The sequence below is a fragment of the Syngnathoides biaculeatus genome, chromosome 16 (assembly GCF_019802595.1).
Source record: "Syngnathoides biaculeatus isolate LvHL_M chromosome 16, ASM1980259v1, whole genome shotgun sequence".
NCBI lineage: Eukaryota > Metazoa > Chordata > Actinopteri > Syngnathiformes > Syngnathidae > Syngnathoides > Syngnathoides biaculeatus.
This window is the reverse complement of record NC_084655.1, coordinates 19264345-19551453: the sequence shown is the minus strand read 5'-3', so window position 1 is coordinate 19551453 and position 287109 is coordinate 19264345. Positions and strand designations below refer to the sequence as shown.

The window sequence follows — 287109 nt, the reverse complement described above, 5'->3', positions numbered from 1 at the left end:
AGGAAGTTCAACAAGTGTGACTTGCTGGAAAGGGAAACAAACACCTGCAAAAATAGCCCACGGCACCAGTTTCGGAAAGGGGAGAAGAATATTTGACCTGCATCTTTTTAGATGAAAAATAGAACCAAAAATACTGGAGTGGAAGAGAAAAGAAAAGAACAACCGATTGCGATTTCATATAAACACAGCTGTCCCGACCAAACATTTCCATTTTGTCGTTGGCACAACATCGTTCCGACTGTCCAATAGCCAATCAGCTGCTTGCCTTCCATTTTCATAGGTTAACTGGTTTATCAGGACCACCATCCCCCGGAAATAAACGTAACCATGCAGTTAAGGTACAATCCTTCACGAATTTCTGAAATCGGTACTCAGGCTTGACCGGACTCGTGTGTTACCTTGTACAATATGTGAAACATGTGGTCCCGTTCTGTGGTTTGGCGTCTGGGTTTGCCTCGCTGGAAAGCTTTCGGTGTACCGCAAGGGTGTGGGTGAGATAAATCTTCAAGAATGTGCGGTTCTTAGCCAGATTTGGTGGCATGTCGACAACATGGACGGCGGCCACTTAAAAAAAAAAAAAAATGCAAAGTTTTCATCACAGTACATGTGGGCCGCATATGTAGCGCAAGTACGTTTTTTTATTCAATTTTTTGCGAGTCTGTGTTTAATTTTTAGTAAGATATTATCAACTTAAATAATATATTATCTGTTTCACATTGGATCATGTTGAAAATGTCCCCTTTGGTTCTTGATCATGAGATTTGCGGTAAGCTAATGGCTACGCTAAGCGTTAAAAAGTTGTGTAAGTACAATATTACTGACAACAATCATCCATCCATAATGGGGGAAAAATACACAATTTGATTGGTTGACTGGAGACGTCCCGTTTTTGTGCAACTGTTAGCATGGTTCCTTAGCTGTTACCATGCTGGCAATTGTTAGCGTGGTTCCCTAGCTTGCATACTGGCTAAATCCATTAGCCACTTTCACTGTTTTTATTGGACGAGGCTTTAACTTCCCGTTTGCACATTATATTTCTGCGCTAATCTACGCTAAAACAGCAGCAGTAGATAATTAACCCTGAACGTAATACTAAAATTAGAATCTATCCCCAAATGATTCATTATGAATCCATTTTTGTAAAGTGCAATCGTTTCGGGCTGCAAATGAACCTTTAAAACTATTTTTTGTTACCGCAAAGGCTTTTCAGAGCATAAAGATCCCTGATGTGATGTTATCTGACGCAAAGGGGGGGAAAAGGTTTCTGGCACTAGAAGTAAAGCAGGAGCACACAACAGTTGGCTCCTATTTATTAGCTAAGAACTGCTAAGCGGGTTGACATTGTAAAAAGACTTCCGTTTAAAGACCATCCAGATGATCTCATGTTTTGCTTTTTCTTGACTTTGACTTGGTTGTTTTGGTTGAAAAATGCCATACCTGATGTGACTTGCTAGCAAAGTTATATGCTTTATTATATTTTCTTTTAGCAGTGGTTAGCTTTTTAGATTTGCCATCTCGAGGTGCGTCTGCCGCGCAACCAACCCGAGGCTTGGTACGGACACAAATAGTTTTGCAATCTTAAAAGACCGTTCATGTGTATCAGACCCCACGCAGGAAGATACACAATCAGGCGTTTGACAGTTTCGGTCGTACTGTGTGTGCTGTGCTGCGATAATGCCAAAACAGAACACCGCAGTGCTTAAAGATTCTGTTCCCCCAAGGGCAGAACTCTCTTGTGATCACATGTGATCTTGAAAAAAAAAAGAAGAAGAAAAAGAACAAACACTTCCAGATATCCCGCGTGGATGTTTCCTGAGTGTTTCCGAACTCACTGGAGGCGGTAATGTTGTTAGCATGGCAATGTCATCAAAAAAGTCTTGCTTTGGAAAATATTTCTTGCCTTCTGAGGAAGGCACTTTCATAAAATAAATGTTAGTTTTTATTTGTGGTCACTTTGTTGCTCCTCAGTCAGGGCGCTGCTTTGACTGGCAACCTTCTGTTCTACATCGCGATCCGTGAAGTAGCGACCTGGGAAATGTCAGCTTTCCCAAATCACATGAAGGTTTCGGGTCGTAAATCTCGTACGAGTTTAATATTTAAGAGTGGCTCCGAGCCATTTTAGGCCCCATCGTTGGGACAAATCCACTCTTAACGCACCCCAGAACATGAGATAATCTTATTGGATAATCTTGGAAAACACAAAAAAATACTCTCGTGTTTTGGGGCAAAATCAGGACAACCTTTTCCTTACTGAATTTTTCATCGCCCTTAGTCACCCAAGTTAAGATTGTAGCAGTGATTGCTTTCTCTTTACGCTTACCTACCGCAATTTCCAGGCTATAAACCGCAACTTTTTTTCCACACGCTTTCATCCCTGCTTCTTATGCGGTGATGTGGCAAATTTATGCTATATTATTCTAACGCCCGCAAGGGGGCACTCGACCGGAAAAGGTAAGAGTGACGCAGGTGGAATATATGTGCCGAGGAATTTACTTTTTCCAGTCCAGCCATGTTAGCCCCACACTGGCGTTTTGCTGCCGTGTCTCAGTGATATAGGTATGTTTTGTTTTTTTTTAACCGGCCCCGTTAGTGCTGTGCTACCGTGTTGCAACTGTGTAGCTGCCGCATTTGATTTTTTTTACCGGTATGTTTTATTTTATGTATTTATTTATTTACTTTACAAGCCCTGTTTGTGCTACCGTTTTTTTGCTATTTTAAGCTAAGATAAGGTATTAAAACTTTGAAAACTCTTTCCGTATACCGTCTTTCTTTGTAAATATCTTGTGTTTCAATGTAGGCACTTGCGGCTTTTACACAGGTGCGGCTTATGTATGTACAAAATAGCATTTCCTTTACAAATGTACTAGGTGAGGCCTATAATCAGGTGCGCTCTGTAGGCCGGAAATTACGGTAATCATTTAAGATGATATTAAATGAGACACTTTAAGATGCCACAAGACGCCAGCAAATCCTCGTTTAATAAGAAAGTAGTATTTGATATCTTCACTGAAAGACAAATATAAGTCTGGGAAGAGCTATGTTTAACCAGGGTCGTTAATGGAGATTAGCGAGAGTCTTCACTACATCTGCATGTAGATGTGGATTTCGAAATGCAGCACTCTGTAAGATGGATTTTTTTAACGTAAATTTAAAATTAGTTGGAAGGTGTTTGGGAATCATAGTTTGTGATATATTTCGAGTTTCAACTATGAATACAGAAAATGTTAAATATTTTAAGGGTGTCGATGACTCTCGAGTTTTTCGTCTCGGTCCTCATTACGCTACATCATCTTGAGGCCATCGAGAGATGTTGTGTAAGGTGCACGCTTGCGTCAGGAGCTTTTAGCTGAATGAGACAAGACAGAGTCGCTCTGCTCCCTGGAAGGAAAGACGTGATGAAGACAAGACACTGTGCTTTTTTTTGGTCATCTTTCTCCTTCAAAACCTCTCAGGGCTTTGATTTATTTTTTTTCCCCCCCACTCTCTCGACGTCAGCTGACGAAGAAGAGGAAGCGCAGATTCCGTGCTGTAAACTCAACGACGCCCGGAGGCCACGAGCATTCGCCGTGCGGAAGACGTATGTCCTCTTTCCGGCCCATAAAGATGGCTAACATTTCCTCCGCTGCTATTTTCTGCTCACTTGAACAAGCGCAGGTTCTCCAATTCAATTCAGTTCTCCAGAGTCGGCAGGCCTGCTGCCTTCCCCGGCGCGCACGTCATCGGGAGTCCGGCGGCTCTTTGTTCTCTTCGTCAAAGCCTTCCTCGCACTTTCTTTGCGAAGATCTGCTACCGTCGGTCACAAAATTTGGAACAACTGCAAACTGCAACGCAGTTTGAGAGCCGTATGGAAAGGGTTCAGTTTTCCTCGGACCCATCGAGACCTGCATTGTGTCGATATTTTAATGATCTTTGACATCCAAGTTGTAATATAATATAGTCTTTATGATAGTGGCTTAACCACTTAGATGATTGAATTGCCCTATTTTGAAATCTCCATAGTCACGACAGTATTTATATATTGCAACAAATACTTGATGCATTTTATTATATGACTTCAGCATGTGCATTAACTCTAACGTTGCTTGAAAATTGTTCTACAGAAATTATTTTCTGTACAAATTCTATAGAAATTTGAGATCAAGCACTATGCTGCTTTCTGTTCTTCAAAACTTTCTACAGAATTTCTGTAGAAACATTTTGTTCTATCGAAATGCTATAGAAAGTCACAACCGAAGTTCTCTAGAGCAAGTGGTTCCGTACAAATTCAATAGAAATTTGAGATCAAGCAATCTGGCACTTTGTTCATCAAACTATTCTATAGAATTTCTACAGAAACATTTTGTTCTATAGAAATTTTTATAGAAAGTCACAGCCAAAGTTCTATAGAAGAAGTTCTTCTTTACAAATTCTATAGAATTCTGTAGGTTTCTATGGAATTTCTATTGAACATTTTTAGCAAGGAGTAAAAACTATGTAAAATGAACTAATCTGTTCCATGGCCACTATAAAAATGAACTGTTGTGGGCAATAATTTTAGCAACATTTTGCGATTTAATTCACACAAGAAAGAAATTTTAACCATTGGATAATAAACCTGGAAAAACTTTGTTTCACTTCATGGTGTCATCGAAGATACAAATTTATTTGACCTTGTTGATAAATACAAAACAAATTTGGAATATTATATTATGATTTCCTTGATGCAAAAGAATTATGGCAAATGTTAAATACACAATTGCGTTTCCCATTATAAAATAGCGTAAGCATTAAGCTAGCAGACTTAACTGTTTGTTTTTTTAATACACAGTTGTGCCAAACAAATATGCGTTCATCTGAGATGACACGCTGTGCCGACCCCTAACGGGACAAGCCGAAAGGAAGAGAAGAAGAAGATGTAAAACTGATCTAATCTAAATTTACTGGCACCAAGCACAGTGCTTGTAACTTAGCGCTTGCGAGGCAAAGCAAAATATCAGCCATGACAGTTCTTATGTCAAAGCATTACTGTATCGTTTTATTTCCTGGATGTTTTTGATAAGTATTTGTCCAGAAACAAAGGACAAACAGTAATACTATTCTGATGATAAGAACTACTAGCTTGATGAACTGGTTCCCATTGCATTGTGTAGGTGAATGTAATGTTTTGGACCGTGAAACTTGTGGAGTGGATTCAAATCTGCACCAAGTGACTTCCACTACTTCTTCTGCGGTTGTGTTTCATCAGCACAGCATGTAGTGCAGAAAACATTCATTGTTTTTCCTTCCTGTTTCACGTTCATAACAAAAAGCGGCTTGTGTCAGAGGAGTTTGGTGCGCCGGTTTTTTCTGTTACCGGAGGAAGTTCAGCAGATGCACGGCTAATCCTACGCAGTGCCAGCAAAAATACATTTTTAAGCGGATAAAGCGCTGACTTCAGGAAGGCGAGAGTGAGTTTCCGTGGAAAGCAACTTTCTGACGTTGATTAAAGACGACGGACGTCGTGAAAAAGTAATGAGCTTGTTCGCTGCCCGTCTGTCCTTCAACGAGCGCGCGAGCTATACTTGAAAAAAAAATAATAAAACAAAAATGGTGTAGCTGGAAAACATTAGCTGCTTTGTTGGCAGCTCCCTCCTTGATGGATCTTCTCTGTTTCCAGACCAAACAAGGCCGCTTTTTTGTTTTGTTTTTGTTTTAGCGGGTAGAGGGTTTACGCGGAGGCCGCGACACAAACGCAGTGCGTATACGCAAAGTTGCGAATACACAAACACGGAGGGAGCAGTGAACTCGCTCGAGCGCTGCGCGCCGACGGCCTCGCACTTTTTTTTTTTTTTTTTTTGGAGGGCAGCCTCGCCGCAACATCAAACGCACAGCAAAGGAAGGGAGACAGTCTGGGGAGGGGCAACGAGGAATTTGGAAAGGTTGCCCCCCCCCCCCCCCCCTTGTCAAATTCACTCAGTTTAGACAGAAATGTGCAAAGTACAAAACCTGAGTGGGGAAAAAAAATAAAGCTAAAACTAGATGGCTTTGATATGGTGTTCTGGAATGCATTTACAGTATATTTACACACCGAGCATGATATTAGGCGCGCCTGACTATCAAATCTGAGATCACAATGACGATGGCGCTCGCTGGAGTTTTGACATTCCCCAATCACAAAAAAAAAAAAAAAAATCCCAATTTGGATTAACACCAAATTGTACACCTTTCAAAATCCTAGCAAGAGGTGATGAGGGCGATGTAAATTGCGCTAGTCATGCTTAAAAGCCGAGTCGCAATGCATTCCAAATGTCAACTATTCCGCATCTTATGCCAAAGAGTGTGACACACGCAGTTCTGTTCCTCCGCGTGATAAATACTCATTATGTGACGCATGATAAATGAAGTCCCTTTCCAACCCCTGTAAATCCTGGGATTGTACCGTGTGAGTGCCAGGCTATTTTACGAATAAACACTCGGACATTTCTAACCAGTCTTTTGGGGTTTATTTCCTGTACAAAAATAATCAGTCACACGCAAAGGCCCAATTTCTACCACTGTCTTTGGGATTATTCTTTCAGTCTTCCTTGTAGAATTGTCTACATACAGCTACACTGGAGGGTTTTCGAGTGTGAGCAGAATTTGAACTTTAATTTCTTACTTTTTTTACTAACCCATTCACAAGTTGACTTGCAGCTGCGTTTTGAATCTTTGTCAAGCTGCCGAACCCAAGTGCGCTTCATCTTGAGGTTAAAAGTTGATGGCCGAACTTTCTCATTCAGGATTTTTTATTCTGTAAACCACAGGAAGTTGTCCAGGTCCTGAAGGAGAAAAGCAGCCCCAGATCACCACACTACAACCACTTTGTGTAACTACGCATGCAGCATCCTAAAAGTTCAACTTTCACCTTGTCAGTGCATAAATGTCTTACAAAAGATTTGGAAATAATTCAGATGATGCTTTTTCTTTTGCAAAAGTAAGATGAGCCCGTTTTTTCGTGTTTTATTAGTGTGAGCACTAATTTGCAAACTCTGCAAATATTTTTACACGGCGCTGCGCACTCATTGACTCTGTTAGATATAGATCTACTTTCTTTGTCGATCCATCAAAAAACACTCAGTAAAGAATGGAAGGCCAAGTAAAGAACACGACTACTTGTCAGATAAGTTACAGTATGTTATGCGCAATGTCTTTCTGTATTTCAGCATCATTTCTTGCGCCAGCATTGTGCCGCAGAAAAAAAAAATGTTCCCACTTCCTGCTGTCTTCAGCCGGCGAGCTTTGTGAACCGTGAGGTCAGCGGGAGGGGAAGGTGTCCGAGGGTTCTGAGCCAAAGAAGGAGCAGGGGGCCGTAGACCAGAGCGCTATGAAAGGCCCGAGCACACAGCTGTATGTGGACAGCCTCCAACTGTTCTAGCCGATCCACCACAACAGCCCCCCTAATCCTTCTTAGAATTGCCCGTCGGCGCATGGACAGTATCCATGCAGTCGTGAACCACATAGCGGAATAATCTAAATTTATGCCCATTGTGGAATAAGGCTTGGAGGGAGGGGAAGGGGGCGGGGGGCGCAGGTGGGAGGCGAGAGGCCCTCGGTCCACCACTGTTCATTTTTGTGTATTCATGAAACAGACTACTTGTTCGGTTATCGTGCGATGTTGCCAAGCATTACATAACGTCGAGTGGGACAACCCTAATAACAATGCTTCCAAGCAGTACACAAGGTCTCAAAATCATACCGCCTCAGCAGTTTTTGAAGGTGGGTGTGCTCAAAAGTAGCTTCAGAATAGCGGTGTCCAATGAGGGTGTTTCTTACTTCAGAGTTTTGAATGTTTCCTGTTTAATGTTCAAGAAAATAAACGATCATGACAGCACAAAATGGCAATCCCTAGATACATTTAAAACTGGGCATCTAGAGGGTGTCCTGAGCCAGGTTGGACCACGGCCGAGAGGGACGTGGCCACCGCCCTGGTCGGTGACACCTGTCACCGCTCTCAGCTGTTTAACATTGGGACTGCAATTAGATGATGTATTTAAGTTGGAGTTTTGTCACTGGCTTTTGTCATATCGTTGCTTAATGCCTCGTTCCCACACTCTCGCAATCCTGTTCCTGATCTCCCCATGTACCGATCCCAGCCTTCCCGTGTACCGATCCTTGCCCGCCCGCTGACCTGCCTTCTACGCCTGACGTCCTGCTTACCTGCCTGATCCCCGATCTTGGACCAAATAACCACTTTTCCCGAACTGCCTCTGCGCCTCCGGAGTCCTGCATTTGGGTCCTCCCCTGCACCAATGGGTCGTGACAGAATGATCTGGCCAATGCCAGTGACAAAACCTCCAACTTAAATACATCATATAGTTACAGTCCCAATGTTAAACAGCTGAGAGCGGTGACAGGGGTCACCGGCCAGGGCGGCGGCCACGCCACTCTCGACCGTGATCCAGCCTGGCTCCCAACACGGGGTTGACTTTCGAGTGCTTTCCCACTTGATTTTACCTCTTGGGGTGTACTCAAACTAGGCAGTCTCTCCATTCTCAGACATTTAACGTATAAACATCAATGTGCTGTGATTAGTTTTAGTCGTTCTTGGTATGTTTCAAGCCTGGTCGATTTCCCTAGGCCTAGCACAGGTGGAAGAGTGGCCTTTAAGGACACTATTTGATCCACAGACGTGATCAATGCGACTGTCACTTAAAAAATGAAATTCAAATGAAGCTGCCAAGTCAGGAGAGTGCCCATAATGCAGTGTCATTTTTGGTATGCTTCGTCCTGAGATCTGCTTGACATCTCGAGCCCTGATTGTTTGACTACTTTTACTGATCAGTGGTGTGCTCAAGCTTTGCCGGTTCTAGCACAGTTTGGAACGGGTGGGGTCGAGCACCGTACTGAGCTCGGAAGAGATTCAGTGAGTTCATAAATCCAATATTTTAAGTGGAGAAAAGATAATAGCCCATGTATGTGGCAAAACTTCCTTCAGGAGTCTATCAGGAAGGATTTGAGGTCAAACCTGATTAGGAAGGTCTCATCCGATGAAGCCCCACAAAGACATCCATAACCTTTAGTGTGTGGGAACAAACAGCCTTTGAGGAGTAACACATGGATGTGCTGTCATGCTGTGAGGCGGCTTTGTGGCGCTGGAGGCCTTTTCCTGCATCAAAGGGATGCTGGAATCACAGGAGGCAGAATAACAGTACCCAATGTCAGCAAACAACAAGGTCTTGGCTCTCAAGACCAGCACCATGACTCAAAGCCCACAAGCAACAGTCCAACAAATGGAAACTATGCATCCTGACCTAAATCCCAGTGCATATATTTGGAGAGATCTTGCAGCTAGCTCTCTAGCATGGAAAGGATTTGTTATTTGCAAGAAGGTTCGAGATGTTTACAATAATTTCTCTTTTGGCTTCTGCTTTTGTTTACACACTAAACATTCCACAACCTCGACCACAAACTCTGGCCGGCCGCAACTTTACTGAAAAAAAAAAAGAGCCGTACAGTACTTTTCCATATGCCATAAATCCATAAATTCTTAAATGGATTAGGTACAAGAGGATTTGCCAACCGATCCTGACCCAGACTACGGGGTTGCTTCGGCCAAAGAAAACAGCTGACAAAGACTGCAGCTTTTACTCGGTGTCACGGGATGTTTCCTGCGAGATTACACAAGAAAATATTACCTTGGGCGTCAATGGCAAACCTGGCATCTCGTCTTTGAACCCGGCCCACCACCAGCTGATCTCGTCCTCTTCGCTTTATTCCAGGAATTCGATTCAACTACGCAGGCCTCTCCGGAAAGCCACAAGCAGCTGGCTGCCATCCAGACACTCGACAGCGCTAAATCATTCAGACCTCTGTCAAATTTGTAGTTAAATTGACTTTTTTATTCAATTAATGGGTATCTTTTGTCCCGAAATAACAAAAGTTTGGCCGCAGACTGAAAAAAATTGCTAGGTAATACAGTACATTAATTTTATGTTAGTATTGTTTTATACTGATTTATCTCCTTGTCATTATTTTTAAACCTTAAAATAGCATTTTCGATCTACTTTATCAGATGTGTTTTAGTATGCATTGTGCCACATTCTTTACTTTTAATTCTGAATTAATTCCAAATAATAATTAGTATGTCGTTGGTTTCTGTCTTTCGCAAGCTTTCCGGTGACACTGACTTTTTGAAAAGAGGTTAAGTTATTAACGTTTATTATTTAAACCACGTCTTGTGACATTGAGTTTCTGTCTATGTTTTGGGGACATGTTTTATGCATATTGCAAGTCACAGGCACAAGCATGTGAATGATTTCTGGTTCGATAAAATACGCTCGATGACGCGAAGAAAATCGGCCGGAATTTGACGGTCATTCGGCATATAAACCCCGCGACAATTTTGCACGGACTGATAACATTTCTACGCATTTATTCGTGAATGATGCGCATTGTTTTCAACAATTATGAAGGCTCATAACTGAAATCATACTCTTTGAGCAAGTGACTCGGCTTAAGGATCGAGGCCAAGGATCAACGGTAGATCTTCAGGAAATTAGTTTAAGTCGGTTTTGAAGTTCTCAGAAGTCACTGAGCGGTTTTATAACCTTTTTATTCATCGACTCTTTGAAGTGCTTTGACATTGCTTTGGAAAAAAAATTGCAGAAATAGTCATTCTCTTTTCATTACTCTCTGTTCACTTGTGGATTTTTTTTTAAATGTAACTTGAATTGCTGATTTAAGGCTAAACATTGGGGAAGTTTGTTGATCTTGACAAAGAAATGTCGCTAAGATTCATTGCATTCCACCGCAGCCGAAACATAAAGGTTAAGGGATCTTTTTTTATGGGGGGGGGGGGGGGGGCTGATGGAAACGAGACATATAAGAGGGGAATAATAAAATTCATTATCAAAAGTCTTTCCAAAACCTCAGAACACACAGCTAAAAAGACACAAATTTATTTATCGTTAATCCAGGCTGCAGGGCCTGTATTGTGTTTTTTTTCCCCCTACAACGTCCCACATGCACTTTATGTCACTTTATTTCACATTAAGATTGCAAAACGCATAAAAGTGAATATGACGACCACAAACACATTTTTATCCCGAGGGGAGTCATTTTCTTGGAAATCTCCCCAAATGGCTATCAGATCTATCCTACGTGCAGCTCGTTTTGTTCAAGCGCTCGTCTGTGCGATATCTGACATTTATTTCTTCGCCAAACCATACTTGAAAGAACATTTGTTTGATTCTTAACTCTTTGACATCAAAATGCACATAGTATGATACATTGCAAAAAAAAATGTTATTTGCTCACCAGCTGTCGAGTGTTGCGCTTCAATACACCCTCTTTCGAGGAATCACTTGTTTAAATGAGACCGGACTACCCGCTGTTGACTCGGACACAACTAGTAGAGCCGTTGTTTTTGGTCAGATTCCGATCCCGATACTATCGCCAATCGTTTCTGGTGGTCAGTCAAACTAAATAATCAGTGCTTCTTTTAGCCTGAATCCAACATGTCCCAGGACCAGGTACTGGACGTTGGTGTCCGCTCCCTAAAGGCACCATAATCTCCATCACAGACTTAATGAGCTTAATGTGCACTCCCCCCGGCCTCGGAGTTTAAACTCGTGTAGTGCGTACACAAACACAATGGCCCGTCACTCCAACTTTGTGTTTGCATCTGCGCCGCCCTTAATGTTAAAAGTCACAAGTCGCCCTAATGTGAATCTGCTGATCTGGTTGAAATTCTGGGACCTTTCCGCCGGAAGTGACTTGAAAGCGCAAATCTGGCAAGACGAGGCAAGAGCGCGAGCGCGCTGAGGCCACAAGCTCGCCAGTCTAGTCGCTAGCCTCACTTTACGTATCCGTGACCATCTGCTGCCAAAGTAATTACGCAAACACCTGACACGCATCTGGGGCGGATTGGGAGCACAGACCGTAATGTGTAAACAAGCGTCGTGTCGCCTCGCGGTCGTAAAAGTTTGTGAGCGAGCGCGTGCGAGCGTCTTGCTGGGCCGCTAAGCCGTCCGACGACGGGGAGAGATTTTAGCACTTGATTGCAGATAGAGTGCCGTTTTTGTCCTTAGGAGCTTATGCATTCACCTGGACAATCTTTCTCCCCTCTGGCGGAAGCAAACCACCACACACGTTTCCACGCAAAAAGTATTGGAACAGTGAGGCCTCATTTCCGTCTCCTCTTGAACAGATGAAAAGCATGCTCTATGAGGTTTGAATCTGAAGATTGACTTTAACAGGGTAAAACATTATCGTGACCCGTGATTGAAGATCAAGGAAGAGACAAACATGGATATGCATGCTTTTCATTCGGGAAAGGGAATTTTGAATATTGGAAATGCAATTGAAATGTATACTCTTTAGGGTTTAAGTCGAACGCCAGATCTCGGAAGATAAGTGGGTTTGGCCCTGGTTAGCACTTGGATGGGAGACCACCCGGGAATACCAAGTACTGTAAGCTTCTCTCCCCGACTAAAATGCAGAGGGGGTTGCGTCAGGAAGGGCGTCCGGCGTAAAATTGTGGCAAACAAATATGCGTTCATCTGAGATGACACGCATTGGCGAACCGAAACGTAACAAGCCAAGAAGAAGAAGAACTCCTTAGGGTTTTAGTCTCGAGATTGACCTGGTCAGTTTTAAATCTTCCACTTCTTCCCCTGATCAAAGACTAAACAAGACCCCCAGCTGGAGATATTTTATGGTAAAAGAATTTGAATGGATAAAGATATTTTCTTATGCACCCAAATTTTGAGTATAACGTCATTATCCTGTAAAATGACAGTAAAGACATATTTCCATCAATGCATTTTCTTTACCACTTATCCTCATTAATTCTACAATAAATTGCAATGACGGCACAGAGTATTTCACGATTATCATTTTAAACGCATTGAGTTGGTGTATTGATTTATTTCATATTGTCTATTCTCGGTCTTTGTTTACAAACTGATGACACAGCGTCACAGAGATTAAGCGTCGAAGCGTCTAGCTCATCACATTGCTTTGCAACCGCGTACTGTATATTTAATCACCGTTCAATGAGATAAACACCTGGGCGCCTTGCGCTGAATCTCACGTGGGTTTGCCCTCAAACCCGCGCATACGTACAATGCAGCCCCATTAATCCCCCGGATAAGAAGATTGGAGAATTATAGCTTTAACATCCTCCGGCCTTAAAACAAATACCTTGCGAGTGATGACAAGTTTGTTGTTGCAAGTGAGGGATCATGAAGATAATCCATCAGATCTTCGCCGTCAGCTGTGCACAATGTCGCTGCCCAGTTATTTGCTAATAGTTATACGACCGGCAAAAATGATTTATAGGACAACTGTGTTAATCGCCTTACCGATAAGAACGCTTACTTTCTCATGAACGTTGGTATATTACGAATGTTGAAACTTCTTCCACAAATATTATGGGCCCCGAAACTGTATCCAACGTCGTATTCCTGCTGGAGCTAGTATTTATTTATTTCCATTTTTTTTTTGCTGTCATCGTAAATCTGCAGCTTTGAAGGTAGTCAGGGTCACAGTGAGGGGGTAGCCACGTAATTTTTCTATTCCACATTCCAAAACTTTCATGGTAGGTTAATTGAGGATTAGAAATTGCGTTTAGGATGTACACTGCCTCGCATCCAAATTCAACTGGGATAGGCTCCGGCACACCAGTGACTTTAGTGAGGATAAGCGGTTCAGATAGTGAATGAATGCCAGTGCTGTGGTCTTTAAAAGTAGTACTGGCTAACGCTAACCCAACAGGTTGTCAGCTCCCCCATCTGACCCTTCGCACAACGTACATATATATATATATATATATATATATATATATATATTCTTTTCCTTTCGACTTGTCCCGTTAGGGGTCACAACTCCCTGCTTTCACTGCAGATCACAATATCATCTGCGAACATCATGTTCCAAGGGGATTCCAGTCTAACCTCATCTGTCAGCCTATCTATTACTTCAGCAAACAGGAAGGGGCTCGGAGCGGATCCCTGATGCAGTCCCACCTCCCCCTTAAATTCTTCCGTCACATCTACAGCACATCTCACCACTGTTCTTTTGCCCTCAGCAGAACATGTGTGTGTATATATATATATATATATATATATATATATCCATTTTCTTTTGCCACTTATCCTCACGACGGTCCCAGGGAGTGCTGGAACTTATCCCAGCTGTCAACGTCAGGAGGCGGGGTTACACCCTGCACTGGTTGCCACCCAATTGCAGGGCACATCGAGGCAAACAGCCGCATTCACATTTACACCTAGGGGCAATTTAGTCTCCAATAAATGTTGCATGCTTTTGGGATGTGGGAGGGAAACCGGAGTGCCCGGAGGATACCCACGTAGGCACGGGGGAGAACATGCAAACTCCACACAGGCGGGGCCAGGATCGAACCTGGGTCCTCAGAATTGTGAAGCCAACACTTTACCAGCTGACCCACTGTGCCGCCATGTTTATATATGTCATGTCATGTCCTTATCCTAGCCGCCTATCCTCACAAGGATTGCGGGAAAGCTGGAGCCTGTCCCCCAGCCAGCGTCGGGCGTAACGCGGCTTACACCCTGAACTGGTCAGCATTCATATATATATATATATATATATATATATCCATCCATTTTCTTTTGCCACTTATCCTCACGACGGTCCCAGGGAGTGCTGGAACTTATCCCAGCTGTCAACGTCAGGAGGCGGGGTTACACCCTGCACTGGTTGCCACCCAATTGCAGGGCACATCGAGGCAAACAGCCGCATTCACATTTACACCTAGGGGCAATTTAGTCTCCAATAAATGTTGCATGCTTTTGGGATGTTGGAGGGAAACCGGAGTGCCCGGAGGATACCCACGTAGGCACGGGGGAGAACATGCAAACTCCACACAGGCGGGGCCAGGATCGAACCTGGGTCCTCAGAATTGTGAAGCCAACACTTTACCAGCTGACCCACTGTGCCGCCATGTTTATATATGTCATGTCATGTCCTTATCCTAGCCGCCTATCCTCACAAGGATTGCGGGAAAGCTGGAGCCTGTCCCCCAGCCAGCGTCGGGCGTAACGCGGCTTACACCCTGAACTGGTCAGCATTCATATATATATATATATATATATATATATATATATATATATATGCATTTATTCGTCTTCTCAAATATGACAATCAAACAGTTTTGGATTAATGAAATAGTCTTTGAGTTAATTTGAGTGACGAGCTCGCTCGTGGAACCAATTAAAGTCGTTGGTCAAGGTTCTGCAGTGTTCTAAACTAGGTCCCGTTGAGGGGTGAAAACATGAATGTGTTCTTTGCCATTGTTTTCAACTGGGTTGCTATTAAACCATGAAAACACGAAAGAATGTGCAGTCGTCTGCCTTTCCCCCTTCGGGATCTTCACGAGGCCCCGCCCCCCGCCCCCCCGTTCAAACAAACTGACCAATCAGAGCAAACGACGTCTTCCCGGGGCTCGCGACTGGAGGCGAGTGGGGGGGGGTCACGTGTGTACACATCGTACGTTTAGCGCTCGTAGCTTCTCCGGCGGACGGACCGCCCACTTTTTTCAGGACGAACCTCGTCCCAAAAAGTTGATAGTCAAGGGCTATGAATGGAGTAGAACGGTGTCTTTATTAAAAATCTTTTGAATTTGAGTGTTTATGCCGCTTTCGTAAGGGGTTTCGGAGCGCGCCCGGGCTTGTTTTTCGGGACGTTTCTCCTCCATATGAAGCGGTTGAGAAATGCCTTGTGAAATGTTACATCCTGACCCGATGCCTCCGTAGGTTGCTGCGACCGCAAAGCCAAGTCTCAAACGTCTCTGGTAAGTCGCATTTCTGCCACTTTTTCGATACGTTTTGCCCTCATACGTTTCAGAAAGCGAGTGGGAGAAGTAGAAAAGAGGCTCCAAATTCGGACTAAACCGTGAGAGCGAGTCGCAGTTTGTTGTGTGGTGTCAAGTGCGATGGAGGTCACCAAAATGTCCTGTTTGTTTTCGTGCCTTGGACATTATACCGTCAAATATCACATTTGCAAAAAATGTGCATTTACATTATTTGAAGGATAAGGAAGTTTCGAAAGTAGATGAGCAAGTTTAAAGTGTTTAGATGATGTTTCTGAAGCTAGCTTACAAGTGCTGTCGACAGTGACATACTGACACAGTGATTACTAATACCCAACATATTTTTTGGTTGTTATTGTTGCTTTTTTGCCACTTAGCGATCGTTGGTAAACTCTCGAAGGTAATCCTAAAATAATTTGAAATAAAACACTTATTAAATGATAGACAAATACATTTTTGCACGTCACAAAATCCAATACTGTATAACATCACAATTAGTCTTTAAAAAGTAATAATGCGCAATTTTGGTTCTTCATTTAATTATAAATTCATTATACCAGATTTTTTCCCCAATATATGTATTTTGATTTTCTATTCAGATGTTCAAACTTAAGCTCAAGAGCCAAATTCTTCAAGTTTGTTTAAGTAAATGTTTATTTACTGTATGTCTACATTGTGATTCATCCATACATTTTCTGAGCCGCTTATCCTCACTAGGGTCACAGGAGTGCTGGAGCCTATCCCAGCTATCTTTGAGCAGGAGGCGGGGTACACCCTGAACCGGTTGCCAGCCAGTCGCAGGGCACATCGAGACAAACAGCCGCACTCACAATCACACCTTGGGGCAATTTAGAGCGTCCAATTAATGTTGCATGTTTTTGGGATGTGGGAGGAAACCGGAGTGCACGGAGAAAACTCACGCAGGCACGGGGAGAACATGTAAACTCCACACAGGTTTGCCCGGAGAGCCCCGGTCCTCAGAATTATGAGGCCAAAGCGCTAACCAGTTGCGCCATTGTGCCACCATCTATTTTGATCCATTTCTGTAAACTGTATGTGGATGGTAGGGTAACCTATCATGTACTTCAGTGGTTCTGGTTGGTACTTGAGCTCCCAATCTCTGACATGGAAAGGCTCAAAATATTAGAAACCGCTTTACAATACAGTAATGCCTTGATTAGGTTCTGGATTACCCCTGCAATAGGTGAAATCCGCAAAGTAGCACCTCCAAATATATGCATTTTTCTAAGATATGTGAATCTCCCCAGACTCTTATTACTCTTCCTCACACTGTTATAAAGCTCTACCATATGCTTAGAAATACTTTCTATACTCATAAACATCTTTAAAACTCTAAACATATAGTAATCCACAGCCGTACTATATACACTGTATACTTTGTGTTGTGTATTAGTGAATTTTACTCTTCTCTTTTTTGTTCTACAGTTTTAATGTTTTAGGTTAGGAAGCACTTATTGTAACACACAAAAATACAGCATGCATTTCAAATTCCTAGATATGGAGAATTATGGATGATATGTGTATGTAAAAAGATTTTGATTCTGCAATTGATAGCAGAATAGACTGCCGGTGTAACTATTTTAAGAGGGGTGATGAACGCATTTACTGTGTTTAATTCCTCCTCTTCCTTGCACGAACACTATTGTACAAATTGTGCCTAACAGCATTTAAAAAAAACGTCCGTATAGCAGCAGTAGAAATGTAGTAATAGTAAAAAAAGAAATTACTGTCTTTAGGAGTAAAAGTTGTAGTTTGACCAAATCCTTCTGCTGCAATCTTCCCGCTCAGCACAGTAAAAACCGCTCGGGATTTAGCATCTCTCCAACGCCTGTCCTGTCTTCGCCGCATTTGTCGTCGGCAACTTCATCCACGTGACCGAAGGCGAGATGGGGCGTGGGTGGGTGGTGGTGGTGGTGGTGGGGGGGGGGCGTGGCTTAAGTGCGCTTAAGCCCGCTTTGTGCTGACCACTGAACTCTGACTTCAGTTGACGGCCGCGACAATTCCAACGTGGCACCGTAGGAGAGAAGTCACTCGAAAGCTGTCGGGGAAAACGTGACTGCTGATTGCTGTGACGACTTGATTAAGATTTGTGATAATTATCATGCTTGCAGCTGATCTGCAAGTACAAGGTGTTGTAATGGACCTTTCAGACCTGTCAATCACTCGTACAATAATAGCCAATCAGCATTGTCTTAACCCCTGGCTTGACACACCCTTCTCGGCGTATTGTCCCACAAGCAATGCTGGTAGTCAATAGCGTGCGCTTGGAAAAGTTAATGTTATGAAGAAACTGGTCCTCAGATGCGCTTGGGGTACATGTAATTCTGATGAAAGATATCCTGCTAGGTTACAAGGGGCTTTTCCAATGCCTAAAACACAGTTGACGAAAATTCTACGATGGATTAAGGCTTGCGGAAGAGCGCACGAACAAATAAATGTGAACAATATCAACAAATACAAGGCTGTATACTCGAAGTATCACATCGAATTCTCAAGACTGAGCGCTGGGTTCGATTACGAGCCAAGTCAAACTTTTTCATCTGGCGACTACGGTACTGACTGATTTAATCAGCAATCACCAAATGTAGAAAATCGTAGCTAACTCGCTTCTAAAGACTACAATGATATTACTCGTGATCTTTCCAAGTAAAAAGTACTCACCCTGCTTTACATGCGCAGTACTATTCCACTATTTTATCATCTTAATCCTGTGTACATAGCCTTGCGTGAAATCGTTGAGACCTCTCTGTAGAACTCTCTTGGACAAGTCTGACGCATTTGGCAAAAAAAACATACCGCAATATTATCTGGAATACACGATATAAAATCAAACATGTTCTGTTCAGTCGCCATTTTGGAACTTTGTGGGATATGGCAAATGTAGCTAAGGGTGGCGGATCTTAAGATCGCCAGTCGTAAAAGTCCATTGGTGAAAATCCACAACCTGTGCTAACAATGGAAGAAACTCGTGGTGGAAGTAAATTTGTATGAAAAATTCTTCTGGGCGATAATTCTAAAACAATCAATAGAAATTACTTATAGTTTTATAATAGAAACTTAAATTACTGTGTATTGTGGTAACTGTGCTAGTTAGTGTGATTCTGATTGTAACACAGCAAAACTATTTATATGTTGGGACTGTGTTAAACTGAGGAAATGGTTAATACCAGCTCTTATTTGAGAAATATGTTTCTTCCTTCCTGAGTAGTGACTCATTTTTAATCAGCGACATGTTATGCAGAATTTAGATGCCTTAATATTACACTTCCAAGAATTATTAGCGGCTCAGGAAATGGATATGAAGAGCTTTGGGGACTTATTAAAAAGACGACTTTCAGAGGTAGGTTTGTGGGTGTAATGCAGTTCTTTTGCCGTAAATTATACACCAAGATGAGGCTCGACGTCGCGGAACCTCACTCGAGTCCTGGCAGCGCTGCCCAGCAGCAGCATTTGGAAATGTGAGTCACCCGCTTTTCAGTTTTTGTTTTGTTTTTTAGCGTAGTAGCCCTGCCCCACTACGCGCAGTCAATCATGTGACATAATCGAGTCATTTCTCAGAAAGGCTCAGAAAATTCCAGTAAGAACGCAGCGTAAGACGAGGGGCGTGGGGCCCCCGGAGTGTCACGCGGCGTCAAAAACACACGGAGCACACGGGGGTCACTCTGACGACATCATATTTGGTGGGGCCCTCGCCATCTGGGAAATATTTAATTTCGCCATTTCCTGACGCAAAGTCGTGCAAAAAAAAGTGTTCAGGCTGGGTTGGAGCGCAGTCACATGCGAGCAGAACCGTCGCAGGGTGTCTGCCTCGTGTTGTTATTGCCGAGGAGCAAGAATGAGATATGCTTTTAGTGTCAGTCACGATGCTAAGCTGTCAGCGCTTGGGGGTGTGGTCTGCGGCACAAGTGTCGGATTGAAGGTGCAGGGGACCTACACAGCACGTACTGCTTATATAAAACACGCTTCATTAGTCATTTTATTGCCGCACAGTACATGCAGGAGAATATTTCAAATTGTCATCAAGCGGACTGATGGAGTCATTATGACATATATGCATCATAGTTCTCAACGGAAAGGCTATTTAAAGGCGTTTTCATCACTGATGATCGACATCAATTATGGAGCCCGTTACAGTTTTAGGTGGCAGCGCTGATGACGAAGATGTATTCATAGTGCCATAAGGCATCCAGATTGTGGGAAATCCCAAAAATGAGTCCGAGGAAAAGAAATACAAGAAGCTAGGCTAACTGGGAACTACACTGCAGTTGCAAACTCTTCTCCTTGTCATTTTTTATTGTGGTTGAATGAATTGGATTGAAATCTCTTCGAGTATGATTAATATTAATGACGACATGCGGAAAATGTTCATGGCTTGTGTTGGTGAGTTCTGTCTGACAGGGACAAGTGAATAAACACCAACCGTAAAGGTCAAGTGTCATCCATATAAACATTCTAAAATAGATATTGTAATGAAAAATACATATAACATTATTCACTTCAATGGCAATACAAAAAAATAAATATGAGCGGAGAGGGCGTCATTTATGCGCAAAGTTGCGGAGGTCTCACTTGACATCCAAGTGGCCCCCATTATTGGCTGCATCTTCTGTCCGTGATGTCACACTGGGACATTCGCCATTGAAAACACGCTGTGTCCCCTGCTATGGAACACGCCCCTTCGGACGCAGAAGCTCTTTTCGAAGAAGAGAACATCTCACAATCGAGTGAAGTGACCGGGGCGATATTACCCTATTGTTTCGAGCCATATTTAGATGATATCCGGATCGCGGCCAAACCACCTCCCCACCCGATCCACCTCCGCTCGGCTGTGATTAAAAACAACTCCTCTCGGCGCCGCGATGGGTCACCCCGGCCCGGATCGGCGCCACGATGAGCCCCACCCCAGCTCGGCGCCGGAATGAGCCATCCGGGCCGAAGCCGTGATCGCGGCGGACGAGGCACGGCTTCGCCGGCGGCAAGTCCGAAGCTGTGCTCGACGCCGACGGGTACATTGACACATTTAGCACCCCTGACTTAGGTGTGCGTGTCTTTCGTTACATTCTGAGAGGATTACCCCCCCCAACTATTTTTTTTTTTTTTTTTTTGTAGCTGTATACACACCTACCTGTCATTTGGAACCCATGAAGTGCTTGTCCTTTGCACCCGTGCAATCCATTTTTCACGACAAACCGTGTTTTTTTGTAAAGTATGAAAAATGAATCCATCCTCCCGAGTGTTTGAGTAATATCCAGCAATACAACGTGCCGGCATTTTGGCTAACACGAAGGAACAACAAGCTACCTTCCAGCAGGTCAAACTAGCATAAACAGACGAGACTGCTTGAGGCGCTACTGCCCTTTATGTCACTTCCTGCTTCTTCTCGAAAACAAATCCCTCGAGAGGATTTTCATGGCGGGACTTACAAAAAGCCATAAACGTCAAAATCATGTTTTGTGGTGGAAAAGACGGATGGGTCCATACCGGCTGCCATTTTTTCATTAAAAACATACTAAAAATTATGCATTTTTTGACAGTGGACCGTTAAAGTTGTTTCACACTTCTGTTCATTTTTTCCCCCCACATTTATCCATCCACCCAAGCATTTAATTTTTGCTAATTCTTTTTACAATTTCCCTTTTGTCATCTGATTGTGTCAAGTGAGCCTACTTCCCCTTTAGCAGGTGTCGCAAATGAAATCCAAGCCACGCTCATGCGTCCTAATGAGCTTTTACTTTTTATGTATTACACAACCCGGTTTGAGTTTAAGGAGCCTTGAGGGAGCGGACCGAGCAGGCTTATGGCCGTGTGACCTTTCGGTAAGGAAAGCGCTTGTAAATGATTCACTCGCTTGTGTTTGCACGTGGGCCGAGGGACGCTGCTGTGGGTGAAAACAAACTTTTGTCAAGAGTAACCGGAGACGCTCTTCCTGCTGACCCTCTTTTCAGTCCAACTACTTTGACTCCCAGTCTCAGCAGCCACTGCCTCATTATACCCAGCTGGAGTAGTACGGAGACAGACTGACGTCCTTGCCTCCGGTAGGCCAAAACAGACCCTCGGTAGTGGCTCTTACGTAAGCGGAGGAAGCAAAATGCTTCCCCTTTTTACTGGAATTGCGAGTCATCCCTTCAAAAACAAAGCGGCCTTCTCGCACTTTCTTGCGGATGAGCGAACGTTTCGCTTCCGAGTTTATTTCCTCATCATTAGGCGACGAATACGACTCTGCAGTCGACCAAATGAAGTCCTGTAAAAATAAACAAGCGTGAGCGCTTTTGGCGGCCCCCGGCTCGGTCCCCGACGCTCTCGGTCATTTTCCTTGACCTCGCCTTGAACTCGCAGACGCTCGAAGTGGCTTCTTCAACCGCAGCCTGGTTCACGTTTCACTCTAGTCGTCGCCATATGTCAAGAAGAAGATTCAAAGCACTTCGCACTGAGTTGCCAAAAATTCCTCAACTATATCAACCCTTGTTGTCAATGCAGGATTCCCCTCAGTCTTGGCTCGACATACAAGACTGTAAGTACGATGGTACCTTGACTTACAAGTGTCCTAATATGCAATTTTTAGTTCCGAGCCATCACTCAGTGTTTTTTCTCGGCTTTGTTTTGCATTTAGGAATGGAGCTATCACATATTTTTAGAAGTATTCTACTGATTATCTCATCAATTCATCACATAATCAGATAAAAATAGATTTTGCGTTATTCAACACAATAAAATGTGCAAATAAGGCGCATTTTATTGCTGTCCTTGTGTTCTACTGTAGTATCTGTGCTTTTACGTGTGCATAGTTTTAAGGGTCTAATCCAGAGGAAATGTATTTTGTCTATCATACAAATGTAGCTAAAATTTCATTTAAAAAAATATTCTTTAAAATTCTCAAGGCAACAGAAATGAAATAAATTAGCGTCAAAGTCAGTCTGAATATTTTGCTCGAAATGTCACTTAGATTCGGCAAGTTACGGTACTCTCCGGAATGTTACGTCACGTCACGTCACGACAATGTTTAGCCGGAGAGTGAAAAAGCTAGCAAAGATGATGAGGAAGTGTGTTGCATACGACTGTTCCGCGTCAAACGCTGACGGAGTCAGTTTACATGAATAGCCGAAACCAGGTTATGGACCAGGTTTGTGAAGACAAACCGGGTGCGTTGGACTTACAGATCAAAGTGGACAGTAATATGTTCCACACATTTCACGGAGGACTGCTTTGAAAACACGGCACAGCGTTCACTTGGCTTCGATAGCACATAAATATGTACGTGTTCAATTGTTTAGTATTGACAAGTATCTACCTCGTTTTAAATGTAAGTACAATACCGATACAGATCTATATGTCAGCTAATATCCATATCTATGTTTTGGAGGTGACGAAATTTGGACACTGTATAAAGTTAGTGTACTGTTGACGCTCAGGTCTTCCTGAAATTCGACTACGGTGGTGTGTGCTCTCAAGTGTTAGGTGCATTATTTAAAATACGGGCTAAATCTTTTAAATGCAGAACAATACTGAAGGTTTTGATTTTCTGTTTTACGCCGACTCAGTCGCTAGTACAACAACAAAGGACTCACTGTTGTGTGCAAGCAGCGTCAGATGTTTAAACGTGTTTGGATTAGATTATTTCGTCAACAATGTGTACGTAGATTTCTTGAGGCACCTAACAGTCTGTGTTTTGGGTGCGAAGTTCCACGTCAACTTCGTCAGGTCTCGCCGAATCCTGTCCTTGTGTTGCATTCGGCAACTCGGGTTCGAACATATATGGTTGAATTACACCCGCATGGGATGTTTTTTGAACACGGGAAGAATAAGAAAATTCCTCCTCTTCAGTTCCGATCTCTTCCAGAGAGAATTCTGTAGATTATTGGTTGTTTGTCACTATGCTGAGTAAGGGCATACACCACTCCTTGGTGTTATGGGTTGGGTCCCTTATCTATGTTCTAGTCTATGTGTAGCCGCTCACAGTGTTCCTTGTCCTCGGAGTTCAATAAACACTCATTGCTTCGGAAACCTGTGTGATCACAAGAAGCCGGTAGCATTTACACATTCCATAAAAACTTCTTCATCACGGCTGTCTATCTTCTCAAGATCCCACTCGGGTGTATGTTTGTCTGTGTCGGAAACCATTTCTGTACTGGGGTTGTCTAGGTGTGACGTCACACGGAAGCGGCTTCAACAGGGCCTCGGTTTGAAACAGACGTGGGAGGCATTCGGATTACAAAGAAAACGTGCCATTTGGCGCTAATTTATTTCATTTCTGTTGTTGAGAATGTTTTAAATGAAAAATTAGCTACGTTTTACATGATGCAAAAACTAAAATACATTTCCTCTGGTGAGTGATGTGGTTGTCAGTTGGCTGCCTGTTAATTAGCTAGCCCAGTGCAACCTGTTTATTAATCTTCTTATTACTATTACTTATTATTTGTGCTGTGGAGTTCAATAAAGGTTTAGATAAACCCGCACTCAGTGGAGTGATACTTTTTTAAAGCCACAGTGCTTTTCGGCACACATCCGAACATAACAATACTAGCTTCTTCATCTTCTTTTTCTTTTGGCCTGTCTTCTTCCTCTTTTTCTTTCGGCTTGTCCCGTTAGGGGTCGCCACAACGTGTCATCACAGATGAACGCATATTTGTTTGGCACGGTTTTACGCCGGATGCCCGTCCTGAAGCAACCTCTCTGCATTTAGCCAAGGAGAAGTTAGAGCACCTGGTTTTCCCAGGTGGTCTCCCATCCAAGTACTAACCGGGGCCAAACCCGCTTAGCTTCCGGGGGTTCTCAGGGTAGCATGGCCATAAAATCAGCAAGTAATGACATAAATGTATAGTAATTATAAAAACTAATTTCCTTATTCGCTTACATCACATTCATGAATTCACTTTAGAGCAAAAAAGTCGTAATAAATGGATTGTACGTATTTGTTGCACAGACGAGACAATTCGGTGTATCGAGCGCCACCCGAGCACTATTGTACGGGAGAAAAGTTGCGGTACCAACGGCAGAATGCGCGGAACCGCCACGAGCAGGACATGAATGCTGTTGTCTCGGCCAGCCTGCACGTGACAGACGGCGGAAAAGAAGCTCGCAGAAGCGTCAAACAATTTAGTTCTGTGCGGAGGCACCAGAACAAGGCGTTCCTTCATTTGCTGCGGGTCGCTGGTGTGATACCGACAGACATGCTGGGATGTTCATATTCAGCCAGTCAGAGCCAGTCGAGTGGATTTAATAATGTTACTCCAGGTTTTGTGCACGCGTGTTTGGGTGCTAGCTACACTTTACAGCACGGGTGTCAAACTCAAGGCCTGGGGGCCAGATCCGCCCCGCCACATGATTTTATGTGGCCCGCGAACCCCACTCTAAGGGTGTCAATTTCCGTGATTCTTGGAAAAATCTTTACCAAAATTTCAAGTTGTCATATATCATAAATGATAAAGTTGAGATGCTACAAGCATTTTTGTGTTACGAAACGTGAAGAGTTGATAAACACGTTACCCTTGATTTCTAATTACAAAACTAGTTCATAAATGGATGTAAAGATGATGTCATAATGGCGGCAGCACGGTGGCTCAGCAGATAAAGTGTTGGCCTCGCAGTTCTGAGGACCCGGGGTTTAATCCCGGCCCCGCCTGTGTGGAGTTTGCATGTTCTCCCTCTGCCTGTGTGGGTTTTCTCCGGGCACTCTGGTTTCCTCCCACATCCCCAAAACACAAAACATTAATTGAATACTCTAAATTGCCCCTAGATGTGATTGTGAGTGCGGCTGTTTGTCTCTCCGTGCCCTGTGATTGGCTGGCAACCGGTTCAGGATGTACCCCGCCTCCTGCCTGTTGTCAGCTGGGATAGGTTCCAGAACGCCCCTCGACCCTCATGAGGATAAGCGGCTAAGAAAATGGATGGATATCTGTATTTTGCAAGTGTCTTTTTTTTTTTTTTTTTCCTGTACCATGGTAGTGCCAACTACCATAGACAAAGAAAGTCCTCGCGTGTTTTAACATAACTAGCTGATGAATATTAATGTGATTGTGATTGCAGTCCGCTCTGGGGTCCAGCGATGTGGATCTGCTTGCTTTACAACGAGACGGAAACCAGCGTGGACTTCCGGCTGTGCCAGGACCTGGGCCTCATCGTGTCCGTGCTGTCGCTGGTCTACCTGCTGGCGTGCTTCCCGCTGGGCCTGTGGTCCAACGTGCTGCTGGTGGCCGTCAACCTCTCCAACAAGGTGTCCATGACCATGCCCGACGTCTACTTCGTCAACATGGCCATCGCGGGGCTGGTGCTCAACTTGGTGGCGCCCGTGGAGCTGCTGAGCTCCACCTTCACCCGCTGGCACGCGTGGGAATACACCAACGAGGTGTACATCACGCTGCTGATCCTTTTCAACATCTCCTCGCTGGTCATCATGTACTCCACCACGCTGCTGAGTCTGGACTACTACATCGAGCGGGCCCTGCCGCGCACGTACATGTCAAGCGTGTACAACACCAAGCACGTGTGCGGCTTCATATGGGGCGGGGCCGTCCTCACCAGCTTCTCCTCGTTGCTCTTCTACGTGTGCAACCACATCTCCACCAAAATGGTGGAGTGCTCCAAGATGCAGAACAAGGAGGCGGCCGACGCCATCATGATGTTCATCGGCTTCGTGGTGCCCGCCGTGGCGGTGCTGTACGCCTTTGTTCTCATCCTGCGGATCCGGAAGGAGTCCACGCCGCTGGACCAGGACTCGGCCCGCTTGGACCCATCCATCCACCGGTTGCTCCTGGCGTCCGTGTGCGTTCAGTTCGCGCTGTGGAGTCCGTACTACGTGACGCTGCTGGTGCAGACGGTGGCCGGGGTGCCCGGGTACGCGAGCGGCGCGCGCTATCTCCCCACCTACTACTTCCTGCGCTGCGTGTCCAAGCTGACGGCGTTCTCCAGCAGCTTCGTCATGCCGCTCATGTACCGCCAGATGAACAAGAACTTCTCTGACAAATTGCGGCGGCTGCTGGCCAGGCTGCGCTGCCGGGACCGGTCCTTCCCCCACGAACGTTCCACAGTGCAGCACGTGGTCACGTGAAGCTTCCCGGCGACATTTCCGCACACCCCCAGCACTTATTGAATCCCCCCGCCTCCCCCCTCACATCCCTCCAGAGCCAGTATCTTACCGCCTCGCGCTAGCCGCCCCCGGGACTGCGTTAAAGGGGGACATAGCAAACTGTGGAATTTCCTGTCACCTTCCGGAGCACAAACCGACAGATCCAAGAAACCACTAAGTGCTACCATTTTTTGTGTGTGTGTGTGTGTGTGTGTTGTGTGTGTGTGTGGTGTGTGTGTGTGTGTGTGTGTGTGTGTGTGTGTGTGTGTGTGCGCGTGTGCTTGTGCATGACCTAGGGAAGCTCTCCACTAAGTCACTTTGGCTGCATCCTCAGCTCTTAGCGCCTCACCGTTGCAGTGGCCTGGCATCCTGGCAATGTGATGAACATGCGAATGTCCCCGTACATTCACTAAGCTCCTCAAAAAAATGATCCACCGTATCTCCTTGAAGTGACAGCTCGCCTCGCGACATATTGGGCCACGAAATGAAGTCCGCTGTGCGAGCCGAATGTTAGCTAGCTTTGCTCACAAGGTGCTCGATGTATCACAAAAGACAAGCTGCTCGGCCTTGAAATGAATTTGAACGTGAAGGCCTGTTCTTGGATGCAACTTTTACTCTGCTGCCAGAATTCCATTGATGTAGAGCCAGAACGCCGCCGTTAAGTTACGCGTCGAAAATAAATGTTGGCATTGTCGAAAAAGATGTACGTGTAGGCCCCTCGCCTCCCTTCTGAAAGCCTTGAAACACATTTGTGCCCTCGTAACTTCTCCCTTTCATGCCAAAATATTGCTGTTACCGTAATTCCCGGCCGACAGAGCCCAACTAATTATAAGCCTCGGTACACAGAAAGAGTTTAACGCTAGCGCGAATGCTAGCGTTAACGCGGCGCTAGCATTACCGCACCTGGTTATAACCCTCGGTACAGAGTTTAACACTTCAAGCTAGCGTTAGCTCGTGGCTAGCATTAGACTCTTTTTATATACCGAGGCTTATAACCAGTCGTGCTAACGCTAGCTTTAGCACAGCGTGTGGAACAAATTTGGGGCTTGTAGGCCGGAAATTACGGTAAATTGGAAGTAAATCTTGATTCTGCAAACCAGGAAGTTGTGGAAGGATTACACTGACGAAATGATAATAGTCCTGAAGGGAAAATCAAGGGGGAAAGAAATTCCCGTTTGTGCTTCATAGCATGGTGTTTGAGTGGTTAGCACGTTAGCTCCACATTTTTGGGGCCATCCTGTGTCGTTTTTACATGTTTACCCCGTTTGTGTGGATGTTTTCCGGGTACTCCTACCTCCTCCCACATTCAAAAAAACATCAAGATTCATAAAAGACTAAAATTGTCCATGAATGTGAATGGGATTGTGAGTTTTTGTTTTTCCATGCGTGATTTAGGAATGGCTAGCGGCCAATCCTAATTCTAGTCACCTGGAACAGGCTTCCCCGCATGAGTGACCCTAATAAGAGTAAGCATGATAGAAAATGGATGGATGTATGTATTTTAAATTGTAGTCCAACTTTTTCAACACCAACACTCGTTACATTGATCTTTTTCCTTCAATGGCCACACTTGTTTTCAATGAATGCCTACTAATGGTGCTATTCCAGATCCGTAAATATTGTGAGCTGGAATTTCGGTTACTCGGAATACATTTTTTTTTTTTATTAGAAATGCCTTCACGTCTAAGTACAGCACCTGGCACCCTCATTGTTTGAGTTTCAATCATAACCGCTTTACCTCATTACCCAGCGAATCATCAAATCCAGACAAAGAATTTGGCTCCAGCGCGAGCGCCTCAGCATTTGCGCAGCCAGCATTTGCTACTGAGGTGAAAGGCACAGTGTTGATTTTTTTTTTTTTTTTTTTAAGTTGAGCACTTTCTAGTTTTCTGTCAGAAAAGCAGCGGAACCTCCAAAGTCGAACACAACTTGACTTCCAATTTTGAAAACTCAGAAACGTGTTTTTAAAATTAGAGAATGCAGTTTTCATACTGCTAGCAAGATTTGAAATGTGGCCTCGCGTCCATCCCCGCCCCCTCCGCTACGTCGCCGACATGACTTATTCATGATGGACTCAATGGCAAACACTGTCTTACTTGTTTTGATTATGTATTTTTGAAATGACCAAACAAAAATATGACATCTGATCAACTTATCTGGAGATCCAGTAAGAATGGTGACGTGACGCACATGGTGGTTTTCCAAGCTTAGCCGTGCAGCTTAGCCGACACCGTCGTTACATATGTTTGCCTTTTATCCGTCACGAGATTCATTTTTAAATTTTATTGCTAAACAGACCTCGATAATCTGACGAGAGTCTGCGGTGTGTCCCTACTGAGCCCCGGTGAGCGTTAGTGCGCATGAGTAAAATGATCGACATGTGTTCAGTCACACCTTTTTGTCTCTACTCTCTGATTATCTATTCTCGTTGCGCCATTCCCGGTCATTAAATAATAATTAAAATGTAATTAGGGGCATAAAATTGTCCCAGAGAGCGGATGATTTAGACAATATTGTACTGTCTAGCTCATGCAGTTTGAACTTTATTATTTTTTAACTGCAAATGCTACCTTTAAGTACCTTTTAAGTATTAACATTGAAGAAAGTGTCATACAAGTAAAGAAACTAATTGCTATGAAACGAAACTAAAAGTATAATTCCTGGGCTTTAGTTTTCCCTCTGAATAAAATAAAAAAAAAAAAACATAGTTGCACTTTCCTCTTTCCCGTCACTGGCACCTTTCTGTGTCATGTCATGTCATTATCCAAGCCCGCTTATCCTCACAAGGATTGCGGGAAAGATTGAGGCTTTGGTTTCATCAAAAGGCCGCCCCCATAAAAAGGCCAAATAAGAGGGTGAAAAACTGCGTTTTTTGAGAGCTTTCGACTTTGATTGGTCCCACTGTTGGTCGTGAACGGTTCCTCTTTTTTTGTTTGTTTTTTTTTTAACTTTTGCTTTGCATTTATTCACGCTCCAGCAGAGAGCCTTTATCACAGGAGTATGGTGTCCATTTTAGAAAATTTATGTACTCTTAATGTGAAGAGAAGGCCCCTATTTGACACATCAGTTAACCATTCGCATCTCGGAGTCCTCGGTGACGGATCGTACAGTATGGTATAATGTATCCATAATTGAGAGTGCCCCCCCCCAGAAAAAAGAAAAAATCTCTGCTATATCATAAAAAATATGTTCCGTTAATCGATGCAATCAACTCAATTTCCACCCCTTGCACACACTACTGTCTCTTACAGTGGTTTGTTTCAAATGGAAGAAAATCATTTTTCTCCACGGTGTCACGACAGCGCCTCCTACTGGAGGACCGCATACCGTCAGTTGGAATTCTGGTTGCATTTGTGATCGACTCCCCACCCCCAGCTTTCACGGCCTCCATGAACTGTTCTATTCAGATGTAATGTTCTCACTTACAACGGCGAAACCTCTTTGGGTCCAAATGCTTTTTAGCTCCCCCTCCATCCTTGTCTGTAACAGTGAATATGAATATGAAAATGAATGTGTATATATTGTAAGCAAGTGTGCTGTAGGGTGCTCTTTCAACGCGTACAGTATTTGTTGTTGTTGTTGTTGTTTTTGCCAGAGATTTATCTAGATTCTCTAAGTAATCTACTGTCATTTGAGTCAAAGACTGAATAAATCATAAACTAACATTTCCTTGCATAACTCGTTCAATTCACCAGACACTTTTGTACAATAAATTCCAAAATGGCCACTTTTGATTAAGGCGGTATTTAAAAATGCATTTACTGTTGTGGTTGTCCACAGTGTCGCGCGCCACTAGATCGTTATTAAAAGTATTCCGACATAGCGAGGGTGTATTATTAAATTGGCGCGAGGGTCAAGCCCCCGTGTCTAAACTAGTGGAGCTGTTGCTTAGCAACCGTACAGCCAGCCAAACTGAGATAATCCCTTTTCATATTTGGGCCGAGCGCCCTGTTGTATATACCGGACGGCCGATTTAATCGCAAACCCGCGCGTGTACGGTTTTGATGATTATTCCGCGCCGATTGTTACGTAATCATTTTAATCTATAACATGACATGTCGCAAGAGAACAGATGAGGGATGGCATTTGTCTACTTTTGCGCTTCCGAATTTGTTCCTTTGGTTCCGCGCGAATAAAGTGGCGTAAAAGGTTTGCTCTCAAATTGTACCGAAACGAGAAAAAGCTCCTAACAAGCGTCGACGTGGGAAACAAGGTTACGCTGACATCGCGTAGCCCATTAAACTTGTTTTTCCGCCCCTCGCTGAGAAAGCTTATCGTGAGGCCAAAAGGTAGGAAAGGCTTTTGTCTCGCACACGTCCGGGCGCTCAAAGAGCTGTTGGACCACCCGGTTGGAGCATTTGGTCCCCCGGTTTTTAACATTTTGTTTGGGTCGTCTATTTGAGTTCACGCTTCAAGTATGGATAAAAAATGCCACTGAAAATTTCGATGCACAGCCGAGTGCGAAGCGGCTGCGATTGAGAATCGGCACCTCCGAATCCGAGACTGCGGTCCTCGGTCGGAAAAGGGAGGCGTGCACCTCTCCGTGTCGGGGATGAGATCCTTCCCCCAAGTGGAGGAGTTCAAGTATCTTGGGGTCTTGTTCACGAGTGTGGGGAAGAACGGAGCGCGAGATCGACAGACTGATCGGTGCAGCGTCTGCAGTGATGCGGACTTTGTATCGGTCCGTTGTGGTAAAGACCAGTCGATCTGCGTTCCTACCTTCACCTATTGGTGTGAGCTGTGGGTCGTGACCGGAAGAACGAGATCCCGGATACAAGTGGTCAAAATGAGTTTCCTCCGCAGGGTCTCTGGGCTCTCCCTTCGAGAAAGGTTGAGAAGCTCAGTCATCCGGGAGGGGCTCAATTTTTTTGGCTGCTACTCCTTCGCAATGAGAGGAGCCAGATGAAGTGGCTCGGGCGTCTGATTCGGATGCCTCCCAGACGCCTCCCTGGTTGAGGTGTTCCGGGCATGTCCCACCGGAAAGAGACCCCGAGGACGACCCAGGACACGCTGGAGAGATTACGTCTCTCGGCTGGCTTGGGAACGCCTCGGGATCCCTCCGGAAGAGCTGGGAGAAGTGGCCGTGGCATCTGATCCGGTTGCCTCCCAGACGCCTCCCCGGTGAGGTGTTCCGGGCATGTCCCACCGGAAGGAGAACCCGAGGACGACCCAGAACACGCTGGAGAGATTACGTCTCTCGGCTGGCTTTGGAACGCCTCGGGATCCCTCCGGAAGAGCTGGAATAAGTGGCTGGGGCATCTGATCCGGTTGCCTCCCAGACACCTCCCTGGTTGAGGTGTTCCGGGCACGTCCCACCGGAAAAAGACCCCGAGGACGACCCTGGAGAGACTATGTCTCTCGGCTGGCTTGGGAACGCCTCGGGATCCCACCGGAAGAGCTGGAAGAAGTGGCTGGGGAAAGGGAAGTCTGGATATCACTGCTGAAGCTCCTTCTCCCCCGAACCCGACCCGGAAAAGATAGATAGTTGATGGATGGATGGAATTTGTTAACATTTAAAACTTAAACTGAAATACAATCTTAATCTTAATCTTAGAACAATGTATCTTCAACAAAACCGGAATGTGTTTTCATAAATACCAAAAGACGATTTCGGCACGACAGTTCATTCGTTGCTCCCTTTGCATCGCTCCTCAGGAGGAGAAGAAGAAAACAGAACTTCCCTCCCTGTTGTCCATTTTGTTGATTTTTCTCAACGCGGCACTTTTGATGTTCCGATGTCGTCTTTTTCCTTCCAGATCCTTAAGCGGAGGCAGATGAGGCTGTTTGGAGACCTCCCACTCATTAGCCACACAGACCCCCCCCCTCCCCCCCCAACTCTATTTAACACCCTTTCACGCTGCCCTCGGCATGAACTGTCAGTTCCAACATTGACATCCATTTTAGACTGGACAATTCATTAGACACACCTGCACTGTGTATCTTTACATGTGCTGGAGCTAAAAGTGCATCCAGAAGATATTCACAACGTTTCACATTGATTTTATTTTTGTTATGGTACACATCTATCTATCTATCTATCTATCTATCTATCTATCTATCTATCTATCTATCTATCTATCTATCTATCTATCTATCTATCTATCTATCTATCTATCTATCTATTTTTTTTAATTTTATTTTATTTTACCAGTTTATTTATTTTAATTCAATAAAAATATTTTCCCCCTCAAAGTTTTACACACGACAACCCAAAGTGAAATTATATATATACTATATATTATTTTAAATTTGGATGTTTTCTGAATCCCCCCCCCCAAAAAAAGATTTTTTACAGATTTTGAAGTTAGTAACATAACAAAATATGGATGGAATCGTGTGATTTTTGTTGTTGTTGTTGTTTAAGTACTGTACTGTATGGCAGCACGGTGGAACAGCTAGTAAAGTGTTAGCCTCACATTTCTGAGGACCCGGGTTTGATTCCGCCTGTGTGGAGTTCTCCACCTGCCTGTGTGGGTTTCTTCCGAGCACTCCGGTTTCCTCCCACATCGCAAAAACATTAATTGGACACTCTGAATTGCCCCTATGTGTGATTGTGAGTGCGACTGTTTGTCTCTATGTGCCCTGCGATTGGCTGGCGACCGGTTCAGGGTGTACCCCGACTCCTGCCCGTTGACAGTTGGGTTAGGCTCCAGCACTCCCCGCGACCCTGGTGAGGATACGCGGCAAGGAAAATGGATGGATGAATGAATGAATACTGTACTATATAAGTATTTTCAAATCTGATTGTGATTTTTCAACCCCTTTCTCCAGTTCAAAGTTTATACTAGGTGGCCCTCTAGTGGACTTAAAGGGGAAGTGCAGCCTGTATTGCGCAGTTCCTCCTCGTGTCAACATCCTGAGTTCGGCGGCACTCAATAGACCCTCAAACACAGTCAAGACACTAAATTGGATATCGGCTCATCCCATATTGACATGTGCCCTGAAGGCTGATTCGATCACAGAAAACCTTTACTGTCATTGCACTGCACACTATCATTGATTAGCCGACGTAATTGGGAACAGGCCCTCTTTTGTACATACCGTGCTATTAATTTAAATGTATGCACTTGTATGATACAGATTCTCAGTTGTCACAATTCAGGCCGTTCACTGTCGTCTTTATCTGTCTTGTTCTTGTCAGCGACAGGTGCTTTTAAGAGAACGGGCACATGAAGATTTATTTTATTATTGTGTCTGGTGATGCTTGGTAATCATATTTTATTCTATCTTTACTAGCCTGATTGAGTTTGTCCGGTTGGGGAGTTTCTGCAGGTCGGCGTCCACCCCACGGAGGTAGAAAAGTTTTATGTTTTCTTACCTTTTTAAGACCATTAAATTTGCTCAAATGCATGTATTTGTCATAACATATAAAACAATTTAGCATCTTCACCAAAACCTAGCGTACCGGTACACGTTTTCGCAAATATGAAAGATGTTTTAGTCTCCACAACAAGTCTTTTTATGAACTGAAAGTTTAGCTGTCAGCGAAACGCAAGGACAATTTAAAATCTTCAACAAAACTCTTAAAATGTTTTTATCATCATCCAAAATAATTAGGTCTTCAATCACCCAATGTACATTTTCCTAAACATCAAAGATGATTTGGAGTATTCAACATGTCATGTATAGTATGTAAATTCATTTAGAAAAATGATCAAAGGATATACTATGTGTGTTATCATAAACAAACGGAGAATATTTTCTGAGCCGCTTATCCTCAATTGGGTCGCGGGAGTCCCGGAGCAAATCCGAGCTAACTTCGGGCAGGAGGCGGGGCGCAACCCTCAACTGGTTGCCAGCCGATCGCAGTGCGCATGTAAACAAACAACCGCTTGCACTCACATTCCCACCTGCAAGCAATTCGGAAGCTTCGTTGAACTGACCGTGCGTGTTTTTGGGATGTGGGAGGAAACGCGGAGCACCCGGAGAAAACCCACGCAGGCCTGGGATTTCTAACTGCTGTTATTAACTGCTTCTATCTGTTCTAAATGCTAGAAGACTCTGCATCCATCCATCCATCCTGGATCCTGTCATGTCATGTCATTATCCAAGCTGCTTATCCTCACAAGGGTCGCAGGAAATCTGGAGCCTATCCCAGTTAACTACACACTGAACTGGTCGCCAGTCAGTCGAGACCATCAGTGAGCGGGAATCGATTCCGCGCTGCCTGGACCAAAGTCCGGCGTGTGTACCACGACCCCATCAGAGACTCCTTCCTCTGCAGAACTGTGAGTTTAAAAAAAAAAAAAAAGTGTCTGTCATTTCACTGTCTGTCTGCTGTCGTACTCGATATGTACGTCGTACTATGGCGGCTCCAACTACTGGCAATTCCTCGTGTGTTGTTTAGATAATTGACCAATTGACTGTTTTTGACCACGTGACTCCATCCGAGGGCACCATGTTGGATGGGTTCACTCTCCTGATGCGCTGTTCATTCTATGGCTTTTGCACACAGACCGCAGTTACACAAATGTTCGTGCGACTGTTAAAAGTGACACATGATGGCTAAAAAAGACTTTGGAAAGTTATTGGGGCTCATTAGACGTTGTTTCAAGAAAGCGTTACGACAAGAAGTGCACTTTGATCGACGATATCGACCCACAAACGCAAATGGAGCACACAAATGTAGGCGTCGGTAACCTATCCAGACATCGTCCACTTTCTCTTCTTCTCGACAAGCGCTTTTACCGTGGACCAACTAAAGAATTTCAAATGGTCTGGAGGCCTACAACCAATTCATCAATGGCTGGGTTCGTCATGCGGCGGTATCCATTGAACGCACACCGCTAAGGTTAGCGTACCGCACAATGCAATTGAAATATGTACCGTGTGATTACAGTCAGCGTTGTGTTGAATTATGTTGATTATACCAACGAAAGAGGTGTAGATTTTTATTTCCGTTTTTGTTACCGAGAGGGAGAGAGCGAGAGAGGTTCGACAGGGACGAGTCCCAAGTTGAGCTCGCAGCTTTTATCTCCACTGCCACGGCTGCATTTGTAATTCAACTCACGAAACAAGCTAGCGGAGCAGTAACTCGTTTTTACAAATTTTTATAGTACACAAACAAACGGAAAATACAGATTTTGGAGACAGGCATTGCATTCACACACGAGTATCGCGCTTGGCTGCTAGATCGGCTCCGCTAATAAGAGACAGCCACAGTTGTCGCCGTTTGGTTTGCTAACTGCTCCGTTTTCTCGCACTGGTTCTCGGTCACAGCTGGCAGTCGAAAGAAAATCGCTTTACAAACGCCCGCTTTCCTTTGAGCAACCCATAACACAGCAGTACGCCCCCATTCGTACGCCATTTTTGAAACGATTCCTGCTCGGTTACTGTTTATTTACTTGAATTCACCCAACCAAGATGGCGCCCGCGTTCTAAATCGGAAGGTGTGTGACGTCACTCGAAAACAGCCTACAAAGGTGATTGTAATTTGAACCCCGGTCCTCAGAACTGCGAGGCGGACGTGCTTAACCAGTCGGCCAGCTTTGCTGCTACAAGCTAGTCTAAAATGTTTTTCTAAGTCCGTAAAGTGACGTGAAACGTTGGCTGTCTATAAAAAAAAAAAAAAAAATATCCTGATTTGTTCTGCGTTTATGTAGCCAGGAGCAGAAGTTCTGGCGCCGGTCCACCTAATTGATGTGGACAGGTGTCCTATTATATTGTATTACATACGTGTTATCAAAACCCTTATCTGCTGCAAATGTCACATTGAGAATTTCCAGTAAATCGAAGGAAGTGGCATTGATAAATGAGGTCAGATCGTCAAATTATAATCTTAAAAAAAAAACAAAAAGTCATTTCTGTGAATGGATGAATTTACATAATCATGTCGCTGTTTCAAATCAGCCAATTTATTGAACTTTTAACAGGGGGGAAAAAAAAGGGAAGTTGAGTCACCACGTCAAAGGTCCGAGTGACAGCTTCTCCGGCCCGCCCCCCTCCCCTCACCGAAAAGGGGTGGGGGGGCACGCACAGCAGGTGGTGCAGCAGAGGATCACGGACATGGGATTCGATAATCTCCACTTGTCTGACTTGCGCAGCGGGATAAGGAGAACCACATTTGGGGGAAAAGTAAGTGCGATTTCAGATCCATCATTCATTTTTCAATTTTTTTGGTTTGGTTTTGGAAGGAACTTTCAAGGCTGCTTGCCGGTTACTTCACTCCTTCTGTATATTTTAATTGAACACAACAAATGTGTATTATTTTTACGTGATGCCAGCTGCATAACTGAAGAGTTTTCATTTCAACCCCCCCAACTAAATTTTTTGTCATAATATGCTGATCATAATGTACTCGCGTCAACCTTGAATTTCATTTTATTTTTTTCAAATCATGGCTTGATTTCACATGAATTCTGAAAATATTTCTTAATATTTTAAAGGGCAATTTTGTATTATTATTATTACATACCTGTATTTTACAACATGTTGATAAATATATTTTATCTTCTGTCGATCTACAATATCACACTAATTATGACACTATTAAGCAATATATGAATTCTTAAGTACTATTTTCCTATTACGCTTCTGTGTGACTTTAGATTTCCTTTTAGCACGAAATAAAATTTTACAACATGGCGCAAAGTATCATTTGAGCAATAAAAAGTCAATTTTATCATATTGTTTGCACACATAATGACTCTTAGGTGTCCTCTTAATAAGGTTGGATTAATTCAATGTAGTATGACGCGGCATTTTAGTTCCATTATGTGATATTGTCTCATTTTTTGGGGGCACGCATGACGCTGTTCTCGACATGCCAATACTCTTAATAAGAGCGCATTAATTTTGCAGAGAGTTTCCTCTTGGGTAGGGGAAAGGCCTGCGGGCTGGGAATGTTTGTTAAAGGTCACGTTGGCCAAACAGATATCAGGATTTGGATCTCTGGGGAGCGTCTGACAACCAGAGAAGCTTGACGTTAAAGTGCATAATTACAAATAAAAAAAAATTAAAAAAAAACAACCCTGTATTGATATATATGATGCCACCGATCGTCGTGGGAGAGACGTCCAAACTGGAGATTGTTCGATGTTTTCAACTCGCCATATGGACGACGCGGCGGGCGGAATTGGCCGAAAGGATTTCAACGGAGGAATTTTCAATGCATCTGCTTAAGCCTCGCGGCTTGAATTTTAATGACGGCACTTAGTGGTCCCATTAGTAAAAAAAACAAAACAAAAAAAAAAAAAACAAAAAACAACACCAGATTTTTCAGAACAACTACTTAAACACGTGATGCGTCTTTGGGTCAAGATTTGAACTAATTAGGTTTTTTTTTTTGGGGGGGGTAACAAAATCCCGTTGTATTGAGTTTGTGCTAATCTTCTATGCGCTCTTTAGCTCAGGTGTCAACCGGCGCCGTCGCCAGCCGACGTCCACTGAATAATGATGGACCGCCAGTGACGCATCGAGTCAATCTCAGGCGTGCTCGGGCCAAAGGTGTCATGGAGACGCTCCCGTCTCGTCCCGTCTGGAATCCGTCCCCGACGGCCGCCAAACTGTCGGCTTTCCTCCGTCAGCATTGAGGATCGGGGCCCCGCCCGGCCGACGAGCTCGAACCATGTAGCGGCCGCAGGTGATCGGGCGCATTCCCGCGGCAGCCGCTATGGAAGTGGAGACCACCTCCCTGGTGTGGATTTACGTCAACGTGACGGTCAACACCTCCGACGGGTTCAACTCCACCGAGAGCTCGGACAAGTCTTACGCCATCGGGCTCTTCCTGTCCTGCCTCTACACCATCCTCCTCTTCCCCATCGGATTCATAGGCAACATCCTGATCCTGGTGGTCAACCTCAACCACCGTGAGAAGATGACCATCCCCGACCTGTACTTCGTCAACCTGGCGGTGGCCGACCTGATTCTGGTGGCCGACTCGCTCATCGAGGTGTTCAACCTGAACGAGAAGTACTACGACTATGCCGTGCTGTGCACCTTCATGGCGCTCTTCCTGCAGGTCAACATGTACAGCAGCATCTTCTTCCTCACGTGGATGAGCTTCGACCGCTACGTGGCGCTGGCCGGCTCGGCGGGCTGTGGCCCGCCGAGGACCATGCGCCACGCCAAGCTCAGCTGCGGCCTCATCTGGATGGCGTCCATCTTGGCCACGCTTCTGCCCTTCACCATCGTGCAGACGCAGCACCGCGGCGAACTCCACTTCTGCTTCGCCAACGTCTTCGAGATCCAGTGGCTGGAGGTGACCATCGGCTTCCTGCTCCCGTTCTCCGTCATCGGCCTTTGCTACTCCCTGATCGTCCGGATCCTCATGCGGGCGCAGAAGCACCGCCGGCTGTGGCCCAGGCGGCAGAAGGCCTTGCGGATGATCGTGGTGGTGGTCCTGGTCTTCTTCATCTGCTGGCTGCCCGAGAACGTCTTCATCAGCATCCAGCTGCTGCAGGTCACGGCCGACCCGGCCCGCAGAACCACCGCCACGCTGTGGCACGACTACCCGCTGGCGGGCCACATCGTCAATCTGGCCGCTTTCTCCAACAGCTGCCTCAACCCCATCATCTACAGCTTTCTCGGGGAGACCTTCCGGGACAAGTTGAGGCTCTTTGTCAAGCAGAAGGCCAGCTGGTCGGCCGTCGGCCTCCGTTTGGGACCTCCGGTCAGGACTGAGGTGTCAAAGGTGTGAGGACAAGAGTGGGAAACCGTACTTTCCACTTCCATCCATCTAGTAACCTGCTCACCTTATGAACAAAAACCCAAAGACAGAATCCTGTACACCAAACCATTCGTCATTCTAGCACTCAGATAGACTGTTCCTAATTTTCGGGCTTTCGCCGCAGAGACTCGTACTTTTCCTAAAATGATTTACTTCGGGTCGACACGGGGGAGATGTAGAACGTTTGCCTCCCCAGGTCTGAGAGTTGGTTTTCAACTCCGGGCTACCGACTTCCTTAGAGGAATTTGCATGTTCTTCGTGTGCTTGTGCGGGTTCTCTCCGGGTGACTCATCTTCCTCCCCGCATATCACAAATTGAAGACGCTATTTCGTCTGTAGGTTGCGAATGGGGGTGTGAATGCTCGTCTTGTCTATAAATTCCCCGCGAACGGCCGTCAACCGATCCAGGCTTTACCCGACTTCTCTCGCAATGGCAACCGAGATGGGCTCCGGCTCACCCGTCACCTTAATGAGGATAAACGGTATTAAAAATTTCATGGCTGGATGAAATTTTTTAAACCCCACTTATGCAGAACTGGGGGAAGAACTCAAGCTAGCAATTTACCACCGACAGACTCGGTCATAGAGGTCTCAGAGAGGTGTGACGGGAACTCTTAGAACTCCGGCATGGCCAACGGCGTTGATGTTTTTTGGTTTCGGCCATCCACACGGAATCACGCTTTTCCCCCCTGGATGATTTACTTGGCTTCAGACCCTTTAACATAGAACGAGAGGGGAAATGTTGACCTAACAATTTCCTGTCTGGAGAGGCAGTAGTAGCAGCAGCAGCTCCATAACAAGCGAGACCTCCGCCAAGGCCAAAACTACTCACGTTTTGGGGTTTTGCCCACTTGGGTGTGCTTCGAATTTGGCTTTTCCTTGCACAATTTGCTTGATTGGGGGTTGGACGAAGTCGACCCAGCATCTCACCGTCAACGCCTTCCTGACATCCTCCCCCTTTACTTCTCCCGCCCGTCGTGGTGCATGAAATTTACGCTGCCACTGAAGTACTTGTTACGTCACGTCGGATCATAATCCAAAAACGTCAAGCCCTCTGTTTCAACTCTGATTTGGCAATTTCGTGGCGGGGGTTTCACTTTACGCCGGATGCCCTCCCTGACGCAACTGCTTCATTCATCTGGGTTCGGGTTTTTTTTTTTCCACCGTCTCTTGTGGATTCCTGTGGCCTTTTCCCACCATGATACATTGAAATCTCGTGACTCTGCACCAAATTGTTTCCCTTGCCGAAATGTTGCGGGGTGGAAAAAAAAAAAAAAATCAAGGTAATCGGTCAAGCAGCTTTTGCACAATCCCGCTTTTGATGTTCAACCACATGTTAGCATAGCTGGCTCAATTTTTTTAAAGGGGACACAAATATACATCTTAAATACATGTTTTTAGTGTTTAAAATCCAATTAGCACCATTGAATAGTGGCTGGGGGGGGGGGGGGTGTATGGCCCATGGACCACAACCCCTTTTGTTCTGTAATCCAGTCCACCAAGCATTTACATAACCAAGAGCCCTAGAAAATATTTTTTATCCAAAATTACGGTAGGTCAGCTCGTAATGCACTGGCCTCACAGTTCTGAGGTCCCGGGTTCAATCCCGGAACCGCCTGTGTGGAGTTTGCACGTTCTCCCCGTGCCTGCGTGGCGTTTTCTCCGGGCGCTTCCTCCCACATCCCAAAAACATGCAACAATAATTGGACCCTCTAAATTGTCTGTAGGTGTGATTGTGAGTGTGGCTGTTTCTCTCTATGTGTCCTGCAATTGGCTGGCGACCAGTTCAGGGTGTACTCCGGCTCCTGCCCGTTGACAGCTGGGATAGGCTCCAGCACTCCCCGTGACCCCTGTGAGGATAAGCGGCAAAGAAAATGGATGGGTGAATGGGTTTTGTGAAGGCCGGCACGGTGGCGCAGCTGTAGAGTGTTGGCCTCACGGTCCTGATGGCCGGGGTTCAAATCTCGCCCCGCCTGAGTTTGCATGCTCCGGTTCCCTCCCACATCCCAAAAAAACACGCAACATTAATTGGACTCTCTGAATTGCCCATAAGTGTGATTGTCAATGCGACTGTTGCCTCTCTCCACGTTCCCTGCTGCTGGCTGGCGACCACTTCAAGGTGGCCAATCGCAGCCGGGATTGGCTTCAGCACTCCTGCGACCCTCGTGGGGATAAGCGTCAAAGAAAATGGATGGATTGGAATTTTTTTAACGTCTTCTAATATTCTGGCCCATCCATCCATTTTACAAACCAACAGCAACTAAAAACTGTACACAGACTAAAACGATCGATAAATTATGTGTGGGATGAATAACCAATTGCAGTAGAAGGAATAATTCTATAATGTATGTCAATATGTAACACGACGCAATGGCTTTCATGTGAGTTGCGGCTTCGACGCCTTTGTTTGAAATTTTGGAAATAAAGACAAACCTTTGCCCTTTTCCAGCATTGTGATGTCGTCCGATGTCATAAAACGTAAATGACCGGGACATTTATCGTGGAACGGGATTTAAAAAAAAAGAGAGAGAGCGCGCCGCCGGACTGCAGACAGTCCACATGTTATGCATGACGAGCATCCTCAGTTGAATGTTTGTGTGAAAACCACAAAACTGTTGTTGCAGCTGTAAGCGGACCACAAGTCCTGGGAAAGCCACATGGAGGGTTATTGCTTTCGCTCGTTTTCATTAAGAAGGTTGCATTGGAAAAAAAAAACAAAAAAAAAAAAAACGGCTTATATCGATTCTCCTGCAATACGTAATGTTTGCGTCTTGGGTCTTCGCATTGCAGCAAAAGCATTCAGTTCTCAGTAATACCCCGTCATGAAACAATTATGAGTGAATTTTACAAGCTATTGTAGATGAAAATGAAAAGTGAATGAAATGAAAAGTGACCAAATCGTCTTATTCACTCGTCGCTACGAGTTGCACAAGCTGAGACGATTGGGGAAGGTTAAAAGTTGATTCACGGCCACAATTTGAAATGACAAAAAGGACAGAAATCTTGCGTGAATCTATAATTGGGGACTGTAATCCGGGTTCGAAGACCAAGGCAGGCCCCGGGATGACGCTAGACCAGATTTCTTGGCCTTCCTGCCTCCTTTCTGCTCCCTTTTATTTCTAATGAAATAGCCCTTAATCATTTCTTTATCGAGGTCAGGGGAGTGTGAGCAGATTCTCATTTGCATAGCAGACTTGGTAACAAATATCAGAGTAAAAGCAAATATTAATATAAATACAACAAACTGTATAGTTATAGTATTAGTCAAAAACAGTGGTAATCCTGATTTGTTTCTGTTGTGTTGTTTTCCATATCCGTGCGGTTCATTTTCTCTGTCAACTCACAAACAATGTTCTGTTTCAAATTATCAATAAATATCACAATATAAACCTTAGAGGGAGTATTTGCAAACTCCCATCGAATCTAATTGATGTCGCTCGTCAGGCATCAAAACACTCAATATCAATTTTGGCACTAAGAAATTGAGAGAGCACAAAGTGTTTTTTTCCCCCCTTCTTTAATTACTTTCTCATTGTTTAAAAATAGATTTGAAGATGGAGTTACGTCTGTCGTGCATAAACAATGCTTCCCACCCGGACCTGCAGCCGCGTTTAAAATTCATTTAGTTTGAACAACATGACTATGAACGCGCTTGTATTTAGCAGCGGCGCAAAGAGCAAAACTGCTCTGCGGCACGTCAACAGCCGCGGCGGTCGCAATATTAGAAATGTTAACGGAGCTGCTTTACGTGCTGGCTTGAAATTGTTGTTCAGTCAGAAAACAACAAAAAAAAAAAAGGGGGGGGGGTGGGGGGATAAGAGAACAAAGATTTGATGCAAGAACAGCTTTGAACACATTTGTGGAGGGGGCGCAACGTGCCAAAGCAATTACAAGAGTCTGATGCATAATTACAAGGCAAGGCACTCGGTGCACATCAGCATCTGAATAATTGATTCAAAGTATAATTGCATTTGTAAATTTAAATCCCTTATGAAGGGATGAAAAGGGGGAGGGGACAATCCTAAATACAAAAAAAAAAGACATTGTTGTTTTATTTTGAGGGTGAAAAAGTGAAACTTACAAGGTGATGTTTAAATGTTTGAACGCAACATTCTTTCATCTCTTCATATTGTAAGAAACAAAATTAAGAGAAACAAGTAGAAAGCTGCAAGATTTGAAAATTAGGCTTTAATTGTATGAGAGTTAAGTTATGATTTTACAAGAAGAAAAATTGTACACCTTATGACCGTATTCTGAGAATCAAAAAGGAATATTAAAAGAAAAGTTGCCCTTTTGTAGAAAAAAAGTTACAATTTTATGATAATTTTTTTTACAATAGGGCTATAAATATTACGAGGATACAGATGAAATATTACCATTACAAAAATCGCAATTTAACATTTAAAAAAAAAGTTATTTTATAAGGGAATTGTATGAGTATGAAGTCCTGATTAAAAAATAAGTTCTTGTGGTTTTTAACTCGAGAAAATACAATAATTGTATATATTTTAAAAAACAAAAACATTACATTATGACCATATTCTGAGAATCAAAAAGGAATATTAAAAGAAAGTTGTCTTTTTTTTTTAAAAAAAAGAGATGTTATAATTTTATGCAAATTTTTTTACAATAAGGCTATAAATATTGCGAGGATACATCTGAAATATAACCATTAGAAAATCGTAATGTAACACTTATGAGGGCATTGTATGAGTATAAAGTCCTGATTAACTACAGAAAATATGGTAATTTTATGGCTGTAAAAAAAACAAAAACATGACATTATGACCATATTCTGAGAATCAAAAAGAATATTAAAAGAGAAGTTGCCCTTTTGTACAAAAAGAGAGAAGTCGTTATAATTTTATGATATTTTTTTTTACAAGAATAGGGCTATAAATATTGTGAGGATACAGCTGAAATATTACCATTGCAAAATCGCAATTTAACACTTAAAAACTACGTTATTTTATGAGGGAATTGTATGAGTATAAAGTCTTGATTAAAAAATAAGTTATTGGGATTTTTTTTACGAGAGAAAACAAGGTCATTTTATGTATTTAAAAAACCCATTACATTATGACCATATTCTGAAAATCAAAAAGGAATATTAAAAAGTTGCCCTTTCGTAAAAAAAAAGTTATAATTTTATGAGAATTTTTTTTTACAATTGGACTATAAACATTGCGAGGATACAGGTGAAATATTACCATTATAAAATTGTAATTTAAAACTTCGTTATTTTATGAGGGAATTGTATGAGTGTAAAGTCCTAATTAAAAAGTAAATTATTTGGATTTTTAACGAGAGAAAATAAGGTAATTTTATATATTTAAAAAACAAAACATGACATTACGATACATTATTTTTTTTAATCATCTGAGAATAAAGTCGTTCTTTTATCTTGTAAAATGGTTTTGAAAGTGACTGCATATGCGCCACTCGCCACTCGGTGGCGCTCGTCGGAGGGGGGGGGCGTGCATACGAGCGGCGAAGCTCCAGATGAAGGCGCATGCGCACTGGATTGTTTTGACTGAAAATGCCGTCGAGTTCGAAAACGGCGGCCAATGCGTCTCCTCAAACTGAGCACCCGACCCACTATACGTGAGTGTGACCGCCGCCGCCGCGACGAGTGTGCGACTCGCGGGGTCGTGTGCGTCCTCCTCGCTTTGTTGCAATTCTTTGCGCGTGTGTGTGCGCGCGTTTAAAAATGGTGCTTTGCCAGGGCTTTGTGACAAAAAAAAAAAAAACAACAACAACCGCGGCGACTTTACGGGCTCCAGACGACAGCCTTTCATGCTCGACGACGTCGGAGGGGGATTCTTTTTAAATAACGTTTCGCTGACTTGAAGAAACACCTAAACGACGTCAACTTCACGAGTTTAACGTGTTTTAGCCACGAACTGCTAGCTCGCCCCCCCCCCCCACGTCTGCTTGTCAAATAGCTCGGCCTTTTATTTTGGCACCCCCCCCCTCGAACGTGCTTTTATTGACGTACGCTCAAGGAATTCTCACTGGTGCTGCGTCGGAATGTGCACGCAACGCGCTACGTGAATAGCAAGCGGACGCAAGTGAGCAGAAATTGTAAAACGAGCGTTTTCCCGACCCGATTTTTGACGTTAGAAAAAACAAAGAAGAAATCTTGCGACTGTGAGCTGCCTTTTCCTTGAAACCGCTTTGAAACGTCACGAGCACATTAAAGCCTAGATAGCTTTGAACTTTTTAAACTTTTAACCCATTCAACTGTTGGCCGTTTTCAACTAAACGGTTTTGAGGCACGCGAGAGTTTTCGTGTTCTGACACAAAATAAACACCACACTTGGCAAAAGAAAGCGCTCTTTTTATTCACCAGAAAGTTGTAGCTTTTTCAGTTTTTTTTTTTCAGTAATAAACATTAGAACAGGGGTGTCAGACTCATTTTTGTCACATTGTAGGTCCAGTTCCCTCAGAGGGCACCATAAAACCATAACCATGAAACCATACAAAGCTTTAATCGCCTCATCATATTTACGGATCAAATTTATGAACTAGTTTTGGAATAAGATGTCAAGCGTAATGGGTTATTCAACCCTTGTTGGGATTTGGTAACACAAAAATGCTTGCACTATCTCAATATTTATGATGTGACAATTAGAAATTTTTGTACAGATTTTGATAGGAATCACGGAGGTTGACGCACATGATTTGCCTTCGCGGGCCACGTAAAAACATGTGGCGAGTCGGATCTGGCCCCCGGGCGTTGAAATTGACACCTGGGCGTTAGAACATGGATTGCCAAAAATGTTAATATCACAAATGAAGAAAACGAGATTTTTGTGACACAAACAATTTCTACGACATTCGGCAAAACATTTTCTGTGTATAATATACGTGCTTGATACAAGTGTGAGGTGCTTGAACCTGTACAACTTCCAACATGTTGCTGGTTTTCTCCCTAAATCGATGTCGAGTGTCTCGGGGTTTACCTCCAACTGATTTCACCCCCCGTCTTGCCACCTACTGGTGTCGGTTCGTCATTACAGTTACGTACAAGCTTGGATTTAACAGACAAGCTGACAGGGGCAGTCCTCCCAGCTACCTGTTGAAAAAAAATAATTTGGCGGATATATTCGTCATTGGCACAAAATTGTTGATTTCCAGTTGAGGATTTTAAACGTCCACAGGAGTGGATAAGTAAAAGTCGCCTTCCATAAAAATACATTTTTTTACTACTACATTATGTGTAACATGGGTCAAAATGATTCTGGAACATGGTTTTTGGTTGCGCTTGAGTGCAATAGCCTTTCAACACCAAAACTACTTGAAAATTACAGGGTTTTGTTCACTTTTGACAATTTTCTTGGAGGGGAAACGGAAATTATACATGAGATATTGTGGTAATGATGCGAAATCCAAGCCTGTTTGATTGAACATCCATCCATCCATTTTCTTTGCCGCTTATCCTCACGAGGGTCGCAGGGAGTGCTTTTACACAGTTGCGGCCTATGTTTGTACCAAATGGTATTTCCTTTACAAATGTACTAAGTGAGGCATATACCCATGTGCGCTCTGTCGGCCGGGAATTACTCATTTTTTTGTTCTATGACAAGAAATTAATACACAGGTTTAATGATACATTTTGACATGTATCGGAAGAGCATTTAAATGTTCTTCCTGTCACTCGACGTCGCTGACGATGGAATTTTCTGACTCGTCCTTTCCACCCTTCCAGCTATTTGAAGGAGTTCAGGACAGAGCAGTGCCCGCTGTTCCTGCAGCACAAGTGCACGCAGCACAGACCATTTACGTGCTTCCACTGGCATTTTCTCAACCAGAGGCGGCGGCGGCCCATCCGCCGGAGGGACGCCAGCTTCAACTACAGCCCCGACGTTTACTGCACCAAATACGACGAGACCACAGGCATTTGCCCTGATGGAGACGAGTAAGTCGACAGCGAAGACGGACGTCGTTACTTCAGCCAGAACCGCGTGTCCAAAATTGTTGGATTCGTTAGTTTTGCCGGTGAGCAGTGGTGGACGGTCTTGATCGCCAAAGCCTTCTACGCTAGGCTAAAGCGCCGATCAACATTTATAATCCCGGAAGTATGAGGACCGGTCTGTCCGTTGATTGCGCTAGTGAACAACAGAAGCCTATTCTGATTCTAACGTAGTTTGCCCGCCCAAGGGGATGTTCAGGGTTCCGACTGGACACCGAGTACAGGTTTCAGAATCAGAATCACCTTTGTTGGCCGAGTGTGTAAAAACACACAAGGGATTTTTCTCCGGCAGTTGGTGCTGCTCTGGTACGACGTTCAGAACAAAGATCAACAAAATAGCAACAAAGTACTACACATTAGTATTGGGATAAAATAGTGATTTTACAAGTATAAAGTTTCAGTATAATTAAATAAATACAAAAAATAATGTTGCAATATTGCCGGAAAAGTAATTTCATGAGGCAAAAAAGTCTTAATTTTAAAGGATCACAATTGTAACATAATGTCATAATAAAGCTGTATTATTAGAAGGAAAGGCAGGAAATGTATTATTTGACAAAAATATTTTATATCAAACAATTTCAGGATTTAAAAAAATCACAACAAAAGGTAATATATGAGAATAAAGTTATATTGGTACTAGGCTTTACATGATTCTATTTACTGTATATACCTGTGTACTTAATTGTTCAAAAATAAGTATTTGCAATAATGTATTTTTTTTCATCTATTTATGCCACTGTAGCATAGTGACAGACAGATGTTCGTAATTACATACAGCAATTAATGTATCTAATTTTTACAACATTTTTGTTTGTTATTGTGCCGTGAATTTTTTAAATTACAAAAATATGTTCTTTGGCTCCATAAAGGTTGGAATTCGCTTCTCTGTTCCGATAATCTGTTCAACACAACAGCACCGTGTTTATGTGATACCGCGAGTGGTAGCGCTAGCTTGCTCAATGACGTGAGGTTTTGTATTAAAAGTGCATGGACATACCTCAAGCAATCGCGACGCGGCGTCAATGTCTTTCTCGGGGCTGATCTGTGACGTCATTGATCGGATTGGCGAATAATGATGTCAAAACCGATCGGCAGAAAAAATGGCAATTATCGGCCCGTCAAATCAGTGTAAACTCTAATAGAGATAAGTTTTAATTTGCAGTAATCAGTGAGGTATTATGTCTCAGGACGCAGGACACAAGTAAGTATCTGCGACCAACAGTATGGTTTCATGCCTAGAAAGAGTACCACAGATGCATTATTTGCCTTGAGAATGCTCGTTGAAAAGTACTGAAGGAGCTACATTGTGTCTTTGTAGACCTGGAGAAAGCCTATGACAGAGTACCAAGAGAGAAACTGTGGTACTGCATGCTCATGCTCTGGTGTGGCGTAGAAATATGTCAGAATAGTAGAGGACATGTATGAGGGCAGCAGAAGAGCGGTGAGATGTGCCAGAAGAATTTAAGGTAGAGGTGGGACTGCATCAGGGATCCGCGCTGAGCCCCTTCCTGTTTGCGGTAGCAAAGGATAGGCTGACAAATGAGGTTAGACTGGAATCCCCTTTTATGATGATGTTCGCAGATGATATCGTGATATGGAGTGAAAGCAGGGAGCAGGCGGAGGAACAATTAGAAAGATGGAGGCATACACTGGAAAGGAGGGGAATGAAGATTAGCTGAAGTAAAACAGAATATATGTGCGTGAATGAGAAGAGTGAAGCTCCAGGGAGAAGAGATAGCGAGGGTGGGCGACTTCAAATACTTGGGGTCCATAATTGGTAGAAGGGTGCCGAGGATGGAGCTGCCAGGCAAAAGAGCGAAAGAAAGACCAAAGAAAAGGTTGATGGATGTGGTGAGGGAGGACATGAAGACTGTGGGTGTTAGAGAGGAAGATGCACGAGATGGGCTGAGATGGAAAAAGATGACACGCTGTGGCGACCCCTAACGGGACAAGCCGAAAGGGAAAGAAGAAGTGAGATGTCTTCATTTTTCTCCCTTTATATCACAATGTTGTTTTCTTGGCGCATTCATCTTTTCATGTATGCACCCCTAAAACTTCATTTTAAATTGTATTTCTTTGGGGGAAAAAAACAAATTCTCGCCATCGCTCTGCCACTCCTCACAATGGCAGCTATTTTTATATGACTTTACCTGTTGCCATAGCAACTGTTGCTACTTGAGATAGATGGGAGTTTATTGGTGTGCCACGAAAGAAGACGATAGTAATGTGAGATATTTGTCATGTGATCTCACATTTTGTCTGAAATACGATTTTTCTCCTCACCTTCCGTCAGTTGTCCTTATTTACACCGGACCACGGGCGACACGGAACGCAAGTACCACCTGCGCTATTACAAGACGGGCACGTGCATCCACGAGACTGACGCCCGGGGCCACTGCGTGAAGAATGGCCTCCACTGCGCGTTTGCCCACGGCCCGCACGATCTCCGACCTCCCGTCTATGATATGAGGTGACCGCCAAAGCAAAACCTTTGACGATTTGTTTTTCCATCTCATACAAACATTTTACTTACAAGTTTGAGACTATAAAAAAAAACATTAGCCAGGTACTTAAAATATGTATATAATTATTTTTTAATTGTTCTTTTTAAAAAAATATTTAACTTAAAACATGATTTTAACAGTCATTTTTTTGTAAATTTTGCAACTTATTTTTTAACTTTTGTTAGACCTGCATTTTTTTTTTAATTCATCCCATCTGTCCATACATCGATGGTTTTGTGTTTTCACTTTTTAACATTCTATTTGAAACCAAACTGAATGGGGCCTGATCATGAAAAATAAAACAAAATGTAAACAATAGAGAGATCCAAGCGCAAGATGCGCTTCAGAACGGGCAGCTGGGCTCCGGCGAGGGGATTCCCGACCTGCAGCCCGGCGTGTTAGCCAGCCAAGCCATGATCGAGAAGAGTCTGACGGAGGATCCCAGGTGGCAAGGTGAAAGCCGCCGCTTCGTTTCGAGCGAGACGGGAAGATGAGACTTTTCACGTCTTTTTTCTTGCACGCAGACACCAACTTTGTTTTAGCGAACTACAAAACGGAGCAGTGCATCAAGCCGCCCAGGCTGTGCAGGCAGGGCTACGCTTGTCCGCACTACCACAACAGTCGAGACCGCAGGCGCAATCCGCGGAAGTACAAGTACAGGTGAGCCACGACTAAAAGAATTTAAAAAAAACAATGGAGGGTCAACGTGCATCTCAAATCATTTATTTCAGTAAGTCAACAAAATGTTCACATTTTACACACAGGAAAATGTTTCACATCCAGCTATCCATTTTCTTTGCCGCTTATCCTCACGAGATTCGCAGGGAGTGCTGGAGCCTATCCTGGCTGTCAACAGGCAGGAGGCGGAGTACACCCTGAACCGGTTGCCAGGCAATTGCAGGGCACATGGAGACAAACAGACGCACTCAAAATCACACCTAAGGACAATTTTGACGGTCCAATTAATGTCAATTAACATCAAACATACTTGAAATGTACAAGAAACACAAACGCAACATGACAAATGATAGCAAATCATAACATTGTAAGATAAATGATTGCTTTGACATAGTTTTCCTGTTTTTTTTTCCCACATAAAGACATTTGTCTAACCACCTGTCCATTTTCTTCGCCGCTAATCCCCACAAGGGTTGCAGGAGTGCTGGCGTCTATCCCAGCTGTCAGCGGTTAAGAGGCGGGGTGGTTGCCAGCCCATCACAAGGGGCATCGAGACAAACATCCGCACTCACAATCACACCTAGGGGCAATTTAGAGGGTCCAATTTCTGTTGCATTATTTTTGGGATGTGGGAGGTAAACCGGAGTACTCACCCAGAGAAAACCCACGCAGGCACGGAGAGAACATGCAAACTCCACACAGGCGGGGCCGGGATCGAACCCGGGACCTCAGAACTGTGAGGCCAACGCTTTACCAGCTGAGCCACACCGTGCTGCCTGTTTCATAGTCATTTCATATTTAATTTCTGTATGAAAAATTATTTTGCTATAGTTCTCATCCTCATTTGACCTTGTCCCAGGTGACTTTTGGGAAGAGGCAGGGTACACCCAGAAGTGGTCACGAGCCAAATGCAGGGCACTTATTCTCCCACATCTATTTGGGAGTGGGTGGGGGGGGGACACACCCACCATCTTGCTTATTGTAATTGCTGGACATGGACTTTTGCACATCAACGCATCATCCCCAAAATCATGTTCAATTGCTCGTTTAAGTTGCTAAAAAAATTACGCTGTCATTGTTGAGAACCATTGGGACACATCAAACTTTTAAGGCTTTCATATCATTTTCCCAAACTATTCAAAGATATAAGAGCTGTGAATGATGAAGGGGGGGGGGGGAAGAAAGGAGTCATGGTGATGTAATAGGCAGAAATGAATCAGCACGTAAACTTATCGTCACAGAATTCCTTCAGTGCCGAATGTATACACATGGAATTGTGTTTTTAAAAAAGGCCCACTGAAAACTATCTAATTTACTCATTAGTATTGATTATTATTATTATTATTATTTATTAGTATTCATCTGAGTCAAGATAATTGAACCAGGATGCTGTGGAATCAAGGAGAGTAGAGTGACACTGATTTGTGAATAGACATGAAGCTATTTTCAACACTTTCGGTTTGCTAACTACCATATTTAAAATCCTTATAATGTGGTACACCTTATATATGGATCAATATTGACTCTTTAGTGCAGCTCCATCTAATAGATACATAACGTAACCACAGCCTCTATACTGTAGCGTCTATTCTATGCACCTTATAATGCCGTGTGCCTTATATATGGAAAAACTTTTAAAATAGGCCATTCATCGGGGGTGCGCCTTATAATGTGGTGTGCCTTATATTGCGGGAAAAACGGTGTATGTATATATATATATATTTTTTTTTTAAACTCACATTTGGACACGCCGACCATACAGACACAGAATATATGGACACGTTCCAATCATCAGTGATCCTAAAATGCATGCGTTTGAACTTGGGTCCTCTCAACTGTGTAGCAAATGTAGCAACCATCGTGCTGTCTTATTTTTATTAGACGTCAACTGTAGCTTTAAGGATCAAAATTATTGGGAAAAAAATTAATTTCATTGTTTCATGATTCCCGGATTTTTATTTGTGAATTTGACAGCTGAAACAAAATGAAGTTTTCCACAATAATGAAACGTAGCGCGCTGCGTTTGGATGTTAAAGGCAAACGTTTTCCACTGTAATAGGTCGACCCCATGCCCCAGTGTGAAACACGGCGACGAATGGGGCGAGCCCTTCAAGTGTGACAGCGGCGACACTTGCCAGTATTGCCACTCGCGCACGGAGCAGCAGTTTCACCCGGAGGTGAGTTTATTCTTCGTCGGCACAACTGTCGAGCCAAACGCTGGTCTCTAACTGTGCGTCGTCCTCCTTTTGTCCACCACTCCCAAGATCTACAAATCCACCAAGTGCAACGACATGCGGCAAACCGGGTACTGTCCCCGGGGGCCCTTCTGTGCCTTTGCACACGTAGAAAGTGAGTCATCCGAGGCACTTTTTTTCAAACAAGTAATAAAAGATGAAGTTATACAAACTGTAATAACAGTTATAATAAACAAGTTACTGGAATAGCGCTCAGTAGAGCGCAGACCTCAGCAAAGGCCAACTTGTCACACGCCCTTTTTGTTAGGGCGACTTCCTGTTTCATAGAGGATAAGGCATTAATGCGAAGAATAATTAGTATTGGTGTGAATACTTTTTGGTTTCGCCAACTCACCTGAAACCCTAATGAGGACAAGCTCGATTGAAACCGAGCGACTTAAATGTTAGCTGACTCATTCCGTCGGATCTCCCCTCAGGAATCCCCTCTGGCGAGGATACCATGAGCTCGTTGTTAACGGCGATACATTCCGGCTCCCATTCCCAGCCGGCTTCTCAGCAGTATTCCGAGTGTCCGGTCAGCGAGTGGACGACGGCCGTCGGGTCCAACAGCAGCAATGGCCAAGTGGCGAGTGTACGTATGCACCGGTTATACAGCACACGGGTCAATGGATGAATGAACGGATGCCATTTATTCAACGTGTCTGAGCAAACACGCTAAGCCCGTGAGCGCCCCCTTTGACCACTGTGACCAACATCAGGCGTATGATCGTAGTTATTTATTGAAGTTACATAGATTATAGATTCAGATTAGAGCATTTACATTACCATCAGAAAATTTCAAGAACAATTTTGTGTTTTTGTAAACTTGCAATGAAAATGTCAACAAACCAAAAAAAAAATACATTGCTAACCAAACCAAGCCAACTATGAACTGTAAATTTGGAATGTCGCCTTCAACTTTGTTTCATTTATTTTTAACCCACAATGATATCCCCACCTGTTTTTCTTGGTGTAAAACTGAATTATTGCTTCCAGAATATCTTTATCAATGCATGTTGAAAGATGAAGGATGCTACCAAACAGTTTTAAGGTGAATGTTATGAGGTCTCCTATTTTTAAAATACAGCGTTAGCTTTTTGTGCACTGTATTGTCTGTGCTTTCATCCTCGATCAGGCTGCGCCAAGGTGGAATTCTAACATTATTCACCATCTCATCCTGTACTTTCTACTTTAGCTTCAGACCAGACCCTTTTTACTCAAAAAAGAGAAAATCTCGTCCAGTTTCACCACTTTTTCTTCATTATTATTATTATTATTAACAACATACTCCAACATTCATTAACGCAACAGCATTTTTTTTTTTTTACTTTTGCCATTGTCTAGAGTTAATAAGCAGCATGTCTAAGTCGTTTTTGCTCTACGTTGCCCGGAATGTGTTTCGAACTAAAGGTGGTGGGGGGTATTTTTAATTATGTGTGTACCGCTTTAAGAGCGGGAGGTGGGCGGTGTCAGGTAAACAAGGCGTGGCCGAGCAGCAGCGTGCTAGCGTGTTTATAAAAAAAAAAAAAAGTCAGGCTGTGGTTCACTGCGCTGGTACAATAAAATTTGAGAGCCTCGCTAGTGTCGGTGCCTCGGTGTTGCATTTGTGCGTAATAATACAGCTGATGCACGTCAACCACGCCAGCCTTTTTTTTCCAATTGATTGGTCAGTTAGTTGGTCTGAAAATTCATTCATGACAGCGACGTATAGTGACAGCCAGATACAAACGAATGCTCTTTTACTAGATGGCAGAAAATAGAAGTTAGCCATGTACCCATCATTTAAGTTTATTTGCAATTTAAAGAACGTGCCCTGGCTCAGTAAATGTTGAGAAGCACTGCATTTGGTTGTAGAGGTGTACCTAATGAAGTGTCCAATGTGTACAGTCGTAAACGCGTGCTCTGTGCCCCCATCACCGCTTTCCCGTTTTCAGACCCAAAACAGCGTCTTTTGCGCGGTCAACCCCTTGGTGTCGGGCTTCACCTCCAGCATAACCTCCAGCTTGGCCTCCAGCGTTGGCTCGGACAACTCCTCCCCGACCACCTTGTCCACCATGAACGTAAAGGCCACCCCGTTCTACCCAGGGAGCAACACGGTGGAGTCGGTCATCGGTACGACAAGTGTCGAACGTTCGCTCTTTTTTCCCACTCAAAATCTCTTTTAAACTTATTCACCCCACCCCCCAGGATCCGCTCTGGACCTCAACTTTAGCGACATTAACGTGGCGTCGCTCGATAAGGAGCTGGAAGAACAAGACGTCGGACTAGAAAGTAAGGACGAGGAAGATTTGAATATGTATGCAGCCGCAGACATGACATGGATTCTGGCCACCAAATAGAAATTGCGTGCACACTAAACGTTACCCTGCAGCCGCCAAATACTAATTTGTGGACAAAAAGATTGATGGATGGAAAAGAGAATCATCGCTCAATAGACTTTAGACATAAAAAAAAAAAAATGTAACTTGCATAACTTGAAATGAAAACAACACATGGCAGAGCAGGGATGACAAATTACTAATATTAAATATCTGAAAAATAAATCTGGACAAGTCTTCAAAAAGGGGCTGCACGGTGGTTCAGGTGGTAAAGCGTTGGCCTCACTATTCAGAGGTCTCAGGTTCAATCCCGGACCCGCCCGTTAGCATGTTCTCCCCGTGCTCCCGTGGGTTTCCTCCCACATCCCAAGAAACACGCAACATTAGCACTCTAAATTGCCCCTAGGTGTGATTGTGAATCGCGGCTGTTTTTCTCCACATGTGCCCCGCGATTGGCTGGGAACCAGTTCAGGGTGTAACCCCGCCTCCTGCCTGTTGACAGCTGGAATAGGCTCCAGCACTCCCCGCGACCCTCGTGAGGATAAAATGTATAATTCTAAAGCAACTAAATGTGCGCATGAAACTTTTTCACACTTTTAACCGCAGCACTCCAAATTACTGTATATAAAACAAGACTTAAAATATTTTCTCCATTATTAAAATATACTCCATTATTAAAATATACAAAGTCCTATATTCGCATTTTGCATACAGAAGGTGCAGTTGTTGTGTGGAGCTGTTCGTAGATGAGGGCAGCGAGATTGAAGTTTTCCAAAACAAGTTTGATAGCGCCGGGATCGTAGATGTCTGCGGGGAATAAGTGTGACCTCATGATCACAGCGTGAATGTTTTTTTCCACTTCATCTCTGTGGCTTAACGCACAAAATGTGTACACCCCTCAAAGTCACCCCTTTATTGCACTGCCCATAGGTCAAAGGATGCTCGGTGTCTCAGCCCCGGTCAACATTCCAGGCTCGCTGGCGCGCTCGTCGTCCTTCAATTCCTCCTCGTCGCTGTCCACCTCGCCGCTTAGCTCGCTGTCGCAGTCGCAGTCCCTGCTGTCCGCGGTTTCGCATCACAACCACACGGCGAACATGCTGGCCAAGCAGGAGCACAGCCTGCTGGGAACGCCGACGTCTTCGTCCCAGAACTCCTTAGGTATTTTTGTCAGCTTCCAGTTGAAATGTGTTATTACCTTAAAGGTCAAGTGTCATGAAATGTTATGATTGAAAAAACGGCAGCCGGGTCGGACCGATCTGTTTTTTTCACCACAAAACATGATTTTGACGTATGGCTTTTTATAACTCCTGGCATAAAAATCCTCTCGAGGGTTTTGTTTTCGACAAGAAGCAGGAAGTGACGTTAGAGGAGGTAGTGCGTTCAAATGGAGTCGTTTCTTTCTATTAGTTTTACATGCGGGAAGAAGCTCGTTGTTCCTTCGTGTTAGTCAAAATTTAGTTTTACATGCGGGAAGAAGCTCGTTGTTGCTTGTGAATCGCCATGGTTGGGCCGGGCCGCGGTGGCTCATCTCGTGGATTGGACGGGAAATTGGTTTGGCCGTGATCCGCATATCATCTAAATATGGCACAAGACAATAGGGTAATATTGCCCCGGTAACTCCACTCATTTCTGATGCTTTCTTCAATAAGAGCTTCCGTGTCAGGACGGGCCACAATGCCGATTGTCCGGGGTGACGTCACGGGCAGTAGATGCAGCCAATATGGCGACCACTTGGATGTCGAGTGAGACTTTCGCAACTTTGCCCACATATTATGCGATTAATTTTATATATAGACATAGACATTGAAGTGAACATCTATTTTAGATTTTTTATAGGCATGACACTTGACCTTTAAATACATGGCGATGCTCAAGCGGCACATTCAGTTATTTGGTTTAGGGGAGCAATTAATTTTTTTCACATAAGGCCCGCCTGATTGGTTTAAATCTTTTTTTTCCCCTTGAAAAAAAATCATTATTTAGAAACTGCATTTTCTATTTGCTTGGGTTTTCGTTCTGATATAAAATTGACTTAAATGGAAAACAAATAAAAGGGGGAAATAGTTGTTCATGGCACTCTTTACAAAGACAAACATGAAACTTGATCGAAGTTGATTATTATTGTATACACTGAAAATAAAACCCATTAATGGTTCTGGAATTTCCCTCAGAATTCGTAGAGCATCTACAGAATAGAATTATCCCGTCATCTAAATGCAGCCTAGAAAATTATTTATTTGCACTGTCCATGTTTTATTATTCTGGCAATTGTATTGAAATCTGCAGCGGTATCGACAAGAGTCTCATGGATATCAACTGAAGTAAATCCATATTTTTAGCCATTCCAAATGTTTCCGTATTTGCCCCCGGACAAGGCTTGAACGGCGCCAGCAGCATCTGGGACTTCGTGAGCGGCAGCTTCTCGCAGAGTCCGTCGCCTGTCTTCAGCAGCCTGACGTCCGCGGCGGGCGGCTGCAGTGGCGACGCGTCGCGTCTCTTTCGGGAGCTGGACGAGGCCAAGAGGAAGATCAAACAGTGGGAGGACGCCTGGCACCAGGTCAAACAGGTTGGCCTTTCAAAATGGGTTGCAAGACTATGCTTTGACCAGTTTAATAGTCGATGTCCTTGCTTATGGAAGTATATATGTGCCACCAGGATTTGCATTAAAAATGCCACTGAAAATTTTATATGGTAAAATTCACATTGTTATTTCAAAGTGATCGCATTTCCAATAGCAGTATTTCAGTTTAACTTTTCAATGTTAACAAATTTGCCAGATAAAAAACTTCAACCCTTAAACTACAAACGCAATATTTTCAGTCTCCTGAGATTCAACTGGCAATCACTGAAATAAAAAAAAAATTGAGCGCATCCACATCGAGCAGTATGTTGATTGGTTGAAGCCACTTGGCCGCCATCTTGGTACTCCCAAAACGTGTGGAGGACATGGTTTACAGGTTGGATTATGGCAGGGTTTTTCCTCAAAGTTTAACATGTAGTATTAAAACTGGTTGTGTGAGCTGGTAACATGAAGTATTTTAATTTGACTTGGTAAGCCAAAAAAGGCTAAGTGCAAAGACATAACACTCTTAACTACCAAGAAACCTTGCATATTACCTAGGGCGCAATTTCCGTGACATGTTAACTTTTCCCAAAATACGCTGTGAAGCACTACCTTCATAACATAGCAAAAAACAAAGCATTTTCTGTCATAAAAACATGAAATTTCAAGTCAATCAGTTAGTTATAATTTTGGAAATAAGGACTCGCAATGGGAAAATACATGCTAAACGCATTGTTCATTTGTTGTCTCAGCGACGTCCTATTTCAAACAGAAAATTTCAACTTGTTTCCTCGCATTTGAAAATCAAATTCAATTTGGAGAGGTCTGTATTATGCCATTCATCAAAAAATTTCACAGAAAATGTGTTTTCTTGCTTATCCACTGATGAAGTTTGGGAAAATATTTACATCGCTTTGTCGTGAAAAAAACCGTTGGCCTTGCAGAGAGTGAACAACAACAACAACCGTAAACAAAACTTTGTTCAAGTGAATTAAGTTAATCAGAAAATAAAAAAAACCTTTACAAAAAAAAAAACTAAACAGTGTCAAAGTAAATCTTTCCAACTTACCTGTGAAATGTTTTTTCACAGCCACAAAACTGGCGATTAACGCACAGGCCAGCATGGTTGTTATGGGAGTATCAAGATGTCGGATGGCGACTTGAGTTTTGGTGGCCAATGAGCTATCCAGTCTTTTTTTTTTTTTTTTTAATATCAGTGATTGTAGCTAGTTGAATTTCAGTCAGCGAATTGTAGCCAGTTGAATCTCAGGAGACTGAAAATATTGTGTTTGAATTTTAAAGGTTGAATTTTTTTTATATAGCGAATTTGTTAACATTGACAAGTTAAACTGAAGTACAGCTATTGGAAATGTCTTTCAATCACTTTGAAATAACAATATAAATTTCACCACATGAAATTTTCAGCGGCATTTTTCATTCAAATCTTGGTGGCATTCCATACTTGCGTGTTGGGAGGATTCAGTTTGTACTTTTTTTTTTTTTGGTCTTGTAATTGCTTACTTGCGCCCTGCATTATAAACTGATACCGATTCTTTTTAATGAGTTAATTCCTATCCCTCCCCCTAAAAAATTGACATATCTCAGCATTTATTTTATTTTTTCGAGTGGGTGGTTTATGTGCTGGTTGGACCATTGTGTCACAAAACTATCAGGCAGCTATCCCAGCCTCAACTACTTCCTTTACACAGCTTTTTGTGGAATTTTTACAATAGAAACAACTAGCATGAAAAAAAAAAATGTTGTCATTGCCTTTGGGAAAACAATTTGTCTACAGGCATGCGAAACGTGCCAGAAAGATGCCCACGAAGCCAAGGAACAAGCCAAGGCGGCGGAGGCCGAGCGCCAGCTGGCCGAGCAGAAACGGGACGATACGGAGCGCAAGTTGAAGGACCTCCGGGGTAACTTCGACGCTCTGTGCCGGGCGCCCGGAACGCCGCTCCTGCGCAGCTACGGCGAGCTGGACCAGCTGCCCCTGTCCAAGCTGCACTCGCTCAAGAACCAGCTGCGCAACGACCTCGACCTCATCGACGGGGTAAGGAAAGAACACATCGCCCTCGTGCGCGCCGCAAGTGCATTGGGTACGCCGCGTGACGTCACATGTCTATCTGTTCTCCCCTTAACAGGTGATTTATTTACTTCAGTCAAAGAAATGTGTAGTTTGCCAAAAGCACGACCGGAGCATTGTGCTGCAGCCATGCCAACATTACGTTCTATGCGAGAGCTGCGCGCCCAGCAAAGCCGAATGTCCCTACTGTCGAACAAAAATACTCAAGTGGTGATGTATGCTCACACGCGAGAGGTTCTATGTAGAAAAAAAACAAAACAAAACTGCGATATCAAAAAGGATATCAAATTTTGTATATTTCATACAGCAATTCAATGTAGAATGAAACGATGCTTGACTCATTAGTACATATAACGTTGAATCATGTGCAGGGGTCTTGGATGTTAAGTTTTTGCTCATTTTACGTGGCAAACATCTTTAGTTAGCCAACAATTATCTTTAAAATATGCTACAATAGCTAAACTATATCCTATACAGTATATCCATCTCAATGAGTGAGAATATCGTGGAAAACCTTATTTAATTTGACTAATTCAGAAAAACCTGTGTTGATTCCCTACACACAACGAAATATTAAAAGATTTTATTTTTGATGATTATGAGTTGCAGAAGGGTTGCACCGTTAATTGAATTTGAATGGGGAATGCAATTTTAGCTGAAATGCGGCTGATTTTCCAAGGTTTTTTTTTTTTTTTTTTTTAACATTCAAGTGCAGCAAAGATTGGTGCTAGTGCCTCGGAAAGGGGTCGAGATCTGTTTTCTACGTGTTTTTATTCAGGGGACGAGACTTTGTAAACAAGAAGCCATAAGTTAAAGAGTCCACACAGTGGCAATAAATATATTTGCGGTCAGAATAGCATGCGGTCGAAAACTTTTTAAACCAGCCTGCTTAACAGTTGTTCATTCTAAGCATTACAGTAGAACGACGGCGCCGCGCCCGGGCGGCAATTTCAAAATAAAAGCCTAACGTACCTCTGATGTCCAATGTATTACTGTATGAAGCTTTTATTAAGAATTTGGCCCCTTGAGCTCATCTACGCCGTATTATCACCATGCGCAGTTTTAACAAATTGTCGTCGTTGATTGCTGAGACTTGGACAGGAGGCCGACGTGGCTACAGTGACAAATGCTGAGAGGCGATGGGGAGGGGCACAACTCGCCACTTTTTTGCAGTCTGGCCAAGCAGGACGGTGGAGTTGTACCGTACATTTCATGGGGATTTTTCAAATGAAAAGTTGCTGCTTGCAGCCCAAGGTTATTTTCATTTTATTTTATTTTATTTTTTTTTTTTAATGCACAAATGACATTATCTTACATTAAATTACAATTCGTGATTGCACTCTGTAATAATATATTTATTCATTTACCCCTTAGTAAAATAATCTCGGGTACATGTTTAAAAAAAAAAAAAAGATCTATTCTTATTTAAAGTTTCATTTTGTACTGAAACATCTTTACATAGTTTGTTGAAAAGTAAGGAAAAAAAAAAGATTTTTCCCTGACATGAGGATTAATCGCAATTAATAATTGCAATTCCAGTATTGGTCAAAATAAATTATTTTTGCCATAATCGTGCAGCCCTAGCTTGCAACTAACAACAACATCAAATAACCATCTCTGGAAATGAGAATATTACAATATAAACAATCACATTTATTAAATATAGAATTAGGTAGAGTTGGCCTTTTGAAAATTATTTTCTTAACAGCCTTGGAATTTTTCTGCAGTATTGTAATTTATTAACAAGCACCTGCAATTTCACTTCAAATGACGTGCCGGCGTTTAAGAACAAATCTAATGTGATTTTTTTTTTTTTTTGTGTGTCCTGCATCTTCATCGTTATCAGACGCACTTAATAATAATTCTCCAAACATTTCATAAAGATACTGATGGAAATATTTTGTATTCAAGATAAGAATCTTACGGCACTTCGTCGACTGTCGTCGTCTAGTTCGTCTGTAGCAATGCGGGAGAAAGCCAAAACGAACTCAAGTGAAGTGCCACTTAAAATGGGCAACAGTTAGACATCCACGTGTCCTTTAGTTAAAGAGGAACGTCGTTTTTTGAAATTGTCAAGTATTCACTTGTATTTTGGGAGAACATAATGTGAAATTTAACACTATGCAGAATGAATCTTTGATGTTACAAAAAGGAAAAAAACACTTTGTATTGCAAAATGATCATTTTTGTCAAGGGTTTCAGGTATTAGTACTGAATGTTCCTCTTTAAGTAAACCCCCCCCCCAAAAAAAATATTCATTGATATGAATGCAGCCAGTCAAGAAATTATTCTGAACAATTTCCTGAAGATTTCTTAATTAAAGCACTTTTTTGACGCGGGATTTAAAAGGGTATGTAGACAGTTTAAGCTGCTTTGTAGTTTTTTTTTTTTTTGGTTGTCATTTTTAAACTAGTCATACTTTTTATAAACATACCTATAAGTATATATAAGCTAATGCTTTGTGTACTGTGAAACATAAATGGAATATTTCATGTTTCCTGTCGTTAAATCCTGGCATGATTCTGCATATTAAGATTTAATAAGAAAATGAATTGAGTATTTAATAGTTTCTACTTTCATAGAATTACAAATACACACACACACAAAAAAAATCAATCAATTAAGTACAAATTTAAGAATTTAAGATGAATTTTAGGCATAACCAGCAGCTGTAATATGTATAAAGGTGCACACGATACACGTGTTTCAATCAGTTAGATTTGGTTTTTGTAAAGATTTATATGGAGGAGCATGTATTGTCTTTTTTTTGTTGTTTTTGTGTATGTGTAGGAAACTAGCCTCTAGAACATATCGGCCTCCAGCTCTAAAGTGCCTTAACCTCAAATAGTCAAAGCGAAAAAGCTCATTTTTTGGTAAAAGTATGTCAATGAAATTGACTTTAAACATCTTGACCGCGTGTATATTCGGCCTAGTTGCATGATTATTATTATGAATGATTACTACTATTATTTGAACATTGCCAGTGCCTGCGTCCTTGTCGTGGGCCGAGTCGCTCTTTTTTTTTTTTTTTTTTTTTTTTTTTTTTTTAAGATTTGGTCTTTTCTTTTCTGGTTGTATGCAAACAAAGGGCACATGCATTTGTACAGAAAAAAAGCTCGAAAGAAATACCGTAATTCCCGGCCCACCGAGCGCACCTGGGGATAAGCCTCGGTACGCAGAAAGAGTTTAACGCTAGCGCGGCGAGGCTAACGCTAACACGGCGGTGCTAACGCCAACGCGACGCTGTTAAAGCTAACGTGGCGGTGCTAACAGTAACGCGGCGGTGGTAATGCTAACACGTGGGTGCTAGTGCGGTGGTGCTAACGTGGCGGCGCTAACGCTAACTAGAGCGGCGGCTGTGAATATAGTCGCGGCTTGTAGGCCGGGGAATTACGGTAATTCCGAGGTAAACTTAACCGAATCCGTCTGAAATGACCTTTTACTGTGTTAGCGAATCTTCTCTCTCCGCTCCGTTTATCTCAACTTTAAAAATGAATACCAAGTGTCGGCAGGTAGAGTTGAAGTTTTAACATTCCCCAAAATTTGTACTGTACGTTCGCCGATCGCTGCACGCGGCTGCTACAATTCGGCGAAAGCGCGACGTTCACCTGGACCAGCCGAGCTGTTAAAGCAGGTTACAAAACATTCGGACCGATTTTTTGAAATAACCCCACGCGTGATGATAAAAAAAAAAATCTGTTTGCTTTCCGCTATTCCAGTCAGTGGCGTCCTCGAGGAAAACTTTTCCGCTTTCAAACTCAATCCTCGTCATTTTTATTCCGGGGGAATGACTTGGGGGAGTAACGCAAACACTCGACGCGGCCCTGACCGCTCCCGACCAAATCCGGAAAGCGCTTTTAACGCACCCCACACCGCAGGATAATTTGCTCAGGTTTAATCTTTGAGACACACCTTTGGATAATTGGCCCTTTTCGTCCCAGTCGTCGGTACGTTTCAACCTCTGAATCACAAAATTAAAAACCAAACTATTTAAAATCTAAAAACTGATCCTGCCTTCCAGAAAACTGGGAAGTCGGTTCAAATGACCTTGCCTTCACCACGATGGGGAAACTGGTGCGGGATTTATTGTTCCTAAATATCACAACTGAAGAACACTTCTATAAACCTCTGTGAGTTTCAAATAATCACATAATTCCAAGGAAATAATGTCTTGCAGCTAGTAAGAGAAACTCCACACAGGCGGGTCCGGGATTGAACCTGAGACCTTAGAACTGTGAGGCCAACGCTTTACCAGCTATGACTATAAAACAGGTGGATCAGAGGTCCCGGGTTCAATCCTGGACACACCTGTGTGGAGTTTTCCCGTGCCTGAGTGGATTTTCTCCAGGCACTCCGGTTTCCTCCAACATCCCAAAAACATGCAACATTAATTGGACACTCTAAATTGCCCCTAGGTGAGATTGTGAGTGCGGCTGTTTGTCTGTGTGCCCTGTGATTGGCTGGCAACCAGTTCAGGGTGTACCCCGCCGACTGGCTGTTGACAGCTGGGATAGGCTCCGGCGCTCCCCATGACCCTCATGGGAATAAGTGGCTAAGAAAATGGATGGATGGATGGATGGATGGATGGATGGAAGGTCGTTTGTGTAACCAACAAAACTCAATGCAGCTCTGCTTATCTTTTGGCTTTAATACGGCTTTCAACCCACTTTGGGTCCCGTCATTCTGTGAATCAGCGCAGAAGGGCTCACTCTCTCGCGAAATAGGCAGCTCACATATTTACTTGGTTGTATAATTTCACACTTTATAGTGTATAACTTGAAGTTATTCTGGGTTGAGCAAAAATATTCAGCATTTTGTCCCAAGACCGATGACTGTCAAGTTATTGCTTGACAAACAAGACAAAGGCGAGCTTGCGTTAGTTGTTGGCCTTTCATTATTATTTTTTAATTCAGCACCTAGACTTTAAACCCAACTTAAGCAGTATCTTTCCGACTTCCGAGCAGTCTTGAACGCAGCGCTTAACTTAAACACCCTTTTTTTTTTTAAAGTCAAGGGACAAGCGAGGTTTTCATAAGAATAAATGACAGCACAGCAAGCTACAGCTACTCAATTTTTTTATACGGTTTGTATTTTTACATGCGACACAAAAAAGCAGTCCGAAAGCTTCCGCTGTTGCTTGATATGAAAATGGAAAAAAATAATTTGCTGTATTTGTGTCACACTGCATTTCAGTTGACACCTTTGATGTAGTTAAAAAAGTTATTAATTAATAACCGCGAGAAAATAATTTGTGTAATTACATTTCTGTAACTGCCCATAGAATTGATGTCACAGACCTGTACTCCACTAAATTGTCAAAATGTTTTTGTGTATTTTTTTTTTTAAGTGTTTCATTTGACAAGGTCCTTTGGTCTTGATCATTTTTTCTGTAAAACGAACAAAAAAATAACCGAAACCAATGATGCAAAGTTTAGATTAATAAACCAAAGTGATATTTCCAGTCATTGTCCGAATATTAAAAAAAAAAAAAAAAGTCCCTTTTGAAAATCGCCGGGAAGGACAAAACGAATGCTTTCCAGGGCTTGGAATTCCGTTTTTGGCGGCTGCCGGTTATTTCACTTAGTGGCTAAATAACAGCGCTATGCTAATGTCTTTTTTTCCAAATCTTATTTTAATTTTTATTTTTTGCTTCTCACTTCAACGCACTTGAGCCTGTGTTTGTTGCAGTTTTACCAAAGACCTGTACATGTTGCTTTTTAATTTTGAAGTTTTTCTTTCAGTAACAAACGGGAGTTACTACAATCTAAAAAAAAAAATAATAATAATCACCTACTACCTTAAATAGTTAATTAGCAGTAATAAATAGTCTTTCTCTGACGCTAGAAAAAAAATGCGGACAAATCCCGACTTAGTTTTTATTTTCCGGCCAATTTAAGAACAGTGAAGGAGCAAGTTTTGGTTACTCTCAATACATTACAATATCTATGTATGCAGCAGCATTTATGTACTCTTTATAATACTGTACAGTACTTTTAATTCAGCATCTAGGAAGTGAGGTTTTCTGGGCGATACAGATGTGATGAGTTCATCCCAACAAAAACAAAAAGTCCACTTTGCAAGCACAGCAATTAGTACGACTTTTTGTGCCTTTTTTGCGATTGGATTCGTGTTCTCGCAAAAGATTAAATTGTCAAATTCCTAAAATTCCCAAAATCGAGTGCCTTAAGTGGACGACGACGTTCCGTCATCTTTTATTTGGGCCAATTGCGCTAAACGGTTTTAAAGTGATGGATGGATAGTGGACCCTTTCTCCGTTAACACGAAAACCGCTCCTGCAAAACGGAGCGCACTTCTCTGCCGCGACCAACAGAGGCACTGCTGAGTCTCGTTTTAATAACAACAACAACAATGTGACGTCACCATTTGGATCATTCTGAGTCAAATTGGCACGGAAGGATTTTTCACCACCCAGCTTCGTTTACGTTTTGCTAACACCAGGATGTGGTCAGACCTCAACGGGGAAAGGGTCCGTTTTTTTTCCTCCTCAGTCTGTATTTTCCGTTCCACTCACGGCAAGAACTTCAAAACAGCAATAGTCAGCCATTCGACGAATCCGGCACAAAAAAGTAACCAAAATATGAAGAATCTTGTAAAGGAACCGTACACGGCATACTTTTCAATCTGTTTTGCATTGTAGTCTTTGTGTTTGTTGTCTTTGTAATTTTTTTTTAATACTATGAACATGCGAGCCTGAAGGTATATGCAATCTTGTACACGTGTTAACGATGTCGAGCGTGATGTTGGAATCGAAAATGACTTGACGAGTGCGATCGTTTCGAGAAAGTACAAAAAGAATCTGAATCTGGAACCGGCTGTTCCATGTACTGTAGAAATGTTGTTATTATTATTATGATTAATTGTTTGAAGCCCTGAAATATTGAATGTATTGTTCTAAATTAGATATTCAATGAAGAGGTCACTGGAATATTAATACTACAGAGCACAGTTCATTCATTTTGATGTAGCATCGAGTTGTAAACTGCTATTCAATAAAAACAAATGTATTAGGACTAAAGACGTTGTTTTGTTTTTTTCCAGGTTAATGCATTCATTGAATGAAAACTGGATTTGATGGGTTTTATCTTGTCAGTTTTTTTTATTTTTCACAATATGTAGGAATTCAAGCTGATAATCACACGAATCATCCTGTCGGTATGTCGAGTCTGTCTTGTGCGCACAAACATACCGAATAGGTCTCAAGTCTTAGTACTACCAGATTTTTTTTTCCCTGTTATTTTTGTTTCCTACATTAAAGATTGTGTACTGCATATTTTCTGTAGTGTATGACTAGTTAACACTTGTTAAATTGTTACACTGCAGTGTTGTAATGGTTTACAGAGTTCACAAGATTATTTTTTATCATTCTTGACAATTAAACTAATTTTTCATCTGCCACGTGTGATTCGCTGATTTTTTTTATGCTTATATTCCCGCAAAATATATATTTAACACTCAATTCCTCTATGATTGACCCATGTATTTATTGAATACTTCACTCTCCAAATATAAAAAAATCATAAAAATATACTATATAGATCCATCTAAAAATATACAATAACCATCCCAACTGCAAAACAAAACTTCAACGAGGACTCAAAGTTTATTTGATCATTAATCATAAAAGAGTTCCAAAAATCATTTGATAACAGTTTTAAATCTACTGTAGAAACGTTAAGCTAAATGCATTTTAAAATGCAGTGTGGGTCCAGCTCGGACTCCCTAATCAACGAATTATAGTTAAGGTCACGCTATTATTATTAATACTACAACAAGAAAAAAAAGTTCAAATACCCAGTTTCGCATACGTTATGTCTGCAGTTTGTTGTCCTCCCAGCAGGTGGCAGGATCAGTCAATTTATGACCAGGCCCATTCGAAATTACTTTTCGGCACCTGACAGATACTAAAACAGCATTTTTAAAAATAATTATTATCACGCTGTGAATCCGCAGCGTAAGTTAGTGTAATAATCGTTGGGGACGACATCAATAATGCGTATCTTTAATTTTCACGACAACTCTCTTTCGCGATGCCTTCAAACACCTGCGAGGAAACCAACAACTCGGGTTAATTTTCGAAGACCGCTTTAATTATTTTGCTAGTCTATTGTACGTAAAAAAAACAACAACAACAACAAAAAGGTTTTACCTTATTCCATTTATGGAGAAACTGCACAGAAAACTCCGGACGCGAAAAGCAAATGATGGTTTACGGCGTTGCCTTCAAGTGCTGTAAGAAATGCGAACGTCACTTTATAAAAACGTGTGATGGCAACAACTCGCCATAAACGTTGTCGTGTGAGTTGATGGAAAAAAACAAAATAGACGTCAAAGGGTTGTTTTTGTTTTCCCGAACATCTGCAATATGACCCGGACTTAAAGCAGAAAGACGTGGTCAAGGTAGTACGCACAAACTCACGACATTTGACATGTTTGTCATTTAGCGTCTTTAATTATCTTGCTGGACAAGTGGTAATGTTAGCTAGCTAGCCAGTTGTTCGGCACAATGGATAAAAGAAAACCAGCACATAAAATACTTTTTCCACTTTTAAGTTTCTTTGAGGTTGTGTATGCCGTCAAAACAATTTGTTAAATAGCTTTAATAACTTCGTGAACTGACTATTAGCTCAATGAGCGGAACTAATATAGTCCCTATTGATACTTATGTGATTTCTTTTAAAAGATAATTTTTGAAAGCGACAAGCAGCTGTTTTTTTTTTCATTTAATTGTATTTTTTTTTAAGCCGAATGGCATACCATTCATTCATTCAAACACTTCTCGTGAATAACGCCATGGCATTGAATGAGAATATCTTGCTTTTACGATCTGTGGCATTATTTTTGTTAATGCTCCCTGGTTTACATTCTTTGTGTTCACTTGAAAATGTACAGATCTGTTTTAAAATTTTGGCAGTAAAATTAACAAGTTATTGGAAAAATAAATAATGCAGTTTTGCAAAAATTCTACTTAAGTACTGCCATTAATTATTCGTACTTTGTTACTTCAAACCACAGCTTGGGATCGTAAACCAAAGATCCCTGTTGTTCTCTTGTTGATGGTTGTGATGGTGTTTAGTGTTGTCGTCTTTAGACAAAATAAAGGTCAAGGGTACAGTTTTTGATGCATTTATTGCACGCTTCAGCGCTTACAGCACAAAGTATTTTCAGGTAAACACATTTTCACACACCTACATTCATGTGACGTTACAGTATTTGTCATTAAACAGCCATTTTATATCCTGCCTGTTACGGCGATGACTAGCCAAGCTGAGTTTTTGTTTTTTGTTTTTGTGTTTTTGATTTGGTTATATATTGGTTGGTTGTATGGGGGGCGGAAGGAACGCTGCCAACCAACTCTTTATCATACTGCGTCAGTGTACAGCTGCTCTGCACGTTTGAAAGAGTTCAGGGTCGATATCTCGCAGGTCCTGACCTGCTAGACGTGGTGGGCTAGCGCACGTTATGTTGTTGTGTATGGTGATGGTACTGTCGGGCTCTTCGCCCTCGGCGTGGGTTTCCACTCGCCGAGGCACCACTTGCGCTTTCCTCAAGCTGTAGTTTTGCAGCGGGACAGCACCACAGTCGCACTTCCAGCGGTTTCCGGACAGGAGAAGCTTCTCCATGTTTTCAGAGAAATCCGGGACAAGGCTCATCAAGTCATTTTCTCTCAGATCGAGGTAGCGTAGCCTGGGAAGGAGATTCTTGGTTCCATTTTGCAGAAACTGGCGGCATTTGTTGTTGGAGAGCACCAAATACTCCAGATTCTTTAGACCAGAAAACGTGTGGCTGGTGAAAACGTGTAACTTGTTGAAACTTAGGTCCAGTCCCAGTAGGCCCACCAGGTCTGCAAAGCTTTGGTGTTCCACGGCAGAGATGTTGTTGTGCTGCAGAAAAAGTCTCCGTAGACCCGACAGCCCCTTGAACGCTTGACTTGTGATTCTTGTCAGACAGCCTTTGTCGAGATGAAGGCTGTGCAGCTTTGGCAGACCCTTGAAAAGATGATCGGGTAGACTATGGAAGCAGCTTCCTGACAGGTTGATGATGGCCACGTGGGAGAGTCCCGTGAAGCTACCCAGTGGTGCCTCCTGAACCTGGTTGTGCTCGAGCTCCAGAACCTCCAAATGGCCAAGGCCTTCAAAAATCCTGTCACCCAGGGCACGTATTCTGTTGTAGCTAAGGCGCAGTTCCTCCAAGAACTGCTGATCACGGAAAGTCCTGGGCCTAATTCCGGCGATGGAGTTATTGGATAGTCGCAGCACAAGAAGATTGTGCAAGCCCAAGAAGGTATCCTCATGGAGAGCTGTCATTTTGTTGGTTGTAAGGTCCAGCCATCTGAGCGCTCTCATGCCTACAAAGGCTCTTGGTGCCACTGTCACAATCTGATTCTGAGCCAGGTAAAGTTTCTGCAGTTTAACAAGCTTTACAAACACATTGGCCTTGATGACTTTGAGGAAATTTCCCGTTAGATCCAATTCTTTCAGCTCGACAAGATTCTGAAAGAGCTGCGGCTGCAGGTAGGCAAGTCTATTTCCTGCTAGAATCAGTTCTCTCAGACCCTGCAGGTCGTGGAAAACATTCTCAGGCAAGACCGCTATCGAGTTCCAGCCCAAGTTGAGAAGCCACATGTGCGAGAGTCCGGAAAACAGTCTTTCGTCAACGCGAGTGAGCTGGTTGTTGTGCAGACTGATGGAGGCAAGGTTCGGCGTGTTCTGGAAGACGCTACCTGGTAACACGCGCAGGGAGTTGCGCTCAAGGTGAACGTGAGCGAGCGACCTAAGTCCTCGGAAAGCCTGGGCGTCCACGGTTGCCAGCTGGCCACTCTGCAAATTCAAGAAGTCCAGATTGCTGAGATCCTTGAACGAGGCCGCAGGCAACGCGGTGAACAGGTTGCCGTCCAGCCAGAGAGAGTGCGCCGCTCTCGGCATGTCCGTCGGGACTTGGCTGAAGTTGCGGCTGCTGCAGTACATGTTGAGTTCCAGGCTGTAGTCATCGTGCAGACAGGCGCATCCCTTGGAACATGAAATAGGCTCTCCTGTTGTCGGGGTGGGGTCCGGCAACGCAGCTGACGTTCCCAGTACCCACAATGAGAACAGCGCAAGGGTTCGCATCCCAGCTGTGGACAGTGTTCGCTTGAATACGCTATGTGGGGTTTGTCGCGAAAGAAATCATCAAAATGGTTTACCTTAAGCCTGGAACGTCTCGTTGAAAGGAGCACAGTGTGCAAGCAGCCGAATGACTGAACCTTATGCAATCGTTTGTATACAGAATGACTGGAAAGACAAGCCCCGACCAATTTTTTTTTTTTTTTTCAAATGGATGCTTTCCATTAACTCAGATTCTTCCATCTGGTGTTAAAAAACTGCGGTCGCGTTACATAAATGACAAACCCCTTGAAATCCATCTCAGCTAAAATGCAGATGTTGTTAATGCCCTGGATATATAAATGGTATTGTCCGTCCAAGTGGTCTCTGAGGCTGGTGGCTTTTGCGTTTTTTCTAAAGTGCTGCCACTGAGTGCATTTACTGTACCTTGTGAATTATATACAATACTGTACAGTGGACAAGAGGTGAGATGAAACCCGTTTCTTGAGACTAATACAAACAATTTCGTATGCATTTTCCATTCACCAAAAAAACAAAACATTGCCATAAAGTCAAGCATATTTTCCTTATCTTTTCTTTTTTTTATACACAAGAGACTACTTGACATTTGAGTTCCAGAGGTTCCTTTCCTAATCTGTGATCATAATGGCTAACTTTTTGTTTGCTCTTTTCCTTGGTATCTGGGTTGTGTTAAACAGACATGAACCGGTGTTGCTCCTGAGGACAACCAAATTTAGATAACACGTACTGTGTGTGTGTGCGTGTGTGTTATCAGTAAATGAATTTCATCACTCGATCAACACTGAAGAGAATGTATCCGGCCGATGCGATCAGTTGTTAAAACAAGTGACTGTGACAAAATATGGCGTTTATGTGCCAGAGTGTTCACAGCATTTGTTGAAAGGATTTCAAGGGGAAATCCAGTGCTTGCATTAACAATGTATCCAATAGTTCATGTAATATGTACTCTATTTTGACAATGTGATGTTAAATCCTGTCTCATTTAATAGTGTTTTGAGAAGATTTTTATCGACAATTACGAATTTTCAGGGGCGCTGCCAATTTCGTGAGTCACATGACCTACGTGTGCGGATGTGACGTGTGACCTGCCGCAACAAAGGCTCGATTACGTGGGACACCATTTATCCCAGCGCTGATTTCTCGGATTTATCCTCATCTGATGAAGAAATACCAGGAACGGTTGATCGGGAAGACGGAGGAATACTTCCATACACGGCTGTGAGCGGCACAGCCGTGACCGGCTCAGCCGCTCGGTACATGAGGAAGACGTAGGAATACTTCCATACACAGCCGTGAGCAGCTCGGCCGCTTGGTTGATCGGGAAGAAAGAGCAGCACCGTTCATGGCTGTGTATGGAGGTATTCCTCCGTCTTCCCCATATACCAAGTGGCCGAGCCCTCCCTGAGCCCTGGAGCCCCCTCACCGGGGAGCGAGCTCACGTCTCCCCCGAGCCCCGGAGCTGTGCCGCTGACGGCTGTGTATGGAAGTATTCCTCCGTCTTCCCGATCAACCGATACTGCTATTTCTTAATCAGATGAGGATAAATCTGAGAAATCGGCGCTGGGCATAATGGTGTCCCATGTAATTGAGCGTTTGGAATGGCACGTAACACGTCAAATCTGCACACGTAGGTCACGTGACTCGCGAAAATGGCATCACTTCTTATACCTTTGAAAGTCATTGCATCTTTTGTACGCCAGACGGGGTCTTTAGACAACTGAGTTCATTTTGAAGATAAACAATCTACACTCTAGCTTGATTGGATCAGCAGGCCTTGAGAAAATCCATACAAGTGAGTGCGAACTCACTTGTATGAAAGGACACTTTCATTCCTGAAATATAATGACTGTTTTATCCTTATCCTTGAACTGTGAAAAGTACTGTTTAAACACCCCCCCCCCCCCCCCCCCCCACAGAAATATGCACATGGTGACAACTCACTTGAAAGTTTCGGCACTCTCAGGACGCAATAATGGAAAAAAAAGTGGGACCACAAAGAATGAACTGCGGTACAGCAGGGATTTACTGTGTTCATTGAAAAAAAATGTTAGTTTTGTCTCATTTTACTCACAGATTGACTCACCAGTTTCTCTTGTTTTTTTTCCACTGAGTCCTCTCTTTCGAAAAAAGATATTTTGAGGACTGCAGAACAGTACTGTAGTTTGACTTGAGTCTTTATCCATGCCCCATGCAAGCCGCCTCGGTGAAGTGTTCCAGGCACGTCCGACAGGGAGGAGGCCCCGGGGACGACTCAGGACACGCCGGAGGGACTATGTCTCCCGGCCGAACTGGGGAACGCCTCGGGACCCCTCCTATCCCCAGAAGATCTGGATGAAATGACTGGGGGAGCGGGAAGTTTGGGTTTCCCTGCTAAGGCTGATGCCCCCACGACCTGCCCCCCATAAGCAGAAGATAATGTATGGATTTTATTGGGGGGGGTTGTACCTCATCCTATAACTTGCCCACGTTTGACTGAGATTCCTGAAGCGGCCCAATTGTGTCAAATTGGTCACAAATAAGCAGGTAAAAGTGTGTCATTGGAAGGTGATGAAAATATTATGATGAGTGTTAACAGTCAGTTGCCCAGGGCTCCTGTTCCACATTGAGGGTAGTGGAGTGAATAAATATAGACAGAAGTGTAGGTCAATAAGACGGGAGGAAAAAAAAAAAATCTGGGCCTGTGGGATGATCATCATAATTTTAATAGTTTCGTCTATGGAAAGGGATTGAAGGAATGCATTTTGACAAATCTCTAGTCAGGCATTCTTAAAGTAATCTTTTAATATTATTGTTGTTATCCAAGTGGATAAAGAAGTCGTATACATAAGAACATGTCGACTTTACTTGAGTCGCGTTCGATCTCATGTTTTTAGTAACAACCGACTGCAATCACAAATTGGATTTAATGAATCTGTTCCAGCCACAGAACGACAATGTTTCCTTATTTTGATCATAGTGTGGTTAAAAATTACTTTAAGGTGGAGGTGGGACTGCATCAGGGTTCCGTGCTGAGCCCCTTCCTGTTTGCGTTCGCAATGGATACGCTGACAGACGAGGTTAGACTGGAATCCCGTTGGACCATGATGTTCGCGGATGATATTGTGATCTGCAGTGAAACCAGGGAGCAGGCGGAGGAACACTTAGAAAGATGAGGGCGCGCGCTGGAAAGGAGAGGAATGAAGTTTAGCCAAAGTAAAACAGAATATATGTGAGGGGCGGAGGAGGAGGAGTGAAGCTCCAGGGAGAAGAGATAGTGAGGGTGGATGACTTCAAATACTTGGGGTCAACAATACAGAGCAATGGAGAGTGTGGTAAGGCAGTGAAGAAACGGGTCCAAGAGGGATGGAACAGTTGGGGGAAGGCGTCTGGTGTTCTATGTGATGGAAGAGTATCCGCTAGGATGAAGGGCAAAGTTTATAAAACAGTGGTGGGACTGAAGAGACGACAGGAAGCAGAACTGCGAGGTCGCAGAAATGAAGATGTTGAGGTTCTCGTTAGGAATCAGCAGGTTGGATAGGATTAGAAATGAGCTCATTAGAGGGACAGCCAAAGTTAGATGTTTGGGAGACAAGGTTCGAGAGAGCAGACTTAGATGGTTTGGACATGTTCAGAGCCGAGAGAGAATATATTGGTAGAAGGGTGCTGAGGAGGGAGCTGCCAGGCAAATGAGCAAGGGGAAGACCAAAGGAAAGGTTGATGGATGCTGTGAGGGAAGACATGAGGACAGTGAGTGTTAGAGAGGAGGATGCACGAAATAGGCTTAGATGGAAAAAGATGACACACTGTAGCAACTCCTAATGGGACAAACCGAAAGGAAAAGAAGAAGAAGGTCTAATAACCACATATCAACGATAAAATACTGACGAGATCACGTCACGTTGCCTGATTCATTCATCCCATCGCACAGGAGTCTCTCAACAGCGTAAACCGAGACTATTTCAAGATATTTAAGTTTACTATCCTGCTATTGTCTTTGTCTAAACATATGATGTCGATGTTCAGGGTTCCTTCCTTCCATCTTCACTTTCCCTAAGTCCATCCTTCAACTCAGCGCTGGGAGCTCCCAGTGGACTTCTAATCTTTCGTTTCGTCTGTTGCAGAGGCTCCACTGAGAACTGGGGAACACGGACCTTAAATATCACTGATCATCATTCTGTCATCATTAATGTGATTATGTTAGTGTATATTTATGGTAATCAAACACTTGATTGTTATTTGGTAAATATTTTTAACTCAAGCTGAATATTTGAATGTTGTAAGCGGCTGTTTTCCTGTTTTTTGATTTGAGACCGAAACAAGTGGTCAACAATTGACAATTGTGAAATTAATGAAATGATGTTTAGCAGAAAACACATGTTTAGCTGCCTCGGACTTACAATATAAAATGTGAAATCAGTTTCATGACATAAAATAGACAAAGAATTGGGTGCCATTAAAAAAAGACTTTAATAGCAAAAAAAAGTGTCATTTTTTCCATCTCTTCTCCTGGATCACATGAAAAGGTGAAGTCACAATATAGAACAATGTGAGGTGCAAATTCAAAATATTCCCTTTTTTACAATCCACCACAAATTCTAATAATTTGGAATGTATAATTTCCATTTTTTTAACGTTTCATGCTGCTGGCATATGTGGTCCTTTTTATTGTGAGTTAGTCAAGTACCTACCAGTTAATTTAAGTTAATGTAACCAATCCACCAAAATGATTTCTTGCCCGTCTACTAACCTAAAAAGCTCTTTTTTGTTGATTATCCAATCCATATCATCAAAGTCAAGCAACTAAAATCTATAGTCCAATAACAATATATAAAGGCTTTTTTCCCCTAGAATTAATATAGAATTTGTGATATCAATTGCACTGCAAAAGACATTTACTGTATTAGAACAAGTGGGTACAAATAGAGTGCATTAAATAGGTATAACGTCCTTTTTTTAAAAAAATATGAAAACAACCATGAAACAGTACATTTTGAATACGGCGTTCGTCATCATGACAACAGCAATGCCACCATCTTTTGTCCGAGCAATAACGTATTGTGTAATAATGCGTGCACACAGCATTCAATAGTACTTGTTGAAATGAAAAATTGTGACTGCAGCCTTGAACAAATCGAACACACTTTAATACTGATGAGATTTCACCAATGGATCAAAACAAACACAACGGCGTGTCTGTTAGAATACATACTGTATGTGTGCTTACTTTGTGACGCAATAAGCATAACTAACAGTCAGTGTCATTTCTGCCCTTCGTGTTTGTGATCTTGGGATTTTTGAAAATACAGTACAGTGGTGCCTTAAGAGACTTGCGAATTTTTCAAAATACGAGCCCTCGTTCGACGTGTATTCCGGTTTGACTCGCGAGCAAAAAAAATTGAGATCCAAGCGCTGCATTGTGGCAGTCAACTCACTTGACAACAAGCAAGAGTTTCGCCGATATCTTTAAGTTGTTTAGTGCCACTCCTATTTGAAGTTCACTGTCAAATTAACATTAAACATTGTGGTTTTATTTTTTTTCCCAATCAACCACATTAAGACTCAGCCTTAGGGAAGTCTTTTTAGCTAAATGCAAACAAACAATGCAAAACATCGTAGCCGGGCTAACGTATAACATCAGTGTCATATTTTCAGAAGCCTTAAAGCGACAGATATTTGAACACAAGCAATGAAGAAACACTGACAGATAATTTAACAGTACATACTGACAGGCATATATTCTTTATCCTCTGCAAAGAATGACTAATATTTCTGCGGCTTACTGAGGAGTGATCGTTTCTCTGTAATGGTTCCCCCAGGTGGCCAAGGCAAAGGCATACACACCAGAAGGAATACAAATACCTGAATACAAAAAATGTGGCAAAAACTTTTAATTCGTTAGATTCTGTTGGATTGTATCATTACTGCGTGTGTTTATGAATTACAATATTATTGAGTGGTGTTTTTGTTTTCAAAAAACATTACATGTTTGTTGATCTTAGATATGAGTGTTTTGAGTGATGAGCATGGTCAAATCAATTTAACTTGTATCTCAAGGCACCACTATATTTTGGCCTTATTGGAGGTTTGTGTTGGAAATTGTCATCATCAACAAAGTGCAGCGATTGATCTTTTTTTTTTCTATGACAATAGCCATATAATAATAATACCACAGTACATTAGAAAATAAGTAACTAAATAGTGCTTAGAGTTTTGTGTAAATGATTGGATTTAGAATTTATGATTTGGTACTGTTGGATAACACTCATCGGAATTGAAGCATTTGTCTTGAATGCTAGCCATGACATCCACATAACTGCACGTTCAATAACCCACAGTCATATTTTACATAAGTACTTATACTTATATCCTATACTTGCGCCGTCTTGGTGTTCTTCCCTCATACTGTCACTTCCGTCTTGCTGTTGGTGACAAAATAGGGCTGCGGGGGCAGGTAGCGAGCGTTCTGAAGTTCCCTCTCTCCGACGCAGAGTTTGGTGGGGCCGAAGCACTGCCTCAGCCCCAGCACGTCGGTGCTCTCCCACGGCCTCGGCGTGGCCGGGCTGGAAAAAGAGCCAAAGGACAGCGACTGGGAGCTGGGGCTCCTCGGACTCTTGTGCCTGCGTCCGCTGTGCTTGCTCGACATCTGTCTGGGCGGGCTGTAGGGGTTGCTGGGTTCCGGCTCCGTGTCCACATGCTCCATTGGAAGGCTGCCCTTAGCTATCATTCCACTCAGTACTTGGCGGCGGTTGGTGTAGAAGCTGTCGTTTGCTTTTTCTGCTGATGGAGAACAGCAAGACCCATTAATCAAGGGATTCTCCAACGTTTGTTCAAATCTATCTATCTATCTATCTATCTATCTATCTATCTATCTATCTCTATCTATCTATCTATCTATCTATCTATCTATCTATCTATCTATCTATCTATCTATCTATCTATCTATCTATCTATCTATCTATCTATCTATCTATCTATCTATCTATCTATCTATCTATCCATCCATCCATCCATCCATCCATCCATCCCACGCCACCCTCTGGCACAAGGCAGACGATAACTGCCTGTTCATGTTGATACATGAACTTTTCTTGATATTTTTATGGTGGTGAGATCAGACCTCATCTCGGGAACCAGGTACTACTTATAATAAGCCATCAGGTTGTACTGTATATGAAATGTCTTCTTGCACACAAGTTTGTATTAAATAGAATCTCTAATTTTACTCGTCTACTCAAGGTTGAGGATTTAGCATTCACTGCAGTGAAAGCAGGGAGCAGGCAGAGGAACAATTAGAAAGTTGGAGGCATGCACTGGAAAGGAGAGGAATGAAGATTAGCCGAAGTAAAACAGAATAAATGTGCTTGAATGAGAGGGGCGGAGGAGGAGGAATGAAGGGAGAAGAGATAGCGACGGTAGATACGACTTCAAATATTTGAGGTCAGCAATACAGAGCAATGGAGAGTGTGGTAAGGAAGTGAAGAAATGGATCCAAGTGGGGTGGAACACTTGGCGGAAGGTGTCTGGTGTTCTATGTGACAGAAGAGTCCGCTGGATGAAGGGCAAAGTCTATAAAACAGTGGTAAGGCCGGCCATGATGTACGGATTAGAGACGGTGGCACTGAAGAAACAACAGGAAGCAGAACTGGAGGTGGCAGAAATGAAGATGCTGAGGTTCTCGCTTGGAGTGAAAAGGTTGGATAAGATTAGAAATGAGCTCATTAGAGGGACAGACAAAGTTGGATGTTTTGGAGACAAGGTTTGAGCAGACTTTGATGGTTTGGACACTAGTATATTGGTAGAAGTGTGCTGAGGATGGAGCTGCCAGGCAAAAGAGCGAGAGGAAGACCGAAGAAAAGGTTGATGGATGTTGTGAGGGAGGACATGAAGACTGTGGGTGTTAGGGAGGAAGATGCACGAGATAAGCTTAGATGGAAAACGATTACATGCTGTGGCCAACCCTACAAGCCAAGAGGAACAGAAGAAGAAGAAGACTGAAGATTTAGCATTTTCCCGATATCATCGACACGAAAGGAGATCCAGCTAGACACTGAGAAGTATGCTGTCTTCAGTGTTTATGCAACTTCTTATTAACAGTGGTTAACATTTGTTTCTACTTTTGACACTGTATTTTTGTACATTTACATTAGATACTTCAACATACAGTTGTTTATATGGCAGTCTTGTTACTGTAATTTGTGTCTGAGTTGTTTTGTGTTTTGATTGCTCTTGATTGTGTCCTGTCTGCAATCTCATTATCTAAGACCTGCTCTATTTCTGATCGCGCCTAATGATCTGTTTGCTTGACGCGCACTTCCGCGGATTCGGAGGAGCTTCAGCTGCGTAGTCCAAAACGGTCCCCGAGGGGGATTGTTCAAAAAGCCACGATGTTTTGCTTCAGGCGGTGTATCGATATTGACGTATAGTTTCCGACGCGTTTTTAACATCCTTTTTTTAGCTCCACCTGGGAAGGTGCTTCTATTTTCGGTCCACTTTAAGGTTTTGGCATCGCTCTCTCATCGAAGCAATTGTCTTTTTTCATATGCCGAAGTACGGATCAGTTCCAAAATGACAACAAACGCGTCCTATAAATACCTTTTGTTTCTTCTTCTTGCGGATATTGATGGCTTATTGATTAAGTGAGAGGGAAGGAAACACTTCTAGATTTTTGTAGCAACTGGAAAAAACTGTCCTAAAAAAAAAAAAACAGAATGATATTAAAGCGTCATGAACGTTTGTGAATTCGATGAGTTGGGTCATTCACGGTAAAACCTAACATTCATCTTAATAAAATGAAATAATTTAACTTGAGTTAAACCTGTAACAAAAAAGTTAGAATTAGTCATCCTAAAAATTATTCAAAGTTTCTTTGTAGTATTAACTTGGTTGTTATGAGTACAAATAGGTTTTGGAGCATTTTAAATAGGCCAGACTGATAATTTATTTTATTTTGTAAATGTTAATCATATAAAAATGATACATTTTGGTGCACCACAATGTGGACTGGTATGGGATTGTTACCGGTTGACTCAAAATGCAAAATCAAATACTGAAAAATGCAGCAAGAGGTTAGAGGTGCTGATCAGCTTGATTAGCATTAGCTCATCTGTAGTACTAGAAGCGTAGCTGAAACTCAATTTATTTTTTAAACAAAAAAGTTACATACTTGAGATTTGAAGCTAGAGTATGTATTTTTTTTGGTCAAAAAGAAAAGTAAAAAGTCATAACTATCGCAGTTATTTCCACGCCGGCCCACTTGGTGGCGTACTGAAAATGACGGATTTTAACAAGCCGTCGGTGCCTTGTGTCCCACTGGTAAGGGAAGTCTCTTTAGCGTAATGCAAACAAACAACGTCACACATCGTAGCCGGGCTAACGTGTAACATCAGTGTCATATTTTCAGAACCCTTAAAGTCACCAATGTCTTTAAGTTGTTTAGTGCCACTCCTATTTGAAGTTCACTGTCAAATTAACATAAAACATTAAACATTGTGGTTTTATTTTTTTTCCCAATCAACCACATTAAGACTCAGCCTTAGGGAAGTCTTTTTAGCTAAATGCAAACAAACAATGCAAAACATCGTAGCCGGGCTAACGTATAACATCAGTGTCATATTTTCAGAAGCCTTAAAGCGACAGATATTTGAACACAAGCAATGAAGAAACACTGACAGATAATTTAACAGTACATACTGACAGGCATATATTCTTTATCCTCTGCAAAGAATGACTAATATTTCTGAGGCTTACTGAGGAGTGATCGTTTCTCTGTAATGGTGCCCCCAGGTGGCCAAGGCAAAGGCATACACACCAGAAGGAATACAAATACCTGAATCCAAAAAAATGTGGCAAAAACTTTTAATTCTTTAGGGTCTGTTGGATTGTATCATTTCTGCGTGTGTTTATTAATTACAATATTATCAAGTGGTGTTTTTGTTTTCAAAAAACATTACATAATGTTTGTTTGGTTTTGGTGGCGGTTTGATGAGGAAGAGGTGATCTTAGATTCTGAATCTGAAAGTATTATTTTGCGTTTTGTAGCAGAAAATAATTATACACTAATTAAAAAATAAATTACCGTGCAAAAACTCAACATTTTCAGAGAATGACACTTTGTCTGTTTTTGTTTTTTGACTATGTTCAATACATAGTCCATACATACCTATATCATACCGAAGCCATGGTTCTGTTATTATAATAAATAATTCCGGTCTAGGGGTTGACAGAAGTCACATCTTAAAGCTTTATTTGTTTGTATTCTTACCAACAGCCTTGAGGGTGGCGTACTTGTTGAGGTCGTTGACCGGCGTCTGGGGCTCGTAGGGGCTGCAGATCTGATCCAGAAGAGCGTACGGCTCAGTTAGCAGAGGCGATGTCGCGTTGTTCAACTGGTGGCTGTCTGAAAGAGGGAAAACAGAAAATAAAATATTAGAAGCTGCTTTTAATTACTTAAACCATATAAAGTAATGAACACATTGCAACCGACAATCTCCTCTGTCGTAGTACCGAGATTGACCTGTAAGAGGCACAGGGCACAGCGCATCTACACTGCTGGAAAATACATCGAAAAGGAAAAAAAGAGGAAGAAGAGGAGGAGAAGGAGTATTTTGAACAATTTTCATTTTCCATCCCTCCATCTATTTTCCAAACTGCTGATCCTCACAGGGATCGCGAGAGTGCTCGAGCCTATCCCAGCGAGCTTTGGCCAAAAGGCAGACAGCACTCCAAACTGGTTGCCAGTCAGTTGCAAGGCACACTGTCACTGCGTGGGAAATTAACCTGCACCAAAGTCAGGGAAGTGTATCACGAAACCACCAGTGACTCCATTTTCGTTTGGAGAAAAATGCTAGAAATGAAATCATTTGGATTGGGATTTATGTTGGCAGTAGATTAAAGAATTAAATTGAAATATTATTTTTTCGCCAACATATAGCTATATAGGGCAAAATTTGAGGAAACTGCTCATTTCCAGCAGTCCAAACATTTTCCAGAGCCGTATGTAGTGTACGACGTATATGAGCCTTTCTGCAGATGCAGCTGCAGAATCATGGCCACGGTCCCAATCCTACACAAGACATTTGCGTAATTAATGGTTGTGCAGCGAGTAATCTGGCCCCCTCCGCTGCGGCCTGGCATTATAGTACAAGCAGATGTTCGGAAAGTCACAATAAAAATTGGAACGAGGAGCTAAAGCCAATTTGATAATTCCGTCTGTCAGTTTTTTGGATCGAAATGCGAGAATTCAGTTGGAAGTTGTAAGCAAGGTAATAAAAATTTGTAAAAACAAAACAAAACACCATTTAGGGCTATGATGTTTAGGTTGTCTGGAAAACTGAAAGTATCATCAGCGGTTAAGACTTAACAATATGCTGCCATTTCAAAAGCCTTCGTACATACCCGTACTCACTGTAATTACTTTTAATACTAAGAACAAAATTCTGAGATGATGTAATCAGTTGTTATACTGGCTCATCGGTACAGTCAATGGACTGCATTCCTAATGACCTAATGTAGGTTTTATCCTTCGATGTCACTGTCATTGTTAGTGGTTTACCGATTTGAGCCCGCCGCTCCTTGCACTAGGATTTCTGTGGAAAAACAGATCATTAATCCGGAATGAGGTTAATGAGGCTCTTATTCCCCACTGGTCAGCAAGAGACTTTATTGCTGTGCTAATTAATGTGGAAAGTCTCGACTCGCATACACTGTCTCACCTTATGATGCAGAGGATGGCTTTGACGACTGGTTTTACTTCCAACGCGGCTAAACATCAAAATAACGATGGCTCAGAGGGCACCTTTTCAAGACAATACGTATTTCACGATCATTCAGAATCACTTGTGGGTTCTCTTACAAGTATTCCACATTACTGACCGATCACCGGTGAGACCAGAATGAACAAAACAAGCACATCTTTAAAGCCGTTACTGATTAAAATCGATATAATCTCTGTTGCCTTGTCAGGTGAATCTCTCCACTTGTTGACCTGCTTTAGTTTCATACAATTTAAGTTTAAGTGGGCCAAAGTTATTTTCTGTGTTCTGCTGGCTTGCACATGACTCAGCTTCAGATTTGCCATCTAAAGCTTTGTACACTTCGTACAAACATAACCATTTTTCAACATGGCAATGGATTTCTTTTTTTGGGAGACACCTCAGGACGAGGAAAAATCAGCAAGTGTTTTCTTTATGCTCTTTGTGTGTGATGTACTTAAGATGACTAACACAAAGTTTGGCTGCATTACATATGAGTCAGGGTTTCCTTCACAATCAATAATTTATCGACCAGAAAGAAGTGAACCTGCGGTGTCTCCTTAATTTTACAGGCCTGAAAATGTGTGTTTGTACACGTTTGGTTGTTTGTCTTTTGCTTTTAACGCGTTGGATGGAATGCTCTCAAAGTTGCGACTTTCACGTCAAGAAGTAGGCCGCCGCTGTCTTGAGTGGTAAAAAACTTAGAGCTACTGAAAGCTGTAGATACAAGCATGGGAGCCATAAACATTTGACAGGAGAATTTTTGTCTCAGCTGAGTTAGAGAAACAACGTGCTTCTTATTCACAGGCAACTTCATTGTGGGCCTGATTTACCGAAGGTTTGTGTTGTGGTCTTCCACTTGCGCTTCCAGTTCCATTCCTTCAGACTTCATTTTGTGCTTGCTGTGCTCTCACAGATGTTCTATGGTGAAAAACCCGAGATACCTACGTGAAGTGTAAAACCCTATTTTAAAATGGCAGTCTTCAGCAACAGCCAACACCATTTGATAGTGACACAATTTTACACATTATTTGAGATCTGGGGCCACGGTGGTCGACTCTTTCGGGTGTCTCCCTCACAATACTGAGGGACTGGGGTTCAAATCCCAGCTCTGCCTTTTTGGAGTTTGCATGTTCTTCCCAAACCTGTGTGGGTTGTTTCCGGACACTCCGGTTTCCTTCCACATCCCAAAAACATTGACTGGTGCTTAATTGAAGACTCTAAATTGCCCATAGGTATGAACGTTAATGCGAATGATTGTTTGTTTATATGTCTTCTGCGATTGGCTGGCAAACAGTTTCGGGTGTACCCTGCCTCCTGCCGGAAAATAGCTGGGACAGGCGCCAGCATTCCCGTGACCCTTTTGAAGATAAGCGGCTCACAAATTGGGTGGATGGCTATTTGGGATCTTAGTAAATCAGCCCTTTAAGAACCATGGCTTAAAAATAGCGTGGAACTGAATATTTTCATGACACAACACTGAAGTATACGTTGGCTCTTTCTAGTGGCTCTCTAATAAACTCAATAAGACTTCCTATATCATTTAACCTCTCTTAACTTTGTCTGACAATATTGCAAGTCAATTGATAGAACCTGACATAATTTAATATTATATTGTGTCATCTCGGATCTTATGTCGTCTTGTCATCTCGACTGGGGAGCGTCGCAAGATTTGCACAATCGAGATTGTCCCAGACTATCGCACAAGTAGCAACTTTAAACTGCACACATTCCTTGAAGTCTTGACACTCGTTGCACAATGGTCATTGCACTGGACTCCTGCTCTGATGGGAATTCTAACTGCTGTGAATGCAAGAAGACTCTGCATCCTTTGCACAACTGTGAGTTTAAAAAAAAAAAAAAGTGTTCTGTCAACTGACTGTCTGTCTGCTGTCATACTCAATGTGTATGTCGTACTAGGGCGGCTCCAGCTACCAGAGACAAATTCCTTGTGTGTTGTTTAATAAATATGATTCTGGTTCTGATGTTAAGACACAGCTTTTTCCCAGATTTTACAGAAACTTATGTCATCTTTCACAGTCTAACAATGTCTTACGACATCTTACAGCAACTCATCTTGATTTAAGTTGTCTTGCCTTCCTGTGCCATTTTATACTTTCTTACATCTCATTTTATGTTGTCTTTCATTTGGATAATCTTGCTAATCTAATCCTTACACTAATTTAAAGGTAGACAACTCTTGGAAAACGTCTCTTGCTCTACAACTTATTTCTTTAATGATGTTTTTGGGAGGGGGCATCCGAATATGTATTCCGTGGCTGTTCCTCAGCTGATGTCATAACTGAAAGATATTTCTAGCTATTTTAGAGGGACCGGGCACCAGCAGACTGTTGACCTTGAGATCAGACATTGTTCTTTCTGCATTAGTGCTAGGAGTGAAAAGAGGCCACACTTTTCCGTTGCCCACTTTCAGCACATTACCTGTCGATCTTCTATCAACGTGACTCCAAACCTGAATAACCCATTTAAACCTGCTTCGTGATGTCCGAGAGGGAAGGATTCCATCCGGAGACTTTTGGTTGCTTTGTGTGGCTCCAGCGGATCCAAACCTGATGTATTCACGAGATAAAAATATTGCCTCGCCCCTCACAACATCGCCAAGAGTGTCGTCATGGGAACAACTGATGTTGTTGGTTGAGTTAACCTGGATCGCTCACGTTCAACTGCTTCTTGGCTACACAACGCTAACGGTGGTAAACACCCAAAATCGGGACAGATTTTAGAACCAGTTCTTCTTTTTCAAACAGTCAGCTAAGACTTGATTATCAGATGTCTCTAAAGAGCAATGATCCTGTTCTTTGGATTTATGTGTTTTTTCCCTTCCATGATAGATTTGGAAACTGTTCCCATGCTGACAATGGTTAACGTTAAACCAGTTCAGTATAAAAGATTCTCGTGTGTGTGTTCAACACCGAGTTCGGTTGAGGCACACGTTCCATCATCGTGACGTGAAACGGAACGGAAGTGTGTGCTGTCACTTTTACCATTACTTTTGCTAATACTAATACTAATACTAATACTAATACTACTATTCTGTGTTTGCTAGCAGTCTGGATGCCCTGTTGGGGAGCCATACTGCCTCTACAGGTCAGTCTTAATACTACAACGAACATCTGGTTTCAAGGAATCAACTCGTGATTGTTGCTGTACAGGTAGATATTGTTTTTTTTATGGGAGATGGTGCAATTTCATACATGTTACTACATTTTTTTATTCGCTCTCAAAGCTCAGTTCCGAAGTCGTGTTGGGAAGTAGTGTGTTGCTCAAGAGACTTACGGAGACTGTTTATAGCGACTCTTGTCTGCATATTCTCATAGTGCAGGCCCAGGCTCATCTCGTCTATATGTTCCGAGGCAGGATGACGGATCACATGTGCCAAAGTCCTGGAATTCACAGGATAATTTCAATATCCAAACATATTCTAATGAATGCAACCTGAAAAATAAATGAGATAGCGATTGAATTTTTGTTTAGTGTACAAACATGATGAATCATTGATTTCTTTGCTTTCCTGATTGTCTTAGATGACTGTAGTTTGGACTTTAGCACCACCTGTTGTCTTGCATGCACTTTGCAGCCTGCGAAGTAGTTTTATTGGGGAAAAAGGTTGAAGGAAAGTTGCGATTTTCATTCAATTTTTGGACCAAAAAACATTAATTTTGACACCGCTTGAATCACGTGACAAGGGTAAAGAAAAGCATTTTCTCATGAGCAAGAGTTGACTTTGCATGTTGGCTTTTGGTTTCTAAACTGCATAGACATAGAAATTAGTTATACAAGATAACTCCTACCGTGGCATATTGTTGCGGTTCGGCCGCTGCGTCTTCTCCAGCCCGAGCTTGGTGAAGATGCCGATAAGTGCCACGATGGCCACCAGCCCGCAGACGACATACACGATCATGTTGGTCTTGTCCTTGGCTGAGTCTTGCGCCACGTCCACTTTGGACGGCGGTCTGCCGGTCATCATCCACGGCGGCGTGTCGTAGTTCTTGCAGGTGGTCTGGTCCAGCCGGGAGCTGCGGAAGGCGCAGCAGAACCTGAAGCCGCACGTGCCGCAGCAGTACAGGTAGTTGCCCGTCTGGCACACGAATGGCGGGTCCCACTGGCCCATCACGTCATAGTAGCCGCGACATTTGTCCTCTGTGTGGGGGCTCTCCGTCACGCTGCTCGTTGTGGACTCCGCTGACTCGTTGTATCCGTTCACCAGCACCAAGTCGTCCGCCACGCGTTCCCCTTGGCCTTCCGCGTGGCGCAGGGTCACTTTAGCGAGGATGTAAGCGAGCAGCAGCTCGGCGCCGCGCATCTTTGCTCACTTTTTTTTTTTTTTTTTTGTTCCCCTCCACGCGTGTGGTCTTGCTCACATCCTACGTCTGGACAGCCGTGCGTAATAGTGGCTGGGGTGCAACTTCCCATGCGCCAAACTCAGGCACCGTGCGCACACTCGTACTCCTTTATGCGATGCAGTCTGGGAGGTGACCAACCAGGATGGAGAAAGTGGATTGCGGTCTTTTACTTTGGCCGCGCTGGAGGTCGTCAGCCTCCTCCAGGATGCTTCTCTCCGAGCACTGAGAGACAGCAGACGAGACAAGTTGGGTGAGGGAGGAAGCAGGGGAGAGAGGTGGAGTCTGTGCGTGCGTGTGTAAAAAAAGCTGACTGTCCATGAAAACCTAGCATTAGTATTGTTATTAATAAGAATAACATTGTCATTGTGGATAACGCTTTAATTTGTAGTGAACTCTTATTTTGTTTTTCAAGGGGGTGGTCAGTACTGTATGTTGTATTTTCTGCATGGGTGTTCATCTTAAATTAGATTTTGTTTTTATTATCTGCACTGTGGTATTCTCACAGATAGCATGTATGCTTCACAGTTGCAGATGACATATTTGAATTGTATTATAACTCATGGAGGCAGCAATTTATGTTGTTTCATTTCACACTCAGTGGTTGGGCAGGCACTCCAGACAACCAGGTACACTGGTGCTTTGCGATATGGAGGACCTGACTTTCAAATATTTTGCAATTGAGCAGGGGTTTGGAAGATTTTTTTTTCTTTTTTTTAATTTGACACGTGTTAGTGCTGTATGATTGCAGTAAACACAACCCCACAGCAAACAGATACTGAAACATGATTCAAAAAAAGAGACTTCAATCAGTTTATTGCTACTATGAGTTGGAGACAGACATTGTGTTAACGACATACATGTAGCTTTGCTTTAACAATGTAAAATGCCACAGATGGGCTAACAATTAGCATCGTGTTGCAGTGTCCTAACCATTCAAGCAACAGATATTCAAATACAAACAGTGGAGCAAAACATGTAGACAGAAATGACTGCTAATAAGTCTGTGAGTCAGTTGCAAAAGTCATCTTCATATCTGTATTGTACGCCCCCAAGTGGCCAAGGTGTGCACAGCAGAAAGACCACTACAGTGGCCAGAACCTTTATAGTTCTGTATATTGAGTTCCAGTGAAAGAAAATTCCCCATACCTCAAGTCCATATGACTACAGCTATTGTTAGGTGGGAGGATTTTGATCAAGATTTACAATTTGATTGCCCTTACATACCCAAATGATGTTGAACAGACACGAGATCATGTCAACGGTCTGATCTTTAAGAAGAAAGGACTTTGACACCCATGCATCTAAAAAGAATGGGGTGGGGGAACAACTTGTCAGCAGTTTATTTTTAGAGGAAGCTTTTTTTTTGTGATTGGTGAATTGATGCTTGCCATTTGCCGCTTGAGAAATGTTTTTTTTTTTTTTTTTGGTGTGTTTTTGGTTTTTGATGTTTTATCATCTTAGCAGTGGGAGGCTACTTTTATTTACAATTGGCCACCGGGGGACTTTTGGCTCGTTTCATCTCGTACGCGTCCTATAAATAGTTGCGCTCCCTGAAGGAGGAAACTTTTCGAGTTCCTTTCAAGTGCGAGAAGCCCGGCTCTCGACGGCGTAACGGTCAAATAACAGACATTGTCGTCTCGAGCTAGCTCGCTCGTACGGAGCGTTATCGGCGCACTGTGAGTCAGCGGCGCTCACCCAGGACCACTTTGTTATGTGAATGAGAAGCGTGGTAGTCTGTCGAGGTTGTGTTTACGCCCCAATTACCTCCGTGGGGATGTTTTTAGTAGTTGGTAATGAGGGCGGCAGCATGGAGGATCAAATTAGTTGAATTTTGCAGCGCTTCCAACCACGGTCGGCTCAGTTTTCCCTAATGAATCATTGACGGAGACATGCCTAGTTGAAGTGGAAATGAGTTGCAGTTCACTGGCGTGACCTTTACCCTGACGAAACGACGTGTAACTCGAAAAGCTAGAAATTGCGGCACTTGTAAGTTTAGTTACGATTTAACATCATCACGAGGACACGATGAGCCGTGTTCATTTCCCGCCCTATTTAATGTTTTTCACGTGATTTCTTGTGTGTTTTTTTTAAATACAAAATATTTACTGTTCAGCCGAGATTAACGAAGGAATATTGCATGTTCCAACTAACGTACACATTTAAGTTACATCATCCTTTTTTTGTACAATTTCCTATTAAAATGGAGCGAGACCCTGGCAGCTGCGTGAAACATGCCCGCCTGACCGTTATTTGGCACGGGATCAGGTGGGCTGACCGGGTTGCTGTAATTCTTCTCTGACACCAAGAGAGAGCGAGCGTAATTAAATCCTCTCAGAGTGTGGGGATTTTCACGCGATCGCTTCCCATTGAATGGGAAAAACGCCGAGACACTTCATTTGTATGCATAATACTGTATCATTGACTTGTACGCGTATCTTTTGTACAGCTGTAAAAGATGTTTTGCGGTTTGTTGTCAATGTAGATTGTAGTCCACAACGGTGGCGGAAAGGCTGTATAGACAACGCAGGGTGAGTAACGTGAACGTTCAACCTCGGCGTGACACGCTCCAAAAGACTTTGATGCCGACGCGGCCGTCGACATGCGGAATATTCATAACTCCCTGTGATCTGCGCTGAAGTCTGCTTCCGTTCAAAGCTGGTCTAATCTAATTCTGCTCATTTGGACCGCTATATTTATCTGTTCTTTGAAAGCGGGCGCTTTAAATATCAGCGCGGAGAAATGGTTGACAGGAAGCAGGACTTCAAAAGTGTTAATTTACAGAATAGGGTCATAGTAGGTAGTATTAAACACATCCACTCCATAAATAACTACATGTTTCTTTGTTTTTTCACTCCTCGTCTCACAAACCTCTAAAACGTCCATCCATACATTTTCTATGACGCTTATCTTCATTCAGTTAATCAGTTGCAGTGACAAGTATTGGAGTCGATAAACATCAATCTATAAACAACATGCGATGCCATATGTAGCTTTATGTATCAGTATGACAACGTGTATTTGCAAAAAAAAAAAAACTGGAAAGCGTCGTTCTCCCAATTCTTAGGTCCCGGATTCGATCCCGGACCCACCTGTGTGGAGTTTGCATGTTCTCCCCGTGCCTACGTGGGTTTTCTCCGTGCACTCCAGTTTCCTCCCATATCCCAAAACACATGCAACATTGGTTGGACTCTCTAAATTGCCCCAAGGTGTGATTGTGAGTGCAGCTGTTTGTCTCGATATGCCCTGCAATTGGCTGGCGACCACTTCAGGGTGTACCCCGCCTCCTGCCCGTTGACGGCTGGGATAGGCTCCAGCACTCCCTGTGACCCTTGTGAGGATAAGCAACAAAGAAAATTGATGGATGGATTATTTAAGTATTATTTCATGTCACATTGAGGAGTAGTTGTGCAGCACCCTCGCGCCCCCTATTGGCCAACTGCCACCCAGCTTACTTTGCGTGAGAGGAGGTGTACACCCGCCAATCGCAGCGCACATATTTACAAATAACAAATTCATGCGCTCACATTTGTAGGACACAGTGTGAGTCTTCCATAAACCTGACGTAAATGTACATTTTGGGAATGTGGGAGAAAATTGACGTACTTGGATTTGATGCAGGATTTCAACCCGCAACCTCACAACTGTGAGGTGGATCTGCTCACCAGTCCCTTGCCACCCTAAAACAATACTATCAAACTTACGCTTCACTACTGTGTGGCGCAGGAAATTCACTTAACTGGTAGAAATATTGTTGGTTTTTTTTTTTGTCCCAAGCTGATTTTTATTTTAATACGTATACTTTGTTTGCTGGTGTGCCTCGAGATTTTTCGAAGGTCAGCTCATGAAAAGTCTGGAAACAAACACTGTTCCATCGTATTTAATCTTATACAAATGTGAGACAATGTGGTACAGATGTGGATGATTCTGATGAAAATAAATAATCCAGTTTTTGAGCGTAGTATTCAAAGTGTAATTCCTGCCTGAAGAAGATGGCTCCGGCGTGAGCACGCCGACACGTCAACACGTCCCTTTTTAAATGTCATCTCCATTGTCCTGCATCGTGTTCTATCATCATACTTTCAAAGGGTTTTCTGGGGCGCTCGATGGCGGGCTGCTGAATGACACGAGCCACTTACATGAGCTGCAACTGCCGTATTGGTTGTTCCTCACAGATGTGCTCTTTTTTTAATTTTTATAACGATGTTACCAGTTGTGTTAATGAAAAGGTGACATTCTGTTATAATAACGGGGAAAGGATATAGAAATACAGCGTACCTTTCATCCATTTGTCGCACTACCTAAAGATCAGTTTTTGGGTGGGTCTGTCTCATGGAAATACACAATACAGCTTTTTTTTTTTATTATAGCAGTGGCAGGATAAAGTGACTACTCAGTGGTACCACTGATGAACCACATGTTGTACACCCCCAAGACTTAATTCCAGTTTCACTGATGGAGGCAGAACTTTACTCAGCCGTGTTATAATCAAAGAAAGCCGTTTGGGCTCGGGTAGAATTTCCATGACCGTAGCCGCACTGTTACAGATTTTCAGAAATTGGCTGATAAACAAAAGAGGTTTCTTTGTTGTTTGATTTCACAATCAGGCACTTCAAAGACAGAACTATTTGTACACAAGCCATGAAAATGTCAATTATTCACAATGTGTCCCCTTTAATGTTGAGTGACCACAGACGGATGAGAAGTGAACATGAAACGAGCCTCACGCATTCCGTGGAGCCAGCGGCATCATTTGTGGACGTATGATTGCCGGCGACGCTACGTGCGCTGAGATTTTTCCCTTTTGTCTTCCTCTCCAGTTCGCCCACAATCAAAAAGACGGCCGAGTGCAGGGGGAACATCGTCATGGTAACAGAAGAAGTCGCCGCGATGACCACGAGCAGCGAGACGGGCCTGATCCTCCGTGATCCGGTCTCGCAGCTGAGCATCATTCCGAGGAGATTGACGGCTCGGAGAGGTAAGGCCCCGCTGCGCTTTCAAAGGTCACCTGTGGATTTGCTGTGTGGACATTTCAGTCGCGCTTTAATTATGACATCTTTCATAACAGTCATCAAATTCTCAACATCTGAGCCAACAACGTGTGGATTTCAACTCACGACTAAGTATCCTGTGAATTGTAAAAAAACAATTTCAACGTAATCCGCTTTGAATTATGTGAAGTACCGCTTACTTTGATGTCCTTGTTTTGTTTCCAAAATAGTGTTTTCAAAGAAGAAAACATATGAATTCTTTCTTGAAAATAAAAAAAATTATAAATGATCTAATTAACATTAATTTTAAAAAATTCTTAAAATATGAGATTTTTTTCTCAAAACGTACACCTTTTCAATTTTGAAACATGTAATTTATTTTTTCTAATCATCTACATTCCATCTCAAATATCTAAAACTTTATTCTTGTAAATGGCTAAATTGCAACTTTGTATACAATTTTTTTCTTTAAAAACACAATTTTTTTTCTGGACATTGCACAACTGACTTTATATCCTTTCAATAACTTCTTTTTTTGTGTGTGATCGATTTTTTTAAACACTATTTTGTTACAGTTGGATTTGTGAAAGTGCTCGATAATTGCATGTTTATTACGTTTGAAAAGGTCTTACATTTTGAAACAAAGCGAATGAATGTTCAAATTGATCTTAAGAGTATAAAACAATTGCTCGCCATTGTCGAAAATCCTTGCTAAAATCCCCAATTTAGACGGGAGGTTGCACACAACCAAATCTATCATGCAGATGAAGTGATGAAAATGGGGCTTGACCTTGGAAGGTGTCCTCTAAGCGAGGAGTGCCTCAAAAAGTGACAGAGGACACCGGTGAGGTCTCGAGTGTGCGCGATGTAATGTGAAACACGGAGCTTCGATCGGGCCTATTTTCAGACCGCAATATTTTTTTTTTTGAGGGGGTGGGGGGGTGGGGTCCTGATGCAAAGTCTGACAAGCACAGGAATGTAATTTTGACAACCCGGTGTGCGCACACACACACACTGGAAAAGATAAAACATAATGTATTTTATGAGACAGCAAGCAGAAAATTGCAAGATTTATGTGACATTTGAGCGTTTTTACGTTTACTAGTTAAGTTTAAAACGACTATTAATGACAGTCAAACAGATCATGCTGCAGTTTAAGTGGCTGTGATCTCGTCATACACGGGGTGTTCTTTTTTCTTATTAATCTACACAAGAGGGACAAAATATTAAAAATTACACCGCCGATATGTGTGCATGTTTGTTTTCTCTGTGAACTAAGTAAGTCCTAATACAAATTGTGAAAACTATGCAAAATTGAAGCCCCCTAATATGTTTATAATTTCCTGTGGATGATGATTTAGGGAAAGCAGTACGACTTATAATTGGACGGGACCGTAGATTTACATTTAGTAGCTTTCAGTAGAACCACAACAGTAGAAACATTTAGTACATATGCAGTATTTCTCTTGGATAATATCAAAGTGGGCATTATCGGCTTTATAATGTTAAAATCTTGTCTGGATTAGTCTGGAGATGCTAGTTCATGTTTCAATCTACTTTCAAGTCCAACCCCCTTTCACAAGTCTAGCAGATATGAATTTTAATGGAGGTGCTCCTTATTACGGCCCAGTCTAATAAAATGGTTGGAGATGTAAGAACATCTTGATAGATTCCTGTTTGACAATTGCAGGCTAAAATCAAATCATCTTCCTCATAAAAAAAAGCTTTTATATATTTAGGACAAAGAAAAGGGTGATATCAAAAGGCATTGACTCGGATAGAATTTAACAACACACAACTAGAGAGAATAGATTGGCTCAAGTTCCTAAAGACGTCAGTCTAACTTTCTGCCTTCACTGGAGTGTGTGAATGCTGAAAAGCAGTTTTACAAAGAACTAACACACTTCTTGAGCATTAATTTAAACCATTCCATCTTCAAAAAGGTTCATCCCATTTAGTATATCTTTAGAACTATGTTAAAATTTCCAAAAATTCCACAATTTTCAATGGAAATGTAAAGTGTCTTTTCTTCCACATATACAAATAAATCCACTGTCAAATTGGTTAAGATGATTCTGTTCGTTTGATTTTTCCATACTTGGGTTGCTATCTTGCCCTGTGTTAGTATGATATCATATAATCTAATCCAACGCAGTCGCAAATTACCATTTAATCTAAAATTGCACATTCAGTATTTCACAGAAGAGGGCAGCAGTTGGCCAGGTTTTATCATGTTTAAACTTCCTGAACGTTGCTTCCCAACCTTTATTGAGCCAAAGCGCATATTTCACATTAGACAAATCTCACAGCACACTAGCAAACAAAAATGACACAAAAAAATGGTGATATATTATGTTGTGATAAGTATGTTCTTTCTGCCATCTAGTGGACGAGCAAGAAATTATTCTGTCACAATCCATCAGTAGTTAGTTAGTTGAAGCAATACAGGATGCATTATTTGTAGTCAATAAATGGGTTTTTGACAGATTAAATGAAATTGGACAGTTTCCTCCAGTATACCTCATCATCTCTTACAGCACATTTGTTGGTAATAACTGCTTTATGTTACATAACATTTAGAAAAGCCAACTATGAGTAGCTATTTTCTCTTTTTTATCACTTCATGTATTACGTATGTTTTATCTCCCCCACATCTTTTATTTGCTCGCGCAGCTCCTAAAATGAAACAAATGCATTTTTATTGTTGACGTATCCTAAACCACATTAACGGTGCTTCACATTGTTCTTTTTTGTTTCACATTGATGACGTTTTTAGCTATTCTGCGGCGCAGTGCTGTGTCCGAGACCGTAAAGATCACATCGGGACCAAATAAGTCCTCTTAGGAATTGTTTTCCAACCCTCAATGTTCCCACTTGTTGTTTCTAGAGTCCAACTGGTATTTTTTAAATGAAAGGCACGGCAGTTTTTAAGTGAGTTGGTTCACGCATTAGTGGAGGAAGTGAAAGGCGAGGCCAGTTGACTTTGTGCAGGATGCCTTTTAACTTTTAACTGGCATGCTATTACTTTTTGGCATACAAGTTTACTTTTTCCTCTTTCCTCCTCTTTTCCATGAGTGTGGTAGCAGAGATGTACACTAAACTGCTGTCGATTCATCTCAGTAGATGGAAGTATCACCTTAAAGTTTTTGACCAATCAGTAGAGGATTCTTGTTTTTTTTTCTTTCTCGTGTGTCCGGACAGTGAGGGAACGCTCCCCCAAGGAAAGCCTGTGGCCTTTGCACACCGTGATGCAAATGCCATGTGGGTGTGGGATCTGGACTGGACTCGCTCCGGGCCTGAGTAAATAGTGCAGCCATTCCTGGCATCGTTGCGTATGGCGCAGGAAGGAAATGTCTGTAATCGGGGGAACTTTGTCGCTTTCCCATAGCGGGCTCAGGGAATGGGTTGGCAGCAGAGAGATGACAGTGTATTAAAAGTGTGTCTAGTCTGCGTCCTCCAAAAAAGATATCGCATTTCTACAATTCTAATGTGATATTTGGAATGCAACGGAAAGTTCCCATGTGGGGGTTCCAAACATCTCTCCAGAGAGCCTGAAGTCGTACTGCTGTTGTTTCCTGCTTTGCAACGATCTAAATAATCTTTTCCTCTGGGTACAAAACATCCCAAAAATGTGTCAATGGTCAGCAAAGTTTGAGTCTTTACTTGGGATTTCACAACCTTTATTTAAAAAGACAGTGGTCTGAGACTGGAACCCTCGGCCACTCAATGGAGCTGATTACCCAGCGTTGCTAAAACTGGGTACGCCATTCCGTTTTTTGACCTCTTAACTGCTTAACTTCTGTCACAGCGGTTTGATTGAGGGAAGGTTTGATCATCGACAATAACAATGCAACAAAATTAGCATTACAATAAATATCATAATGTCACTGATGGTGTAGTGGTACACACCCCTGCCTTTGGTACTGGCAGCGTGGGATCGATTCCTGCTTAGTGAAGGTGTTGATATCTGCCCTGCGAATCGCCCAAAGCTAACTGGGATAAGCTCCAGCTTTCTTGCAATCCTTGTGAGGATAAGCAGCTTGGATAATGACATGACATAAATATCATAGGCGGCATGCCGGTTCAGCTGGTAAAGCGTTGGCCTCACAGTTCTGAGGTCCCGGGTTCGATCCTGGACCCGCCTGTGTGGAGTTTGCATGTTCTCCCCGTGCCTGCCTGGGTTTTCTCCGGGCGCTCCAGTGTCCTCCCACATCCCAAAAACATGTAACATTAATTGGACACTCTAAATTGCCCCTAGGTGTGATTGTGAGTGCGGCTGTTTGTCTCTACGTGCCCTGCGATTGGCTGGCAACAGGTTCAGGGTGTACCCCGCCTCCTGCCTGTTGACAGCTGGGACAGGCTCCAGCACTCCCCGCGACCCTTGTGAGGATAAGCGTCTAAGAAAATGGATGGATGGATAAATATCATACACACATCAGGCAGTATTTTGTCATAATTTGAAAAAAAAAAAAAAAAGCTCAAATCTGACTGAAAATATTTTGGACCCCAATTAACATTCTGTTGTTGAGATCATTTGCAAACGAGTCATTCTGGACACTTCTAAATCACTTCATATTGGATGATTTTGTCATCATCCGCCAGTTTATCTTAATCGAGACAAGATCATTTGGAATTATTTGTATTATGATTACAGCTGGCCAGATTGACGTCGTTGAGTTCAGTCTTTTTTTTTCCATCTAATGTTGATACCATCTTTTTCCTCAGCCTGAATCAAAATATGGGTTCAAAAAAATTTGAGCCCCTAATTATACGCTCCAACAGCTTATTACCCCCTAATTATCTACTCTTTAATATTTGTGAGCTTGAAAAATATAGATTTATAATGGACACTCCGTGTACTGGCCTGGAAACAGTAATTTATCTATATTTTTTTTCAAACCTCAGAAACTGCAAAACACACAATACGTATAATGTAACGTCAGAATTCTGTCAGTACTGGCCATGTGCAAACCTTCCCCTGGAGTCAGCAGAAGCGTGTGCCGGGCTATTATGATATCCTTTACGTCAAGTTGAAAACTGCTGGGTCATCTATAAAATCCACTTAGTATTTTATGATTCAGATAGACTCCTCTATTTGATTACGTTCGTTGAGTTTTGCCCGGCAACAAGAACAACAACAACAACAGTAACAGTTGTGGCATGCCAGTGAGCTCATGAGGCTATTTTCGTCTGTGTTTGTAAGCCCGCGTCGTGAGTCAGGCCCACTCGAGGGTTAATTAGGGCTATGGGAAAGCTACAGTCTGTTGAAATCTGGGAATTTGGGACATGTGTGAAGGAGTCCCACACCATTTGGTGTCGCCGTAATCGCTGAGTTTGGGAACTGATGTATGCCAGGCGCGGAGAAAAGTGCTTTGTTTCCCCCCCACTATTGCAGATAATGTACTGAATCTAATTTAGGCTATGTTTTTGTTGAATTGTCTTAATGGTTTATAAATAAAATTATCATTATGCTACCTATCCTAATGATGTTTAGTAGGATCCATCCATCCATTTTCATAGCCGTTTATCCCCACAAGGGTCACGGCAGTGCTGGAACCTATTCCAGCTGTCAACGGGCAGGAGTCGGGGTACACCCTGAACTGGTCGCCAGCCAATCGCAGGGCACATAGAGACAAACAGTCGCACTCACAATCACATTTATGGGCGATTTAGAGTGTCCAATTAATGTTGCATGTTTTGGGGATTACAGAGGAAACCGGAGTGTCCGGAAAACTCCACACAGGGAGGGCTGGAATTGAACCCGGGTCCTCAGAACTGTGAGGCCAACGCTTTCCAGCTGCTCCACCATGCCGCTGTTTAGTAGGATGTGATACATAAACAACTGACAAAGTAAAATATTTCTGGTTCTTAAAAAAAAAAAAAAATACTTGGCATGTTGTGATATCATCATTTTTAAAACCACGTCTTATTTTGTATTGCAGGGTTTTCACTATATATAATGGCTACAGCCATTCATTATTTGAGCTACTTATCCTCACAAGGGTCACAGGAGTGGTCGAGCCTATCACAGCTATCATCAGGCAGGAGGCAGGTACACCATGAACTGGTTGCCAGCCAATCGCGAGGCATAGAGAAACAAACAACAATTTGCATTCACAATCACACCTAAGGGCAATTTTGAGTCTCCAATTGATAAGCAGCTCAGAAAATGGATGGATAGATGGATGGATGGGTATGTAAAAAAAAAAACGTCTATTTAAAGGGTTGTCTTATCAAAAAAATGAAGAAATGTATATCGACATGAAATGTTTTCCATTTTTCTGTTAATGTAGAGTGCGTTGAATACAACGTAATTATTATTATTATTATTGGGTATGGTGTTGTTAGTGGTGGTTATCAATTAACTTTTTTGGATGGATTTTTAATAACTTCTTATGGGGGCAAGTTAAATAAGCAAACATCTTGCGATCCATCAATAAAACTGTCATTTGACGATCTGTTAAAGGGAATACATAGTGATGTTTATCTGAAACAATAGCTTTATGAGAGCTCATTGTGGATACCTGAACAAAAATCATCACTGTTTTGGTTTAATCAATTGTTGCGCAGTAAGATGCTGAGTCAAGTTCTTCGTTATTGAGACGATGCAGTATTTACTGCCGCAATAACATTCCGTGACATTGCAAAATGATCAGTTAATGCTTACCAGGGTTCACTTCATTTATTAGTAACCTGAAGCGGGAAAGATCCAATGTGTGTTGTCTTAAAAGTAATTGTGTTGGTTATCCCTTCACTTTTGACCAGCGTGGACTAACTGGAGACGTCCCGGTTTGTCCCATAACACCTTGAACTCTCTTCCGCCCAAGCTACTGTTGGTGGGCTCCAGTGTCGGTATACGTACTACAACAATTTCCTGACCTCGGGGCTTTGGTGACAGATGATTATTTAGCACACCTCAAGGGCAGACTTAGCTCCGGTTTTCCGTACAGTAGTTAAAGCCCCGTTTCAACCTGCGGATCAGGATGTGCTCAAGCTTCTGTCAATCAAAGCGGCTCCGCTTTTGGTGCTTCCACATCTGGGAAATGAATTTGAAAATTACTAGCGAGCTGAACTTGCCTTTCATGCTTAGAAGCCTCAAACGTGGGTGTTGACCATCATGGATTCGCATTGTGTGTATTGCCTTTGTCCTGTAAATGACGCATAGCTTAATAAGAAACACTTCTTGTTTTGCTTCTCGAAATGGTTGTATGTGTTTATAGTACAGAACTGACCATATCCTGTTTCATTCATGATCCCATAACTGACGGCCCTATGTGGTTGATGCTTACACACACAAAAAAAGAGCGCAACTTCGGGATTTAGTGGACGTAACTTTGTTGCTTCCCAGCCTCATTCAGCTACCAGGACCACGCAAGTGTTGTCCTCTTGTATTTGTACCAAAACTGTGACCTCGGTCAACCAAGGTGGACTAGTCTGTGTTAACCGGCTCTCTGGAATGTGAAGTTATGTTATCTCATCTAAAGTTGTTGGTAGTAGTGCAATGAATAGCGGGCAGGCGCGTGGAGTGCCGCTTCAAAGAGCGCTGAAGGGCCCACGGGGATTTTCTTCTGGCTTTCCCAGCATTCGCACAGGTTTACATGGGATGTGATGGGAGTTGAGTTTGAAGACTTGGCAATCAAAAAAAAAAAAGTTGAAGATTCTTTCAAGCATGTGTCTCTCCCCACAATAGTCTTTTTTGTAGCTTTGGTTTTGCACATTTCAGCTTTTGTCATGAAAAACCCAGTAGAAGCTCGTAAGGTCGAACATGATCTATTGGGAAACCCGTGTCAAGTTATGATTTGCTTGTGCTTCCCAAACGGTTTCTCCCAGAGGAAAAGATGGAAAAAGAAATGTGTTTTCCGGTCACCAGGTGAGGTTTTTAAGCAACATTCCGTCCATTCAGTGCAGCGTTTGTCAGCGCGTGAACTCAAAACTATCTCAGCTGACTCTGGTCGAGAAGAAAGCAAGATACTCCCTGGACTGGTTGCCAGCCAAAAGCACATATAGACAAACAACCATTCACACTCACATTCACACCTACGGACAATTTAGTCTTCTGTGAATCTAGCACTGGAATGTGGGAGGAAGCTTAAAACCCAGAACCTCATAACTGCTATCCTACTTCAACAGGCTGCCAAGAAATCTTCTCAACATCCATCCATCCATCCATTTTCTTCGGGGCTTATTCTCACGAGGGTCGCCGGGAGTGCTGGAGCCTATCCCAGGTGTCAATGTGCAGGAGGCGGGGTACACCCTGAACAACAGCCGTGCTCACAATCACACCTAGGGGCAATTTAGAGTGTCCAATTAATGTTGCATGTTTTTGTGATGTGGGAAGGAACTAGAGTGCCCGGAGGAAACCCACGCAGGGACGGGGAGAACATGCAAACTCCACACAGGCGGGGCCGGAATCGAACCCGGGACCTCAGAACTGTGAGACCAACACTTTACCAGCTGATCCACCATGCCTCTTCTCAAGATTTAAATAGAGCTTAATCTAAAATTTAGAGACCCTTCAAAATAAATGGAGAAATTACTTTTGAAATACTGTATTGTTTATATTTTCAGACAATTTCTGAAAATGTGGAAATGTAGTAGTACTTAGTTGTGGAGATCCAGCATGAAGCTTTTTTTTTTTTGGGTTAAAATGGCACCCAACAACACTCTTGGGCCCCTGGCATGAAGACCCCCCCCCAGTGTCTTTGTTTGTTGCCCTGATTGTGACTTGCAGAAAGCTAGCTAGAACTTTGTCGATGCCTCGAAAATACATCTTCCCTTCTGATAGTCTCCTGGAAAATTGGACTTTGGAGTTTCCACTCGTACATTTTTAGGTTCTTATCTTCAACTAAATTGTATCCAGGTGCTTTACGCTTCAAATGCCATGGCCATGACCAAGATGTTTTACTACCAGGATAAAAACTCCATCATTCTGACAGAAGCCAAACCTAATAGTTTGCTCAGCAAACTTCACTAACCTGTTTTGTGCGCGAGCCGACCAGGCCAAGACTGATGCGTACCTGCTCTTAGAATGTGACTCTTAACCTTTTCAGGGATCCACCTTGGAATGAACGCAGTTAGAACCCAGGAGGAATTTGGGGGTCTGGCTTTTATTTTAAACGTGAGCTTAAGAGTGCTACGTGGACTGACTCTTTCATTCCGATGCACCTGTATGCGATTACTGTGTGCCAATCATCAGGCACCGTGAGCAGAACGACGGGAGCGCGGTTAAAGCTTTTAAATGCTGGCTCTAAAAGGGCAGGCGATGGTGTTTTTGAGCAAATGCTATCAAAGTTGTACTTTTGTGAAACCCTGAGATGCTTTTCTAGCATATTTGCAGAGGAATACAAGTTGCTTAAGATGAAATAATATAAATCATCGCCTGGTAATCATAAACATGCAGTTGTTGAAACTCAGAGAGGTGAATGACCTTTCGTAAATACAGTTTGGTACATTTCCACAGAGAGAGTTTGTATAATTGCGCACGGAATACAGTACAGGACACAAGGCAGCTCCTGTTGCGCTTATGCTAATCACTGAGTCACTTGGTGATCACAAACATAATTGTTGTGGTTATAGGAAATGAACAACATGCTGCTTGACCAAGGCAGTAGACTGCAGATGTTGGTATTCACGCAAATAATGGGGGATAGGGACAAAGCACTGCCGTGAATAGCGAAAACTGCCAGGAACTTACAGCCAAATTTTATAGTGGCCTTTATCAATAGTAAAAAACACAAATGATCATGTTACAACAATAAAAATGAAACGTTTACAGATTATTTTGACCACTCTCTGTAACTAACTATCTAACTACCGTATTTTCCGCACTATAAGGCGCACCCAAAAGCCGATGGTCCGCCTTATAATCCGGTGTGCCTTATATATGTGCCTTTAGTGAAGCTCCATCTAATGGATGCATAACGTAACCCCAGCCTCTACTGTGACGTCTATTCTATGCCCCTTATAATGCGATGCGCTTTATAGTGCGGAAAATACACTAACCAACTAACTAACTAACATACAATACAAAAATGTGGGTCTCTCAGTCCAGATATTTACTTCCTTGACACTGATTACTACTTTTCCTATTACCCTGGGCTTTGGAACCATCTCAATGCATTTTAGAAATAGAAGAAAAATGTGCAAATAAGTGAGTTTTTCCACTTACTAGCTAATAATGGGTCCTACAGAACTAAACTAAAAAAGGTAAATTTGTGAAAGCTTATTTTCACGCGATAATTTTTCAAGAACAATCATCCTCACAACGGTTCTCTCTTCCAGTGGCCAATGTCATGTTGGCACTTCATTCGACAGCAAACTAGTTAAGGCTGCTTGTAAATATCTTTGTTTGTTGTGAAGCCACAGATCATTCCCACTATTGAGCGCATACGAGTTGTTTTCACTGCCGCACAAGCGAGTCGCACAATCGTGGCAACGGCTGGCCCGCGGTGCTGCAGATGCAGTAATCCAATAATGAGCGTTCTAATCATCAACAGCGCTACAGTGACGCGTTGCAGTTGCGGATTTGAATTCTGTCACGTCACGCCGATTGCTTTGCTTTGTTCTCTCGTTTAGCGGTCGGGTATTTAATGAACTGGAAACATACTGACTTAATTTAAACCAGAGGAGACGTCGAAATGGTCTCAGTGCAAAAGAATCGGCATGGCAAAGGCAAGAAAATTATTTTTCTAGGCCTCTAAAGGTATAGCCAGACAGGACAGTCATTGAGTTTTGTTCCCCGTGGTGATTAATATGACATGTTTTTCCACATTCCTAATGCCCCCCGAAGCGCTCGGGTTGTTAACCATTATTCCATGTAAATAGGGACTGCTCATACTTCCTCTAATCCCGTTGACTTGGCCGGCTGTCCCGCAGCGTGACGCGCACGTTTCCTGAAAGCCGACGTCATTTCTCCTGAAGTCGGTGGTCGGCGGTGGCCCAGCGTGTGTTGTCACGTTCACACACATCACAGGAACAGGCTAAAATTCTAAATTTAAACCGCAATCCTTATAAAAATAGTCTCTGACCTCGCTGCTGGAGGATTCTCAGAGTGCTCACATTTTTGTTTGAAGCTTTAAGGGGGTGGGGAGCGTAGTGGTTCGAATGTCTGCCTCGCAATTGAGAGTTTTTGGGGTCCAAATTGTGAAGTTTGCATAACATGGTTTGAAGACCCAAAACAGGACAACTGCTCTCAAAAACGGGTGGATACAGATTTCATATAGAAGAGCAATGCAAAAAAAAACAAAATAAATGCAAGGTTTTTAACAGGCAGTGAAAAAAGGGCCTTCCTGGTTCTTCTCACGAAGGAACTCACATCAATTAGTGCTGTTGTAGTTTTTTTTTTTTTTATCTCACTTCCTGTTTGGCAACATCGTTACCATACCACCACCGCTGACCCATTTGGATCCCTGTTGTGAATTGTGACAACAGTTCAAAGAATAAAGAATAAATAGCAGAAGAGGGCGGACGGTGGGGGTGGGCGGGAAGCCCATAATAAAACATGTGTAGCAGGCACATAAATTAGCGTGAACAAGTTTGAAGATAAACTTCTGCATCCCCTGAGGTTGCCGCGTGTGTTTGCTCATGTCCTTGTTGTTTGGGACTCGATCAAAAGAAAACAAAAGACTTCTCATGGGAAGATACTCAAGCTCAAACTCATTTGTTTTGTGATTGAGCTAATAAACCGCGATGTTAGCCTGCATGTTAGCATCTGCACAATGCTCCTTGGGACTGTTTTCATTATATTTGTACTGCTAATAAATGAGTGAAAGCACAAAGTGACTATTGCTATGATTGTATTTTGAGTTTTTTCGAGCGGTGGCGTATTGGATGCTCGCTCGTAGCTAAAACCGAAAAAACTGACTGACCAAGCCACGGCTCTTAACTCGTGTTCTTTGGTCAAATCAAGCTAGCACTGTTATGTTTAATTTGACTTATGTTTAGGTCATAAACTTGACTAAGCGCAACTGCCTTGATAGGGTTAACACCAGCGGAGCTGCGTTCCCTCCTCCTGATGTTAACGCACACACACACGTTCTCAGCTGAGCCACAGAGGAGGGGTCGCCACGAGCCCCAGCTGTCGTCAGCTCAGACAGAGCTGAGTCTGGTCTATCCCGGACAGACGCCGCCGCAGACGCAGCCGATCCATGGGACTCCAGAGCTGGCCCCCCAGCACAGCACCCTCCGTGATGGCCTGCCTCCATGTGGAGACCCCCTCCATCTGCATGGGTAAATTCAAATCAGGTAAGTCCTGCTACTTTGTGATATTTGTGAATGCTGCTGCACTAGGGGGTGGGGTGGGCGTATGGGGGTTCTGATGACTCAGGCTCATCAGGCCCACCAGGAAGTTACAAAGCAATGCTAAAACTCCTTGTGTTGACTCATGTCAGACATCACTGTCACTGTTGTGGCTGGAGGAAAGACAAACGTGTGAATGTGTGTCAAGACACATTCCATCACAACGATGACAAATTCAATAAAATTTATGTAATCGCCGTCACTAATGCCAATTCACACTGGTACTTCATTATGGGATGGTGTATTCACTTTTAATTTTAACCATCTGTTGAAAATGTCTTGAGCAGCATTTCAACAGTACTCATAAAAGTACAAAAATAAAACTTCTGTCGGGTGATTTGTGTTGCAGATGATTTTTTTTTCTTAACTGGCACACATAATGCAAAAATCCTTGGATGAAATCGCACATTGAATTTCGCCGGCGAGAGATCTTGTCTCGCAGGATGCTGTGTTACACCATTTTGTAATTGTCAAATTCTGTTTCCGTTCCATTTCTGCAAGGATTTTGTAGATAATTGCTCCCCGCCCCAAAGGCAAAATAGCATTTTATGCAAATATGCATCTGTTTTTTATAGTATTTTTCCTCATTAGCATGACGGGTGAGCTGGAGCCCATCTCTGCTGACTTTGAGTGAGGGGCGGAGTACATCCTGAACTAATCGCTTGCTAGCACAGGGCAGATGTTGACAATCAACCATTCACACTCACATTTAAATGGTTACACATTTAAACAATTGAGCGTGCATGTTTTTGAGCTGCGGGCGGAAGCTGGAGAGAAAGCCCACACAAGCGCATCGACAACATCCGAACTCCACACGGGAATTTAGCTGAAGTTCAACCCACAGTGACTCTGTGTGGCTCTCGTGGCACTGGTGGTATCCGGGCTCCACCTAGTGATAGGGGGAATAATTACTCCCAAATGCTACGTACCCAGCGGACGCGTTTTGGGCATTTCATGCGGCGTGACTACATAGAAAGTCAAATGTAGTTCGTGCGGATGGATGCGAATCCGTGCTGGGTGGTGCGAATGACGCGGGTGTTCACACGTTCATCTCCTTCACCCGAACGCTCAAAGCGGGGACAGCTGAACTTGTCCGGGACGTAATATTGTCGGGGCCTCGCGGAGGAGAACCTGCGACCCATGCCGAGCTTACAGCACTGATGACACATGCACTTTCGATGTGTCCAAATGCGTCAAATGAAGGACGTGAGGCAAAGCGATCTTTCGTATCCGGCTGGGTATGTAGCACAAGTGCAGTTTAGTTGTATTTAACTTTAGTGCAATACATTTCTATTTAATCTCGAACCATTGTTTGTTTTGAAGCTTTTACAGAACAGTATCTTTATTTGCCTCTTTTTAAATACATGGTTATTATTCCATCGGTGCGTAATGCTGCAGTGGCTTACAGTAATATTGAATATAAGTTTCAGGAATAAAACTTTTTAAAATAAATTAGCGCTTGCACCTACTATTAATGTCGTCATGATGGTTGTACGTGGAGGGCAAAATATTTTAGGGGGAGGTTGTGCTTGGAGAGGTATTTTTTTTAGGTGGTACTCTAAAAAATAACACGGCTCTAGACTGTGAGGTGACGTTGAAACCAATATTCCACCATGCTGCTGAAATTAAATCTAATTGGTGTAAAATTTTCCACAATTCAGGTGCCAAAACAAACGTAGCTTGACATCAAATTGAGGTATCAGGCTGTTAAGTGTACAAAAATGCGTCTGCATTGGCTGCTGCCCTCGCGAGTTGTGTTTGTGATAACACAAACTGACTTAGTACGGTACGAGGGTCCGCGTCTTCGCTGAAATCAGAGTGCATCGAAAGCCATCTTTTGGATATTTATAACCAATAAAGTCAACATAAATCACCGTCATCCCCTTCTTTTGGGCCCCAAAAAAGTATTCTCTGCAAACTATTTTGTTCTGTTTCTCCACGAATCAAATCAAATGGGAATCAAACGGGAGCTTTACCGTGGGACGATGTGGCCGAGCGATTAGATGACATCGCGGGATCGGCCCTCTGTGTATGCTCCGAGCCGCCCGACATGACATGACGGGGAGGTTAGCCAGGGTTCAGCACAAGCTGTCAGGAGCACCCCAGGGCGCGGACTGTGTCCCCTAATGTTACATGTTTATTGATTGGCGCTCATACATTTCATTGCTTGGAGCATTCTTTTCAGGTCACACTGACTTTAAACACTTTTCCCAATGTTCGAGTCCGCTCCTCTAAGAACGTTTGAGCGACCTTTGATGTGCTTTCATTTCGAGTCTTTGCAGCCGTCCCGAGTTGACTGGTCGTGTAATTCTGCAACCAACAGCGGGTTCCGCGTCCCAACCCCCAAACTACACCCGACATGTCACAGTTCCCAAGCCTTGTTCTCACAGCTGCCCCGTTTATTTTTGCTTTCTTAAGTCAGAGGGGCCCGTTGAACGCATTTCCCAGGAGGGCCGTGCAGGTCTGCGTGGTGTGTTTGTGTTTGTGTGTGTGTGTGTGTGAATGGGGAGTTTTTACTTCCTGTGAGCCACTCTGTGAATTAGCTAAACAAATGCCATGACATTGCAGAGGTGACCATGCGGGCATCGTCCACCATCGCCAACGACTTCCTCTTCCCGCCCACTTAGGTGTACACAAAAATATTGAGACGCAAAGATGGAAAAAGATGACACGCTGTGGCGACCCATAACTGGACAAGCCGAAAGGAAAAGAAGAAGAAGATCCAGATGTGTCACCAGTTTTCTAAAGCACCAGTTTTTTGATTTACTTATTTTTGCCAAAACCAAATTTTGACAGACTTCCAAGGAAATATTAAAACGAGCAATTATAAGAGCAACTCACCATGACGCTCATTATTTTTGCTGTAATTACTGGGAGCAATTACACCAGTGTTTTATTTTTGTCCAGGTTTTGTTTTGGTCACCATCATTAGAGGGAGTCCCACTTTAGGAAAAATACGACATTAGGAAATGGAAGCAGCTCTGAATTTACCAGTCGATCTACGTTCCTACCTTCACCTATGGGCGTGAGCTGTGGGTCGTGACCGAAAAACGAGATCCCAGATACGAGCAGCCGAAATGAGTTTCCTCAGCAGGGTCTGGGCTCTCCCTTAGAGAAAGGGTGAGAAGCTCGGTCATCCGGGAGGGGCTCAGTGTCGAGCCGCTACTCCTCCGCATTGAGAGGAGCCAGATGTGGTGGCTGGGGCGTCTGATTCGGATGCATCCCGGACGCCACCCCGGCACGTCCCACTGGAAAGAGACTCCGAAGATGACCCAGGACACGCTGGAAAGACTATGTCTCTCGGCTGGCTTGGGAATGCCTCGGGATCCCTCCGGAAGAGCTGCAAGGAGTGGCCGGGGAAAGGGAAGTCTGGGTATCCCTGCTAAAGCTACTTCCTCTGTGACCCGACCCAGAAAAGCGGTAGATAATGGATGGATGGATGGAAGCAGGGTATTCAGTGCGTGTGGCAGTGCGATGGTGCAACTGGTTAGAGCGTTGGCGTAACCATTCTGTGGCCCAGGGTTCAAATCCCAGCCCTGCCTGTGTGGAGTTTGCATGTTCTCCCTGTGCCTGCGTGGGTTTCCTCCCACATCCCCAAAACCATGCAGTCGTTGTAGACTCTAAATTGCCCTTAGGTGTGATTGTGAGTGCAACGGTTGTCTGTCTCCATGTGCTGTCCTCCTGCCCAATAATATTTGGGACAGGCTCCAGGATTCTTGACCAGGTCTCCACATTTGAATCAATTTTAAAGCAAGACATGAATAACATAGAGAGCAGACCTGACTCACGTGGCTCTCGGTGGTGCCATGTCTGACTGCGGCTTTACTCATTAACATGCTTATAGTTTCGTTTGGATTGTATTCTATTCACTGTGTTGACTTTGGCCAACTTGCCTTGTTCAGCGAGATCGCTGCTTAAGTCCCACGCGTGGTTTCCCCCCCACTTCCCTTATGGCTGAATACAGGAAGTGAATGATACTTCTTTAACCTTTGGTGTTTATTACAAAACATGTCTGTGGGCAAAAAAAAAATAAAAACGTGGGGCCAGAGCTGGCTGCTTTGACGCCTTTCAGATTCTAATTGCTTCTGTCTTTGCAATCTCGCAGCCCTTCAGCTCCGCCTGCAGCACAGACGAAGTCGGGAGCAACTCGTGGAGCAAGGCATCATGCCCCGTGAGTACGCACGTCACACTTCCCCTTGTCCTACACAGTTTATGACAGTCCTGATCTATGACATTTTGAGGCCGGGAACATGGAGCTTATTTGCGCAGCGGTCAGAGGAAAGGAAGTGACACTCTGCAGTAGACCTGTGGATCATTTGCATGGCATATGTTTTTTTTTTGCGGGGGCGGGGTGAATTTTCTTTTCAGCCAAGGGTAGCGTATATAGGCTGAACATTAGGGGTACAAGAACGGACCCTTGAGGGACCCCATAAATTATTAAATTGCGGAAAAAAAAGATAAAATAACGAAAGGATTATCCTTTTGAGTTTCTTGTGTCTGAGAGAGTCGTGGTGACAAAAGAGATTTTATTTGCTGCTATGCGGAGAAGTTGAAGACCCCCACAAAGTGAGCCAGCTCCTCCCTGGCTCCACGCAGCTTCGTGAGTCACAGGCTGGGCCTTTGCTGGAGGTCACTCACTCCTTCGGACTCACACGGTACCTCCCCCAGGCCAGTCTCCACTAAAGCACGTAACCGTCCTCTTGGTACAGTACAGTAGGTACGTGGCCGGGCTTAGTGATGACTGTTTTGCTTTCCTCCCACCTCATGTGTGTCCGTGAAATCAGATTGTGTTGGTCATAGCGGAGGTGACTGTGCGCTCGGTGGACTCCACCCATGCAGCACGGGATTCAGCTGCTTTGTCTGTCGGGTAGTTGTTTCTCTCTCTTCCTTTCTTTAATCAGTATGACAACATCGTGATTAAAGAAGACATATTGTGTGTGTGATGGGGGGTGGTGGTGGGCTTACATTTTAAAGTAGTTCTCTGGTGTATTGTTAAAATGAACCCGTTTTGAGAAGGTGGTTCTGTCTTGTGCAACTAAGCCGCTGCTCCCCCCAGCTCCATGTCTTGCCGGACCAACGGCCAGATTGGCTTTCGTTTTGGTATTTGGCAGCTGGGATAGGCTCCAGAACTCCCTGTGACCGTCAGGATAAGTGGCAAAGAAAATGGATGGATTGATGGACATAACAATGCACGTTTTAAGACAATTTCTGAAAAAGTGCATATGTAGTAGTACTTAGTTCTGGAGATCCAGCATGAAGCTTTTTTTTTTTTGGGGGGGGGGCTAAAATTGCTCCTATCAATGCGGAGGAGCCCCTAGCATGAACCCCCCCAAGCATCTTTGTTTGTTGCCCTGTCAGTAATAAATCAGTAGTAAATGACCTTTCCATAGTACACGACTACATTTTTTTTTTCAAATGATTTTGACACAGTCAACCATTTTGTTTTCAAACCAAGATGTCTGAGCTCTGGGTTCTCGGTTGTGTTGCTCTGTTGCTCAGTTTTCTAACGGTCTTAGCCATGGGTGTCAAATTCAAGGCCCGGGGGCCAGATCCGGCACACCGCACGATTTTATGTGACCCGCGAAGCCAAATCTACAGCGTCAATTTCTTGATGATTCTTATAAAAATTGGGACCAAAATTTCAAATTGTGAATTATCAGTCAAAATGTGTCAAAAGTGTCAGCATTCCATCTTAATGTGGATGATACCATTGTGTACAGCTGTGCTGTATCAAGCAAAACACCTTTTTGGTCATTTACAACACACTGAAACTCTTTTTAAATGCAGATAACACAACGCTTGTTATTTTACCAGACCAAAAAGTTTCTGTGGTTTTCACTCTCAATGGAAAGGAAGTTGTACACTGCTACAAATTCCTGGGTACATTGATTGACGACTCTTAATTTTAAATCATTTGTAAAACTTTTTTATTTCAGAAATATATTTTCTTTCAATGTAAAAAGTAATTTGTCACTGCAAGTTTTTCTCTTTTTTTTTTTTTTTTTTTTTTAAACCTGTTTTAGATTACGGTGACCTTTTGTAGATGCATGCCTCTTGTCAGTGTCTCCATCTGGCTGATACTGTCGACCAAATTCTCGATACAAATTCTCAAGCTCTGTCTCACCGTTGCGAATTGGACTCTTGGGATAGATAGCCTGCTTTGTCGACCCACAGAATCGGTCACCGGTACACTTTTACTCAGAGTGCGAATAAGTGCATCAACGTGGTTTTTATCAGGCACAGACGAATCTGTTGCATTCGCAGGACTTCACTGCAGAAACCAAACGGAATAGAAAATGGATGATAGCAGGGGTGTCACACGTATTGGGGACATTAGTGTTTCACTACAATACTGCCTCTGCATAATCGTGTTTCAGATAGGAAAGGGTTCTGGATCTTCGCCCACGATGACCCAACCCTAGCTGATCATGTCATGGGTGAAGAAACTTGTTCACATACATATTATCAGAAGTAGGCAGATAACTGAAAACTAACCGAAAGATGTTGTTGTTTAATTTCGCTTTTGATGAGTGGTCAGGCATTCCAGTTTGTTTACAACTATTTCAAAAGTCAATTCTAATAATTGCATTTCCTTCAGCTCTGAAAGCCCCCGCCGCCTTCCATGAGCACATTCGCAGTCTGGAGAGAGCGAGGGTAAAAGTCATGAATTGCCATCACCATATACCGTCAATGTTGTCATTCATCTAACCGACCATTTTGTTGGTTTTTCTCTAAACAGACGGGGAACTTACTGAAGCACAAGCTTTCCCGCAGACCCGCTCGCTCCGAGCTGGTCCGCTTGCACATCCTAAGAGGTGCTAAAAGCCCAGTTCTCAGTTCCCGTGCCAATGCTAAAAGAAGCTAATTGACGCCGCCTTCCTCACACAGAGGGCGAGCCCGACGCTTCCGTGCAGGCCGCTCAAATGAAGCTGAAGAGGGCCCGGCTAGCCCACGATCTCAGCAAGAAGATCTCCGACAGGCCTGGGCCTATGGAGCTGGTGGAGAAGAACATCCTGCCCGTGGGCACCGGCGTCAACAAGGACCACAACGGTAGATAATTTACAGATATCGGTTCACAAGGGTGTGCCACAGGGTTCAATATTAGGGCTATTTTAACTTTCCAGTTATGTGAATTATCAGTCAAATTATGTCAAATGTGTCAGCATTCCATCTTAATGTGGATGATACCATTGTGCACTGCTGTGCTGTATCAAGCAAAACACCTTTTTGGTCATTTACAACACACTGCATGAGCTGAAACTCCTCCACTGGCGAGTAAGCTGCAGTTACTGCCTCCTGCGAGAACCCTGGCTAAGACTATGGTAGGTGGGTCCACTATATCAAATTAATAGAGTTTTCCCTTTGGTGACTTCAGATGTAGTGACATTTGATCATTTTGCTAATTTGTGCTGATAATTAATGTGATGGATTCTATGTAGTAAGTCCCGCGACAAACACCTTAAATGTGATGTCAGTGAAGTTACAAAAACAATATTTTTTTCTTGGCCTGTCAGATAAACTACATTTTACGCATAATTTCATTGGACAGCACGCTTAAACTGTTTTGACCCCATGTTGCAGTCATACAAAAATAGTTGCGCTACGCAGTCCACATTCCTTCCCATTTCTTATCTTTATTTTATTTTGGTTTAATTTTACCTCAAGGGAGTTGAAAATCTGAGGAAAGTAACCAAAACAAATTCATATTATTAAACAGTCCAGCTGTAATACAAAATATGAAGAAAAAGGCCCTTTTCAAAGGAAAACAAGAAGAAACGTGCCCGGTAAAAACTACTTGACATGCCCTTGAATACAGTTGAACGAGTCTTCACTGATTGCTAAATTTTGAATTTTTTTTAATAACATCATGTTGAATTTTGTGAAAGTAATATGTTTGTCCTCCAGGTGATAGTCCAGACCCTAGTGAGCTGGCGGATGTGTACACTTTCACTGAGGACAACAGTGACGCTTTTTCGCCAGACCTTTGTCGCCGAACGTCTCCGAGGACCGGCTCGGCTTCGCCGACTCCGACCGACGTGTCTCTTGCCTGTTTCGGCTCCTCCGTGCAGGTGAGGCAAGTTGGCAATACTGAGATTGCAAATCATTCTCCCGTTCGACCTAGTTCAGTCAAATTGGGTGGCCAGCGTAACTACTCATCGTGACTCATCGACGGTGCCGTTCATGGTCTGCGTATTTGAACTCGCACCCAGTTGTTTTCCCTTTTCTTCTTGCAACTAAAACTAAAAACAAAAGCAGAGTTGCACATTAATTTTGCGTCTCCTTCACTCAGCAGCCCTCACCGTGTAACTCCTCCTCCGACTTATCCTCCACCGGCGAGCAAGCTGCAGGTTCATCTGCTGTACTCACAAAGGTGAGCATCATGTTTTTCCCCTCTTTAAAAGATTTTGTTTAGATTTAGTTTACATACCTCCCAGCATCGTACCGCTGACCTCTGATAGGAAAAGCAGCGGTTATGTTCTTTTACTTTGACATATGTCTCTTATTATATATACATGTGACAAATCGGTGGGAAAAAAACAAGCTAAATGCTCATTGATGAGTACGTTTTAATCCAAAACAATGATAAATACTTCTATCCATCCATCCATTTTCTTCCCCGCCTATCCTCACAAGGGTGGGGGGGAGTGCTGGAGCCTATGCCAGCTGTCAAGGGGCAGGAGGCGGGGTACACCCTGAACTGGTTGCCAGTCAATCACAGGACACATGGAGACCAACAGCTGCACTCACAATCACACCTATGGGCAATTTAGAGTGTCCGATTAATGTTGCATGTTTTTGGGATGCAGGAAGAAACCGGGAGTGCCCGGAGGAAACCCACACAGGCATGGGGAGAACATGCAAACTCCACACATTCGGGTACGGGATTGAAACCGGGACCTCGGAACTGTGAGGCCAACGCTTTACCAGCTGATCCACCGTGCCGCCTAATAAATAGTTCAGAGTTGAAAAAAAATATTCATCATTTTACATGGCTTAGGTTAGTACACTAGACAATAGAATACAGTGGACCATTGCCTGACCACAAATACTGAAAATTTGTGAATAATTGACATGCATTATAATTGCTATTGGAAAAACAAATGTGAAAAAGCAGAGGATCCAGTTTAAAAAAAATAATAAGTGGGGTTTTCCATGAAAAGCAGCGTATAATTTCCACACAAATCAAATAGTGACTCGTGAATTTGCGAGTATGTGGGAGTACAGAATAAAAGTCAAACTTCACAGTGGGATTATTAAAAGTAAAATTAAATGTATTTTTTTGTTTATTAATGAAATAATTTACACTCCTCTCCACCCCAAAAAAATAATAATATTTGCATCCTGGACTGGTTGCCACCCAATCATAGTACGCCTATAGACAAAAAAAAAAAAAATCACTTCCTCACCTACGGACAATTTAGACTTCAGGAAACCGAGCGTGCATCCAGTATTTTTGTTAAACAGGAAGAAGCCCGAGATAACCCACCCGAGCCGAGATTTGAATCCGAATCTCATAATAGTGTGGGAGGCGTGCTAACCACATCACTGGCGTGGACTGTCCTGCCCCTTCCCGCAATACTAGTGCACACTAATCATAGCAGTTGGGGGTCTGAATCCTTATTCCAGCCGAGCCTTTTAATCATACATCAGGACCCGTCTGCTGTTCTCTTCCTGCAGGTGTTAAAACAATGAGGGTCACATTTCCACATTTCCCTTTCTTCATCCAGACGTTTTCATCAACTGTCTGTCTTGTGGTCCTCTCCCAAATGTCTGCTTTCACATGTGCTGCCCTGTGTGCGTGCGCCGCAGCAGAGCTCGCCAAAGCCGCCGGGCGAGAAAAGCCGGAGCAGCAAAAAGAGCCGAGAGGCCAAGCCGAGGATACGCAAGCTAAAGTATCATCAGTACATCCCCCCGGACCACCACAAGCACGAGCTGAAGCCTTTGCCGGCCGCAGCGGCGGCGGCGGCGCACGTGGACCCCGCTTACGTGCGCATCCTCCAACAGCAGCAGCATTTCCTGCAGCTGCAGATCCTCAGCCAGCAGCGCTTCGGACACCAGCAGTACGGCTGTTATCTTTTACTTTTATTATTTTTGCGGTGGCGTCTTGATGAGCGGAAAACGTGGTGCAAAATCATTTATGCCCTGAAGCCAATCAAAATATTTTAAACTGCACAACAATCAGAAAAAAAAAAGAACATTTGACAGAATTGCTTGTTTATTTTCTACATTAGCGCAGCTGCTTGTTCGTGGGGAAGAGTTATTGGTGCCACGAAGACCATTGAAACGACAACAAAAAAACAAATACGATATGTAGGATATATTAAATAGTGCACATTAATTTTTTAGTTTCAATATGTAGCGTAAATTGCTTGTTTTTATGTGTTTGTGCTGCTGCCTGTTGCTGAGCAGAAATTGTGGGAGAAAATCATTTAAAAAATGGAACCACACACAGAACAAACTGTCAGCAGGATTCATTTTAAAACCACACAACTGATTATTTAAAAAAATAGCTAAGATGAAAAGAATTGCTCAGACTTTTTGTACAACTCGATATTGTGAGGCAAAGTTCGCTGTTTGGCGACCAGCAGGTGGCGCTATACGTACAGCAATGCTCTTTTGGATCTTTGACCGGTGAAAAATGAAGGATGACTGACTCGCTTTCCCTTTCTTCTCTCGTTCCGACAGTTCGACCGGCGAGTTTCAAACCAGCTGCTCTGGCAAGGTTCAGAATGAAAACTGCAAGCCGGATCAGTTGCCGGCCAACGTGGACGAGATGAAGGTGAAGTTTGATTTTTGACAAGAAAGAAAACAAAACAAAAGGAGCACTTCAGTGCTTGGCATTAAGACATCCATCCATCCATTTTCTTTGCCGCTTATCATCACGAGCGTCGCGGGGAGTGCCGGAGCCTATTGCAGCTGTCAACGGGCAGGAGGCGGGGTACACCCTGAACTGGTCGCCAGCCAATCGCAGGGCACATTGAGACAAAAAGCTGCACTCACAATCACACCTACGGGCAATTTAGAGTGTCCAATTAATGTAGCATGTTTTGGGGATGTGGGAGTAAACCGGAGTGCCTGGAGAAAAGCTACGCAGGCATGGGGAGAACATGCAAACTCCACACAGGAGGGGCCGGGATCGAACACGGATCCTCAAAACTGTGAGGCCAACACTTTACCAGCTGAACCACCGTGCCGCCTGGCATTAAGACAGCGTGAGCTAATTAATATTTAATTACAGTTCAATCGGGAATCCATCAATTAACTTAACACGTATTCCGTATCGTGTTGTTGATGTTGTTGGATGTTTCTCACTGGCCCGTATGAACTTTGCCCGGCAACAAGTGAAAGCGCAAACAACCTTCCTCACCCTCATAAAGTTTAATATAACAAAATGTCGGTGATATAAACGCAGAATTTGTGGAGAATCATTTGTCCCCCGAAGCCCATTAAAAAAAAAAAAATTTGACAACACACAAAATCAATCTTTTTTTTTTTTCTTCTCTATCTAGCTGATACCAACGTAGATAAAACAGAATGGCTCATTTTGAATTGAGGATTTTGACAGTTATGTTTCCTAAAAGTGTAAAATTTCTGTTTTTCTTTTCCAGGTAGCCGAGCTGAAAGTGGAGCTCAAACTGCGCTCGCTTCCCGTCTCTGGAACCAAGATGGATCTGATCGAGCGGCTGAAGCTGTACCACGAAAGCTTCGGCGCCGCCAAGGCGAAAGCTCCCGAAAACACCCCGCCGGCGTCCCCCAAAGCGGCCGTCTCGGAGGACGACGGCGGGGCGGACGTTGCCGCGCCGGCCCCCGCGGACGAGAGCGGGTCCCGCGAGAAAGACCGCCGGCTCTACGAGAAGGAGCGCCAGATCGAGGAGCTGAAGAGGAGGTTGGAGCACGAGCAGAGGCTGGTGGAGCAGCTCAAGATGCAGCTGGAGGTGGAGAAGAGGAGCCAGCAGCCGGGGGGGGGGTCCTCGCCCCCCCGGGAGCAGGAACGCGCGGAGGTCGGAAACCGGGAGGGCGCGGAGCGCGGCCTCGTGACTCCACCTGACGACTCGCCGCCTCCGAGCAAGGTAAGGTCAAAAAAAAATAAAAGACAAAATTGCACTTGCGCTTCAAGAAAATCTGCATAATCTGATGAGGTCGGCAAGTCTGAATTCAGCTTTGGCCGAGTTTAAGTTTCTCTTCAAGCTGGACCGTCATTGGCAGTACAGCTGAAAATTAATTCATTTTACTTGACCATAACGTTTCCATTTTTACTATATTTTTTAACATATGCACAAGAAAGTATACGTGGACTTTTTTTGAAAATAGAAAACGTTTTCCATCCATCCATTTTCTTTGCCGCTTATCCTCACGAGGGTCGCGGGGAGTGCTCGAGCCTATCCCAGCGGTCAGCGGGCAGGAGGCAGGGGACACCCTGAACTGGTCGCCAGCCGATCGCAGGGCACATCGAGACAAACAGCCACACCCGCAATCACACCAAGGGGATGTTGCATGTTTTTGGGATGTAGGAGGAAACCCACACAGGCACGGGGAGAACGTGCAAATTTCACATAGGCGGAGCCGGGATCGAACCCGAGTCCTCAGAACTGTGAGGCCAACTCCACCATGCTCCCAGAAAACATTTTTCTTCTTCTATTGTTTTTTTAATTAAAAAAAAGTACAAATGTCTTTAGGCAACACGGTGGTGCAGCTGTACAGCCTTGGCCTCACACCCGGGTTCAATTCCAGCCCCGCCTGTGTGGAAGTTGCATGTCCTCCCAGTGCCTGCGTGGGTTTTCTCCGGGTGGGCGCTCCGGTTTCGTCCCACATCCCAAAAACATGCAACCTTAATTGGAGACTCTAAATTGTCACGAGGTGTGATTGTGAGTGCAGATGTCAGTCTTGATGTGCCTTGTGATTGGCTGGCGACCACCCCGCCTCTTGCCCGCGAACAGCTCCAGCACTCCTATAACCCTTGTGAGGATTAGCGGTGAAGAAAATGGATGGATGGACAAAGGTCTTTATATGGTAATTTATCTTCCAATGTTATGATTTGCTCTCATTTGTCACGTTATGTTTGTGTTTCTCGCATATTTCAAGTCGCATGTTTGATGTTGATTTCTTTTTTCCGTGCAGACGACGCCGCAAAGCGTACTCGAGCCGTTTCCGTCCAGCGTCGCTAAAGCGCCCTTGAGCGAGGTACAAGGCGTTCCCGTCCTGTTTTACGTCCGCTTTTTTGGAGCTCATCATCTCGTTTTCCCCCGCCAGGCCGTCCGTGGCGGTCACCCTCCTCCAGCCTTCACGCCGCCGCTCAAATGTAAAAATCGGAGAGAGCCTCCTCGCTACGAAGACGCCGTCAAACACACGCGCATGCTGCCTGCCATACAGGTGACACATGCGTTAATTTCTCAATATTCATACTGAAATGCTTTCTCTGGATTGCGAGCTACAACGAGGCGACTTTACGGCTACACTGGGGTGCTTTTCACTCGATTCGTGTGCGTGTGTGTTACAAATGCGCCCTGCGGTGACAACTTGCTCAAAGGCAACGGGTACGTGCGTCCAAAACAACCCGGCGCAGTTGCGCTTACCTTTTGGCTTTGACATGATCGCTGTGGCGTTGCAGGAGTGAGGAATGCGGGTGTTTTCTGCCGTCGTCTTGACTTTTGTCATGCTGCAGTCGACCGGCTGATGCTTGAAAGTGGCTCTGGACGTTCACCCCTCCGAGCTTCAATGATGTAGTGTTTATGTTTATGTTGTGTTTATGTAAATTAGCCACAGTTAGCAAGTAAGAGTGGGGTTGGAGGGCAAAAGCTCTCGCTCACGAACCCATTTTCGGAAACAAAATATATCTGGGTGATATCAACGTAGATAAACAGAATTGCTCATTTTGAATTGGTGATTTTGGCAGTCATAGTTCATAAAAGTGCAAAATTGCATTCACCCAAATGTAAACGTTTCCTCCAGGGCTTGTGCGCCGCGAGCCAGCAGATGGACGACCTGTTCGACATCCTCGTTGAAAGCGGTGGTAAGAATGAAATATCTTTATGATAATAGCATTATTTCAGCTTATTTAGCACATTGTCGGCGTCACGCGCAGAGATGTCGCCCTTCCTCAAACCCGACGTCCCCGACGCCAACAAGCGAGTGGCCGTCACGCCCAGCGTCACCCTCCTGCCCGTCAACACCGCCCTGTCTCGCCCGCCGCCCCGCGTCCAGGTGGCGCACATGCCCGCCGAGGAGCTTCCGTTGCCCCTGGTCGCCATGGAGATGGATCTGGGCGACGACATGATCGCGGACTCCGACCTCCAAGGGATGGACTGGCTGGACCTTAGCGTGTCAGCGGGCGAGGGCGTCTTCTCCACGGACTTCCTGGACACTTACCAGCTGCTCTAAGGGAACGACGGCGGAAACTTCCTGTGAGGAAAGATTCCAGCGGCAGGACTTGAAAAGCTGCTGGGAGCGTCGACAACCATTTTTGTTCTGAAGCCCGACTGACGTTCTCGCCCAAAAGCGAGCACGTTTGTCCGTTTGGCTAAAGTTGGCAAGGCTTCTGTGACAACGTAAAGTCAGCGGTACCCGCAGAAAACGCAACGTGAGGCTACAAATAGGAAAGGGACAGGACTGGAGGTGTCACAGAAAGCCACAAGAAAAACTGAACCCTTGCGAGTTCAAAGGTCAAATTAAAGTTATGGCGCATTTCATGTTCATGATGAAATTATTAGACATACTCTCATGGTTAGTTGGGGGGATTCTTGTGATGATGACACGACACATCCAGCAGAGATGAGGTTTCCGCTTAAAAAAAAAAGTGTGACTGCGACGCCACCTTCTGGTCATTTCCGGAGTTGCTCAGCTTGGACATGAAAGTATTTACGATACTAGTACAAGTCGACTCATTGTCATGCATAATTTATATACGCCCGTTCTGTTTCTCGTGTGTTTGTTTACTTTTATATGAATGTCACTTGTCAGCTACATCATTTCCTACATGTGAAAAGTATACATGACGAATTTTTAACTTTGAATTTCGAACTTTAAATGTCCAGCCACATCGGCGGCAGAATGGTGTAACTGGTTAGATTGTTGGCCTCGCAGTTCTGAGGATGGGGGTTCAAATCCCGGCCTCCCCTGGTGTGGAGATTGCGTGAGTTGTAAATCATTCTTTAAATTTTTTCCAACAGTGTCACTGGAATTTAAGTTCGTAAAAAAAAATAATAATAATAATTCAATTTTTGCGTGAGTTTCAAGAAATTGTACCTTCATTAGATTTCTATAGGGGTACTAACAATACTGTCCGGGTGTGTACAAAATGTAGCTCAGAAATATAAAATGGAAAAATATCTACAATTTTAAAAAGGAAAGTAGTAGTAGTAAAAATATTAAAATACCACGGACCTGTTTGACGAGCAGCTACTTGGCACTGGAGCGCCCCCCGGTGGACATTTTCCAGAACTCGCTGTCGACACGTGTTGGGGACACCGCAAATTCCTTCGTGGTGGTCGTACTGCACTGCTATGCAGTAGTTATAATCATTAAAAAGTACAATCGCAAATGAAGAAAGAGAGACAGTGTGGTCCTTGTTTATTCATAATTCTTCCAAAAAGAAGCACAAATGATAGAAGAAAGTCGAAAAATTGTACATAACCCTTTCATAAGAAACAAGTTGAATTAAGATCTGTGCGGTTACATCGAATATGCGTGAGCCTAAAAACCTTACGTGTATTAAAAAAAAAAAAGTCGATGTTTAAACTAACACCTTTACAAAAAGTGAATATGAAAGTTTAGTGGGTTTAAAAACTATTAGAAATGTTGACATCAACAGCCGATGCGCTTGGGGTTTTCGGCGCGATAGCTACCACTTGAAGGGGGCATATATTATTTTCATATAACTTACACAGTTCATTTCATCCTTTGCGGACCCTCGTCAGTCACTTCCTGTTTCGATTCCTTCGCGCGCGATTACAAACGCGGGTTTCATCAAAAAATTGTTCCTCGCGGGCGTTCGACTTACGCGGACGGCGACGCAAAACACGGCAGTACCTTCTTAAACGTATTCGTCCGTTGGCTGGTGCGGAAAAAAGAAAACTCGTCATCCGTCGAGCTCCTGAGGTAAATCAGACGTGGGGAAGGGAAAAATTATCAAAAATACTGAACATTTGGTGTATAAATACGGATAAAACAGTTGCGGCGGTGAGAAAACCCGAGCAAGGACACTTCTGAGCAAACACGAGGTGGGTGGTGGCTCTTGGGATTCCACATGGCTACGAATTGGTAACATGGTGCTCCTCGAAACACTTCAGCGTCACGCCACGACAAAACGGGAACGCGGCTGCGGCGGCTCACGTGACCTTCACTCGATCGGCGTGCGCTCCAATAACTGCGGAAAACGAAGGATTTTCATTTTGTTTCGCCGGCGGGGGGGGGGGAGCCCAGCAGAGGAGATTTGGGGGAAACCTAAAAGATGACAAAGAAAAAACAGGGATGAGAATTTTCCACGGATTTGCAGAATTCTGAGTTTTTTCAGTTGAAATTGTCATTTTTGTGAAATATATATATATATGTATATATACACACACACATACATACATACATACATGTATATATACATACATGTATATGAACACAGGTAATTTGTGTTTATATACATATAACTATATAAACATATACATACGTACGTACATACACATACACACACGTACGTGCACACATACACACGTACATACATACGTACATGCACACATACACACGTACATACACACGTACATGCACACATACACACACACGTACATGCACACGTACATACACACGTACATGCACACATGTACGTATACATACACACATGTACACATACATACACATATATATATATATATATATATATATATATATATATACACACACACACACACATATATATATATATATACACACACACACATATATATATACACACATATATACACACATAGATATATATATACACACACATATATACACACATATATATAATATACACACATATATACACACATATATATATATACACATATATATATACACATATATATATATAACACACATATATATAGATACACACATATATATATAGATATATACACACATATATATATATAATACACACATATATATATATACACACATATATATATATATATACACATATATATATAATATACACACATATATATATAGACACACATATATATATATACACACACATATATATATATACACATATATATATATACACATATATATATATAAACACATATATATATATACACACATATATATATATACACACATATATATATATATACACACATATATATATATACACACATATATATATATATATATAAAATTAAATTCCAGAAAGCCTCTTAATTGTCCATACGTAGAAAATGTCGGGGAGCGTACTCACGGGGGAAGGAGGCTTCGCGAAGTTGAGGTGAGCGTAGAGAAGCACGGCGATGTCGTTCTGGCTGGCCTCCAGCGCGATGGACAGCGCCGTGCTGCCGTCCTGAAACACGTCCGCACGAGACCACGTCAGAGGGGAAAATTCCGCGGCGGGAGCCAAAATCCGAGCGCGCGCTCACGTTATCGGCGAGGGTGGCGTCGCAGCCGGGCGCCGACAGCAGCTGCCGCACGATGTCCACGTGGCCGTGCTCGCAGGCGCACATCAGCGCCGTGGAGCCGTCGTCGTCGCGGACGTTGACCTGCGCCCCGCAGGACAGGAGGGCTCGCACCATGTCCCCTCGGCCGTGGCTGACCGCCAGCATCAGCGCCGTCTGGCCGGCCTACGACGCGCACGCGCATTTAAAATCCACACGCTTGATTTGAATCGCTTTTTCGTTGAGTTTGTTGTTTTCTCTTTGTTTCCAAAAATAAAAAAATGAAAAGATGACTCGGCCAATTATGATATAATGATCACAAAACATGGGTATTCCTTTTTTGTTGTTGTTTTTTTTTTTTAAAAAAAAAACAATAATACTACAGAAGCGGCAGCACGGTGTAGCAGCTGGTAAAGCGTTGGCCTCACAGTTGTGAGGACCCGGGTTCGATCCCATGGGTTTTCTCTGGGTACTCCGGTTTCCTCCCACATTCCAAAAACATGCGACATTAATTGCACACTCTAAATTGCCCATAGGTGTGATTGTGATTGCGGCCGTTTGTCTCGATGTGCCCTGCGATTGGCTGGCAACCGGTTCAGGGTCTACCCTGCCTCCTGCCCGTTGACAGCTGGGATAGGCTCCGGCGCTCCCCGCGACCCTTGTGAGGATAAGCGCCAAAGAAAATGGATGGATGGACTACAGAATGCCAAAGTCAGACACTTAGTTTGAGAGCCGCTCGCTCAAAAGTCAGCCATTAGGACTATGCAGTAACACCGAGATGACACAAGAGGGCGCACCTGGCTGGCTTTTGCATTGACGTCGCCGGTCCGCAGCAGCTGCAGGACCGCTTGCAGGTCGCCGTCCGAGTGGAAGGCGGCCAAAGCGGTCAGCATGATGGCCGTGTAGCCCGCCTTGTTCTGCTTGTCGGCATTACACAGACCTGAGCCCCACCGCCCAGAAAAAAAAAAAATAAAATAATAATTTGGCCCAAACACAAGTGGCATGTTGATTTCAATGAAGAGCCCAACGCATCCATGGAATTTAAGGTGTTGCTAGGCAAAATTTACGGTTCAATTTCAAAATTAAAACTAAATGTCCTCAATCAGTCTCACTGTGCCGTTTCCTTGGCAACCAAGACAGAATGCCCCAAAAGCAGGCCCATCATAATTAAAAACGACATCAAGGTTCAACGTTTTTTTGCCCGCCGCGGCGTCGAGCGGACCCGCATCAAATCCGCGCCACTCACCGGTGTCGAGCAGCAGTTTCACCACGGGGAAGTTGGAATGCGAGACGGTGTAGTGCAGCGCCGTGTTCCCGTTGCCGTCCGCCATGTTGATGACGAACTCCAGCAGCTGAGGCGAGACGGCGGCGAAGGCGTCCACGTAGGCCCGGACCGCCGCCGCGTCCGCCGCCTTGTGGCAGGACACGCGCAGCCACTCCTGCAGCACGCTGGTGTACGCCTCCCTCTGAGTGGACACGCCACGACGACACAGACCAGGAGATATTTGAGAGTGACATTATTTTTTATTATTATTATTGTATTTTTTTAAAGAATTAGACTCCGACCGGGCGTACCGCTCCTTGCTGGCTGAAGGCGTTGGGCTCTCCGAGGGCCTTTTGAAGGTCGTGAAGCGCCGACATCAGGCCGTCGCTGAGTTCTAACCTGGAACGCCAAGCGACGATCTTTTTGTCATCGTGTCACGTCGCCGGTCCAGAAATGTCACGGGTCGGCTTACCTGACTTGTTTAGCGGGGACGCTCGAAGACGCGGGCTCGGATTCCGACCGGCTCGAGGGGGCCGCGGCGTCCGCTCGTTGCCCGGCGACGTCCGGACCGGCTGAGGAGGTAAGGGGCGACTTGGATTCAGTGCTGGTGGCTGATGCCGGGCTGACAGTCTCCTGGCAGGCGGAACCGTTTTCTGGGCGGGGGGGAGCCGGGCCGGCGCCAGATGCCCCGGAGGAACATTCTGGAGCCGCGGTCTCGGTCGCTGGTGACAGTCGAGCTTTGTCCGAGGTTGCGGGCGGCGAGTCGGGGCGCTGAGGTACGGCGTCGCCCTCTGGAGGCCGGGAGGGTTGCTGGTGCTCAGCCGTGGACTCGGGCAGTTTTTCCCGGGCTTCGTGATACTCGCTGGAGTCGCTTTCCTCGTCCGAGCTGCTGCTGTCGTCCGACGACGTCGACTCGTAGCTGCGGGTAAACATCACGTTTTTTATTTTTTAAATATTTTTCCATTTTTACATGAGTCTTGGGAAATATTTTCATGGGTAACGAATCCAACCAATTTCATTTGCCGCTTATCCTCACTAGGATCCCAGGGAGCCTATCCCAGCTCTCAATGGGAAGGAAGCGGGGTTACACCCTGAACTGGTCGCCAGCCAATCACAGGGCACATCGAGACGAACAGCCGCACTCGCAATCACACCGAGGGGCAATTTAGACACACGGAGAACATGCAAACTCCACACAGGCGGGTCGGGGATCGAACCCGGGACCCCTCAGAACTGTGAGGCCAATGCTTTACCAGCTGATCCACCGTGCCGCCTGGATAACTAATAATATTTATAAATAAATAAATAAAGATATCAAACAATGATATCTTGTGCCGTAGTATTTTGACACCCCTGTGGAAAGTAGTTTATCGCTCGCCATTCGTAAGATTTCGGGCCCAGTACGGAATGAGACATACCCGCCATTGACGCCGATGAACTGGAGGTTCTTCTTGGTGGACGGCGATCCGGGTTCTCCCTCCGCTTTCCGCTTCATGATGGACCTCAGAGAGGATTGGGGAGACGAGGCTGCGCAAAAAGGTTCAGATCAGTCCGTTTCGACCCGGGCGGAACGGAGGAGGGAGCGGCCGTCCTCGAATGCGGCTCACCTTCGGCGTGGCCGCCTTGGGCCGACTCCGCGCCGGCTTCCGGGCGGGTCTCGTCCCCTTTGAAGCACGCGGCGGCGATCTGCTTGGCCGCGGCGCCGCCGGCGACGGCGGAGTTGGACACGGGCACCGAGGTGGACAGCTCGCTCTTGAGGACGTCGCGCACCTGCTTGGAGCTGACTGCGATTGGCAAGCCCGCTGGCACTTCTATGGCAGGTGGCGGGGACAAAAGTATTGGGACGCTTAGTTATTACACTTATGCCAAGTGAAAATGAAATAAAATACGACTGATGAAATGTTTGAGATATTAGCCACTGTGGTGAAATTTCAAAATGAACCTAAGATGAACTATAACCTTTACAGGTGACCTAAAATGACCTTCTCTTGTGCACGCAATGAAATGAGGCTACGTTCCAATCTTGTTAGCATTTTCAAAACTTGAACATCCCCCATTAAATATCAATTTGAACGTAAAAAAGAAATGTGTTGATCAATTGCGGTTCAGCTCCTTGTAACAACAACCTGTGCAAAAAGTACTCAAGCACTGAGGCGAGAAGGGCAATTGTGTTAACATGTTATTACACAGTTATTGCGCATTTAACTATCAGGATATCGCTCCTGAAAGCGGAATGTCTATCCATCCATCCATCCATCCATCCATTTTCTTTGCCGTTTATCCTCACAAGGGTTGCGGGAAGAGCTGGAGCCTATCCTTATACCCTGAAATGGTTGTCAGCCAATCGCAGGGCACATGGAGACAAGCAGCCACACTCACAATCACACCTAGGGGCAATTTAGTGTCCAATCAATGTTGCATATTTTTTGGGGGGATGCGGGAGGAAACCGGAGTGCCCGGAGAAAACCCAGGCAGGCACGGTGAGAACATGCAAACACCACACAGACGGGCCAGGATGGAACCCGGGTCCGCAGAACTGTGAGGCCAACGCTTTCACTGTGCCGCTGACAGACTGTCTAATTTTCCTGATTCCAATACCTGCGGAGCTGTCCGCCGCTTCTCTGCGGTGGCCCCCGAAGAGCGGTGAGGGGGAGCTGCAGCTGACCGCTCGGAGCAGAGTGCCCACCTCCACCACGGTGGGCTGTTCCAGCGTGTACACCTGGATGCCGACGGTTCTGCGTTCAGTGCGCGGGGACTGCCGCGCGAAGCTGACCACCGTCTGCAGGTTGCCGTCCTGCAGCTCTTGCCAGCCCACGGTGGTGGCCATCACGGGGCGCTCGGCCCGAGGACCCTCGTCCTTCTGGGCGGACGTCGCCTGCAGCTGCGCGGCGTGGAGCTCCGCCATCATTTTTTTCAGCTGGGCCTCGAGATGAACCACTTGGTTCTTCAGAGCCTCGGCCTCCGGCAGCAGCCCCAGATCGACCTCCCGTACGCCCACCCCAACCTGCCGGCTGCTCTTCTGGCCCTCCGGTCCAACTCCGATCGTGCGCAGCTCCCGTTTGGCATCCGGTCTGGCGCCGGCCACGATCACCGTCTCCTCGATCTCGCATCCCGAGTCTTGTTTGGAGCCTTCGGGCGTGGCGGGAGACATGGGCCCCGACGTCTTGTCGGCGCCCTTCGCTCCGGCGCCGGCCTCCTCTTCCGGGATGTCGATGTAGAGCTCCCCCCGGCTCCGACCTCGGTTGAAGCCCAGAAACTTCTGGCTTTTCAGCTGGACGCTAAGCTGTCGCTTCTCCTCCTGCAGCACGGAGATCTTCACCTGGAGCACCGGGATGGTCTTGACCTGCTCCTCCAGGTCTCGGATCTTCCTGAGGGCGGCGGCCATCTGCTCCCGGACGTGCTGCAAATGGGCCGGGGTCGGCGTCACCGGGGTGGACAGGCCGGAGCTCATGGGCGTGAAGGATCCTCCGCCTCCGTGGGCCCGGTTGAAGCTGTGCGCGCTGCTGATGGAGGTGTTGGACCCGACCACGCTGCTGTGCATACTGCCCAGGTTGGAGAACCTCCTTCCTTCTTTCTCCTCCTCCAGCTTTCGGCGCGCATCCAGCAAGGTCTTCTCCACGCGGGCGGTGCTGAAGTTGGGCCGGTGCGCGGTGTGGTAGCCCGGAGCGCAGTAGGAGAAGCTGGACTGCCGACTGTCCACGCTGGCGTTGGAGCACAGAGACTCCGTGGAGGTCCACCAGGAGCCGGCGTAGCCGTAGCCGCCGCGGGGCAGCGAGCCGTAGCGCGGCCGGCGCTGGACGGGCACCTTCTTGATGGTGTTTCCCTTCTCGATGTCGTTGACGTACTTGAGGAAGTCCAGGTCCAGACGGTAGCCGTAGGGGGTCTCCACCGAGTAGGGCGCCTCCTGCTCCTTGCCGTGCAGGGGGGGGCCAGCTGGCGAGCTGAGCTTCCCTGCGGCGGAAGGAAAAACAACTTTCAACAAACGGAAATCTCCGTTTAATCTTGAGCTCAGACTTTGGAAAAACGGGATCAACTCCGGGCCGGCGCGTTATTTGTGTACGCAGGCCGGATAACGAGGCCGAATGCCACTTGAGCTCCTCCTTTTCAATAACATTACTCAAATTGCAAATTGTTATTTTTTTTTTTTTTTTCACATCACATCGCAGAAACCCCTTCGAGAGTCGCGAGCGGGATTGAGATCCAGTCCGATGTACCTGGAAAGCCCGGGTCCATGTGCAGCACTTGAGCCATTTTAGGCAGGAGGCCGCGATCAGATCGTCACCCGCTTACGCTCACCTGGAAGGAGATAAAAACAATTGACTTCAACACAGTCAAAAAAAATAAAAAGGAAATAATGCACTTGCTCAAACAAGATTAAAAGCGACAATATGGCCATCTCCCTTGCATCATTGCCATTGCCATGGCAACGGTGGATTACCTCATATATCAGTATTACACAGACCATTAGTAGGCCTTGAAACTATTCCAAGCGCTGACCTAAAGTCGAATATTTGCTCCTTCTTATCCTCAACAGTCTGTTCCACATGTGTCAAACTCAAGGCCCGGGGGCCAGATCCGGCCCACCACAAGATTTTATGTGGCCCCTGAAGGCAAATCATCCGTCAACTTCTGTCATTTCTTGTGAAAATCTGGACCAAAATTTCAAATTGTCATATATCATAAATGATAACGTTGGGTTATTATACACATTTTGTGTTGTCAAATATAAACAATGATTTGAAAAACCCATTACCCTCGATTTCTGACTCCAAAACTAGTTAATAAATTTCACATGTAATATGATGAGATGATTAAAGATTTTGATGTTTCGCGGTCACGGCGGCCCTCTGAGAGGAACTTTAACTACTTTCATCATTTCATCGCGTTTCTCTTGGGTGCACTACTTCAAGCACACGTGATGACGTCGGCATTATTCCATCCTCTGATCGATGAGTCAGCGCGAGCCAAGATAAACACGCAAAACGCGTGTGTAGCGATCTGTACACACAAACACATGTGATCGCTTTAATCCTCCAGTCACTATGATGTATGATTTCTATACTTGCTTACTCAAAAGGTGGCTCCGGTCCCCCGACCCCCCTCTTAAGACACATGTGGCAAATGCAAGGCCCCCGCCACTGATGACACCACCAAGGCAGCACGGAGAATAGCGGTAAGCACTTTGCCTCGCAATTAAGAGGCTCAGGGTTTGAACCTCAGCTCAGAACTCCTTGAGTGGAGTTTGCGTGTTCTCCCCAACCAAAGTCAGGAGTCACACTTCACAACTGTAGTGAAAGCAATGTTCCCTACAGCTGCTTTCACAAGACAAAAACATATGAGTCTCCATCCATCCATCCATCCATCCATCCATTTCCTTTGCCGCTTACCCTCACAAGGGTCGCGGAGAGTACTGGAGCCTATCCCAGCTGTCAACAGGGCAGGAGGCGAGGTAGACCCTGAAGTGGTTGCCAGCCAATCCCAGGGCACATAGAGACAAACAGCCGCACTCACAATCACACCTAGGGACAATTTTAAAATGTCCAATTAATGTTGCACGTTTTTTTGGGGGGGATGTGGGAGGAAACCGGAGTGCCCACTCGGAGAAAGCCCACACAGGCACGGGGAGAACACGCAAACTCCACACAGGCGGCTCCGGGATTGAACCCGGGATCTCAGAACTGCAAGGCCAACGCTTTCCCAGATGATCCACTGTGCCGCCCAATAAAAAGTTGGAGTGATGTGCGGCGCTCTGCACACACACACAAGCCGTCACGTTCACTTTTTCAGCACATCATTGTTATCGTGCGACTTCGGTCTGCTCGTTGAACCCGCTCCCCCCATTCTCCTGCCGCTCCCTCCCCCCCAAACCCCCCCGGCTAATTTTATCCGTCCATTTTTCTGAGCGGGTCGCAGTCGCTTGCGCGTGTTTATTTCTCTTCTTACTCTGCGCAGAAGAGGAGTTACGGGGGGAAAAGTTTCCTGGCAGCCAATTCCAGGAGACTTGCAGCCTTATTAGGAATCGTCTGCGCACGCGAACTCTGCCTCGCAAAATCAGAGTTCGCGCACACATTTCACGCGCGCACGCGCTTTTTCCTCTTTTCTTTCTTTTCCACTGCTTTCAAACGTCAGCTGATGATCAGGAGTTCTCAGCTGGCCTCCCTGCGCTCTGTGGTAATCGCGCAGGACCGTTATGCATTTCGCTCAAACACACGACCGCTTGTTCCCCCCATGGAAACCCGCAAGCTCATCTCCGTGCGTCCGCTTGGAAAACATTAACTTCCTCAGTCAAAGGGGATGTAATATTTAACCCGGATCCATACGTGGGTTGGGTTGTTGGGAGAATAGTACGGCTAACAAAAAGTAACTACCGTAATTTCCGGAGTATAAGCCCCGCGTCTTATACAACGGTGCGGCTAATCCATGCATTTTATTCTAACGGCCACCAGGAGCGCTCGAGCAAAAAAAGTACGAGTGAGACAGGTGGAATATACGTGTCGAGGAAGTTTAATGTAACTTCACGCTTTGTGCAAGAATAAAATGAGCATGAACAGACCCTCGTTATGGAAAATGCAAGAAGAAATGCACATGACGCAGCTTTCAAGTTAAAAGCTATCGTGCTGGTCGATAAAGAAGAAAACAGAGCTGCTGCACGTAAACTCGGCATCAATGACTCGACGGTGAGACGCTGGAAACAGCACCGGGAAGAATTGCAGCGATGTAAAAAGACGAAAAAAAAGCTTTCAGGGGTAATAAAAGCAGGTGGCCTGAACCGTGTTGCTGCCACGTCTCAGTGACTTTTACCGGTATGTTTTTTTTTACCCAGCCCTGTTAGTGCAGTGTCACCACCGTATTGCTGCTGCGTTACTGCCGCGTCACAAGCACTGTTTGGAAAGGAAAGCTAAGTTATATTATCAACACTTTGAAAACTCTCCCTGTGTACCGTCTTTCTTTGTAAATACCTAATGTTGCAATGCGGGCACATGCGGCTTATGTATGTACCAAATTTTTTTACGTTTAAAAATGTACCGGGTGAGGCTTATAATCAGGTGTGGCTTATAGTCCAGAAATTACGGTGAATGAAGCAAAGTATTGTTCATAATATACTCATTACACGCTCAGTAATGCAAACAACAATGCGTTTGTGGCAATACTGTACATTATCCTGCATTGCCAAAACTGAAACTAAGATCAAAGCCAAGATTTTGAACAAAGACCAAAATCTTTAGTAGACACCTAACTAACCCATTCATGGGCAGGGTGGCACTTTTTGCCTTATTGAGATGAAAGTCTCCTCACAGGCCACAATCAAGGAAATAACACTTCTTTTTCATTTATGGTTATGTTATATATGATAACTAATTTATAATATCGTCCCAAAAATGGCACGCTGCCCGTGAGAGGGTACTTGGGTTTTCCTTAGTAGATGGTCCCAAAAAAAACGAATCAGATTCAGATTAAAACACTTCAATATTTTGATATACTGAAGGATATAATGCGTGAAAATTATGATGTCCCACAAATGGGACGCTGCCCACGAATGGGTTAAGACCAAGACTTTGAATGTCAACAAATTCAAGACGGAGACGGACTGATCTGTTTTCCAGGCAACTGGTGGTCTATGTAAAAGTTATTTACTGTTTGATTCTCTTTAGTCAGAAATAATCTTTTGAAAGACAACTGAGAGTGAACAACAATTGAGGTTCGATTGCGTAAGCAGCTAGAAAAGTTCAGTGGAAAGGTGATCTATTAAAAGTATGAGCATCATTTGCATCTGTTCTTTTGGCATTTGTTCTCTTGATGGAGGTCGTCAATCTATTCAAGTCGGGTCATACTTTAGAATTCCTGCTCATATAAAACACGGCTCATAACCACAATGCCAGCGACAAGTAATATGTAACGCGGTACACCCCTTTTTGCTATATTTAGCACAGAGTGTGTGTGACATTGTCAGCTCACATGATTTTCAGGCCGTTTTCTCGTTTGTGACTGCGCCGATCGCTCGCTGGCTGGTGAAAAAGTAGGACGCTTGGAAACGCTGACGAAATGCACTTGGTATGCTTGAAGTCCCTGATTCAGTTTAATGTCTCGCTGCGATTCCTCTTATCTGTGTCCTTCGTCACCCCCTCATACCAACGCTGCCACACACACACATGTATAGTACAAGCGCGGCCGGCCATTTTGACATTGAGGCGCGGCGTCACGGTTGCAACGTCTGAAGCTGTAAAAATGAGGGGACGGTTCCGGCATTGAATTTGATAGGTTTGATAAGTCGGCCAAGCGTATTGGAGCACTAAAGCAGCGATTTGGATGACTTTTCACAACCAGGATTTATGGAGACGGGAAAATGTGCGATGGGAAATACATGAGGATGAAATAGTGATGTGGAATAATCACCGTCGGAATGAAAGCGGGACAGTTTTTGGCTCTGTTCATCTGCAGCGTGGAATTAAACTGGCACACTTATGTTTCATGTTATACGCAGCAGGATAGTCTGTCTGTGTGTGTGTGTGTGTGTGTGTGTGTGTGTGTGTGTGTGTGTGGATGGGGGGGGTCAAAGTTGGCAGGGGGGGACAGTTGATGAGATATAATTAGAGCGCACAACGACGCAACCAAACATCCTCAACCCGACCGACTGCTGGCCGTGGCTCGATTCGACTTGGAGACACAAAAACTTTTCATCTCGTTTTCCCACATCAGCGCCTGAAAAAGAGAGAAAAAAAAAAAAAAGTAACCCGCCCACGGCAACAAACCTCCCTCCCGCATCTGTCTCGCTGGCGGTAACACACTCCCCCGTGTGCACGGCGCGCACTGAGAGTTCCATTGAGATGACATGCTAACAGAGACGGTCTGTTCTCTCTGAATTCAGTCAGCCTTTATCCCCCCCCCCCAAAAAAAAAAAAAAATTGAGTCCTTTACAGCTCAATAAAAACCTTTGTTTGCATGTTTTCTATTCAAACTCGGAATTCTACAGATCCGCCTTGTTTGAAAATTATGCATTACGCCGACTGCCATAAACTGGTGCAAATTTTAATGATCTTTTATCCGTATGAATTGAATGGAAAATCCGTGTAAGACGGTGGACGTGGTTTTCTTTTTTTCTTTTTTTTTAATTGGCAAAGGTGAGTCAGTTTGCACTACACGGTACTGCCACCTGTGGGACAAGAGTGGAACATTACCACCTGCAACATACGAGGCGCTCGCGAAAGTGGGGAAAATAACCCATAATTGGGGCGAATATGAGTATTTTTCTCCCCTTCTGATCAAAGTGAGCAACGGGATTATCCTGACTGATTATCATGTGGTGTGGGGAGTGTTAAGAGTGAAGACGTGAAACAAACGATAGCCAATTAGGAAGTGGCCTGATATGTATGATGTGTATTGGTTAGCAAAGTGTTTTTAGCACATTTTTTGGGGTGCGCATGGAGCTTGAGTTGCCGGGAAAGTCCTCTGACTTAACCTCTTTTCAATGTTTTTGGGTCCAAGCGGGGCGGAACAGTTGGCGGAAGGTGTCTGGTGTTTTATGTGACAGAAGAATCTCCGCCAGGATGAAGGGGAAAATTGATAAAACAATGGTGAGGCCGACCATGATGTACAGATTAGAGATGGTGGCTCTGAAGAAACAACAGGAAGAGGAACTGGAGGTGGCAGAAATGAAGATGTTGAGGTTCTCGCTTGGCGTGAGCAGGTTGGGTAGGATTAGAAATGAGTTCATTAGAGGGACAGCTAAAGTTGGACGTTTTGGAGACAGGGTTCAAGAGAGCCGACGTAGATGGTTTGGACATGAGTATATTGGTAGAAGGGTGCTGAGGATGGAGCTGCCAGGCAAAAGAGGGAGAGGAAGACCAAAGAAAAAGTGATGGAAAAAGATGATACGCTGTGGCGACCCCTAATCGAGACAACCCGAAAGGAAAAGAAGAAGAAGACTAGTGTAACAAAAGACTTTACTATGGAGTGAGCAGAGGCCCGTGATGAAATAAACTGTGCTCTGGCTTTCAACTTCCGCTCACGTCGACGCCACGTGAACAGAACTGCGTCGTAAACCGAGGGCCCGCGGTGGAAAAAGTAATTGTTGTTTTTTTCTGCAACATCCCCCAAGAAAATGTGGTCCACTCCCAGTCTTCAAATGACTTTTTCCCACAACAGGCTCCAAGAGGACAAAAGTACAGCTCCACCCCTTCCAGTACATCTGCGTGCCATCTTAATGGAGGTGAACTCCTCCCCGGCCCGCCTTCAAGATTAAAAGCCTCGCGTGGTGGTGGCGATGATGATGATGCAGGACAGCGTTGCGATAAACGCGCATCTGCGCAATGTCCTGCGAGCTTTCCACGAGCTCGGCCGCATTGCGCGTTGGACCCCCCGCGGCGCAACGACAGCAGCACTCCCTCACGGCGGTATCTGCAATATGTGACTCCCGGTACGTGTACGGATTGCTTTTCAAAAGGCTGCGACCACCCCGAAGCGTCGTTTCAAATTCCCGGGGTTGCGACTCCTCCGAGTGTATCAAACTCACCGCCTTGCGCTCACACTGAGTCACCTCGTTGCTGTTGCCATTATAAAGGATTAGATCACGTTATTGCTAAGTCAGAAATACTACGTTCAGTGAGGGTTCTTTTTTTTCCACCCAGTTTCCCAAGCTCGGGAATGGTTTTCGAATTAAGGAGACAATATTTTCCATTTCATACCAGCAACGACGGGGGCGCGCTCGTCGCTGGTCTCGTCCGACTGCCTCCCTTCTTTGGCCTTTTGTATTTTTTAGACCAGCACCTGTGAGGAAAAACAAGCAAGAAAGTTTAGGCCGCGGCCGGAAAAAACATCACCGGTCGAAAAAATGCAAAACTCAGGAAGGACAATAAGTAGGATTGTGGCAAGTGGTCATCGTCGACATCATTCGCAACGCCGTTTAACTTGTTGACTCCGAGATAAAAACAGATTTGTGTCGGGGTGGAAGAGGCCGGCCCCCGCGACACGCTAAACACCGCTTGCAACCCCAGCAAAAACATTCCAGTCGTTCTGCAAGACACCGCGGATAAGAACAATAAAAACCCGATCACAGTCCGACCTGCTCGTCGCGCAGCCAGTAAGGTTGCGGACAACCGAGCATCTCGTCGGGGCGGGGAGCCCCCCCACTGCGGTGTGATTGCGAAATGTTTTCTTTGAACAGCTGCACGAGTCACTTTCAGACGCCGGGCTGAGACCGTGAGCCACAAAACCACAGTTCAAACAAGCGGTGCGGTTCAGTTTACCACCGAAATGTTCGGGACGATAAATCTGACCTTGTGTTCCCCACCGTGGGGTGTGGCAGCTAAATAGTGTGACATCACAGCAACGGTGTAAACGACGATGAAGTCAAGAAATCGGCATATACTGCACTGCTCATAACACATTTTTCCTTCCCACATTTTCCATTTTTACTACTACTCACGAGTAACGGGAGTGCCGAATTTGACTTGTGGCTTCGTATCGGAATGGGAAAGGTGCGCTTTCAATCGCTTCCCCGAACAAAACGGTAAGAAAACAAAACGAGTAATAAGCACGTTCATACAAGATCTGCCAATCGCCACAACTTAATCCGAGTCGATAAACGCACAGACTCGCCGATCGATTGGCTGATTAACAACTAATCAATTCCATAGTCATTCGTTGACACCCATGCCACTAATCGCCAGGCCACGCCCCACCTTTTAAAGCCATACACACTCAAAATCAAAGCTGCTACAGTAGCTCATCTATGAGGAGAACCGGAGGGAGGCGACCTCGAGTGGAGAAAAATCACATCTGAAGCTCACATGCGCATTATCATGCTCAATCATGAAAACTCCATCCATCTAGTTTCCAAGCCGACAAGGGCCGTGGGAATGCTGCAGCCTACAATCGTCTGAGTAATGTAATAATCGGTAGAATACACGATTCTAAGTTTTTAATCCCTGCAAGTAATTCACCTGTAAACTTGATACATCTTTACTCGATATAACCTATCAGAGCTTTTCATTTGTCCAAAGCTTAGGTGGGGAAGAGTTATCGTTTTTTTCGGTTTTATTGGCACAACAGTATGGACTTTAACCCCCCTCCCACCAAAAAAAAAAATATATAAAACAAACACAAATCACAATATATTGCAAATTATCCTAAGGACCCCCAAAGTACGATTTACAGTTCCCTGGGGATCCCCCAGACCCCAGTTTGAGAACCCCTTCACTGAACCACCTACATATTAATCAAAGGATAATACAGGGAGTCCTTAGGTTAAGACTGTCTCGACCGAAGACGTTTCGACTCTACAACACCCGTCCCCTGTCCGCCATTTTGTCTGGCTAATGCTGATCCGTGTTTGCGCGCCGGGGGCACAGTCACATATTTCACCCTCCTTTTTAGACATTCTGGCCCCAAAGAAGAAAGCTGTGCCTTTTAGCGATGGTTCTGCAGCCAAGAGAAAATCCATTACCACGGAAACGAAGCTCAAGATCATAAAAAGATTGGAGAACGGAGAGACACCAACACCACCAAGGCTTCAGTCGGTCGACCGTGGTGACAATTATTAAAGACAAAACCCGTATTTTAGCGCACGTGAAGGGTTCAGTTCCTATGTCGGATACAATGATCACAAAACAAGGTTCTTTGATACTTGTCAAGATGGAGAGAGTTGAGGACCAGGTTTCTCGTTCTTCTTCTCCATCCTACTCTCAGCAGTAATGCTAAGCACATCATCTCTTTTATTTCAATGTATTTGTTTTTTTTTTTTATACAAAGTATTTGGTGTAAATTCTAACTTTAAGGGTGGAATCTGACTTAAGTCGAAATTCCAGTTAAGCCGCTACTGTAGGAACGGATCTCAGTCGTAGACCGAGGACTCCCCGTAATGGATTTATTGCTGATGCTTGTCAAAAGAAGATGAGCTTTCTATGAGAAATGCCATTTATGTATTTCGAAGTTTCTTTTAGGATCGTTGGCCAAAAGTTTACTGTATTGCAAAAGAACCCGGGAGACTCACAAAATTCATAAGCAACTGAATGACGCCCGGTGAGAATTATCATGCTGCGTTTTACCCAAGCGATAACTTCTGACAGTGGAAGCACACATGAAAGTAAGCTTTTACTTTACAGTTTACAGTTTGTTGTTATCAGCGCTTTACATTCTTTCGCTGTGTCGGCCGTGCGTGCATGTGGTGGACAAGTGGCGTGACCGAGCCTGCTGATTGTCAAACGTCCACCGAGGCCTGCTACCATTACATTTTTTCCCCCCCTCCCCGTCTTTTCAAGCTAGTTTTTGAGCGACCTTTTCGAAAGATCCCAACAAGCCTCGTCGTTGTCGTTGCCGCCACCGCCGTCGAGCTCATCGCGTCACGTCGGAGGCGCTGCGAGGGCGGAGTGGCCTGGGTAGCGGCAAACCTTTTCGGGGCTGCGCATCACAAAGAGTCATTCATGTAGGCCCCCCGGTTCCACAGCTGGTTCTCATATAAAAGGAGGAGGGGCGTCTCCGGGGAAGACAGGCAACATGTGCGGGAGTGTCGGGCGAGAGACTTCGCCTCAAAACAAACAAGTCGCCGCCGAAGTGTTGTTTGGGACCCGCATGATGACACTCAAGCGGTTTTGGTGTCTTTGATTTCTCAGAAGCGCACGACTGAACACTTTGAATCCCAATTTCTACAAAGTCAAGGCGAAGAAAACGTGGAAAGGAAGCAAAAGTTGTGGCGCTTTTAAAGTACAACGCGCCGTTTGTGCAGAGGGCAAAGGCTCACGGACACCGTCGAAAGTCTTCCCGCTCCCGCGGATCCACAAACACAGCTGTGGTCTTTAAGCCGACGTAGTCAGGTAAAGACTTTGATGACGCGAGGGGGCCCAGATTTAGCTCCTTCGAATTTGTCAGGAACAACATTTGCCATGACATTTCCAAGCTAATTGACGCTAATGCAGGAAAGGGAGATTCCCCCCCCCACCCCCCCAGGACCTGGTAACAACCCGGTCCACTTCCTCCCAACCCAGGAAAACAGAACTTAAAAGAAAAGGGGGAGGAAAAGAAGTGAAGGGATGACGCGGAAGAAAAGTGAGAAGTTTTTTTAAATAGAAACTTTTGCCCGTCGGTGAGATACGCTGCGAACGCAGGATCGGGTAGCGCTCGCATCAGGGAGATCGCAAGAACAACAAAAAAAAGTCAATATGTAATTTAAAATGTCTTCGTCCCGAGGATAACCATGATTTGTGCATTCCACGTCTAAAAATATGCGGAGAAAAGAGCGCACTCGCGAGGAGGAGAGGCAGGCAGCACTTTTGTCTTTCCTGAACGAAGCTCATTTATGGTCAAGACTTTGATTCCTCGGGGGCCACGAACAATCTTAATCGAGACGCACTGACCGATTACACAACAGCGGGGACGTGTCTATTCGCTGAGACGTGTGTCTGCCTCGCTCCACCATGTGGAAAACAGATGGCTGCTTTCAGTTCACGATATAATACATTAGCAAAATATATACTGTATAACGACCAGACTATTAACATCAGGAGATCTTAGTGTTCTGGAATCCGATGACCGCGTGACGTACACGGCAACACGGCGAAGTCGCGGCGGGCCGACGGGACGTCGCCACCGGGACTCGGCCCTTTTGGAAAATTCCCTGCTCCTCGCATTAAAAAGCACGGCGGGACAGAGGAGCTAGCACGAGGACGGCGACGTGCCGAGCGGCCTGGCGCTCGGCCTCGAAGGGAGGGGCCGGGCGGCTCGCGTTACCCCCGGAGCAGAGTAAACGCCCGGCGGCCCGGCAATTGGGTCATCCCGACAGGAAACTCGCTGAGGGAGAGGCACCGGAAAGAAAGAACCCAAAAAAGAAAAAAAATAGGAGGAGGCGGGGGAGTCGGGAGCAAATGCCTTAACGGAGGTGGGGAAAATAGAGCAGAGGGGCCGACGGCGGGGGTCGTCAGGGGAGGAAGGCCACGTCCAGACGGAAGGAAGATGCTTGTTCAAAGCGGCTCCGGGGTTCAAAACTTTGGTCTGGTCTAAATTGGACTCCACAGAACAGGAAGTCATTTTGGTACACAGATCTTGTCGGTTCCTTCCCGCATTTAATTAACTTGTGACAAAGTGAAAATTCTGATGAAGACCAATTCGGATTTTTTCTTTCAGGCCGATCACACTACCAAAAGATAGAGTCCGGAAGGCATCCGCACAAAATATGACGTCACGTGATGACGTGTTTATGGAAGTAGACAAGATCCCCTGTGTAGTTCTCAGTCCAGCAGCATTTGTGGCAATTTCAACAATTTTCTCGTCACTATTCGACGAGACGTCGGCTTTCGCCGCACACGTCAAGAGTTCTGGTCGTAAATGTTCCAACACGTTCAGTATTTAAGATCGTTGACCCCGACCTGTTTCAAACCCTAAAATCGGTACAAATCCACTCTTAACACGCATCAGACCTATGGATAATCCTATCCTAGCTATCTTAGAAGGCATAAGATTGTCTGGAGTTTGACGTGCTTCAAGGGGCAGAATCAAGACAAAAAAAAAAGGTCTGACCAGCTTGATGTGTGGCACGATTTTGATATGATAAGAGCCAGACGATTTGCCGTAAGTGCTACGTAAAAAATTCCAAATCACGTCCGTGTTCATGAAACTACAAAGGCATTACCCCGAAATTATTTTAAGTGGCGTACGGTAGAAAACAAGGGCATGCCCTGTCTACTAGGTAAATATTACTATTAATAAAATATTTAGATATTTGATCAAATATATATATTGAATATATTATTTTATATATATATTACTAAAAATATTTATATATTTGATAAAACTAAAAATCCTACAAAATATTACCAAAAATATTCAAATTTGATCAAATATATTATATAGAATATTTAATATTATTTTATTAATAAAAATATTTATATATTTGATATATATAACTAATATCTATTACTAAAAATACTTGGGTATTTGATATCTAAAAATATTTATATTATTTGATCAAATATATATAATTAATATATTTACTAGACTAAATTATTTGTAAAAAAAAAAAAAAAAAAAATCGTGTACCAAACTAAGGGTCAGAAATTGAGATACAAATCAAATCTTAACTTTGAGAAACTTGCCCCTTCCACACAGCCTGTGCCAATCATCATGGTGGAAAGTTTCACACACGGCAGTCAATTCACGCTACGTGTTGTGTCACGTCCAACATATGTCACACCGCGAAGGTGTGACGACGTCATCGCATGAATAAACTGCCCGATTGTGTGAAAGCGTAAACACACTTGTGGAAATAAAATCTGCCTTCGCTTGCTTCTGCATGAAATGAAAGATGGTTAAATACAGGTTGGCTGCCACGAGGCTGTTTTGAAGGATCGTCATACAACAAAACAAAACACAGTTGTGACAAGACTCCCGCATCGCTGGATTCCACGTGAAAAGCAAAGCCCGATAAACATCGGCTGTTTTGCAGCATCTCGGTTCAAAAAGGGGAAAAATCACACATGTTTGAGTTTCAGGTCACCAGGTCGATTATTCTATTGAGGAAGCTCAAATGAGATTATTGGCCTTTCCCCTTCAACCAGATTAGACCGTACGCGCACTCAAACTTGGTTTACTAGACATTAACAACTCCTTCTGCAATTGTAAACAGTATCGAGCTGTGTTTTTGCCCAGCCCCGTTGTATTTGTTTAAAGTCCTGCCACGTGTGCACACATTTTTTTTTTTTTATAAGCGCATCTCAACAGGACAGGACGGTCGGATTGGCAACGGCTCCCAAACGAAAACAGCAAGTGCGCTGGCCAAAAGCGGCGAGGCGAGGCGAGGCGAATGCCTGAGCACGGTCTCTATTAGCAACGGTGTTTCTGTTGCTAGCCTGGGAGCGGTCCTTGGAAGGCATCGCGCTCGCAGTCTTCTGGCTGCTCCACTTGGGCGTGTTTTTGGAAGCATCTTTTTTGGAATTTGGAATTTTAAATCTGTTATTCACTTCTTCTGAGATTGATTGAAAGAAACGCATTTTTCTTTGAGTGTACATCTGTTCTTTCATCAGATATGCACTGTCACGCTGTTATTGTAGAATACATATTCCACTGTAGAACCTGTCAGGTGTGCAAAACACCCTTTCATCCATTTTCTATCGTGCACAGGTGTCAAACTCAAGGCCGGGGGGGCCAGATCCGGCCCACCACACGATTTAATGTGGCCCGCCGGGGCAAATCGTGTGGATCAACTTCCGTGATTTTTGTTCAAATCTGTACCAAAATCTTAAATTGTTATATCATCAATGATGATGAGAGATTGCGAACATTTATGCGTGACCAAACGTCAACAATAGTTGGAAAACCCATTACCCTCGATTTCTGATTCCAAAACTAGTTCCTAAATTTCATGTGTCAATTGAATATTGGGTCAATTCAAGCTTTTGATGTTTTCCGTAACTACAATGTGGCCTGCGCTAAAAATGAGTTTGACACTCCTGCTATAGTCCAAAGGGTGGGGACCGGGTAAATAGCGGCAATTTGCAGATGACGCTCTGAAAAAAAACTTTTTTTTTTTTTTTAAGTGTCCAAAAACATTTAATTACATCAAGCAGGGTCAGCTGTATAATGTTTTTGGAAACAAATCTATGAATTAAGTTTGAATGAAATCCTCCACCCCCATCTTGTGTAAATTTTAGATGCATACAAGAAAATAATTGTTTCAGTACAAAAAGAAGTTAAAAAGTAAAAACAGCACAATGCTGTCTTAACTTTGACAAATCATAACACTGCGTTTGGAACAAATAAAAACATTATTTGATTTTTAAGGCTCAGAGTTGCATTCAAATTCGAAATGACCGTTCCCCTTTGAAGGTTCTACTCCACAGGTGTCAAACCCAAGGCCCAGGGGCCAGCTCCGGCCCATCACATGATTTTACGCGACCCGCAAAGCTAAATCTAGAATGCCAATTTCAATTATTCTTGTAAAAAAAATTGTACAAAAATTTCAAATTGTCATGCACCATGAATGATAAACTTGAGATATTCCAAGCATTTTTTTGTTACCAAACACGAATAGTGGAAAAACGCATTACCTTTGACACCCCTGTTCTACTCTATCCTGATGAGACACGATAGATGTCAAATGTATATTTATATATACATATATAGAAAAAATGCATCTTTTTATGAGGAAACATTCCACATCTGAGTGATATAAGAACAGAGGCGTCATTATGCAGTCGCACACTCGTCAGTAGCGAGCGGACAACGTCACGCAGGTTCCGCAGCGTGTGGCCCGGTGTGCAAATGGGGTTTGTATTCCCGCATTCCATCGTGGCCCCCGGCGAGGGTCCAAAGGCTGTAACGAGACGCGTCGCATTCCAGCGACAAGATTCCGCGGGGTCCCCACGAGTCCAAAACAATGCGGAAACAATTCCCGTTTGTTAGCCATTGCGCTAAGTCGCGTTACCACTGTTGCAAAAATGGTTCCGTGGAGCGGTTGTGGAGCATTTGGTCGGGTCCGCTCGGCTCACTGAGCGTGACACAAACAGACGGAGCCGCAGACCACTCAGAGGGACGGAGCCCGTCCAGAGGGCCGCGCAGCTGCTCCGACGCTGGCACTCAACCCGTTGCACGCCGGCGCCAACGGCGTCGTACTGTGCCGAGGCGTCGCAGCCAGGACCGTCACTGCACCCCCGCAACGTGCCACGGACGGCGCAACTCTCGTCAGAACAACACGTGATGACATCAGTTCACTGAAGAAGCCAGACTACAAGGGGGATTATTATTAAAGAGCTCATCACACATACACCAAAAAAAATATCTTAAAAAATGACGATCATCATTGTCACTATGCATTTTAAATCCCGACTGAAGGTCACATAACTGAGCGCATGTTGCCATGTCCCTGGGTAAGACTCTTAACCCACATCGCCAATGGTTGGATGTGGTTAAGTTGTTTGAGGGGCCGAAGGCGCAGAGTGGCAGCCACGCTTCCGTCAGACCGCCTCAGGGCAGTTGTGGCTACACATGCAGCTTCCCACCAATAGGACGTGACGGTGGCGTGAATAAATTTAATCCAACGTGAAACTGTAAAGCCACCTCGAGTCTTTTGAAAAGCGCTTTTAGAAGTGCGACGCATTGTTATCGTTACGTATTGCGGGGTCAGAAGGGAAACTTGTGAGGGGAAAAGCGATTCCAAACAGAATCCAGATACACGGTCGCCCTCTATCCATGTTTTGAAGACCCCCGCCACGCCTCTTTTCCCTCAGGCCACCGCTGGACAGCTTCGGCTTGACCAGACGAGCTCATTTTTAAGGCTGGGGGGGGGGAGCGGAACCACATCTGGAAGTAATGAGGAACGGCAGAAAGCGCGGACGCACCCTCTCCCATGAGTAGCTACAAGGACATTCCCATTTTAAACAAACAAAAAAAACGCAATTATGACTGTTTAAAAAAATTGGTGAAACTTAAAGCATATTTGGCTGCATGACTGGCCGGGGCGGGATGTGTGTCACATTTCATGATGTAATCCTGACATGTATTCGATACACAAAATTTGTACTGTATTAGCAGCCACTACGGACCCACTTAATAGGAGCCCTTTAGAACAATACACAATATGATTGATGGAGTGGACACACAGATTTTACTCACGTCTGAACGCAATTAAACGACTCCTATGTTACCATAGAAACACGTTCCATAGAGGAACATTTTTATTTTGGTTTGAAATTATTATTTAAACGCACATTATTGTAAACCTCGCTAGCTTGAGGAGAGCACGGGAACTCATTCATCACAAGGCAGAAAGACGGAAATAAAATAATGCCTTTATCGGCCGAATAAACTCATTCAGAAGCTTTAAAATCATTAATTTTTAGAAAAACATAACAAATGGGCAAAACGGAGGGTAGGGTGGGGGGGAAAGTCAAATTAAGCTAGCGATTCGCGCGGAGCACGCGCCAATCGTATAAAGGCACACATTTCAATAATGTTCTTTCATTTTCTCCGCTCTAAAAGAAGTTGTAGCTCTTACCTGTCCCCCGTTTTGTTTTGTTTTTAATTTGTAAATCCTTGCAGCCGCCTCGGCCCCGGGTGCGCTCACACTGACACAAGACAAAAACACCGCAGCCAGGATGCTCCTCCGACCGCCTCCCCCCCCAGCTCCTCTTAAAGGGCCAGCAGCACACGTTTAGCCAACGCGCCCCCGCCTGACGGCACCTCCTGCAAGCGAGTTGCATTGCACTTCTCCCAAAGAGCTTCACATACTTCAAATGCAGAATCATAACGTTTTACAGTCAATACGTATCATGATTCCCTCCATTATCCAAGCCGCTTATCCTCACATCAGTCAAATCAAAAACGAAATATCTTATCAATTAATCAATATGACCATGAAAAACCGAGCGATACTTCTTGGGTACTGAATAATGTGAAGGGCTCCTAGTTGAGGCTGTTTCATGTTCAACTACATTTCAATTCCAGTTGTTTCAGGCTACGGCTGCAAATGACGATTATTTTCAGAATAAAGTGACACCCCCTCCCTCCCCCAATAAACTAATTGATCCCGTCTGATCATTGTTTTCCAAAGTAATAGCAGATGTTTGCAAAGGAAGTCAGTAGACTGCGCTAACAGGACAGGATAAGGTAACCAGACCGACCAAGTTGTGGAAACGTTTAACCAATGCACTATCCAGCCATCCATTTTCTTTGCCGCTTATCCTCACGAGGGTCGTAGGGATTGCTGGAGGCTATCCCAGGAGGTGGGGTACATCCTGAACTAGTTGTCAGCCAATCGCAGGGAACATAGAGACCAACAGGCGGGGCCGGGATCAAACCCTCAACCTCAGAACTGTGAGGCCAACACTTTACCAACTGAGTCACCGTGCCACCTGGTCTGTAACATCCATCAGTCAATAGGGAAAAAAATTTAATAATCATTGTTTTCCAAAGTAAAAGCAGACGTTTGCAAAGGAAGTCCGTAGAACGAGCTAACAGGACAGGAAAAGGTAACCAGAATGACCAAATTGTGGAAACGTTTAACCAATGCGCTAATGTTCCCAAAAAAAAAAAAAAAAAAAAAAGTTTTTTAACCTACTCCTAAAAATGAACAAGGATCCAGAGCAAGGACAGAACTGAACTTACGGGACAAAGACCACTTGTCTTCCTCGGGTAGCGCACGGACAAATCACTGCCTCGGTACAGTTAAACTTTTAAAGAGGTTTGCAAATAATAATTAAAAAAAACATTTGTCAAATTAATCCATAAAAAAGGGCAATCTTGACGCCCCACGTCGCACCTTAGTTTAAAAAACAAAACAAAACGCAGAGCCATCTCAACATGCATGTTACAAATATGGGCAGCATGGTGGTGAAGCTAGTAAATCGTTGGCCTCACAGCTCTGAGGACCCGGGTTTGATCCCGGCCCCACCTGTGTGGAGTTTGCATGTTCCAAAAACATGCAAAATTATTTGGGCACTCTAAATTGCCCCTTGGTGTGATTGTGAGTGTGCTTGTTTGTCTCCATGTGACCTGCGATTGGGTGGCAACCAGTTCAGGGTGTAACCTGCCTCCTGCCTGTTGACAGCTGGGAAAGGCTCCAGCACTCCCCATGACCCTTGTGAGGATAAACGGCTCAGAAAATGGATGGATAATCCCAGCCATTTTTCACATTTTTAGGAATAAAACATTTGTCTTGTCTTTAGATGAACACTTGTCTATTCTGCTGTTTAAATTTAACGTTGGTCATGGTGGTATTTGAGGGACTAAGAATATGTTTTTCTGGTTGGTACTTGTTGCAAAAAATAACCCCAAATAAAAATACACACATCTTCACAATGAAAGCGTCACCTGAGAAACTGGTGAAGTTTTGTTAAGAAAAATCTTGCAGTGAATATGTGAGGAAACAAAAGGCTTAAACACAGTACATACCTCAACCAACAGAAAGGGGGCGCTCCGGAGCAAGCACTCTCAAAATAACATCGCCAGACCTCAGTCGATCTCTGTGGAGTCCGAGAAAGGGGCTGCAGTTTAAAGAGAAACCAATCATCTTTCCATGTTAATGAAACAAGATTTTGCTTTTTTTTTTTTTTTAATATACAGTAGTAATAACTGAGGGGGGGGGGCTCTCTCCCTTCTAAAACCGATTGGGTTCCAGGGACCTCAGCATGTATAGGACAAACCCTTTATGATGATCTTTTGGATCCACAAAGGACTGAGATTACAATAAAAGGCTCAGACATCTGACAAACTGACGGGTAAAAACTGTCCCAAAAATAGCCATTTAAAATGATAAACTCAAGATTATAAATTATTACATTTAAAAAAATTGTGCCTCTACTCTCTAATCATTTTGCACAAGCGACATGTCATTTTGATTTTAATCTCGTTGGATTATGGTGCTGAAAATACAGGAAAACGTGAATTGCCCCATTTAGGGCGTCTGCCGATCCTCATTACCTACAAGTAAACTCCAACTCAATTTAGACTTGTCATCACCACATAAAAACAGTATATTCATTGCTTTCCAGAGGCCTTTGACATCCCCCCATAGATTAATTACATTTTATAGAGAAAACCTAACCGGACTAGTATTAATGAGACATGTCTGTTTTTCTTCCCCACTCACACGGGATTATTTATTCCCAAAAGGGCACCTGTGAATAGTGATTCACCCGGGTCATTCATTCTCAGTTTACCATTTACAAGAGAGTTTGGGATTATTTAAAATATACTCTTAAATGTGCATACTTGCAGCAAAGGCAGTGTAAAATTTTAGTTTTGGCAAACTAATAAAGGACGGTATGGAAAATATAAAACTAGCACTATAAACACCCACAATTTAAATACAAGTGCAAACAAAAAAAATAATCATTCTCTAACAATTCATGAGCAATAAAAATCATTAAGTTGTAGGAAAGGTAATTTAATGGTAGGCAGTAGAAAAAAAAAGACCATGTAAATAAATAAAATATTTATCGAAGAGGTAAAAAAAAACAATCAGGTCTTGATAGAATCAGAAAAGCACTACTATTACTACTACAGTGTAAGTTTACAATAGTGCAATATAATTGGTACAGTAGTCAGAACAGTGTCACTCTTCTTCAGGAGTTCATTCCGTGTAGCCCACGTGCTTGTGACATCACAAAGCGCATCTTAAGCGGATGCAGGCAGACGGTCAAAAGTCACAGTTTGGACATATTTGGTGACGGGGTACAGTGCTTTTCAGAAGGGGGGGGGGTGTCACACACTTGACATCATTAAACCGGTCTGAGCGGAGGACCTGAGGCCTCGAAGGAACTCACCCTCCGATCTATAGTACATATATAAAATCCTACAATAGGGGGCGAGGACGCAGGAATGTCAGTTATTTGGCAAGTTTACAGCCAGAGAGAATTTCCGGGAATGTTTTAATTGAAGGTCTTCGGCCACCATCGGCGCTGCGCAATAAATGTCTCAACAAGACGGCGAATCAAAGCAAATGACGCGAAGAGGGGCGGAAAAGTGAAACCCGACGACGAGTCCCGGAGTTCAAACGCTTGTCAAGATCCGAAGATAAAGATCAGTTCTCCTCGAGACTTTCTGTCCAAAGCGTCCCGTTCCGTGTGACTTTTCGTCCCGGTTGCGCGTGTTGATGCGATGTGGCGTGAGAACGGCGCTGCAGTCGCTGAGGGCCTCTCTAAAAAAAAAATGATGTTTGCAGTGCAGATAACCTTCCAGTATAAACAGATGAGGTGTGAGAGGCGAGGAGAGGAGGGAAGGCTAGGAGTGATTTGAGTGTGTGTGTGTGTGTGGGATGATGATGAGGGTGACGTGGGGCGGGGGGTGATAAAAGCACGATGGGGTGACAGTTGTATGTGTGCCTGTGAGAGTTGCTGTATGGCAGGGCACTTTGAAAAGTCATCCGACCGGCCTCACTCAGCCCTCGACTCTTCGGAGGCTGGAGCGACTGTAGGAGTTCCTGAAAGAGACACACAGCGGGAAGCACGCGGCATTTATTTCTCCAAAATGCCCTGCAATATACAGTGGTGTATCGGTTCTCGAACACAATCAGTTCCAGAAGGAGGTTGAAAACAGAAACGTTCGAAAACCAAAGCGTGTTTTCCCATTACAATGAATGGAAAATTAATTTATGCGTTCTGTGCCTAAAAATTAGTTTTTTTTTTAGCTTTTCCTGATAATAAACTGCATAGTAGAAATACATTCATAGTTTAAACACTTTATATAATTAAATCATTTAATAAATATATTTATTTTTTGCTTAAAATGTATACTTTAGTAGTAGAGTATGCTAGGCTTCCTCCAAGATCTGTGGCCTCTGCTTGGTCAACACGGTTGCAGTTCCACTTGCCTTCTTTGGAGCCATGATCGGGGGTTAATATTGCTTAATTGGAAAGAAAAAAAAAAAGTCACTACCGGGACACGTCTGCTTGCAGAGGAGTGTGTGGTTGCGTCGCCCGCGTTACATCGATTCCGTTTTTTTCGGGGGCGCGTTCAAAAGCACAATAACAATTCGTCGTGGGTCAGCTGGTCGGGGCGTTCGAACACCGATTTTCTTTTGACAACCAAATAAAAAAAAATCTTGAAATTTTCGTTCGAAAACCGATTTGTACAAAAACAGAGGTACCACTGTACAGTAAACACCCACCATTTTCTTCTATCTTCACCATACAAGGACAACAAAGTATAGTAAGACCACATTTATCTCGGGGTTTCGTTTCCGGACCACCCCTGAAAGAGGTGAAATCCGCAAAGCACCAACCACATTTTTTTTATTTATACATATTTTAGGTAAATTTCCAATTCTTAAATCTACATTAATACACAGTAGTTGTAAGAGCCTAAATCTAATTTCTGTTCTTCAAATATTTTCAGTCTGAATAATTAGTGAAACAATTTCAGCTAAGTTTTAATTATGCGATAGTGTATTCAATTCAATTGTTTATTATATCTATGCTGTGGATGATGAGTATACTGCATTCCCTGCTATTTAAAATGAGGATTTGAGGTTCGCTACTCTACATAGTTGATAAGTTGTGATGACGTAATGAACCGGAATTTAGAACAAAGGTTAGACGGATAGAGACGGACCGTGGAAATATGGACGATTGGGCGAAATAGATTTTTGAACATCATCAACATCTATCATCATCCGCAATCCTCATCATTTTCTTTGCATGTTTGTTCATTGACCTGGATTTGTTGTGCCCATTCGATGTGGAAAACAATTTTATTTATTTCATTTTTGCTGTTTGAATTCGAGTAAACTGTTTTCTTCGAACAAACCACCTGCGTCATGGATTACTTTGGTTTCCCCCCCTTTTTTGTGCAAGTAAAGAAGGAATGATACGTCAAGATTAGCCCGATTAGGAAACTACAGTCGTACTGTACATGATTCAATTTTCTTTTGTTTTAGTTTTATGTTTTAGGCTAGGAAGTGTTTAATTTACCATAAGTACAGAATTCCAGCATATACTCAAAATATGCAATGTACTGAATCCACAATAGGGTGAAATGAACGATAATCACTTGAAAACAGTGTACATCTAAGAGTAAAACTGACTTATCTACTGTATGAAGCTGTTATTTGCTCAGTTAAGACCAACCTAAGAATGCCGCCCCTAACTTACGAGTTTATTTCTCCTGTGATGACTTTCGACGTAAATGCGCTCGCATTACGTGAAGCAGTTCGGAACATGTGCCATATATGCTCAGTACGGTTAACTTGCATTTCCTGTTTCCGGGTGAATACCGGTTGTTTTGGAGCAGGCTCGTTTAGGTAACAACGTTTATGAAATAAACACATAAATTTATGTCAAGACCACACAAAATAAGCGACGTCTGGGAGTGAGAAGTGCTAGTAATATTCACGACTAAACATGAGAATGAGAGGGGAGGGGCGTTACTGTTACTAGTGTTAGTGCCTCAACATGGCTACGCTCGTGAAAGCAAAACAACGAACTCAAACGCATGTTCGCTCAATGGTGTCAACTAATATCTGGATTCATTTTAGGCAATCCTTCCTCAATTTTCTGGAGCAATTTTCATGAAAATTGAAAAATCCGGAGGACTTTCATAACTGTAAAGACAAAGTCCGTATTTTAGTGCTTGTGAAGGGTTCCGTTCCTATGTCGGATACAATGATCACAAAACCAGGTTCTTTGATACTTGTCGAGATGGCGAGGATTAAGCACCAGGTTCCTTCGCAATAGCTAAGCACAGCCTCCCCTTCTTCTTCTCCATCCACCTACATCATCGTGTTTTTTATACAAAGTATTTTGATGTCAATTCTGACTTTAATGGTGCAATCTGTCTTAACTTTAAATTCGAGTTAAGTCGCTACTGTCGGAACTGATTTCAGTCGTAGACCGAGGACTCCCTGTAATGAAGTTCAAAGAAGCCCAGCATTTAACGCTTTCATGGCCGTCTATGAACAACAGTGTTTATGACCTGACATAATTACACTTGCCCCTCTTCCTGATGAGAAAAGGAAGGTGTGTTTATCTGAATGTGGTGTTAATTTTTCTTAACTAGGGGCAAAAACCTTGTGTAGAGTCTAACAAAGCAGTAGTATGTATTTGTGGAGGAAAAATAGTTACTAAAACGGCAATATAAATAAATTGTGCATGATACGACCTCCTGCCTGGTAAACACAGACGGCTAAACGACGCGTGATGCATTCTGCAGTGGAGCAAAATATGGGAAAATAGTGTTGTTACTGTAAAGTAGATGAGCGAGTGGTGCGAGTAAGAGAAGCAGACGCTTTGAGGTGCCGTTGTGGTTAGCCGCGAGAAGGGTATCGACTTTCAAAGAGTTACGAGGATTAAGTACATTAACGTCACGTCATCGGTCACTGCTGCCTGCAGTAAAGTGCACAAGATATGAAAGTTTTGTCCTTGATAAGCGGAACGTAAACACGCAAGTTTAATCTCGGCGTCGGCGTGTCACATTCTGACAGGCGCTGCTCAGTGTTCTTCTTGATTACATGTGATAAAAGCTGAAGAAATAAATACAAAAAAAAAAAAAAGATGGCGGTGCTTTCCGCAGGTCAATGAGAAGCAACAGCAACTCCTCTGACTTTTTGTGACATTGTTGCATCCCGTGAGTTTTCATTTCCTGCAGTGTGATACAGTTGGGCGCTCCTTCTCGAGTGTCGGTTTGATGGCGTCGGAAAAGCAGCGTGGGCTTATTTTTTTGTGTGTGTGTGTCAGTGCGGAGGCGTGATAGCCTGCGTGTGTGTTTAATGTCTCGAGTTACCGCTGTGTTTGTGTAGCCGGCGCTGGCAGGGTCCTGTAGAGCTGTGGGATCTTGCGGTTGATGAGAGGACCCAGCGCTTCTTTGAATTTATTGTAGTTCCTCTCCAGCTCTCGGTGGTACTCCCTCTGATCGGGCCCAATCAGGGCCTTGTTCTTCCTCAGGGCGTCCTCACACCTGCGTGCATCGGCGAAGATGAAGCACCGGTGTGCGCGCATGTGTGTGTGTGTTTGGTTAACACTTTGGTTTGCTTTTGGTACATTACACAGGATGCAGAAAGTGTCATCACCTCTTTGCAAAGTCTTTGAAGCATAGGCGTAATTTGTTGTGATGGCGAAAGAGCTTCGGGTCATCGGGAATGTCAGTGAGAAAGACCTGCGCCACCTCCAAGGGGCCCTTTGTGAGGAAGGGGGGGGGGGGGGGGGGGCTTGGTTACATATCTGCTAAGGAATGTCCAGAGCCAGACTTTAAGCTCCACATGGAGCAAAAGGGGATTTACATTCCAGAGAGATGCAGGCCTTTTGACACTTTTACCGATACAATAGACAGCGATGATAAGTCGGGTCAGGTTACCTGGTTGACGGTTGTGCCCACACAGCCCTGCAGCACCATCTGCAGCATCTTGGAGTCGGCCGGGTCTTGGTTCGTGGCAAAAGCGAGCTCCTGCGTCTTCTTTTGCATGTCCTCGATGGCAACCTCGATGGGTACCAGGATGATCTAGAACAGGGGTGCCCAGACTTTTTTTTACCCCAAGATCTACTTTTCAAGCAGCTAGCCTTTTGCTAGCTACCGACAACGATGCGGGGGGTTGATGCCGCCAAACCGTTTTAAGGTTGATGTTATGTTGCCTCCAATATTTAAAATACAGAATTAGCTTTTTGTGCACTGTATTGTCTGTGCTTTTCATCCTGGATCAGGTGGAGTTTTAAAATTACCCACCACTTTCTACTTTGGCTTCAGACCAGACCTTTCTGCCTCAGAAAAGAGAAAATCTCGTCCAGTTTAACCATTTTTTCTTCGATTATTCACATACTCCGACAGTCTTTAAGTTTCTCCATTAAAATGGAAAGTAAACATAAGCAGCATGTCTAGCTCATCTTTGCTCTCCACTGCCCAGACTGTGTTGCAAACTAAAGCAGCGGTGGTGGACGCTGTCATTATAAAACACATTGATGGGCTGCGTAGGTACTGTAACATTTGTAATTTTGAGTGTACATCATTAAGAGCAGGGGTGTAAGGTAAACTAGGAAAAAGAGTGTGGTGGAGCAGCGGTCGCTGTTAGAGAAAGTTCCGTGTGCTGCCTAAAAGAAACCCGTGGCTTATTCTTTTCATTTTTTACAGAACATATGTGAATTGCGCTATTGGATATAACAACCAGTCATACCTCACTCATTGAATAACATTGCAAAATGCCACAAAAATGAATAACTATGTTATACTTTGAATTTGCATTGGATTATTATTTTTTTTGCACGCAACGCAGAATATCTGCAAAGAGACTGCATGAGCGGTGCACAATTGTGCACGTGCAAATTTTAGAGGGAACATTGGCTGACTTTTTTTTTTTTTTTTTTTTTTGGGTACACCATCCCGCAATCGACCAAGACTGACCTGATCGATGCATTGAGCACCCCTGATCTATAAACACAGAATCTGGGAATGAGAAACGCTAATAATCACGGCTAAACCTGAGAATCTGTCCGGCGCTTTGACTGTGTAAAAGTAGCTCCCAGAAGCCAACCCTAATGCAAAAGACGAGCGATTACGGATTCTGCAGTTTGGCAGACGAAACCCAACGAGCAACACTCACCTCCTCCTTGTGAATGACGTTTACACGCGTCTTGATGTAGGGGAATGCGTGTGATGCCGTCAGGATGGTTTTACGCTTGTACTGCTCGTGGAGGTCTCCGTGGGCGCGGCCGTCCAGCGTGAAGGGCGTGCAGTACATGAAGGTGCGCAGGTTGTAGTTCTTGTCGAAGTAAGTGATTCTTTCCTTCAGTTCGTAGGTGTCAAAGAAAGGCTCGACATAGGTGATCTGGAGATAGGCCTGAACGGAGGATGAGTGATCAGTGATAACACAGGTTATCCGTGAGTAGAAAATGTTCCGTTTTTTAGTTAAATGGCCATAAAATAGCCTCCAAAAAACTTCCACCTTCATCCCACATTTCAGAAACAATAATGTTAGTTAGATTCATTGAAGACTACATTTTCCGTAGATATCAATGTGAGTGGTTGTTTATCAAAATGTCCCTTGGCATTGGCTGGCTACCAGTACAGGGTGCCCAGTGCACTTCGCCTGTCATCTAAAAGTCAGCTAGCTAAAGGTCAGTCTGTAGGTTGTCCCTCTTATAAGTACAAGCAGCATTAAAAAAAAAAAAAAAATTGGATGGATTGAGAAATTCAAACTCTGACCCAGCAAATGTTTAGCAGCTCTTTTTGAATCAATAGCATGAGCATGTCCAACCTTTTGACTGACTGGTAACTTTAAACAATCGATGAGCTGTGAGGTTTGTTTTAAAATAGAGATGGACTTTCTTTTTTTTTTTTTTTTAGATACAATTTTGGAGGGTTTGCAGGAAATTTTAGTGGACCTTGACTCGAATATAGATTTCAGATTTTCTGCATTTCAATTAAAAAAGTGAAACTCAAAAATTTTATTTTTTCAAAGGGCAATTAATTCTAAATTTCTGTCCTGAAAAATCATTTTGAATTTTTCTTATTTAATGTCTGTGTATATTTTCAATCATAGGTCACAGTAATTCACAAAAATTGAGTTGAAAGTTGTTGAAATGAGAACAAGTGCAGTTGCAGACCTCTTATCTAATATTCTGAATTTGTCTTGTTCTATTTTTAACTGCAAGTTATTATCATAAAAAAAATCTATTAAATAATTTACTGTTTAGTGATGCAATATTAAATTTGAGATTCACTTTTTAAATTGAACTATGGTACTAAAATAATTTTCCACAATATTCTAATTTAATGGGATATTTGTATCACAGTCCACATGGAGGCCAGATACACAAAATAAAATGTGTTACAGTCCTACATATTAAAGTTTTGTTGAGTTTTTTACTTTTTTTTTTTTAACCACCAACACAATGGAGTCTATCTCACGGGCAAGGGTGGGGTACCTTTTTGCAAACACGGTCCATTGAATCTCCACATAACAAATGCAGGAAATATATGACGCAGTAGTGAAAACAAATGAACTGCTACAAGTATTTGAGCGTTAAATGTTAAGTGGGACTTTTCTCACGATTCATTTTTGGTTTGAGAATTGCCGTTGGTTGCACACCTCTGGGGCAACCCCCCGATGAGCAGCCCGTGTTACCTTGTTAGCATCCAGTTTGCTTTTGTCCACCGGGTTGGAGTCCTTGATGATTTCAACCATCTCATCCCCATACCGCTCGGAGTAGAACTCCTGCATGCCAGAGAGGTTCCTCTTTAGTATCTTTACATCGTCTCAATCGGTTTCTCTCGGAATGGGCGCACCTCGAGTCTGTGGGAGATCTCAGCCAGTTTGGTGATTGACGGCTCTTTGTAGACAAATTCCTGTTCATCCAGGTCCCCAAAACGAGAGCCGTAGAAACCCACCCGGAAGTAGGTGCCAAACATCCTCTGAGCGCTGGGGGTGTCGGGGAGGGTAATCAGTCACATTTATTTGCGATAATGAAAAAAATAATATAAGTGTAGACATCTCATGTCACTCACCCGTCAATCAAACAGTTGGCAGTGTGAAACCAAGCAATTACAAAGAAAGAGAATGTCAATAGAAATTAATTGAACGTGCAAAGCACTTTTTACGCATCATAAAGTACTACTATTATTGTTTAAATATTTTAACATTCTGAATACATTACTTTATTACATTGAATTATTACCTCCCATCCTGAACTCTGCAAGAGATGAAAAGAAAAATGACAACACAAGAATTAACCTGAAGTGCCTTTTTATTTTTGGAAGTGATCCTGCGGCTTACTTGGTTGTAAACTTTGTTGAAGGCATCCTGCAGCTTCCCGTGGACTGTAGCCAGTTTTTTGAAGTCTCGGTTGGCTTCATGGATGGGTAGTAGAATCTTGTACACCTCGTTTATGGCCTCATACATGGCGGCCTAGATTTGAAGCACAAAAAGGAAGTACACCGTTGCACACATGACGCCCTTTGGCCGTATTAATATTGCGGCCGTGTGTTGCGTTAACAGCCCGGCCGGCCAGAATGTTAACGCGAGAATGTTAGTCGCACCATGTTAAAGGAGGCAGCTGCTTGCTCCAGGAGGCCCACCAGGCCTGATTCACTGAAGTATTTTCCAGCACAAATACCCTCCTCCTCTGGTGATAGGACGTCATCTGATACAGCTGACTCCTCCAGCACGTTGGAGGAAATATTCTGTGGGTGGGTAGAAAAACAAGACAAGAGTCAGCGTCGCTTTTTGGGTGGAGGGGCACAATTATCTCTCTGTCCTAGCACTGACTTGAAAGGTGACACAGCCAATCGGCAAGTAGCGGCAATCCTCCAACATGTTGAGGTATTCTGCCACCAAAGCGGCGCTGTGGACAAGACAGTGAGCCGCCTCGGCGTGGTTCCCTCTTTCAGAGTGCTTGCCTGCCATGTTCTGAAGCCACGTGAGGCGCAGGTCTGGGGAGTTTTGGTAGCCCTTTGCGATCCTACAACGATCAAGCGTGAGAGTAAACACCAGAAAAAAAATTGGTTTGGGTTTGATGTTTATCATATTACCTGTACATCAGATCTATAAGCATTTCAGGATCCTGCTGATGTTCTTTCATCTTCACAGTGTCTGTGAGAATCATGTGGAGGTTGAACACCAGATCCTGGACCTTCAAAAAAATGAGCAATAATTGGCACAATCACAATTCATGTGATGTGTGCTGTATCGGGGGGTGTCACCAAGGCAGGAGAGTGCTCAAAAGATTAGCGGTTATCCATACCTGTTCTGGAAAGGGGGTGTCACGCAGCTCCACATCCTCCTCGGCGTAAGTCAGGATGGTCTTGAGAGAGCGACGGAGATGTTCCTCGTTGAAGTTTTGCGAGGTTCCCACCAATGACGACAGCGACATTGTAACCTGCATCTTTACCCGAGCAAAATTCTGCTCCAAAGACAAAAAAAGACAAGTTGTGACAAATTCCACAGACATATCACTGTACCATCAGTAGTGTGCTGGCTTGGGATCAGCAGCATCTGTGCTTACGTTTCCTATCTCGAAGTTCTGCCTCATGAGCAGGTAAAGCGAGGCGGAGGCGTGACTTCTGACTGAGGAGATGCTGCTGCTGCAGTGGCGCAGCAGCCGAAGGCACAGGTCGGCGCAAAGCTCCGTGTCCTCTTCAAACAGCATCTCTGGAAACTTAACGCAAATCAACACTCATTTTGCTACCATGTAATTATCTATTAAATCACAGCTAGAAATGCAGTCAAAATTTTGTTTCCACAATAACGGACTCCAGAGCCCATGCGGCACACACCTTGAAGACGAGAGCTCTCTGTGTCGTAAAGCAGTGTTGCAGGAAGAGGGCGCTCTGGTTTCCTGCCATGCTGTGGAGAAGAACTCTCAGCACGCCGCCTAACACGCTTTCCTTCAGCTCTGATGCTACCACAGTCTGTAAAAGGAAATGAAAGACATTAACATGGTCATATCATGTAACGTTAAAGGATAATTGAAGGTCAATATACCTTAACTACAATCTCCAGTGTATCTAGTACTATCAGAGATGCCTCTGTAGACAGGTTTCCATCCACCAAAGACTCCTGCTCCACCTCAGCCTTAGTCCTGGTTTGAAGTATAAATACAAATGATCAGTACTTATAAATGTGTTCTCTGATACAGAGAGGGAGGGATCCTTGCCATGCATAGCCAAAATCCATAAATATTTGAAACCCGTGCTGAAATTGGTTTGTAAATGCATAAAGATGCCACGAGATGGCAGTAGAGTAGTTACCCGCAAAAGCTCATCAAGCATCAAAACTACTCATCTGGCATGTGCACAATCATGAACACATGCGACATAAATGATAGCTTTGTGCCAATAAACCATTATTTTATTATTATATGATTATTCTAACAAAGAGACTTACCTACAGTATTAGATTCCAAAAATTGGCAAGACGTTACACATGGATAGGCCGGTCAGGTTATCAGTTTTTTAAGACGATATACTACCTCAAAAACCATCACTAGAAATGATAGTTTTTTTTTAATGCTTCTTAAATCATAGTCAGTGCTGGCCTTATTATTATTCTATTTTTAATCATTATTATAGTTACGTTCATGCCTTATTTTATATCGAAGTGTTTTTCACCTGTCACAACACAACAAGTCAAGTCTGGAAAATCTATCACGTCAATTTTATTTGTTGATTGATAAAGCCATCCATCCATTTTCTGAGCTGCTTATCCTCGCAAGAGTTGCGGAAGTGCTGGAGCTTATTCCAGTGACAGGCAAGAGACGAGTACACACTGAACTAGTTCCCAGCCAATCACAGGGAACAGATAAACCACCGTTGACACTCAAATCTACGGCCAATTTAGAGTCCTCAATTAACCTACCCTGCATGTTTTGGGGATGTAGGAGGAAACCGGAGGGCGCGAAGAAATTCCACGCAGGTACAGGGAGAACCCACAAGCATACACAGACGGGACAAGGATTTGAACCCTGGTCCTCAAAACTGTGAGGCAGACATTCTAACAAGTCCATTACCATGCCGCCACTGAGCGATCAGTCGATATAGTAAATATTGTGACAGGGCTACACACAGGCAAACAAATAGAACAAGTAGCACCTTACAAAAATGATTTAAGTCATTAAACTCGTGTTTTGGTATTCAAATGAATAGCAAGACTACACAGGCTATTCATAGCTGCATCTTGAGAGAAGCCAAAAAATATATATATATATTTTGACCGTGTGTTTGAAGCGAATTAATTGACCGCAAAGACAAAAACAACAACAACAACAACAAAATTGATCAAGCCTAACAACAACAAGAACAAGCAACAAAACAATGCTTTCATTGCTTTGGCCTGGGCAGAAAAACAGCAAATGGGTGAGTTTTCCAACAAATAAAGCATGGGTTCCCCTCAGAAATGTGCAAATATGCAAATGCAGAACCATAAATATGTGGGTGCTCGCTGTGATTTGTAGTCAGTGTATGCAAAGAACAAACATACTTGTCGACCCTGTCTGTGTTTTGTCTCCAGTGAGTGACGTTCTTTCTCCACCTGACGTTTTCCTGGCTGCCATAGGGACTCCTCTCTACATGCGTAAACACATCGCAATTTCCATGAACATAAACATACCAGACGCATATTCGTACTTCACTGAACTGCAAGTCTATCTTTTACCTCGACAACGGCGAACCATCTCCTGACGAGCCCCTATGGTACCGAGTATGGCCTCCTCCAGACGGGCTTTCATGTCCTGAGACTTCTTAAATGTCAAGCTGTTGATCCTCTGCAGAGCTTTCTTGCCCTGAGAGCAAGTCATTGGAGAAATTAAGCACATGAATGTAGCGACATAAGGCTTCAGATTTTGTAAACCTTGTATTCAAAGCAGGAGATGCAGAGATGCAAAAGATCCAGCAGGCGGTTGATTTGCTGCACAGACAGATCTGACACCCAGCGCTCCAGGAGAGCAGCGTCTGCATTCTTCAACACCCAAAGGAAGCACACCAGCAGAGTTCGGCTGCACTCGGCAGACAGAGAGCTGCCCTGACGCCCGGCCTGGGGAAGACAGCACGGGAAGCGAATTAAAATGTAAAAAGAATAGAATTGCAGTTGAAGTTTTATAAGAGACGTCTGCAGTGTAGTCTCACCACTGTGGGAAGTGCAAACGGGTTAACCTTGGCATGCGGCAACGGGGAGCCGGCAATCGCCATGGCAACAGACTGACTGATAGTGCTGCTACCGTCTAGGTCAGCATCGTCGGCGTGGGCATGGCGGACTCGAGACGGCGTGGAGTCTGCAAAGAAATGAGAAAAGCTCTCTCTCAGGTGCCGTACTGCCGACAATAAAGCTCGTGAATCTTGAGGAGGTGGACATTTTGAACATATCCCCAAAAAGTGGTCGCTGACCCGAAAAGTCATGAAGCTGATGGAGGGCCTCTGTGACGATGGAGAGGAGGGGCAGGTACAGCTGAGCGACGTGAGCTCTGACTTGAGGGTCGCTGTAGCGGGGATCGCAATCGTGGCTGCACAGCAGGGAGTGAACGGCGCAAATAGCTTTTTTATGGAGGAAAAAAACCCTGTCGGGATTAGAAAAAAGGAAACATAGAATATTCAAGTGACACAAATAATATGAATTGCTCTTGATGAGGCAACAAATCATCGGCTACCCTTCTCCTTCAGGATCAAGTATGAGCGCCAGCTCAGTGAGCAGCAGGCCAGACAGGAAGTGCTGTTGCCGGAATGGGACCGAGAGCTCAAACATGGTTGCCACGCCTTGGTCTTGCGCCATGCTGGAAAATGCTGAACTCTGCATATACAACACCAAGACAAAAATGAGAAAAGAGCAACTGTGGCAGATACATTTGATTGAATTCACATTTGATAGTTCCAAAAGGAAAGCGGTTTTGATTGAAACAATCTTGACATATTGGTTTAATTGGTTCGGTGACCACACCCCTATTTCAAAACACTCATATCTCAAATTATCTTTCAATATCAGAATAGGTGGAAATGACAAATCCAATCCAGCCACCCCAAAACATTAAAAGGCAAAAAATGTTTGTGATGTATTTTCTTTAATATGAAAGTTTATATTGTACTTTATGAAAACATCATAAAATAAACATTTCTGATCATATTTTTTCTTCACTTTAATCCAACTGGGGGCAGTGTAATACAGAGATACGGAAATACTGTACATGCAGAGGGTCTCAGCTCTCTCTTCAGTAATATTAGTCGTTCTCCTCATATTTGTCAAGGGAAAAATCTTGATCCTATATGAAGTGCAGGTGTACCTAACTCAAATACGGTACCTGTGAGGTGGTGGAAGACGTGGAGGGGGAAGGCGACGCCGGGGGGCTGAGAGTAGAGCAAGGCAGGTTGAGGACAATGTAGTGTTCGTGACTGCAAACGATTCGCATAAAGTCCATCCGCAGAGCATTCAGAGAGCTCGGGTTCGGTGTCATGTGGAATTTATTGCCAATCTGAGACACAAGGTTGATTTCAAAGCGACGTGACGAAAGGCACGGGCGCATCTGTACTGAAATACAGCGGCGAAGAGCAACAGGGATACCTGTTTGTAGTAGGAGCGGATGAGGTTGAATACAAATCCTCGGTCCATGAGAGACAGCAGATCGTTGAGGAAGAAGGCCAGACTGCTATTTAACCTCTCCACAAGCTCCACATCCTGACCGTTAGAAGACCACCCCCCCCCCCAAAAAAAAAGAGGATACATGCATAAACAATACTAAAACACACATTTGCAAGATTATTGAGCCAGATCAACTCCGTCTTTCCTACCTTGTGGTATCGACTGGCGACGTCTGCACTGATGGCACAGACAAGCGCGGCAATGTCGTCCACAAAGCGGTCTGGGAAGCGCTGCCGCCGGGTAACGTCCAATTTTGAAGTGAGGAACAAATGCTGGGCCATGCTTTTTGTCTGCAAACAACAGAAGCTCTGTGATAACATCACTGTCCCCTCTGTGGGAAGAGCGCCATCTCGAAAGCTTGCACACCATGAGCTGGAAGAAGAACCAGGCCTGCTGCAGCGCCGCTTCTCTCACACTGCTGGTGCTGACGACCCACTGGAGAGCCAGCTCTTCGTGGAGAAGCTACACATTGATCGAGAGACAGCCGGTTTTACAGAAGGTAAGGAGAAATCTGATGTGCGGAATTCATGCCACACAAAGAAATGTTAAATTAATTAGAAGATGCGTGTAAAGAAAGACAATGAGGATAGTTGATCACAGCAAAAAGTTGACTTGATGAATTAGTTTGGTAAACATGTTTTACCTTTTTTGTAAACTGCCTCGTAGGGACCGAAAATGAGGCCACGCTGTCCAGAAAGGCAGACATGCGATTGTTGCTGCGGTCGTTTGCCTAACTCGGCGTGATGACGGTGAGGTGAACACACACATACACAAATACACGTACAGATGAGGACAAAGTGGGTGTGACAAATGGAACTACCATGTGTGGCATGCAAAAAACAAAAACAAACTCAAAAAGCGATTCGGGAAGCAACAGAGAAGTGATGACAAAAGCGGGTGGGATGCAGCATGCAGAATGAGAAGCAACCTGTGGAGCACAGAGATAGGAAAGGACTGCTAAGAGATGATCCACCAAATTAAGGGCTGCACGAAAAATCTAAAATCGCTTGTTTGCTTTTGCAAATTGTACAGACGAGAGCACCTCTACATCCTCTGTCTTCGCTATGCCTACATGTCATGACTTAAAGGGAAGATCAATGCAGGATGTGTACACACCATACATGATATCATTTGATCGATCCGTTCATGTGGTTCTTTATCACCTACGATCTAAAGTCCTAGACTCGTGCAGCTCTGAACGGCAATGGGAACGGGTGGGAAGGTCGGGGGAGCTTCTGCACCTGCTTGAGCTCACAGCTGGAGTTGGGGTTCCGACGCAGCACAGATCTGGAGCCCCCGGGGGCGCAAGCAGAGTTTACCCAGGAGTGGGAGCGATCAATGCCCTGACACAAGAATACACACGCGCAGACAGAGTGGCCGGAGGCAAGGACACATTGAATGATTGTTTGGTAACTGCCATCAAAGCGAAAAATTGGAGAACAATAGCAACTGAAAGTAAGGAAGGGGGGGGAGACTGGAGCTACAGAAACACACAGAAGCACAAAGCGTAAGTGACATTAAACGGCGTAATTAAACATAATTCCTAAGTGACTCTGCTGGAAATAATTGAGGCAAAGCAGAACAGTAATTGCAGCACAACAGACAAATATTCCCAAAAACAGGCAGTGAAAATGACGTACATAAAACGTATCTTTGTTGTCTTTGGAAGATATAAACAAGTTCAATATGACGACCAATAAATAAATCACACAGACAAAAACTATGGGGTATAAAATAAAAGTGAAAATTAATCAATAAATGAGGAAAAATGGCATCATGAGTCATCAAAAATTACCGTCTACATAAAAGTGAGGTACCTTGCTGCCGATGATCCTTTGCACTTCTTCGTCAGGAGAACCCGGCGTGCTAGCCAAGTCGGGGTCGGAGTTGCTTATACTTTTTGAACGGGCAAGGTTAAGGCTGCTGGGACGGCCCGTCGCCCTGGAGAAGGTGGCGTACTGCAACGGCATCTCATAGGACAGAGTGCCAGCTGCTGGCAGAAATGCCGAGAAAAGACCCGTCACTTGGCTCACGTCAACGAGCAGAAAAGTTTCGGACAGCGATACGAGTTATTTTTCTTGCTTGGATTTAACAGCTTACTTGGCGGCGCCATTGCCGGCTCAGCAGTTGGCAGGCGGAAGCAGTAATGAATGTAGGATGCCAGCAGGTTGTTACGTCCGTGCTGGTCCTGGTTGCCCTCCAGATTCTTGTGGATCTGGTTGACCAAGAGAGCCATGGCTTCAAAGGCAGCACGCCCAAGATTTACTGCAGACGGGCCAAGAACAATAATTATTGTGGCAGTGGGATAAATTGCACACATGGCTCACGGGCAAAAAAAAAAATCAAATAAATCTGCGGTACCAGAGTTCAATGTTAACATGCACTCACCAATTTGACCTGCAATGACCGGCGGGTAGACGATAAGCTGAATGAGTTTGTTGAGCAGCTGGTGTAGGAACCTAACGCAGGTGTCCAGCAGGGCTCCCCTCAGGGCGGCCATGCTGGCCTTCAGCTCGCCTTCCATGTTGGCCTCGGTGATGATGACGTCCTTGAGGCGGAAGGGGAAGCTGTACTCCTCCAGCACGTAGACTAAAGTAAAGAACTTGTCCAGGTGGGGGTCCTGGGGGATATATTACTATTTACATATTTTACAAGACACAAATTTAAATATTGTACGTATCAGTTGTATCATATTTGGATTATTATTATAATTATTCTTTTTCAAATCAAAAATAGACTAGAAAACTAAGAATTTCATTGCTCAGTGCTACTGTTGTGTTTTTATTGAGCATTTGACAATAAACATTGTTTTGTAAGCATAGGTCACAGTTTTATTTATTACATATTTATATGTATGTGTATTGTTATCATTAAAACAACACTTTTGACAAATGTATAATTCATTTTTCTAAAGCAGGTGTGTAATTTTCTTGCGCAGCAGGGCACATTTTTTTATCTTTTCGTGTTTATGAAGTCTTTCGAGGGCCATACTAAAGGCAAGGAAAATATATTAGGCAATGATCAAACCACAAAGACAAAGGAAATTAATCCAAAATCATAAATCCCAGGAATTTATTAATTGGAAAAACAATTCCCCCCTGCCACCATGGAGCTATCTGGTGGCATCAAGCGATCTGGGACGAATGCAAAAGCGCTATGGACATGACTCAATATCCGTAAATGTGTGTATCCTTTCTCGCGATGGACATTAGTTATTCATTTAAAACAATTTTCTGACAGCAAAACAATGCGCTGAATCCTTGTTAGAGTTCTGATGTTAGGCGTGCAAATTTGGTCTTAAATCTTTCGCTGTTTTCCCTGTGCTTGATGTGAGTTAAATCCAGGCACTCCTGCTTCCGCATTTGTCCCAAAAGCATGCAGGTTAAATTCAATGAAGACTCAAAGTTAGTCGTAAGCGTGAATGTGAGCGTGAATGTTTTTTTGTCTACAGATTATGTACCCTGCCATTGACAGGTGAAAAGTCCAGGGTGTACCCCATCTCTCACCAAAATTTGTGGCCCTAAAGAAGACACGTACTATAGAAAATGGATGAACGATGCAAATAAAATTAAGAAAATATCTTACGGTAAGCATTTGGGGGCTATTTCTTTTTTTTTTTTTTTTTAAATGACAGTTCTCCCGAGGTTTCATTTTTAGAAATATATGGTGGGCTGAATCAAATCCCCTAGCAGGTTGTTGTTTCTTCAACATGGAGCTAAAATTGGTAGAGCAACGGTGCTCAACAATTGTGCTTTTACACACAGGATTGCATTAAAAAAAAAAATACACAAAATGTCATACCATGGAGTACATCCAAATAAGGTTTAACAATCCAAAATTTAAAAAGCTATTACTGATAATAGTAAACACTGCATCTCAATGATTTATAGATGCTTTAAGTGTACGTTATGTGGAAAACAGTTTATACTCAACCGATCATTCAGCGGTAATATTTTACGTAGGAGGTGGCAAGAGGAGAAACAAAACACTGAAGATTACAATTCTGGAAGCAAACGCTCCTTTTGATCCATTTTCAATCAAATCGAAATTGTGACACCCACTCTCATTTGCTGGTAATAAGCAGTCATCATAACTTAGAGGCTTCAAAGAAGAGTCACACTCAGTTCTGCTGCCAACTTCCCACTTAAGCGATGACTGTAAACCCAATGCATGTTTCACGCTCACGGCCAAGTTAAAAACCAGAACAGAACGTAATGCAGATATTTGTATACCTGCGTGTGCACTGAGGACGTCGCCGTCACCTCCACGTTGAACACACCTTTGTGATTATCCACCCACTTCATGCCTGGCAGCTGAACCTGCCAGAGTGACACGCGACCCGTTTAACTCAGTCAACTTTGCGTACTGAGCGTTCGCGGTGACATTGTCAAACACACTCACATCGGGGGTGAGCACGGAGTAGCTGGGCGGGGGCTTCTCGACAGAGACGGGCAAGCTGAAAGAGCCCGTGCGCAGTCGACCGTGCTGCATTAAAGGGATCCACTGTGAGCGCAAAGAGAAGCAGATCCGTTTCTTACTGACAGGCGGGCTACGGAGGGAGCTATCAAACAGTACAGTGAGCGTGGGTGGAAGTTTCTCACGGTGTAGCCCACAGCAGTCTCCAGAGGAGTGTTCTGTTTGGTCTGGCAGCTGATGTGGTAAAAGGTAAAGAGAAGATGGTGGTTGTCTGTGAGGTTGGCAGGAATTTTCAGCTTCATCTCCTCGTAGAACTCGGGAGACCTGAGGGCGAAGGGGGCGGGGGAGTTAAATACTCAGCTTAGCCAAGGAACTCTGAAGGGAATTCAACGAGTGTGAGGAAGGGTGTGGGGGGGTGGGTTAAGAAACGGGAAGGAAAAGCATTATACAGTACTTGTTGTGGTAGACGATGGGGGTGAATGCCTCTTTCGTGAACTCGGCGCAACTCGACTTCCCGAAGATGACCTGCACAGTGCAATGCTTTTAAAAATCCATAGATGGCGCAGATAACACGGCGTCGTCAACCAAAAAGCTCAAGATCAATACATGCTCTACAGTCATTCACAATCTCAAAAAATGTATTTAATTTTGTGGGTAACATCTGGTGTAAATCTGCATCACATCTTCCTAATGGACTTTTAGCTAAATATGGTAGCCAAAATCTAAAAAATCTCATTAGTCTACATAACTATGTAAAAAGGGAGTTTGTCCCTGCACTTCCAAGTTCGTTTTACTGGCTACAGTTAAAACAACAACACGCCAACAAAGTAGGCTCTCACACAGGCTTAAAATGGCACATACTAAGAAGGGACAGGTTCTCTTCTAAGTATAGGGGTTCAAATTCAAGTTTATGTGTCAAGTAAACTAATCCATCTTCACACAGCTTACTAAACGTCATTAAACTTTCCTTCATCCCACCTCTTTCTCCACTTTGAAGCGCTTCCAGAAAAGACGAGCATATGATATTTCATTGCCCCCCGGCTGTCCTTTGCGATGGGAATTGCATCCGCTCATGCCGAAGAAGGAAGGCGGTGACTCACCGGTAAAGCTTGGCTGGGGTCCTCGGCCGCCATGAACTGAACTTTCACGGCGATGTTCCTCACGGAGCCCTGGCGGCTGCTGAAATTCAGACTTTGCGGGTAAACGTAGAGCAGGTTCCTGACAAGCGGAAATGGGACAGAGGCCAAAGCTGTAATTTGATTTCATTAATATTTTGTACAGAGGTGGAGGAAAAAAAAAAAAAAAAAAAAAAAAATTGAATGCTTGCATGCAGCAAAAAAAAAAAAAAAAAAAACACAGGACTAGTGTGACCCAGAATGGGCTGCGCTTGGTGAAAGTGACCCTACCCTGGCCACTTCAAACATTAGAGGTAACTTCTGGTCATATTTTGAAACAGCTGATTTTGAGCAGCCCCTCCCACCAACAAGAAGCGTTCACTGAACTGGCAACTGCATGTTAATTTCAAATTAAGATACATCTTAATCTAACATCTTAATCCAAACATCTTTTCGTGAATCAAAAACAAAGAATGTCAGTAATATTACAATTTTTTTTTGTCACATTTTCAACCAAATGCGATTCAAGCGGTTACGTTTTAAGGAAGGTCATTAAGACCAAGGTCAAGACCTGGGATCAAAGAACAACTGAGCTAATGTTTGACTATTTCTCGCATGTACACATCAAATATAAAGCCCGCCAGCTGCCCTCACACTTCACCTTCTAGTCGGTATCCCGCTGAGACAAATCCACAAATGCTGAATTGTTTATTGCACTGGTTGTTTTACTCTGAAATCAGGACATTGTCCCTGAGCGAGGGGAAAACCGCCACCTTTTGATCGACAAAGTGAAACAGAAGATAAAGCTGCATTGAGTCTGCAGGCGACTGCTATCAAACGGGATGATCTGGAGCCTGTGCTTGCTTTATTTGGCCGGGAGTCTCGGAGCCGTTCGCGCGGGTCCCGCCAAGCGACCGGAAAAAACGGCAAACGGCGTCGCCCCGCAGCAGGACGTCAACGTGCTCATGTTTGGCGTCATTCAGTTCAGCGAGTCCCTCAACGACGTGTACGAAAAAACCGAGGGCAAGGTGGCTAAAATACTGCAGACTTTGAACGAGCGCGAGGGTGCTCTCTTGCGGCTCGGGGAGCAGACGGCGGAAGCTGCTGAGGTGGAGAGGCAGATTAAGGAAGTGATACGGCTGCTGCAGGTAAGGAGACGTGAGATACTGCGCGCGCTGTTACAGTAAATGTTCGTTATCACATAGGAAAAGGCTAAAAGATAAAACCAGATTAGACGTAAACAAAATCGTTTCAGTCTCTCAAACTTGTCTAACATGGTTTTCTTTTGAAAAAGAAGAAATGAGCTCACCTGACAGTTTTTTTTTTAGGTATACATACCCAATTTAATGAGCTTGGACATAAAAGCAACGTTTCTTGTCAGTGGACAGGAATTTGTTGGAATAAACCAGGAGTTTTCTAAATTGAAGGTTGGCAATCAGCAGTGAATTTAAATACGGTTTAAGAAAATACATTTTAAATGCGACTGAAACCACACCCCCTATTGGTAATATGCAGCACTCAGTCACATGCACAGATGATTTCTATAATTAAGACTTTTTCCAGTTAAGATGTTGGATGGACTTTGTCGACTTTTTTTTGTTGTTGTTGGAGAGGTGGATTGTTGATTTTTCAAATGAGTTGGGTCAGGGGTAATATTTAACTCGAAATTAATGTTTTGCTATTCAATATCAGCATTTCATAAAAAAACAAAAAGTTGTACTTAAAAACGTCTGCTTATGGCAAAACATTTATATTTATGCTTGAATAGGATACCAAGATTGCAAAGTATAACTACCTGTAGAAAATTAAGGAAAATTTTCTGAAAATGTTCCACCCCTTCAAATCCTTAAACATATCAATTTTTTTTAAAGGTGGAATTTTTGATACAGCTCTGCTTTGTCATTTTATTACGAAGGTGTACCTAATAGTCTGAGTGTATCGATTCAACTCTGTGGATGTGCACGGAAGTAACTTTGTGAATCAGTTTCACAAGAACCAATTTGGGCGATTGAGGATAACACGTGCAGATGCTCTTCTGATAGGACCAGACGTTCAAGCACGAGGTTCAGACCAAGTTGAGTGAGGGTCAGCTGGCTGACATTGAACGGGAGGAAGCAGTTCTTCAGACAAAAGTCCAAAGCCTAGAGGCCTATCTCAACCGTACATTCCCCACCAGCATCAAAGAGCTGCAGGTAAGTTGAACTTTTTCCTGTCACACTTGCCAGACAGCTTTTCTGTAAGTGGGACGGAGACTCGCTGCAAGCCTTATCTGTTATCTTTATTGGCTTCACCGATTCCAGGAGCGAGCTGACTTGAATGCCAGTATCTTGAAAGGTCTGCTGCACTTGACCCAGTTTCAAAAGCAGAAGATTGACAAGCACGCTGAGCAGCTCTCCACGCTGCAGAGGATGGTGAGTCCCAACACGAGCAAGGTGCTGCGCTGTTATTAAGCTTCCGTGCTCTTCAATTTCTTTCGTTTCTCTTCTTCCAGAGCGAAGCGCAATGAGATTTCCAAGGATGTTCGACATCCTCAGCACTGAACCATCACAGCACTCCTTTTCACCATTTAAATGCTCTCGCTATACACGGCACACTAATGGAAATTTTTTTCTTTTTTTTCACTACAGTATGTATTTTGCTTGCTATACTGTAGTCACATTTAATCATTAAAAATGTGATATTTAAATTACTTGTATTTTCATTGGTGCAAAAATTATTTTAATAAAATGTGTTAAAGTGAATTTCTTCACTCCCTTGCCCCTCATCACACAAACAAAAATGTAGATTACCGGGAATGTGGTACTGCAACGCTCACCTGTAGGTGGTATGCGGTGTGTACACATAGCGAGCAGGGAATTCCAGCACTTCTTTGGTGGGGCGAACCCGCAGGTCGGGGTAGGGCTTCACGTGGAGCAGCTCGGGTGACAGGCAGTAATGAGGAGACTCCGGCGCCGGGGAGATGTCGATTTTTAACTGGGCTGTGGTGCAAAAGCCGTGAGGGACAGAAAAATGAGAACAGGACCGCTGCATAAATTCAGGGGATAATTACATGAAATCTACTTTAAAGTTCACCTGTGACGGGTCTCAGTCGCCGTAAAACAGACGACGGTCTGCGCATGTCTGCCAGAAACTTGTATAAATCTTCATCACTCAGCCTGTCTCCTTCCTTCATTGAGCAACACAATTGGGACTCAGTGTCGAGCAATGGCAAGAAACAACTATAATGATGGTGATAATAGCAAATTATTGACAAATATCTAATAATTCTTACAGAAGTGTTCTACATACAATTTGCATTTTTTTTACTGTAATGTCCTAAGAATGGACATTTAATACAAGTGGTGCAGTGCAGAGGGCCCTCTGTTTGTGAAAGAGTTCTGTCCTGAATTTGTATGTAAGTGGGAATTATTAATAAGGCTAAACAATTCCAAGACCTTTTAAAGTTGAATACTTTCCTTGGGAATTAACTGAATTTAAGGGATTTAATCACAACATTACTACATTGAAGGTCAGATCTTACCAGGGAAATTAAATATAGTTGGGGGATAATTATTTTACTATAATCCCAACTAGATTTCATGTAAGTAAATGAGTGTGCCAACTTTGTTTTTCAAGCCAAGAGCCTGTATCTATTTTTTGGTTTGTTTTGTACAGTGACAAAATTTGAGACAAGAGCAAGCTTTGGCTATACTGCCCCTTCAGAAAGTGGAGGGTGAAAAACAAAATAATTTAAGGTAATGTAATGGTATCTATTATATGTAGAAGTCTACTCTTTACATGACAAAATATTTCTATACATGCTTGATACCATCTTAATCTCCATTTTGAAATTTACGGGAAACTTTACTGAAATCGCCTTCCAAATTTCACAATCCTACACTAACACTGTGGTAAAGAGGAGAAAAAAAAAAAAGTAAAAATATTTGAATGAAACACACTTCCGGGCCCAAAAAATAAAACAAGTCGATGAAAAAATGAAAAACACTCAGTATGGCGGCAACTGATGTTACAATGTATTCTCATACCATTGCACAAACCAGATCATTAACTTTGAAATGAAACGGTCATAAAACGTGGAGCTGCTGTAAACGATTGTGGAAAAAAAATGATTATTATATCGCAGTATGTGTTAAGTAATCTAAACTGATGAACCTGTTTAAAGAAGTTAGTGACTGTCAGCGTTGCCGGACGGAAAGTGGCAAAGTTGCACATGTCGTCGCCGACACTCATCCGCTCGAATCCCTTCTTCTTCCTCTCGTTCCACGTGCCGTGGCCTTTGCGCTCTAGCGGGGGAGGCGGAGAGACCAGATGATGCAAGAAAGCACATATTTGATATTCGACTTGATCACCTAAAATCTGTTGCAGTACCAGAGTCGGAGTCGGGGTCCAAGCGGTCCAGACCTCCCATGCTACTGACGATGTTGAGAAGGTGAATGGCCGTCCAGGCAAAAGGCATGCGGAAGCAGCCGAGGCGACTACAAGACTGCTCTGCCTGCAGACGCAGTTTCTCCAGCTTTTCCTTGTGCTGTGGTCAGTTAGAAGTAGTTATTACGTAACAAAAAACTGAAAGCGGTCCAATAAAAATGCTAGAGTATTTGCAAAGGCCAGTCGGTTGGTAAATATTGCATCCAGACAGACATAATTGAGCAATTGGACGGTAAAAGCGTTCCACGTGCATGCCGGCTGCATGTCATGACCACTGTGAAGCATCCGTTACCTTAGAAGAGTCTGATTCTTTCATGACCATGTACGGTTCACAGCACTCCCCGATGTCTCCTTGCTGAAGAACCTTCTCAAGCTGTAAGAGGAGAAGCAGCATTCATACTAAGCACTAAAAGCCGGTGTCATTGGGAGAGCCACTTCAAACGGCTCATAAAAGAGCGCATCAGCTCACTTAAGAGCCAATGTAAGAACCATCAGCATTCAGTTGCATTACTCCGCGCGGTTATTTTTACCCCATACCTTAATGACCAAGAAGATATCAGCCGACGGATATGTGATGGAGAAAATGGCCGAGCGAGCCAGAGTGGAAATGGCGACGTGAGGCGTGTGGGGCTTCAGGAGTCCTTTCATCTGGTCAGAATTCAGGTCGAAGTAGAAATTCTCAGAAATCTGTCACGGGGGTGGGGGTGGGGGGTGGGGGGGGGGAGATCCAGATATGCGGGAATGGTTGGAGGGAATACGGGAAAACTGGAATGAAGACGCGCACTGAGGATATGTAATTGAGTTACGACTTCAGAGATGGAAACCAAAAGGTCGCTTTGGACATTTTAAGGCTTGGGCAAATTCAATAAGGCCGGTATGAGCTCAGCGTTTTACCGAATCAGTGCATTTGTAATGCTAAAATGCGATTATACCTTTTTCTTTTCCTTGACATCATACAAAGCAAGCGATCCAAATATTGGTTCGATTTCAATCTCAAATCTGAAAACATAAATATGAGGGTTAGACGCTTTCTTAAATACTGTTAAGTGAAGGACTGCAAATGCTACTCACTTGAGAGAGAGACACTTGACCATGATTCTCTGGCCACAATGTTCTTTGGGTACTTCGGGGACGGAGCAGCGCTCCACGGCCTCGTCCTGACACACACGCAAGCGCGCACACACGCAGGCGTCATGGCAACGTGTCATGGCAGCAGACAGCAACGATGAGTACGCAGATATTAAAAAAGGGAGAGAGGGTGGTTGGGAGGAGAAGGAGAGAACACAGTGGAAAGCAAACACGAGATTTACAATATGAGCGATATGAGCGCCCGCCACATCTAAATAAAGTGAAATATCGTATAGATTCATTGAACAAATAAAAAAATACAGAAGGTCAGTTCCTATCTTCCATTTTTAAAAAGCAAATTGATCGTTTCTGAAGTAACATTCTTGTTCTATATTGTCTTATTCCCGTGCACATCACAGAAAAAATGTGGAAAAGTGGGGGACTTAAAAAATTTTAAAAAGTGACAGGTATATTTTTGTGGGTCAAACATGTTCTGTAGTTATGTGTGTGATACAAGAAAGATTCTAGACAAAACAGCATCTATTTTCCAGGCCATTGCGGCGTTATTAGGGTGAGAGTTGAGCAGGGTGTGGTTTCGGCACATTCAGGTGACACACCCACAGTTGCTTGGGAGCGGTGAGAATGGCTTTGATTTAAAACCTCATTTTAGTCAAATTTGACAGGGCTGTTAAGAGCACCAGTCTCTGTAGTGTGTCATATTAAGATGATTTTCAATTTACAGGGACTTTAAAGTTTCCATCATGTTCAAATTTATTGTGATGCACCTTTATAATTCATAATCACTATGGTCCTTGTTCTCGTGTGCGCCATAATCCATAAAAAAATGTAAGACCACCGACAGAGAATTGTTACCGAGTACTTATGTCAAGTCAGCCGCCCTGATCATTTTGCATTGGCAAAATCAGAAGGGTTCTTGGTCCAAAAATGTGTTCCTCTGGATTAATGACCCAAAAATCAACAATGACCCAAAAATCAACAATGACACAAACCTCGTCGGGCGGCGGGTAGAGTCCCAGCACGTCCCGGTGGCGCCCCTGCAGGCGAGCCTCGGTGTTGCGGCAGTCCATGTCCTCGGGCCCCGTGCGCTCCAGCACAGACGGCAGGAGCACGTCGGGGGACGAGTTCTTCAAGTCAAAGATACTCGAGGCCCAGCTGCCCCGCGGCGTCTCGTCGATGGCAGCGGACCGCCGCTTAACGTCTTCCTGGACCATGAGAAGTGGAGGGGGAGGGGGTGACACCATGGATTGTTGTTTCTGCTCAAGAATTCGCTGCAGATGTTGTTGAAAGATGCGGTGGACAATGTGCTCGGGCTCCAATTTCCTTCCCTTTATCCATCCGCACTTTAGTCAGGTCATGTGACCATTAAGTAGTATTAGTATAGTATGTCACATCGTTAGGTACACCTGCACAATCCAAAGAGAGCTGGTTTAAAAAAACGTTGCCTTTGTTTTGTAGATAACAATCCTATCTGTTATCTCCCAACTGTTTCAGATATTTGAAAAATAAGAATAATGTTTGCATTATAGCACTTGAAAACTGTGAGCGCTTATATTTGTACGGGCACAGTTCTGTTCGGGAGAGGGATTAAGTTCTTGAATTGGATCCCTAGATTGTGCAAGTGTACCGAATGAAGAGACGGCAGTGTGTGGACTTCAGGCTGTCCGTCAGATACCTGGTCCTCTTGGCGCTCAGCAGCGCCGGCTTCATCCAGTTCAAAGTTCTGTTTGAGCAGGCCTCGCTGCCTCTCCCGCTGTCTCTCCGAGCTGTGCGGGCTGTGTGTGGTGCTGTAGTGCTGATATCTAACAATGGAAGCGAAGATTACCCGGGTGACGACTGAACAGGGCTGAAAGAAGCACTGCAGGCTATTAAGTCAACTGGTTGCTGCGCATGTGGCGCTTACTTTCTCTGAATGACAAGCCAGTCATCAGTGTAGACGGCCAAGGCATCTCGAACTCTGGGATCCAGTGCGCTGTGTAAAAACGAAAGAAAAACAAAAAACCCACATGAATAATTAAAGCTCCACTGTCATGAAATGGATGATTTTTTTAGTATGTTATTAATGAAAAAACGGCAGCCGTTTTTTTTCCACCACAAAACGTGATTTTGACGTATATGGCTTTTTGTCACTCCCGCCATGAAAATCCTCTCGAGGGATTTGTTTTCGACAAGAAGCAGGAAGTGACATACAGGGCAGTAGCGCACTCAAGCGGTCTCATCTGTTTATGTGCGTTTAACCTGCTGTAAGGTAGCTCATTGTTCCTTCATGTTACCCAAAATGCCGGCTCGTTGCATTGCCGGATATTGCTCGAATACTCGGGAGGATGGATTCCCTTTTCATAATTTTCCAAAAGATCCACTTCGTCGTGAAAAATTGATTGCACAGGTGCAAATAACGAGAGCTTCATGGGTTTCAAATGACATGTATACAGCTACTAAAAAAAACAACAGTTGGGGGGGGTGCATAATCCGTAAATCAGGGGTGCTAAATGTGTCGATGTGTGCATCGGAAGGCTTCCGTGCAGGAGCCGCTGAAGGATGGCGCCCGCAGGCCTTGTGGATCGCCACCGACCTTGTCGACAAGGCCGAGCCGCGGTGGCTCATCTCCGCCACGGAAGTGGATCGGACTGGGAGGCGGTTTGGCCGTGATCCGCATATCATCGAAAAATGGCTCGAAACGACAGAGTAATATTGCCCCGGTAACTTCACTCGGTTGTGTGATGTTCTCTTCTTCGAAAAGAGCTTGTTGTTTGTATCACCGCCGCGCGGAGGTGGATCGGGCGGGGAGGTGGTATGGCCGTGATCCGCATATCATCTAAATATGGCTCGAAACGACAGGGTTATATTGGTCCGGTAACTTCACTCGGTTGTGTGATGTTCTCTTCTTCGAAAAGAGCTTCCGTGTCAGAAGGGGCGTGTTCGTCTCCCATTGTAGGGGCCACAGCGTGTTTTCAATGGCGAATGTAAGTGGTGACGTCACGGGCAGTGGATGCACCCAATATGGCGACCACTTGGATGTCGAATGAGACTTCCGCAACTTTGCGCATGGATGATGCACTATCCGCTCATATTTTTTCGTATAGACGTTGAAGTGAATAACGTTATATGTATTTTTCATTACAATATCTATTTTAGAATGTTTATAGGGATGACACGTTGGCTTTAAGCAGCGTGTGCCTTTAATATTTGTGGTTCCTTTAACATGACAGATAAAAATGCTTTTGTTCCAATACCCACATTTGTCCACCACTACAGTAACAATGGGAGATGTGGAAGTGTAACAGCACGAAGGACAGTGTGCTTACTCTTCCTCCTCAGGCAGTGGCGGCTCCAGGGTGGTACACTCCTTGTCCATGTGGCGGAGCTCCAAGTCGTCCTGGGGGAACTCCATGAGCTGCCTGAGGGGGCCCTGTTCCACACCGGGAGCGTGACTGCTCACATATTCCTCAAAATCCACCGGTTCCACCACCTCCGTCAGGGGTAACTGTTGAGGACAGGGGCACGGAGGAGGTCAGCCAGTCTCTATAAATCACATGAACTAATGTCAAAATGACTCCGGATGATCTCCTTTTCCCTTGCAGTACGGGATGTATAAACCATGTCTATTCTGTAAACTGCGTCCGGTGTGTTCACCCATGAACGTCTGGTTCGTTAAAAAAATTTGTCGGCCTTCCATCAGTTACAGATATTTCCGTTAAACATATCTTGCGTAACTACACTCTTTCTGCATTATCCCGACGTGCATTCGTCCGTGGTAAAACTTATCAAAAAACAGGGCTTGTGCAGACATATCCTCTCTTAAAAAAAAAAAAAAAAAATTCACAGAGTGTCATAAAACATTTATAGCCTTTCTTTGTGAACTACAATTCACACAGCTCCACCTACTGACTCACTAATTGCAGCTTCAAAAACCAGACGCAAACAAAAAGTTAAATTATGGGGTTGACTCACGGGATGGTGGAGGGTTCCTCGCTTTTTGGACATGAGGGGGGAGCCGTACTCTCTGGACACTTGCTTCCGAACCTCTGCAGCGACCGTCCTGAGAATGGAGACACAGAAAAGATGAACACCTGCAAACATTATTGCCAGTCTGTCCTACTGTAATGGTGTCCAGCTGAATTTGGAAATCATGCAGCTGCCATTGTTCTCCTTTCCCACTTATAGCGGAACGTACTTAATTACGCTAACATGAACCAAAATGTGATCGAGCATAATAATTTGTTACAATCTCAATCATGGACACATTTGGACATCAATTAAAGAGGTCCTTGGTCCAAAACAGAGTTCCGTTCATCCAGCAAGGACGTAACACAAATCTGTATGTCGGAACACGCTGTTGTTTTTTACCAAACTCCCGTAATGCAAAAATAAAGACAGAAATAGGATAATTATGAAAATCACTGAAGTAACTGAGCATCCCTTCTTGTGCTGTGAGAGCCAGTATTCTCACCCTCTTGCGTCAACTACTCCATAACCTCGAGACATGCAGTGACAGGTCCACCGTAAACTGGGAAACCCATAAATAATACTTCAAGCCCAAGTGTCATGTCTATAAACATTCTAAAATACATATTGTAATGAGAGAGATACATATGACATTATTCACTTCAATGTCCATACGAAAAAATAAATATGAGCGGAGAGCGCATCATCCATGCGCAAAGTTGCGTAAGTCTGATTCGACGTTCAAGTGGGAGCCATATTGGCTGCATCTTCCGTCCGTGACATCACAAAGGGACATTCGTCATTGAAAACACGCTGTGGCCCCTACTGTGGGAGACGAACACGCCCCTTCTGACACGGAAGCTCTTTTCGAAAAAGAGAACATCTCACAGCCGAGTGAAGTGACCGGGGCAATATTACCCGATCGTTTTGAGGCATATTTAGATGATATGCGGATCAAGGTGAAACCACCTCAGCCGTCCGATCCACCTCAGTGCGGCGGAGGTGAGCCAACCCAGCTGAAGCCCTGATCGGCAGACACGGCGCAGACGACCACATCGACACATTTAGCACCCCTGACTTACGGACGCGGATCTTTTGTCACGTTCTGAAAGGATGATGTCCTCCCCCCTACTATTGTTTTTTTTAGTAGCTCTATACACACACGTGCAATCCATTTTTCACAACGAACTGGGTCTTTTGGAAAAGCATGAAGAGCGAATCCATCCTCCCGAGCGTTCCAGCAATATCCAGCAATACAACAAGCCGGCATTTTGGCTAACAGGAAGGAACGAGCTACCTTCCAGCAGGTAAAACTATTATAAACAGACAAGACCGCTTGAGTGTGCTCCTGAGGATTTTCATGGCGGGAGTTACAAGAAGCTGTATACATCAAAATCATGTTTTGTGGTGATAAAACAGATGGGTCCACACCAGCTGCCGTTTTTTCATTAATAACATACTAAAAATCACGCATTTCATGACAGTGGACCTTTAATAATTCATACATACGTGTTTAATTAAGGACATGTTGTGTAGTACTCATGACTTAATCGAACCTCAGTCTACTGCTCGTTGGAAACAAGGCTATACTTTAAAAAAATGTAATGTTGCACAGGGTCTATTTGAACAGAGGCCACCATTTTAACCAAATTTGTATTTTCCCATAGCTAACACATTCGCAAGACTGATCAAAGCATTATTTAATCCTCCAAGACAGCAAAAATTGGGACTACTGGGTTTAAAAAATTATAATCCAAGGGACTCTTACAATTCTTTCTCGTGAAAAGCTTTGGTGCTGTGCCTCCTCTGCCTTCTGTCAGTTTTGACTAGATGATGCTCAGCCAACAGCTGTTGTCGATGGACATTCAGGCACATCTCACAAAAAAAAAAAAGGAGGCGAGCTGCTTTACGGGCAAGGAGCCAGAGCTCCGTCTCGTCTCTTTGACGGAGTAACGGCAAATGAGAGGCTTAAAGAAGGGAAGAAAAACAAGCTCCCCGCAAGCCTCTCAATGAGACGGGAAGCAGCTGCTACTCGAAAGTCACCAATTGGCAGTTTGTGTCACGCGGACAGCTGCAAACGTGAAGCCTTGTGATTATATAGATATGGTTCATGTGTTAAGCAAGCTACTCCCAAAACGCTCCGGTTTTGGAGCTTTCAGCTATTCTTTCATTTTCTTGCGACCTGAGCTGGAGTCTGGGGTCAGCTAACTTTGGGTGAGAGGTGGGGCGCACCTTCAACTGGTCGCTTGCCAATCATAGGGCACAAATAATCACTCATATACCCGCATATATATTTTGGGAACGTGAGAGCAGCTTAAGAAAAATCTTTACGTACAGTATTGTGATACAGTACATAGTGAAAACAGAAGTATGAAAAAACACCATGAGGAATTGAAAACGAGCCATTTCGTGGAACTCCCGCTTTAAAAGATGTGCAAAAAGCTTCCGCAATTCAGTCTGCGCACCTTCATGTAAAAAAAAAAAAAAAAAATTCAGGAAATGGGAAGAGCTCTCAACCACAAGGTCAAATAGCCGGCACATAACTTCCCACCCTTTCCTGCATCCGGCAAGACACAATAAGTCCAGCCGAGGAGTGACTGGGGGGGTTTGGGGAATGCTGCGGGAAACAAAAAACTGGAACATCTCTCCGTGCTGGATTAACGTTACTCAGCTTGCTGGACAAAATGGTAAACACTGCTCGGGAATAAGTGGTGGGATCAATAGTGAGGCGTCTGTTATGTTCTGTGGAAAAGACTGGAAAGGTTAAGCTGGGGTCATGAGTCAAACCCTTCAATTAGGAGTGGAGATAAGGTGATTTGCAGGTAAAGCCCTCAAACGAGGGTTGGCAAATGAAATGCTGAACGTGCAAACATGCTCAACACACACATATCGCTTTGGTGCTTTGATGACAGCGAGTTTGTCATGCCAGTCTAGTCAGCCGAGGGGGGGGGCACACACGCACACACACATTATCGCTGTCAGAATTAGCCACTAGTAAATGACGTCACACTAGCGACTTAGCTTAGTTGTCCAGTTGAAAGACACCCGCACGAGAGACACCAACTAAGCACACTTCAACCGCCTATCAAGTCAATTTCTTTCCCGCTAACTCCGAACACTGTCCCCCTTCCACTGAGTCATGACGGATCATAATAAGCTAAGTGAGTTGAGCTACACCTTACAACGAAAACAAAACAACAACAAAAACTCTTGACGAGGCGGCGCCGCCAGTGCCAAACAATAACTTCTCACCGGTTGATTTTGTGAGCAAACGCCCGCCTTTCGCTCGCCGTGGACGTCATGGCGTGTCCCCATGTAACAGCAACTCGTCGAAGACGAGCGGGCGGGCTGAGGGGGTGGGGGGGGGGGGGCTCCCGTACTTTCCCGTCCGGTGTTGTGTATTTTGGAGGCGAGTCGAGCAAAAGAGAGAAAGAGAGAGAGAGAGAGAGAGAGAGCGAGAGAGTGTGTGTGTCTGCGCTCGCTTCCTCCGACTCCACGCTGGGAAACCTGGCCGGGATCCCTTGTTCCTCCTAGTGGCCGGGAGGCGAGCCAGTGTCAAGCCGGGCGTGAGTAATCCTTGCACTTCCGGTACTGCTTGGAAATAAAACACTGCACACTGTATTATTCATACGATTACAAAGACCTTATCCTTGTTATTTTGGCGAATAAGCATAATTGCATCATAGTAATGTTGCTGAATCGGATCCGATTCGTGGGACAAATTGAGCATAGACGGCAATTAATTCCCATCAAAAACAACAATATGCAAATAAATATACATCGAATAGATGTGTGAAAGTGTCATCTCTAATGAACGATGTTGTTATGTTGTACAGCACTTCCCGTCTCTTTACGAGCGGAAAGACTTTTCTCGGCCGCCGTAGTACCTGCATGGTCCAGCTCACCGAACCAGTTTGAGAATAAATAAATCTTTTATATATATATATATATTAATATATATATATATATAAGAGAGAGAAAGAGATAGATAGATAGATGATAGATAGATAGATATAGATAGATAGATAGATAGATAGATAGATAGATAGATAGATAGATAGATAGATAGATAGATAGATAGATAGATAGATGGAAAAAGATGACACGCTGTGGCGACCCCTAACAGACAAGCCAAAAGAAAAATAAAGCGATAGATAGATAGATAGATAGATAGATAGATAGATAGATAGATAGATAGATAGATAGATAGATAGATAGATAGATAGATAGATAGATAGATAGATAGATAGATAGATAGATAGATAGATAGATAGATAGATAGATGGATAGATAGATAGATGGAAAAAGATTACACGCTGTGGCGACCCCTAACAGGACAAGCCAAAAGAAAAATAAAGCGATAGATAGATAGATAGATAGATAGATAGATAGATAGATAGATAGATAGATAGATAGATAGATAGATAGATAGATAGATAGATAGATAGATAGATAGATAGATGGAAAAAGATTACACGCTGTGGCGACCCCTAACAGGACAAGCCGAAAGAAAAAGAAAAAAAAATATATATATATATATAGAGAGAGAGAGAGAGAGAGAGAAATTTGTAATTTATAATTTCATGTATATAATTACTAAAGTGTTTTGAAGACCTGAAACGTGCGTCAAAAATGAAATTTGAAAAATAGATGGCCGAGAAAAATGAGCAGGTGGAACTGAACAGAAAATCTGTACATTTACAGTACTTGTTTTTTGTGACGTCACGTTGTGGAGTGCACGGCAGCGACACCTCTCGAGGACGTCGAGACCAGAAACGTCATCACGGGGCGCTTCTGGCGAGACATCACCCGCAGGTGGCGCTGTAGACCGCAACTGGAAAGTTGTCGTATATGTGACCTCCACGAGGATAACAGTGCCATTGGGTGTTCTTTATTAGAATTTATAAAACGGGCAATTTCAGAATTAGCTGAGCCGAAATTGCTACACTGCGTATTTTATTGGCTAAATAGTGCTTACCCTCCTTAGGGCGGCAAGTGAGGAGTATGATTTTTGTGCAAGAGGGAATTGAACTTGTCGCCTGCCAACCACAGGGCACACGTCGACAAACAACCATTCATATAAATAGACAGTCAAAATACAGTATATATATTTTAATGCAAATGACGAATGATAGTGATTAATGAATGAGCTGTCAGTGGACTGTAATGGTCCCTCCTCCCCAGATGAACTCATTCCACAGCCCCCACCGCCACCCACCAATGGCTGCCTATTAATGAACACAGCCGCGCTGCACCCCCCCCCCCACCCAAATCCTCCTCCTAGCCCACTATTCAGCACCCTGGAGAGCGTCTGCAGGTACCCGAGCTCTCCTGGGTGAGGCCGCTGCATGAATGGAGGAGTAAAAACATCACAGATTAAAAACCCTGCAAAGAAAGTTTTTTTTTTTTTTATTGTATTGAGAGATCCAACAGGGTGGGGGCAGAACCGAGGCAGGACGTTGTCATCTGATGTCATCTAATAATTAGTATATGATTGTGGGAGTGCTCACATTTTATGACTTTCAAAAATTATTTTGAAACAAAAACACTAATCTCATCATCTTCACAAAAAAATTCTCTCTTCTCATATTTATGCTTCTTTTTCACTCAACGTTAAAACTATAAACCCCCTTTGCATTGGCGTTGAGCATGAAGGAGGTGGAGGGTTTGATTCTCCCCCCGTTGCACGTTATGTGAAGCTGTTAGTCGATGAGAAGTCACACTGAAAATGTAGTTTAAAACTAGTAATTTAATTATAATTGAACGTTGTTTTGTTTTTGTTCTGTTTTTTTTTTTTTTTCTTTTTCAAATAAGCGTGACGGCCTGACTGAAAGAGATAAAATCCAAGTGGCTTTTCCTCCGGAGCCGTCAGTCCTGATCGCTGCTCGCCGAGCATTCCCGAGCACCCGAACGCGACTTGGCAGCGTTTGTGTGACATTGCAGCGTCCTTGCCTGAGTCGCCGCTAGCCCCGCCTCCTTCTCTGAGCCGGCCTCCTCCGCTTTCCCCTTTTCCTCCCGCGCCTTCTTCGCATCGCCGTCTTTCAGTTCCTCGACCGGCACCATTGTTCGGGCGCCCAGCCCCCACCGCGGCACGAGCACCCGCCCTCCTCGTCCACCGCCGCCTCCTCCTTCCACCACAGCCGCCGCCGACACTGCTGTGCAAGCAAAGAACAAAAGAGAGAGTGTCAGACACCACCCACTAGATCTCTTTCACTCCACGGCCCCCACCTCACTTCCAGATGGGGCTCCCTTCTTTTTTTTTTTTTTTTACAAGTTTTCTCTCAACCCCAAGAGTCCTCCAAAATGGACCCCCCGCCCCCCAGACCCCTGCTGCCCCGAGAGCCCACTACTCAGCTGCCCGTCATCCACCTGCTCCGCCGCCACGCGCCGATGTCCAGGGTCCCCCCCCCCCCCCGACGTCCGCGTGAGCCCTTTTAAAATGAAACACCATTAGACACGTTTATTTTTGTTCCTGAGTGCCTGCTTTCAAGGTTTTACGATGACTCCCAGATGAAATTAAAAAATATATTTAACTTTTATTTATCCAAGTAGCACAATTGAGGGGAGGGTTTCGATTGTAATACTCACCTGGCAGCAGATGGCAAAGTAAAACACCAAAAGCAAGTACAAATACATACCCTTGATGAACAACAATACAATTAATATTACAAAACAAATTACTTTGGTCACATTACAACATATACTTGAAAAAAAATCACTTCATTCTCATGATACAGTATTTTTTTTTCCACTGAAAAATCTCATTTGATTTCCAAACTAAGCTATTACGCGTCTTTCAAATATTTTTTGTATGATAACTTTTTTAAAAACAACTTTATTTACTAAAAAAAAGTCATATTATGACTTGAAAAATGAGCTAATTTTCAGACAAATAAAACCTCTCCCTAAATTCATTTATCTAGAATAAATGTATTTTTCATTTTTTTATAATCTTTATCTTTTATTATTTTTTATTTATTCCTGTAATATTCTAACATTAGTTTTTAATATAACTTAATATAATAAATTCTTTTGGAAAGAAAAATCCATCCATTTAGAAAAAAGACTTTTCTTGTCTGTTTTTCTGTTGCTATGAAAACTTTGAGAGAGAAAATGTGCATTTTCATCATTACAAAAACAATGTACCTTAATTGTAACATTACTTTTTCTAAAAAAAAAAAGTTTTGTTCATACTCACAAAAAAGTCTTTCACCTCGAAAAAAAACCCCATCTTAATTCTTGTAACCTTTGCACAAATGATCTAAAAACAATATGACTGTTTTTAAAACATTATGCGTACAGTATTCTGATACTATTATTACATTTTTCTTCCAAATTCAACCGGCCACACATTTTGGGGTCGGGACCTTCATTTTAGCAAACCCTGATTTCATCAATAATATTACCCCTTAGTGGTGGCGGTGTGCCCTTCCCCCACAACCCCGCCCCCCCAAAAGTCGTCAACATCTTCAGGAGAAGCTCGGCGTCAACCTCCAACCCCGTGTCAACCTTTGACCTCCGGGTACGGCCGGTGAGGTTATCCGGCGGCGAACGCATCTGCTCACACGCAGCTGTTAGCGCTCCTAACATTCAACCCGCACTGAAGGGCAAGTTTGCAGGGCCGCAAGGTAACCCTTGCTGAATCAGTCAAATCAGGCCAGGAACAGTGCAAATCAATCATATCATCTTTATGCTCGCAAAATTACAACCAACCTTCTACTTCAATGTCCAACTGATCTCTCGCAAGAGGGGTCTCCAACATGGAGCCCGCGGGCAGTAGACTGCAAGGACCACATGAGTAGCCCGCTGGCCTGCTCGAAAAATTTATATCTCACCAGTCACGGGACATTGTGATTTCCTAGGAATCTTGCAGAAGTGATCATTTGAAAATGGAAACACTAATAGAGATTTATCCATCCATCCATTTTCTTTGCCGCTTATCCTCACGAGGGTCGTGGGGAGTGCTGGAGTTTCACTCACAATCACACCTAGGGGCAATTTAGAGTTCCCAATTAATGTTGCATGTTTTTGGGGAAGTGGGAGGAAACCAGGGAGAACATGCAAACTCCACGCAGGCGGGGCCGGGATCGAACCCGGATCCTCAGAACTGTGAGGCCGACGCTTTACCAGCTGATGCACCGTGCCTCGCAGAGATTTATCCATTTGCTACCAAAAAAATCTTTTTCGACAACTTTTGTGAGAAATCTTCAGTGTCTTCACATATAATTTATTATCACTTCATTATTACTAATAACACGGAATTGAGCACATTTGTACTTTCAGAGGTGCGTATGATATCTGGTATCCGCTTTTAATAATAATCAGTAGCGCAGCACCCAAGAAGTAACACGTAGCTGTGATGAATCAAGCGCACAAAACCTTCGGCCCAAATACGAGCAGCCGCACTTTCTGCCGCGCCGACATCACATGCACAGCTTTGATAGCGCCTTTTATTGCTGAAATCCATGCAGATGTATGCATATAATACATTTACAGCTTATTTACAGTACTCGCCGTGGACATTTTGCAGGCCCCCCGGCTGCAGGAAATGACTAAGCCCCCCCCCCCCCTTTCTCAATCACTTTAGCTGCCCCCGCCCATCCCACCGCCGCTACACCAGCATCTTCTGGTCCCTGAGGGCACGAGCACCCAAATCAATTGAAAGAAAGAAGAGTGCAGTGCGCCCCCCCCCCCTACATCTGTCAGGGAGGGGACGCGGGATGGGCCGCGCACACGGGCCCAACGGGGGGAACAATATCACTCCATCTGTCACTGAGCGTTTCATCTCGGACGGGATGAAATGCAGCCCGCAAATATATCCGCCTATATATCGTCTGCACGTATTAGCTTACTGCAACTCCAAGAAGCGTGTACTGTATGGCGAGCGGCTTTTTTGTATCTTATTATTGTACACCCACCAGCGAGCGCTTGCCAGACCGCCTTGAAAAATCACGCTTTAAGCTGAACAGCATAGATGTGATGCTCCCTCGCAAGATGTATTAGCGCTACATTAAAAAAAAAAAAAAGTCCTGGTATGCGAACACCGTTGTGTGATATTCGGATGATAATATTGAGAATAAAGTCAGAGACGCGTCTCAGTATTACAAGAAGACATTTGTCATGATAAGAGAAAAACAGTTGTAATATTATCAAATCAAAGTCAGATGTTGAGAAAAAAGGAGCGGGAAAATAAATATAAATGTTTCCAAAAATTAAAGTTGAAATACATTAGCACCGTCGTAATATTGAGAATACTGAGAAATGGGTACAAAAGATGTCATACTATGAGGAAAATGAATTATTTCTCAAATGATACCTTATTCTTATTACACATCCAATTTCTGGGCCGCTTATCTTCACAAGGGTGGTTGGGGTGCTGGAGCTTATCAGCTATTATTGAGCAGGAGGCAGGGTAAACCCTTATTATTAATTTATATATTATTCTATTTTATATATATATATATGTTTCCAAAAATTAAAGTTGAAATACATTAGACCCGTCGTAATATTGAGAATACTGAGAAGTGGGTAAAAAATATGTCATACTATGAGAAAAATGAGTTATTTCACAAATGATACCTTATTCTTATTACATTTCAATCAATTTCTGTGCCACTTATCCTCACAGGGGTTGTTGGAGTGCTGGAGCTTATCTCAGCTATGATTGAGCAGGAGGTGGGGTACACCCTTATTACTAATTTATATATTATTGTATTATATGAGATATATATACAGAATATATATATATATATGTTTATACATATACCACCATTGGGTTGACAATATTTTTCGCCACAGCGGTATAAAAAGACACGTTACACTTTTTTTTCTTGAATATTCAACATGAAATATGACTGAACCTTTCCTGTTTTAGGTCAATCAGGATTCCAAAAATTATTTCTATTTGCTGCATGTCAGAATAGTGAGAGAGAGAAAAATTTAGACAAATATGTATAATAGACAATATACAGTACTGGTCAGTAGTGGATGTCGTTTTCGTGTAAAAGTTTAAGTTTAAGCAAAGCGAAAGCTTCAATTACATTTGGAGTAACATAGAGAAAATTGCTAAGAGGCCATTAGCTAATAACCAGCGAGTTCTTTCATATTCAAAATATTGTAGAGGAGCAGTGGGGAGGTGGCGTGTGGGGACCTTGATTTTGCAGAGCTGCAAACGCACTCAGGTCGGCATCATCAAATCCCGACGACGTGTCTGCCGTTTGAGTCCTAAACAGACGAGCTCTGTAAGAAGAGCACAAAATGGCCTGGCCTGTTTATGAGGAGAAGGCGGGGTGGTGGGGGGGGGGGGGGGCAAAATGCATCTACGTATTCCCCACGGCCAACATGCATCTCTGCGAGCAGCAGGTAGAGCTGCAATCTCAGTCATTCATTTTTAATTCCACAAGAGTTTCCGGGCTAGACTAATGTGCTATTGATTTCAATTCTCCTATTACTGAATCGAGGAGGAGGAGGAGAAGGGGCATGTGCGCGAGGGGGGAAGCGGGGGTCCGCCGAACTGCGAGGAGTGAGAGCACCAGAGTTGGGAGGTGGCGTCCAATGACAAAAGTGTGAGAAAAAAAACCCAACAATATTATGAGGATAAAGTTGTGAATCGTACAGTAGTCATAGCAGATATGTCCTCCAAGAATGAAGTCACAATATTAAAATATCTATCCATCCGTTTTCTTAACCGCTTATCCTCACAAGGGTTGCAGGGAGTGCTGGAGCCTATCGCAGCTGTCAGCGGCCAGGAGGCGGGGCACACGCTGAACTGGTTGCCAGCCAATCACGGGGCACATAGAGACAAACAACTGTCGCACTCACAATCACACCTGCTGGCAATTTAGAATGTCCAATTAATTAAACCGGAGTGCCTGGAGAAAACCCACACAGGCACAGGGAGAACATGCAAACTCCACACAGCCGGGTCCGGGATTGAACTCGGGACCTCAGAAGTGTGAGGCCGACGCTTTCCATTTGATCCACCGTGCCGCCTCAAGATAATAATAGAGTAAAATAATAAATAAGACACAATATTATTATATATCAGTCCTATATAGTTCTGGTCACCCCGTGGAGTCTGTACCCCCCGGCACTCCAAGAACTTTGAGGAGACTTGATGTGGACCCTACAACAAAGTTTCTTGCTCCCACTTCTACAAAATGGGATTTGGGACTGGGCTTGATCGGGATTCGGGATGTCTTTAGCTCGTTTCTTCTGGTGAGCAGCCTCCGAACGTGCTACCCAGGCCGTTGGGAGCTCATCGAGTCGTACAGTTTTTCCGCAACTTGGGATTACCGTACCGAATAATTGTCATAATATTTATAGAGACTTGTGATGTATCTGGAATACATGGGGAAGAAGAACGCGATGACTAAACCGCGGCTGATGTTGCATTTGCACAGATTGTCACGTCCACTAAATATGGAAAAAAATTGGCAGTACATGACAACCTTTCGGGTATTTCTGCATTATTGACGCCGTCAAAAACTGTTTGCACAGTTTGCCGGGCTCAAAACAGGCACGGCTAAACGGGAGCTGCCGTTTTGCGTCTCGTCACTTCAGGAATGGCGGAAGGAGAACAAAAAAACAAAGAGAATGTCTAAGAGCTGTGTGTATTTAAGGTCTCTCCCCAGATACCCAATCAGACAGGAGACAATGAAAGATTCATAAACCCCAGCGTTGTATTTAAAAAAAAAAAAAGCTTCGGAGTAAAACAGGGTGTCTGTCGAAGCGGGGGGGTCAGTCCGAGTTCACTCCGGCGCCGAGCCATTCACGTGCGCACCGGAGCGCCATCATTCAAAAATTATGTGCGTCATCGGGACTTTCCTTTCATCCTGCGCCGGCTTGAACCACCTTGCATCCTGCGCTGCGTACAAACAAACCGTACACGTGCAAAATTAGAAGAATTAGGAGGTGTGGGAGTAAGTGGGGGTGGGAGGGTAGCCCATAAAGCCATAAATAAAAAGATGACAGGAGCGTCTACTTCAGAGACTTCCTCCCACCAGCCTGTCGACTCTAATAATAGCCCAGAGAGTGAGCAAGATTTGGGAGGGGAAAAGTGCAAGGTGAGCCCACAAGTAAGACAAAAACAACATTTTGCCATATGCACACATTGAGGTGCCATATTTAATACGTAACGCCTCTCATTTATCCTTGGACCTTTATCACCGCTGTGTCTGCTGGCTGCAAAGTGCCAAAAGGGACTTACAGAGACCATCCACCCCCCTCACACACAAACACACTGGCACAGTGCCACACGCGTACTGAATAAACACACGCCGACGGCCAAACTCCAAACAGGCGGGGCCGGGGTTTGAACCGCGCTCCTCGGAACTGTGAGGCAGACGCTTTTCCATGTCAGCATATCGCTCTCTTCCCTGGTAGCTCCTTCCTGACCCCCATTCCAACCAATATACTCACTGTGTCTTTTCTGGACGTGTTCAGGTCCACTCTTTCTATTTTTGTCTCCAAAACGTCTAACCTTGGCTCCGCCTCTCATGAGCTCATTTCTAATCCTATCCAACCTCGTCACTCGTAAAGAAAACCTCAAGATCTTCACTCTGCCACCTCCAGCTCTGCTTTCATTCCATTCCCTTCCTTTGACCTCGTTTCCCTCATTCTTCAGCTCCTCAAAGTGTTCTTTCCATCCATCCAGCACAGTCCTGGCACCAATCAACACAACTCCACCTCCATCCTTAAAGGTCCGCTGTCATGCAAATGCATTTTTAGTATGTTATTAATGAAAAGACGGCAGACGGTATGGACCCATCTGTTCTTTCACCACAAAACATGATTTTGACATATATGGCTTTTTGAAAATCCTCTCGAGGGATTTGTTGTCGAGAAGAAGCAGGAAGTGACGTACATGGCAGGACCGCCCTCAAGCGGACTCGTTTGTTTCTATTAGTTTTACCTCCGGGAAAGTAGCTCGTTGTGCCTTTGTGTTAGCAAAAACGCGGGCTCGTTGCATTGCTGGACATTGCTCAAACACTCGGGAGGATGGATTTACCCTTCATAAGTTTGCAAGAGAGCCGCTTCGTCGTGAAAAATGGATTGCACGGGTGGAATGGACGAGAGCTTTGTGGGTTCCAAATGACAGGTAGGTATGTAAACAGCTACTAAAAAAACAACAATAGTTGGGATAGGGGGCGTAATCCGTAAATCAGGGTTGCTCAATGTGTCGATGTGCGCATCGGAAGGCTTCTGTGCAGCAGCCGCTGAAGGACGGCCTCCGCAGGCCTCGTGGATCGCTACCGGCCTCGTCGACTGGGTGGCTCATGTCCGCCGCGGAAGTGGCCGTTTATCACCGCCGCGCGGAAGGTGCATAGTGCGGGGAGGTGGCTTGGCTGTGATCCGCGTATCATCTAAATATGGCTCGAAACGACAGGGTAATATTGCCCCGGTAACTTCACTGGGTTGTGCGACGTTCTCTTCTTCCAAAAGAGCTTCCGTCTTAGAAGGGGCGTGTGTTCGTCGCCCGTAGTAGGGTCCACTGCCTGTTTTCAATGGCGAATCTCCGGGGTGACGTCACGGAAAGGGGATGCAGCCAATGTGGCGACCACTTGGATGTCGTCAGATGACACTTCCGCAACTTTGCGCGTGGATGACGCGCTCTCCGATCATCTTTATTTTTTCGTATAGACATTGAAGTGAATAATGTTATATGTATTTTTCATTTCAATATCTATTTTTGAATGTTTCTAGGGATGACACTAGACCTTTAAACACCTCAACCCCCTGCACATCTTTCTACCTCTATCTCTCCATCTGGCCAACCTGTATAGATCTTTTTGTCCTTCTTCAATGTCCAACCCGGCATACGCCTCGTTTGACTTTTGCCACCTCTCCCGTCGCCCTACATCACACCTCCATGTATTCCTTTATTCTCTCCTCTAACCTCTTGTCGGATTTCCCGTACTTCAAGGCCTCACCGCCAAGTCCCCTCTTCCCCTTTCCTGTACCAGTGGACACACCAAGCATGGAAAATATCAGATTTTACCCTTGGTAGTTTCCATACTGACACCAGACTGAACATCTATTTTTCCTTTTGATAGATGAGTTTGGGGATTTTTTTTTTCCGTATCCCTGAACATTCCTCGGTAATCCCAAAGAAAAGCAAAAACTCCAAATCACATGTGGCGAAAGGAGGCGTCAACCGATCAGACAATAACCGGGTAGAATAACAAAAAAAGGTTTTAAGCAACCCCCCCCAAAAAAAAAATGAAAATAAAAAAGAAAACACTGCTTGATCCTCTGATTCAGGAGCACCCAATGGGCGCTTGAAACGCACGATGAAGGATTCAGCTGCCGTGCTGCTAACGGGTCCTCTAATGAGGGGCCGCAATTAGGCCCTATTTATTCACATTAAGTGTGAACTGTAAGTGGGCCCGCAGTCAGTCCGCGGACTCGGGCGCCTTTTGTGCGGTAAGGGCCGCTTTTATGCCGCCAACAAAGATGGAAACAACACAAGCACCTAATGACAGAAGCCTGTCTTCTCTGCTTTGACGTGCACACGCACGCGCACATGCGCACTGGCTCTCTCGCTGACAAAGTGACTCAAAGGCTCCAACGCATGCAGGCTGAGTTGAGTCACTGCTTAACACGACTGCGGGGGCGGGGTTAAGACAGACTGACAGCGGGGCTCCATCTCCATCCTCTTATTAACGAGTGCTTTCCTCATGCAATATTCATCGCCGCTAATATCGCCCGAGCTCCGAGCCGAGCCCGCTACTTATGTAAGGCAATTATGTAAACCGCCGGGCCGGGCCCCGTGTCGGGAAGCGGCCGGGGAAGGAGGGCGACGGAAAGTCGGGGAGGCGACCGGAGCGGGCGACAGACGGAATCAACGGACACACAAGAGTGGGAGGAAAGGAGAGTCTTTGCTCCGTACGTCCACAAAGTGCGTCTGCGCGCAAAGATCCGAAATACGGGCCGGTGGCCAGCCGGGGATGTGAACGGCTCGCTGCCTTTGCGCCGTCGTTCCTCGCGGCCGGACAGCTGAGGACTCCTCAAGGTCATGTCGGGAGAGAGAAGGAGACCTCGCGGGTCAAGCTCAACAATAGCACAACACAAACTAGAATGACCCTGAATTGTGTTTTTGTGGAAAAAAAAGTAACAAATAGAAAGGATAAGCGGCTTGGAAGATGGATGGACGGATGGAAAGAGTTCCTCCTTCATCCACAGCCGCTCCCTTTGACAATCACGATTTGAATTGTGCCGACAATAACATAAGTAATAAACTCATGGAACACGAAGATGATTTAGTGGTAGGTGGGAACAATAAAAATAATAATGAAAGGAAAAATATATAGAATTAATTCAGAATTAACAGGAAATAAATGGAAAATTTGGTAAATTGTCACTGTTAATGCAAGAAAAAAAAGAATGAAAAACTGGAGTGTGAAAACTCCAATTCATGTTCACATAAAATATATAGAAAAAACACATTTTTGCAATGTTAATAAAAGTGAAGATGAAATAATGAAACAAAATCAGGAAAATGTGCATTTGGAAGGAAAAAAAGGTCATTCTCATGTGAACAAAAGTAAAAATAAAGCAAAGCAAATTTCTTGCAATGTTCACAATCAAATTATCCATCCATCAATTTTCTTTGCCGCTTATCCTCACATGAGTCACGGGGAGTGCTGGAGCCTATCGGGCAGGAGGCGGGGTACACCCTGAAGTGGTTGCCGGCCAATCGCAGGGCACACTGAGAAAAACAGCCACAATCACACCTAGGGGCAATTTAGAGCATCCAATTCATGTTGCATGTTTTTGGGACGTGGGAGGAAACTGGAATGCCCGGAGAAAACCCACGCAGGCAACGGGGAGAACATGCAAACTCCACACAGGCATGTCCGGGATTGAACCCGGGTCCTCAGAACTGTGAGGCCAATGCTTTACCAGCTGACCCACCATGACGTGAATGGAGAAAAATTTGTTTTTGCAATATTAACAAAAAAGCAAAAGAAATGGAAAAAAATGGGGGAGGGGAGTATAAATTCTTGCATTATTAACAGAAAGGAATCTGCATCTTTATCATCCATCTAAGTTTTGTAGAATTCAGACAACACTGACACACAAAAGAAATTTAAAACATGAATCATCCACCCTACCGTCTAAAGTTTTGTGGAATTCTGTCATTACGAGTCATACATTTATCACCGTAAGACAAAAGAAAGTGAAACTCTCACAACATTAAAAGTAAGGGGTTGAACATAAATCTACATTAAAAATCTTTCTCCGTGAAAAGTAGGTGTAAAAGCCACCAAATGGAAGCACGGGTCCACGATTATTTTGTCGACGTTGACAAAACCAACCAAGTGGCACTCAGAGGGGCACATACCTCCGCCAAGGAAGAACAATCCGACTCTGGATCAAGTACAAATTGGTGCTGAACGTCAAGACACAAATTTGCAGGCCAATATTGGAAAAATATTCTTTTGCAACGATAGAAGTGAGGGCAGAGAACTCATCAAATTTCTAAAAATAACACCACATACTATTTCAACCTGTATGCAGTGTATGTTCTATAATAGTGAATATTAATTTCACTTTTTTAAAGTGAGCTACGAAGTGATATTTGACAAGACGCACCTCAATGCATGTAAAAGGTCTTGTGGCACTCCTCCAGTTTTTCATGTGAATTTAGTTGAGTGCAGTTTGAACCGAACTGGAATGCCGAAAAGTACAACAGAGCCGTTTGTCAAGTTCCAAAAATCTTCAAGAATCCCAGTATTGGTCCGTAGTTAATACGGTTAATTAACATCCCATAAAACAGTGTGAACAACGCAAGCAAAAAAAAACCCAACATATACTGATTTAAGCAGTGGTAGCCCCCACCCCAGGTCACAGCCCAATGGGGGTCTGTACAGAAATAGGTCATTTGTCACACATGATGTCTCGGGGCAGGGGCCTGCATTATAGATGAGCCCAAACAGCCCGTCTCAGTGAGCACTCAGCCGGGACCGCCTTGAGAGGTGGGCGGACCTGCGACCAGAACTGCTCCGGAAGGGCCGCGCCGGGACGCCGTTAAGTCAACACGCAATCACCGCCGGCCGCGTTTTGGCCAAGAGTCGTCTCATCCCGGTTTTAGACGTTCCACGCATTGAAGTAGATCTGGGGTTCGTATTTGTATTACCCACGTCTGCACCTGAACCCCCAACCCCCCCAAATCTCCCCCGATGCCTCACCATCTGCCTTGTACATCACAACTTCTTCATGCTTTGTTTTTTTTTTTTTCTTTTTAGCTAGCATTCACACATGGACACATTTTCCACGGCCTTGCCATGCGTTTTCCTTTTTGTCATAAAGTGTATTCGCAAAGCCCGAGGAGTGAGGTTTTAAAAAGGAGGATGCGAGGGGATGGGAGGGCGGGGGGGGGGGGGGGTGAAGGCACAAGTGCTGCACCCATCTGTTCCGCCAGTGCAGGTGGAGTCCTATTCACTCAGTTCTATGTGTGTGTGTGAAGAGGTTGGGGGTGGGGGGCAGGAAGAAAGGAAGTGCATTGAGAAGCAGGCAGTGGAGTGATGGAAGGGCAGAGAGGGAAGCGAGCGAGAATGGGGGGGCTGGAGTGGGGCGACGGTGGGTGGTGGTGGTTGGGGGCTTTCGGTGATCTCTCTCCTGAAGGGGATAATGGGCGAGGAGCGCATCGCAATGGCCGCCGTGTAGTACCCTCCCTGCGCAATTAGCCAATCGGCGGCCGGCTCCGGCAGCCAGGAACGCACATAAAAGAAGAACATTGCAGCAGAGGCGCAGAAGGAGACTGCGAGGCGAGCAGGGAATCGAACGCACACGATAAAAAAAAAAAAGGGAAAAAAAAAACACTCCAAAGCAGAAGCCCCCCTCCTCCTCCTCCTCCTCCTCCTCCTCCTCCATCTCCTCCTCCTCCTCCCATCCTTGGACACACCCTGCCGAGGATCACTGCTTCTCCGCTCTACAATATTTTTATTACCGCCCTCCACCATCGGAGAGAACGCACCTCTCTTCCACCGCCGTCATCCTGCAGAGAAAACCCCCTTCTCCTTCTTCTTTTCATCCTATCGAGGACCCCATACAACCTCCATAAGCAGAGACACCTCCCCCCCACGCCCGTCAGGCCCCAGTTTGTATTTTTTTTTTATCTTTTTTTTTTTTCCCCTTTTCATTTTTGGAACTCCGGAAGGGGGCCGCGCGAGCAGAGCACCGAACGACCGCCGCCGAGCTTCCGCAGTAAAGAGGGACCTAGATTTCCTTGCCGTTGCGCATCAAGAATGGTTACTGTACGTATGCCTTCTGCCTCTCTGGTTTCCTCTATGTCGGCTGCGGGGGGGGGGGGGGGGATGCTGGGAATGCATGTTGTGTTTCTCCAGCCTCTTTGTGTTAGTGCGTACACATGTGATGCGGCCATCTCGCCGCCGTTAGTGTAAACACAGCTTTTAGGCGATTCGGGGAACGCGGCGACGTAGGTAGGAAAGGCTCGTGCTGTCGTTTCTGCCTACGTTTTTAGCATATTACGACAAGGGCTCTGTAGTCGTCTTTTTTTTTTAATCTCGATTATAAATTCCACTCTCTCCATATCGCCTCGATTAATGGCGATATAGAATTCTGCACAAGGGAGAAATGCGTTTGTGGGGGGAGTAGAGGGAAGAGGACGGGGCGTAAAGTTGGTTTCCTTGGCCTGGCGCGAGCATCACAAGGATGCCGGAGACAAAACGCGATACACCTCGGAGGCTGCTCCATTCGGCGAGGGAAGAGAGGAAAAGAAAAGAAGCAGAGGCGAAAGAAAAAAAAAAAGGTCGAGTCAGTTCGTGTTGGGGGGAGGAGAGACGTTACGCATCCTGTGCCTTTGCCTTTCTCAAAAGCAATGACGCCAAATTTACGACGCTAACACGCGAGTGAGCGATGAGAGTTAAGCGGTCTCCATTTTATTTCTACAAAAAATACAAGGCATTGGCTTGCTGCCGTGGCCTGTGGTCCGTTTTTTTTTGGGCGTGTCTCACGCTGGACACCCGGGCCTTGGAGCCCAGTATGTCCACGTTGCAAGGTCCACACCAGACTTCAATTCAATGAATTCTCCATTCAATGATTCAATTGCTAGAACATGTATATATTTTTTAATTATGTTAAATTATAGCGTTAAATAATACAATTTCCAGTAAAACGTTTTTTTTAACAGCAGGACATGTAATTACAATCGGAGCATTTCGTAACAATTATTCCAATTTCTTTTATCTTATTACCTATCACACACACACACACACACACACAGATAGAGTATATGTCACCCCTCCCACCTCCCACCCTTTACCCTACTATACCCCCAGGCCCCTCCCTCCCTCCTTCTCCCCCCACCCCCAATGCACGCACACGTACGGGCCGCAGCCCTCCTCCAATGCCGCTACCGCAGTGCCAAAGCGACTAAAAAAGCGTTGAGTCAGACAACCTTCCCGAGGCTCTTACACAATTCAAGGACAAGGACGAGCCGAGGCCACCGTGGCACTAAACCCGTTTTCATCGGCTATTGCCTTTCAAAAATATATTGATACGACGTGATGATTTACGAGCCCCGGTTAATTCTAATTTTGCTGTTTTTAGTTATTTTCCCGAGCGAGGAGGCAATGGACATGAAACGTAATTAACGTTATGCAAGAGGTGAGCTGCTGCTGACTGTTATTGTAAAATTATCAGACAAAAGCCACGAGGGAGGGGAAAGGTTTACATTTTCCCGCTTGCACGTCTCGCGCCACCTTTACTTTTTAACAAGAATAAAACGGATCCGTCAAAATATCTACGCGGTTTTGATTTGGATTTTATTGACGACTTGACTGTAAGAGTCATTGTCCCGCAGCCCCCCGCCTGGCCGCCGCGCACACGCACAAAGCGCCACTGTTGGCATTAATATTCATAGCGCTGCCGCGGCCTGTGCAAGAGGGAGAAGAGGAGGAACGGGTGGCTCTTTTGTTTGGGCCTGTCAATACGTTTATTCAGCAAAAAGACTGCTGCTCGCTGGGTGAATGCCTGCAGAGCTCGCAGGGAGGGATGTGGGCACGTGGAGCCGAGGGTGTAGGGTTGGGTGGGGGTGGGGGGTTGGGTGAAGGTTATATTGGAAAGACGGACAAATGAGAAATGTACTTTTTCATATTTAATGAAAGGACAGTGCAGGAGATGAAGATGTAAAATGGCCACTCCCTTTTTTTCAGCACGCTGGATAGCGCTCAGGCTGATAGTATTTCAGTGAGCTGCCGTTTTGTGAAAGCAGCACTCGGCTGCTATCTTGTGCAGTATTTTTAAATTCTGTTTCACCATTTTTTTTTTTTTGAAGCATTAAAAAGATCGACGGCGTCTGACATGAGTTGTGACTTTCTTTTTTTTTTTCGTTCCACAGCTGCCATGATAATCCCTTAAAGTGCGGAGAGTGTGCCTAATGCCCTTTGTTTGGGATAATCCCGTAATCTGTGTTATTTAGACGGCTCATTTACACTTCGGCCTAGCATGCGTTTGAGTTGACAAAAGAGGTATGTTGGATAGAAGTGCATTTATAGAACAAGGAAGTGGCTTGTTATTATTTGCAGGTGTCACATGCACCCTTTTCAAGGTCAGCCTTGCACTTTGAAGCAATTTAAAGGTGTCTTATTTTTTATGTTGCTTCTTTTAAAGAAATGATATGAGCGTAAATGCAAATAAATGGTGTTTTCAATAGATTTGTCACTTCTAGTACACTATTTGGTTATCTTTTATTTATTTTTGATAAAACACCAACAAATACAAAGCCATGAAAATGCCATATTAAAAAATTTCAAGCAAGTGCAGTCTACGTTTTGGATTTTGTGTCACTTTTGATTTGGACAAGTGTTGAGAAAAAAAAAAAAGAAATCCCCAAAACCGAGATTATTCCTGATGGTCGCTACGCGCGTTTCCCTTCGCTTCACATCTCACTTTCATTTAGTTTCTAGTGATTCTCACAGTGCGCCTAACGTGTGATGACTTCCAGTGTACATCACATAGCCTGCAGTGCTGCGCTGCATTTAGAGCAGAAGTGAATTGGCAGGCCTGTTTACATGCGACTCAAAGGAAAGGAGAGAGGCGGAGAAGAAAAAAAACAAGTCTGCTTTTAGGTGTAGTCATGCAGCACCTCACTTTTTTTTGGGGGGGGGGGTTGTTATTATTATTAATGTGTGTGTTGTTGTTTTTTTTTTCTTCTTTTTGGGGTGATCTCTGAGTGTAGGCCGCGTGTGAGCTTGGCAGCGAGCGAGGCAGGAGGAGGAGGACTCTTGTGTTTGCGTGCGTGTCTGGCTGGGTGTGCGAGAGGAGGCTGGCCTCGTGTTTGCGTGCGAGTCTGGGAGCATGTGTAGGCGATGCTGATGCAGTAGATTAAATATTAAGGGAGATCTCACTGAACCCCAAAATAGAAGAAGGAGGGGGGCAGGGGGGCGGGGTCCGGGGGACTGGAGGGGGAGTGCGGCGGCGGCAGTGGTGGGGCAGCACGGCACTAGCATAACAAATTGAATTCATTGAAAATCTTCAGAGATGATTTATAAGTGATCATTTTAAAACCTTTTCTTTTATTAGTTAGCAAACAGGGAATATTTTATGATGGATGTCAGTTATGCCAGTAGCACTAAAGGGAACATTTATATTCTTATTTGTGATTATTCATGTAATTATAAGCCCGACACGAGGGTGTTGATGCAAAGCAAACTCACCACCGTCTGATTTCTGATTCTTCACAGATGAAATAATCCCCCAAAAGGCTTATTAAAGGAGTAAAGCATCCTCTAGATAGAAATCTTAATCCGCATTGCCGGCTGCAACTTGCTAATCTCCGAGGGCAGCGCCTCACACTTATGTGAAATGAATGAAAAATTTTACTGTTTTTCGCTGCCCGAATATGTTCCGTCCCCACCCCGCTTCAAATGCTTTTGTCGTATTTGGGACACACGCAGTTGCTCATATTCCTGTTAGTAGGCCGCGTCACATCACATAATGCAAAAATTTGGTGGGGGGGGTTTGAATTGCAACAAATACGAGCGCAGTTCTCATCACCGTCTCGACGTGACAGATTGCTGTTAAGTATTTTTATTTTTAGGACGGCAAAACCGTGCCCGCGTGTACCCGTTCCACTTTCATCTTCTTTTTGACTCGCGTGTCTGCGCTTGCAGTGTAACGTCGGTATACCCAGAGGAGGAAAAAAAAAAAAAAAAAAAAAAAAGTCTTACTGGGCGTGGACTTACTGTAATAGAAGCGGACGCAAAGCTTGGAGTAAGAAAAAAAAAGCCACGAGAGGTAGCCATTAGACACAATGCAGTCTTTGAGGGGCGGTTGCCCGGGCAACCTGAAGGGGAGGTGAGGCTGGGAGGAAGACTGCAGGTTTGCAGCGATGAGGGGAAGAGGCAGGTTAGACCAAGCTATTCATAGATGCTGGAGGAGATGTGAGAACATGCCACACACTTGATGTATGTGCTTAGACACAATGGAAGGCGGGTCCAGAAAACTCTCCAGCTGAGGATCACCACACGTAGGATTCATATATATATATATATAAGAATACATAGAATCTTTGAAAATGGAACGATCCCTAAAGAAATCGAATAAAGATGGGGATGTGACGTGAGGGACCGTCCATGCCAGGAAGGGCAACAGTCATCTTAAATAATGTTAACATGAGCTCATTTTAATACACGATGACGATATTCCAGGTAGAATTTGGGATGATGTTTTCAGGTTGCAATTTCAGGTCGCACCGCGCCAAGAGACTTGGAGGATTGTCTTTTTTTCCTTTTATATTTATATACAAAACGTGTGCGCCACAGGAAATGTGACAGTGTTGCGTTTGTGTTTTTTTTTGGCACTGGGAAATAACAAGACTAAGACAAGTGAGAGAAGGGGGGGGGGGGGATATGAGGGGAAAGTGGAGCAGGAAGTTTCGTTTCTGACCACACAGCTGTTATTTGAGAATCCCCCGTGGAACAAATTAAGCGACACAATGTGGTGCGGGGGCAACGCGCAGACACACAAACAAAAGTACCGGCTCGTGCACTCTTACTCCACCTGCAAAATATTGATATTCTCCATCGAACGAGGCGCGGGCTATAAAGGCTCAAAAGCTCGCCTGCGAGCCGCCCCAGGTGTCGTTTCCCCCGCGCCGCTATCGCCGCCGTCCGTCCCCTTTGTCATGATGTAATGCTGTTTGACCCTAAAAGTGAGCGGGGGGATTGAGAATGGAAAAAAAGGACTGTGACATCTGCAGGACCAGAGGCAGGGAGCAGGAAGAGGAGGGAGGGAAGGGGGGGCTGTATATTAAATCAGCCTGAGCATCCATCTCCATTTTAGCAATGCTGATTCCTGACCTTTCCCTGTGACAAGGACAAAGAGGGAAGCCTCTTTGTGTGTGTGTGCGCACGTTCTTATCTGTATGGTTACCATCAGCATTTGTACACCGCGCAAAATGTCAGCCAATCTGACGCCACCGTCTCTCTCAGCAGATAATCAGCACCATGGAAACCCAGGTGTCCAACGGTCCGAGCGGAACCAGCCTGCCCAACGGCCCAGTCATCAGCACCAACGGCGCCACGGACGACAGCAAAACCAACTTGATTGTCAACTACCTGCCCCAGAACATGACGCAGGAGGAGTTCAAGAGCTTGTTCGGTAGCATCGGGGAGATTGAGTCCTGTAAACTGGTCAGGGACAAGATAACAGGTAGCCAGTCGCTCTCGCTTCACTCCCGGGATTCGTTCTGACGTCTGCAATCGGTAAAACGAAAACCGTTCCTCAGGTCAGAGTTTGGGGTACGGCTTCGTCAACTACGTGGATCCAAACGACGCCGACAAGGCCATTAACACACTGAATGGTCTCAAACTACAGACTAAAACAATCAAGGTGAGTGAAGCGTTGGTTCGAAAAGAAAAAAAAGAAAAATCCTCATTAGACAAAAAGGGAGGAAGCGCAGATTTACGTCAAGGGGCTTAAGGGAGGTGACGAAAGACGTAGCGGGGAGCGGAGGGGGCGGAAGGAGGCAGAAGGTAGCGGAGACGAGAACAAAGAAGGGTGGAAGGGATGAAAAGGGAGCCAGCGGAGGTCAGAAAGCACGCCGAGGTTATTGTGATGGAAATGTAATTAGGAAGCCTTGCTGCGGCGCACGAGGGGTCAGGCCAGGTTACCCCCATCTGCCTCCAATAGGGGCTAATTAGGGGTCTTATTTTTTTTTGGGGGGGGGGGGGGGCAAATCGAATGAGGGGGGGGAGGAGGGAGCGCGATGTTAATTGCCACCATCCTGTCGGCCGCCCCCTCCGAGTTGAGTTCAAAAATGATTGGGACAAAGTGCAGCAGTATAAGAAATCAAATCTCCCGCTGAGCAGAGCAGGTGATCGTCTGACAGCTGCCTGCCAACGAGGCGAGGAAAAAGTAAAACATAGGGCAACCAAAACAAGTCCATGTGTTTCGTGTCTTTCTATGCCGACGAAACTAGCCAGTACGTCAATAGCCACCAAATTATTTACAGTTTGAGTCCCTTGGTAATGTAATGGTTCTTTGAACTCTAGTTTCTCCCAGTTCCTTGCTGAGATTTTGCATGAGACTTGAATAGAAATGGAGGGGGGGGCAAGTCCTTGTAATATGGGGGCAGCAGTAGAGTGGTAGGGGGTATAAGAGCTGACAGGATTAGAGGCCATATGGGCCTCAGGCACCATCTGTATTGTGGGAGAGGCAGGGAGAGGGTTAATTATAGGGCAGCCTCTGCTCCCCTAATGTCGCGGCTCCCCCACCCGGCTTGTCCAGAACACCCTAATCACCGAGCGGCACAACCCTCCTGCTTACACATAGCGCACAATAGATAGTGCTCGGCGAACACCTGTATTCATTTCCAAAGATATCGCTCGAGCCGTCTGATTCGAAACACGATTCAGAACCCTTGCGGACATCACAGCTAATCATACGGGTGGGGAGGGTTTTTGAAGCGGAACGAGCGCCAGCGCGAGCGGCGCGTCGAAAGGTTGTCAAGGATCCGGCGAGGCTCGCGATGCATTTTAGCCCGTTTGCCAGTGGGCTTGTTCTCCCCGGAGGATGGAGACAAAGGAGAAGAGGCAGGGCCGGGGGGTAGGCAGCTCAGCCTATCTCTGACAACACGCACTCTGTCTCGAACGCGGGACTCACGACAAGCACGACGACGTGCTGAGCTGGGCTATCTCTCAGTCGCGCTTTTGCACACAAGAACATATTGTTTTGTTTTGTTTTTCCTTACAATCAGATGTTTCTCTGGAACGTTCTGAGAGCGGACCAAACAGAAGGGATGGAAAGTGTTAGCGATAGAACGACAGATGCACCAGTGAAATAAGATAGGATTGCAACACTTAAGGCTTATTGTTGTTCTCTTTTGGAGTATTTAAGCCATCGACTCACGGGCTTAGTTTGGTCAAGAGGTAGCGGATGATCACATTTCCTGTGATCGTCACAGAACGTCATTGCCTCTTGAGCTCATAAAGAGACAAAGGGAAGCACACTACTTTAGTACTTCTGACTCAGATTGCCTAATTTCTTGATAACTGTTTTTTTTCTTCTAGGTATCGTATGCCCGGCCGAGCTCGGCTTCGATCCGTGACGCAAACCTCTACGTCAGTGGACTACCCAAGACCATGAGCCAGAAGGACATGGAACAGCTTTTCTCCCAATACGGTCGTATCATCACATCTCGCATTCTAGTGGACCAAGTTACAGGTATAGCCTTATTTCACATTAGCGCCACGGAACTCTACCTAGCTTTTGTCACAGTTGTTCCACGGGCTCCGATCCTGGACGCCAAGGTAGTGACGTTGGCGTGTTTTCTTATTCGGAGCAGGCATATCACGGGGAGTGGGCTTCATCCGGTTTGACAAACGAAACGAAGCAGAGGAGGCCATCAAGGGCCTGAACGGACAGAAGCCTCTGGGCGCTGCCGAGCCCATCACTGTCAAGTTTGCCAACAACCCCAGCCAGAAGACGGGCCAGGCCTTGCTGACTCAGCTGTATCAGACCGCCGCCCGACGCTACACGGGGCCCTTGCACCACCAGACGCAGCGTTTCAGGTACTGAACCTGAACACCCTCACGTCACTCACGAGACCAGCACTAACCAACACGGAACAAGATGTTTTCAGGCCAAGTCAGGCGCCATTTGCCTGTATGGCAATGTTCAAAAGGGAATTTAACTATAAATCAATATATATTACAGGGTTGTCCCTGAAAGAAGCGGTGGGTCTGTGAACAGCTTTAATGAAGCCGTCGGCGACTCTACGAGTCTGGCTATGCTAAATTGGTAGAGTACGCTTAAGCAAACTCAAGCTCATTATTTTAGAACAATGTGAGCTGTGTCAAAATGTCATAGTTGTGCTCTGAAATGGAATACCATTAATGACTCAACAGTCTCTACAAGTATTAGATCATTACCAACCCTCGACCACGCTACTATTCATTCTTTGGCAGTGTCCAGGTACTAGAAAGTAGCACAGGCCAAACACATCTGGAGTCCTGACTGTGTCCTCACCACAATTCTCCTTACATTTAGGGAATCGTGTGGTTGAAAAATTCAAGTGTGCATATCCTTAAAACTTTTTCTCTGATTTTTTTTTTTTTTTTTTTTTTAAACTGCAGCGTGATCCCTTCTCTCGGAAAGGGACCAGATCCAAATAACAGCTCACAGCCCATGTAAGAGGCAAGATTTTTACCATAAAAGCACAACTTTCAGAATCACATGCTGATTGCTTTCACTGCGGAATATTTCTTCATATTTAGTATGAGATTTAAAGGGGAGTCAAAGAAGTGCTCTACGATTGGCTTGCTGTCCTAACAACACTACAATGATTTTTGTAATTATTGGATTGTTAAAGAAACAAGGATACAAGGTATGCTTTAAATCCCTGCGGTGGAATCCATTTGGGGAATGGGACAAAATTGTCAGAGGCCAGTAAATATGGTAGAGCGGTTTGGCGAGACATGGCAATGAAGGATGCCCTCTGGAGGCCGGCTGGCATGCAGCGAGCTCCGTGCATGTAGACTGAAAGGCCAGCCCTGCCTTGTAGATCTCCTAACTAACTTCTCCATCCCTTCACTCTCCCTCTTGCGTTGCAGACTCGACAATTTACTAAACGCCAGCTACGGAGTCAAGAGGTAAATGCCAAAAGGTGTATTTTCAAAAGCATCCATGCTAAAAATGACAACTCAAACAAAGTGCCCGGAATACCATCTGCTGACTTGGGAATTAGACAACAGCCTGTAACGGCAATCAAGTAGCCCCATCGCAGCAGGGTATTCTGGCATGGCTTTGTTTAACCTTTCTTTTCATTTGGTTTTATTTGAATCGATGGAAATAATTTACGTCTTTATTTACAAACTAACATTGTCCTTTCAGTTGATTTAATGTCCCCTTTTTTTCACCAGCATGGACATTCCAGATTGCGTTTTTTGCGTCTGTTTGCTCCAGTTTTTGTATGATTTGACTCTTAATTTGCTTTTCATCCCTCTCTAGGTTTCTGTGTTTCAATCAATCAACACTGTGGTTTCAGTTGAACATTGTGATTCATGTGTTCGATTCTTACAGCAGAAACAAAAAGCACACTGCGTGGGTGTCTTTGTCTCAGGGCACACATATTTGTCATTTTGTTACAAAAGCAGGTAGTTTGGAGCCACTACTGGATAACATGGGGATGGGGGTTCCGTGACTCCTTCTCCACGCACAAAGTTAGACACGCGGACACCAGAGATAGTGTAGAGCAGCGAATGCTGTGTGGAACTTCAGAATGACACCCATGGTAGTTCTCCCACTCTCTTCCCCAGATTCTCACCAATCACCATCGACAGCATGACCAGCCTCGCCGGCGTCAACCTCACAGGTCCCACCGGAGCCGGCTGGTGCATCTTCGTGTACAACTTGTCGCCCGAGGCGGACGAGAGCGTCCTGTGGCAGCTCTTCGGACCATTCGGCGCCGTCACCAACGTCAAGGTCATCCGTGACTTTACCACCAACAAATGTAAGGGCTTCGGTTTTGTCACCATGACCAACTACGACGAGGCGGCAATGGCCATCGCGAGCCTCAACGGCTACCGCCTGGGCGACCGCGTGCTGCAGGTTTCCTTCAAGACCAGCAAGCAACACAAGGCCTGAGAGATGGGCCGCTGGCGCCACACCTTTGACCTGCACAGGGGGGGGGGGGTTAACCTGAAACCCCCTGTGCCATCACTTTATATATGGGCCTGGACTGAGTCTCTCTTTGACGCTTTCGCACACAAATCCACAATATATCGTCGCAAAACACACACAGACACCTGCAAACACATGCCGACACACATGACCAAACCTATCCACAGGCAAGCATCCACAGGTCAGAGTTTCAAACAAACACACTAGTGGGAGTTTTTCCGTTCTCCTTCCACAACATGCTAGACCTTCCCTGCCTTTGCCTGGATTGAATTACAAGGGGTACCGTAGCTGGTTTGTTGGGTTAGGGGTTAAGAGCTATCTATTTAGGAGACAGTCTAACGAATGTGACAAAGAATGTGTTCGGAATGCTTTGATTGAATTCAGGCAAATGATGGCGGAAAAAAAAAAAAAGAAAAGAAAAAGAATAGCGATCAAAATTTTAACGAATATGTGCAATTTTACCCAAAACTTTGAACCCATCACATCTGCCAGTATCGAGCTGGAGAGGATGGAGTCACTTTTTTTACACTTGGGCATTTTGAATCAGTGACTTTTTTAAGATCAAAGAAAATGAAATTAAGACAGTGTTCTCTTATATACGTCTATCAAAAATATAACTATATATTCAATATATAAGGTGGTAATAATAGCCGAATATGTAAGCATTTTCTAAAAACGTTGACTACTGTTTCCTGACCTGCTTTAGGCGGGTGCCGAGTGTAAAGGCAGTTTCTCTTCCCCTGCGTGAGCTTGTTTGCGCCGACCCGACGCCTTTTAAGTGAGCTTGTGAATCCGGGAACTGGAATTAAAAACCAAGTCATCGCTTTAACTGCATCAGTGCATAAATTGCCATGAGACGCTTCTGGCAAGCAAAAAAAAAAAAAACAAAACAAAACAAAAACAGAACCTAAACGATAGTTCTGACATATCTGGTTGTTGCTGGCACGTTACCAAACCCGAGACAGCCCGTGTGACCAGGCTAATGAAGTAACAGCAAAGTTATAACGGGGAAAAAATATATAGATTGGGATTGATCAATCGCACGGCAGGGGTGCAGATGTACCACACACTTGCAAAACCTTGAAAGATTGAAAACCGTGATATGTCATCTCATCCCCTGACAGAATATTAAAGTTTAGTCCGCTGTGTTAAAACAGTAACTGAGAACCGAAGCTCTCCAAATAAAAGGACCAAACATTGACCGCAAGCGTTGTTAGGACTATCCCTCGACGTAAAAGATGAGTCATTCCTGAAGCTTTGACCGATGCTTCTCGCTTTTATTTCCAAACCTCCTATCGAAACCGCTCGGCGCGTTCCAGAAGCCGCTGAACTCCCGCCCCGGCAAAAGAAAACCGAGCAACGTCAAGCCGGCAAATTAAGTGTCGGATTTGGGCTCGTGTCTAAAACAGAGGATGGAATTTCATCTCACTGCTTCTCAAAATATCTCTAGCCCGGTGCCGTGGAATTTGTTTACGGCACCCTAGATGAAACATCAAAGCCCACCCCGTCTTACCTGATGTGTCTGTCACGCGGTAGACGAGAGCTCTACCACGGGGAGGGGATAATGTCTTTCGATATCTGCACATGATCATAGATTAAATAGGGTCAACTATATTCAAGACATGTTTGCTTTTTGCTTTTCTAAATGACGCTGTGTTAGCCAAAGAGGACGATCTCTTTGAAAGGATTACATTAGAGATAAATCTATTTTTATACATACAAAGGAACAAGACCTTGTGCTGAATTTTTACAGATTCTTAAGCTTGGGAAAAAGAAAAAAAAATTGGGACATCGCATGTCTTTATTTTCAACCCTCTGATGTTTGCAAGCGCGAGGGGCGGGGAGAGCATGCGGTGTACGGGTGGGGATCTCGGGAAGGGGGCAAAGGAACACTGTATCGCACACACCAACTGAAAACTGCTCGACCGTGACTAACCTTTTGGAGACAAACTTGACAGTTAGGAAAAAACTGAACAGAATCTGACATAAAAAAAAAAAAAAAGAGGTCACGCTCAACCGTTCGTGGTACGACGCGCGCATCTCTACTTCGGAGTGCTCCGACACTCGTGCTGAATTCGTGTACAGTGTTGCTTCGTGTTTGGCTCTTTAACTTGTAAATCCCGGATGGAAAATACAAAAAAAAAAAAAAAAAAAGAGAGAAGGGGTTACGGTGAGACCATCTCATTGCTCATCTGACATACAGAATTAGCTGCTTGCAATGCAAAAACAAAAAGAAAAAAAATGAGGACACTAGATTCAAAATGACAATATGCGGCCTTGTGGTAAACACTGAGCACGAGTCCTTAGATTTGTTTTTTGTTTTTTTTTTTTGCCAAAGAGTTTGCTTTGCAAGTCAGTGAAACTTTAATGTACCACCCCCTCCCCCCATTAATTGCCGTACAAATCTGTTATTTCAGGTGTCTTTAAGACCCCCTCCGCAACTTGACTCCCTACTTTTGAACGTTCATTTGTGAATCCTAAAACCGACCGAGCTCCGTTACGTTGAAACATCACAGCAGTGAGCAAAAATCCCACGTGAACACATTTCACCCAGACGCCGACTGCCAAAAAGGAAAAAAGCATATCAGAGACAAGCCATGAATCATAATCATATCACCTCGCGATCAAGGGAAGCATCGGATACAGTATACCTCCCCGACATTTCACCACCAAAAATCACAGCACCGCTTCAAATACTTAATCTAGCATTCGTCGACCTCACTGCTGTTGCTTCACTCGACTATCTTAAGTGGGGCATCAGCGCCCGAATACCGAATTAATTTTTTTCGATGTTAGGGAGGCCGAGACTGGAGACGTCCAATCTATTACAGTCCACCCAAAAAAAAAAAAAATTTTAAAAAGCCCGGAATGACCTTTCATACGCACTCTACTCAAAGACCCCCCCCCCTCACTCATAATGTACAGAAGAGAGCCGAGGAACAGGAAACAGTACCACACGCACACACACGCGCGCCGCTCCAGCGACAACAATAATCATGTTTAAAGAAAAAAAAAAAAAGACAAAAAAAAAAACCAAACAAACTTTCCTATGGAACAGTAAGTGCAATGTGCTTTGTTTTTATATTGACTGAGAACAAATGATATATATTTTTTAAAAAAGAAACTAAACGTCACACTGAAAAAAGGTTTGCGGAATAGCGACGGGAACAAAACAAGCAAAACGAGATCAGACGGCCGACGGCGCTCGGATGAGCCGGCTCGTTAAGGAAGAACTCAAAACGAGAGCTCTGATCTGTAAATTTACATAACGACCTCCTCAGCCCCCCTAATTTGTGCTCTGACCATGCAAGCTCAAACGCACCGACCGAATCGAGCAATCCTCAGTGACCTTGAAAGGAATACTGTCTAATAGATCATCATTTTTTTAGCCCATGTCGACGGATTATCTTTTTTTTTTTTATTTTCTTTTTCCTCTTGTAATTTATTGATTTCAAATGCATATCAGGACTCACTTGTTAAATGAGTGTATTTGTGTTGTTGATGTTGCCATAGAGAACACGCATATGGGTCAAGATTATGTTTGGTTACATTGATTGGGGACGGTTTGTTCTTTTTTTTTTTTCCTCCATTCTCCGATTAGTTGCAGTTTTTTTTTTTAAAGTGATATGCCGATTTTAGACTTAGTTAGATTCTTTTGGTTCAAATCAAACTGTGTTCGATTGTGTTTGTAAAAGTCTGTGGTAGCTTTTGTTGCAACATAAAAATAATTTAAAGAGAAAAAAACTCAAAATAGCGCCAACAAACTTGTATTATTTGGGCGACTTTAAGCTTGTAGTTTTAACTTATTGTTAACTTAAAAACTATTTATTATTATTATTATTATTATTGCCTCGTATAAAGTATGTTTTGTGTATATTTATGGTTTATTTCATTCTCTTTGCAAGGTTAAAAGATTTTTTTAAGTTTGTTGCCAAAATCGTGGTTACACCATTTGGTTTCTTGGGGAGAAAAAAAAAAAACAAAAAAATAAAAAACAGGGGGACAACTAGAAAAAAAAAAACTCTAGAAGTTTTGATTTGGAAAACGTTCTCCATAGTCAAAGAATGCACTGCTATATTTAACTAATTGAAGTGTATAAACATACATGCTGTGTGCTAGATGTTATGCCTTTACTGCCTGTGTTCTGTTTGTCTTGTTCAATGAAAAATCTTCTTAATTATTTAACCTAATCACAGTCTTGTTTTTATCCCCCCCCCCCCCAACCGCTCAGCCAGCCCCCTGAGACATGGGACCCCCCCAAAACACTCTCATTTCACTTTGGGCATTGATCCAGAAGATGGGGGCGGGGCTGTCCCTCACAAGATGCTTTCCTGTTCACGCTTCTTGAAAATGCGGACATTAGGGAGGATTTGGTAAAAGCTGCTACGTCAATTTGTGCAAGCAGAATGTTTTTGTTTTGGGCCAAAAGATGAGCAGGGAAGCGAGTCAAGAGCTTGGATAGTTTTAGACGAACGACAAACAGCATGAAGGTCTTGTTTGAAAGCGGGAAGGGGGGCGGCGAGTGGTTCTTCTGTTTCTCAACCAACTGTATTTTGTGTCTATTTATTTATTTAGAGGGGGACGCAGTATATTATTATTAGTGATGTTTTTTCTTACATTTTTCCTGGAACGGTAGAACAAAAAAAAAATTGTGAAAACGATCAAAAAGTAGTGGAATACAAACACTCATACATACTTCCAGACATGACCAAACGAGCAATGAGAAACAAACAAAACAAAAAAAAAAATACAAGTAAAACCTTTCAGTTTAGTTTAGAATATTTACTACTGGAATTTCAGCTGAAGACGCTTGAAGACTTTTTCATGGAATTGTTTAATTATTTGTACTTTAAATGCCAGAAAAAAAATAAAAGTTACAAATATGAGTGGGCCCCATTTTGTTGTCTGGACAAACATACTGTCATTTCTTTTTTCAATTATGACAAGACGCTACAGTATATTCATGTAAAACAAACTATTACACTAAAATATTACAGGTTGCAGATAAATTACTTAAAAAAATATCACCAGGTATATGGGATGGGTTCAATTTATGCACTTTAATTTCAAGTATATACTGTTCACAAGTATTGAAATTGTTTAACTTAAAAATGAGTGATTCCAATTTTGTCATTTGAACAAAGACATTACACAGTCGCTTCCTGAATTATGACAAGATGTTATTTAATTATGAACAAAAGTCTCCATGACGTATCAAGTTGAACCTCGATCACTTCATTTCCCCCCCCCCCCCAGAGAGATGGACAATATTACAAGACTTATGAGAAAGAATTGAACCACAACTCTAATACATTTTTACACAGGTAATGTTGATTTTTTTTTTTCTTACAAAGACAACAAACACAGGTAGAAGCACTGTTTTGTTTTTGTTTATTATTATTTAACATCATGAAATAATGCGGTGGCTCCTTCTGATTTCCTGTTGCCGTGGCTACGAGGTCCCTGGTGAAAAACCTGCAAGAGGGACAAACACGTTCACTTCGGCACTCCTTGTTGTCGCGTGAAAAGTCCTTTATTTGGGCGTCAAACCCCCTCTCGGGTTGAACTTCCGAGGACTAAGCACTAACCAGCAATGTGGCCATTTTGTGTGCTATTTTAAGGCCAGCATTTACAGCACATTATTATTATTATTATGGGAGATTTTGACAAACAAGGACAACAGCAACAACATCAGCAAAGAAAAAAAAAACATTTAAGCAGCCACACATGAAGAACAAACATTCTGGATCAATGAATGACAATGAAACCGACAAGATTCTCACAGAATATAGTAGATTAAGTGCAAACAGATAATTAAAAAAGCGAGCATGCTTTTGTATGACACATTTTCCACGAAATGGAAAATAGGAGAAAACGGTTCGCATGTAGCCAAACTCCAGGCAAAAGCAAGGGCTCTAATCTAATCAACTTTCGCACATTCTCCTGCTAAATTCTTGCGAGAGCGCTACACATGCTGCTATGGTGTTAAAAACAAAAATGAAACGAGTACGCATGCACTTTTATTACACTGTAGTTAGCATGGGCAACCACCGAGGCTTCAGAAACTGCAGTGCAGCATTTCAGCGCTGCCAAATGCTTCTATCCGACACCGCGTCGTTAAACTGTCACATTTCATGTACTTTTGTGCCTCTATTAACGTAATGAAGTCTTAGGAAGATGCCATTACCTTGCCTCTGATGCGGTCCTGCCCGTTCTTCATAGAGAGAGAGAGCAAGCGAGCGAGTGAGCGATAACGGCATACCGACCCATTACCTCGCCATCAAATGCCGAGACGCGCGATACTGTTGCGTAACCACGTCCACTGCGACATCATATTTTATTTCATGAGCTTTGTGGTGAAGAATCGAGTTTACAGAGCAGATTTTTTACATAGTTTAGCAGTAAAACGTGCAAAGCCAAACAATGCAGTGGCATGCATTATCATGTGGAACGACTTCTATATTTGAGAATAACTCACAAGTTGGAGGGGGTTTAAAGTTCAGTATGCTGATGCATGGGGTCCAGAGTGCTGGGGTCCGGGCACAGGGCGGGAGTGGTGAACTCCATCAAGTACTCGCAGCGACTGGGTTCCGTCGTGGACGTCACCACAGTCTCTTTCCCACATTTTAGCTTCACCTGCAAGACAAATCCAAACGTTGTAGATCGCATGCTTTGTTGTTGTTGTTGTGTTTTTTTCCTTTTTTTTTTTTTTTTTTGAGAGCACCGACAAAGACACACCGTGGTAGATCTGTTGGGGCCTTGCCAGCATCCCATTCCATTCTCGTACTTCATCACGCCGTAGACGTTCCCCTCGGGACCGTCCCAATGACCCCATGTCCTGAGCATGAAATCATTCCTAAGATGCCAAGACGCGAGCCAAGTGTTCAACGAAGGACATTTTGCGTTACCCTAAGCTGGTCTCCGAGCCGCCGTGCTTTGGTTTCTGGGATACTCGATTGAACGGGCAGAGCCTGTAGATGTACCTGAGAAACAAAGAACGTTATTAGCGCCAAATAACCCGTCGTAAAACAACACCACATTGGCACATACTCGCTAGTAGTGAGGTCGTAGCACTGGCTGTAGAGGTAGGCAAACTCAGCATTGGACCCAAAGTCTGAGGTGGTTTCCTTTTCCAGGTTCCTGCACAGAAATCCACATTGTCAGCATTTGTGAGGCTGAATCGGGCTCAATTTACACCGTTATTAAATCCAACATTTGGGATAGGCAGGGACGGCATAATAAATCATTGAATCAGATGCGTCAGGCCTTTTTCAAATGTGAATAAACAATGGATAACGATTGGAGATCTGCAAATGCCAGTTCAGCGTAAATACACAGATCAAATATTTACCCATCAATGCCATGTCGATGCCATCAACGTGTACAATGCGAGCCCACCACTCAAGTTTCAGGGTACATATGAAGTCACTCACATTTGAAAAATTTACGGGTGTGGTCAGTCGTGCTAGCAGATAAAAGTTGCGGGTGTGATTAGGGATGGAATCTCAAGACCTTAAAATAACATGACTGTAAATAAAAAATGAAATAAACGTATCACTAAAATAGAAAACAAAAGTTTCAAACGCAGAAATGATTATTTCCAATTTCAACTGATATTGGTAGAACATGACATAAAACAGAATTTAAAATTTTTCATCAATAAAAATTCTTGATCTGACAAACTTTATCGAAGGAAAAATTAAATGCACTGGCCTGTCAAGGAATGAACACAAACGGTCTATACTCGCAATGTTTTGAAAATGCTGAAAGTTTAGTTCAACATAATCGGTGTTAGTGGCAACAAGCTAGTGATTTATTGTAATAAACATTCCTGTCGGCAATCGTGATGTATTGTTATAATCTAGCCTAATTTACGGCGCTATCTATTGTCAATTCATTGATAAAAGCTACCAGTAGATGATTTATATCTTCCTAAATCATGTAGAGCGGAAAAGCTTTCAACTCCACGAGGAAAATGACTGTTGGCATTTAGATATATGGACAGTCTAGTCTAACGTTAGAAACAAAGTAAATCACAATCTCATACTTATTATATTTAGATACTGAAACATTACCTGTATTATATCCCAGAAATGTTTTCAGTGTAACTGAATTTTCTTTGACAAGGCTCATGATGCTGATGACTTTCGACGTAAATGCGCTCGCGGTACGTGAAGCAGCTCTGAACACGCGCTTTTGGCCTAACTTCCGAACATGCTCAGAACGGTTATCTTGCATTTCCTGTTTCCGGGTGAATACTGATTGTTTAGGAGCAGGCTTGCTTTGTGAACAACGTTTATGAAATAAGCACATAAATTAATGTCAAGACTACGCAAAATAAGCGATGTCTTTCAATATCAATTTTTTCTACTCGTAACAAATACTTGCTTGACCGTGCAGATTTGCAAGGCTGCTCGTCAAATGTGAGTGACTGCATATGGAGTGGGTTTTGTTTTTTGTTTTTGGGAGGGGGCATCCCTTTTGGAATTATGGCTAAAATATTCCTTGGTTTCATAGGACTATAACAAAATCCCCCCCCATCTGTTTATGAAATATCAAATGTAGGGCGTTTAACATAATGCAATTCTATTATTACTAATTAATGTATTACTGTTTCCTTCTGCGTCGTAGTCGCCTGGTGCTTGTATGACTGGAAAGCGAAGTCAGCGGCATTCCGAGTAGCGTACTTACTTCATCTGATCATCCAGTTCCCGGAGAGCTCGCTCAGCCTCATCAAACTGCTCCCTCGCCTTCTGGGCAGCTAGCAAAGCAAACACGCAGGATTCAATTACGAGGCCTTTACGAGGAATATAATGCACACATGTCCGCAACATTAGCTACGCCTACGCGGTTTAATGAGATCAAACCTGAGCTGCGACGAGTATTGGGGCATTTCAAGTAGCTTTCGAGCACCAGCGTACTTCAGACGTGCAGACCTCTCTGGCAGCCGTGGCATGCCGGCCAGTCTCCGCTGGCATTTTAATGCTTTGCGGTACTTCTTCAAATGATTTCACGTTAACTTTCTTGTGTCTAGTGCCATTGCAAAGAAGTTCAATCAGAAATTGCAAGCCAAAGTCCCCAAAACGTTTTGTGAGTAGTAGTCACACTGACACCTGAATGTCAGAGGAAACCAGGTTGGGGGAACAAAGATTCACAATCTGGACCTCAGAACTGTGTGGCGGACGTGCTGACTACTCCTAACCTACCGTGCCACATCACTGTTACACAACATGAAAAAAAAATGAAAATTAAAAAAATATATATATATAATAAAGACATGCCGGACACATAATGTAATAGTAATTTATAATAATTGGATTTTCATCAGGATCTACATAAGGGGTGTCAAACTCATTTTTGTCGCGGGCCACATTGTAGTGACCATTTCCCTCAGAGGGCTGTTATGGTGAAATCCAAAGAAACCCTAAATTGCCTCATCATACTCACACATGAAATTTATGAACTACTTTTGGAATCAGAAAAAACAAGCATGATTGGAATCAAAAATTCTGATAATATCTCAACATTATCATTTACGATATATGACAATTTCAAATGTCGGGACATATTTTCACAAGAATCTTGAATTTTGACACCGATGATTTGCCTTCGCGGGCCACATAAAATCATGTGGCGGGCCAGATCTGGCCCCTGGCCCTCTAGTTTGACACCTGTGATCTACATGACAAAATTTGTTTTTTTTTGGGGGGACATTTCTGGTTCCACAGTTATCTGTGGAAATGTTTTTTTGGGTGGCATCACAAAAAAAAAAAAAAAAGTTATTTGGAAAAACAAAGCACTTTGAACGCTAGGTATGTTAGCTAATCTCATGAGATTTGTAGAAGTGTCACATAATAATGGTTTGAACTTTTAAGGCACGACTTTGGCATGAGTCACGCAACGCTACGATCAACCGGGAAAACATATTTCGAGAGTGATTTGTCATAGCTGAGTCACGGCGGCACATACCATCAATGAGGTTCTGCGTTTCTTCATTGTAGGGCGGCATGGTTCCCTCGTCCTCGTCATCCTTCTTTTCTTGGATCGCGGGAGGTCTCTGTGTGATGAGCGCAAAAACACAACGCACACAGATTGTTGAGTCACAGGAACTTTTTCTCACACATTGCAGCAGCTCCAAAAGCGTACAATGTAGTCTGCTTCATCTGGATCGTCATCATCTTCCTCCTCTTCGTCCTCCTCCTCCTGATCGTCATCATCATCATCATCTTCCTCTGGGATTTCCCCCTCAGAGTAATGTTCAGAGTCATTGTCGAAAAGAGGTTCCCTCGTCTCCTCGGGCGGCGTCTCCGCCGGCGCTTGGGCCTGATGCCGACAGAGGACCCACGTTACCGGACTTGAGCCCCGTATGGACGGAACGCGCCATCGGGGAGAGCCTACCGACGTCTTACCTCGGAGATGTATTTATCTTTGACGTCCTTCCAGACGGCCTCAAACGCTGCCGCGTCCGCTTGGTCCACGCCCCCCAAAAGGGCCTGTGTGCAAATTCAAACACAAACGTGACGTTAACTGTCAGCGCGTAATTACTGCTATCTCGGGGCTTTCAACAAAGGCTTTCTTTGAGTTAAATTACTCAACGCATTTAACACGTTGCATCATTAAATTGCTTGTCAGTGTCAGTTAATTTGAGCAGTTTGAAGCCAGACACAAATTGAAGAGCAAACTTGTTTTGTTGAATTTGTAACGTAAACCAGGGGTCGTTGAGTTCGTATCTCACTGGGGCCTCGACTCCCCCCAGGAAGAGCATCCGGCGTAAAAACTGTGCCAAACAAATATGAGCGTTCATCTGAGATGTCACACTGTGGCGACCCCTAATGGGACAAGCCGAAAGAAACTTACATTACATGTCTCGCAAGTCATTCACCACAATAAAAATAAAAAGAAAATAAAGAAACTGGAACAGATGTAACGGGTACGCTGCCAATTTGGCCAACATTCTTCTACATATTTCTATTCCTACCACTACTACGACTACCGCAATTCCCAGCCTCGAGAGCGTACCTGGTTGTAAGCCTCACTTAGTACATTTGTAAAGGAAATACCATTTGGTACATACACACGCCGCAGCTGTGTAGAAGCCACAAGTGCCCACATTGAACCGCACATTGAAATATGAGATATTTACAAAGAAAAGCGGTACATAGAGATATGAATGTTTGCGCCGCAGTGCTAACACTAGCGCCCCTAAAGCTAGCGCTGCTAATGCTAACATTAACGCTAGCGCCGCTAATGCTAACGCTAACGCTAGCAGTAGCGCCACACTAACATGCGCACTAACATGGCCATGTGAGAAAAGTCGTGGTTTATAGTTCGGAAATTACGGTACTCTCTTTCTTCTTTGTATTAACTAGCAGTCTCAAAGGTCAATCTTGGTATCATAACGTGTGTGGTGTACTCTGTTTGTAATCTTGAGGACACTAGCCAACAAAATAACAGTAAGTACACACTTGCCAATGTTTCTCATGTCATGCATGAGGTCTGTAATTTAAAAAAATAATAAGACGAAATCAGTTGAACACAAGTGTCTGTACCTGAGCCTCTGCTTCAGTGAAAGTACCATCTGAGTCTGTATCAAGCTCACTGTGGGCCTGAAGTTCAGGCACGGTGACACTGAAATCAACACATTGCGTTAGTGGATCAACCCAGCTCAGAGTAATCTCACAAAACAAATTCATACACACATAGGAGCCAGCTGCATGAGTCAAAACGAATGCACTGAACATAAACGTATTATTGCTTGTGATACGCACAAACCATCGCCGTCATCATCCAGTTCGAGAAACGCTTCAGCCATGCGAGCCTTGTCCTTCTCGGCGCGTACGGCGGCCTTTTCCTCTGCACAAACAATTATTACATTCAATGCGTGATTGATGACCTCCGCGTGAGTTGCGAAGTTGCACCGTTGGGACGGGTCTATTTACCTTCCCAAGCCTTGAGATGGCGCTCTTTAGCTTCTTTCTCGGGCTCCTCTGCCGTTTCCTTCACGGTTCTCAGAGACTCCACCTTCTCCTCCAGCTGTTTCTTACTGGCCTCGAGTTCTAATACTTTGGCCTGGCGGGGAAAATAAGTGCATTTGATCAAACAACCATGTTTTAATGAAATGAGAAATACATTAGCTGTGGGTTTTGTCGCAGGAGATTCGTAATCCAGCTATTAAAAAAATTAATAAAAATCTAATTTTCAGAATATGCTCCTTGAATTTTAATCTTCATCCACACCTTCTTTTCCTCCAGACCCCTCTTGGCCTCCTGAATGAGTTGCTGTTTGAGAAGGAAGCCCTCCTTTGCAATCTCGGCCAGCTTTTGCAGACTCTCTTTCTCTTTGCGCCCCAAATCCCTACGATTGAAGAAGCAATTTTTAAATTGTGGCTCGGCATTCAACGCTCGGTTCTGGCCCTAACAGGAGTGAAAAACTATCACTGTGAAGGTACGAGGCAGGGATTTTCTTTCAATTCTTTTTGTAATAGAATTATTCAAGTCATTTGATGAATCCTCATGTTAATTTCCCCGCCACCCCACTTTGCCACGTGTTACCTGCAAGTGTTTGGGCAGCTCGCACCGCTGTTGTATTCATCAGTTGCATCACAGCAGTCTGTAAATTGCACATTTGCATTAAATATAAATCCTGACGTCATCAATGTAGATTAAAAAAAAAATAATAATGAAATTAGAGGCCTTACCGCAGACGCCGTCATTGATGCGGGACGACGGGATAAAGACCGGTCTATGACCCGCGTTAGTGCAATGGAAGCTGCCGTTGGGGCAAGCCGGAGTTCCTGCAAGCGGACAAACGGGCGTCACGCGTCAAAAGCGATTTGGAAAGTACGGTGGCTGGCGAATAGACAAACCTGGCTCGTCCGAACCATCCTGACAGTCACAGTAGTCGTCGTTGACCCTGTCAAAGGGGATCGTGCGGGAGCCATCCAAGCAAGTGAACGGTTTCCCCTCCACGTAAAAGTGTTTTTCTGGGGGGGATAATGCAAGATACCAATTTCCAATTAGTCATGTTGACAGACTAAAAGTCTTTTAGCATGCAGTATCTTGACTTATGAGTACCAGTTTCCTATCACTCCTGGGACACACAACGGTGCAATTTCCCTAACTTAAAAGTTTGATATCATAGAAAAACATGAGCATTTTTGTTGTCAACTTTTCTCTGAAACTTTAACTAACCATTAAAATAGTTTTCATCAGTACTTTCTTTTTCTTTTCGTTACAAAAATGTCCTGGCGTTTTGTAGGGAACTGCAACAGAATAATGCAATTTCCATACATTTCAATGAGGAATGTTCATTTGAGATACGAACGATTTAAGCACAAGCATTAAAACTCGCAAGTCAAGAGACCGCCGTACAAAAATCCCATCTCACTTGACAGTGGGACACCACGGGGGCGCTGAACTTCCACGGCCGAGACTGCCGCACTCAGGACCAGCAGAGGGATGAAGCTAAGGCAGCCCGTCGCCATAACGCCGCTTTGCTCTCTGTCCAACACACAACGGGACCATTAAAAAAACGCTAAAACTCTCGATATTTTAAATCAAATAAACGGCGAGACTCGTGTGGCTTTAAGCGAATGAGTCTAAACAAAGGAAACACGTCACGTATTTAAAATGTAAAATTTACCCGTCACGTTGAATTGTCTTCCGCTTGATGAACAAGCTAACGGCTACTCTTAGCCTGACCTCGCGCTGCAGTTCCGGAGTGACGCAATGCACATGCGCAGAGTCCCACCCAACTGCCTTTTGCGAGCTTATGATTGGTTGGGATTTCCAAGGTTAATACTGATTGGTCAAACACGTTGCAATCAGTTTGCCGTTTCATTGATTCGGAGGTTACATATGGTACATACCGATTGGCTAAGAGCGCTGTCATTTAAGCTGCTGCCCAATTTTTAGCATCGTTGTTTGAAACGGTCAAATTAGAATTTGCTCTAGTTTTTTTTTTAATGTTTGATGATTGTACAACCATTATTCATATTATAATCCTTTTGCGTTCTTCTATATACTGTATGATATTTACATAAAGGATAGGTTTCAAATGACGTAACCACCACCCTTCGACCAATCGGATAAATTAACGATGGAAAAAAAACTTCACGCCTGACCTATCACCTGTGTTCTCTGACCTTAATGACACACAAGATGGCGTGACTGGAAACCTCTCCACAGCGTTCAGTCATGTTTGTAATATTGTTCCGCATTTTGCCATCAAAGACCAAACAAACTACATTCAAAAGTACTATGTAATATAAAAATCGACCTTTATTGTATTTCTAACACATCTTACAGTACCGAACAGTGAAATAAAAAAAAATACTGATATACTGTCATTTTTTTTAATATATATACGTATTTGCTTATTAAATGCATTTATTCACAAAATGACACCTCGGCTCTTTTAAAAGGAACAGCTTTTCATAAAAATAATATAATAAAAAATAACTCAGACACATTTGACTTGTTACAGTGAGTTAATTTACAAATATTACAATCATTTCATGTTGTTTTACCCCTTAATATAATTTGTCACGCTTTTGTGAACACGCACACTCACGCATACACATGAAATAATGCTGATAAAAATACTCTTCGAGGGAATCAGTCTGCATCGCTCCGACCTCCACAGGCAGGATTTTAAAGTTACTAAGAAACGAGAGCAGGTGACGATGCTCGAAATGGTGACGATAGATGAGGACGCGGTCATTATCTCGAAACGCGTCACATCCCGCGTGACTGACTGCTACTGTGTCTATAGCAGCTCACGTTTTGACTTCAGGAGTCAAAAGAATTCAATCTCACGCCGACAGTCGGTCACCGAATGGCTCCATTTGACTCTGGAGGGTAGAAATGAGGCTTTGTGATTTGGCCCAGTGGAACATCGTCATCATCATCATCATCATCATTAACAATAACCACCCACCACACACACACACACGACTTGAAACTCTGCCTCAGAGCCTGGTGAAATAAAGTGCTGGTACACGTATATTTGAACAAGAAAGAGGTGACCGTACAGGCAAACGAGAACATACTGAAGAGGTGAAGGTTGTGGCCTGCAGTGCGTTTGTACAGTTCAATCGATCATTTACAATGGAATATTACATTATATACAAGAGTGGTTACGCTTGCGATCCATATCAACATGTTGATTCTCTTTGTTTTGTTTAGTTTTCCACCCACCGGCCACTGGAATGGTATAAAAATAAACTGTACACAAACTGTTCAAAGAAAACACTTTCTGTCGTTTTCTTCTCTTTTTTTATCATTTTTAAAAACAATGGCAGCAATCAATCCACTGAATAATCTTCGTATTGATAAGAAACGATTTGCTACAGTATTGTGTTTGTATGGCAATTAAATAGTAACCTTTTTTTTATAGCTTCATGACATCACACAAAGAAGCCACCCAAAAAAAAAGAAAAAAAAGGATATCTTTTAAGTGAACAGGCCAGTGCATATGGGAATGTTGTATTAATGTTTGTCATTTCATAATCCCGTGGTCAAACACGCACACACGCAACGAAGAGTTCGGTTGCTGACCTGCAGAACCTGGTTCGTTCACCACTTTTCATCGTCATTCTTTTGCTTTTTACCCTGCGAAAACGACACTAGCTTATAAGAAAAGGGTGGACGGTGGCGTGTTGAACACTTCAGGTCTTCTTGTCCTCCCGCGCTGTCGGGCGACTACAAATATGTCATTCAAAAGGAGAGAATACACACGTGACGAGTTTTGACATCTGATTTTTAAAATGCGAGAGAACTCACACATGACAGTCGGGTAAATAAAAAAAAAAAATCTGCGTTGTAGTGGTTCACACAAGAAGACTAACGGAGCACACCACACACATAACGATATGGGAGTAGATTATTGCCACCAGGATTTGAATTTGAAATATAAAGTGATCATATTTTCAATAGTTGTATTTCAGTGTAACTTTTCAATGTTAACAATTCACTTTACTTGTTACAGTGAGTTAATTTACAAATATTGCAATCATTTTGTGTTGTTTTACCCCCTAATTTGTCACGCTTTTGTGAACACACGCACACATGCATACACATGAAATAATGCTAATAAAAATACTCTTTCAGTGAATCAGTCTGCCATCGCTCCGACCTGCACAGGCAGGATTTTAAAGTTACTAAGAAACAAGAGGAGGTGACAATGCTAGAAATGGTCGCGATGGATAAGGACAGGACATGAATGCAAAAAAAAAAAAAAACATAATAAGGACAATAGACCCTTTTCACAGTGACCACACCCGCCTGGAATTATTTGAATTTGAAATATAAATTGATCACATTTTTCGATAGTTTTATTTCAGTGTAACTTTTTAATGTTAACAATTCAACCGGCTACAATTCGCTGTCTGAAATTCACCATCTGTGCCATCAGGCAGGGTTACTTCAGGTCAGAACCGGACACCCAGCCAATCAAATTACGCCTTCTTAGTATGTGACGTCACGTGACTAAGAAAGACGATTGGCTGGGCGTTCGGTGAATCTTCGACAGCTAATTGTCACTAGATGAATTTTAGACAGCGAATTTCAGACAGCGAATTGTAGCAACTAATGAAAATGTGATCACTTAATATCCATCCATCCATTTTCTTTGCTGCTTATCCTCACGAGGGTCGCAGGGAGTGCTGTAGCCTATCCCAGCTGTTAACGGGCACACCCTGAACTGGTTGCCAGCCAATCGCAGGGCACATGGAGACGAACATCCGCACTCATAATCACACCTTGGGGCAATTTAGAGTGTCCAATTAATGTTGCATGTTTTTGGGATGTGGGGGGGAAACCGGAGTGCCTGGAGAAAACCCACCCAGGCAAAGGGAGAAAATGCAAACTCCACACAGGCGGGGGTGAGATCGAACCCGGATCCTCAGAACTGTCAGGCCAACGCTTTACCAGCTGACTCACCGTGCCGCTGATCACTTTACATTTCAAATTCAAATCCTGGTGGCACTAATCTACTTCCATAGAACGACGTCTCCTCCCCAAAACCAGAAGTCTGTTGCAGTACCGAGACTAACCTGTGACAGCAGTACGGAGCCACAGGACACGATGGAAAAACATAGACAGACGTAATCAAGGAAGCTAGGCCGTCAGCGAATCTGGTAGCTATAATTGCAGTGACAAACTCTTCCTCTCGTCATTTTTGCTGTGGTAAAAGACCTGCGAGACACGTGAACACTCAACAGAACCATTTGCAGGTCACCTTCAGATTGGCTTTCATAGTCCAAGATCATAAATCCTGAACAGATTTGAAATTTCCAGTTGACAGCTCCCATTGTTTTCATTCCAGTTGGGGGGGGGGGATATCACTCTTAACACATCCCGCTGCACAGGATAATCGGTCACCATCATGTTTAGGAAATAACCCACGAAGGGACTTTGTGGATTGTGATCACGAAGGTGGAGATGAAAAAAATGTCAGTACAGACCAATTATGGGTTGTTTTCACTGACGTGAACCGCTGCGCGCCGCCATTTAACCTCCCTAGCTAACACGTACCCAGCGTGGGAATCTACGGAATACTCTCGGTTACTGTTTGTGTTTCACGGGCGTCTCGGGACTCAAGTACACGAGAGAGGACTTGCTAACCATCAGAGAGCCTTCTTCTGACTTTTTTTTCGACAACTCTCGCCAATTCGCTGAAGCTTTTTCCCCAGAGTTGCTTGTCGGCGCGTATTTCAAAGCTTCGTGATCCGGTGCACAAGTCCGACTTCGAAAGCGGGGATGTCGTCTAACGCAGGGCTCAGCAAGCTTTTCGAGGCTGAGGGCTACTTCGTGAGCACCGATCACTCAGTTCATTACACTTACATTAAATATTTTTGTTTTCATTTAGTGTAGTAAATGACATTACAGGTATTTCAAAAATTTTAACTCATGTAAGCATGTCAAATTCAGAATTTAAAGCACAAATAACATTAACAATTTGTGGCTTATGGTGTTTTTAGAACATACCTCGCGGGCGCCTTTTATAGTCCTCGTGGACCACTATTCGCCCGTGAGCACCACGTTGGTGACCCCTGGTCTCACGCTTCCGGCGAAAGACTTTGGACGTTGCTATCCCGGTCTCAACCTCCATCGTGCTGATGTGTCACCGAGCTAAGCTAACAAGCTTAATCGATCCTCTTTTCATTTGGCCAACATTACAGTTAAGATCGTTTATTGCTAGTCACTTAAAAGATTCGATAATTTTGTGAAATACTGGATTTGATTATTCTTTTGTCTTTCTGCCATTGTTATCAAATAAAAAAAAAAAAAACATTTCACTTTGCTTGCGGTGAACTAATATACAGGTTTTACTTTTTGGGAAAAAAAAAGGAGTAAATGGAGTTTGCCTCGATATTAAAAAAAAATAATATTCCACTGCCTTTTGTTTTCCGTGTAAGAATACAGGTAAGTGCTCCTCCTCCGTGATTTCTGTCACAAAGAGTAAAAGATCAAGGGCGGTATTGTTACTGCGCCTTTGTGACGGAGTCCCGAGTCCCATGACGTGCGTACGCCAGGTAGCCCAATAATCAGTCTGGGCTTGATGTGCTGTCGGTCACGTCTTCAATAAATACGGTTAGCAACATAATGTCGTCCACCTTGCCTACGTATGAGTGACGGGAGCTCAGGGATAGAAAATGGCCGCCGTTCGAGGCAGCCAACGGGCGACGTCGTGTGAAAACAACCCTTTATTGGTATGCGCGCACCCCATCTAAATGCTCACTAAACTGCAATATGGTTATTTTATATTCTTGGTAGCTGCAATGGAGTGAGTTGAACAACAACAAAAAGACATTCTTTCAAGTTGGTCCGAGCACAGTCACAACTTACTGTAAATAGTTGACTACTACAATGAAACGAGCGTACAGACGTAATATAAATATAGTCGCATATCTGCTATATTCCTCTATGTGTAGCGGCAAGTGTGAATCCTGCCTCTGACATTAAGGCAAAAAAAAACATAATAAGGACAATAGACCCTTTTTCACAGTGACCACAACCGCCTGGAATCATCTTCACTCCCTGTGAATACATAAAGTAAAGCGGGACTGATAATGTTTTATTACATAAGCGGGAGCGGTCTGGCGTAAAAAAAAAAACGATCTATTTAGACTTCCCGCACCAACATTCCTGATTTTCTTTTCCCATCATCCGCACTTGGCGACTTTGGTGATCATCGTATGAGGACGTAAACTCACAGGTGGGGGGGGGGCGTGGCGCGAAATTGATCCGCCGTCGTCGCGGCGATTCCTCCCCGAATTGTGAAAGTAAAGGCAAAAAAAAATGTACGCGCCGAAGCATCCCATGGCTTATTGTAGGAAAGGGATGAGAGTTGGTGATCGTGGTGATTGCTCTGTTATACCAGCAGAAGAGCAACAAAGGAAGACTTGACGGCTTCAAACATGTCAGCACAGACGCGCCACGATACCATGGACAGCAGCTTCCACGGGAGACAATCAAAAGTAAGAGAACAAAAAAAAAAGCGCACGCAACTCCTGACCCACAATGCATTGCTTCACCGCCCCTCTCCGTTCGGGGAGGCTGGTGAGTCAGAAAGGCACAGAGCCATCTTCCAGCTAAGCGCTCTCCTCGTAAAGGGGTGTGGGACCCGGGTGGCCCCCGAGACGTCCGTATCCCCCCTCCCCCCCGACATCCAACTCGCGTATTTTTCTTTTCCGACAAAAATGGAAAAAAAAAAAATGTAAAAAGTTGCTCGCTTCGCCGAGGAGAACAGTTTCCTGTTGGGATTCGACTGAACATGAATCGCTAATCGGGACAAAACGCTCCATTAAGAGATGGCTTTTTCCAAAACAAAACAGAACCAAACAAAACAAGAAAAAAAGGAAAGAAAAGCGTCATTGTTCGGGATCCCTCGCGTAAATGCACACATACAAACATACAGTCAAGTGTGTGTTTGCAGGGAAACGGCAGCCCGAGTGGTGGGGGGGCTGCAATGCTCATTTATTCTGCATATATGCACGCGTGCGCACGCGTCGCACCGCCGCATTCAATTCTGACTTTGCGTGTTTATTTGTGTGCATTCCGGTCCCAGAGTGCTACGCCATCTTGTCCAACGCTCACGACGTCACGTCTACAGTTGCTGTGTGATGAACTCCTCTTGATTCCCTTTTTTTTGTTTGTTTTTTTCTTTTGAAAAATAAGATTTAAAGGTCCGTATCGTCACTGAAGTCTTATTATTATTGAATGTCGCTGTTCTGGGTTTTGGCCTCGTGAAAAGACGAAAATAGGTCACGTGTGCAAGTGAGGAGGATCCCCGCGGTACAAAGTGCGACGCTCATGTGTCGTCAGTTTGTGAAGAAGAATCCTCCTCTTCCTCTACAGGACTCGTGTCGGAAAGTCTCTCTCCCTTGGGAAGCTCGCCTTTCAGCTCCTCGCCCTGCTCCTCTTCCTCCATCGCCACCTCCTCGTCGTCGTCCTCCTCCTCCTCGATGATGTCCTCGATCTCCTCCTCGCCGCCCTCCTTGGCCCCTCCGTGGCCGTCTTGCTCCACGTGGTTGGGGCACGGTGCCGGGTCGCCCTCGTCGCACTCCGCCTGAGAGCCGTCCTCGAGGGTGAGTTCGAACTGGAACTTGTCCGCGCAGGCGGTGAGCTCCTTGTCCTGGCTCACGGGGGGAGGCGACGGGCTCTGGGGGATGGTACTCTGGTACCAGTCCCTGTTGTCCTCCAGGGTGTCCAGGATGTCCTGGGCGTCGGGGTGCACCAGGTCCCCCCAGGTCTCCCAAAGAGGATGGACGATGTAGTCGATGAAGCCCACCTACATGCAGAAGGGATACAGATTTTTATTTTTTTTAGGCTAGTGCACGTATGTCATTCACCCATCCATCCATTTTCTTTGCCGCTTATCCTCACGAGGGTCGCGGAGAGTGCTGGAGCCTATCCCAGCTGTCAATGGGCAGGAGGCGGGGTGCACCCTGAACTGGTCGCCAGCCAATCGTAGGACACACGGAGACAAAAACAGCCGCACTCGCAATCACACCTTCAAGCAATTTAAAGTGTCCAACTAATATTGCATGTTTTTGGGATGTGGGTGGAAACCGGAGTGCCCACCCGGAGAAAACCCACACAGGCACGGGGAGAACATTCAAGCTCCACACAGGCGGGTCCGGGATCGAATAATATTGAATATTCGGATGGTTCTTCGGACGAACAAAGGCCGCCGGAGCTCGCTCGTGGAAGGTCGCGGCGCTCGCTCATCAGACTCCGCGTCATTCCCGTCCGAAGAAACATCTGAATATTCAACATTATTTACTGCCACATGTTCAAATCTGGACGGAAATATTCCTCTGTCTTCCCGATCAACTGATACTACGATTTCTTCATCAGATTATGATAAATCCGAGAAACCGGCGCTGGCCATAATTGTGTCCCGTCGTAATCGAGCCTATTACGTCACAGCCGCGCATTTAGGTCATGTGACTCGCTAAAATGGCGGCGTACAGTATTGAGGACGATTTGGTTTACCTGACTCTTTTCCACAGAGGCTGTGTGCTTGTCGCACATGGGGCTAATCTCCATCCCTCGCTCCCTCTCCTTGTCGCCTTGCCTGAAGAACTCCTGCATGATCCTCTCCGTCCATTGTCGGTACACGGCCAGGGGCTTGGTGGGATTGCTCAGGTCGGCGCAGTGCACCATGTTCCTCAGCACCTGCACAGACACAGCCGCAAATGTTGGCTAAGTGGTAATCGGTGGGGAAGTCGTCCCTTGGAATGGAACCGCAGTATGTCGCAACACAAACGGACACAGCACGCGATGTGGACGAGTCTGCTCGTGAGTGTGAGCTGTGGCCGACAGCAGATCCTGCCCGAGTACGTTCATTGCTTACGTTTGTTTTAGTGTTCAATAAATAGTCGAAAGGGGCAAGGACGGCTCTGGCTCACCTTTCCCACTTTTAAGGGCAATGCAGTAAATAACCACCATCCATCCATCCATTTTGTTTTCCGCTTATCCTCACGAGGGTTGCGGGGAATGCTGGAGCCTATCCCAGCTGTCAACGGGCAGGAAGCGGGGTACACCCTCAACTGGTTTCCAGCCAATCGCAGGGCACATTTGAGACAAACAGCCGCACTCGGAATCACACCTAGGGGCCATTTAGAGCGTCAGGTAAAATTGTTCATCGTGGAAGATTATGTATGTATATGAAAATGGCTCTGCTCTCACCCAGCCTACCCTCCAAGTCAGTGGGAGTGATTTGTATAAGTCATAAAAGATGTTTAGGCAAAATCTTTATTCTGTGAACAGGAAAACTCCCAACCAGGAGGCCAGCGGGCTGGATTTGAACCCGTGACCTCAGATGAAGTGTCATTCAGATGTGCTCAACACTGACCCACTTGGCAACCGTTGTCATGACATCTTGCCTTTAATCACTTTATAAAGCAATTTTTTTTAACTACGCTCCCTTGATCCACCCCGAAGAACGAGGCCTACTTGGATTCTCAGAACCCTCCGCTTGATAGCTCTGATTGTGTAATACGGCGCACACGCAGCCTGACCTACTTTCGCGGATGGTCAAAAATCCACCTCCGCGCGGAGACCGGGATGTCTGATTTAAAAAAAAAAAAAAAAAAAAAGCGTTTTGCCGTGGTCGAGTTCTTCCCTTTTGAGACGCTACCTCGTTATCCCCGCCCCTACGACGAGTCAAACGGGGTCAAACGCGCGGCGTTGCCTCCGGGTCGAGATGTCCCGCTCGCCCCCGAGCTCAGGCGGACAATAACGAGCGGCTCGGCCTTTCATTAAAGCGCCGCCTCGCGATGAGTTGACAAAGTAGATCAAACTCCAAATTGAAAATGTGCCGCGGGGAACGGGAGTCGGCCTCGGCCAGCCGTCTGCAATCTTGAGGATGCGCGGGGGGGGGGAGGCCACGCGAACCCCGCACAGGAAGGCCGGAGCTGGGATTCAAACCCCGCGACCTCAGACCTGAGAGGCAAACATGCTCACCACTATTTCAACGGGCTGCCCAAATATCACTACATTGGTTGTGATAAGGCGGCACGGTGGACCTGCTGGTAAAGCGTTGGGCTCACATTTCGGAGGTCCCGGGTCCGATCCCGGGCCCGCCTGTGTGGAGGCAGATTGAGACGGGTTCAACCTTCACGATTCTCAACCTACGAACAAAGACAACGTACGTACGTCCGTCTGTTTAAAAGAGTCAATTTTGGTAATGAAATATTGTTTTTGGTAGCATCTTTATATAAGCCATTATTTCATCCATCCATCCATTTTCTTTGCCGCTTATCCTCATGAAGGTCGCAGGTACTGCTGGAGTCTATCCCAGCTGTCGATGGGCGGGAGGCGGGGCACACCCTCAACTTGTTGCACTCACAATCACACTTACGGGCAATTTGGATCAGCTGGTAAAGCGTTGGCCTCACAGCTCTGAGGACCCCGGTTCGATCCCGGCCCCGTCTGTGCGGAGTTTGCATGGCAAAATGCACATTTTTATTAATCCAAAAATGCGTGAGTGCGGCTGTTTGTCTCTATGTGCCCTGTGATTGGCCTGCGACCAGTTCAGGGTGTATCCCGCCTCCTGCCCGTTGACAGCTGGGATAGGCTCCAGCGCTCCCCGCGACCCTCGTGAGGATAAGCGGCAAAAAGAAAATGGATGGATGGTTGTGATAAATGGTTAGACGTCGCTACGTTATTGTTTTCTACATGCTTTCGCCATCCACAAGTTCTTTTCCTAAATGAGTTGTTTGGATTATGCATCTTCCATTTTCATAATCATATTGAACAATTTGCACGAGTCCCTTAAATTGCTGCCACGATGAATGATGATTTTTGTTCATTTATAGTTAGACCAGACCGTAGACTTTGCACAATATGCATTTCTAGCACCACCACATCTTGGCTCAGAGGAAAATGTAAACTTTTATTTCAGGAAATCATTAACTATATTACATGTGTATATTAATTAATCCCCCTTTTAGTCCAGCTCCCTTCCTCACCTGTATCCGATCAGTGTAGTGGTCCAGCAGCAGAACTCCCGAGCTCGTCACTTTTTTGGTTTCCACCATGGTCTTGAGGTCTGCCAGCAGGCTCATGTGTTTGGACATATCGGTGGCCAAAACCTGCACAGGTGCAGTTTCGCTAATTAGTAATAGCGACGATGATGATGATGATGGATTTGGGGATTAATATCGAGAGGACACAAACGTCACCATGTCAATGACGAGTTTCCTCAGGCTCTGCCGCTGCCTCTTGCTGAGGTTCTGGAAGATGTCACAGTTGTCCTCGTGAAGCAGCTTGAAGCCCACGGCCAGGTGATGGTTCTCCAGAACCGACTCGTCATTGTACATCAGGGCCAGCTCAGAGTCTGCAAAGCGGGGGGCAGCGCGTGGTCAGTTTGCGGGAATTCATTTGCGTTCGACTTCTTAGCGCGCAAGGGATCATATTTGCTAACTCAAGCGGGTGTTCAAGATGCTGCCCAAGAGAAAATAATAACATAATAACAATACAATTCATTGTATTGATAATTTGGATAATGTTGCTGTCCTGTAGAAAGCATGTACTGTATCGCCAAATTAATATATTTATATGAAAAACAAAAACAGTTTGTGCTACTTTTAAAATTTAATAATTTACCCCCAAAAAAAAAAAGTTTAAAGCTGATATCTACTACCACATTGGTTCCTAAATAAAGTATTTGTAAAATATTTTTCTCTCGTTCTCCCTTTTGATGACCAAATTACACATCAAATATAACAAACATCTTCTATGTGGCCCGCGAAGGCAAATCATGTGTGTCAACTTTTGTGATTTTTGATCAAATCTGGACCAAAATTTCCAATTTTCATATCCTAAATGGAAACGTTGCAATGTCGCAAGCGTATTTGTGTTGCCAAAGATCAGCAATAGTTGAAAAACTCATAGCCTTGATTTCTGATACCAAAAGTACTGAATAAATTCCACGTGTAAACATGATTCGGCGGTGAAAGATTTTTATGATTTCACAGTCATAACGGCCCTCCGAGGGAAACCGTAACTACAATGTGGCCCGCGACAAAAAAACGAGTTTGACACCCCTCCTTTAAGGTACGATTTTGTTGCTGTCTTACATGTAATTTTGCTGAATCACATGTATTAAAAATAGCAGAGATTATTCTCTGAAATTATGTCACTCAGTAGTGGCTAAAACTTCTTTAGCCGTCCACAGAGGAAGAGGAAAATAAGTGACTACAGGACATGACTTTGCAGAACTCACCTCATCAAGCTAATTGCTCTCTTGGGCCGGCCAAATCTAAATCCTCTCTTCCTTTTTTTTCCTCCACATTTAATAAATGTTTCCAGCCGTAACGGAGTGTGTTACTGGTATGATCAGAAAAATGATGTTTTGCTTTCTTTAAAAAAAATAAATAGTCACGTTTGTTCATGAGTAATTAGCATAGGAGCTAATACGGCTAGCACGCGCAAGAACTCCAACGTAAGCAGTGATTTGGTGTTGCGTCGTGCACTCGTATTTCTACTCACTGGTATTTATGAGGAACTGGTTGGACACTCCTGGGTGGTCCACGTCGTGGATGGCGGCCGCAAATAAGGCAGCCAAAATCTCTAGATCGGTGAACACAGCCTGCCCCGGACAGAAACGAGAAAAAACCCGTGAGTATCTGCTCCAGATTGGCCGTTGCGCGTCTAGCGATACTTACATCTAGAGCCGGCGTAGACAGCAGTACGTGCGTGGACTGAGTGACATCTGCGGCGTGGAGGCTGTTGTGGTAGGCCACGTTGGCATGGTAATGGTCCTCCAGCGTCATCACGTAGGTGACGAACGTATCCACCGGGATCCTGAAGGTCTTCAGTAGATCTCGCTCCTGCAACCCGGAAGCAGCACAGCGGTCACAAATGATCATCAAAATATTGTTGATTGAGCTTTAAAAAAGGGGCTGAAATATGGTTTGGGGAACTCTAACATCCGCATACTGAGGGTCAAGGTTCAATTCCCACTCAGTTCAGGGTGTAATTAGCCTTTCGCCCAAAGTTAGCCGAGACGGGCTCCGCCACTCCCGCGACCCTTGTGAGGATACGCAACTCGGAAAATGGAAGGCTGGCCATCCACTGGAAGCCATGCAGCCAAAATCGACGCTACGAAACGAAGCGCAGCGACTGCTGTGTGTGTTTGAATCCAATTTCATTGAACAAATATTAGAAGGAAGGTTTTTAGGGGAGCATCAAAGGCCCGGACAAGTTTTATCTAATGGCCCCGTCACACCATGACGTTCTGGTCAGCATTCTATAGCGTTTGAGGAAACAACGGTCGCCGGGATAGTGCCAGAAGAGCATTGTTAGAACGCTAGTGAACGTCAACGATCGCTGGGAATCGGTGGAGAACGCCGGTCCGGAAAAAAAAGTTTTGAACGTGCACAAAAGTTTTCCCCGAGACCAGCGTTCATCGACGTTTAATTCTAAACGCCGCAGAAAGTTCAAGATTTTACGAACGTTCGCCGAGCGTTGCACGTGTTTGGCTATCGTTAGTCAGTAGTTACTCTAGCGTGACTTGGTTGTTACTTATCGTTTGTTACCGTCGGACCGTCATCACTGGGGTCTTCGTGGTGTTTAGGGTCTCCAGGGGGTGTCACGTGGTGCGTTACTTCTCGGACGTGCTCTTCCTCCTTTTGTTCTTTTTCCTCCAAAGACATTGCTAGTGAAAGAGGCTTTCCATTCTTACTCGCGGCGCTAGTTGCTGAAGTCCGCACCCCACCTTTTTGTCGTCTAGGCGCCACGATGCTGACTGTTCAAGCTCACGAGAACAACTGAAGTGACTACGAAATTCCCAACGTTTTCGTTCCCGTTCCACTGTAAAAATGACAAGCCAGCAAAACGCTATTCTGTCGTTATTCACCCGTTAGTCACACGCTCAATACGCTCGTCTAACGTTGACAAATCGCTCGTCGAGCGCCAGTGACACGTTAGCACACGCTAATGGTTTTTAGGGGTATCTTATTTGGTGGCTGTTACATGCTTCTTGTGCGTTAGACACACGTTAATCACACGCCAGATGTGTCATCCCCGTTCGAGAACCCTGAAAAATGGAACGATTGAAATGTTCAGAGAACATTGACCAGAACGTCATGGTGTGACGGAGCCTTTACAAAGGGAAGGTTGACGTGATACAACAAGCAACCGGGCACTGTTGTATTTGTCGCGCTGGCGTCCCCACCTGGAAGATGGCAAACATAATGCAGCTCAGGGGTCTGTTGTTCGAGAACTCTGCCACACGAAAGATATTAAGGCCCCACTTGTTCAAGTCATTCAGCTCCTGAGGGCGTGGCGCAGAACACAAACGTTACTCAAAGAGACGGGAACATCCAAATGAACGATCCAGAAGAGAGCGACAGAAATAAAGGAAGGAAAACCGCATCAGGGTCGCTCTTTTGCCCCCCCCCCCCCTCGCACTCACTCTGGCTAGCGCGTCTTCGTGTTCCGTCTTGACGCCGAAGCGAGGCAAGGTGGAGTTGGAAAGGCTGGAACTGTGCGTGAGCTTCTTCACGCCGCTGATGTGACACATGGGCTTGTCCCGCTCCCTCAAGGTCGGCGACGGAATCTCCACCTCGTTCTGCTTATCTGCCGAAGCGAGTTCGCGTAAGTTCGGCTGGGGCAGATGGCTCGGAGTCGGAGCTTCGTTTCGGAGAGATGCGCGTACGCCCCTCCCCCCCCCGGGGGGAGGGGGGGGGGAGTTTGTCACGCAGTTCGGCTTACCTAGAAAGGTAGTGGAGATGTATTCCGACACCTGGTTCCCTGAGCGGCTCATCTCTGACAAATGGGACAACTCTCGGTTCAGCATCCTCTTGAACTAAAGAAGGGGAAAAACACGAACATTTGACACTCGAGCAGAAATTTGCATTTCATACGAACGTCAAATCATAGAAAACAGTACGATTATTGCAATGTCTTTCCTGGTTTTAGTGTTAAAACTGTTCCAAACTCGAGGTTCACAATGTTACATTCCCAGCTGTCCGCTTGTTCCGCCATCACATCATTTTAACAAGAATTGATTCGACTCACATCAACCCGATCGTCCCGCGTTCCAGCCTGAGGACCCAAAATATCAGATACTCGAGTACAGTATCCGGCTTTCATTCAATTTCCCACATGCACCTAATGAAGTGCCCGCTAAGCGGACATTAATGTTGTATTTGAATATTACAAACAACACAAGCGCCTTCCTCTTGAGTCAAATGTGTTGAATTCGGTTATTATCATGACCGTCACGGCATTCTTATTCACAAAAAGGTGAGAAAATCAATTATGATTCATGACACTTTTTTTTTTTTTTTCGCACAACACATAATGATGTACTGATTATGACTTTTTTTTCCATTTTCCCTCAAAGATGTTTATCCATTCATCCATTTTCTTAGCTGCTTATCCTCACGAGGGTCGCGGGGAGTGCTGGAGCCCTATCCCAGGTAGGCGGGGTACACCCTGAACTGGTCGCCACCCAATCGCAGGGCACATTGAGACAAACAGTCGCACTCACATTCGCACCTACGGGCAATTTAAAGCGTCCAATTAACATTTCTGGGATGTGAGAGGAAACCGGAATGCCCGGAGAAAACCAATACAGTCACGGGGAGAACATACAAACTCCGCAAAGGCGGGTCCGGGATTGAACCCGGGACCTCAGGACTGTGAGGCCAAGCTGATCCACCGTGCCACCCTCAAAGACAAATTTAAAATCAAGCAAGTTTTTTTATCCGGACGAAAAGGGAGCACAACGCGATGTCCTACTGACCGACACCTCACACACAAACAATCTCTTAGGCAACCCGAGCGAGTGGTTGCCGTAGCAACTCCCTCCTCGGCAGCCAGTCACTTGAGCTTGATGTCAAAGCGGCGCCTCGCTCGGGTGACAATTCGAAAAGGAGTAGGCAGGTGTCTATGACCTTTCCCAAGGTCAAACGACAACACCGTCCTCCCTTCTTTCCTTCCTCTGCCTCGGATTGCAAAAGCCCCCCCCCCCACCCCGCTGCCATTTTATTTACCATCACTCTCCGCAAATACATGCTCCGACATCCTGTCGGGCGGGATGAAGGAGGCCACACGTGGCGGTACTTTTACCCCCCCCCCCCACACCGAACCGCCTCCCCCGTCGCTTCTCCCTCGCGCCTTTTCCCTCTCGCCGACGCTGTAACGCTGAGTCATAGCCGCCGACCGACACTCGCGCGGCGCCAGGACAAACAACACTTCCTCTGACGCCGGCCGATGAAGCGAACGCCGCGCCGACGTGACAAACGCGACGCGCGGCGGCCATTGTGTCTCTCCTCTCTGGAGAGCACCGCATCAAATAGTTCTCTTTTGTGCGCATCTGATGGAAACAGCAACGTTTAAATCAAGCAATGGAGTCAACGCAGTATTTTCTTAAGCCTTACTGAGGCTCCCAATTGGGACAAAAATGGATCATATCAAATCATACGGACAATTTGACTTGGCACCAATTTCTCAAGACTAGTGTATTTACGCTACCTAAGATGTAGAATTACTACTTACTGAACTTACTCATAACCAGTAATAAAACCTTAACAACATGTTATAATACCTTAAGATTTCCATCCATCCATTTTCTTTGCTGCTTAACCTCACGAGGGTCACGAGGAGTGCTAGAGCCTATCCCAGCTGTCAACAATCACAATCACACCTTCGTGTAATTTAGAGTGTCCAATTAATGTTGCATATTTTTGGGATGTGGGAGGAAACCGGAGTGCCCACCTGGAGGAAACCCACGCAGGAACAGGGAGAACATGCAAACTCCACACAGGCGGGTCCGGAATTGAACCAGGGACCTCAGAACTGTGAGGCCAACGCTTTAACCAGCTGATGCACCCTTGAAATTTATAATGAAAACAAAAATGAGCGACGCAAACTTCGTTGTCGTTTGAGCTGAAGTTGTTCTCCTTCCGAGCTAATATTTGCACAATTAAAGCCTTCATATTTTGTTTAAATTCTGCCGTGAGATTTGATTAATTAAATCACCACCACAAATCCATCGCTGTAATATTTACACATTAAGCTTCCAAGAAGAACGCCAACATCACATCGGCCTTTCGCCTAAGTTTCGTGCATGCGGTACGCCAAGCCCAGTAGTGTAACTATTATTTATTATTTCACATCCCCTGCTGACCATTGATCGAAAGCAGAAATATCATAACCAACAAAAAAAAAAAAACATGCATTTCGTTTTTTTGCAGTCTAGATATCCCAAATTCTTTTCGAAAACAGCTGGATATGTATAGAAATTAAAAAAAAAAAACATTTGCGTAAACAAACAGGTGGACGACAACATGTAAACAAAGTCTTCCCTCTATGTAAACGCTTTCATGTTGCCGGGGGTGATGAATCCTAACGAGACGAGTCGCGAATGCACCCCCCCCCCCCACTTGGGACACTTGATGATTCCGGAAATCTAAGATGGCCTCCGCCAGGCCCTACCTGGTCCCACCAGCCGATGAGCCAGGGCCTGGAGCAGGTTTCGCAGAACAGATCCACCAAGGGGGTCCTGCGCTGGGCCGCCGTCCCGCCCCCCTCCAGGACCCCGCCGGACGCCTCGCCGAGGTCCAGCTCTGCCCCTGCCCTCCCCTGCAGGGGGCTGTAGCTGGAGGAGCGGGGCAGCCGGTAGCCCCCGGGCACGGGCGACGGACAGAGGGACGGCGTGGGGTCAATAGCCTCCACCACACCCATGCTGAGGGCGACGGGGGGCTTGGGCCGGTGGCACAGGCAGGTGGTCCGGTAGTGTAGCGGGGTGGGAGCACTGCAGGTGCCCCATTGGCATGAGGGCGTCGTCAGGGCGCGTGGGGAGAGGCCAGGGCACTCCAGAGTGAAGGCTGCCCCGAGAGGGGGTAAAGGAACGGGGGCGGGGTGGCGAGGGGAGGCTGCGGAAATCCTGGCCTACATGCAGCACCCCAAAAACAGTCCAGAGACGGCTCCAGTCCGGCCGCAAATGTGAGCTCACAAAGACACGGGGCCCAGGAGCCCCTGGATCTGGACGCTGTGGAGACTACATCTCATCCCATTTGGTGATCAGGCTGACCCAAATGTGGAGCCACTGCGGGGTCTGAGGGGGGTTGGGGGCGGAGAGACAGAAGATGGAGGAGTAAACACAGAGGGACCGTCTGAAGGGCACGCAGACGAGCCTGGAGAGGAAGACGAGGCCAACGCGAGGCGGGCAGGACGAGGGATGCTCGACGGGCGAAAAAACGGGGACGGAGGCGGACGAGGCGGGGAGGACGCGACGGCGGCACCGCGGAACAACAAACGAACGGAGGCGGCGAGGACACGGCGAGGAAGGCGGGAGAGAGCAGACAGGGCCGGGGAAGAGAAATCCGGGACAGTTCCTTGCAGCCGCGGTCTGGAAAAACAGCCGCTTTCTCCCTGCGTCGAGCGCCCCTCCCCCACGATCGTCCCCCGTCCGAGCCCGGCGCCCCGAGCCCGAAGGGATGCCGGAGACCGATCCGGGTCGCCCCGAGGCAGCCGCTCCTCCTCCTCTCCCGATGCCGTCGCCGCTCGCGCCGCTTTCTCCCCGGGACGCCGTAGGACGGCTCTCGCGAGCTAATCGGGCGCTGTGGCTGCACGCGCATGCACGTGAGTGCCTGCGCCCGCTGGCTCCTTCTGGCGGCCGCAGTGCCCATGCGCGGCGAGGCGGCGTGTACGTCTGTCGACAATGTGTGTGTGTGTGTGTGTGTGTGTGTGTGTGAAAGTGAGAGACTGAGTGGGAACACGGTAGTCGTGTGTCTCCATGTTGGCTCTTTCTAGCTCGGTTGCAGCACAAAGCATCTGTTTAACCCCCGCGACAGATTTTCACACTAAATGCACGCAAAAACGGCACCAGACTGAATCCTTATTATTATTATTATTATTATTATTACATCCAGAGCTCAGCATGTTCAAAAGATGAACAACAGAAGGGAGAACGTGCGTGGAATAGAACAAATCGTGCCTGCCGCTTTAAGACCGAGCACTACTACAAGAGCGCCGCCCGCGACGTCATTGGATCCGGGGCCCGGGCCACGTGGCTTGCGGTCAGGACGGCGAGCCAATGGCGGAGCGGCAGAGGCAGTGCCTGCTGCTGTTCGATAGCAACCGAGGTTAGAGCGGAGACATCAGCATCAGGACCGCTTCCCCCCCCCCCCGTCGCCCCATGTGTGCACGCTCAAGACGCTGCGTATGCGCGGCGCGACGGTGGCGTAGTAAAGCAAAACATGCACGCGGTGGCCCGCATCTCTGAGCTGTCTTTCCCAAACACCGGTGTAACATTTCTGCTCAACGGGTACATTTATCACCATCCATCCCGCTTATCCTCACAAGGTTCGCGGGGAGTGCTGGAGCCAATCCCAGCTGTCCCTGAACTGGTCGCCGGCCAATTGCAGGGCACATCGAGACAGACGAAAGCTGCACTCACAATCACACACACATCACGGTTTCCCTTTAATTGCTTCATCATATTCCATCCATCTATTTTTTTAGCTGCTTATCCTCACAAGGGTCGCGGGGAGTGCTGCAGCCAATTCTAGCTGTTAACAGGCAGGAGGCGGGGTACACCCTGAACTGGTCGCCAGCCAATCGCAGGGCACATTGAGACAGACAACAGCCGCACTCACAATCACACCTATGGGCAATTTGGAGTGTCCAATTAATGTGGCATGTTTTTGGGATGTGGGAGGAAACCGCAGTGCCTACCCGGAGAAAACCCACACAGGCACGGACGGGGAGAGCATGCAAACTATATTTACCACCATCTATTTATTCAATTATTTACATTTCAATACATAAATGAAACCACAAATAAGTCCTGCTTCCGACATAGCAGCTGTGGCTAACTTGTTCACCGTGCTAATGCTAGCTTTGTATTTTTATAGCGCTGCTATTTTTCTGACGACAGAAATGGGTTCTCTGTGACTATTTATGAGGAAAAATGCAATTTCAGAATTGAATGACATGTTTGAGTCAGAAATTCGAGGGGTGGGGGTAGGAGGGGGGCTTACTGTAGTTCTGCTATAAGTGTACATCGATAATAAAAGAATACACAGAATGTACGCAACTTCATCTCTTTTGAGTCCTAATGTGAAGAGAGTCCCTTCTCGAGCATAGACAGCGGTTGACTTCTTTTTACACTTGCATGAGTAAATAACACTCAGCCTTAAAGGTAAATGTCAAATAAAATTAAGTGCAAATATACTTAATCATCGTTTCTAAATTTTGCAATTAATAGTGGCGAATTGTGTTAAACGATTAGTTGAAACATTTCCTGTGCAGCTAATAAAAGTTCAAGCGAAAGTTCCAATATACAAGATAATTGATAGATGCCTGAAAAGGCCACAAGGGGTCAGTGTGACCTCGTCCAATGTGTTGTCAATCAATAAGCGTGCGCACGTGGTGTGATGTTTGAGTGCAGCGGGCACCTTGTTGGAGGCCATCTCGCTGACCGAGCGGTGGGTCTGAATTGTCTCCAGCTGGTCCAGACACCAGTCCAACTCCTCCAGAGTCTCTCGCGCCATCTGCTGGTACGTCTCCTCTGGGCAGCCACATGCACACAAGCAGCAATTTAAACAATAAATTATAATATTGTGGAAATTCTGACAGAATTCATGCCGGAAAAAAACAACAACAACCAAGTATTGACTGCATATAAATAAACATCCTCCTTGGATGGCCAATTTAAAAAAAAATCACATCAAATAATAATTTCGATTTTTTTTTTTTTTTTTTTTTTACTCTTAGTTATTCTTCTGTGTGATTATTTTTTTATGGTAAGCTGAAATTGCATTTTAATTTTAGATTTATTCCGTAAAAAATTGTACATTTTAATGTAATTGTTATTAATTTAAATTTTTTTACCATTTCAGTTTTATTCATTTCTATTCATCTTTTATCATTTTTATATTTGACGAAACGGGCTCACCAGAGAGGGTCGCTTGGGGAACGGCGGGCTGGCTTGTGACGGGCGACCTCCTGTGGACAAAAAACGCCATTGTGTCAGGAGCAGAACTGCACACTGCTGCCCTCTGGCGTTCTCTGACCCACATTTCACCACAAGGGCCACAAACGCTTTAAACATACACACGATATAATGATATTTTCATGTATGTATGTATGGATGAAACGCAATAAAAAAAACACTCGAATGTGCTCCCTCGCACATCGGAAATACATAAGTATTCTCTTGTTATGTTTGAAATATTCCAGACAATCAAAGGGCGAACATGTTTTCTTGAAATAGCTTTCATAATTAAACTGTGAGGCGACGGGGGGGGGGGGAAGAGTTTCAGGACACAGCTGCATAATTATAGAAGATCATTCTGCTGCATTGCTTTCTATATCATATTGACGCAGAGGCTGAAAGGCTGCCAAAAACAATTGCAAAAAAAAAAAATGTCGTTTCGAGCGTTATCGACCGGCTCGTTACACGAGACGTCAGGGAAATAAATGCGTCCCTGCCAGATAACGACGGATGCTTAACGGGCCGATTTCGAGCTGGATTCCGCCCTTCCGGACAGTCAGCGAAGGCCTGATTACTGGATGCCTTGAAATGACCATACGGCACCGTTACCCAGTAGCGTCGGGTCGATTAAAATGACATTTCCTGCCCGGTCCGATTGGAAAAAAATCGAAAAACGGTCATGGCCGACAATGTTGAATGTCAAAGCTGGAGTCGCTGGTTGACAGCGAGTACAAACAAACGATGATTAGACATACAAGGGTGCAAACAGAAAATCGGGCCAAATTTGAGCAATTTGTTGCCCATTTCGATGCCAATCATCCAAAATCTGGTACTCAAACGTGTCTGAAAGATTATCCCCAGCAATTATCCTCTACCATGGGGTTGATTCGCAGCGATTGCTTTTCCCGTGTTGCGATCTGCTTGGGAAAAAACCGTGACGGTCGACAATGAAAGGCGTGACACGCGTTCAGTATTTACAATCTCAAATTCTCGGGTGTGTGGCCGACATTGAGTTGTAGGCGTGATACTGACTTGTTGGTGGGCGTGGTGACATTGGCGAGGATGGTGAAGTTGCTTCTTACGGATCGTAGGCTGGCCAACACCTGAGGATTGGGGGGGGGGGGCACCACAATTAGGTACAAAGTGCCTGACATTAATTGGCACGTCATCGAACGAGGGGCAACCCACCTGAGCGAAAGGGGTGACTATCATGTCTTCGGCGTGCCTGCGGATGAAAAGCCGATAAGTCAGACATCCTCAAGTGGTTTTCGCTGCCAAGCAGTTCAACATATCCATCCATCTATCCAGTTTCTTCACCGCTTATCCTCACGAGGGTCGCGGGAAGTGCTGGAGCCTATCTCAGCTGTCAACTGGCAGGAGGCGGGGTACACCCTGAACTGGTTCCCAGCCAATCGCAAGGCACATCGAGACAAACAGTTGCAGTCACAATCACACCTAGAGGCAATTTCCAACCATCCATTTTCTTCAACTCTTATCCTCACGAGGGTCGCGGGGAGTGCCTATCCCAGCTGTCAACGGGCAGGAGGTGGGGTACACCCTGAACTGGTTGCCAGTCGATCGCAGGGCACATAGAGACAAACAGTCGCAGTCACAATCACACCTAGGGGCAATTTAGTGTTCAATTAAGGTTGCATGTTTTTGGGATGTGGGAGGAAACCGGAGTGCCCGGAGGAAACCCGCATAGGCATGGGGGAAGATGCAAATTCCACACAGGCGGGGCCGGGATTGAACCAGGAACCTAAGAATTGTGAGGCCAACGCTTTCCAGTTGAACATATTTCTAAATCTTACATCACTCTTATCAGTGACTGTTTGGCAAAAAATTAGCATTGGTGTGTTTTTTTAAAATCATATCTCATAACATTTAACTTTAAACCTCTCTTTCGCTCAAATGACGTAATAGTTCATATTTGAAAAAAAATAAAACCAGATTAAATATCATTAATAGAAAACTGTCTATCTTTTTCTCATCAGCTTTTTATGAAAGCAGGGTTTAATCCATCTATCCTTCCATTTTCTTTGCCGCTTATCCACACGAGGGTCACGGGGGCAGGGTTTAATTTTATGCTAAAAATATACGGCAAGCAAATAAGAAATGTGCACCTGGCCGTGTTTTGGGGGTATGCATTTATTAATTGGGAGGCCTTTATTTGTTGAAAAAAAACAATGAAATATTATTCATATATTTTTAAATATTTTCTCCCTAATTCATGTGTAAAAAAATTAATATATTACAGCATAAGATATAATTGAACAAATATGCTGTAGGTGTTTTACAGGTGCCTTGCCAGCTTGTTTTTTGTAGAAACTTCATCCATCCATCCATTTTCTTTGCCGCTTATCCACATGAGGGTCACGGGGGCAGGTATTAATTTTATGATAAAAATATACGGCAAGCAAATAAGAAATGCGCACCTGGCCGTGTCTTGGGGGCATACATTTATTAATAGGGAGGCCTTTATTTGTTAAAAAAAAAATAAAATAAAATATTATTCATAGATTTGAAATATATTTTCCCTAATTCATGTGTAATAAATTTAATATATGGTACAATTATATATAAGTATATTATATAAGTATAATTGTAATATATATATATATAGAGAGAGAGAGAGAGAGAGAGAGAGAGAGAGAGAGAGAGAGAAGAGAGAGAGAGAGAGAGAGAGAGAGAGAGAGAGAGAGAAGAGAGAGAGAGAGAGAGAAGAGAGAGAGAGAGAGAGAGAGAGAGAGAGAGAGAGAGAGAGAGAGAGACATGAAATTATAATTTGACAAATACACTGGAGGTATTTTTGTGTTTTATAGGTGCTTTGCCAGCTTTTTTTTGTAGAAACTTCATCCATTTTCTGTGTCGCTTATCCTCACGAGGGTCGCGGGTGCAGGGTTTAATTTTATGATAAAAATATACGGCAAGCAAATAAGAAATGTGGACCTGGCCGTGTCTTGGGGGCATACATTTATTAATTGGGAGGCTTTTATTTGTTTAAAAAAATAATTAAAATATTATTAATAGATTTTGAAATATATTTTTGCTAATTCATGTGTAATAAAATTAATATATGGTACAATTATATACAAGTATATTATATATTTTATATATAAGTATATTATATAATATATAAGCATGATTGTTATATATGTACACATAAAATATAATTTAACAAATATACTGGAGGTATTTTGCTTGTGTTTTCCAGGTGCCCTGCCAGCTTTACTTTTTATTTTTTGTAGAAATAATTTTTATTATTTTTTGATTAAATACAACAGTAGATTTTTGAACTGTATTTTTCCAAAAGGGCTTTATATGTACAGCTTTCATGATTATTTTTCACTATTTATTATTATTCCTCACTATTATTCACCATTTTTCATATTGCACCGATCGGCGCAAAGTCGACGTCGGCGCGCTTACCCCTCGCTGTTGACGGAGGAGTTGCGCGACATGGTCTTGGGGGACGTGTCGTAGTCGGAGTCGGAGCGGTACAGGAAGGACTCCCTGCGCTGGCTCTGCGGGAAAGACGGGTGCAGAACCAGGCCAGGACTCGCCTGCGAATCCATGGGACTGCGTCCCGGCGAGGGGCCATTCTCCGAATCGAAGCTGGGGAAGAGGATGGCAGATTAATATACGGTTAATATCTGCGTTTTAGACATTCAACTAAGACCCCCCCCCCCTCCCGTTTGATAGTGACACCGAGATGCGAGTGGATAAATCGCCGCCGGTGAAATCCGCGCGGAGAAAAAGACGTGACAGGCGGCGCGTGCAGCTGGCGGCTGGCACGTGGCCACCAGGCTGCCGGAAACGATGCTTTACTTGACACGGGCAAAATTACATCCATAAATCCTGCGTCGGAGTTCCAAAGACATTGTTTGCGCTCCCCAAACACTTCCTTACCGCACAATCAAAACAGGGGCGCAATCGAAAATGATGAATCCGACAACGATCCCGCAGAAGTGTTATATCACGTTTCCATATAGCTCTGTTATGACGTCGAGATCCACTTATTATTCGTCTCCTTTACTTGCCTGCCGTTAATAAAGAGGAGTTCAATTTGTGAGACGAATGCGTTTAACAAATCTTTCTCACCGACAGCCTCAAGGGGCATCACTAGATATGCCAATTTATTATCTGTATTTTTTTTTTAATTGACCTCTGTGGCATGACGGCAATGAATAACATGAAGCGGACTGTGAAGTGGGAAGAACACCTTGAAAAAAATGGAACAAAATAAAAGAAAGAAATTATGCTATGGAAACGGCGGCACGGTGGCTCTGCCGGAAAAGTGTTGGCCTCACAGTTCTGAGGTCCCGGGTTCGATCCCGGCCCCGCCTGAGTGGAGTTTGCATGTTCACCCTGTGGCCTGTGTGGGTTTTCTCCGGGTGGGCACTCCGGTTTCCTCCCACATCCCAAAAAGATGCAACATTAATTGGACACTCTGAATAGTCCCTAGGTGTGATTGTGACTGTCGTCTGTCTCCATGTGCCCTGCGATTGGCTGGCGACCAGTTCAGGGTGTACCCCGCCTCCTGCCCGTTGACAGCCGGCACTCCCCATGGCCCTCGTGAGGATAAGCGGCAAAGAAAATGGATGGATAGAGGTTTCTGGGATGTGGGAGGAAACCGTAGTTCAGGGTGTACCCCGCATCCTGCCCGTTGACAGCTGGGATAGGCTCCGGCACACCCTGTGACCCTTGTGAGCATAAGCGGATAAGAAAATGCATGCATGCTAAGGAAACCACAAGAAAAAAAAAAATCGCTTCTGGAGGATGGAATGACCTATAAGGTCCATTTTCTTTGCCGCTTATCCTCACGAGGGTCGCGGGGAGTGCTGGAGCCCATCCCAGCTGTCAACGGGCAGGAGGCGGGGTACACCCTGAACTGGTCGGCAGCCAAACGCAGCGGGCATGGAGACAAACAGACGCATTCATAATCACAATCGCACCTAGGGGCAATTTAGAGTGTCCAATTAATGTTGCATGTTTTTTGGGGATGTGGGAGGAAACCCACACAGGCACATGGAGAACATGCAAACTCCACACAAGCGGGGCCGGGATTCAAACCAGGTCCTCAAAACTGTGAGGCCACCTCGTGCTGCCAACCTGTAAGGTCGAAGGTAGCCAAATGTATAATAATAACAACATTGGTGTTAGTTTTAAAAGTAAATGTGCTTTGTTGCTCGTGTGATTAATAACACGTCCTGCTCACAAAAAAACAAAAAAAAAAGTTAGAAAGGCCATATTTGCCTTTCAGATGAAATTTTATTGTGAGCCTAAAATGCGCTATAAACCTTTCCGCGGGAATCTCATTTGACCTTCTCCGGACTTTTGAAAGGCCAAGTCCAACTGTTAAACGTTTCAGTGATTTTTGGGTCGTGTTCCCCGGTGCGTTTCGAATGAGTATTTGAAAGCCGTCGTGACGCCATCTTCACACGGGACGTTCTCAGAGGGAAGTGGACCAACCCTTCGAGTGTCGCCGGGGTTGTGACGGCACCGATACCGGTACCAAAACTGTACGCCTGTCTCAAGATATTTTCCAGACAAAAATTTTCTAGATCAGTGTCAAACCCGTTTTTGTCGCGGGCCACTTTGTAGTCACAGTTTCCCTTTAATCGCTTCATCATATTCCATCCATCCATTTTCTTAGCTGCTTATCCTCACAAGGGTCGCAGGGAGTGCTGGAGCTGATCCCAGCTGTCAACGGGGAGGAGGCGGGATACACCCTGAACTGGTCGCCAGCCAATCGCAGGGCACACCGAGACGCACACAATATCATCTGCGAACATCCTGGTCCAATGGGATTCCAGTCCAACCTCGTCTGTCAGCCTATCCATTACTACCGCAAACAGGAAGGGGCTCAGCGCGGAACCCTGATGCAGTCCCTCCCCCGCCTCAAATTCTATTGATAATTGAGCAAATTTTAACATTTCCCCTCCCTTTAGATCCAAGTCAGCAAAGGTCCAATGCTGCAATGGCGTAGAGCACAGGTGTCAAACTCGAGGCCCGGGGGCCAGACCTGGCCCGCCACATAGTTTTATGTGGCACGCAAAGCCATGCGTAGAGTGTTAATTTCCATGATTCTTGTAAAAATCTGGACCAAAATTTCAAATTGTCATATATTCATCCATCCATCCATCCATCCATCCATTTTTTTGCCACTTATCCTCACGAGGGTCGCGGGGAGTGCTGGAGCCTATCCCTGCTGTCAACGGGGAGGAGACGGGGTACACCCTACACTGGTCGCCAGACAATCGTAGGGCACATCGAGACAAACAGTCTAACTCACAATCACACCTTAATTTTTTAAAATTTAGAGTGTCTAATTGATGTTGCATGTTTTGGGGATGTGGGAGGAAACCGGAGTGCCTGGAGGAAACCCACGCAGGCACGGGGAGAACATGCAAACTCCACACGGGCGAGGCCAGGATTGAACCCGGGACCTCAGACCTGTGATGTCAACACTTTCCAGCTGAGCCACCGTGCTGCCTTCATCATCATATTTACGTATTTACATATTTTAGTTTTGGCATCTGAAATCAAGGGTAATGGGTTGTTGTTGATGTGTGGTAACACAAAAATAATTGTGAGATCTCAACATCATTTATGAGATGACAATGTGAAATTTTGGTCCAGATTTTAACAAGGATCACGGAAGTTGACGCGCATGATTTGCCTTCGCGGGGGCCACATAAAATCACGTGGCGAGCCAGATGTGGCCCCCGGGCCTTGAGTTTGACACCCGTGTTCTAGATTGAACTTATTCGCAGGTGTTCACGTCGCACATATGACAAAAAGTGTTGAACGATGTCATGGCCCCTCCGGTCCCTGTCCCGGCCGTACCGGTCCCTGATTGCGGCACACAATGCCGCAATCAGCGGAGCCGCACACCTGCACCTCATCTCTAGCAATTACGTTCCAGTTATACAGAACCACGCATACGGTCTGGCCTTTGCCAGATCGTTGCTTCATGGCACTCTCGTAATCTCATTCGTGATCTCCCGTGTACCAACTAACCCGACCCCTGCCTGCCCACTGACCTGCCCCCTGCGCCCGACGTCCTTGTTACCGCTGCTCCCGTCGACCGCCTGCCTGATCCCCGACCTTGGACCAAATAAACACTATTCCCCAACTGCCTCTACGTCTCCCGGGTTGTCCATTTGGGTTCAACGCAGTGTTCTGGTCGTGACAAGCTACAGTTCCTCATTAAAGTACCTTAGTTACAGGCGATGTTCAAAGAACACGCAGTTGGAAGTTCTTCTTCTTCTTCTTTTCCTTTCGGCTTGTCCCGATTAGGGGTCGCCACAGCGTGTCATCTTTTTCCATCTAAGCCTATCTCGTGCATCTTCCTCACTAAACACTCACAGTCCTCATGTCCTCCCTCACCACATCCATCAACCTTTTCTTTGGTCTTCCTCTGCCAGCTCCATCCTCAGCACCCTTCTACCAATATGAGTATAGTCTCTCGCCTGCGGACATGTCCAAACCGTCGAAGTCTGCTCTCTCGAACCTTGTCTCCAAAACCTCCAACTTTGGCTGTGCCTCTACTGAGCTCATTTCTAATCCTATCCAACCTGCTCACCCCGAGCAAGAACCTCAACATCTCCATTTCTACCACCTCCATTCCTGCTTCCTGTTGTCTCTTCAGCGCCACCGTCTCTAATCCGGGCTCACCACTGTTTTATAAACTTGGCCCTTCATCAGGGATCCGCGCCGAGCCCCTTCCTGTTTGCGGTGATAATAGATAGATAGGCTGAGAGATGAGGTTAGACTGGACAACAAAAGTACTGAAACATCCCTACAAATTATAAATACTGAGAGACCGGATGAGTCGCAGAAAGCCACAGAAGTGGTTGTCCTTGGAATTAAAAAAAAAATATATATATTAATCATCTCCTTGCTAGAGAACAGAGTTGCGCAAAAACTACTGGAACACTCAACATTGGGACATTCGGAACTTTGGAGAAGGTCCAAGAAAGTTCTGCTTTATCTGTGAGAGTACACTTTAGGCTGATATTGAACCCTGTGAGTTGAGTATAAGAAATTGGAAGTTAAAAGATATCAAGAGTAGAATTAGATGAAGAAGAAGAATTATAGTAGAATAGAATAATAATAGTAGAAGAGTCAAATCAAAGTCCTCTGGAAACTCGTTCCGCGTACCTGCAGTAACACTGACACGAGCGTCTGCGCTCCTGGATGCTGCGGTTCAGTTTCAAGCGGCGGAACAGCGCCGAGCCGCCGGGTCCGCGGGCGTGCTCGCCCGGTGACACCGGCGAGGCCAGCGAGGAGGTCGGAGGTGGCCCCTCCGCGCCGTCCCACAAAGTCAGCTGCCGCGTCAGCGTCCTCTGGGCCATCTCGTCCCGTCCCCGTACCAGCGCTCCAAACTGCTCGCCCTCGACTTCGGCGCCGCCGGATCAAATGACGACCCCCTCCCACCCCCGGTCCTCCTTTTTTATCCCGCTCGCCCGCGTGCCAGCCGAGTCGACGCGCTCGGATCCTCGGGCTGTGGATGCTTCAAATCCTTCCCTCCCCGCTCCGTTCTCTGGATTTATGCAGGTCTCCTTAATCCCTGAATACGTCGGAGTCGTTTCGGGCCCGCCGAGTCAAAGGCGACCCCTCTCGTGGTATTTCACCACCTCCTCGCCTTCTGTCAGACGAGCCACTCGGTTTTCCAAATTAATCAACTTCACGCCCTTCAAATGAATATATCTCAAGAGTGGGTTTGCCCCCCCCCCATCCCCACCCCCACCCCTTTCCCCCGTCACTCTTCACCTCCTTTCGTCTGGGCCCCGCAAGCATGTGCTCTCAATGTCCTTATCGCACGGCTCACAGTCGCTCTGCAGCAACAGGAAAGCTGATCAGTAACAGACCACAGGCAACACAACAACAACAACAACAACAAGACTCACTCTCGCTGCGTCGGTGTGTGTGTGCGTGCAATGAGGATTTGCGAGATAGTGAACCACCCAGAAAGAGCACCAAAAAAAAAAAAAAAAAAAAAGTTTTGAACGCTTGACTCAAACACAAACCATCCCCCCACTCCCCCGTGCCAATGTTTACACGTTCCACTGAAGGGTGCGCGCGGCGGTTGGAGAAGGCTGGGCGGTTATTGCACCCAAAACATTTTTGCTGTTTTGACACCAACATCCTCGCTCGGAAGCAACGCGGCCTTCGGATGGGAACGGACACGACGCCGACTTCATCATCATCTCCACCCGCGACAATTAGACCATGAAATAGCTTTTTTTTTTTTATATCCTACCGTAGGTGCGAGCCGGTCAAGTGAAACTAATTCGGCGATGACATCGGAGACACGAATGTGCGACAGCCTCGGGGTTCACGGGTGGATTATTATTATTATTTTATTATATATATATTTTTTTACACTTACATGACAGCATGTTGAAACAAAGCATTGTTTTGTTTTTTTTTTTTCTTCTTTCTTTCGTGTTTTACCAAAAGAGTGTTGCGCTGCTGGCGGAACAAGCTGAGCTGTTATTTGTTACGTCAATAACGGGAGAGCGATTTGATTGTTAAACAAACATTGCGTTCGCGCTGCGCCTCCGTGGCATTTAGACACGGTGCGGGTACATTTGACTGCTTCATTGGAACAAGAGACGTAGCGGAAGCTGTGTGCGGAACATCTGAACCCATCCATCCATTTTCTTTGCCGCTTATCCTCACGAGGGTCACGGGGACCGCCGGAGCCTATCCCGGCTGTCAACGGGCAGAAGGCGGGGTATACCCTGAACTGGTTGCCAGCCAATCGCAGGGCGCAATGAGACAAACAGACGCACTCACAATCACACCTACGGGCAATTTAGAGTCTGCCATGTTTTTGGGATGTGGGAGGAAACCGGAGTGCCCGGAGGAAACCCACGCAGGAACGGGGAGAACATGCAAACTCCATACAGAGGGGTCCGGGATTGAACCCGGGACCTCAAAACTGTGAGACAAACGCTTTATCAGCTGATCCACCGTGCTGCCGACCCCGTACATGATAAGGAAAAACAAACCGCGTTCTCACTGCTCTGAAATTGTGTGGTTTACGCAAGACGACAACAATCAATGAAGTCTTTCCACAGTGCACCCAGAGCAACGTGTAGAAGTCAAAGAACATATGGATTTGCAATATGTAAATATGGGACAGGTTACAAATGTACAGTCCTTGGCCTGGACCGTTTTCACAGATTGGGGGGAGGAAAATAATCACGCTACGTCTAGGGTGTCAAATTCATTCTTATCACGAAGTCACATTGTTGTTCCGGTTTCCCTCAGAGGGGCGTTATGACTGCGGAACAAAACATTCAATCATCTCATCAATTTATGAACGAGTTTTGGAATCAGAAATCAAGGGTAATGTGTTTTGCAACTATTTATGATTGGTAACACAAAAATGCTTGTAATATTTCAACTTTATCATTTATGATATATGACAATTTGAAATTTTGATACAGATTTTACAAGAATCGTGGAAATAGAAACTCTAGATGTGGCCTCCAAGGCCACATAAAATTATGTGGCGGGTCACATCTGGCCCCCGGCCCCTGAGTTTGACACCTGTGCTCTACGCCATCCAAGCATGGGTCCTTTGCTGACTTGGCTCTAAAGGAGGGGAACAAATGTTCATATTTGCAAAATTATCAATAGAATTTAAGGTGGAGATGGGACTGCATCAGGGTTTTGCACTGAGCCCCTTCCTGTTTGCGGTAGTAATGGATAGGCTGACAGACGAGGTTAGACTGGAATCCCCTTGGACCACGATGTTCGCAGATGATATCGTGATCTGTAGTGAAAGCAGGGAGCAGGCGGAGGAACAATTAAAATGATGGAGGCACGCGCTGGAAAAGAGAGGAATGAAGATCAGCCGAAGTAAAGCAGAACATATGTGCGTGAATGAGTGGGGTGGAGAGGAAGAGTGAGGCTACAGGGAGAAGAGATGGCGAGGGTGGATGACTTCAAATGCTTGGGGTCAACAATACAGAGCAATGGTGAAGTGTGGTAAGGAAGTGAAGAAATGGGTCCAAGGAGGGTGGAACAGAAGGTGTCTGGTGTTCTATGTGACAGAAAAGTCTCCGATAGGATGACGGACAAAGGTTATAAAACTGGTGAGGCCGGCCATGATGTACGGATTAGAGACGGTGGCGCTGAAGAAACAACAGGAAGCGGAATTGGAGGTGGCAGAAATGAAGATGTTGAGGTTCTCGCTCGGAGTGACCAGGTTGGATAGGATTAGAAACGAGCTCATTAGAGGGACAGCCAAAGTCGGATGTTTTGGAGGTCGGTGTGTACCCCGCTGCAGGCAGAGCTCCCCTTATGAAAACTCCTTGAATTTTGGAAAAAAAACGAGACAACTTCAAGGGGGAAAAATCATCCTGGTGACAGTCGCCATTGTGATCTGCAGAGAGCTGACAATTATTCCATCGTGTGTCAAATAGTGAGCCCGAGCTGCATAATAGCTGGTGAAAGCTGGCTAAGTGACTCATTCCAACGGAGGGAGGGAGGACACAAAAAAAAAAAAAAAACACACCCCCATGTTCCACTCTTTGTACTCGGCGTGTTTTCACTCACACCGCGGCGGCGGGCACGTACGCTCACATGGGACGCGAGGTGGCGATAAGCCGCGGCCGTGGGCAGCCGGTTCGGCACGCCGGGATCGTTTCGAGCACCGGAACGACGATCAGAGGCGCTTCGGCGGGATGCCGATTTGCGGCGGCTGAGCGGCTCCCGCTTTATGGGAGATGGCGAAGTGTCGGGCCCTGGGAAGCGGCGGAGCGTATTAAAGTCTCGCTGCTGGACGACGCCCGAGATAATGGATGTTGTAAAAACCCACATCGGGGACGGAAGGATGCGACCGAAGAAGCGTCGGCGCTCCAGGTGTTCAACCAATAAAAACGCGCCTCGGAGGTTCAAACCGTCGTGAATTGAGACTTCAGCAAGCGTCGTGGGGACTTCGGCAGGGGTGCCAAACTCGTCTTGTCGAGTGCCGCGTTGTACTCGTGAAACCGTGCAGTATTGCACGCACACAACAAATCGGGATGGTCAACCATGTTACTAACTAAGTGATTTCCTTTGGCAAGCCACGTTAAACGTGACATAGCCCAACCAGTCTGGAACGGACCGCCGTGATTAGATGACGGCTGGCTAATCACGCCAGCTTGCTGAGCGATCGAGCCCTGCACGTCCGCAGACACGCCGCAACGAGAAACTGTGACCCTGCATCGGGTTTTGCGGCTCCGAATACTGTGAATCGCGCTGTTTTGCTTTGATTGAACCACAAAAACATGGCGCGATTGTCAAGGAAGAAGAATAAAGGAGAGAGCGCAGATATTTTGAGGGCTTGGGTTGCATATTACTTTTTCATCCAGTTAGTCAATTAATTAAAAGAAAAATCTACAGATTAATTGATTATTTGGATGATGTGAATAAAAGTCAAAATGAATGGATGTAATGTTACTTCACCAGCCAACCCGAACGCGTCGGCGTGTTTCTTCTGAGCGGCCTTTTTCGCACAGGTAGCAGCGCCGTTGGCTTATTAAATTTGCGTCCTCTTTCAAGGAGCCCTTGTGTGCTAAACGCGGTAAGCTGGGAAAAATCACGCTATTCTGCTGTGCTTCTTCATTTCTTTCCCTCTTTCTCTCCCTCTCTCTCACTGCACACATTCACACCACAGGAAGGGGGTGGATTAGGTGTCATTTATACCGCAGGCTTCAAAGCGCTACGGAGCGCCGAGTCCACGCCGCGATTAGTTTGATTAAACCTCAACGAGAAGAGGGGAGGGGCGGATTTACATACATCCCCCCCCACCCGTCCCCTCGCGCTGACCTGTGCCCGGCCTCCACGGCCTACCCGCAAAGTTTTTCTTGCCATTGATTATTCATCAGGCTTCACGGCGAGGACCCCGCCGCATCAGCGTTTTGCCCAAAGTCTCGCGCGGCGTCAGGTCTTGCCTCCCCGCGACACGCCGCCATTCATCAGACCACTCGGCGAAAGGAGCCCTTACACAAGATTCCTTTCACTTTCAATTTTTTTTGCATCATCCTTTTGCGGGATTTCCTAAAACAGATTTGAAACCGCAAAGGAAACCACATAGCTGGAAACGCTCAAAATGATCATCGTCATACAGTATTTGTTACACACATACTGATAATCTGGACAATTTTAAAGCCCGATCTCCCACTTCCGATCAGAGTGAACAAAAGCTAATTATGGGAATTATCAATAAACTAATTTGCTTATGCTGTAGTTTAGGGCACAGCAGGTAAAGCGTTGGCCTCACAGTTCTGAGGTCCCGGGTTCGATCCCGGACCCTGCCTGTGTGGAGTTTGCATGTTCTCCCCGTGCCTGCGTGGGTTTCCTCCAAGTGCTCCGGTTTCCTCCCACATCCCAAAAACATTCAACATTCACATTCAGTCACAGACAGTGGAGTAATGTGTGACGACTGTGAGGGCAATCGGGTGGTGGACAGTTAAATTACATGAAAGGCTTTTTAATTCAATTAATTATTATTATTTTTTAATTTAAAATTAAGTGAACAAAGGTTAGACATATATTTTGTATTCATGATTAATTACAAATATTTGTATTTATCATTTTTAAACAAATCTAGCATGGAATTGAATGTGATATTACACCTAACTGATTTTTTTTAAAAACTACAACTAAAAATATATCACATGAGTGAAATATTACATTAAAATATTTAAAATTGCATTTTAAAAAAATTTATGAAAAAAGGCAGTATGGTGCCCCAGCTGGAAAGCTTTGGCCTCACAGTTCCGAGGTCCCGGGTTCGATCCCAGACTCGCCTGTGTGGAGTTTGCAAGTTCTCCCCATGCCATGCGGTTTCCTCCAACATCCCAAAAAACACGCAACATTAATTGGACACTGCAAATTGCCCCTAGGTGTGATTGTGAGTGCGACTGTTTGTCTCGATGTGCCCTGTGATTGTCTGGCGACCAGTTCAGGGTGTACCCCACGCCCCTCCTTGTTTGAGCTGTGTGTTTTTTCCTCTCCCATATGGATGGAAATCGTTTGGAGATGAGATGATCGTAAATGTTAAAACTGTCCTTCATATGCGTGTCTTGAACTCAGAGTTGTGCCGTTACACACACGATTGTGACGGAGCGGCAGATGATTAAGTGGGGTACACACATACCAATAATTGGGGAGACTTTTTACCATTTTCCCTTCATTGAGATCATACTCAGCCAAGGGCCCGATTTCATTATTCATGATTATCCTGAGTGATTATCCTTGGGTCTGGTAAGAGTGATTTTACCACCTTGATCTGGTCAGAAAACAGTTTCAGTTGACAATAGTAAATGTCAATCCGGAATGGACTTGAAGATGGCCGGCCTCAACGAGAGGTTTGTGATTAGTATTTGGATAACGTGTTAACGTGATAGCGCTACTTGTGTGTGTACCGCAAGTCTTGGTCGTGTACAGTATATGTTATTTTTCCCTTTCTGGGTTTGTTGTTTTTTTTTTTTTTTGGGGGGGGGGGGGTAAAGTCTGTGGTCCGTCTTCACTCCAACCCCTCCCTACATACGATCTGAGCTTGGGACCAGTCCAGGGGCGCAGCTGGGATAAGCTCCGGTACGCAAGAGTTTAACAAAATGGATGGATGGATTTTATAAATCCGTACATGGGGTCAAATTGCCAACTAATGCCCTGGCATGAATACTACAGCAGTTTTTTTTTGTTTTTGTTTTTTTTTTTACAGGCCCCCGGGTAGAGTTTTTAAAATGCTGGCATCCATTCTGAAGAAAAAATAAATAAATCTTTTCTCTAATTAATTTGGTCCTTCTAATCCAAACCTTCCCTTAAGATGTATTTTTTAATTCACCGTCAATCCCTCACCACACGCTGTTTTTCTCCATTCTCTTCCAATCAAAAAGTTAATAATTAACCTGCCTGAGTAGATCACCCTCCCCCCCTCCCCTCAGTACACAGTTTCGGCCTCGGAGGAAAATGACAGTTATTTCCAGCCCCCGCTTCGTCTTCTGCCGAGCAAGCACAGATGCTTATTTTCAGGCGCGAGCGTCGATCCCCCCACCCCTTGCATCCGTCCTCCTACCCGCGAGCCGTGCCTCACCCAGGCATTTAGCACCTGGCTGATTGCTAGAAGTGTGGGGGTGTGCAGTGAAGAGGGAGCAAAAAGAAATGGGGGGGGGGGGGGGAATAAGGGCAATGCCGCTACTGGCTTGACCATAATGTATAATCACAGCAGCTGAATCGTCCTGCGAGCGGGCCAAGGAACTTTTGGGGCGATTGAAGTCCGCAGCGATTCCTCAGGCCGGGGTACGCTTTCGGGGGGCATCGTGCCCATAAGTGACGCATCTCCGGTGACACGTCCACGTCCGCTCGCCTCAACTCGCCCTTTGTGGGCTTTTCAAGGCAATGGCAAGATGACAAGGGATGACAGAGGCACGCTCCCGCCTGCTTCTATTTTAACGTTGGCATTTACAGTACAATGCACAGGAAGCGGAAGCTGCGGAGGGGGGAGGGGCAGCGCTGCGGATGGCGCGCAGGGCGGGGCAAGGCCGGGGCATCTGGCCGCTTCAGCTCCGAATGAGGATGAAGGAATCGACGGGGCCGACGGTTGGCAAGCGAGGCATCAGCGATTGGCAGGCAGACTCAGGAAGACTGCCAGCGTGACGGAGATGGGCAGTCGTAAAGTGTTACATTTTAAGACAAACCAGTTCATTTGTTCAATAGCAGGAAAACCATCAGGACTGCGCTACCTTCTCAGAATCCATACCAATCAACAGAAACATCCTTGCGGACCCACTTTGTGTTCACTCGACAAAAGTGGCTCCTGCTCTGCTTAATTTTCCACTTGAAGGGTGGTCAGGCACAACAAACACAAACTATTTAGATACAAGCAGCTAAAAACTCAATTAAACATAAAATGTGCCAACGAAACAGTCTGCTAAGGTATGTTCGGATGAGTTCAGTACGGAAGGACCCAGCCCAAACCCGTCAAAGACATTTGTGATAAGCCCCCTCTCGGGGTCCGACATCATGAACATATGCCGGACGTAGAGCCTCCCACGGCCCATTCAGATCCGCATAGCCGAGGATTACGGCAGATTATCCCGCCCGTCTGGATCGCGACTCGGGCGCAGAGGGGCCGGTCGCCGAATTTACAGAACCGCAGGTGTCGGTCGCGACGCTGACACCTGCTCGATTCCACGGAAACAGATTTATTTGATGTGCTAAACCGGAGGGGATTATCGCAGCCGGTACACGGCTGGCGGACGGCTGCCACCCATCAACCTTTGAATCTATTAATGCTTCGATTTACTCCACCTGGGTTTAGCGGTCCAGATGAGACAATTTTTTTTTTTTTTTTACACAACCGGCTTTTATATTGAGCGAATTGCCCAAAAGCACAATGGGAAGCCACGCACTACAAAGACTTCTTTTTTACGGCCTTCTAAATCGGAACTATTTTATCGCTAGTCAAGGAATATTGCTAAATTCAAATCAAACGTTATCTTCCGCCCGTGTATATCACGCACTACAGTAGATTTGCCATTACAAAGATAAGCAGTACAACGCCAAGGCCAAACAACCCTTAAAATCTCTCTCTGACTCTGACCGACAGTTGAAAATATAAAAAATAAATGATGCGGCAGGCAATATTGTTCCATTATGGTCCTGTATGATGCGGTAATTACAAACTGCCACATATAACAAGCGTCTGTCAACACTGTTCCATCTGCGGCGTCTGGTGGGTCACTGCCTCACTTAGAGCCCGATGAGAAAGGACTGGAACAGTAGAGGGTAGAAATAATCCATTTCAGTATCTTTGTTAGTGAATTGATACAAGAAGTCCTGAGTGTGATTTGGTACACCTATTCCCCTCTTTCCACTGCCCAAAAAAAAAAAAAAAAAATAAGATGGTACTACTATTTATTTCTTGCACCTGAACCATTTGCGGTTCTCGCAACTCTTTGCATTAGTTCTAACGCCCTGAGAAGGAAATTTCTTCAAAAAATGAGAAGATTCACAGGCATCAACAAATTCTCCATCAACTTGTCGTTGTTACGAAAAAGCTGGTAATGCCTAAAATAAACACACATGCTAATGCTAGTTTTACCTCTGGATACTGCAGTACTGTACTCTAGTGTCCACTTTGCTGCATCAGGTCTCTAGTCTCCTCCTAAATACCAAAATACCAGACGTTCATTCTCTTCCGGTGTTGTCGTTAGCGTGCATCGTTCCAAATTGGCGTCATTTAACGTGATGCGTAAAACCCTCGCGAGCACATAGAGAACACGAAAACTCAGTCGAGATTCAAACCCAGAGCCTCTCAACTGCAATGCAGACGTGCTCATCACTCGTCCTCCACGCCGCCGCTGGTGACATTTACATTTTTTTTTTAAATGCCCTGCAGCAATATTGTGACTTTTCTATTGTATTAAAATGGTTTTCGTCCACCTTTCCTTGTCACCGGTGAAGGATTAACAATGTCTCAGTGGATTTCTTCATAATGGAACACGAGGTCGCAGCCACTCCGAGCTGTCGCAAAGCGCTGCGGGAGACAGACGTCCACTTCCCGACGACACAACCGGCTTTCGCCGGGAATGATGGAAAAGGTCATGTGCGGCGCGCCCGACTCCTTTATTAAGTGCCTCCCGTTTGTCGCCCAGAGAATACTCGAGAACGGCGCGGAACTGCCTTCCCCGCCGCCGAGAACTTAAAGCGCTCGTGGATCCCAGCGTTAGGGTTGAAGCGCTTGGAATCTGCGGCTCGGTTCGGTCGCCCCCCCGAGCGGCGGCGCTTAAGAGCAGCTGCCAACGTGCCCTTTGGATGGCGCTGGGTTGCCAGGTCATGATGACAGATGGCTTCAAGACTCGGCGCCGCATACATTATGCAAAATGAAGACCTGGGGGATGTGACAAGAGAGAAAGCCACAAAGCGGCCACTTGCGTTGTTGCCGAACTTGCCGGCGAGTCCCACTGTCGGAAATTGTAACGCAAAAGTTATTCTTGCTTGGTTTTTATCTAGGAACAAGCACCCGTTATACAAAGATACTGTCATGATCCTGCCGGCCCTAGCCCTGTCTGTGCAGGTTCCCCCGACACACCGGGAGTCATCCCCGGTAATTACCTGCAGTACTTATAGGACCCAGCGGACGGACTGGGTTTGCCAGATCGTTGCCATTGATGCCTCGTTTCGCACTTTCTCGACTCTGATCTCGACTTCCGGCGTACCGCCCCCTGCCTGTCTCCTGACCTGCCCCGTAACCCTGACGTCATTATCACCGTTGCTCTCGTGGACTGCCTACCGAATTATCGACTCTGGACTGAATAAAGATACTTCCCGAACTGCCTCCACGTTTCCCCGAGTCGTGCATTTGGGTCCAACTCTGCGTTCTGGTCACGACAGATAGAGCAGAGTACAAATTAGGATCCATTCAAACTCTCAAATGGAGAAAAGTAACGCCAGACATTCTGAGAATTGTTTTAAACTCCCCGTGTCGATAAATAATGCCGATGCTCCATCACTGAAAAGAGAAGCCTTGCTGGTTTTGAGTGGCGTTACATATCCCAGGCGGTGGATGTCAGCTGAGTCACGTCAGTTACTTTAACATCAGCGGTCCCCAATCATTTTGCAGCCGCGGAATGCTTCAACGGACTTTGTATCGGTCCATTGTGGTAAAGAGGGAGCTCAGTCGAAATACAAAGCTTTCAATTTACCAGTCAATCTACGTTCCTACCGTCACCTTTGGGCATGAGCTGTGGGCCGTGACCGAAAGAGCAAGATCCCGGTTACAAGCAGCCGAAATGAGTTTCCTCCGCTCTCCCTTAGAGATAAGGTGAGAAGCTCGGTCATCCGGGAGGGACTCAGTGTCGAGCCGCTACTCCTCTGCATTGAGAGGAGCCAGATGAGGTGGCTGGGGCATCTGATTCAGATGCCTCCCGGACGCCTCCCTGGTGAGGTCTCTCGGCTGGCTTGAGAACGCCTCGGGATCCCTCCGGAAGAGCTGGAGGAAGTGGCTGGGGAACGGGAAGTCTGGGTATCCCAACTGAAGCGACTTCCCCCCTGACCTGACCAGGAGAACCGGTAGATAATGGTTTGATGAATGGACGCTTTGTGCAAGTACACATTTGTCGTGGACTTTGTGTCTCAGCACTTCACCAAGAGCATTTTCACCATAAAATTCTCTGATATTCACATAACCCGAGAAGACAGCTGTTTTCTTAACGGTATATGCTACTAAAAACAGTTGAGCCAAGTAGTTGCCATCCAAAAGGTCGCGTCAGCAGTTGGGATTTCGCCACCGCAGCTGTCGAGCACTCTTTAAAATGTCGTGGATTGTTTCCGAGGGCCTGATTGATCAAGGCCCCGCCACCCGAGCGCATCTCGAGAATCTTAGATTCGAGATATTTTCCTCACCGCTGTCCACAGGGGGACAACGCGCACCACGTCGCCTGGTGCCGCTGTCTGACCTTTAAATGAATCGTGATTTAATTAAAATGCGCCACGATAAAACCCTCGCGTGTCAATTCCCGGGGGCCGTTTGGAAGTCGCGATTCCCCACACCCTGCTGCGTTTACACCCGCCTTTTGGAATTCAGAAGAAGAGTCAGACTCTTTGGTTAATGAGCAACCCTTTTCCAGTATGTCCTCCTCCTCATCTCCAAAACAGATGGATCGTCAGTTTCCTACCACGCGCAGAAAAATTACGATCCGGGCAAGACAAACGCTCGTGAGTGCGCGTCGTCCGCTGGCTTTTGATGTTTAATGGACTTTGTCTTGGCAGGAATGGACGGAGGCGCAGATAAAAGCGGCATCCAGCCGTATCGAATGAGCCAGATTGTTTAGTCGCTCGGCACTGGAAGCGAGCGCTCCTCGGCGAACCAATTACGGCCGGCAGCGCGCTGGCGCGTGAAGCAAACGACTCCGCTGAAGGTGGACCGCTGACTTCCGCCGGCGTCACCCCGGCCTCTCGCCCTCCTCTGCCGATGAGCCCACACAAGCGCGCGTATTTTTAGGATCTAGTGACTCCCTCTCTGCGGGCTTTTCTTTTCAAGCAGACTGAGGAAAGAAAACACGAAGACACAACGAGAGACGGGAGAGACGAGTGTGACTCATCCACATCTACCGGCGCGCTACTCTGACTCCGCTCCTCCTCGTCGATTTCCAGGCTCACTACAATAGAACAAAGCTATCCGTCTCCTGTCGATTTTTAGCAGTCACTGTCAGGTAACTAGCGAGGTAGCAGCTGCCCAACTGTTCTATCGTATTTACTGGAGAATTTATAAATAGTTCATCATTCATTAATTATAATTACTCCTCCGCATTGAGAGGAGGCAGATGAGGTGGCTGGGGCATCTGATTCGGACGCCTCCCTGGTGAGGGTGTTCCGGGCACGTCCCACCGGAAAGAGACCCCGAGGACGACCGAGGAGACGCTGGAGAGACTTTGTCTCTGGGCTGGCTCGGGAACGCCTCGGGATCCTTTCAGAAGAGCTGGAAGAAGTGGCTGGGGAAGGGGAAGTCCGGGTATCCCTGCTGAAGCTACTTCCCCCGCGACCCGACCCGGAAAAGCGGTAGATAATGGATGGATGCAATTTATAATTAACAACAATATACAGCATCTATGTTGCTAGCTAGCAGCTAACTAGCTAACGAGTGTAGATTTTGGAATTCGTTCAAATATAAATGTATACATTAAAATATGAAAAATACTGTATATCCACTTACACATTTTATTGTTCCTAATAGCAACTCAGTTTATCATTCCTGCGCACCTACACAATATGAATATTATATGCACAGTACGATACATTCTATAATTCCCTCCAGTGTAACAAATCCATCCAGTCATCAATCTCCATATCCTCTTTCCTCATTTAAATGTATGCGACATCATTGAATCCAATCAACAAGAAAACGCCCACTAATAAGCAGACTTTGGAAAAAAAAATTAAAAATAAAATAAAAATTGTCAAACGACCATTACTCGGTGATGTAATGCGGGGCGCAGAAAAAAAAAAGCCTTGCCCGACGTGCAGTCGAGTGAGGAAGCGCTCAAGATTGACTCGGCGGCGAAAATGGTCCACTCATAGCGTCACGCCCGCAACTGTCCTCTCATTTGTTAGCTGCGTGGGCGCACTCAAGGCAGCCAAACATGGAGATGGATTGCCTCCAAGTGTGTTTGTTTGTCCGTTTGGTCAGTCGGCAATCCCGCCAAGCAGACAGCGCAGTTCATCTGTATCCGTTTTTACGTTTAGCTAGGTCCAAAATGTGCATATTTGGAGATTTGTTGCATTCTTTACATGACCATTATGGTTTAGCATTCATGTTCAATATTCACACACCCTTTCCCTCCCAATGCAGTTGCTAAACATGTGTTTTGGCACTCGTGTAAAATACTTTCACGTGCACACGATGTCAAATACTAGCAACACTACCTGTTAGCATTTAGCTTAACGTTTGTCCTCTATTAACTCAGCATTTGCCTCACAATGGACCTTTCCGACCTGTCAAACACTCGTACAATAATAGCCAATCAGATAGCCGCATTGTCTTGACACGCCCCTCTCGCCGTATTGTCCAACAAGCAATGCTGCTTGTCAGTAGCGTGGGCTTGGAAAAGTAAATGTTACGAAGAAAATGGTCCTCAGATGCGCTTGGGGAGCGTCCAATTCTGATGAAAGCCTAAGACACAGTTGACGAAGTGTCTACGACGGATTAAGACTCGCGGAAGTGCGCACGTAGAGCTAAATGTGGATATTATCAACAAACACAAAGCTGTATGTTCGAAGGTAAGTGAGGCAGAAGTATATTCTATGAGTTTGATTGAATTATTATGAGTGCTTTATACATTGCAGGAGAAGAACTTTCACTTTGTTAGGACTGCGTAATGTTTTATGCTGAAGAGTCGGGTTAGTGATACGTAAATGCGCCATGTCATGCAAGAGAAATGTCCATTTGCATCACATCCGACTTTTAAGACAGGGCACTGGGTTCCATTACGGGCCAAGTCAAATTGATACACCCACTCACTTATAAAGACTACAACGATAGTACTCGTGATCTTTCCAAGTAAAAAGTACTCACCCTGCTTTACATGCGCAGTACGATTCCACTATTTTATCCAGTTGGATTTCAATATGAAGTTTGTGAGGCGTCAAACTTTTCGGCTGTGACTCTGACATTGCGTCCTGCTCCGTCCAAAATCTTAATTCCGTGTAGGTACCCTTGCGTGTAATAGTTGAGACCTCTCTGTAGAACTCTCTTGGACAAGTCTGACGCATTTGGCAAAAAAACATACCCCAATATCATCTGGAATATGCGATAGAGAATCGACTTCAAACGTGTTCTGTTCCATCGCCATTTTCGAAGCTTGTGAGACGTGGCTAAGGGGGGGGGCGGAGCTTAAGATCGCCATCAGAAAGTTCCATAATGAGGGCTTCGCTGTTTTGTCAATGAGTCAAAAAACAAAAGGGCGACGGCAATTGTTAGGATTTAGTTTGCTAAACCCATAATCACGAGGACTCCACTGTGTTTACAATATAGTCATTAGCTAATTCTCTTCCTAGTATCCACTTGCCATTTTCCCAAATTTACCCACGATCCTTTGTGTTCAGTCGCTAACTCTTTCAGTTCTAGCACAAATTTGGATAAAAGGGAACAGTTCACACTCCCAATTAAGTACATTTTAACACTGGGTCAGAAGCTCATCGCGTTAGCTTCCCCCTGGCTAAGCGCTAAAACATGATGCTGAAGGCAACACTTGTTAAGTGCAACATTTTCCTCAATCTGGATCATCAAAATATTACAAGTATTAAAATGTTTGATCTATACATTCTGAATTTGAGTTCACACAAACGTGGAAAATGAGCTTAAAAATATGCTACGTGATGCTCCTGCGCACGGGGTGTCGAGGGACTTTAAAATCATATCTCGCCATTCGCTACATGAAGATGATAAATTCCCGATGAAAGCGCCATTTAAATGATCTTGTTTTGATGTTACGCCTTCCAGGAATGACTAATTACTTTCCCTGTTGCAAACGCTTCCCGGCCTCCCCGGAGATGAAATGTAACAATTAGCATAACTCTACTCCATTATTAGAGTACAATTCCCATAAGCTTTAATAGAGAGGAGAATCCCATTAGTAGGACTAGACTAAACAACTCCGAAACACGGGAAGTTCCGAGTCCTTAGCGAGGAAAAGCCGTGACGGTCCGTGGCCTCACAGAGCGTCCGTTAGCGGACCGCCTTTGTCCGACGACTCAGTCCATCTGTCACGTTCGTTCTTGTGTCACCCGCTACCCGGTCGCCCCTAATAGCCTCCATTTCTTATTTTCTTTCAAAACACTCGAATTCTTCTCCGGCTCACGAATGTTCCATAATTCAAACGGGCCTCTTCGGTTTCCACTTGGCATCGCCTCGCACCAGACGCACGCCGTCTGTTGCCCGAGACGTCTGGAAAAGTCGACTGTGCCAAATGAAGCGAAGAGTTGTTTAAATCAAATAGTTAAAAGGTGTCTTTTTGTTTTACTTTTTTCCAGCTTTGAGTGGTACTGGTCGCACGTCTGCTTTTGCTTGCGGGATTCATTGGGAATGGTTAAGTAAGTAGCCGACGACCTGGCTAGCCTAGGTTCTTACGGTACTGCGAGGAACCACAAATACCAGTCGGAACAAGACATAACAACGGAGGAGGACCGGGATTTCCTGTATTTACTTCTTGGCCAACCTTGCCAAGCCAACGTTTTGAGTTAAGCATGTGGTGTCGGAACAAACCGAACTGGTACAGTGAAGAAAATAAGTATTGGAACACCGTGCTATATTGCAAGTTCTTCCACTTAGAAATCATGGAGGGGTGGGAAATTTTCATCGTAGGTGCATGTCCACTGTGAGAGATATAATCTAAAAAGAAAAATCCAGAAATCCCAATGTATGATTTTTCTATTTGTGTGATACAGCTGCAAATAAGTATTTGAACACCTGTCTATCAGCTAGAATTCTGACCATCAAAAACCTGTTAGTCCGCCTTTAAAAGTCCACCTCCACTCCATGTATGATCCTGAATCAGATGCACCTGTGTGGGGTCGATAGCTGAATAAAGACACCAGTCCACCCCATACAAATCAGTAAGACTCAAAATTGTGACATGGCCAATACCAAAGAGCAGAGACAAAATTGTACAACTCCACGCGGCTGGAAAGGGCTATGGAGAAATTGCCAAGCAGCTCGGTGAAAAAAGGTCCACTGTCGGGGAAATCATTAGAAAATGGAAGAAGCGAAACATGACGGAGTGGAGCCCCATGCAAGGTATCACCTCGTGGGGGTCTTAATGATCCTTAGAAAGGTGAGAAATCAGCCAAGGACTACACAACAGGACTTGGTCAATGACGTGAAAAGAGCTGGGACCGCCGTTTCCAAGGTGACTGTTGGTAATACACCAAGATGTCATGGTTTGAAATCACGGAAGGTTCCCCTGCGCAAACTAGCACATGTCAAGATTAGTCTTAAGTTTGCCAATGACCATTGGGATGATACAGAGGAGTCATGGGAGAAAGTTTGGTGGTCAGATGAGACCAAAATGGAACTTTTTGGTCAGGATACCATTAACCGTGTTTGGAGGAAGACGAATGATGAGTTCCATCCCAAGAACACCATCTCGACTGTGAAGCATGGGGGTGGTAGCATCATGCTTTGGGGGTGTTTTTCTTCACATGGGACTGGACAACTGCAGTGTATTAAGGAGGAGATGACCGCGGCCATGTATTGTGAGATTTTTGGGAACAACCTCTTTCCCTCGGTCACAGCATTGAAGATGGGTCATGACTGGGTCTTTCAACATGACAATAACCTGAAGCACACAGTTAGGAAAACCAAGGAGGGGCTCCGTAAGAAGCATATTACGGTTGTGGCGTGGCCTAGCCAGTCTCCAGACCTAAACCCAATAGAAAATCTTCGGAGGGAGCTGAAACTCTGTGTTTCTCAGCCACAGCCCAGAAACCTGTCTGATCTAGAGAAGATCTGTGTGGAGGAGTGGGCCAAAATACCTCCTGCAGTGCGTGCAAACCTGGTGAACAACTAAGGGAAACGTTTGACTTCTGTAATTGCAAACAAAGGCTACTGTACTAAATATTAGCATTGGATACTTATTTGCAGCTCTATCACACAAATCGTTAATAAAAAAAAAAAAAAAATCATACATTGTGATTTCTGGATTTTTCTTTTTAGATGATCTCTCTCAGAGTGGACATGCACCTACGATGAAAATCTCAGACCCCTCCATGATATCTAAGTGGGAGACCTTGCAATATAGCGGGGTGTTCAAATACTTTTTTTCGTCACTGTATCTCAAGGCACCGGTGTATTCTAATTGCAGTTGCACTTTGGTGAGGGGCGTGGCTTTGGTCTGAAACCGAACGGGGAGGGCGGTACTAGTGAACTCGGGCTACGTTCAAACACCGCTCGCACTTTTAACAATGCAAACGCTCCCTTTGCGTTTCCGTTGCATCCCAGGGAAAATTCCAACAAAGCCCAAAATATTCAGGAACAGCAAAATTAAAAAAAAAATAAATGTTTGGAGTGGACGTGCGGCAACCGGAGGCCGCGAAGTGAAACGAAGCTCAATGAAATCGCGAGAAGCGAGGCTGGTTCTGTTAATCTCATTACGCCGAGAGCCCCCCGAGCCTCCTCCGGCCCTATTTATAGCAGCCCGGCAGAGAGAGCGAAAGGCTGGCCTTCGTATGCGAGCTGCCGTCGCTGCGGCTTACGCAAGCGAGCGCCCAACGCCGCCGCCGATCGCACGGGGTGGTGGTGGTGGTGGTGGGGGGCCCTCGTGTCAAACGGAGGGGCCGGGGGGTGGGAGACAATTGCCAAAGCGAGAACTATCCACCTTCTCTCGAGTGTTAAGCTTCTCTCGCCACACCTGCCGGGATGGAAACTGGAGCTAAAGACGCATAATGCCATCAATCGTAAAAAATATGTAATGCGCGTGAATAACATCCCCCAATGTGTGTACGGCGTGGTCACCGTGCCAAAAAAAAAACGAGGAGAGAGGAGAAGCTTCAGACGTTTGGAGAGGACTCAATTTTGATCCTCTCACCACAACAAAAGCTTCCATTTCCCACAAGTAATCACACAATCAGCCCCGGGGCACGCACACATTCACGCACACTACACCGAGCAGGGAACTCGGAATGGGGGAGTTAATTACCTCCGCCAAGGAGGTTCTGTTTTCACTGGCGTGGGTTTGTTTATGTGGCGCTTCCTGCTGTTTTGTTTTTTTTTTTTAATATATTTTTTTTCTCCCATTCGCATTACATTTATTCATGACAGTGGGGAAAGTACTGAGGTCAATGGTTAAAAAAATTAATTAAAAAAAAAAAAAAAAATCACTGTGACGTCCACACTCGCTTGAGGATTGACTGAACACAAACCCAAGTCACAGAAAGTGGAGTAATGTGTGCCGACTGTGAGCGGAATCGGGTGGTGGACAGTTAAATCACATGAAAGGATTTTTTAATTCAATTAATTAAAATTTTTAAATATATTAAAAATTATATGAACATAAAGGTTATACATCTATTTTTAATTCATTATTAATTACAAATATTTGTATTTATCATTTTGTAACAAATCTTTCATGTGATTGAATGTGATATTACTAAGAGATTTTTAATTAAAAAAATAAACTAAAATATATCACGAGTGAAATATTGCATTAAAATATTTAAATTGCATTTTAAAAAAAATTATAAAAAAAAGGCGGCACGGTGGACCAGATAGAAAGCTTTGGCCTCACAGTTGTGAGGTCCCGGGTTTGCATGATCTTCCTGTGCCTGCGTGGGTTTTCTATGGGTGGGCAGTCCGGTTTCCTCCCACATCCCAAAAACATGCAACATTAATTGGACTCTCTAAATTGCCCCAAGGTGTGATTGTGAGTGCGGCTGTTTGTCTCGATGTGCCCTGCGATTGCCTGGCGACCAGTTCAGGGTGTACCCCGCCTCCTGCCCGAAGATACCTGGAATAGGCTCCAGCACTCCCTTGGACCCTTGTGAGGATAAGCAGCTAACGAAATGGATGGATGGGATAAATGAAACAAAATATAGCTGGTAGTGTAGTGCCATTTGCAGTTGTACAGGCCGCATGTAGATTTGCTGCCGCCTTTCACGCAGAGGGCGCGAGTTCGATTCCCAGGTCAAAATGGCAAATCATGTGATTCCCTGGGAGACCCTTCACAGTTTAAATAGTCACTTCATGTGTCAATTCTCCATAAAAAATAGGTAATTATTTAATCAAATTGTTGTCAAATCTTCTAATATCTGATTAAAATTGTGTCAGCCGTCACGTCAAACCAACCCCGAACGCGCATTCGGCAGCGGTTAAATGGAATCAACTTGGAAAATCCTTGATGCTCTTCTAGTCGCTGAACTCGTGTCGGTTTTCAACGCGGAAACATCAATAAGAACAAAGGGAAGAAGAGGAATCGCCCCGAGCGGCGCGTTTGGGTCGTCTGCCCCCTGACATGGCGAATACGGCACGTCGATGTTTGACGGTGAGCGAACGCGACCTACAAGAGACAGCTTGCGCTCACACGTGGACGTCGGCCTCCTCGACGCTCACCCGCAGCGCCTTTTCGCGCGTCGTGGAAAATTCTTGTGACGGCTGCAGGTGGACGCTTTTATTCCATTGCGCACACGCGGGGCTGCTTTGTCTATTTGTTTTTCCATTTTCCTTCTGACTTAGACGGGAACCGGCAAACATTCCTCGGATCACATAAAAAAAAAAAAAAACCTTCCCATTAACCGTGCGTTCAAGACCTTTAGTGTGGTTATTGTTTATAATCACGCCGTTTGTTTTCCATTTGAAGCTGGAATACCAACGTGGGTGTGCGGGCTACTATTTCTTTTTCGACACCCGAAAATTTTGGCTGCGTCTGCGTAGGATCGAGGTGTTTTAACACCCGCGAGGTGCTACACTTTTTTGTCATGGTGAGGGTGTTTCAACACTGATGCTTTTCCTTGTGCAAGATTTCAACACCCACACTTTTTCCTATGTGGGTTTTCTCCGGGAACTACGGTTTCCTCCCACATCCCAGAAACCTCTATCCATCCATTTTCTTTGCCGCTTATCCTCACGAGGGCCATGGGGAGTGCCGGCTGTCAACGGGCAAGGGGACGGGGTACACCCTGATCTGGTCGCCAGCCAATCGCAGGGCACATGGAGATAAACAGCTACACTCATAATCACACCTAGGGGCAATTTATGTTGCATGTTTTTGGGATGTGGGAGAAAACTGGAATGCCCGGACAAAACCCACGCAGGCACTGGGAGAACATGCAAACTCCACACTGCCGGGATCGAACCCAGGTCCTCAGAACTGTGAGGCCAAAGCTTTACCAGATGATCCACTGTGTCCCAAAACCATGCAACATTAATTGGACACTCCAAATTGCCCATAGGTGTGATTGTGAGTGCGTCTGTTTGTCTCGATGTGCCCTGCGATCGGCTGGCAACCGGTTGAGGGTATACCCTGCCTCGTGCCTGTTGACAGCTGCGGTCGGCTCCAGCACTCCCACGACCTTGTGAGGATAAGCAGCTAAGAAAATGGATGGATGGATTCAAGACCCATACTTTTTGTTGCACTCTCAGGGATGCGGAAGCTTGAACACCCACACTTTTGCCAGCGAAAAGGTTCTTTTCATGGTCTTTGCGGGATTTTGACACCCCCACTTTACCGCAAACAAGTGAAATCAGAGCGTTATTATCAGGGTGAAGGCAAAACGTTTGACACAACTCGAGCGTGTATTTTCAACTGCCAAAGTTTGAATTTTGTGAGCTTCGCAAACGGCTTTGGATCGTTAGCGTCCAGTTACCAAATTGCCCGAGAGTTGATTTTCCAAAAATCAACACGTCACGGCCCGGGCAGCACCAAGATCAACAGAGCAGGAGGCGGACGCGTTCAGTAGCGAAGGTTGACGTACGCCCGGCGCTCCGATGGCTTCCAGATGTTCCGGCGCGGGAAGCCCGACCTCCCCTGAAACGAAACCCGGGGCCCCTCCGCGTCATCATTTCCTCCGACGCGTTTCCACATCAACGCCTGCGACGTCGGCGATGTGCTCCGTGGAGTAAAAACATCGAGACGGTGAAAACCGCAGAACACATCAGCTGTAAAGCTTGCACTGTCTGATCCTGGACCAGAGAGAGGAAAAGAGAGAACCTGCTGGCTCGCTGTCTCGGTTCTGGTTCGTCCCGTGGCGCTGAACTCCAATTGTTAAATGAATCCCTGTCTGATAGCGTCAATCCAAACGGAGCATCGGTTAAATCCCTTACAGGGCGCAGAACGCAAGTGAAATGGATCAAACAAGCTCGCGTTAGTATCCACTTGCCGTCCTCATCCAGTTTGTGGCGAGCCAAACAACGGGGAACTATTTGAAATTAAAATTGAGATGAAATAAAAGCGTAAACAATAAGAGGACGTTTCACACGCTGGACAGAAAATGAACAAAATGTGTGGACAAAGCCGCGCGTGATTGGATCGGGCCTCGCGCGAGTCTGCCGCTATCGGCGCCATCTGCGCCCGTTCCTCTGAAGACTTCAGCCAGCTCATTTCGGGATGCGACGTCCACGAGTGCAGCCGGATGCGTCCGGGCCACTTCCGAAAAATGGAATAGATTGGATCGGACCGTCATTTGAAAGTGATATTCCGACATTACCGCCTCTGAATTGCGACGTTACGTTTGCGTATGAAGCGCACACCCACGGCGTGATATTTGACGTTAACACAGTCGTGGCCTTGAACGGGACAAAATGGCAGCGACGACACGTTAATAATCTTAATAGGCACACTCAACATTGAAATGTCTTTTTTTTTTTTTTTTCCTTTATCACTTTACACATTAACATAAAATATGCTTTGCTTGCTTTCAGGAGCTTTTTCACATTACAAAATGCATCACTTGCTTTACTGGCTTAATACAGTGAAGAAAATAAGTATTTGAACACCCTATTATATTGCAAGTTCTCCCACTTGGAAATCATGGAGGGGTGTGAAATTTTCATCGTAGGTGCGTGTCCGCTGTGAGAGAGATCATCTAAAAAGAAAAATCCAGAAATTGCATCAGGAAGGGCATCCGGCGTAAAAACTGTGCCAAACAAATATGAGCGTTCATCTGAGATGTCACACTGCGGCGACCCCTAACGGAACAAGGCGAAAGAAACTTACTTTTACTTACAATGTATGATTTTTTTTAACGATTTGTGTGATACAGCTGCAAGTAAGTATTTGAACACCTGCCTATCAGCTAGAATTCTGACCCTCAAAGACCTGTTCGTCTGCCTTGAAAAGTCCACCTCCACTCCACGTATTATCCTTAATCAGATGCACCCGTGGTGAGGTCATGAGCTGCATAAAGACGCCTGTCCACCCCATAAAATCAGTAAGACTCAAACTTGTAGACCAAAGAGCTGTCCAAAGACACCAGAGACAAAATTGTACAACTCCACACGGCTGGAAAGGGCTTCGGAGAAATTGCCAAGAAGCTCGGTGAAAAAAAGGTCCACTGTCGGGGAAATCATTAGAAAATGGAAGAAGCTAAACATGACGGTCAATCTCAATCGGAGTGGAGGCCCATGCGAGATATCACCACGTGGGGTCTCACTGATCCTTAGAAAGGTGAGAAATCAGCCCAGGACTACACGACAGGACTCGGTCAATGACCTGAAAACGGGGATGAGACCACCGTTTCCAAGCTGACTGTTGGTAATACACCAAGACGTCATGGTTTGAAATCATGCGTGGCACGCTTCCGATGCCCCTGCTTAAAACAGCACATGTCAAGGCCCGTCGTCTTGGCACATCAAGGCCCGACCATTTGGATGATACAGAGGAGTCATGTGGTTAGATGAGACCAAAATGGAACTCTTTGGTCACAATCCCACTAACAGTGTTTGAAGGAAGACAAATGATGAGTTCCACCCCAAGAACGCCATCCCTACTGTGAAGCACGGGGACGGTAGCATCATGCTTTGGGGGTGTTTTTCTGCACATGGGACAGGACGACTGCGGCCATGTATTGTGAGATTTTGGGGAACAACCTCTTCCCCTCAGTCAGACCATTGAAGATGGGTCGCGGCTGGGTCTTTCAACATGAAAACGACCCGAAGCACACAGCCAGGAAAACCAAGGAGTAGTTCCGTAAGAAGCATATCATGGTTTTGGCGTGGCCGAGCTAGTCTCGAGACCTAAACCGAATAGAAAATCTTTGGAGGCAGCTGAAACTTTGTTTCCCACCGACAACCCAGAAACCTGTCTGATCTAGAGAAGTTCTGTGTGGAGGAATGGGCCAAAATCCCTCCTGCGGTGTGTAAACAACTACAGGAAACGTTTGACCTCTGTAATTGCAAACAAAGGCTACTGTACCAAATATTAACATTGGTTATCTCAGGTGTTCAAATATGCTGACTGAAAGATTACCGTCTGGTTCGTCCAATGACGTGTCAGAGAAAGTCCAGCCAATAACAGGAAGGCTGGACTAAGACACGCAGAGAAACCCAAGTCACAGATGCGCGAGTAATACGTGCCGACTGAACGAAGGAGATCCTGAACTTTTCGTCGCACCCAGCAGTGGACGTGGGTGTTTTTCCAGCACCAGCACAGATCTGATACGGGGTTTTTTTTTTTTTTTTTTTTTGGGGGGGAGGGGGTTCCAGCCCCCCCACAATCCCTTGCAATGTCGCTTAACTCAATCATGATGGCTCGTTTGTCTACGCGTGCCAAGACGGATAACAGTACTGCATTCAAGCAAAAAAAGCGCCGTTGTCTGTAATTGCGAGGCTCGCGGCACTGACGACACGAACGCGCTCTGTACACGCCGTCCTTTAATCCGGCATCTGGAGAAAGTCGTTTGAGCCCCCCCCCCCCTCTCCCCTGACATCGCTCACATTAGTGTGACAGGACGCGCTGCTCGACAGGTGTACGTCGTTTGTTCTTTCCGCTCTGCTGGTTCTGCAGTCGACAGCGTCTTTGTCAGCCCAATTCTCTCAAACGCATCCTCAGCCAGACAGACAGCAGCCCAGAGCGCGTTACGGCCGGGGACGGGCCCCCCGTGGTGGAACACATCTGTAGGCCACGTTGACACGACAACATCCATCCATCCATCCATCCATCTTCGACTGCTTATCCTGTTCCAGGTCGCGGTTGGAGCTGAAGTGTATCTCAGGTGACTTTTTGGGTGACGGCTGGGAAGTGCACTCGACTGCTCACCAGTCACATTTTGGAAAAACACACTTGCAATCACAACTGTGCCCAATTTTTAGACTTAAAAAAAAGCTGACGCCCATATTTTGGGAATGTTGAAGGTAACCCACGTAAGGATGGGGAAAGATACAAACTCTACACAGAAGCCTTTCTGGAGCTGCCGGGATTAGAAACCAGAACCTCAAAGAAAGCAAAAGAGAGACTGTAAATGGGACGCCTACTTGCTAGAACGCGACTTTACGTGCGTGTGATTGACGTAATGGCCACACCTGACGTCTTTTCGTTTTTCCAAAACTGCCTCGCGGTCGACTGATCAACTGGTCGATCGCGGTTGACTGGTCACTCCTTGTCAGGAACCTCTAGTGCGGGGGCGGACCCAAATGCAGGACTTCGAGGCAGGGGCATAATGTTCAATGTGGTTTATTCCGGAAACTGGGTCATACACTGTGTAGCAGTCCGTCAAGGCAGTGGCACAGAAACGCTCGGCTGGGCGGGATCCAAAAGACATACAGCAAGGTCCGACGACTATGGGGCAAACTCACAAACTCAACAGGAACGGGATAAAACTAAAGGGCACAGAATCGCTGTGACTAGGGTTACTCTAACTTACACGTAGAAGCAGAGAGTCCCACAGGCAGTGAATGCAACTCACTAACAAAAGCAACAAACTGGCAAATTCTAGTGACTAATACGGCAACTTACATGCCTGCCTAATTACAGTCTGAATGTGAAACCGCTGTGACCGGTGACAGGTGTCACCGCCCAGAGCGGTGGCCTGGCCACGCCCCTTTTGGCAGTGGACAAGCCTTGTTCACGACACCCCTGTAATAAACTATACTGTATATACATTCCACGGTCAAAGCTTCAATTGGTCATGATTTTAATGTGGTTAAATGCCTGGAATGCGGATTACTAAGTCAACATGCCAACGACGATCCGTTCACAACGGTGCTATGCGAGATTGATATAATTGCCAGAAAACGCTGCACTATGTACGCCAGCCTATCAGTTGAATGCTTCTCGTCCAGCATTGTCCACTCTGAAGTATATTTTGAAATGAGGCCTTAATACCAACGTGGACGATGTGCCGGAGAACAAAAGTGCGTAAAGTGGTCCGTCAAGCATTTCATAATTCTCCTCCTCGAAAAACGAGAGAGCCGCCGCCGCCGGATCTGTGACGCGATCAATGGCGCGTTGTCGTTAGCCAGAACAAAGTTCGTGCGGGAGAACCTGCAGCAGGCGGGCGGACCGAGCCGCGAAGTAGAGAGGAGGCGCGATCGATGCAAGTCATTTACGCCGGCCTCGGGATGATGACAAAGAGCGAATCGAAGCAATCGCGCCGAGTCGTCCCTTTTCTTAAACACAACAAGAGCCGCTCCAGTCGTTACTCGGATAGTTCCGCCGCACGGCCCGTTCTGTTGCATTACGGCGCGAGAGGCGCGATGGATTTGAACACGCGAAAGCCGATAATACGGATTGGTGACGTTATTACGCCCGAGCGAAGGCGACAGGGAAGGCTTGCGCGGCCCAGGAACAGGTGGCTTTCGCTTTGTGAATTATTTTTTTTATGATTTTGCTTCCTCTCACCGGGATTGTCGCCCGGTCGCACCTCTCAAGCACAATGAAACAAAAAAACGAAGACTTTAAAGGGATCCTGCCGATACAATAAACCAAGCCAAGGGGAGGAGAACTTTTTTTTTTTTTTTAATTAGGGACCATTTCACACCTAAAAGCTGTGAGAAAAAAATATGATTAAATTAAAGGGGAAATATTATGGGAAATTTACTTTAATGGCTTAAATACAAACATTTGGGTCTCTGGAGTCGCTTCCCACCTATCGTGTGTGAAATGAAAGAACCAAGTAAATCCTTCGAGAGACTCTTCATTCTGAAAATTTGCCCGTGAGCCACCGTTCCGCATTAGCTTCATTTGGATACGGGTTAATTATCCAATAGTGGACGCGTTTGCAGTCTGGACACAGACGGTAGGGTGAAGATTTTCCGCTCTGGTGGGGGTCTCGAGAGTTTCCAGAAGCCTCCTATAACAACCAAGAAATTTCACGGCATTTGTTACTTGATGCTTTTTATGTGTGTGTGTTGGGGTTCTTGCAAGGGTTGTGAAAAGTTGGTAAATTGGCAAAACTGAGTACAGGTCAGGATTGTCGTAGGATCTTGATAAACCACCATCACCACGAAAAGTTGGTAATTTGGCAAAACTGAGTACGGATCAGAATTGTCGTAGGATCTTGCAGGATCTTGATAAACTACCATCACCACGAAAAGTTGGTAAGTTGGCAAAACTGAGTACAGATCAGGATTGTCGAAGGATCTTGCAGGATCTTGATAAACCACCATCACCACGAAAAGTTGGCAAAGCTGAGTACAGATCAGGATTGTCGAAGGATCTTGCAGGATCTTGATAAACCACCATCACCACGAAAAGTTGGTAAGTTGGCAAAACTGAGTACAGATCAGGATTGTCGAAGGATCTTGCAGGATCTTGATAAACCACCATCACCACGAACAGTTGGTAAGTTGGCAAAACTGAGTACAGATCAGAATTGTCGTAGGATCTTGCAAGATCTTGATAAACCACTATCACCACGGATTAAAACACCGAACTCCTAGAGGAGGCATCCGTGCAAAGCCAGGGAAAGTCCATCCGCTCGGGAAAGTCGAAGCGTTACCCAAATCAACTTCAAATTGTTCCAAGGATTTGAGCAGAAGATATTAATGCTCAGCAACCTCAAAGTGTCAATTGTAAATCAAAGTTTTTCAAACCGGCGTCGAGCCGCAGTCAGGGACGGAAAAACCTTCTTGCCAGGTGGTGAATTTGCAACGCTATTCCAATGTAAATTGACGAGACACGAGCTCGCGGAAAAAAGGAAGAAAGTGCAAAGCTCGTGTTGTCAAACGGTGACGGCCTCGAGTATGAATGATGGCTGGAAACCAAAACAGGATCGTGCAACAGAAGAAGAATACCTTTGGGGTTGAACTAAACCAGCCCAAAATTGGTTGAAATAAGTTGATGTCCAACTCGGGAATATGAATATGAACGCAAAGGATTCTGCTCACAAACAAACGCCAGCCACGCATTTTGTTCATTTTGGCTAACTTGATGAGGAATTCCGACTTTGAGCGGTCTGACGCAGTTTTTTCTGGGCGTAGGTGGGAAATTTCCAGAAGTGGCAAAAAGTACGTTCGCTGTGTACTTCAGACGAAGCGCAGATACTTGCGTAGAACAAGACTCCGGTCAAAGCAGAAGTACTGATTCAACTCCTGTACTCAAGTATACATTCTTACATGTACTGTGAGCAAGGCTTGGCCACTGCCGAGAGGAGCATGGCCAGATTAGACAGGATTTTAAGTCCAAGTTTTTGTCACTGGCATTTGCCAGTTCGTTGGCTCGCGTTAGTGAGTTGCATTCACTGCCTGTGGGACTCTCCGCTTCTCCGTGTAAGTTAGAATAACCCTAGTCACAGCGATTCTGTGCCCATTTGTCTTTTGGATCCCGCCTAGCCGAGCATTTCTGTGCCTCTGTTTTGTTGGACTGCTACACCCCGTGTATGACCCCGCTTCCCGAATTAACCACAATGAACATTATGCCTCTGCCTCGAAGTCCTGCATTTGGGTCCCCCCCCACACCGCAGGTTCCTGACTCTGTATATACCATATCTGTTTACTACAGTTTAAAAATACTAATACGGAAAATGATCATTCTTCAGTTAGTTGTACACGGTGTGTATTTTCAAAAGTTGTAAAAAGTAAGTAGCCTATTTCAACAAACTCCGGAGCAGAATTTTTTTTTTTTTAATGTCGAGTTTAAAATGAAATAGAATTTGAATAATAATACATTTTAAGAAATATCCAAATACAGATATAAATATGGTTTCTGCAATAATGAGGGATTTGCACTTGGTTACATCCCACCGCTGGTGTTTTCTGGAAGGCGCCAGGAGCACACTGGAGCGTTACAGATTCAGCGCCACCGCCTGAGCGGTCACGCGTGACATCCGAGGCGAAACGGGCTCAAGCGGCCCGGCGCAAACACAAAAGGCGGACCTTGGACGTCAGGCGCGCGCCTCTCCTGTCGGCAAACAAACACGCTCTGGCACCTGACGTCTCCGCCGTGTGTCAGAGCGCCGAAATTCCGGGCCTTCCGGAAGCCAATTAGCGCAGAGCGCCGTCGACAGATGGTCGCGCGGTCACAAATGAGTTGTATTTGTCGGGGCGGTTTTCCTGAACGCTCTCTCAGTGAGACTCGTGCTCCTCGGCGTCGATTAAAGTATAAATCAACACCGAAATGCCATGCTCGTGCTAATTAACTGTAGCTCGTTATGAGCTAAATGATGATGGCAGCTGGCCTGCGAGGTAGGCAAGGAGCGACCTTACTGGAGAGACTGAAAAGGGTGCGAGGAGCGCCTCGGCGCTGTTATTAAAGTGGTCCATTTTGTTTGGCCACAAATACTTGGGTCTGCCCATTTCCGAACACAGCGGCGCCTTGACCCAAAACGCGAGGATCTCAAAGCATCGCTCCCCGTAGGAATGAATGCAAATGAAATTAATCCATCGCAACCACAATATTTTTAGCTGGTTTTTTTTTTAAATAAGAAAAGCACCACTATTATTATTAATTTATAAAAACAATGACAATTAAATGGAATAAAAACAATAGTTTTACACATTTTTTGCCGCAATTCAATGGACATTGTGTTGCTCCTTCTGGGCCGTGCACATCAGCCACTTGGGGGCAGTAGTGAGTTGTATTAATATTAGTCGTTTTTCACTTCACAGCTGTTTTAGATCACGGAAAAAAATGCATAGTCTGTCGAAGAAGTTTTTTTTATTTTATTTTATCATTCGCGTTTTTGCATGCTATGCTCCTGCAGCCAAGATGGGATCTTTTCTATGAATGAATAAAAGGGGAGTGATTCTTTCTGCAGACGGAAACAGTTTTCCTTTACATAAAAAAGAATCCGAGTCACGTACGCGACAATATTTTCACCTGAAATGTCAATTTTTTTTAAAAATGCTGATGGAAAACGCGCTAACTTTGAGGTAAAACGCTACGCTAAAAATGCTAACATTGTTAAATCGACAATAATTCTTGATCATTGGAGTACTTTGATGATAGCATGATTAAGGCACGTGGGAACGGATTTATATCCCTCAAAAAAACAAAAAAAAAGTATACAATACGTCCCCTTGAAGCAAGCGTATGTCACCCGGTAAGACCTGGTGGGAATTATTCCTCTTCATATTTACTTTTTTCGCCATTATGTGAAGGCAAAGTTCCGACTGTTGACGGATGATCCCGCAGAACCTTCCGAGCCGTCGCCTATTTTTGGGGCCTAAACGAGATCTATTCTACAAGTGCGGGGGAAGAAAGGGGGTAACCATGGCAACAGAATGGCAGGGGGAAAGACGTGTTCGCCGTCAGTCATTGAGGTTCGCCTTTGGAAGTTCCCGCAGCGCCGAGGCCACGGGGCACGCTGACTGATGCGCTTCTATTAGCATATTCTGGAGAGAGTGTGGAACAAAAGACGCCGGAGGGGGGAAGACTTGCAGGAGGATGGGGGGGGGCTCGCCACGCCATCCCACTTGTTGTTTGCCACGTCGTTCTCGACGTCGTTTTGGCCTCAACCTTGACCCAAACCATTCCATCAGCGCCTTTCAAGCAGATTGATTCTCTCGAGCTCCAAATGAGGTCTCGGCCGACCCAAAGCGAGTGATTGAGCGGGTCGTTCGGCAGCCCGCAAATCTGAGAACAAATACTTTCCTGGTTGTTTGTTTCTATGCGCCCTGCGGTTGGCCGGCAAACCAGCTCGGGGTGTACCCCTCCTCTCACCCAAAGGTAGCTGGGATAAGCTCCAGAACCGCCGTGTGGATAAGCGATAGAGAAGATGGATGGATGGATTCCCCAAAAAAAAAAATGGCATTTCCGCCCAAGTGCATTAAATACTTCACTGCTCCCACGGTGGCGATGTAACCCAAATTCGTACACAACTTGGAACGCAGCAATCAATAACCTCCACTGAAGCAGTACTAAAGACATCCATCCATCCATTTTATTCACCGCTTATCCTCACGAGTCTGGAGTCTATTCCAGCTTTCAAACAGGCAGGAGACGGGGTACACCCTAAACTGGTCGCCAGCCAATTGCGGGGCACATTGAGACAGACTACGCTCGCACTCGCAATCACACCTAGGGGCAATTTCAAGTGTCCAATTAATGTTGCATGTTTTTGGGATGTGGGAGGAAACCGGATACCCGGAGAAAACCCACGCAGGCACGGGGAGAACATGCAAACGCCACACAGGCGGGGCCGGGATCGAACCCAGGTCCTCAGAATTATGAAGCTTTACCGGCTGATCTACTGCGCCGCCCTACTAAATACATAATTACAGTAATTATCTGTATGGAACTTCTTTAAAGTTTCACTTTTAATCTACTACATTTATGAAATTAAATTTGTACTTTTACTTCAACACATTCGCAAATGTAAATTTTTTTCCCAAACATGGCAGGAAAAAAATGAGATTGAAAAGACAAAAAAAAGTCTTTTCTTTTCGTCTTAATGTTGTCATTTTTGTCTGAAATAGAAAATAACGTGAAAACGTACACAAGCACGCTTTTAACAGAAAGTGCTTTGTTTGTTTGTTGGTTTGCTTTGTTAAATCAATTTTGATTTGGCGTTTTCTTGACATGGCGACAGCATTCTGGAGCCGAAAAATGCTAACAATGCCTCAAAGTATTACGATTGCTGAGAATACCTGTTGTTTTCCTGCTCTTATATGAAGGCCTGGCAGTGAATTAAGTGGCCCCCCCAGTAAAAACGCCTCCGCACAGATGCGTTAGCGCCCAACGAAACCTGCTTCCGAGATCGGAACTGTCCTTTTTATTTTCTCTCCCCTGCCCGTCTGCCGCCACATCTCCGACGTGCCACCGCGTATTCCCCCGCAGGCCCGGCGCCGTCGGAACAGAATTGCCGGCAGACTCGCGCGGCGCCGCTTCTCCGTCCGGCTCGCCTCGAGCGACGCGGGCAGAGCCGCCCGATAAAGTGACGGGGCGAGATGAAGCATCCGGCTCCCGGCGCTCTGAGGACGTGAGCGAAGAGGCAGCGTGGACGCTCGTTGCGATATGCGCAGGAAAAAAAAAATGAGCGCCGCTTAAACATGACGAAAATCCCTCTGGCCTCGCACCGATATGGACATTAAAAAAAAAAAAAAAAAAGATAAAAACAAGGCGCATGGCAGTCCACACGGGCCGAGGGGTCAGACGCTGACTTGTGTGCGGCCCACTCGGAAACGCAAACGCACACACTGACTCTTCCCACTGCAACGTTCAGCTACCAGCCAGCCTCCATTGCTGCAACACAAACACCCACACAAACACACGAAAACCCGAGCCGGTTTAATGCGCTTGTAGGAATCAAATTATCTCCGTCTCTCTCACCGCGTGTGCCGCCCACACGAGGAGAAAGACGGGCGCTCGGTCCCGGCGGACGGGAGATTGGACCCCCCAGTCAACCAGTCCCGGGGACGGCGACGCAAAAATCGGCCTCTTCTTCAATCTCCCTCCTGCCGGGGGCCTGACCCGAGCGACGTCGCGGGGAAATCCGGAAAAAGGCAGACCCTCACGGCCCTTTTGAGACCCTCCGGCCTTACTCGCGGGGGATTTGATATCGGGCTAACGATCAGGCTGGTTCAGAGGAACGGAGCGCGCCGTCGGAATGTAAACAAAGGCAGTGTCTATTTTCATAGCTAGTATCTATTTTCTCTATGCTATATTTGCAACTGCTTTCCGGATCACCCGACCTACTATCTGGACTTTACGGGATTTGAGGCCGGGTTCTTACACTTTCATTCTTCTGGCACTCTTGGAACTTTTGGCTTGGACATCCAGTGGCACTTAGAATTTACTCCTACTGTATCGAGCTCGTGCACGTGACGTCACCGTTTTCACGGCGCCATATTGCAGGTCAAACAAAGCTGCACGACACTGCGGGAGACATCGAACCGGAGGAAAATATTTCCAATACCCGAGACTTGCTGTGCGGTTGCTTGTCAAAACAGACGAGACCGATATTCAAAGAGGTCATTCTACGGAATACCAGCTGAAAAGACCAGAAAATATCGATGGATTTCGGCAATTAAACGTGATGGATGGTGCTTGACCAAATAGACGCCTGTGTAGCAATCATTTCATTTCAGGTAGGAATTATTCTTCTCAATCTCAAATTACCAAGAAGTATCTATAATGCCAAGTTGGCTCATTTAAGAACATTGCAACAGGGAGTCGTCTCCGCCGTACACGGAAGCGTGTTGTGGCCACACGTTAAACTTTGTTAAACCTTTCCCGACAGATGATTTTTTGTTTTGTTTTGTTTTAATATGCATTCTTCTCAAATGAGTCCAATGTGTATATTAAAAAAAGAAAATAAACCGTCGGTCACACAGACGTTTACGTGGGTTAACGTGTGGCCGCAACACACTTCCGTGTACGGGGCAGAAGCCTATCCCGGCGGTTTCTTTTCTTTTTTTTTTTTTTAATATGCATTGGACTCATTTGAGAACAATGCATATTTTTTAAGAAAACGTTCGTCACAGAGAAGTTTACAAAAGTTTGTGTGGCCGCAACACGCTTGCGTGTACGGAGGAGCCGACTCGCTGTCTTATTCTTTTTTTTCAACGATAGTTAATGAATGCGAGTTTGTGTAAAACCAGGGGTCATTTATTAAAATATTGGTATTTGCACTGAAAAAATCTGAGTGGCTCCATCAGTATGTGGGATTTATTCTTGATTGAGAACGGCTCCAGCAACGAAGTATTTGTACGCGTCCAGACTTTTCTACGCTTTCAAACTCTTCCGTGTAAATCTCGACGACTTCCTCACCAGATTCATGTGTAGATCCAGTTGTCCAAGACAAGCGGAAACGGGTTAACAGTCCAATTTCTTATCGGCGAAAACATCGACTTCGGCATTAAACATGGGTCCTCTATGCCGATGTTATCTAATTTTTCCACGTACCTTCATTTCTTATCACCTTCTAAATGTTTAACGGTATCGGACAAGACTCTGGGCGTCGTGCTATAAAACATTTTCGTGTCGTCTCCAACCGACTTAGCATTGATTAATGCTTTGCTAGACCGGCAGTATGGCGAGGTAAACAAAAGTCACGTGATTTTATGACGTAGGTCCACGAGCTCTATAGGCAAGTCTGAATTTAGATTTGCGCGCAAAACTCTGGGAGTTGCGCTATAAATCGTATTTTCGTGCCGTCTCCAACCGACTTACCAATGAAGAACGGTTTGCTCGACCGGCACTTCCGGCCAGTCACGTGACTTCGGTGACGTGGGTGCACGAGCTCGATATCAAATCAATTGTTTCGATTGCAAGCCACCGTCGTTTCGGTGGGTGTGACCGTCTCCCCCTTCCTCCTCGTGAGTGTTCTCATTTTCTGTTCATGGGTTTGGCCAGCTAGTCCTGTTTGATAAACATCTAAAAGTGCATCATGACTGATGTCCGTCCCCCACCGCCCGCCCACTTCCTCCGAGCAGTGTCCGGTACGTGAAACACGCCTCAGAAGTCGGGCCACTTGGAATTCCAGGTACTACGCGTACACTTAATAAGAGCAGTCACGCAGGGACTGTAAATACAGACTGGAGAAGATAAAACAGCTCCTTTAACGTTGGCAGCGCGCTAAACTAAAAAGCACGAACGGTCACCTGGGGACTACTGGATGTCTGACACACTGTCAGAACTGGACTTAGCGACAGTCCATTTCGGCACTTGTAAAGCGCTTTACTACGAGCTACTGGCTTTATTGGACGATCCATCAAAAGAGGAGGAGGAACAAAAGCGCACGCTTTTAAAGGGTCGCGTCACATTAACCGACAAGCCTAAAAGGTGCGAGCGCGCCAGCTTCGAGAGTTGACCTCGCACAACAGGTTTGCCCCCCCCCCAAAAAAAAAAGCAGCGGCCGCCACGTTCAAGAGGATAAATCGTGTGAGCGCCAAATAATCCCATCAAATAAAAAAACTGCAGAACTGCATTGTTCCGTGACTCACACTTGGACAAAACGCAGTTAATTTAATCGACTTGATTAACATGCGGAGTGCAATTCCATCTCAGTGTGTTTTGCAAGCTGACACAGTTTTCGTTTTCTTGGGGTGGGGGGGTGGGGGGGGGGCGTTATTCGCCCGTCGTCTCTGTAGCGAAAGCAGCCACCGTGTCACCCTCGGACGCCAGAATGAAAGCATTGGCGTGACAGTCCGGCTCCAGCTCGCTTAACACTGTCACGTGGCTTTGCCGTACCCGGGGGTCCGTTCCGGCCGGTTTGGAACGCCACCGGAAACCGTTCAGGGGCGGACGCCGACCTTCCAGACCCCTGGGAAATTTCACTCCGACGATTCGAGAGAAGAAAAAAAAAAAGTTCAATTTTTCTTGCAACAAGAGCGCACCAGCGATGCGGGAAAATGGAAAGCGTGTGATGACAACCGTAGAATAGGAACTGGAAGTTATTGCGACGTAGGAAAGCCGCGCACATGTTCAAGCTACGATCTGGATGGACCGCGGGGCGAACGCCACAAAGAAGTTGAGATTCACACAAAAACACTTTCCAACACATCTTACAGCATCGGTCTTAGTAACGAAAAGCATACAAAGGATTTGAAATTCAGGAAATTCACATGTACAAGAACTTGCGAAGACTCTCTGCAACTTCCGCTAACAACCCAGGCTAAAATTGGCTCCTCCCACACATACAGAGCTTGTCTCGTAGTCACGAAAAAGTGTGATGACACCGAAGAATAGGAACTGGAACTTATTGGGATGTAGGAAAGCCGCGCACATGTTCTAGCTACGATCTGGATGGACCGCGGGGCGAACGCCACAAAGAAGTTGAGATTCGAACAGAGAACCGCAGAACTGTGAAATACACCACAAAAACACTTTCCAACACATCTTACAGCATCGGTCTTAGTAACGAAAAGCATACAAAGGATTTGAAATTCAGGAAATTCACATGTACAAGAACTTGCAATGAAGACTCTGTGCAACTTCCACTAACAACCCAGGCTAAAACTGGCTCCTCCGAGACATACAGAGCTCGTCTCTTAGTCACGATGTATCAGTTCAATATACTTTCTCGATACCAACCGACTGCCGTTCTATTGAGATGGAGAAAGAGCATAAAACATGGCAAGGCCGTGAGAAATTACTTCCACTTTAATAGGTACGAAAATGATTTATTCACAATAAATCATATATCTTTGAGTCACCTACCAACATGGTGTCAAAGTGGCAGGCAAAACAATTAAATGTTTTTCCACTAGATGGCAGAAGTAGAGGGCACAAGATTAACCCGTAGATTCACTTTTTCTGGCAATTTTATCTTCGTGATGATGATGTGACATTTTTTTTTAAATGTAAAATATGTTTCCTGACTCAATAGCTGTTTGGAAATACTGAATTAGTCTACTACATTCCCATTCATTTGCCTCTTAGGGTGTTTCAAAACGCAACAAACACCGCAAATAGGTGAATTTTTTTCCCCCCAGTAAAGGTTCCACACGCAAATTTAACAAAAATGGATTTGTAAATAGCGTAGTAAATGATATTGTTCTCAGTGCCTGCAAGTGATTTTTTTTTTTTTTTGTGCAGCTTTCTTGAGTGGGCGGATCTCACCAGACACTATTACGCATCAACAGTCCCACACCACCCCAAACCAAAAACATGATCATGATAAAATGAAATCATAGGAACGATAAACCCACGCGTCCCGCTGCCTTACGTCAGCTAAAAACCCTGCAGGATCACTGTGTTATTTACATATTCCGAGAAAAAAAAAAAAAGAAAGCAAGCTAGTCCACCCACCCCCTCTTCTGTCCTCCTTTTTTCCACCCCCTTCGTTTCCTTTCGCTCGGCACTTTTACGCAAACGCCTGCTGGGCTGTGGTGGGCTATTATTGGGACATTTTGCGAGGCAAAGCCCCCCCCACACACACACTTCCATCCATCCATCCATCCTTCACCCCGCTGCCTCTCTCTTACCGTCTATTGCCGACGCAGTTCCCGATGGACGCGTGCGTGGTGCCGTGGAAGGACGAGGGCCAGGACATGCGCGACTTATTGAGGCCGGGCCGGTCGCCGGTGTCCACGGCGTCCGAGCGCTCCATGTGCCGCTGGTGGTGGCGGCGGTCGGTGTCGGAGTAGCCGCGGTGCTTGATCTTGATGGGGGTGCGCGGCTGCCTCCAGAGGTGCTGCGGGGGCTTCAGGGTCGCCTGCCCTTCGCGGGGCACCGGCAGCGAGAGGGACAGGCTCTTCTTGGAGCACGGCGCGGGCCCCTCCATCATAGTGCAAGAAAAATTAAAAATAAATATGAAAAGTAAAGGAAACAAGAGCAGGAGAAGAATTGATTCGGGGGACTGAACGCGTGGCTAATATGGCTCTTTTCTGTGTCTCATAGTCGCTGCACTTGAGCGCAAAGTCCACACACGACTACAGAATAATAATAATCATCATAATAATAAATCACAGTGCTTCCCAAAATCAGAATGGATCTCATGGCGGTCACTTAGTTGCCGTTTCAGACTGTCACATCTCCGCGGCTCCAGAATTCAGGTGAGGAGGAGGAGGAGGAGGTGCCGCTTCTCCTGAACTTTAACGCCTCCTCTTGTTTCATGGCGCGCCAGGCGGGATCGGTGTTCGAGGACGACCTGTATTGCTTGCTTATTGCCAGACGATCGCCGAGATTGAGGGGCGTGGGGGTGGAGGAGGGGGGGACTTTACGGCGTTATTGCTCATCCAAAGAAATTCCCGGCAAAGCTACGGCGCGGAGCAGCCGCCGGATGCGCCCCGCCGGCGCGGGGAAGCCTCCCGAGATTCCTCCATGGAGAGACGCGGACGCGCTTTCAGCCTTTCCGCGAGCGCCACATTGCACTTCTTCCACACCACCCGGGCGCCCCCTTTCTTTCGCATCCAACGCCGAAAAAAAAAAAAAAGGAGGTTGTTCTTCTTCAGTGTGGTTCCATCACTCCCTCGTCCTCATCCTCACTGCTGGAGTTCTCCGACAGTGTTTGCTCGCTCTGCCTCTCTCTCTCTCTCTCTCTCTTCCTCCCTCTCGCTCTCCGTCTTCGTGGTGGTTGGTTGCTTGCTTGTTCTCCTCCATGATTTGTCAGCTCAACCTTTTATGTGCTTATCCATTGTGGTTGTAACTACCCCCCCCCCCCCACCCCCGCACCCACCACCTCTTTCTCCAGTGCAAAAAATAAATAAAATTGCTCAAATGATGTCAGCACGGGAGGCTTTGCACACATCATGACATCTAAAGTGCATTGCAGAAAATCACTTCTGGCATGTTTTTCTGCTTTTTGATTCAATTCCACTTGAGAGTAAAAAAAAAAAAAAATCCACCCGTTTTGATGAAGGACAGCAGTATCTTTTTCTTTTTCCTGGCCACCCGACAGCGCGCCTTGCGAGCATTTTATTATCACTCCTCGATAAAGAGGGACAGAACTACTTCTCTGAGACGTAATTATCGTAAAAATATCCACCCGTCCATTTTCTCAGCCGCTTATCCTCACGAGGGTCGCGGGGAGCGCTGGAGCCTATCTCAGCTGTCGACGGGCAATAGGCGAGGCGCACCCTAAACCGGTTGCCGGCCAATCGCAGGTCACATAGAGACAAATATTCGCACTCACAATCACACCTTGGGGCAATTTAGTGTCCAATTAATGTTGCATGTTTTTGGGATGCGGGAGGAAACCGGAGCGCCCGGAGGAAAATCCACGCAGACACGGGGAACATGCAAACTCCAGGACAGAACCCGGGACCCCAGAAGTGCGAGGCCAATGCTCCACCAGCTGAGCCGCCGCGCAAAAATATTACAAAAGATAAAAGACATAAAACACAGACTACATTGGCCGGATTGGAAAAGTGGAAACTTGACGATGGAATGTCATAAAATGGGAAATCGGGTTTACGTTGGCATCGTGTGGTCACCGTTTTCAGTTTGGTTGGACGAACTATAAACTAAACACTAATATATATAAACTAAATTAACTATTATACTATTTTGACTGTTTGGAAAGGCTATTAAGTATTTTATAGGCAGTTTCAGGACTTGACACGAACAGTCGCCAACCCCGCCAAATGCGGGTCAATTTCAGCAGTGACGGGTAACATGGCCGCTGGCCATTTTTTATGTATACAATGTGGGTCAGCTGGTAAAGTGTTGGCCTCACAAGTTACGAGGACCCAGGTTCGATCCCGGCCCTGCCCGCGTGGATTTCCTCCGGGCACTCCGGTTTCCTCCCACATCCCAAAAACATGAAACATTAATACGAGACTCTAAATTGCTCCTAGGTGTGATTGTGAGTGCGACTGTAGTTTGTCTCTATGTCCCCTGCGATTGGCTGGCAACCAGTTCAGGGTGTACCCCGTCTCTTTCCCTGCGAAAGGCTCCAGGACTCCCCGCGACCCTCGTGAGGATAAGCGGCAAAGGAAATGGATGGATGTGAAGCCCTGGTCAGGTTAAATATTAAAGAAAGCAATTAGCACGAGTCTAAGATTAAAAGGTGATGCGATCCTGGCTGGAAGAGAGAAGACATTTCTGGTTCCAACATGCTTTTCGAGTATTTAGTACAGAAAATGACCTTGAACAAATGACAACAACAAACGTTCTTATTGGACCTGGCGTTGTGAAATGGCGGCAGAAAAGCGCCACGCACCGAGTTGGGAGCCGCACACTTGTCCGAAACATGAATTATTCAAGGGCGAAAAGCCACGTGTGACCTTTGATTGATTAATTGATTGCGTTATGAGGGCAGCAGGAGTTTGTCTTTGCGGACTGTGGTTATGGAAATGAATGTCACAAACCTCCGCTGCGGGGCTGGACCCAAATGCAGGACTCCGAGACGAGGGAATGAGGTTAGGCGCAGTTTTACTCCAAGCTGAGGTCATACACGGTGTGTAAGCAGTTCGAGAGGGCAGCGGTACAGAAACGCTAGGCTAGGCAGGATCCAAAAGACATGCAGCGAGGTCTGATGACTAGGAGACAAACTAGGAAACATGAACTAGGACCTGACTATGAAACACAAACCAAGACAGGACTAAACTCTGGTGGCACAGAAACGCTGGATGGGGATAACTCAGCACGGCACTATTCCTAGTGGTGGAGATTCCTACTGTCAGTGAATGCAACTCACGAAAACTGGCAAATAACCAGCCAGTGCCAAAAACTCCAACTTAAATGCCCGTCTAATCACAGTCCCAATGTGAAACAGCTGTGAGCGGTGATTAACTGTCACCGCCCAGAGCAGTGGTGTGGCCACGCCTCTTTTGGCTGTGGCCAAGTCTTGCTCATGCCACTAAAAGGTCACGGTTGGAGTCCCACGCTGGACAAGTAAAAGAACGCCAACTCGATGTCGGAGAGACGAGAGGTCGGGAAAGCTGTGATATGCACTCGCCCGCGAGATATCAACGCCACATAAGAAAGAGTGGTGGCATAATGACAAATATAAATAGAATGTCAAGGATTGTTCAGTTTTTGGCAGTTTTTTTAGCTTCAATTCAACAGACATTGTGTTGTGTCTCCTGGAAATTTCATAACAGACTCACTCTAGCTTCAATAATAATATTCTAGTGGGCTTTTTTGTTGTTGTTGCAACAATTAATAAATCGCTGACCAATGTAATCTAAGCTGCGCACCTGTGCAATTCCGCACTTGTAGCGCACTCTCAGCGCACATGAAAACCGATCCAGCGCAGTATTTTTTTAAACACGGCACCACTCGGTCTCTCATAAGCTGCTGTGGCCACACCATGCCACACACTGTACTTCCTTGTTTACCTGACACCGCCCACCTCCGGCTCTTAAAGGGGTACACTCATAATTACAAACATAACTCACCACTGGTGCTTTAGTTCGAAACACAGTCTGGGCAACGTAGAGCAAAAATGAGCGAGACATGCTGCCAGTTTGCAAAAACACAAATAAAAATGTTCTTAAAATTTTCTGATGGTAACGTAAACGCTGCCATCTGAATCTTGTAATGATGCATGTCACTTGAATGGATGACAGCGATCTGACCACAGTGCATACGCCTGATGTGGCTCACAGCGGTCAAAGGGGGCGCTCACGGGGTTTAGCGTGTTTGCTGTGACACGTCAAAAATTAGAGGGAACGTTGTCGCTGACGCTACTTCCACATGATCAGAAAACACTCCATCTGAAAGTTGTTTTTTTCAAATATTGTAATAGGTAGCAATGCTAGGTAACTTGATAGTCTATCCTCCAAGTTGCCTATCACTCACTGCACGGAATAAGCTAACCATTGTTTACAACTTCAGTCCCTCCTTCTCCTATGACAGGTGATCATAAATCTTTCCATATTTTTTTTTTAAACCGCAAACCCTACACAGAGCAACAACGGAGCATTGTGGCGTGTAACGACCATTACATCCCTGGTGCCTCCATACTGTAATTAATGTCCTGAGTTAACAAACGACACTCTGAGGAATTGTTCCCCTCTCATTCTTCTCATTCCTTCCCCCCCCCTCATATGAAATTAAATCATTAGTTCTATTTTTTTTCTTCCCCCGCCCCCCCTCTCAGCGAGCAGAGGCATCGATACAACGTGACGTTTTTGCATTTTCTCTTTGGATGTCAATGGAAAGAAAAAGTACATGAGGATCAATCGTTTGTGTATTGTGCAGGCAAATTTACAAAAATATGCTTTTAGAATAAACACGATTTTTTAATTCCAACATCAACAGCATATGTTGAAAAACACGACGTGTTCAACACGCGCACATCACGTTTAACCGTTAACACAGAACTACGTCGAAGTTACGGGGAACAATCGGGAGCTTTGACGGAAACTTTGTCCCGAAGTTCAGGCGGAAGAGTTTTTCGTCCGCGAGGCCGACGCATCACGTGACCCGGCAGACCTCATTTCCTCCGGAATTGAAGGATTACGTTCACCGGGGGCCATCGAAATGTCTTCATCTTGCGTCGCGGCGTTCACGTGGGCCGGCGATAATTGAAATGTCAAACAACCTCCGTATTTGCTGAGTCGTACTGCCCGCTACGTTATGAATAATATCCGCCCAGATTCGGCTCAATCATCTGAGTCACAGCTTTGGCGAGGGAGGGGGGCGAGGGGTCCTGGGAGGGGGGGTTTAAGTGGACCTGCAAGTTCAGTTGCCCTCCACTCAACCTTCTCGCATGGCTGTGAATAATACATTCATATGTCAGATTTGTTTTAGGGGGAAGAGGGTGTGATGTTGAATCGAGCTTCAACTGGACAATTTGTGCAATTTTAGCCTTCGGGGCGGTCGCTTCGGATGCTCATCGTGACGGGGAATGTCGAGAATCCGGGAAATGGATGCCATCTGTGCCAGAGGAGACGGAATTAAATATTCACATTGCCATTGTCTGCATGTGCACCCGGATTTAAATGAGCTACGCATACCAACAATAAGGACACTTTGGGCATTTTTTTGGCAGAGATTTGTATGGTTGAAGATAACTGCTGAAAATGTGCCAAGACTGAGAATGACATCATCGTGACTTGTGGAGAATTTGCGTAAACTGTTTTTAGCTATTTCACTTTTCAATTTGGAGGTGTGGCTTAAACAGCTGAGTATGTATTAGCAGTCATCGGGCGCAATGGACCTTCCCGACCTGTCAATTACTTGTACAATAATAGCCAATAAGACAGCCGCATTGTCTTAACCCCTGACTTGAACTCTCGCCATATTGTCCCACAAGCAATGCCGGTTGTCAGTAGCGTGCGCTTGGAAAAGTTAATGTCACGAAGAAAATGGTCCTCAGATGCGCTTGGGGAATGTGCAATTCTGATTAAAAAGATATCCTGCTAGGTTACAATGGGCCCACTTGACACATTTTTCAAAGCCTAAAACACAGTTGACGAAGTG

General features: G+C 44.8%; 12 protein-coding genes and 1 long non-coding RNA gene across 41 annotated transcripts; 7 read left to right on the top strand and 6 right to left on the bottom strand.

Moving 5' to 3' along the window:
* Positions 1-15464: 15464 nt before the first annotated feature.
* On the top strand, positions 15465-27076 carry gpr146 (G protein-coupled receptor 146). Its single transcript, XM_061847391.1, has 2 exons — positions 15465-15766; positions 25829-27076. Exon 2 carries the CDS (start codon positions 25848-25850, stop codon positions 26847-26849), a length of 1002 nt encoding a protein of 333 aa, XP_061703375.1. The 5' UTR covers positions 15465-15766; positions 25829-25847; the 3' UTR covers positions 26850-27076.
* A 7085-nt stretch (positions 27077-34161) lies between these two features.
* On the top strand, positions 34162-40843 carry gper1 (G protein-coupled estrogen receptor 1). Of its 2 annotated transcripts, XM_061847390.1 has the most exons (4): positions 34162-35095; positions 36740-36941; positions 38214-38757; positions 38827-40843. In XM_061847390.1, the coding sequence occupies exons 3-4, from the start codon at positions 38479-38481 to the stop codon at positions 39502-39504; spliced, it is 957 nt and encodes a 318-aa protein (XP_061703374.1). In that variant the 5' UTR covers positions 34162-35095; positions 36740-36941; positions 38214-38478; the 3' UTR covers positions 39505-40843. The 2 variants fall into 2 exon arrangements, with proteins under 2 accessions (XP_061703374.1, XP_061703373.1); XM_061847389.1 differs by having other exon boundaries at positions 38214-40843.
* Positions 40844-45004: 4161 nt separating this feature from the next.
* unkl (unk like zinc finger) lies at positions 45005-75438 on the top strand. 4 transcript variants are annotated; one of them, XM_061847366.1, is made up of 14 exons: positions 45005-45137; positions 47245-47454; positions 49805-49981; positions 50335-50468; positions 50540-50675; positions 52753-52870; positions 52958-53042; positions 53365-53519; positions 54862-55039; positions 55115-55198; positions 56176-56403; positions 57621-57811; positions 59604-59861; positions 75136-75438. In XM_061847366.1, the coding sequence occupies exons 1-14, from the start codon at positions 45073-45075 to the stop codon at positions 75145-75147; spliced, it is 2031 nt and encodes a 676-aa protein (XP_061703350.1). In that variant the 5' UTR covers positions 45005-45072; the 3' UTR covers positions 75148-75438. The 4 variants fall into 4 exon arrangements, with proteins under 4 accessions (XP_061703350.1, XP_061703349.1, XP_061703348.1 ...); XM_061847365.1 differs by lacking the exon at positions 75136-75438 and adding an exon at positions 59953-60243; XM_061847364.1 differs by lacking the exon at positions 75136-75438 and having other exon boundaries at positions 57621-57802; positions 59604-67308.
* On the top strand, positions 68171-119963 carry mrtfbb (myocardin related transcription factor Bb). 9 transcript variants are annotated; one of them, XM_061847370.1, is made up of 18 exons: positions 68171-68312; positions 91946-92103; positions 100247-100341; positions 100455-100549; positions 104095-104359; positions 108519-108584; positions 111012-111067; positions 111153-111228; positions 111302-111463; positions 112319-112482; positions 112704-112784; positions 114224-114474; positions 115100-115193; positions 116023-116484; positions 117533-117595; positions 117665-117784; positions 118364-118424; positions 118497-119963. In XM_061847370.1, the coding sequence occupies exons 5-18, from the start codon at positions 104263-104265 to the stop codon at positions 118790-118792; spliced, it is 2049 nt and encodes a 682-aa protein (XP_061703354.1). In that variant the 5' UTR covers positions 68171-68312; positions 91946-92103; positions 100247-100341; positions 100455-100549; positions 104095-104262; the 3' UTR covers positions 118793-119963. The 9 variants fall into 9 exon arrangements, with proteins under 9 accessions (XP_061703354.1, XP_061703355.1, XP_061703356.1 ...); XM_061847371.1 differs by having other exon boundaries at positions 100247-100363; XM_061847369.1 differs by lacking the exons at positions 100247-100341; positions 100455-100549 and adding an exon at positions 85832-85872 and having other exon boundaries at positions 68185-68312.
* On the bottom strand, positions 68854-71194 carry igfals (insulin-like growth factor binding protein, acid labile subunit). Its single transcript, XM_061847376.1, has one exon. It carries the CDS (start codon positions 71018-71020, stop codon positions 69284-69286), a length of 1737 nt encoding a protein of 578 aa, XP_061703360.1. The 5' UTR covers positions 71021-71194; the 3' UTR covers positions 68854-69283.
* shisa9b (shisa family member 9b) lies at positions 75527-87326 on the bottom strand. Of its 2 annotated transcripts, none has more exons than XM_061847384.1 (4): positions 86577-87326; positions 86062-86168; positions 81276-81410; positions 75527-77791 (listed from the first exon to the last, which is right to left on the bottom strand). In XM_061847384.1, exons 1-4 carry the CDS (start codon positions 87086-87088, stop codon positions 77412-77414), a joined length of 1134 nt encoding a protein of 377 aa, XP_061703368.1. In that variant the 5' UTR covers positions 87089-87326; the 3' UTR covers positions 75527-77411. The 2 variants fall into 2 exon arrangements, with proteins under 2 accessions (XP_061703368.1, XP_061703369.1); XM_061847385.1 differs by having other exon boundaries at positions 75527-77788.
* A 2-nt stretch (positions 119964-119965) lies between the features above and the next one.
* Positions 119966-143393, bottom strand: kank2 (KN motif and ankyrin repeat domains 2). Its single transcript, XM_061847361.1, has 13 exons — positions 143277-143393; positions 133981-134062; positions 127513-127594; positions 125897-127249; positions 124906-125109; positions 124717-124825; positions 123771-124217; positions 123610-123697; positions 123281-123500; positions 122832-122974; positions 122020-122220; positions 121845-121943; positions 119966-120853 (listed from the first exon to the last, which is right to left on the bottom strand). Exons 3-13 carry the CDS (start codon positions 127547-127549, stop codon positions 120797-120799), a joined length of 2958 nt encoding a protein of 985 aa, XP_061703345.1. The 5' UTR covers positions 127550-127594; positions 133981-134062; positions 143277-143393; the 3' UTR covers positions 119966-120796.
* A 2751-nt stretch (positions 143394-146144) lies between these two features.
* On the bottom strand, positions 146145-178313 carry LOC133513943 (dedicator of cytokinesis protein 7-like). 12 transcript variants are annotated; one of them, XM_061845053.1, is made up of 50 exons: positions 178061-178313; positions 174815-174902; positions 174169-174347; positions 172767-172835; positions 172539-172665; positions 171856-172068; positions 170849-170934; positions 170710-170776; positions 170315-170464; positions 170070-170150; positions 169721-169877; positions 169505-169635; positions 168425-168518; positions 168168-168330; positions 165338-165455; positions 164692-164762; positions 164423-164561; positions 164223-164324; positions 164054-164140; positions 162210-162441; positions 161922-162086; positions 161639-161811; positions 161063-161164; positions 160465-160551; positions 160188-160283; positions 159971-160111; positions 159744-159857; positions 159484-159654; positions 158839-158978; positions 158579-158748; positions 158321-158466; positions 158046-158228; positions 157851-157977; positions 157677-157761; positions 156183-156279; positions 155975-156109; positions 155704-155856; positions 155443-155601; positions 155231-155331; positions 154968-155160; positions 154739-154882; positions 154476-154607; positions 154378-154392; positions 153989-154114; positions 153828-153917; positions 152304-152540; positions 151067-151210; positions 150783-150889; positions 150497-150670; positions 146145-147200 (listed from the first exon to the last, which is right to left on the bottom strand). In XM_061845053.1, the coding sequence occupies exons 1-50, from the start codon at positions 178108-178110 to the stop codon at positions 147158-147160; spliced, it is 6354 nt and encodes a 2117-aa protein (XP_061701037.1). In that variant the 5' UTR covers positions 178111-178313; the 3' UTR covers positions 146145-147157. The 12 variants fall into 12 exon arrangements, 8 of the variants coding, with proteins under 8 accessions (XP_061701037.1, XP_061701036.1, XP_061701034.1 ...); XM_061845052.1 differs by having other exon boundaries at positions 161639-161814; positions 178061-178312; XM_061845050.1 differs by lacking the exon at positions 178061-178313 and adding an exon at positions 176577-176698 and having other exon boundaries at positions 161639-161814.
* On the top strand, positions 166076-167936 carry angptl8 (angiopoietin like 8). Its single transcript, XM_061847397.1, has 4 exons — positions 166076-166500; positions 167395-167544; positions 167653-167763; positions 167844-167936. The coding sequence occupies exons 1-4, from the start codon at positions 166195-166197 to the stop codon at positions 167856-167858; spliced, it is 582 nt and encodes a 193-aa protein (XP_061703381.1). The 5' UTR covers positions 166076-166194; the 3' UTR covers positions 167859-167936.
* Positions 178314-192747: 14434 nt separating the features above from the next.
* Positions 192748-206708, top strand: elavl3 (ELAV like neuron-specific RNA binding protein 3). Of its 4 annotated transcripts, none has more exons than XM_061847194.1 (8): positions 192748-193068; positions 198271-198487; positions 198564-198667; positions 200347-200500; positions 200622-200847; positions 201889-201927; positions 202429-202431; positions 202594-206708. In XM_061847194.1, exons 1-8 carry the CDS (start codon positions 193060-193062, stop codon positions 202919-202921), a joined length of 1080 nt encoding a protein of 359 aa, XP_061703178.1. In that variant the 5' UTR covers positions 192748-193059; the 3' UTR covers positions 202922-206708. The 4 variants fall into 4 exon arrangements, with proteins under 4 accessions (XP_061703178.1, XP_061703179.1, XP_061703180.1 ...); XM_061847195.1 differs by lacking the exon at positions 202429-202431 and adding an exon at positions 201412-201465 and having other exon boundaries at positions 200619-200847; positions 202573-206708; XM_061847196.1 differs by lacking the exon at positions 202429-202431 and having other exon boundaries at positions 200619-200847; positions 202573-206708.
* A 447-nt stretch (positions 206709-207155) lies between these two features.
* prkcsh (protein kinase C substrate 80K-H) lies at positions 207156-216705 on the bottom strand. The gene is made up of 18 exons (XM_061845059.1): positions 216599-216705; positions 216344-216456; positions 215823-215939; positions 215655-215750; positions 215509-215566; positions 215194-215311; positions 214897-215026; positions 214726-214810; positions 214507-214585; positions 213367-213450; positions 213104-213280; positions 212927-213014; positions 211649-211718; positions 210008-210097; positions 209866-209940; positions 209696-209795; positions 209436-209593; positions 207156-208432 (listed from the first exon to the last, which is right to left on the bottom strand). The coding sequence occupies exons 2-17, from the start codon at positions 216438-216440 to the stop codon at positions 209450-209452; spliced, it is 1608 nt and encodes a 535-aa protein (XP_061701043.1). The 5' UTR covers positions 216441-216456; positions 216599-216705; the 3' UTR covers positions 207156-208432; positions 209436-209449.
* A 534-nt stretch (positions 216706-217239) lies between these two features.
* On the top strand, positions 217240-224612 carry LOC133514043 (uncharacterized). Its single transcript, XR_009798709.1, has 3 exons — positions 217240-222437; positions 223318-223547; positions 224475-224612. It is a non-coding gene; the product is annotated as an uncharacterized LOC133514043 (long non-coding RNA).
* pde4a (phosphodiesterase 4A, cAMP-specific) lies at positions 222885-284387 on the bottom strand. 2 transcript variants are annotated; one of them, XM_061845284.1, is made up of 16 exons: positions 284049-284387; positions 281223-281515; positions 240350-240535; positions 238109-238145; positions 237953-238023; positions 236882-236931; positions 236382-236494; positions 230686-230779; positions 230387-230550; positions 230147-230245; positions 228636-228800; positions 228460-228559; positions 227151-227305; positions 226938-227060; positions 224458-224640; positions 222885-223750 (listed from the first exon to the last, which is right to left on the bottom strand). In XM_061845284.1, the coding sequence occupies exons 1-16, from the start codon at positions 284130-284132 to the stop codon at positions 223271-223273; spliced, it is 2397 nt and encodes a 798-aa protein (XP_061701268.1). In that variant the 5' UTR covers positions 284133-284387; the 3' UTR covers positions 222885-223270. The 2 variants fall into 2 exon arrangements, with proteins under 2 accessions (XP_061701268.1, XP_061701269.1); XM_061845285.1 differs by lacking the exons at positions 281223-281515; positions 284049-284387 and adding an exon at positions 245087-245560.
* Positions 284388-287109: the final 2722 nt, after the last annotated feature.

Coding starts and splice junctions, on each gene's coding strand:
- gpr146 (XM_061847391.1), top strand. CDS start 25,848: ATGTGGATCTGCTTGCTTTACAACGAGACGGAAACCAGCGTGGACTTC.
- gper1 (XM_061847389.1), top strand. CDS start 38,479: ATGGAAGTGGAGACCACCTCCCTGGTGTGGATTTACGTCAACGTGACG.
- unkl (XM_061847362.1), top strand. CDS start 45,073: ATGCCGTCGAGTTCGAAAACGGCGGCCAATGCGTCTCCTCAAACTGAG. Junction 47,455..49,804: donor ATTTGCCCTGATGGAGACGA/GTAAGTCGACAG, acceptor ACCTTCCGTCAG/TTGTCCTTATTTACACCGGA. Junction 53,043..53,364: donor TGCCTTTGCACACGTAGAAA/GTGAGTCATCCG, acceptor ATCTCCCCTCAG/GAATCCCCTCTGGCGAGGAT.
- igfals (XM_061847376.1), bottom strand. CDS start 71,020: ATGCGAACCCTTGCGCTGTTCTCATTGTGGGTACTGGGAACGTCAGCT.
- shisa9b (XM_061847384.1), bottom strand. CDS start 87,088: ATGCGCGGCGCCGAGCTGCTGCTCGCTTACATCCTCGCTAAAGTGACC. Junction 86,169..86,576: donor AACCGCAACAATATGCCACG/GTAGGAGTTATC, acceptor TGTGAATTCCAG/GACTTTGGCACATGTGATCC. Junction 77,792..81,275: donor CGCCACCCTCAAGGCTGTTG/GTAAGAATACAA, acceptor GTTCTCCATCAG/CAGAAAAAGCAAACGACAGC.
- mrtfbb (XM_061847372.1), top strand. CDS start 104,263: ATGGGACTCCAGAGCTGGCCCCCCAGCACAGCACCCTCCGTGATGGCC. Junction 117,596..117,664: donor CTAAAGCGCCCTTGAGCGAG/GTACAAGGCGTT, acceptor TTCCCCCGCCAG/GCCGTCCGTGGCGGTCACCC. Junction 118,425..118,496: donor CATCCTCGTTGAAAGCGGTG/GTAAGAATGAAA, acceptor CGTCACGCGCAG/AGATGTCGCCCTTCCTCAAA.
- kank2 (XM_061847361.1), bottom strand. CDS start 127,549: ATGGCTCAAGTGCTGCACATGGACCCGGGCTTTCCAG. Junction 125,110..125,896: donor AGCGGCGGACAGCTCCGCAG/GTATTGGAATCA, acceptor CACCTGCCATAG/AAGTGCCAGCGGGCTTGCCA. Junction 124,826..124,905: donor CCAAGGCGGCCACGCCGAAG/GTGAGCCGCATT, acceptor CTTTTTGCGCAG/CCTCGTCTCCCCAATCCTCT.
- angptl8 (XM_061847397.1), top strand. CDS start 166,195: ATGATCTGGAGCCTGTGCTTGCTTTATTTGGCCGGGAGTCTCGGAGCC. Junction 166,501..167,394: donor AAGTGATACGGCTGCTGCAG/GTAAGGAGACGT, acceptor CTCTTCTGATAG/GACCAGACGTTCAAGCACGA. Junction 167,545..167,652: donor CCAGCATCAAAGAGCTGCAG/GTAAGTTGAACT, acceptor CACCGATTCCAG/GAGCGAGCTGACTTGAATGC.
- LOC133513943 (XM_061845050.1), bottom strand. CDS start 176,683: ATGTGCCTGAATGTCCATCGACAACAGCTGTTGGCTGAGCATCATCTA. Junction 164,325..164,422: donor AGACTGCTGTGGGCTACACC/GTGAGAAACTTC, acceptor TTGCGCTCACAG/TGGATCCCTTTAATGCAGCA. Junction 156,110..156,182: donor CACTGGAGATTGTAGTTAAG/GTATATTGACCT, acceptor TTCCTTTTACAG/ACTGTGGTAGCATCAGAGCT.
- elavl3 (XM_061847195.1), top strand. Junction 198,488..198,563: donor GGTCAGGGACAAGATAACAG/GTAGCCAGTCGC, acceptor ACCGTTCCTCAG/GTCAGAGTTTGGGGTACGGC. Junction 198,668..200,346: donor TACAGACTAAAACAATCAAG/GTGAGTGAAGCG, acceptor TTTTTCTTCTAG/GTATCGTATGCCCGGCCGAG.
- prkcsh (XM_061845059.1), bottom strand. CDS start 216,440: ATGGCGACGGGCTGCCTTAGCTTCATCCCTCTGCTGGTCCTGAGTGCG. Junction 214,811..214,896: donor CCATCTCAAGGCTTGGGAAG/GTAAATAGACCC, acceptor TTGTTTGTGCAG/AGGAAAAGGCCGCCGTACGC. Junction 209,941..210,007: donor TACGACCTCACTACTAGCGA/GTATGTGCCAAT, acceptor TTTGTTTCTCAG/GTACATCTACAGGCTCTGCC.
- pde4a (XM_061845284.1), bottom strand. CDS start 284,132: ATGACCTCAGCTTGGAGTAAAACTGCGCCTAACCTCATTCCCTCGTCT. Junction 230,780..236,381: donor GCGAGATGGCCTCCAACAAG/GTGCCCGCTGCA, acceptor CCCCTTCTTTAG/TTCAAGAGGATGCTGAACCG. Junction 230,246..230,386: donor ACGAAGACGCGCTAGCCAGA/GTGAGTGCGAGG, acceptor CCACGCCCTCAG/GAGCTGAATGACTTGAACAA.